Source organism: Balearica regulorum, chromosome 15 (assembly GCF_011004875.1).
Source record: "Balearica regulorum gibbericeps isolate bBalReg1 chromosome 15, bBalReg1.pri, whole genome shotgun sequence".
Lineage (NCBI taxonomy): Eukaryota > Metazoa > Chordata > Aves > Gruiformes > Gruidae > Balearica > Balearica regulorum.
Genome location: NC_046198.1, coordinates 1511114 through 1781439, shown reverse-complemented (window position 1 = coordinate 1781439; position 270326 = coordinate 1511114). Strand labels below are relative to the sequence as shown.

The 270326-nt window shown below is 52.4% G+C and overlaps 17 protein-coding genes and 1 non-coding gene across 42 annotated transcripts; 11 read left to right on the top strand and 7 right to left on the bottom strand.

Annotated features, from left to right (window-relative positions):
* The first annotated feature begins 4578 nt into the window (after positions 1 to 4578).
* On the top strand, positions 4579 to 8288 carry METRN (meteorin, glial cell differentiation regulator). Its single transcript, XM_075768133.1, has 4 exons — positions 4579 to 4759; positions 5867 to 6285; positions 6461 to 6520; positions 7028 to 8288. The coding sequence occupies exons 1-4, from the start codon at positions 4674 to 4676 to the stop codon at positions 7342 to 7344; spliced, it is 882 nt and encodes a 293-aa protein (XP_075624248.1). The 5' UTR covers positions 4579 to 4673; the 3' UTR covers positions 7345 to 8288.
* Positions 8289 to 14203: 5915 nt separating this feature from the next.
* ANTKMT (adenine nucleotide translocase lysine methyltransferase) lies at positions 14204 to 16821 on the top strand. Of its 2 annotated transcripts, XM_075767644.1 has the most exons (5): positions 14204 to 14395; positions 14475 to 14579; positions 14956 to 15096; positions 15632 to 15682; positions 16306 to 16821. In XM_075767644.1, the coding sequence occupies exons 1-5, from the start codon at positions 14231 to 14233 to the stop codon at positions 16492 to 16494; spliced, it is 651 nt and encodes a 216-aa protein (XP_075623759.1). In that variant the 5' UTR covers positions 14204 to 14230; the 3' UTR covers positions 16495 to 16821. The 2 variants fall into 2 exon arrangements, with proteins under 2 accessions (XP_075623759.1, XP_075623758.1); XM_075767643.1 differs by lacking the exon at positions 14956 to 15096 and having other exon boundaries at positions 14231 to 14395.
* Positions 16710 to 32609, bottom strand: CCDC78 (coiled-coil domain containing 78). Of its 5 annotated transcripts, none has more exons than XM_075767642.1 (17): positions 30980 to 32609; positions 30320 to 30388; positions 29934 to 30056; positions 29637 to 29723; positions 29183 to 29362; positions 25900 to 26067; positions 25766 to 25816; positions 25019 to 25107; positions 24393 to 24471; positions 23775 to 23900; positions 22472 to 22683; positions 21672 to 21843; positions 21001 to 21044; positions 19305 to 19371; positions 18379 to 18479; positions 17440 to 17652; positions 16867 to 17000 (listed from the first exon to the last, which is right to left on the bottom strand). In XM_075767642.1, the coding sequence occupies exons 2-16, from the start codon at positions 30341 to 30343 to the stop codon at positions 17475 to 17477; spliced, it is 1701 nt and encodes a 566-aa protein (XP_075623757.1). In that variant the 5' UTR covers positions 30344 to 30388; positions 30980 to 32609; the 3' UTR covers positions 16867 to 17000; positions 17440 to 17474. The 5 variants fall into 5 exon arrangements, 3 of the variants coding, with proteins under 3 accessions (XP_075623756.1, XP_075623755.1, XP_075623757.1); XR_012837868.1 differs by lacking the exon at positions 16867 to 17000 and adding an exon at positions 17913 to 18029 and having other exon boundaries at positions 17575 to 17652; XR_012837869.1 differs by lacking the exon at positions 30980 to 32609 and adding an exon at positions 17913 to 18329 and having other exon boundaries at positions 16710 to 17652; positions 18420 to 18479; positions 30320 to 30442.
* Positions 32610 to 36291: 3682 nt separating this feature from the next.
* On the top strand, positions 36292 to 40765 carry IGFALS (insulin like growth factor binding protein acid labile subunit). Of its 2 annotated transcripts, XM_075767731.1 has the most exons (3): positions 36292 to 36686; positions 36802 to 37757; positions 38341 to 40765. In XM_075767731.1, exons 2-3 carry the CDS (start codon positions 37742 to 37744, stop codon positions 40152 to 40154), a joined length of 1830 nt encoding a protein of 609 aa, XP_075623846.1. In that variant the 5' UTR covers positions 36292 to 36686; positions 36802 to 37741; the 3' UTR covers positions 40155 to 40765. The 2 variants fall into 2 exon arrangements, with proteins under 2 accessions (XP_075623846.1, XP_075623847.1); XM_075767732.1 differs by lacking the exon at positions 36292 to 36686 and having other exon boundaries at positions 36780 to 37757.
* A 936-nt stretch (positions 40766 to 41701) lies between these two features.
* On the bottom strand, positions 41702 to 46784 carry NUBP2 (NUBP iron-sulfur cluster assembly factor 2, cytosolic). 3 transcript variants are annotated; one of them, XM_075767217.1, is made up of 7 exons: positions 46713 to 46784; positions 45332 to 45450; positions 44414 to 44612; positions 43922 to 44076; positions 43606 to 43716; positions 43229 to 43298; positions 41702 to 42635 (listed from the first exon to the last, which is right to left on the bottom strand). In XM_075767217.1, exons 1-7 carry the CDS (start codon positions 46729 to 46731, stop codon positions 42490 to 42492), a joined length of 819 nt encoding a protein of 272 aa, XP_075623332.1. In that variant the 5' UTR covers positions 46732 to 46784; the 3' UTR covers positions 41702 to 42489. The 3 variants fall into 3 exon arrangements, with proteins under 3 accessions (XP_075623332.1, XP_075623333.1, XP_075623331.1); XM_075767218.1 differs by having other exon boundaries at positions 46304 to 46723; XM_075767216.1 differs by lacking the exon at positions 43229 to 43298.
* On the top strand, positions 45612 to 55716 carry SPSB3 (splA/ryanodine receptor domain and SOCS box containing 3). Of its 4 annotated transcripts, none has more exons than XM_075767212.1 (7): positions 45612 to 46335; positions 48904 to 49052; positions 50781 to 50958; positions 51687 to 51874; positions 53741 to 53843; positions 54280 to 54405; positions 54705 to 55716. In XM_075767212.1, exons 1-7 carry the CDS (start codon positions 46287 to 46289, stop codon positions 55049 to 55051), a joined length of 1140 nt encoding a protein of 379 aa, XP_075623327.1. In that variant the 5' UTR covers positions 45612 to 46286; the 3' UTR covers positions 55052 to 55716. The 4 variants fall into 4 exon arrangements, with proteins under 4 accessions (XP_075623327.1, XP_075623329.1, XP_075623330.1 ...); XM_075767214.1 differs by lacking the exon at positions 45612 to 46335 and adding an exon at positions 47054 to 47144; XM_075767215.1 differs by lacking the exon at positions 45612 to 46335 and adding an exon at positions 47569 to 47759.
* A 1624-nt stretch (positions 55717 to 57340) lies between these two features.
* EME2 (essential meiotic structure-specific endonuclease subunit 2) lies at positions 57341 to 65928 on the bottom strand. 4 transcript variants are annotated; one of them, XM_075767147.1, is made up of 8 exons: positions 65625 to 65928; positions 62897 to 63036; positions 61839 to 61931; positions 60833 to 60957; positions 59831 to 59936; positions 58915 to 59030; positions 58273 to 58462; positions 57341 to 57679 (listed from the first exon to the last, which is right to left on the bottom strand). In XM_075767147.1, exons 1-8 carry the CDS (start codon positions 65926 to 65928, stop codon positions 57509 to 57511), a joined length of 1245 nt encoding a protein of 414 aa, XP_075623262.1. In that variant the 3' UTR covers positions 57341 to 57508. The 4 variants fall into 4 exon arrangements, with proteins under 4 accessions (XP_075623262.1, XP_075623265.1, XP_075623264.1 ...); XM_075767150.1 differs by having other exon boundaries at positions 62897 to 63033; positions 65638 to 65755; XM_075767149.1 differs by lacking the exon at positions 65625 to 65928 and adding an exon at positions 64159 to 65618 and having other exon boundaries at positions 62897 to 63033.
* Positions 65929 to 65960: 32 nt separating this feature from the next.
* Positions 65961 to 70134, top strand: NME3 (NME/NM23 nucleoside diphosphate kinase 3). Its single transcript, XM_075767154.1, has 5 exons — positions 65961 to 66117; positions 66219 to 66349; positions 66736 to 66837; positions 67197 to 67309; positions 68293 to 70134. Exons 1-5 carry the CDS (start codon positions 66072 to 66074, stop codon positions 68408 to 68410), a joined length of 510 nt encoding a protein of 169 aa, XP_075623269.1. The 5' UTR covers positions 65961 to 66071; the 3' UTR covers positions 68411 to 70134.
* Positions 70135 to 74017: 3883 nt separating this feature from the next.
* Positions 74018 to 99726, top strand: UBN1 (ubinuclein 1). 3 transcript variants are annotated; one of them, XM_075767169.1, is made up of 18 exons: positions 74019 to 74097; positions 74693 to 75119; positions 76719 to 76805; positions 77775 to 77870; positions 78152 to 78286; positions 78710 to 78813; positions 79526 to 79964; positions 83464 to 83534; positions 84846 to 84975; positions 85169 to 85287; positions 85693 to 85821; positions 86734 to 86877; positions 89908 to 89958; positions 91135 to 91177; positions 91515 to 92741; positions 94111 to 94363; positions 94679 to 94768; positions 97227 to 99726. In XM_075767169.1, exons 2-18 carry the CDS (start codon positions 74880 to 74882, stop codon positions 97277 to 97279), a joined length of 3411 nt encoding a protein of 1136 aa, XP_075623284.1. In that variant the 5' UTR covers positions 74019 to 74097; positions 74693 to 74879; the 3' UTR covers positions 97280 to 99726. The 3 variants fall into 3 exon arrangements, with proteins under 3 accessions (XP_075623286.1, XP_075623284.1, XP_075623285.1); XM_075767170.1 differs by having other exon boundaries at positions 94111 to 94225; positions 97227 to 97406; XM_075767171.1 differs by lacking the exons at positions 86734 to 86877; positions 89908 to 89958 and having other exon boundaries at positions 74018 to 74097; positions 97227 to 98247.
* A 695-nt stretch (positions 99727 to 100421) lies between these two features.
* On the bottom strand, positions 100422 to 127951 carry PPL (periplakin). Its single transcript, XM_075767645.1, has 22 exons — positions 127828 to 127951; positions 118194 to 118293; positions 117489 to 117643; positions 116866 to 116986; positions 115826 to 115951; positions 115499 to 115537; positions 115210 to 115371; positions 114646 to 114753; positions 114021 to 114116; positions 112855 to 112977; positions 111844 to 111990; positions 110850 to 111001; positions 110288 to 110385; positions 109870 to 110027; positions 108741 to 108919; positions 108508 to 108646; positions 107493 to 107686; positions 106790 to 106940; positions 106408 to 106491; positions 105288 to 105404; positions 104537 to 104629; positions 100422 to 104033 (listed from the first exon to the last, which is right to left on the bottom strand). The coding sequence occupies exons 1-22, from the start codon at positions 127887 to 127889 to the stop codon at positions 101349 to 101351; spliced, it is 5289 nt and encodes a 1762-aa protein (XP_075623760.1). The 5' UTR covers positions 127890 to 127951; the 3' UTR covers positions 100422 to 101348.
* A 7140-nt stretch (positions 127952 to 135091) lies between these two features.
* Positions 135092 to 180762, top strand: LOC142603970 (syntaxin-binding protein 4-like). The gene is made up of 22 exons (XM_075767471.1): positions 135092 to 135540; positions 146730 to 146803; positions 151856 to 151951; positions 152759 to 152828; positions 153808 to 153882; positions 160692 to 160777; positions 161527 to 161647; positions 164261 to 164402; positions 164598 to 164704; positions 165121 to 165274; positions 166810 to 166882; positions 169700 to 169797; positions 172219 to 172315; positions 173474 to 173601; positions 174156 to 174248; positions 174789 to 174854; positions 174952 to 175140; positions 175426 to 175542; positions 176783 to 176832; positions 177681 to 177811; positions 179117 to 179174; positions 179968 to 180762. The coding sequence occupies exons 1-22, from the start codon at positions 135473 to 135475 to the stop codon at positions 180071 to 180073; spliced, it is 2199 nt and encodes a 732-aa protein (XP_075623586.1). The 5' UTR covers positions 135092 to 135472; the 3' UTR covers positions 180074 to 180762.
* Positions 180763 to 186480: 5718 nt separating this feature from the next.
* On the top strand, positions 186481 to 227824 carry SEC14L5 (SEC14 like lipid binding 5). 5 transcript variants are annotated; one of them, XM_075767507.1, is made up of 18 exons: positions 186481 to 186615; positions 190825 to 190928; positions 191500 to 191687; positions 192832 to 192907; positions 208203 to 208352; positions 208460 to 208591; positions 210539 to 210667; positions 211338 to 211557; positions 213337 to 213449; positions 217560 to 217749; positions 218095 to 218183; positions 218705 to 218775; positions 219439 to 219610; positions 220305 to 220439; positions 220834 to 220971; positions 221464 to 221709; positions 222112 to 222290; positions 223378 to 227824. In XM_075767507.1, the coding sequence occupies exons 4-18, from the start codon at positions 192845 to 192847 to the stop codon at positions 223481 to 223483; spliced, it is 2133 nt and encodes a 710-aa protein (XP_075623622.1). In that variant the 5' UTR covers positions 186481 to 186615; positions 190825 to 190928; positions 191500 to 191687; positions 192832 to 192844; the 3' UTR covers positions 223484 to 227824. The 5 variants fall into 5 exon arrangements, with proteins under 5 accessions (XP_075623622.1, XP_075623621.1, XP_075623623.1 ...); XM_075767508.1 differs by lacking the exon at positions 191500 to 191687 and adding an exon at positions 187034 to 187258 and having other exon boundaries at positions 186508 to 186615; XM_075767506.1 differs by lacking the exon at positions 191500 to 191687.
* Positions 227825 to 228152: 328 nt separating this feature from the next.
* NAGPA (N-acetylglucosamine-1-phosphodiester alpha-N-acetylglucosaminidase) lies at positions 228153 to 241413 on the bottom strand. Its single transcript, XM_075767271.1, has 12 exons — positions 241257 to 241413; positions 240439 to 240924; positions 235504 to 235643; positions 234848 to 234956; positions 234446 to 234574; positions 233402 to 233610; positions 232238 to 232285; positions 231764 to 231892; positions 230499 to 230630; positions 230258 to 230315; positions 229470 to 229715; positions 228153 to 228729 (listed from the first exon to the last, which is right to left on the bottom strand). The coding sequence occupies exons 1-11, from the start codon at positions 241379 to 241381 to the stop codon at positions 229481 to 229483; spliced, it is 1800 nt and encodes a 599-aa protein (XP_075623386.1). The 5' UTR covers positions 241382 to 241413; the 3' UTR covers positions 228153 to 228729; positions 229470 to 229480.
* Positions 241414 to 241435: 22 nt separating this feature from the next.
* Positions 241436 to 256367, top strand: ALG1 (ALG1 chitobiosyldiphosphodolichol beta-mannosyltransferase). Of its 3 annotated transcripts, XM_075767283.1 has the most exons (15): positions 241436 to 241738; positions 246215 to 246310; positions 246885 to 247049; positions 247684 to 247761; positions 248333 to 248436; positions 248937 to 249085; positions 249677 to 249766; positions 250439 to 250549; positions 251468 to 251589; positions 252395 to 252433; positions 253011 to 253070; positions 253809 to 253919; positions 254867 to 254981; positions 255719 to 255794; positions 256139 to 256367. In XM_075767283.1, the coding sequence occupies exons 5-15, from the start codon at positions 248398 to 248400 to the stop codon at positions 256271 to 256273; spliced, it is 1047 nt and encodes a 348-aa protein (XP_075623398.1). In that variant the 5' UTR covers positions 241436 to 241738; positions 246215 to 246310; positions 246885 to 247049; positions 247684 to 247761; positions 248333 to 248397; the 3' UTR covers positions 256274 to 256367. The 3 variants fall into 3 exon arrangements, with proteins under 3 accessions (XP_075623398.1, XP_075623399.1, XP_075623397.1); XM_075767284.1 differs by lacking the exons at positions 241436 to 241738; positions 246215 to 246310; positions 246885 to 247049 and adding an exon at positions 247073 to 247192; XM_075767282.1 differs by lacking the exons at positions 241436 to 241738; positions 246215 to 246310; positions 246885 to 247049 and adding an exon at positions 247294 to 247524.
* Positions 256368 to 256810: 443 nt separating this feature from the next.
* EEF2KMT (eukaryotic elongation factor 2 lysine methyltransferase) lies at positions 256811 to 263208 on the bottom strand. 3 transcript variants are annotated; one of them, XR_012837837.1, is made up of 9 exons: positions 262970 to 263204; positions 262820 to 262882; positions 262228 to 262308; positions 261911 to 262012; positions 261588 to 261721; positions 260475 to 260782; positions 259053 to 259202; positions 258452 to 258878; positions 256811 to 258226 (listed from the first exon to the last, which is right to left on the bottom strand). XR_012837837.1 is itself a non-coding variant. In XM_075767287.1 (8 exons), the coding sequence occupies exons 1-8, from the start codon at positions 263045 to 263047 to the stop codon at positions 258801 to 258803; spliced, it is 927 nt and encodes a 308-aa protein (XP_075623402.1). In that variant the 5' UTR covers positions 263048 to 263208; the 3' UTR covers positions 258390 to 258800. The 3 variants fall into 3 exon arrangements, 2 of the variants coding, with proteins under 2 accessions (XP_075623402.1, XP_075623401.1); XM_075767287.1 differs by lacking the exon at positions 256811 to 258226 and having other exon boundaries at positions 258390 to 258878; positions 259053 to 259135; positions 262970 to 263208; XM_075767286.1 differs by lacking the exon at positions 256811 to 258226 and having other exon boundaries at positions 258390 to 258878.
* On the bottom strand, positions 263128 to 263200 carry TRNAK-UUU (transfer RNA lysine (anticodon UUU)). The gene has a single exon. It is a non-coding gene; the product is annotated as a tRNA-Lys (tRNA).
* A 73-nt stretch (positions 263209 to 263281) lies between the features above and the next one.
* On the top strand, positions 263282 to 265659 carry NDUFB6 (NADH:ubiquinone oxidoreductase subunit B6). Its single transcript, XM_075767291.1, has 4 exons — positions 263282 to 263576; positions 263650 to 263742; positions 264350 to 264394; positions 265507 to 265659. The coding sequence occupies exons 1-4, from the start codon at positions 263397 to 263399 to the stop codon at positions 265573 to 265575; spliced, it is 387 nt and encodes a 128-aa protein (XP_075623406.1). The 5' UTR covers positions 263282 to 263396; the 3' UTR covers positions 265576 to 265659.
* A 151-nt stretch (positions 265660 to 265810) lies between these two features.
* Positions 265811 to 267955, top strand: LOC142603946 (testis-specific serine kinase substrate-like). The gene is made up of 3 exons (XM_075767290.1): positions 265811 to 266645; positions 266924 to 267158; positions 267690 to 267955. Exons 1-3 carry the CDS (start codon positions 266485 to 266487, stop codon positions 267732 to 267734), a joined length of 441 nt encoding a protein of 146 aa, XP_075623405.1. The 5' UTR covers positions 265811 to 266484; the 3' UTR covers positions 267735 to 267955.
* The last annotated feature ends 2371 nt before the right edge of the window (positions 267956 to 270326 follow it).

Here is a 270326-nt window from a genome sequence, read left to right as displayed (position 1 = left end):
CCACACACCCAGCGTGTCCCCATGGCGATGGGACCCTGGGCCGAGCATCACCCATCCAGCCGGACCACCGGTGCCAAAGCTGGACCGCAGTGCACTGGGTGCCGTCGCCACGGCAACCGCCGTCGCCTAGCGCCGGCTGTCTCCCGGTAACCCGTCGCCTAGCAATGGGGGATTTTTCACAGCTCGGGATGAAGAGTTGAAAGTTATTTTTAGCCCGGGCTGCGAATCAATAGGCAGCTCCATTCGCCGCCCCGCAGGATGCACGCGCGGGGGCTTTGCTGCGGTGGTGGAGGGAGGAGCTGCTGAGGGAGTGGGGTGGCCTGGCCGGCCCGGGGTCACCACCCTGGCACAGCCCCCAGGGACCCCCAGGGCTCGGTCCCTCCTGGGGCCCCCACCCCAGTCTCCGCCCCCTTTGTGCTGACCCCAGGGCTCGGCCCCTCTGCCCCCCCGCTCCCCCCCCAGTGGCCTCTGTAGGGCTTGGACCCCCCCCCGGGTCCCCCCAAGGCCCAGACACCCCCCAAGGCTCACCCTGCTCCAGGCCACGTGGAGGTGAGGGTGGGCGAGGGCAGGGCCCAGCCATGGGGACTCTCAGGCTTCTGTGGGGACCCTCACGCAGCCGTGGGGACGATCGCACTGCTGCGGGGACCATCAGCTTGCTGAGGGGACCCTCACCTCACTGTGGAGACCCTCATCCAGCTGTGAGGACGCTCATCCAGCTGCTAGGAGCCTCGTGCTGCCATGGGGACCTCCTGCCACTGGTGCAGACCCCCACCTTGCCGTGGGGATCCCTGCCTTGCCATGGAGACCCCTCACTAGCCATGAGGACCCTTGCTTTGCCATGGAGACCTCCACCTTGCCATGGAGACCTTTGCCTTTCCCTGGGGACACCCACCTTGCCATGGGGATCCCCTCCTCGCCGTGGTGACCCTCACCTTGCCGTGAGGAACTCCACCTTGCCATGAGGACCCTTGCCTTGACTTATGGGCCCCCTCCTTGCCATGGGGACCCCTGCCTTGCCGTGAGGACCCCCACCTTGCCATGGCCACCCCCGCCTTGTCATGGGGCCCCTCGCTCGGTGGTGCCCCTCCTGACAGCCTCCCTGAGCTCCTCCAGCCCCTCCAGGGCTCGTGCCTGCCCTCGGGGGCACCAGCCTGGGGGTCCGGATGCTCGGGGACACAAGGAGGGGACAGAGCCCATTCGGTACCTGGGTTCTGTGGGCTGGGTGGGAGTTGAGACGAGGGTCCTCAGCTGGTTTTTAAACACGAGGTGGGTGCCTACCGCAGCCATATCTCCTGTGGGTGCTCGGCTGGGCGGGAGAGCTCCCCACACAGATGTGGGGGGGCTGGGCAGTGGGATGGGGAGAAGGTGGGGACCCCCAGCCTCCAAGCAGCCCTCTGAGGTCCCAGCCCCCCCCAAGTCCCACTTGTGCCTTTCCAGGAGGGTTTCTGCCTCCAGGCACGGCCCAGCCCGGAGCATCCCTGCCCTCACCGTCACCCACCCATGGCACAGGGCGGAGGGTGCCCAGAGCCACCCCGCAGGGACCCTTTTGTGGGTCCAGAGGGGACCCCGGACATGGTCGGGGGGCTGGAAGAACCTCTCCTGGGAGAGCTGGGGTTGTCCAGCCCGGAGAAGACCTTCCCGCAGCCTGTCGACATATAAGGGGGCTTCCAAGGAGGACGGAGGGAGGCTTTTCGCCAGGATCTGTCGCGACAGGAGAAGGAGGGACAGTTCCAAACTGGGAGCGGGTGGGTTTAGATCCGGTACCGGGAAGGACCGCGCGGCGGTGGGGGCGGTGAGCCGTGCGGGAAGGCTGCCCCGAGGAGCTGGGGGGGCCCCGAGGAGCTGGGGGGGCCCCGAGGAGCTGGGGGGGGGCCCCGAGGAGCTGGGGGGGACCCTGAGGAGCTGGGGGGGACCCCGAGGAGCTGGGGGGGCCCGAGGAGCTGGGGGGGGCCCTGAGGAGCTGGGGGGGCCCTGAGGAGCTGGGGGGGCCCCGAGGCGCTGGGGGGGCCGGGGCTGGAGCCGCCGGGCCCAGCGGGGGGCTGTCCCTGCCCGGGGCGGGCCGTGCACCGGGACATCTTTGAAGGTCCCGTTCCATGAGTCGATGCTCCGTTGCGGGACGTGGCTTCTATTCCCGCCCCCCCCGCCACACCACCCGGAGCCCCCCGGGGGACACTCGGTGGTCCCCAGGCGGGGGGGGGGGGGCGGCCGGAGCGGCCCGGTGCCCGCGGTCACCAGAGGGCACTGCGAGCCCGGGCATCCCGGGGGCCGCTGGCCGGAGCGGGCCGGGGGGCGGCCCGGGGCCAAGCCGGGAGCACGGAGCGGCCCGGGACCCCCCGGGACCCCCCCGCAGGCTCCGGCGGCTTCTCCTGCTCCCCTGCTCGGGCAGCTGCCGGGGGGGGCTGCCGGCCCCCAGCCCCGCCACCCCTGGGGGCCACCCTCCCTGCGGCAGCCGGGGACGGGGGGGGACACGGCCAGGGGACACGGGGGGGGGATGCTGGGCACGGCCAGGGGACGCGGCCACCACCCCGAGCTCCCGGGCCCGGGGCCGCGGCGTTTCGGCCAGCGGCGGCTCCGGTGAAGGCCCGGGATGCTCTGCCCCATCGACCGGCCGAGAGGGACGAGAGAACTGGGGGGTGCTGGGGGGGGGCTTTGCCCGGTCCCGGGTCAGCCCCAGCTCCCGTGGCTGCTCTGAAGGGGCTCCTGGCCCCCCCCGATGGCCGTGCCCCAAGGCAGGGGTGCCCCTGGCCACGCGGGGGGGAGCCAGGGGTGGCCGCGGGTGGGTCTGTCCAGCTGGTGCCGGGGGTTCTCCAGTAACACCCAGTTAAGGTGGATCGGGGCGCTGCACACCCGGGCTGGGGGGGGCAGGGGGCAGACTCACCCCCCTGGGGTGCTGGGGGGGGGGGTTAGGGCAGGGTCACCACCGTGTGCCCACGGGAACCACGGCACCGGGCTCCGTCCTGTGTCCCACCTCCCCGCACCCTGGGGTGTCCCAAGGGAAAGTGCCCCCGAGGGTGCTGGGTGCCCCACCGGGCCGGGGATCAGTCCGGTGGGGTGAGGTCCCCGCCTGGGGACACCAGTGCCGGGGGACACCAGTGCCACCCCCACCGCTGGTGCCACCTCGCCTCTGGGGACCTGGCAGACGCTGTTTGTGGCAGACGCTCCCTGGCTGGACCCTCCCCAGCCCCCCCCAAGCCCCGACCCCCCCCGGCCCTGCTCCCCCATGGCGGTGCAGGATGCGGCCCGGACCAGGGCATCACCCGCGGGCCGGGCCCTGGGGTCCAGCCACGCTCGGGCAAACCCCGCACGGCAGCCAGCAGCCACGGCACGAGGGCCAGCGGGCACAGACCCCCCCCCTGCCCCGACACCCCCACCCTGACACCCCGACACCCCGACACCCCCACCCGACCCGCTCCACCTTAACCCGCAGCCCCTCCGGCCCCTCATTTTCCACGGATTCCAGCAGCCTGACTTCTTTCAGCATCATTTCATGGCCGGAGGGCTGCGAATCCCCCTCTCCCCCGCCTGCCCCCCCCCATGGCCCCCTCCCCTTCCCCCTTTCCCCTCTTTCTTTCCACCATCCAAATTTACAATCCCTCATTTCCATTCCGCTCCACCCTCTCTCCGGGGACTTTGTTCCCGGCCTGTATCATCCCATCCCAATTGTTCCGTGTTTATTTCAAACATTTTGGCGGGCTGTCACTGGATGGAAACTTAATTAATTGCGGGGTTTGTGGGGCTGGCACAACAGAGGCTGAAGGGGGGGGGGTGTAAAATCAGGTTTGGATGGGGGGAAGTGGGGGTTCGGGTGTGCGTGACCCCCGTGCCAGGCCCACCGCCACGCGCCTCTGCTTCCCCCGGTTAAGAAAGTGCCCCCGTGGGGAGGGGGGTGTAGTTTGTATGGAGGTTGGGGTGTATGTGACTCTTGGGGTACACAGTTCTGGGGGGGGGGGTGTAAACTGGGGGGTGTCTGTAGCCTGGGGTGTGCAGAGATGGGTGTGCAGAGATGGGTGTGCACAGCCTGGGGTCTGTACAGCCTGGGGTGCACACGGCCTGGGGTGCCTGTAGCCCGGGGTGTGCGTGGCTCAGGGCGTGCGCACCCTGGGGTGCCCCCAGCCTGGGGTGCCTGTAGCCCCGGGGGTGCACAGCCTGGGGTGTACCTAACCACGGGCGCGCGTATCCTTGGGGGTGTGTAGCTGGGGTGTGCATAGTTGGGGTGCCCCCAGCCTGGGGTGCCTGTAGCCCGGGGTGTGCACACCACGGCTGTACCCGATTTGGGGTGCACACACCCAGGGGTGTAGCCCGGCCGGTGACCCCCCACCCCGGGGAGCCCCAGCGCTGCGGACCCGGGGCCTGGGGGGGGGGGGAGGTGGGCGGACGGTGTCCGGGAGCCCCGGGGGGGTCCGGGGACGCCCGGGGCAGGCGCTGCCGGTGCTCCCGGTGGGGAAGGGGGGGGGACGGGGACGGGGGGACGGGACAAGCGGGGGGTGAGGGGGGGACACCGGCCCCGCCCCGCCGCCGCCATTGGCGGAAAGTTTGGGGCGCGGCGCGGGGTGGCGGCCCCGCTCCCCCCCACCCCCCCCCTCCCCTGCCGGTGCGGGCAGCGGTGCGGGCAGGGCCGGGCAGGGCCGGGCAGGGCCGGGCCGGGCCGCCCCGGGGCCCCCGCGGGCGCGGCCATGTGGGCGCTGCGGGCGCTCTGCCTGGCCGGGCTGGGCGCGGCGCTCGGCGGCGGCTCGGCGGATCAGTGCAGCTGGAGGGGCAGGTAGGCACCGGGACCGGCACCGGGACCGGCACCGGGGGCGGCCCGGGGCGGGGCGGGGGGGGGGGGAGCACACGGGGGTCCTCGGCTCAGCACTACCCGCCCGGTTCCAGCCCCCCCGGGAAGGTGCCGCTGCCCAGGCACGGGCAGGCTCGGGGGAGGGGGTCCGGTCCCACCCGGGCGGGCGGCGGAGTCGGGCTGCCAGCACGTCCGTGGGGCAGGGTCACGGGTGGGATGCTGGGACTTGCGCCTGCCTCAGTTTCCCCACTTCTCAGTGCGGCTGGTCCTCACGAAAGATGCTGATCCCCGGGGTGCTGGGGCCGCAGGGCTCCCCGCTTCTCCGGGACCCCCTTCCCCGAGCCCCCACCCACCCGTGAAACGCAGCTCTGCGGCCGGCGGGGCCCCTCGCCAGGCCCCGAGACGCCGCTGGCCGCGGTGGGGAAGGCGCCGAGCACCGGAACAAAGAGCCGGGGCCCGCCAGGAGGGGCTGCCGCCAGCCCCACGCGGGGGGCGTGGGGGGGACACGGGGGGCCACGCAACCACGAGCAGCGTGGCCGGGACAAAGCAGCCCCACGGCCGCCTCCGCTCCCCCCGGCCCTGCTTTCCCGCGTGTCCCCTCCCCGCTAAGAATGGAGCGGGCAAGATGCGGCTCCGAGCACCGTTCACACGGAGCCCGAATCCCGCGAGACCGGGGGGGCAGGACGGGGGAGGGGGCGTGTAACCCCCCCCCCCCCAGCACCCACTGGGGATCCCCCAAAGAGGGGGCATGCAGGGGAACAGGTGACCCCGGGGCCACGGGCACACCGGCCGGGGCGGTTTGGGAGCCGGCCCCAGATTCCCGGGGGGGTCCGTGCTGCTGCGGCCCCCCCCGAGCATCCCCGGGAGGGGGCCGGGAAACACGAGCACCCCCCCAAATGATGCGCTTGCACCCCAAGTCCGAGGCATTGAGGGTTTGGTGCTACTCCTCCCCGTGTTCATCCCACACACCTCCGTGGCGGTGCTGCTCGGGAGGGCCGGGGTGCTGCCGTGCTGGGGGGACGGGGGCTGGGGGGGGGGGGTGTCCCCGTCACCCAGGGGGGTCCCAGCTGACGGGGGTGCTGTGCCTCGCAGCGGGCTGTCGCAGGAGGCGGGCAGCGTGGAGCAGCTCTCCCTGCACTGCGCCGAGGGCTCCCTGGAATGGCTGTACCCCACGGGGGCCCTTCGCCTCCGCCTGGCCCCCCGCCTGCCCCCCGCCGCCGCCGCCAAGGGCAGGAGCCCCCGGCACGTCACCGCCTGCGTCAAACCCGCCGGCACCTTCCGGGGGGCTCAGCTCTACCTGGAGAGGGAGGGGGTGCTGGAGCTGCTGCTGCCGGAGGCCCCCCGGCCCCGCGTCCGCTGCTTCAGCTGGCTGCCCCGGGAGAAGGTGGCTCTCTTCCTGCAGGCCACCCCGCACCGCGACATCAGCCGCCGCATCGCCGCCTTCCGCTATGAGCTGCGGGGGGACTGGCTGGCCCGCCCGGCGCTGCCCGCCGCCAGCCTCACCGGAGAAGGTGAGTGCCGAACGTCCCGGGCCAGCGTGCCTCGGTTTCCCCAAGGCGGCTACCGCCTCCCTCGCCGGGGTGTCGAGGGGATGGAGGGGCCGGGTCCAGGGTTGGTCCCCCCAAAGCCGGTCACCGGGAGCCACCGTGGAGATGGGTGGTGACGGGCTGTGCTCGGCTGTTGCAGGGGCGTGCCGGCCGTGCAACGACACCGAGATCCTGATGGCCATTTGCACTAGTGACTTTGGTGAGTGCAGCCCCCCCCGGTGCTGGGGGGGGTCCTGGAGCTCCGGGAGAGGGAAGGAAACTCAAACTGGGGTGGCAATGGTCCCCAGGCAGCCCCGGCCTCCCCCTCCCGGGTTGGCCTGGCTTGGTCTGCGCCACAGTGTCACAGGGGCTGCTGCGGGATGGGGCCGGGAACAGGGACGGGGATGGGGACAGGGATGGGGAAGGGGACAGGGATGGGGACAGGGACGGGAATGGGGACAGGGATGGGGATGGGAACAGGGACGGGGATGGGGACAGGGATGGGGAAGGGGACAGGGACGGGGACAGGGACGGGAATGGGGACAGGGATGGGGCCAGGGATGGGGACGGGAACAGGGACAGGGATGGGGACAGGGATGGGGACGGGAATGGGGATGGGGATGGGAATGGGAATGGGGACAGGGATGGGGAGGGGGACAGGGATGGGGATAGGGATAGGGATGGGGACAGGGACACGCTGACACCTCTCCCTGCCTTCTCCCCGCAGTGATCCGCGGCAGCATCCGGAGCGTCTCCAATGACGCAGAGCTGCATGAATCCATCATCGGGGTGAGCACCTCCCGCATCCACCGCCAAAAGTTCCCCCTCTTCCAGGCGGGGGGACGGCTGGGGCGGCCGGCGGGCAGCATCCGCACCCCGCTGCGCTGCGGCGTCAAGCCGGGCCCCGGCACCTTCCTCTTCACGGGATGGCTGCATTTCGGCGAAGCCTGGCTGAGCTGCGCGCCCCGCTATAGGGACTTCCAGCGCATCTACGAGGCGGCACGGCGCACGCGCCAGAACCCCTGCGAGTTCCCCGTGGACTGAGCAGCTCGGGGAGGGCAGCCCGGCCCCACGGGTGCTGGGGGGCCGGGGTCCCGCAGGCAGTGAGACCATCCCCGGGGGGCGCAGGGGGGACGTGCCAGCAAGGATGGTACCCAGAGGGTGCGCAGCGCTTTCGTCCTTGCTGTCTAGCTGGGTTCTGGCAGCACCCGCCGCTGGGCTGGGGGCGTCCCGGGAGAATCCTGCCGGCGGGGAAGGGATTTTCCCAGGGCACGCTCGCCCGTGGTCCCCAGGGACCTGCCCGGGTGAGGGGGTGCAGCGGCGTGGGGCAATGGGTTGGGGGCTCCCTGGGGACCGGGGTGCTGCATGCTCAGGGGATGCTGCAGGCTCGGGGATGCTGTGGGGCACGGTGGGTCCGGCACGATGGGGGCAGCTGTCCTGTCCCCCCCCAGGAGGGCTCGGCCATGGGTGGCCATGGTGGCAGGGCCGGGGACGCGGTGGGCACGGTGAGGTGCGGGAGGGCCAGGAGGTGGATCTGCAATGTCGGGGGTGGAAGGGGGAGCAGGGCGGTGGCGAGCCTTGCCCTGGCCCTGCCTGCAACGCGGGGCACGGGCAGGAGGCGCGGGAGGCATGCTGAAGAAGAGGAGCGAGGCCGAAGGGAGCGAGGGGGGATGGCGAGGCAGGAGGAAGGCTGGCGCGGGGAGCAGAGGTGTCCCCGCCACGGCTGGGGCAGGACCGAAGTGCCGATGCAGGAAGGGGCCGTGGGAAGCGGGGAGAGGTTGGGCCATGCCACCGTCACCACCAGCCCGGGGCCGTGGCCTCGCGGCAGCTGCCGGGTCCCGCTGTGCCGCGTCGCCGGCGGTGGGGCACGCCGTGCCAGCCGGGGGGAAATTTTGACCGTGGGGGTGGGGGGGGCATCGTATGTGCACTAAAGTTATAACGATACCAAATTTGTGACTTTTTTTATAAACTGAGCTGTATTTGTAGCACGCGCGTGTGCGTCTCCCTCTTTTAAAAAGCCGAGCGGGGGGAGTTCACCAACGGGCGCCGCGGTGTTGTGCCGGCGTGTGCCACGGTGCAAAGCCCTGCCTCCCCCTCCACCAGCGCCAACCGGGGGGCTGGAAACAGCCCCACCACTTATAGATCCATATGGATAGAGAGATACATCGCTATTCCTAACTGCTGCACCCCGGCGTCCCTCGGGGCCGGTGGCTTTGGGGTTCCTCTCCCCGGGCAAGCACCCAGCAAGCGGGGCCAGGGGCGGGTGGCCCCGTGCCGGGTGGGTGACCCCGCCGGCGGAGCCGCTGTCAGGGCCGATTCTCGTCAGAGCCGCTGGCCACAAGGCCCCATTGTGCCGGGCTGCGTGGCGCCGGCTATCCAGCCCCGCTCGCTCCCGCCCCGCCGCTGCCCCCTCCGTGGGGGCTCCAGCCCCTCGGCCTCTGGCTCCCGCTCCTCGGCGCTGTGCAGCAGCAAGGGGGATGGGACCCCCGGACAGGGATGGGGCAGGGGACCCCCAGCTGGGGATGGGGCAGGGGACCCCCGGACAGGGATGGGGCAGGGGACCCCCGGACAGGGATGAGATGTGGGACCCCCGGACACGGATGGGGCAGGGGACCCCCGGACAGGGACCTTTCCTCCCCACCAGTGATGCCCACAGGGGCTCAGCACTGGAAAGCTCAGCCCCTGAGCACCCCTCTACCCCCCCCCCCCCCCCCGAGTCCCCCCAACCACCCGAGCCAGGGTCAGCTTGTGCTTTAATCCACTTTTCACTATTATTTCAATAACACTTTTTCAAATACCACCAGCCAGGCTGAACCGCCGGGTACTTGGTGCCCCTGTTGCCCATACTGCGCTTTTCCGTGCCAAGAAATTGTTTCCAAAGAGTGCTGTGGGCTTTGGAGTTTTAATTTAAATATATATCTATATATATGTGTGTGTGTGTGCATGTGTGCATGTGTGTGTATAAAATGATCTGGCTGTGCTAAGATCCTGCCTGGTTGCTCGTGGCTGTGAGCCTGCCTGGAGGGATCGACGCACAACACGTGTTTTCCCTTAGAGAAGAGCTCGATGCTTATTTTATGCTTTACAGCCAAAGGGTTGGTGCTCATTTTGGGGCTGGGCTGGACCCGAGGGCAGGATCCGGCCCTGGGGGGGGGGAGACCGATGCTCCACGCTGGTCTCTGGAGGCTGCTGGTGTCCCCCGGGTTTTGGCGGCGGGCAGGAGCCCTTCCTCCCCTGGGGAAGGGGGAAAGAGTGGGAAACCCAGCAGAGGAGGAAAAATGAGGCTGGAAAAGCAATAAATGAGGTGCAAAGGGAATTGCGCTGCCCACGGCATCCTCCGTACACCCCGGGGATAGCGCAAGGCTGCTCCGACCCCTCTGCAATCCGACACATTCCTCTCGGCTAAATTATGGCATTTAATGTGCCGAGCATCCGGCGGCTTTCTGTCCAGCAGCAGAATCTCTTGTTTTTCTTCAAATCTGTTTATTTGGCCAAACCAGCTCGTTCTGCTGCAGCGGAAAGGGCTGTTATCCTGCTCGTTCTCTGCTGCAGAGGTTTTCAAGGTGTTTTCAGTGCCCTCTGCCCTGTGTCAGGTTGGGTCGGCCACCCTTGCTTCCCGCGGCTGCCGGCTCCTGCGGCGGCTGGGCCCGGGCCAGGGCGCAAACATTTCCTACGGGAGCGTCCCGCAGGGGCACCAGGCAGCCGGTGCCTCAGTTTCCCCACTGTAGGAGGGGATAACGGCCTTTCCCCGCTGCTCAGGGCTGCGGTGGCACCGGGCGGCACCCCACGGCCCTGGCATCCCCATCTCCCCCCCGCGCCGGGGCTGGTCATCCCAGCAGCTCCCCGAAGGCAGAGCCCAGCCCCGGCCAAGCCAAATTCCCACCCGGCCTCTCCTGCCTCCTGGCACCGAGGGTAAAACCACGAGGAGACCAGCTCCGTCTTTCCTCCGTGGGATGGAAACCGCGGCGGGAGGCGGCGCGGTGCGGCGGGGGGACAGTGGGCTGGGGGGCCGGCGGCGGGCGGGGGGCTGCTTTGGGCAGAGCCCAGGGGAGCTGGGGGTCTCTGGAGGGGCAGCCGGAGCCCCCCCGGGCTCGCAGAGAGGGTGCAGCGGCACCCCGTGAGCCCAGGGAAGAGTCCCCCTGCCCGGCTGGCCGCAGCATCCCTGGGGACGGTCCAGTCTGACCCCCTCCAAAAGCCCCCCCTCACCCACCCGCCCCTCACAAGGTTTGGGGACACCGTGGAGCGCAGCCCCCCCCCACCCCCCAAACCCAGGATCCTCGGGGGAAATGTGCCCAGGGAGGTGCCCGGGGCTCCTCGTCCCGTGGGATCAGCCCCACCGTGGACCCCGGCGTCTGGGCGAGGGGAACACACCCCACACCCCCCCAGCCCAGAGAACCCTCCGGGGACCGTGGAGCCCTTCGGTCACGCTGCTGATGGGGGGCTGCACCGGGACGGTAAAACCCAGAGCGGGGGCACTGGCGGGGTGTCCCCCGGCCCCCATCCCCGTCGCACAAAGGGAGCCGCCGTTTCCCGCCATTCCCCCCTCCCCGGCCCTTCTCCCCCCTCTCCTGCCCCCTTCGCCCTCCTCCTTCCCGGCTGCCGGATAAAAGCCCGAACGGGTGAATCGCGGGGCACAAAGGGGAGGCACAAAGGCGCCCGGCCCCCCCCCTCAGCCCTCCCCACGGCCCCCGGCCCCGAGCAGGGACCTCCAGGCCTCGCGTCCGCCCCGGGGATGTCCAGGCTAGGGAATGCCCCACGGGGTCAGAATGATGTCCCTGGGGCTCGGGGATGCCCCACAGGGTGAGGATGATGCTCCCGGGGTTAGAGGGTGCCCCAGAAGGTCAGGATGAGGCCCCTGGGGTTTGGAGATGCCCCGTAGGGTTGGATGATGCTCTGGGGACCAGGGGATGCCCCAGAAGGTCAGGATGAGGCCCCTGGGGTTCGGAGATGCCCCGTAGGGTTGGATGATGCTCTGGGGACCGGGGGATGCCCCAGAAGGTCAGGATGAGGCCCCTGGGGTTCGGAGATGCCCCGTAGGGTTGGCTCCCGCCCCGGGGGCTGGGGGATGCCCAGCAGCAGGCAGGATGGGGCAGTTTGGGCATCCGCATGGGGCAGCAGAGGAGGGGCTGGGGGGCACAGCCCAAGCCCCAGGCAGGACGGAGCAAGCTCTGCCCCACCGTCCTCGGCGGGAGGGGAGGTGAGAGCCCGGTGACACCCCCCAACCCTGCCACTCCACGGGGACCTGCGCCCCAAAGTCTTGCGGTAAGGGGGCTGCTCCGAGCCTCCTTCTTTGGCCGGGCCAAGGCCGATCCGGCATCATCCCTGTGCCGGGCAGGGATGCTCGGGGAGCGGGGCAGGACCCTGGCCCGCAGTGGGACCCCCGTGGCTCTCCCCAGCCCAACGCGCCTGCACCCGGCGGGTCGGGCTGCCGACAGCTGGCAGGAAGGAGCGTTCCCAGCACATAGCGACAAATTCCTGGCGGTCAGGGCTGCTTTGCAGCCGCCACGGCCCCGGCGGGGGGAAGCTGCCCTGGGAAGAGGCAGATTAAAAGCTCTTTGGCTCCGGCGACGCATCCCAACTGGTCCCCTCGCACAGCCACCTGCTCGGCCCGGCACCCCGGGATGCTGCTGGGCACCCCGGGGCTGGGGCAGAAGGGGATGCTGCCACCGCCCCGTTACCCCTGCACCAGCCCCGGCCAAGTCCTGGAGGCTCAGCCCTGCCTGGGAATTGCTTCATTAATTAATTTGCTCTGCAGCATCACAGGGGGCCTTGGGCTGCCCTCAGGGACCAGCCAGTCCCCATGGACCATCCTCCTCCTCCTCCTCTGCAGCAGCAGTCCCCTGGCCCCCTCGTCCCCCAGCTCCTATTTCCCCTGATTTTCCGCTCACTCTCAGCCTTAACCAGCTCCACCTGCCAGCGAGCACCAGAAAATCAGAGAAATCCCCGCGGCCCCCAATTCGGCTGCAGCCGCGCTGGGCTGGGGAGGGGAAACAGCCCCGGGCGATATTTCTTTCTGGGCTGTACGCAGCGGACGGCAGCTTTTCCTCCCCGCCATCGCCGCTCCGGGGAACGTGTTTAAGGGGGTCTGGTTGGTGTTAAACGCCCTGAGCCGCACGCCTTGGTTTGAGGGTAGAGCACGCGTGTGCGCGCGTGTGCATGCGTGTGGGTGCGCATGCATCCTCATTCCAAGGGCAGAATATTTGGTTCCCACAAATAAGGGTGAGATCGGGGCAGAAACACGTGCTCGCCTTTGGCAGCTCCTCGCTCGGCTGCCGTCTGTGTTAGGGGGTCTGCGGGCCGGTGCCAGGGACCACTGGCCGTGTCCCCCCCGGAACTGGGGAGGTGGGAATCCCGCACCCCAGTCCTGCTCCCCCGCACCCCGAAGCCGTTCCCAGGCTGGGGCTGCCCTCGGGTTTTCCTCCTCTGCCCGCAATCACGCGTTGGGGGGGGTCCCCGAGGAGGCCGGTCGCCCCACGGCAAGGGCATCGGGCGCTGCTGGTCATTGCACGGATCCCCCCAGCACCGTCCCCAAGCTCTCGGGGGACACCCTGACACGGCGCTGGAGCGGGGAACCCCGGGGAGCCCCGCAAATATTGACCCAGAGGCCAAGGGGGGGAGCAGGGGAGGAAGACGACGGCCGTGAAATCCCAGGCGAGATGACGATGCGGCAGCAAGCGCCAGCGCGGGCAGGGAAAGCGCCCGCCCTTTGTGCGCCCGCTCCCCTAATTGCGCCGTCATTGTTCCCGGGTTTGGTTGGGTTCGTGGTGGTTTTTATTAATTGCGGGTGGGCAGAGGCTGCGGGGCCTGGCCGCGCCCCCCCCTTTCCCACGGGCTGGAATTTTCCCAGTCGCCGCTCCCTCGCAGCAGGAACCCCGCCGCCCGCGCCTCTGCGGCACCAACAGCCGCGCACAACCGCGAGCAACCGCGCGCAGCCCTGCGGAACCGCGCACGGCCGTGCAGAACCGCGCACAACCACGCACGACCGTGCACAGCCACGCGCGTGCACAACCGTGCGCAGCTGCACAAAACCGCGCGCAAACACGCACAGCCGCGCACAGCCGCACGGAACCACGCGCGGGCGTGCACAGCTGTTCACAACTGCACACAACCACGCACAACTGGGCACAGCGATGCACAGCCGCGCGCAATTGTGTACAACTGCACGCAACTGCGTGCACGCACACGCACGACTGTGCACGGCAGCATATAACCGTGCAAAGCCACACACAACCACACACGGGTGGGCACAGCTGTTCACAACCGCGCACAGGCGCGTACAACCACACACGGCCCTGAAGTCATGCACAACCGTGCACGGCCATGCACAACTGCACACAATCATTCACGACTTCACACAACCACACGCAGTTGTGCGCAGCTGCACAAAGCCGTGCACAGCCACCCACACCGGTGCAGCCGCGCACAAGCCCCGCACAGCCGTGCACAGGACCACGCGCAGCCGTGCACAGGACCACGGGCGACCGTGCCCCTCCGTGGCAGGCGGTCCTGCTCCCCGCAGCCCCGCACACCAACCCCTCCGGGGGGGGGGAAGCGGCCCCAGCGCCCCCGGTACCGGACCCAGCCCCCCCCGCCGGTACCGGCCCCAGCCCCTCCCGGTACCGGTCCGAGCCCCCCCGGTACCGGACCCAGCCCCCCCCGGTACCGGTCCGAGCCCCCCCGGTACCGGTCCGAGCCCCCCCCGGTACCGGACCCAGCCCCCCCCGGTACCGGTCCGAGCCCCCCTGGTACCGGCCCCAGCCCCCCCCGGTACCGGCCCCAGCCCCCCCCGGTACCGGTCCGAGCCCCCCCGGTACCGGCCCCAGCCCCTCCCGGTACCGGCCCCAGCCCCCCCCCCGGTACGGGCCGCCCGGCGGGGCGGGGAGCGGGGAGCGGCGGAAGGCGGGCGGCGGGGCCACCCCTTCCGGCAGCCATGGAGCCGGAGGAGCCGGAGGAGCCGGCGTGGGGACGGCGAGGGGGGGCTCCGCTGGGCGGGTGGGGGCTGCTGGAGCTGGCGGTGGCCAGCGGGGTGGCCGCCTGGGCTACCTGGGCCGTCCTGCTGATGCCCGGCTTCCGACGGGTGCCCCTGCGGCTCCAGGTACCGCCACTGCCCCCCCCCCCCCCCCCCGGGGACCCCCCCATCGTCCCCCGGCACTGACGGCCCCCCTCTCCCCCAGGTGCCCTACGTGCCCTCCAGCCGCCAGCAAGTGGCCAACGTCCTGGCGCTGCTGCGGGGACGTTCGGGGAAGACGGTGGACCTGGGGTCTGGAGATGGACGGCTTGTAAGGGCGGGCAGGGGGGTGCTGGGGGGGCTTGGGGCTGCCCCGGGTGGGCGAAGGGCAGGGAGGGACCCCCCACCCCACCCTAGCTGCTGCCCTGCTCCTGGTGGTCCTGGGCCATCCTAGGTGGTCCTAAGTGGTCCTAGGTGGTCCTCTGGCTATGGTCCTGGACCGTCCTAGGTGGCCCTAGAAGCCATCACACGCAGTGAGCAGGGTGGGAACGACCACTCCGGGAGGAAAAAGCCTGAGGACTGAGGTCACCCTGCCCATGAGCCAGCAGGAGGGAGCGAGTGGAGCTGGACAACAGCCCCTGCCCCCCAAATTGTCCCCCAAACTCAACACCGAGGTTCATTTTAGTTGCAACTCTCTCTCTCTCCAGGTGGTAGAGGCTTATAAGCAAGGTCTGAGACCAGCCGTTGGCTATGAGCTCAACCCCTGGCTGCTGTGTCTCTCCAACTACCGGGCCTGGAAGGCTGGGTACCACGGGAAGGTTTCCTTCCTGAAGAAAGATCTGTGGAAGGTAACAGCATCCCGAGGGTCTGGCTGTGCTCAGCGCTGGCCGTAGCTAGGGCAGGGCTCGATCTGCGTCGCAAACCGTTCTGCCATCTCCAGGCAGGCTTTGCCGATGGCTGCTTGCTCCTTCCCCGACCCGCGTTGCTCCCAGGAGGTGGAAGAGCCATCCTCCTTTGCAGCGGAACGCCAGCCTGGGCTGCTGGTTGTGCAGTTGTTCTCAGGGCGAGCTTGGAGAAGAGGTGTTAGGTGCTGCTGAGACGTGGTGGCCTTCAGAGACGCTCTGCTAAAGCTGGCAGCAGGTACCCACAGCCTGAGCGGAGAAAACCCAGCAGGGAACGTGGTTCTGGGACGACGCTGGGGACGGGCGTTTTGCTTTCACGCCCAGCTCCCGGTCACACCAACACATCCCCGTCCCACACAACGTGGGGCGTCTTTGCTTCCTCTGAGGTTCAGAAGATCGCACGCAAAGTCTTTGGCCACTCCAACAGTTCCCCCCCCTCCGCCTGTTGCTTCTTTCATTCCCCTTTTCCTTCTCTTTTAAGGTGAATCTTTCCGATTGCCACAATGTGATCGTGTTCCTGGCCCCCAGCGTGGTAAGTCGGTCCCTTGCACCCCGACTTGTTCTGAGCGGCTCGAGGGAGGGTTTTATTAGGAAGGAGAGAAAATCGGGGACGGTGGCAAAGACTCGTTTAAAAAAATAAGGCCAAGTGGGCATCGCTGCGAGTGAGCGGCTTGGTGCTCAGCAGCACTCGAATTTATAGACCCATAGAATCGTTTAGGTTGGAAAAGACTCTTAAGATCAAGTCCAACTGTTAACCTGGTGCTGCCGAGCCCACCACTAAACCACGTCCCCGAGCACCACATCTACACGTCTGTTAAATCCCTCCAGGGATGGGGACTCCACCGCTGCCCCGGGCAGCCTGTTCCAGTGCTCGACAACCTTTTCGGGGAGGGAATTTTTCCTAATCTCCAATCTAAACCTCCCCTGGCACAACTTGAGGCCGTTTCCTCTCGTCGTATCACTTGTTACTTGGTCCTAGTCCTGACCGTACACAGGTCTAGTACCAGCCCTGCGTTTCGGAAGGGTCTTCGGTTGATGCTGTCAGGTTGGGACCCACCGGCCCCACCGAGAAGCTGCCCTGTGCTCCGTGGTGGCACTGCCACCACTTGCCTGTCTCCTAAGGCCGCCTGGCCCTGGCTGTCTCTCTCTCCCCAGAAACCTCCCCTAGCCACCAAGCTCCTTGCAGAACTCCCCGACGAAGCCCGGGTGGTGGCCGGACGCTTCCCCTTCCCCTCCTGGACCCCCACCAGCACCCTTGGGCAGGGGCTGGATCAAGTCTGGGCCTATGATATGAAGGAGGTGCGACGAGTGGCGCAGAGCAGCGCAGAGGGAAGCCCGGTCTAACGGCGGCCTCGTTAAGCTTGGCATTAAGGGTTAGCAGCAGTGGGGGTTGGAGCTTCTCCAGCCCTTGGGCTCAGCTCAGGACAGCAGCGAGAGGGATGCTTGGCTTGGCTTTTTCTCAGGGAGATGCAGGGTGGTGGTCCCTCCAAAGAGCGGGCAGCTTGGGGGAAGCAAGGGAGGAGGGGGTAAAAAAAAATAAAAATCAGACCTAGAAACCCTGGAATTATCAGAGAATTTAAGGGCTAAATCTCCAGTGCCTCTTTCTGTACATTTGTCACTTTATTTCTAGTTAATTTTTCAAAATAAACATTTGGACGGTTTTTCCTTTGAGACTTTTGCTTTGCCTTTGAGCCGCAGGGTGCTCCTGGAGCCAGAGCAGCTGCCGCTCCCGGCCTCGGGCTTTGCTCCGCCGTCCCTTTGAAGGCGGCTCAGGAGGGAGTTTGTCCAGCTCACCTCCCGCTGAAGGATCACTTTGGCCCTGCTCACCTTACATAACATTCCCTTTTCCACTAAAAAACAGAGGAAAAAAAAGGTTTTCCCACCATAACAGAGCAGCTTACCCACCTTGTCTAACCTCTTAGACCAAAGCTTAGCTTGAACCAGCCCTGGCCTTATCTCTTAGAAGCTGAGAAGGGAGCAAAGGCAGGAGCGGAGTTAGTCCTTGGACTCCAGCCTGGGTCTGACCCAGGTTACGCAGTGTCCTAGGAGGCAGGAACGGGAACCTGGCCCTGCAGCCCCGCAGTAAAAAGCTGCCTGGGAACCTGACCCTGTGTCCCGAGGTGCGACGTGCTCGGGGAACAGCAGAGCTCTCCCTACAGCTGAGGGGTCAGAGGATAGATGAGACGCAGTTGTCTCATCCCCTTTTAGTACTGTTAATTTGAGACAGAGAACACCCACGTGGTTTCCCTTGCTGCGCCTCCCGGCTCTCAGCCGGGGAAGGATACTCGCCCTGGCCAGCCCACACAACAGAAAGCTCCTTCCTTTTAAATCCTGCTCTTTCCTGTGATCGTGCCGCTTCTCAGAGCCGTGGGGGAAGAGCTACGGTTGGTGGCTGACGGCCCTTCTGGCTCTGGGCAGCGAGTATCGGCCGCCCCGGCACTGAGCGCGCGTGGCACCTCGCTGCCGGTGGGCTTCCTCAGCCGGAGGATCTCCTGCTTGTACCTGCAACGGGGAAGCAGCACCATTATTGCCCGTGTAGTCACGATCCTGAGCGATCCATTTAAACATACGCTGTGTGTTCTTGCGTTTGCTGCGTGCTAAGGACGTGTGGTGCCAGTTAATTCACCCCAGCCAGCCCGGGCACTGGGCCACGCCAGGATCTGAGCCCCAGCAGATAGAAAACCGCGGCCTTTTTCCCCGAGGAAGAGGCGTTTGTCGGCTCTGCCAGGTAACGGTACCGGCAACGAGCCTGCGAGTCTGACCCGAGTTCACAGCCAAGCTGGCTGGGGCCTTACGGCAGGCGCGGAGTTGGGCCATTGCTCTGACAGATGCGTCCTGCTTGTTCTCACCCTTCCTTGCCCGAGCAGCTCTTCCCTCTCCTTCGGGGTGCCATGAGCCCAGGAGAGAGGACCCTAGATGAGGGGCTGCCGGAAGGCTTTAGATTTTAGGCAACCCCTCTCTTAGCTCCCTCCAAAGGAGGGGTGAGCACACAGGGAAGGAGACTTGCGGCAGGGCAGGCCGGGCGCCATCCCCCCTGTGGAACAAGGGACAGTGGCAGCTGGCCGCACAGCTGGACGTGCTGCGGGACATCAGCCATCAGTGGGAAGGCAGCAGCGAGGTCAGGCGCCGACAGCGTGGCGGGCATGGCGATGTCACTGACAATTAGCCTGGGAGATAAACTTGGAGCACAAAGCAGAGAACACGTGAAGGGGGATGCTACCATCTCACCTTGCAAGATGCTTATCTATGTATTCCTGCAGCTCCGACACCTGCTCTTCTGCCACGACCGCCCGAGTCAGCAGCTGGCTTCTCTCCTGCTCCAAATCCTCCTGGAGGGGCAAGGAAACATGGAGAAAACAGGGAGCTCCGTGAGATGGGAGGGAAGTCCCTCTCTGCTAGGCGAGACCAACCTCTTCCCCGTCACTCAGCTCCGGCACCTTTTGGCCACAAAGACAGACAAAATTTAGGTGTTTTGCTTTACGTGACCGGAGAAGGGTGGACAGAGGAAGGCACGACTGGTAACACGTCTATAGCCTTGTCTACAGCAGAAAGCGGAACCCCTGCTCCGTTTGCAAAGCCCTTTCCCGGCGTGCGGCAGTCAGCGTGGCAGGGATCCCCGCGCCAACCCCTCTCCCCAGCAGCTCCTATTGCTGCCGCCACTGCTGGACGGCAAACCCCCTCCACGCAAGCATCACCACGGTTTCGTGGGTGCTGCAGGGCAGCGTTGCGGATGGAGAGAGCTCTCCTCCCAGCTCTGGGCCACCCCATTCCCAAGTAGGGTGCAAATATCCTTGCGCTCGGGGGGAACCAGACTGGGAAGCTGATTCAGATTTAAACTAGACTTGAACCAGGTCGAATACAGTCCCGGTTTGTTATACAGATGCCTGAACGCTTGTGCTGAAACAAGGGAGGGGTCAGTACACTCCAGCAAGGACTTCTTTCAGTAGGAGCGACAGCACAGCCTCGATACACCAGTGGCCGGGGACCTGGCAGTGTCACCAGGCGGGCCGAGGCCAAAGCCAAAGCCAGGCTCCGTGGAAAGCTTCCCCGCTCCCGCCTGGAGCAGGCGTTGGCCCCAGGGCAGCACATCTTTGACATGTGGGTAAGGGATAAGCTTTTTTTTTTTTCCCCGACGGGCCGTTCCAGACCTTTACCTGGGTGGTGCGTGCGAACTCCCGGAGCTGCTTCCTGACCTCTGCCCAGCCCTCCTCACCCAGCTGCCTAGGAGAGAGAAGCAGATTTCGTTCATGCCCAGACATTCAAATCCAGCCCATCCGCAGGTCACACAGCTCTGTTCAGGGGCTGGACATAACTCATGTCCATCAGACCATAAACCCCAATGCTCTGAACCTTTTTCTCTCCCGATGCCCCGTCCCTGTGTCCAGGCACGAGAGTCACAACCCTTCTGCCAACCTGGGATTCCCCGCTGCGAGGGCTGGGTTTGTTCCAAGTTCACATCAACACTCATACATCAGAGGACTCCATGCAGAAAGAGTCCTTAACCTGACACCGCAGGACTGAACTAGATGGAAACAGAGAGCGATCAATGCCAAACGCTGGCGCTTTTCATGTTTCTGAGCATAAACCAGCCTGTGCTGGTCGCCGAGCACGATAGGTGAGCTGTCTGTGCGGCCCAGCCGTGGGAAAGTTCTTCCTATTCTGTCCCAGTCTGAATAAGCAAAAAACAGGTCACATCTGATGCTCGGGGAACTTGGATTGTATGGAGGGAGGAATGCTTTGTGCTCAAGAGCGGCTCTGCTGCGACTGCCAGAGTTCCCTCTGGTGGCTGCAACCTCCCGGCCCAGGCACACGGGAAATCGTGGCTGAGATTTCGTGGGAGCAGAAGCGAAGAGAACAATAAACAGTGAAGCCGCACAACTGATAAAGAGGAGAAGCAGCAGGAGGTATAGCTGAAGTGCTGCGCTAACACCGGGCTTGGTGTCTCTAGCAAGAGGAACACGGTAAGAGCATGGATAAACCCATCAGCACATGGCAAGCAAGCCAAGTGTGCAGAGTCTCGTGGCAGCTAAAAAAAACCAACCCAAAACACCTTAACAACAAGATGCATCACTAAAATTCAGGTTCTGGTCTTTCTGTGTCTTGCTCCTGCGGTGAATCTGCCACATTTAACGCATCTATTCAAAGACTACTAGTACTTTTCAGTGCACGGCAGAGGCTGGTTAAGGCTCAAGCTTTTCTCCGAGGACTCCTCCGGAGCCCAGCGGCTCAGGCACTGGCCGACTCCGCAGTGCTGGCATCCAGTTAATGAAATACCTGACGTGTTTTCTAGGCTACCACATTTTAAACGGCTGAAAAATCCCAGCTCAGATTTTTCCTACGTTTTGTACCACCTCTCCGCAGCTATAGTTGGTAAGAGTTTCAACGGAATAATGGAACAGGGGGAAGAGACCCATCAAAAATAAGCCAATAAAGGGCACATCAGGAAGGCAGGGTCACCTAAGGGTTCCAGCCCAGCTTCTGGGAGGGAGGAGAAACAAGACCATCCCAAACTGGTGGCGTTTCACTTGCCTTTCTCAGGTTGTGATCCACCAAAGCACTCGGGCGTATGCTAAACTTCAGCTTCTAAAGAGATCAGCGAGACTAAAAACATGATTAAATCAAACATGTGCTTAAGAGCTTTCTTGGATCAAGGCCCAAATGACCAACTCATTTCACCGCAGGAAGCGCTGCACTGAGACGACAGCTGGCTTTTCTTCTCGAATGAGTCCCTATCAGCTCACTTTCTCCCTATTTATTACTGGCTCCAAGTAAAGCAGAAAAATGCTCCTCAATCCTCACGGGAGGGAGAATTCATAATTACAAATATCCCGAGAAACAAACAGCACTTACTGCTCAGGGGACAGCAGAAAGCCAGAGGTTTCTTTACGTCTTTTCTGAAGGCAAAGGAAGAACAGTATTCCTGTAAGCATTAAACCATTGCGATCCCACCACAGTGGCAGAGCATATCCTAGCGCTCTAGCAGCCACCAGTGCCCTGGCAAGGAAATGATGTGCAGGACAATCTGAAGGTTTAGGTCTCCTATCCTCTGAATTTTTAAATAAGTGCATCTTGCACAAATCTCTGCCCAGGCAGATCCAGTGGGAGGACGGGAGCTGACTGGTGTGTTTCTGAGTGCGGTCTCCTGCTCAGTTAGCTATTCATGCTAGGTGAAGGCATGAATCCTCCCTTACTCGCTGCTGCTTTCAGCAGGGAGCGAGTCTGCTGGCCTGGCAGCTCTCCCATAGCATCTGCTACTCCTCAGCCCTCCCAGAGCTCAGCGACCCCAATCTATGGGGCTGCCCGGCCTCCTGGATCTAACTGTAACTCGCCCCTACGCAGCAGGGTTGAAGCAATGAGAGGTCTGCTTGGACATCCCATCTCTTCTCAAAATCTCCCATGCCACGGCGATACCACAAACCCTCAGGGAACGCCTAAGGAAGGGGCCGGACCTATTGCCTGCGAGACTCTCCCCACCGCCCCCCGGTTTCACCCCCACAGCCAGCCAGCAGCCCAGCCACCACCTTCTGCAATTCATGTAACTGCATCTCCAGTTTTGCTTTCTCCTCCCGCAGACGGTTTAGCTCCCGGGTTGTGTTTGTCAGCAGCTCTGGGTCTGTGATGGAAAAGTGGAGCTCGGCAGGGCCGCAATCCGTATTGCTGCTGCCCAAGGACCGGATCTGTTCTCGCTGGAGCCTGTAACATGCCAGAGGGGTTTTGTCCCTGGTAGCTTTGGTTAGGTAACACCACCGAGCATTTCTGCTGCTGCTGGAGGTACCGTTCGCTTGGGACCTGCTGGCTTCTGGCCACCGAGAGCCAGTCCACCTGCAAAGGCTAAGTGGGAGAGCCCAGCAGTATGCATGATATTCCTGGGAGTGTTTCTGAGGGGAGCTTGTCCTGGAGCTATTTGTGGCTTTTATGCCACAAGAATTTCTGCTGCTTCCCACAGCCCAAGCTGCTGAGAGAGCTGTGGAGCAGAGCTGAGAGCACTGCAGGGACGAGCTGGGAGAAAGGAGTTATTTGTGGTACCTCTGCATTGCCACACCATCCAACGTGGAATCAATCTGTCACCCTAAATTTTACACAGGAGAAACATATGCGCAAAGCAGGGTGTCCAGAGCACTCTGATGTGTAGCTGGAGACTCCTTGCTCCTGGCTTGTGAAGAGCAGGGAGATAAACATGCACTCCAGATCCTCCGCTCCACCCGGGAGCCCCGTTTGCCTCCCTCTCAGCCAGGGGACTGGGTGCTATGGGGTACTTCCGCTCGGTCCTTAGCAATAAGCTGAAGAAACAGAGGTAGCCCAGACCCTGGCTTAACCCTACCCGTACGCAATCAGCAGGTTCTCGTGCTTCTTGACCAAGTTCTTCATGCGCTTCTTGTAGCCACGTGCCGCTCCAGCTAGCTGCTCTTCCCGAGACTTGTAGGAAGCCCTGATCTCCTTCAGCATGCTGTCCACAAAGCGTTTCATGTCAGCATGATCAGCTGGGGCTTTGCTAGGCCCCGTTACGTTGCTGGATTTGCTGTCCATGTAGTCCTTTAAACATACGGAGAAAGAAATCGAGGTGATCAAGTCATTCCCTGAGGCGCATAACCCATTTCCCACAGCGAAGGTCCAGGCGTAGTTGTGCTAACAGCACAGAGAATACGGAATATCTTCCATTTCCTAAGAGCAGGAAAGACTGATTATCTTCCTTCATGCCCCTTCAAGACAGAGAAGGCATCTGTACTGTATCAGTGACCTGCCTAGGGAAACACAAGTTGGTGTCAGGACTTACTGTCTCTAGCCTCATATTCTTTCCACCGTGCCCTACTCTCTTAGCTAGTTAGGAGATGCTTCAACATCGCTCTGTTAGAAATTAAACTATTCCTAATAGTAAAAATTGCTTTGCTTAGTCTCCTGATCCGTCACCACACTGTGTTCTTCAGTACCAGCCTTCTCCCAGCACAGAAGCTCTTGCCAAAACCTGCTTACTGCTATCTGAGGGGGTAGAAAGAGATTTCTTCCCAGTCTCATGGCTCAATATAATCAATATAATCAATATAATCAGGTATCCGCGCCTGAACCTCCCCGAAACGCCTGCCTTGTGCCGAGTCCTCACCACGCTCTGCGAGCTCTACTCTACGTCAGAGGTGCTTGTTCCCAGAGCAGGTCCCAGGCACCGGCGTTACCCGGCTCTGTAGCCGACCACGGAGGCTGGCAGAGCTCCCTGCCGGGACAGCAGCAGAGTCACCGTGGAGGCGGCGACAAAGCCAGAAGTGGCATCGCCCGGCCTGCCGAGGGAAGTTGTCAGGGCAATGGAGATTACAAGCCAACTGGAAGGCAGCCATTGTAAATAAGGAGATCTTTCAATCCAAGTAATCTGACCAAGGAAGAAAGTCCCGGCGGAAACTCACGGACCCTTTAGTGTGGCCATACAGGAAATCTGGGCGAGGAGGGGGGCCAGCATCTCCTCTGCCAGGCCAAGCTGAGGGCACAGAGCCCCCTTCCAGCTGCAAGCGTGGCTCCCCAAGCCCCACCGCCTGCTCGGCAGCCCAGCAAGGAGGAGAAACAGCAGCAGCCTACAAGAAGTCGGCAGCCAGCACGGAGAGACCTCCCCAGGCCAGGAGAGGGCTGGGGGTACCCACCGCCACATCCTTGATGTACTGAGCGAGCCGGGAGCGATATTCCTCGTTCAGCTCCTTCAGTCGGAGCTGCAGCCGGGAATTCTCTGCCTCCACCTCTTGGAGCTGGCTCTGGGAGGTGAGCAGCACCTAGGCACAGCAAACACAGGCGCTGCTGCCCTCGTCCTCCGGCCAAGCCAGGGGCACTAAGAAGCTCCATAAGAGATGCGGGACTTCATTTCCAGGTATTCAGCTTCACTAGAGCTGGGAAGGTCCTGGGTTTTCACAGGAGCCCACAGAAAATGTTTATAGTCTCTATTCCCCTGCTACCTCCTGTCATTTGCAATCCCTCCCCCCCCAGTGATTTCACCAGCCCTTTCTAAATATCAGCGAATAAAATTCCTCCCACCACCTGTGGCAAGCAGCACCTTCCACCACGTACATCGCACCCCTGGAGAAGGAAACAGCGCAGGGAGAATTACCTTGATATGACAAACTCCCTGGAGAGGAAAACGTGTCGGAGCACCTTAATGCAAGACATCCACCCCCTGCTAGCTCCAGGAGAAGCACATGGCACCCAGGAGGAGCGGATGAGCGGGGGCAGTCCTGGGTGCCGGCGGCTGAAAGAGAGCCTGGCCTTACCGCTGACTGCTGTGCCAGCTTGTGCTGGGTGTCCCCAATCGCTCCCCTCGCCTCCTGCAGCTCCTTCCCCATTGCGATCCTGGGCACACAGGAAGAAGGTGCGTTTATTTTAAACCCCCAAACTTCTCTGTAGGTCCAATACAGCCAGCTTTGAGAAGGAAATCACTCTGGGATGACAGAAATCTCTCAGCAGCAGCTGCCAGCCCCCCATCTCCCAGCCAAAGGCAAAGGAACTCCCTAGGCAGAGGGCCTAGGTCTCCAGCACCCCTTTGCTGGGACACCGACCCCAGCCCAGCCTGGGGGGGTGAGGGCTAGGGCTGGGTCCATCTCTGGGCTGCCACACATTTGCCGTGTGTGTCACAGAAGGTGGATTTTCAGAGGTGCATAGGCCAGTCGGGTACCTAAACACCACTGACTTTTAAGCAGATGTCTGACCCTCTTAAGAGCCTTGAAAACATCAGTTTTGGCTTCCAGGCCTCACTTGCTCCAAGGGTGAGCCGTCATTTTCCACCCTGTACCCCACCGAAGGCAGGCTGCCTCCTCTCCTGATCCCAAGGATGAAATTCAGCTGCAACGAGCTCCATAAATGCCCAGCCAAACAGAAGGACGTGCCCTCGAACACTCACACTCTCTCTTCCAGCTTCTGCTGCTGCGAATCATAGGTTTTCTTCAGTTTTTCAAGCTCCGCTTTTATGTGATCCTGGTTTCCAAGCAACTGAGGGACAAACGAAGAGGAAGATGAGACAGAGGACTGAGCTAAGAGGGATTCGTGACCGGGGAGGAAGTGAGGAGAGCCTCCCACTGACCACCAGTCGAACTGACCAGTGGCATACTGGGGAAAGGACAGGTTTAACTGGGAGTGACTGTAGCACACCGGAAGCGGTGCGTGCTCTGGAGACAGGGCACGCGGAGGCGTACACGTGTTGTTCCCCCAAGGGAGAGTCTTGCTCTGAGAGTCAGATTCCCAGCAGGAGCCCAAGCTGGTATCGCCTGGGCTGCAGATGGGAAGGAGGCAGGGAGCATCTCTGCTCTCAGTTTTGGGTGCTTTATCACCCCCATCTTTCTCAAGTATTGGAAAGGAGAAAATAAGCAAGTGTCCTCTGCACTTGTTGCCTTCTAAACTACTGCCTCTGTTCACCCGGGGGCACTGACGGAGGGAACCACAGCTGCCCTCTCTCAGTGTTTGCCTGCACGAGATCTGGAGTTATTTTAGTCTCATTTCTCAACTGCGCAGCTTAAAAATTTTTTAAAAGAAATCCAGGCGTCAGCTCATCCGCAAAATTCAAGTTAGCACCAGGAGGTGCCAGCCACACTCTGAATAAATTTCCCCTCTGCTTCCCCAAGGATCCAGCAGCAGACCCCCACACACTCACGTTTCTCTCCAGCATTTGCCGCTCGTGTTCAGATGCAACTACATCTTCTGGCTGGTTTTAGTAAGAGACAGAAGAAGGTGCCTGTTAGATCCCTGTTCTCCAAAGAGCTAGTGACAGGGCACGGAGGTCCTTACCTTCACCTTCCGAGCCGAGAGACGGCGCACCATTGCTCGCACTCTTTCCAGCTCGGCAGAGGCTTCATCGGCCATGGCGGGGACGCGGTTGCTCTCTGTGCGGGGAAGGGTGCTCCTGGCATTGGCCAGGTTGAGCAGCTCTAGGCTGAGCTCTTCATTCTTCATGACCTGCCAGGTCAAACAAGAAGGAAAGAGCTTCTGAAATCCTGCCTCTCCGGCTCCACACGCTGTCTGTTCAGCACATACCCGCTGCTCTTGGTGTGTACACAAGGCAGGCACTCATGTCCCCTCCTAAAAGCAAGTTTTCTTTGGACATATGAGAGAGAACTAAAAAGAAATCAGTGATTTTCTAATTCTCATGGAAATGCAGGGTAAGTGTCATCGCCAGGCGTCAGGATTATTCACGTGTAACCTTACTCCCTCTGCCCATCTCGCTCTCGCATTCAGATACAGCTCCCGGTGCCGGCCCAGCCCCGGGCACAGCTCCGCCACCTCCTCTCCGTCCTGACCTCCAGCCTCCCTCCCCGCTCCAACCCCGTACCCTCCGCACAGCTTCCCGACACTTCAGGCACGTCTTTCCCCGTCCGATGGCTTTGAACAGTGCTGGACTCCATCATGTAAGAGAAGGGCCAAATCTCCATCCATCTAGGCTGACGCCACCCAGCTAATTCCAGTTTTGTTTGAATGCATCCCTCCCGCAGCAGCCAGCCCACAGCACCGTGTAGGCAGCGAGATTCAAAGCGGTGCCGGTGCCGAAGTGACACATTTCCAAAAGATAAAGAGGATCTGAATGAGAAAGGCTCTGTTACAGGTGATCTGGAAGGAACACTGGGGGAATTCATGTCTCACGGGAGGGTTTCTATGTAGATAACAAAGCTTTGATGGGGTTTATGACTGGGGACAAGCTTGAGTAATTGTTACCATGGCAGTGAATCGGGAGGATGGGAGGCAGAGGTCATCTGAGTCATCCGTGGAGAGAATAGCTTATCAAAAGATAGCACAGGGTGGGCTGAGGGAGAGAGGAGAGGAGAAAAGAGGCTGACAAAGAGGTGAGATATACAGCTGTGAAAACTGACAGCTACGCAGAGACAGGCTGCTTGTTCTCCAACCGAAAACGATCCATCTGCAGCTGTCAGCCCTGACAATTTGATCAGAGGGGGTCACACAGGCGCAGAAGTACCAGCTTAGCGAAAGAAAGAGCCGGGCCCAGGTTTGCGACGGGCTTCGCTGCCTCCCCTGAGCTCCCAAGCCTGGCCCGGCTCCAGGGAAAACCCCGGCGTGGAACCGGTTCGCAGGCATTTGGGTTCCCTCTGACTGCCTCACTTTGTACCGCCGATGCAGACGGCGTTAAGCCTGCCGAACAAAAGAGGAGGAGGAAACGAAGAGTCGAGGAAAGGTCAGAGTCTTGAAAAGGAAGAATTTACAGCGAGTTAGAAAACAGGCACAAAGTGACTGGCATCTTCTGGAAGGCACTTCCCCAGGGACAGGCAAGGCCAGCTCCGCCGCGCTCCTTCGCCTGGGACAGACACGGGGCGATGTGTGAATCGAGCCGTACAATGGGGGCCGTGACAATTCAGAGGCTCTAACTGTTCCCGTACAAGGGACCGTGAATGAGCTTGCCGAGCTGCTTCTGCGCCAAGCAGCCATGACAACATATTGGCAAGGTCACAAGTAGCACTTGTAATTGGGAATGTGTAAAAGGTTCATTGTCTCCCCAGAAGAGCGCCGGGGAAGGGGAGGGGGCAGAACCGCAGGCTGCTTTTCCCGTTTCCTTTGGGAAAGGCCACACTGGAAAAATAATGAGCAAGAGGCCCATGCCGTGACAAGTCCCAACCTGCCAAGTTGGAGCCTCTCTTGCTTCAGGCAAGGATATTGGGTAGTCAGAGCCAAGAAACAAGGGTAAAATAAATCCTCAGCCTGTGAATTACAACCAAGGAGTTCGCCTTTGGCTTCTGGACCCTGCTCCGCTTCTTCAGGATGCTATCCAGGCATGTAACTGAATCCACGTGCTTTCACTCCCTGAAAGATTCCAGGATCCATGCGAAAACAGGGCGTTATTACCACCAACCTGCTAAACCCATCATTTAAGAGATGTCAACCACCTGAAAATCCGATTTTTGACAAACATATTGCACCCCCTTGGGGACAAGAAGCACCAAAGATTGCTGAACACCGAGCTGTTCCTCCGCTGCCTGGCGGTAGCGTGTCTCAGCAGCGTGCTGCCTTGCTGACAGTCAGCTGCACGCGCTCTGCCTCATGCTCCGGCAGGATGATGGGGTGGCTTCACACCCCTGCAAGCAGCTGAGCTTGCCTCCTAGTAAAGAAATTTCCGTTTTTCAGCTTACGGCAGGTAAATGATAGCTTCACAAGAGTTACTAACTCACTTATTTGCAACAGGATGATCACGACCTCGTCTCCTCCTCTACCGGAGCTCTGCAGATGGATGGTCACAGTAAAGAGAGTCGGGACACTGCCTAAACCAGCCCCACATTTTCCCATCACAGCTCTGTGCAGGGCCGGCACGGTAAACCAGGTCATTTGGCTGAACCAGCTGAACTATCTGCCGGGGGAGGGAGGCTGGAGGGTGTCAGTCATCTGAACCAATTCAAAAAGAAGAAGTGGGAGGGAGGAGAGGGAGGGAAGAGAGGAAGGTCTATTGAAATAGCTCTTCTTGCCAAAGAAATACACAAATCTGGGTCCAAAAGACTTTAGCTAATAATCGCTAAGCTAAGAGTCACCAGGAAATTCACTATATTTTAAGGGACAATCAGAAACTTGCTTACGTTCAAGCGTTTCTATAAACTTGTCGACCTCAAAAACTTCCAGGCCCCTTCCCGCCAGCACACGAAATGAGAGCGACTACACTCAGTTCACGTGCAGCCTGCGCAAGCCGTGCAGAAACAAAAGGGAAACAAAGCGTGCTGGCGGTCGCGAGGGACCCGCAACGGGCACTCGGACCAGCCCCGCAGTGACCTCCTCGTTACTGCTAGCGAGGGGGATCCGGGGTGGCGTAAAAAGAGAGAGACTCTGACAGCGGCGTGCCCAGAAGAGCAGAGCACACGGGACAGCGTGGGCTCAGCACCGTCCCTGCTGAGCAGAGCAGGTTCTGCGAGCCCTGCTAGAAGGTGACCACGTTTCAGGAAATTCCTGGGCCCCAAAAGCAAAATAACTGCGCCCAAGCTACGCTGTCTCACAGCTGACCCGAGCTGTGACGTGGATACGTAACCCAAAGCCAACCAAGCTGTCTGGAGATCAGGTAACTGGGAGATGGAGCCTGTCTCACCTCCTGCTCCAGTTCTTTGCCTAGGGCGAGGTAATTGCTTTTCAGAATGATGTACTCATCCGCCAGCTCCTTCCGACTGCTCTCCAGAGCATGCAGGCGTTCCCGTAAGGCATCTCGCTCCCCAGTGACTTTCTCGCTGCAGAGCTCCAGCTCCAGCACACGGTTCTCCAGGGCCAGGATCTGCAGTGAGGAGGCAGCAGAATTAGACTGTGGCAGAGACCAGCAGCAATCACAGGGCATTTATTTGGCCAAACTGGTTCTGGCACACGATGACTTAAAGAGAGATGAGTTTCACATGAGTTTTATGGTATCTGGGGAATCGGGAGGGATTCATTGCTCTAGTTAAAGCCAGGAGAATACACCAAGCAAAGCAAAGACGGATGCGTAACGAACTGCGGTTCTGGATAAAGGTATTGGCAGAGCTGAATCAACTCTACTTCAAACTTTTGGATACCATATTTTTCAGTTCAAAGTTCTCCGTCTCATACTGCTCCTTCATTTTGTTTGTCTTGATCTGCAGATCAACAAGGTCTTTGGAAATCTAGGAGAGAGAAAGGACATTCTAAAGGCCATGGGCTGATTCTGAGGCCAACACACTGTTTCAGCAGGTCACACCAGGGGATGTGAGCACAACACACACCCCTCTAGAAAGAGGCCCCAACATTTCCCACCAGATTTTCCATTCCAGATCTACCAGCCTCATACGGCTTCATGGCTCAGTTTTCTCTAACTCCTAAAATATTTGTTTTACCTTCAGTCTTTCCTCTTCACTGAAGACCACTTTGGCTGACAAATCTGTTTTGGAGCCAGCCAGCTTCTCCATCCTCTCCTGCAGGTCTCCAAGCTGGTACAGCCTCTCGCTCCTATCCTGCACCTAGAGACACACCACAGCCCCGACAGCGGGTGCCAGCCCACAGAGCCCTCCTCTCTCACCGCAGTGCCGGTGGAAGAGCACGGCTCATCCAGTTTTGCAGAGCCTGAACAGATTGTAGATGGGATTTTCAGCTGCTGTTTCCCCCCCTGCAATTAGGATTTCGTTTCCAGAGCGCTGGTTCCACGACCCGGGAAGGGGCTGCAGTCTGTCATACTTACGTATTCGTTAGCAAGATGCTGCACGTGCTCTGTCAGAGTACTTACGTTCTCGTGCTCTGCAAAATCCATGCACCTGGAGTCCGGGATCTTTGCACAATATCAGGCGGGCAGTGGCTGAAGAGCAAAGGAAGGATCTAAGGATCTCTATGGCAGCAACTTTTCCCCCCCGAGGAAGGGCACAGGCAATGTTGCTAACAACTTTGGTTACCAGTGGGTGCAGCATCCACCTTGATTTTAAGGTGGAGCCAATTATTACAGCCACCCCAGGAAAAGAAATTACATTTCTCAGGAGGTTTCTGTGTTCCTGAAACAAGAAGCTTAGCAGACACCCCCAGTGAAGCAATATTGCTAGCTAGGAGGTACCACTCCATCTCTATTATGGACCGTTCCCAAAACCTGGCTGTAGGGGTGGCCTCCACCTCTGTTGCAGGGATCTTTAGAGACTTTAAGATCTGATTAACCCATTAATTAATCCATTAATCCAACATTCTGCTCCAAGACCATCCAGTAGCATCTAATATCAACTTAATTCCAGGCAATTTTCTCTTGATCTCTCCAGTCCCTGTATCAACGAACCATCCAACAGGCACCAGGGTCTTGACCTCTGACCAAGCCACAGCTGGTGACAGGAAAGCCCTTCCCCAATTTATCCCGTTGCATCAGAGATGCTACGTGGAAAAATACAAGTTTTAAAGCAAAACACACCGAAACAAAGTCTGATTAGCCCAGAGAGTGCTACATCTGGATTGTGCTGGTCTACACACAGCCGCTGACTCCACCCGGTGACCATCCAGGCCTGAACGGGACAACTCCCCCAGTGCGTGCAAAGCTAAAAGTACTCGAACAGAGTCTCTGACGTAAGAACGAGGGTAACGGAGAGCGTAAGGCGTGGTGGACAATGCTGCAAGACCTTGGTGAACAGCAGCCATGGGGTAAAACAAACGCCAGTTCTTAATCTCCTCATTTCAGGCATATTATCACTGCTATTTCTGTTGAGCGGGTGCGTTTAGGTAAGAACTTATCTCTTACAGAAGAAAAAGCTTTGACAATATAACGTTCAAAAAGACGGTAGCGCTGAACAACTTCTTAGTATCTGTCAAAGCTAAGGGGATGGGAGAGGGGCCATCCTGCTAGAAGCTCGGTGCTGAGCAGAGTTTCCCAGCTCCTCACCTGGCCCAGGCTCTCAGAGAAGATCCCGTAGCCCCTTGATGTGGATTTCACGAATGGCCATGGAAGCGAGACCCAGGGGGTGAGCTCTTTTGGGGCTCGGGGGAAGGAGAAGCTAACGAAACATGCAATTATGTCTTATTTTTCTGCAAGAGAACTGAACAGACCTGAAGTAATTTTATTAAGGTAATGAAGCGCTGATGAGAATTCACAGTCTCTTCACACCCACTGCCGAGCAGAAAGCCAAATTCACACACCGCCCACAGCACCGGTGGGGGCTTGGAAGTCTCCGGCGGGTGCTCCGGCACACGAAGGAGCCGAGCCACAGCTCCGCTCTCCAGGCACATGCCGGCTCCCAGCCCCACGCAGGCCCCCGAGGACAGGCGCTCCCGGCCCAGGGCTGGCTCACACCACTGCCCCAGACAGCCCCGGCATCCCCGGGCCCCGAGGCACTCGGTTCAGGCGGGTGAATATCCCACCCCAGCACGTCGGCAAAGCTGGGCGCTCCCCGAGCCGCGGGGGTGTCCGTTTCACCTGGCAGAAGGCAATATAAGACTCATTAATATATACATATACAGTGTTATTTTTGCTCCTGCAGTGCCTGGGAGACCCAGGCAAAAACCACCTTTGTGGCAGGTGCTGTAGCAGCACCAGGAACAGCAGTGAGCACTTTTCCTGTGGTTTGGAAATATGAAGCAAATTTTGTCCTGGCCGACACCACAGATAGCAGAATCAGGCAGAGGAGCGAGGTTTCAGGGTGTCGTAGCAGCCCAAAATCTCCATCGCTGCTCCAGAGTGAAACCAAACAAGAAGCACTTGTTTTGTTAACCCCCACTAAGAGCTGCAAGGCCAATTCTGTACTGAGGTTTTTGTTCACTCTGCTTGTCAAGTACACTTTTAGCACAGCTGTGGTGGCTGGATGGCCGGCAAGCTCCGAGGGATGAAACTCCCCGCCATGACGCAGCTCTAGGATGTGAAAACGCTCCCCAAATCCACAGCAGCTCAAGAGGAAACCGGTTGAAAATTTCAAGCACGCAGCTTATTTTCACCTCTCCTCCAGCACCAGCCAGCCCGGGCAGCCTTTTGGCGGGGACACACGCCTCGCTCTGCCAGCGCCCCGGCCCTCATGGCGAGCCTGGAGGGGAGCAGAGGGAACAGCCACCGCTTCGGCAGGGCCCAGCACAGCCTTAATGCTGCAACGGGCTCTGTCTGGCTTCCAGCACCAGTAAAATGAATTTGCATCCGCTCCTGGATCTAGCAAACCCCCGTCCCGGGCAGCCAGCGGAGCACCCTGCTGCCAGGACTGCCCGGTGTCGCGGGAGCAGCCCGCGGTGGGCCCAGGCCGCAACGGCTGCGAGGAGCTGCCGCGGGCCGAGGCCTGCGCGACCCCTCCCGGGGCGGCACCGGGCGTCGGGGTGAGGCCTCTGGGGTGAAACCCGGCCGCAGGGGGAGGGGAGCGGCGGGCGGCGCAGCCGCGTCCCCCCCCCCCCCCCAGCTCTGCGGAGGAGGCGGCCGGTGCCGCGGGCCGGGCCTAGTCAAGTACCGTCGCGTACCGTTTCCAGGGCAACGGGCGCGGCCGCTTCCGGGTGAGGCCGGCGGAGCGGCAGCGCCCCCTGGCGGCGGGAGGCCGTGACACCCCCCCGCTGGGCCTGGCGGCTCCAGCCCCGGCCCCCCCAGCTCCTCAGGGCCCCCCCAGGTCCTCAGGGCCCCCCCCAGCTCCTCAGGCCCCCCCAGGTCCTCAGGCCCCCCCAGCTCCTCGGGGTCCCCCCCAGCTCCTCAGGGGCCCCCCCAGCTCCTCGGGGTCCCCCCCAGCTCCTCAGGCCCCCCCCAGCTCCTCGGGGTCCCCCCAGCTCCTCAGGGTCCCCCCCAGCTCCTCAGGCCCCCCCAGCTCCTCGGGGCCCCCCCAGCTCCTCGGGGTCCCCCCCAGCTCCTCAGGGGCCCCCCCAGCTCCTCGGGGTCCCCCCCAGCTCCTCAGGCCCCCCCCCGCTCCTCAGGCCCCCCCAGCTCCTCGGGGCCCCCCAGCTCCTCGGGGCCCCCCCAGCTCCTCGGGGGCCCCCCCAGCTCCTCGGGGCCCCCCCAGCTCCTCGGGGCAGCCTTCCCGCACGGCTCACCGCCCCCACCGCCGCGCGGTCCTTCCCGGTACCGGATCTAAACCCACCCGCTCCCAGTTTGGAACTGTCCCTCCTTCTCCTGTCGCGACAGATCCTGGCGAAAAGCCTCCCTCCGTCCTCCTTGGAAGCCCCCTTATATGTCGACAGGCTGCGGGAAGGTCTTCTCCGGGCTGGACAACCCCAGCTCTCCCAGGAGAGGTTCTTCCAGCCCCCCGACCATTTCTGGGGTCCCCTCTGGACCCATCCCAACAGGTCCGGGTCTGCCCCGTGCTGGGTCCCCAGAGCTGGACGTGTGCTCCAGGGGGGTCCCACGAGAGTAGAGGGGGACAATCACCCCCCTCCGCCTGCTGAACACGCTGCTTGTGCTGCAGCCTGAGGAGGCGATGGGTTTCTTGGGGTGCAGGTGCCCGTTCCTGGCTCATGTCCCATCTGTCACCCCCCAGCATCTCCAGGTGCTGCCCCACAGGGCTGAGGAGGGCTGGGACGGGGCAGGCAGGGAGAGCCTGGCAGCAGGCAGGGAGGGGAGAGCCTGGCAGCAGGCGGGGGGGGGAGAGCCTGGCAGCAGGCAGGGAGAGCCTGGCAGCAGGCAGGGAGGGGAGAGCCTGGCAGCAGGCAGGGGGGGAGAGCCTGGCAGCAGGCAGGGGGGGAGAGCCTGGCAGCAGGCAGGGAGAGCCTGGCAGCAGGCAGCGCAGGGGGCTGTGGCCGTGCAACCTCAGGCAGGAGGCGAGCGGCCCCTCTGCCACGCTCCCACCCCATCCCACCCTGGGGGTGCCCTGAGGACCAGGCTGCTCCCTCCGTCACCCACTGCTGGGACAGGGTCTCCTGCAGTTCCCTGTCCCCCTGTGCCTCCGACCCCCCCCCCACTCCCAGAGACTCCTTTCCCCCCCCCCAAAACTTGGGGTTTGGGATATTTCCCACCCGTGACTGCAGCAATGGCCCTGGCATCCCTGAGTCATGGCTCGGGGATGTCCTTGCCTCCCCCGGTCCAACCAGCCCAGCGAGGCTGGTGGGGATGACCCAGTTTTACATGGCCACGCGGAACACCGGCGTGGTAATTAGCATCCTCAAGAGCCACCGTAGATGCTGATGGGGACATTTGCCAGCAGCTGCCAAAATCTTTTGCCACCACTGCCAGGTCCCCATATTGAGTAATTCAGAATTTTGATATAGTGCAATAGATGGGGGGCAGGATGATGGCAAACGTGGGCAGAAATTTCAGGCCAGAAACACCTTTCGGTGCTGGCACCTTTTACCCGGGGGCAGGGGCTGGAAGTTTTCAGTTTGGAGGCTGGACGCTGGTCGAGGGCGAGAGGGACGGTAAGGCGATGCTCGGACCCTTTCGCTGGCTGGGCGAGCCCGCAGCCCCGGTGTGAGCGGAGCTGTGCGAGGGCTGGTGAGCGAGCACCAGGCAAAGCCCATCTCTGCCGGGAGGGTCTCTCCAGGAGGGAGCTTGGTCCCTGCAGGTGTTCCCAAGAGAGCGGCACAAGCTCTGGAATGCCGGTGTCACCTGTCCTGGCTCTCTCGGGCAGCAGCAGCAGGCTCAGATGTTCTTGGTTCAGGATGAGGAGCAGCAGCACTGGTTGCCCTGGCAATACAGGATGCTCTCCTTTAGACGGGGACATTTGGCAAGATTTGCTAAAAATGCTTCCTAACTCAGCTGTGACACCACCACTCGTGTCACATCCCAAGGCCCAAGCCAGGTCGGTGCCGTCCCTGCCGGTACCCAGAGGCCACCCCGGGCCACTCACCCTGGGTGGGGGGATGGACCAGGGAGCTCCCAGGGTCCCACCAGGGTCCCACCAGCCTCCCCAGCTCCGGCAGACCGGTCAGGGCCACCAGCACCGGTCCCTCTGTGGTTCGGCCAGCTACAGAACGGGGAGCAGGGACGGCTGGTGGCATTTACCCACAGGAAGGGACGGGGCAGCTCCCTGGGGAGGGACCTGCGGGCACGGGAGCGCTGCTGGGGAAGGTAATGATTCCTGAAATAGGTTTAAAAGCTTTTTTTTTTTCTCTTTTTTTATGATTTCACTGCTTTTCCCAATACCATTACAGCCTTCTCCATGGCAACCAGGTGGGACAGCTCAGACTTTGGTCCCAGCCAGGGAGATTAGCTGCCGGAGCTGAAATGATGGGGGGGGATCAGCTGGGGAGGTCTGCTCTGGCCGGGGCCAGGGTGGGAGGAGAACATCTGTGGAGGGGACCCAAAATGAAGTCCCCATGGCAGTTACAGTGCTGCAGTACAGCGGGCAGGCGCCAGGTCCTGGCAAAGGGGACGGGCTCACGGGGATACTGGAGGGACCAACCGTGCCATGGGGTCTGAGCATCCCCTGCTGCAGGCGGCAGTGGGACGTGTCTGGAGGAGAGGACCTCAAGGAGCTTTAAAGGTGGAGATGGGTCTAGCTCTTCCCCCACTGGGCAGGGATTTGCTTATCTACCCTCTTTATTTTCCCTTCGCAGCTGGTTTGATATTTTCCCTAGAAGAGGGCAGTTGGAGGCAGGGAGAAACCCGCTCCCAGCCGCAGGTAGGGCTCGTTTAAACTTCCCAAAGAGGTTTTGTGGGTTTTGGCTGGCTGGCCCATGCTGGTTCAGCTCTTTTTAGCTTCCAGATTGATTACACCTTGTGTCAATATGTGCTTAGCGCCTATTAGTGGGTGCGTGTGTCTCCATTTCTCATTTCTCCCTTCTGATCTATAATTTCCCAGAAGAGAGGATTAAAATAGAGGGGGAGGAGAGCACCATTCAGTGCCAAAAAGAAAGGGAGAAAACAGTGCTTGTGGGAAAGTTGGGTTGCAAGGCTGGAGCCTGGCTGTCTCACCCCGATGCCTCTTCCCGTGGGCATGGTCCTGCTTCGGCCGCTTAAAACCGCCCGAGTTAAGCGGTGAAGAGCTGAGCTGTGCCCTGGGGAGGAGATGCCAGGCTCCCACCGAGCCGCCCATGGCATGAGGCTGGTGGGGGAGAGCATCCCTGCTCCATCTCCACCTCGGGGACTGGCACACGGGGGGGGGGAACTGGGACTGGGAAGAACTTCAGCACTGGTGGGGGATGCCCATTCCTGGAGCCATGGATGTGAACGGTGCCAGCCCTGTCTTGGGGCATCTTCAAGGAAGAACAAGGCTACCAGGACCGCAGGAAGGGTTAGCCATGGCTTCTCCATCCAGCAGCTGCTGGCCCATAGGGCTCCTCTCGCTTGAGCTGAAGTGGCTTTTTATATACATATTTTTGGTTTGGTTTCCTGGAAACTGGTAAAAGATTCTGCAGAAGCTACGTTGGACACCGGTGGGGAAATGACCTGGGACACAAGACAGGGTCACCAGCCTCCCCAGGGTGGTTTTGATGAGCTGCCAGGCAGAAAGTACGATCCACCAGCCCTGGAGCATCACCCACCATCATCCCACACGGGGCCGGTGGAGGAGCAGGGGACCCTCGCAGCCGTCAGCTCGCCCGCGGGCCCCAGGCTTTGCTCTCTGCTTCCCCCGCGGCACACACAAAAGCACCGAGCCAAGCGGCACGTGCTGCTCCCAGCGCCATCCCCACCCGCGAGGCTGACGTACCCCCACGAGGGGTCTGCGGGTTCAGCCCTGAGGCTTTTACTGCCACACAGGGAAGAACTTTTTCCCCATTTTCCAACTCCTGTCCCACTCGCATCACCATAAAGCCTCGGCCGTTCCAGCCCATCTCCTGGCACGAGTAACCCCCTGCCCCCAGCGCGGTATGGATGCTGCGAGCCCCAGCACGTGTTGCTCAGGTCACGACGCCGGGGCTCACCCCAGGGCAGCCCCAGCAGGGTGGGCACCCAGGGAAGGGCCGGTGCTGCCGCTCAGAACCCCCAGGCACAGCCGTGGGGCTGCTCCATCCATCCCTCTATGCTCACTGCCCACCCAAACCCCATCTCTGGGCAGGACCACCCCCCCGCCCTAGCCTGTTCTCCCAGGCATCTCCTCCTCTCCCCCCTCCCCAAGCCGCAATAAAGGCAGTTACAAACCTGGGGAGCAGGGGAAGAAGCAAGGAGCCCATCCCCGGGGGATGCTCGCCCCGGCCACGCTGTCCCAGGGGCTGAGCCTGCGTCCCGTCCCAGCAGCGGTGGGGTTAAGCCTGGCCGGGCGGGCGGCTGGCCGGGCGTCAAGGTGGTTGCTCCATCCATCCCTGCGCAGTCGGTCCCCGGAGAGCGAGCGCTGCCCTGCCCGCCACCATGAGCGCAGGCAAAGGTAAGGCAGGGGAGCCTGCGCGCTCACCTAGCCCGGGAAGGACGGGCAGGGCAGGGGGTTGGCAGGGGGAGACGCTAAAACTCTCCGCTGGGGCTTCACACTCAAGTCACCCTTAGCTTTTCTCCCCTCCTCCACCGCTCATGAGACTTTTTGGGAGCCCCCGTGGCAGCCGGTGTGCTCGCAGGCACCCACAAACCTGGGCAGGGGCTGCAGGGACGGGCAGGGGCCACGACCCCGAGACCCCTCGGCTCTGAGGAAGAGCAAATTAATGGGGGGCAGCCGGGGAGGAAGGAGGAGAGGGGACGGGGGCATCGCTGCTGGCCTTTCCCCAGGGGAAGGGAATGCAGAGGGCTGAATCTCGGGGGTCTGTGCATCCGAGGGGGTCTGAGCTGCACCAGGAGCGGGGGGCGATCCCGCACCCTCTCCCAAGGGCAGTTCCAGCCTCCCAAACCTCCTGCAGCTGCTCAGTGCGTGCGATGGGCCGGGACTGACCCCTCCAGCCACCCCCCGGCAGCACGGGGGGGTCCTGCGGGGCAGCCATGGCCCCGCACTGACAGTGTCCCCTTTCCTCCGTGTCCCGCAGCGGGGGTCACCCTCCTGCTCCCCTTGACCCTGCTGCTGGCCACCGCCTCCCAGCCCCCCGGGGGGGACAGCCCGAAGGAACTGGGGGACGCAGACCCCCCCCGCTGCCCCAGCCCCTGCGCCTGCAGCTTGGACGACTACAGCGAGGAGCTCAACGTCTTCTGCAGCGCCCGCAACCTGACGCGCCTGCCCGAGGACATCCCCCCCAACGCCAAAGCCCTGTGGCTGGACGGCAATAACTTCACCCTGCTGCCGGCCGCCGCTTTCAGGAACCTCTCGGCCCTGGACTTTCTGGACCTGCAGAGCAGCCAGCTGGCCGCCGTGGAGCAGCACGCCTTCCATGGGCTGCGGAGCCTCTACCACCTCCATCTTGAACGCAACCGCCTCAAGCACTTGGCGCCCCACACCTTCCTGCACACCCAAAACCTCGTCTCCCTCAGCCTCAACAACAACTACTTCAGTAAGGTGGAGGAAGGGCTGTTCGCTGGGCTCTCCAACCTCTGGTATCTGAACCTGGGCTGGAACTCGCTTGTGGTGCTGCCTGACAAGGTCTTCCATGACTTGCCCAACTTGAGGGAGCTGATCCTGGCTGGGAACAAGCTCCCCTACCTCCAGCACCAGCTCTTCTGCAGCCTGACCGAGCTGAAGGAGCTGGACCTGAGCGGCAACGCGCTCAAGGGCATCAAGATCAACATCTTCGTCAAGCTGCAGAAGCTACAGAAGCTGTACCTGAACCACAACCAGATCAACGCCATCGCGCCCCGTGCCTTCATGGGCATGAAGTCCCTCCGGTGGCTGGATCTCTCCCACAACCGGCTTGTCTCGCTGTTTGAGGACACGTTTCTGGGCCTCTTGAGCCTGCACGTCCTACGCTTGTCCACCAACTCCATCGTCAGCCTGAGGCCCAGGACTTTCAAAGACCTCCAGTTCCTGGAGGAGCTGCAGCTAGGGCACAACAGGATCCGGAGCCTGGCAGAAAGGACCTTCGACGGGCTGGGCCAGCTGGAGGTCCTCAGCCTCAACAACAACCAGCTACAAGACATCAGGGTTGGGGCATTCCTGGGGCTGTATAACGTGGCCGTGATGCACTTGTCTGCAAACTGCATCAAGGTGCTCCCTGACTACGTCTTCAAGGGGGTCACCAAGTTGCACAGCCTCCACCTGGAGCACAGCTGTCTTGGCAGGATCCGGGCAAACACCTTCTCCAGCCTCTCCAGCCTGCGGCGGCTCTTCTTGCAGCACAACGCCATCTCCGTCATCGAAGACCAAAGCTTCGGTGAGCTGCATGAGCTCCTGGAGCTCGACCTGAAGCACAACAGGCTGAGCCACCTCTCGCCCCAGCTCTTCGTGGGTCTGAGCAACCTGGAGTACCTCTTCCTTTCCTCCAACCAGCTCCTGGAGATCTCCCAGGACACCTTCAGCCCGCTCCAGAGACTCTTCTGGCTCGACCTCTCCCATAACCAGCTGGAGATGCTGGACAACACTGTCATCTCTCCCCTGGCCAACCTGCGGTACCTCAGCCTGAGGAACAACTCGCTGGAGACCTTCTCGGTGGGTTTCCTGTGTGCCTCCTTCGCCCTGGAGCAGCTCTGGCTGGGGGGCAACAACTGGCACTGCAACTGCTCCCTGAAGGGCCTGCGGGACTTCTCCCTGCAGCACCCCGTGGTGGTCCCGCGCTTCGTGCAGTCCGTGGCCGAGGGGGACGATGCCCACGTCCCCGTCTACACCTACAACAACCTCACCTGCCTCCATCCCCCGGCTGTGGCGGGCCTGGACCTTCGCGACACCACCGAGGACAGCTTTGCTCACTGCTGAGGTGCGTTGGCTCTTCCCAGAGGACACGTCGCTTCCTGGCCGCGGACCCTCGCCTGCCACCTCCCCGGCCCCATCCTGGGCTCCCCGGGGCAGCAGCAGGAGCTCCGGCTCTGCGGCCACCCCAGGTTAGCCCAGCTTTGCCACCGCCTCCAGCTGCTCATCGTGGTGCTGCCGCAGCGGGGAGAGCTGTGCCCGGGCGATGCCGGATGGGCAGCGGCTCCCCAGGCTTCAAACTGAAAAGTTTCCGTCCTTTAATATTTAAATAGCGGCCCCCGGGGTTAGCGTGGTCGCTCCCGTTGGAAGCGTGAGCATCTCTGAGCCTCTGGGATGGGGGGAAAGCTGCACCCCCAGCTCGGAGCCCTCCCCACGGCAAGGGGCACCCCTGCTGGGGCCAGGACTCATCAGAGGGACAAAACAAAGCATCTTCCTGCCCTGGAGCAGCCAAGAAATCCTAAAAGCCCCCTGAGCTCCCCGGTGGGTTTAAGGAAGCGGGGAGATGACTTGCTTCAATCATTCCTTGCACTAGCAGGTGTAGGCAGGGTGCAGAAAGCCGCACACGTCACTTACCTGATAAATCGTAGCAGACAAATAAACCTTTGGAGCTATCGCAACCCATCTTGTAAGTATGTTTTTTCCAAAGCACATGCCGCACCCGGCCGGGGTTTCTTATCAGAGCCCCTCGGGGTTTGCAGACGCAGGGCGAGGAGCACAGGTTCCCCGGGGCGCTGGAGGAGTTTGCAGCAAGTTTTCTGCAAGCCCGGAGAGGGTGGCACGTGCCCCAGGGAGGGAACGAGAGGTGACCGGCCACCCCGCAGAAGCCAACAGCCCGGTCAGACTCCAGCCCTGCTGCCCAGCTCTCCCAATCCCAGATAAGTGACCAAAGGTCAGACAAAATTTTCCAGGAAAGTTGCAAGTGGGGAAACCCGGTCAGGTGCGAGTCCCGTCTTTGCTGCGGGCGCAGCGGGAGCAGGGACAGATGCTCCTCCTGCTCTCCCCCAAATGACAGCTGCCAGCTATAATCCAGTTCGGTTAATAGAAATCTGAGACTTCCCACCTCCCCAAAACAGCACTGCAAGAGCAAGTCCTGAGCGCGGAGAGGGCACGCGGGGCTCACAGTCCAGGAGGGAGGGAGATAAGAAGCAAGGACAGCACCTTCGTTTGCTTCCCCAGCTTAACTCCAGCCTGCAAGAAGAGGGGCAGGTCACGCACGAGCAGCGGCTGAGGGGCCACAGAAGGAGGACCGAGGGAACAGGACACTCGGAGAAATGAGGCGGGAACACCCGGGGACACGGAGGAGCCCCACGCGTGGCAGGGCGTGGAGAACAGCCGCGACAAAGCATCCCGCAGAGGAACGGCAGGGCCAGCTTTCGGCAAGGTTGGCTGGATCTTGAGGCAGGTGTGGAAGCAGGAAAGATTTAACTGAACCCCAGCAAGGAAACGGGGAAAAAGCAGGAAATACCAAGATGTATGAGAAGCACTCTTAGCACCAAGACTCACAGCTACAATGAGGCCTGAAGCAGTGGAAAAACATAACTCCCAGACTTAGATTTTAAGAAAAGTGTTTACTGCCTAGAACCTTTCAAACTATTCCTGAGTCGCCATAAGGCTCAGCAGACCAAAGAGGCCTTGTCTGCAGCACGGCGAGGCGCAGACCTCAGGCGGGTGGTAGATCTCCTAAAGACATCCGCCTCACGCGAAGCACATCCCGTGCCCTCGACGGCCCATCAGGAACCGGCGATCCGAGATGTCTGAGTGAGGTGGCCTGGCTCGTGTCCACATCAGAGCACCCGGCACGAACCCACCAGCCGCTGAACCAAGTACCATGTAATCCGTCACGCGAGGGAAGCGGCAGGAGAAGGCGGCAGCACAACGGAGCCACGATCCAGATGACCGGTGCCGTTTGGGTTCATTGAGGGAAGAACAGTCAGTGGCCTTTCCCACCGTAGCTGCGTTGGGTGACGGCCAGAAGCACCGCAGCGTACGAGACGCCGCGGACACAAGCTAGAGCTCCCCAAGCGCAACGGCTGGCTGCAGAGGACGGCGCTGGGCGCACGGGGCTAGGGACAACTGTACCGTGGCAGAGCACTCCCATGTTGGGAAGGCAAGCAGCGGGCTGCCGCTGCAAGGGGTCTCTTCAAATCCAGGGGGATGGAGCAGCGCTCCCCTTTTTGGATCGCCGTGAGCGGCGCTGATGCTGTGGTCCCCCCTCCCTCCATCACCCCCCACCTGGATAGTTTTAAACAGCTTCTGCATCCCCCCTCCCCGCCGGCACGGGCTGCTGGTGGTGCGGCCACGCCAGGGGCTCAGCCGGCAAGAGTCCAGCTCCATACCCTCCTCAGGAGCTCCGCTGTGACGCACCATCCAAGATCTGCTGGGCGATGTGAGCCAAGGCAGGGAAGGCAGAGCTCTTGGGAAACTCTTGGATGAAGTCTCTGCCTTCCTCCAAGCTCTGGCTGAGTTGGGGGTCCAGGGGAACACAGCCTGTGGGATAGGAGGAATGGGGAGAGTGACTGCTTGCTCATTGTAAGGCAAAGGCCTGGAGTCAGGATTAAAAAAAAAATACCCTGCCAGAGTAATTTCCAGGAGAAGCTGTACGAAAGACAGCAACTGCTACCCTCACCAAGCGCACCAGGAGCTACTTCTCACCTGCAACCGCTTCCTCTAGGTCCAAGACCCCACCACACGAGACCTTCACAAGAGAGACCCTCCCACCCTGATCCCACCCCAGTCTGGAGGGCAGGGGTGAGCCCTCAGCCCCCATTCCTCAGAGAGGCATTTTGGGATGGCTTCTTCAGGCTCGCTTACTCTGTCACCACGATGTCAGCAGCCAGAGCGGGCTGCAGATCATCACCGCCTCTGCCCCAGCAGGGCCAGATGCCCACTCGGAGCAGTTTGGATGGCAGAGAAGCCAAGCAAGAAGCACACCTCTCCTCTGACTGGGCAGCAGGCGCTTGTAGGGACCCAGAGCCCAGCCTGCCTGCCCCTGTGATGCTGCATCCCTCTGCTCAAGCACTCCCACAGCACCGGAGATCTCACCTCTAACCACACAGACATCTGCTCAAGAGGCCACTCACCTAGGAAGGGGACCCCAGCGTGTTTGGCCAGCTCCTCACCTCCCCCTTTGGAAAAGATGTTCGTGCACTCCTGAAGGAGGAAGAGCAAAAGCAGCGAGTCATAAACCCCAGAGCCCTGTGCGACAGAGCAGGCGCTGCCCGCACGTGAGGAGAGTCAGCTCCCCTCCACCTTCCAGCCTCAGGAAGCCCCGTCCTCCCCCAGCTCTCTTCAGAAAAGCAGAGCCAGTGGCTTCTTCCAAAACCGACATGCAGCAGCTTCTCGTCTCCCTGCATCACCCCCCTGGCATTTACCGATTTTCCCCCCTGAGGCACTGCACCCTACAACACCCCGGCACAAATGAGAACCTGCAGTAGCCCAGCGGTCCCAACAAACTCACTGAGCAGTGCGGGCAGACGAAGCCGCTCATGTTCTCCACGATGCCGAGAACTCGTAAGCCCGTCTTCTTACAGAACGTCAGCTCTCGCCTCACATCTCCCACGGACACGGCCTGCGGGGAAGAGCAGCAGAGGTTAGGGGCGTCTGTGGGTCTGGAGCAGGCACGCAAACGAGAGGCAGAAGTGTAGAAGCAGCAGCCATGGACAGGTCTGTGCAAACACCCACACCCCCTGGGGTGCATATTTCCCCCCTCAAACCGTGCCCGGAGGCAGAAGCCTGCCCAGGAACTCCAGTTCAGCTCCAGCCAGCTGCCCTACCTGGGGCGTAGTGACCAGGATTGCTCCAAGCGGCTTGTAGGGCCGCAAGGCCTCCACCGTGGAGATGTGCTCGTCTGATGTGCCTGGCGGCGTGTCCACGATGAGGAAGTCCAGGTCCCCCCACGCCACGTCAGCAACAAATTGTTTGATCAAAGCTATGGAAATAAAAGGGTTGGGAAAAAACCCACTCCACCAGGTTTCAACGGGTGCCCTGGGAGCTGTGGGCCAGGCAGGACAGGGGTCGGGAGGCACTCGGGGTGACAAGGACCTGGGGAGAGATGGCAGGGCTATCTGCCAGCACAACACGTGCTGCACAAGCACCAGCCGAGTGATCTGAACCCACTCCGGCAGGACAGGAGCCTTGTCTTGCTACAAGGAACGAGCTGGCCAGAAAAGCCTAGCCCTCAGCAGGAGCAAACACCACCTCCAGGGGGGTTCACAGAAGGTGTCTTGCACTGGAAGGTGGCTACCAACAGCAAAACCCAACTGTACCGTTTTTCTTGGGTCCTCTCCACACCACGGCATCATCTGGCTTCTCCAGCAGGAAGCCGATGGACATGAGCGAGATGCTCTTGTCTTGGTCCACAAAGACGGGGACCCAGCCGCTGTCGCACTGGTGCACGTCACTGTCCTGCACCCTGAACATGCAGGGTATGGTGGGGCCGCACAGGTCCACGTCCAGGATCCCCACCTGCGGGCGATGAGGCAGAGCCCTTCAGGCAGGGCTGGGCACAGCGGCAGCACCCGGCCGCACTCCTTCTCTGGGTGTGGAGGGGCAGCATCCGAATTTCGGCTGCTCCCAGCACTTTACAGGAAGGATTCTTTGGCTCAGCAGCCAGATTTGAAACACAGTTTCAAAGAACTGCGTTAAATTTTGACTGCCTTGCTGGTCTGCTCCCCTCCGAGGAGCATCTCCTGGGTATTTCCAGGCACTTTGGGGGGATCTTTATGCCAGACACCAGCCAGGATCCAAGGGGCATTGGCTCCACAGAGCCTTTAAAAAAAAAATAAATCCTTGGGGAATCCAGCCTGTCTCATGCCCACACAGTTCCCCTTTCTCCCCATCGTAGCACTGTCCTTCAGCTCATCCACTTCACTCCACAAAGGGAGCGTGTGTTACACCACAAAACAGCAAAGTCATTTCACAGTGCCTTGGCTTCAAAACCAACAAATCTCAAGTAATTTTAGTCTCTTGGATGAAAGGGAAGTGAACTGCAGGTACCTGTGCTGGACCAAGCAAGCACAGAAAAAGAGAAACACTCGAGTTGCTACCAAAACCAGCATTTTCACACAGAGGATCTAGATGTTGCCTGCACAGGACATGTATACGTAAAGGACGAGCAAAATCCAGCCCGGCTGGAAGTCAGGAAGGAAAAGACAGAGCTCAACATCCCACAGACCCTCGCTCACCTTCTTCCCAGCGTGCCGCAGCGACAGAGCCAGCTCGGTGGAGATGGTGCTCTTCCCCACGCCGCCCTTCCCGGAGAGCACCAGCAGGATGTGCCGCACCCCGGCCAGGTTGCTTCTCTCTGGGAGGAACGAGAACAACAACGAGACATCAGAGTCCAGCAACGAGACATCAGAGTCCAGCAACGAGACATCAGAGTCCAGCAACGAGACATCAGAGTCCAGCAACGAGACATCAGAGTCCAGCAACGAGACATCAGAGTCTCTCCTGACACAGGACAGCAGCACCTGACCGTCAGCGCAGAGACGCGGATCTCTGCTGAGGGCGGCGGTGGCTGTCACTGCTCCAACAAGTCTGGTTTAAGCGTGAGGGACAGGGAAAGAAGAGGCGGATGCCACAGCCCTTTTGCCCTCAGAAAAGGAACGGGAGCGATGGCAGTAAACAGTCTGCGGGGAGCGAAGCCTTTGTCCTGATGACCTAAGCAGCGATGGGGCAGCAGCGCCATAAACGCCCACGGGGCCTCGTCACGCCGTGCCTACGCCAGGTTCACCCTGAGCCCTCTCAGGGAACGGCTCGGAGGCTGTCGGTGAGGTCAGGCCCTTGGCGTTTCCTTCCTCCACGCCACCCCAGTCACCTCCCCGCGGCCCCAGGCCCCTCTCCAGCCCTCGGGCCGTTTCTCGCTGCTGGCAGTGCTGCTCGGGCCTCCGCTTCGGGCTCAGCCGCCACGTCCCGTCAACGCGGAGCTGAGAGCAAGGGGAGGCTCGGGGCCGGTTCCACGGTCCGGGGCTGCGCGGGCGGCAGAGAGGCGGACCGGGTGCTCCGGCCACAGCCGAGCAAACAGCACCCACCCGCCCGGGCCCGCGTTCCCGGGCGCCCCGTCACCACCGGCCGCTGACTCACGGCACCAGGCCCGGCCCACCCCCGCGCCGCTCTGGCACCACAACCGGCACCGGCGGCATGGAGCCCGCACGCACCATGGCAGACCTCATCCGCACCTCCACCGACGGTAACGGCGCTCGGCCCCGATAACGGGGAGGGGGGGAAGAAGGAGGACCGGGGGGGGGGGGACGGGACGGGGGCGGGGAAGGAGACGGAACCCCGCACCGAGGTGCTGCCGGGACAGCAGCCCGGTGGTACCGGCAGCCCCGCGCCAGGCCCGGTTACTCGGCGCTCTCCCCAGCGGGCGCCAGGCCCGGGCCTCCGGCAAGGCCCAGCGCCACCCCCCCGGTAACCGGGCCCCGTCACCTCTGGGCCCCGGCCCGAGCACCGCGGAGCTCCCCTCACCAGGAGCCGGGCCGCACCACCGCGGCACCCGGCCAGACCCAGCCCCCCCGGGCGGGACGTCCCCCTACGGCCGGTCCCGGCCCCACTACGGCCACTCACCCCCCGCCGCCTCCTCCATGCTGCTGCCCCGTACCGCCCACTTCCGCCTTCCGCCGGGTTAAAGCCCCGCCCCAGGACTGACAGGTGCCTTCCCCAATCACGAGCCGCGCGCTCACCGGGAGCCCGCCCTCTCGAGCTTCTCAGCCAATCCAACCCTCTGCTTTCCCCTCGCTAGCCAATGGGCTTAGTGCTTTCCCTCCTCCACGCGCTCTGGCCCTCCGCAGTGGTCACCCAATGGCGCGGCTTTCCCAGGATTGACGCACGGCGCAGCCAGTGGCGCCGGGCTCCCCTCAGGCACCTCCCCCACCCTCCTTCCTTAGCTGTGAGCGACGGGTTGCTCAGCCAACGGCGAGGGGGTGCGGTGCGGACCTAGCCAATGGGTGCCTGAGAGGCGGTGTCGAAAGAGAATTGTTTATGTCCCAGGAGGGGAAAGTAGGTCAGAGCGCGGCGGCGGGACCGGGCCGCGGGGCCGCTCCGGGCCGGGCAGGGCCAGGCAGGGCAGGTGGGCCGGGGCCGGGGCCGGGGCCGGGGCGCGGGCTGGGGGCTGAGGCCGGACCCGAACCCGAACCGAGGCCTGGGCCGGGCTGTGCGGTGCAGCCCAAGCGCGGCGGCCTGGCCTGGGCCGGCCGCGCCTCAGCTGTGTGGGACGGCCGGGCCGGGCCGTGTCTCCGGTGCCCGCTGTCCAGCGGAGCCGCCTGCCCCTGAGGGCCAGGCCGGGGGCCGCTTGGGTGTTCCCGACCGTCCCCGTCCCTTCTGCCCGGTCTGTGCTGCTCGGTGCCTGGGGAAGCGCTGCCGTGGGGAGCGGGGCTGGCCGGGGTCGGGGGGGGGGGGGGGGGTTCCGTCCAGGGCCCGGCCCGCTGGCCCGGAGCGCTGTCACGGCGGAGGGAAGCCCTGCGGGAGCTGCCCGGGCTGCCCGTCGGGGTCAGCCCTTGGGCCGGAGCGGGGAGCTGCAGCGGGCGCCGTGCGGCTGTGGGCCCTTCCCGGCCGGAGAAGGGGGGCTCCGGCGCGGTTTTAGGTGCTTTCCCAACACGGCTGTGCTTGGCAGAGGTGAGAACCCCCAGATCTCGGTGGGTGGGATGCCCGGAGCTCCTCAGAGCATCCGCGGGCACCTGCACAACCGGCCGTGCCCCGGCCTGACCCGACTGTTCCGGGAGCTGCCGGCCCGTCCGGGACTGGGGCGCAGGAGGAACGGGGACGGGTGCGGTATGGCAGGCACCGGGACGGGGCTCACCCGCCGCACGTTTGCAGGATTCGTGTGCGCGTCGGGGAAGCACCGGTGCGGGCTGGCTGCGGTGGGGACGTAGCTGGAGAGGCTGAGCAGAGGGAGTGGGTTCAAGGGATGGGAGATGGATTACGGCCCTGCGGGTGCCTCTTGGTGGGGAGGGGTTTTTTTCCTGTAAAGATGAACTTTACAGGGAAATGAAATTGGGGATCAGGGTTCCCCTGTCACATCCAGCGCAACGCTCCTGCGTGGTGGCTGGGAGCCGGTGTGGCCTGTCAGGGAAGGAGCCTGTGGAAATCTGTCTCCGAATAACATCCCTGCTTGAGTTGGGACAGAGAAGCGGCAGCTTCACTTCTGTCTGTTCCCCTTGAGGCAAGTCAGGACAGGTCTGTGAAAAGGCCGGTTTCCCTTCAGCGAGCAAGAAAGTGGTCTCTCCCCCACCCCAAACGCTGAGAGCAAAGTCTTCTCTCGGCAGCAGTTGCTCGGAGGTGAGCAAACAGCCCGTTCTGCAGACGGGCACACGCGCGGGGGCCGCCGTGGTGGCCGAGCAGCGTGGCTGGAGCCCAGGCGGCTGCCGGAGGGTGGCCAGGCGCCGGGGAGGCCGTGCCTCAGTGGCTGACACTCCTGATGCTCCCCTAGGCCAGCGGTGAGAGGTGGATGACGGATCCGTGCGCTGTGTTGGGAGTGTTTTTGGGGGGCAGCTCGGCACCTGGGTGCGCGGAGAAGTTGACCCTGCTTGGAGAAAGAGGTTGAAGTTTGCAGAGGCTCGCAATGCGAGAGGTTATTCTTTTGCCTCGCTTTAGCCATTGATGGTGCCTGCGCAGACGCGGTTCGTGCTGATCCGTTCCCGGGGAGGGGGCTGTGGTGACCTGGGGGAGGTTGCCTCAGGGGGTAGAGCCCGGGAAGCGCTGGGTGGAAGCGGGACATAGCTGCTGCATGTAACCTCCTCTCCCTTGCCCCCCTCCGCAGCTTACCTCTCTCAGAACAGCATGGCGCGACGCACACGGAGCAGCAGGGCCTGGCACTTCGTCCTGAGTGGGGTGCGGCGCGAGGCGGACACTCGGGCAGTCGCCTTGGCCACCGGCACGCGTGGTTGGGGCTACGACTCTGACGGGCAGGTAGGCTGGCACTCGGGTGGCTCTGACGTGACACGAGGGACAGCTTTCCTCTCCATCCACAGCGGGCACTTACTCAAGGTCCACATCACTGAGCAGCTAGTCCTTCAGCAGGCAGAACTGGCCAAAATCAGAAAAGACTTAATAAAACACACGGGCTAACGAGCCTCCTCCAAGCTCTGACGGGGTCTGCGGGGCTCCCAGAACATCTTCCCGAGGCAGGGAAGGCCAAGCTGCCTGAGCCCGGGAGCTGATTGATACTAAGCTAAATGCTTTTTTTTTTTTAAGCATATTATGTGTGTGTGTTGTATATAAAGCACACACAACATTTTTAAAATACTCTTTTTTTAGTAGTGATCTAAATAAGTATTTAAACGGAATCAGTTCTCCAGTCCAGGTGTGCTGGAAGATGGGAAGAGCAGTCAGTCAAACAGCCAAACAGCGCAAGGAGCGGCTTAGCGTCACCTCTGCCAGCCTTCGGTCTTTTCCCTGGTTCTTGAGTGCGTGAGTTCAGTTGCCCATGCAACAGTGGGGATGCAGGGAACTGCTCCTGGAGCTTCAGAGCTGGGCTAAAGCCTCGCGAGACCACTGCCAGAGCACGGTGTCCAAACCCAGGCGCTGTGCTCCCAGAAAATCAGCCTTTTCCCTGCATTCGGAGTAGCGCTGTGTTTCTGCAGTAATGGGAACGGCTGGATTTCTCTATAGCAGTAGTTAGGAAGGACCAGTGAAAGGCAGAAATTGAGCTTTTTAATATGCAGGCTGGAGGAGGAGGGGTGGGCAGGACATAAGTAAGCCCCGAGTCAAGTCCCGCTGTCTTACACAGCTACAAGAACATGAGTTTAAGGAATTTTTGTCTTTAAATACTGCTTACAAAGTCTGCCATGGGGGTGAGTAACGAGCAGGTACACCTGACCAGCTTGTAAACCCAGAGTAACTCTCTACAATCTGTGGTAAGAGACACCATTAAGCAACATCAACTCTCCGGTAACAAATGGAGCGAGACAGGGCTTTGACTCTTACGGCGTCCAGTGCAGGGACACTTTGGTCTCTTGGCACTGGGGAACAGTAAATCGAGTTTTTGTGTTCACGCATGAAAGTAAACGAAATCCTTTTAATCCTTCCGTAGGTTCCCTGCGGGCCTGGCTGCAGCGCTGGCGTGAGGAGCTGCAGCCGTACCGCTTTACTGGTTCCCCTTTGTTCTGCCCTCTCCCCTGCCTGGCCTCCCGTCCCTTTTCCTCCTCCTCTTATTTGCCTCCCTCTCTCCTCCGTAAGCTCCCAGGCTCTCGAGCGGTGGTTTTCAGCAGCGTGCTCTGGTTTTGCGATGCCTCGGCCGGGGTCTCCAGCCGGCTGTAACCTGCCCATTGAATACCGTAGCTTTAGCACGGAGATTGCTTAAAAATGCACGTGTTAAGGACTGGGGCTGTCACGCTGCTTGCCTGCTGTGACAGCTCCTCGCCCCTGGAAGGCACAAAGAACATCGTGGAGTGCCCGGTGCTGAGCGATCTCTGCAGCGCAGGCAGATGCTAGCCGGGTCCCAAAGCAGGGTAATTCAGCTGGCACGGCCCCTCGCCTCCCTGCGTGATGGGCCAGGCCGAGGCACGATGCCACCACCGTGAGCCCGGGGACGTCCCTGCATGGCTCTGCATCGTGCCAGACCTCGCAGACCTCTGCCAGCCCAGCGCTGAGCCTGGGGACGTTCAGCAGTGACCGTTCCTCCCCTCTCCCTGGCAGCACAGCGACTCAGATTCGGAGCCAGAGTTTTCTTCCCTCTCACCTTCCATCCCGAGTGCCATCCCCGTGACCGGAGAGTCCTACTGCAACTGTGAGAACCAGAGTGAAGCGCCGTACTGCTCCAGCCTGCACGCCCTCCACCGCATCAAGGACTGCCAGTGTGGCGAGGAGGATGAGTGTAAGGAAGGGGCTCCCCAACAGCCCGTCTTAGTCCTTTGGGGTTCGAGGTGGCGTTCGAGGGGGCCCTGCACGGATCCTTTGCTTTCCACGCGGGCCCTCATCTCTGTCCCGGCATTGCGGTGCTCCTTTGTTTACATCTCAAGGCCATGTAGACTTGTAGGAAGATTACAAGCACGTGCCTCCTGTGATGTTTCAAGGGCTAAGTGCTGAACTTGTTAATGCATCAGAGTTCACCTCTGGGCACCTGCTTTCAGATCCGGCTGAGGCCACCAGTGCAACCAGCCCCTGTGGTTACGGCCGCTGATCCTTGGCGCTGGCAGGGCGCCCGGCTGCGTGGCAGGGCGTGCTCAGAGCAGAGAGGAGAGGTAGGCAGAGGGTGGGCTTGGGCTGGCCGAGAACGCCTGTGGCGTAGCAGAGCTACTCCTTGAGCCTACAACAAGCGTAGGAAGAAGGGAGGCTCCGCCTGGCTCTGCTCGTGATGGGAACTGGTCAATGCTGACAGCTTCGGGTTCAGAGCGCTGAACCGTCCCCGGTGGGACACTGCAGAATAGTTCAGGTCTTAAACAACTCTCCAGTGTGCACAGCTTAGGATTTACCCTCCTAAAGGGTAAAAAAACCCAACCATAAACAAAACCCGCAACAGGCCCTCGAAACAAACGTGCGTGGGTGGGGATGGCTCCCTGAGGGCCTTTCCCCATCCTTGTCCCCCCTCTGCTTCCCCAACAGATTTCGACTGGGTGTGGGATGACCTGAATAAGTCGACGGCCACCCTGCTGACCTGCGACAACCGCAAGGTGAACTTCCACATGGAGTACAGCTGCGGCACCGCCGCCATCCGTGGGAACAAAGAGCTGGCGGACGGGCAGCACTTCTGGGAGATCAAGATGACCTCCCCGGTCTATGGCACAGACATGGTACGTAGGGCAGGGTCGCTTACGGGCACGCAGGGTTCTTTGAACAGGGACTGGGAGAATGAAGAGCCACCCACTGTAGAAGATCAAGTTTGAGACTATCTAAGGAACCTGGAGGTGCACAAGTCCGTGGGACCTGATGAGATGCATCTGCGGGTCCTGAGGGAACTGGCGGATAAAGTTGCGAAGCCACTCTCCATTGTATTTGAGAAGTTGTGGCAGTCCAGCGAAGTTCCCGTTGGCTGGAAAAGGGGAAACATCACGCCCATTTTTAAGAAGGGAAAAAAGGAAGAGCCAGGGAACTACAGGCCGGTCAGTCTCACCTCCAGGCAAGATCCTGGAGCAGATCCTCCTGGAAACTGCTCCAGCACATGGAAAATAAGGAGGTGATTGGTGACAGCCAGCGTGTCTTCACTAAGGGCAAATTGTCCCTGACAAATTTGGTGGCCTACAACGGGGTTACAGCGTTGGTGGATAAGGGAAGAATGACTGATGTCATCTACCTGGACTTATGCAAACCATTTGACGCTGTCCTGCATGACATCCTTGTCTCTGCATTGGAGAGACATGGATTTGATGGATGGACCACTCGGTGGATAAGGAATTGGCTCAAAGAGTTGAAGTCAAGGGCTCGATGTCCAAGTGCAGACCAGTGACGAGTGGCGTTCCTCAGGGGTCAGTACTGGGACCAGCACTGTTTAACATGTTTGTCGGTAACATGGACAATGGGATCGAGTGCACCCTCAGCAGGTTTGCTGATGACACCGAGCTGTGTGGTGTGGTTGACACACCTGAGGGATGGGATGCCATCCAGAGGGTGGACAAGCTCAAGGAGTGGGCCCATGGGAACCTCGTGAGGTTCAGCAAGGCCAAGTGCAAGGTCCTGCACATGGATCAGGGCAATCCCCAGTATCAGCACAGGCTGGGGCACGAAGGGATTGAGAGCAGCCCTGAGGACAAGGACATGGGGGTACGGGGGGATGAAAAGCTGGACGTGACCCAGCAACATGCGCTGGCAGCCCAGAAAGCCAACCGTGTCCTGGGCTGCGTGTCCAGCAGCGTGACCAGCAGGTCGAGGGAGGGGATTCTGCCCCTCTGCTCCGCTCTGGTGAGACCCCCCTGCAGTGCTGTGTCCAGCTCGGGGGTCCCCAGCACAAGAAGGACATGGAGCTGTTGGACTGAGTCTAGAGGAGGCCATGGAGGTGATCCGAGGGCTGGAGCACCTCTGCTATGGAGACAGGCTGAGAGAGTTGGGCTTGTTCAGCCTGGAGAAGAGAAGGCTGCGGGGAGACCTTAGAGCCCCTTCCAGTCCCTGCAGGGGCTCCAGGAAAGCTGGAGAGGGGCTGGTGACAAGGGCAGGGAGTGACAGGCCAAGGGGAATGGCCTGAAGCTGGAGGAGGGGAGATGGAGATGGGATGGGAGGCAGAAATCCTTCCCTGTGAGGGTGCTGAGGCCCTGCACAGGTTGCCCAGAGAAGCTGTGGCTGCCCCTGGCTCCCTGGCAGTGTTCAAGGCCAGGTTGGATGGGGCTTTGGGCAACCTGGGCTAGTGGAGGGTGTCCCTGCCCATGGCAGGGGGGTGGGACTAGGTGAGCTTTAAAGGTCCCTTCCAACCCAAACCAGGCTGGGATTGTATGAAGAGGACAGCAAGCTACTTCAGCAGTTCAGCTGGGCCTCCTCACTTGGTAAAGAAATTGGAGCTGAGAGCCTTCAGCTCCGGCATGAAACCTCTGACTTGGCTTCGCCAAAACCTCTGGGTGTTTTGGACTGTGCCAAGAAAAGAGAGGAGATCTGGAGGTGGAGTCTCAGTTGTGTTTTGTTGCTTGAAAAGACACTAAGCTTGTGTTCTTTTTCCTGGCCTTGCCTCCCAGATGGTGGGAATCGGGACGTCGGATGTGAATCTGGACAAGTACCGCCACACCTTCTGCAGCCTGCTGGGCAAGGACGAGGACAGCTGGGGACTCTCCTACACTGGTAATGCAGGCAGGGCAGTGGCAGGATGGCTGGAAGGGCAGCAGCGGGCACAAGTGTTGTCCTAAGGGGTTGAGAATTAAACGATCTGAATGGGATTGAGGCCAAGAAGGCCACCAGACCTGTGAGTCCCATCGTTAACAACAACCGGAGCGGCTGCCTGGAGTGTCTGGCCTTGACTGCGTTTTGCAGACCCCTCCAGGGCGCCTGGACTGCCGGCTGCACGCCACTGATCGGGGGTTTCAGTGCTGCTGCCTGCAAAAAACCTCAACTTTCCCCTTTTCATTGTCCGCTCTGAGGCGGGAGGGCAGGGATCAGGCAGCTGGGCAGGGATCTGGCCCTGAGCGAGGCTGTACCAGTGGGAACTCACGATGCAGGAGTTGGGATGAACTCATGGCGCGCAGACTTTTTGCTGAATGCCTTTTTCTTTGATTTTAAGGACTACTGCATCACAAGGGAGACAAAACAAACTTCTCTTCGAGGTTTGGCCAAGGCTCCATCATCGGGGTGCACTTGGACACGTGGCACGGGACGCTCACGTTCTTCAAAAACCGCAAGTGCATAGGTAAGAGCCAGGGCAGCTGGCACGGCCTGCGGGCAGGGGGACTGGCAGGGGGGAGCAGCGCAGCTTTGGCTGAGCTCAGTCTGCCTGCGGCAGGAGAAAACCCTGGCAAAGTAGAAGACCAAGGCGTGAAGCGAGCGGGAGGAAGGTTACGTTTGTTGTTTAATAGATTGGGATTACAAAGGGCCGTTTTCCAAGCGTTTTCCAGCAGCTCTGTAGTTAATAGGTTCGGGGTGGCTGGGAGGAGTGAGATCCCCTCGTCAAAACTAACGTGACACCTCCCTGCTGCTGTCCCCCGGCAGGGGTTGCAGCTACGAAGCTGCAGAACAAGAAGTTTTACCCCATGGTGTGCTCGACGGCGGCCAAGAGCAGCATGAAGGTGATCCGCTCCTGTGCCAGCCGCACGTCCCTCCAGTATCTCTGCTGTTACCGCCTGCGCCAGCTCCTGCCCGACTACGTGAACACGCTGGAGGTGCTGCCATTGCCGCCGGGACTCAAGCAGGTGCTACGCAACAAACTGGGGTGGGTCTTGAGCATGAACTATAGCACGTCGAAGCCTTCCTCCTCCTCCTCATCAGGAAGCGACTCAGACAGCTCCTGTGGCTCAGACGCAGAGGCCTGCCAAAGGAAGAGGTGCAGGAGGACATAACATATCTGCAGACGAACTGCTGTGAGGGAGTTGGGTGGGGTTTTGTTCTGCCAGCCGGGCCTGACGCACCTCTTTCTTCACGAGGACTTCCATTTCTACTCATTTGCAAAGATTTCTCTTCTGCTGTTGGAAATCTTTAGCCCAAACACCCATCAAATGCAGTGAAAACACTTCTCCAAGAGGTCCCAGCTCTGTGAAACGGGTAAACCGCAGCCAGTTATCGGAGCTCCATCTCCTGACTTGCTATCAAAGCCATCACCTCTCCCTGAAGGATCCCTCTTCTCTGCGGACCGTCAGCAGAGACAAGATTTAAGGCAGCCTCTTGATTTCAAAGCATGCTAGGCTCTGGTCAGGTAACGGCCTTGACTCATCAAAGGACAAAATCACAGACCAGTGACCCCCTCCCAGCTCCTGTGTGTTGGTTTGGTATCTGTGATGAACTCGTCCCGCTGTGGGGCACGATCGAGCAGCAGCACGTAGGGAAACGGGCTCCCAGAGGATGCATCTGTGCCGCTGTTGTGACAGAGCGGTTACTTGCACGCAGTGAGCTGTTGGTGATCTTTCTTGAGCCCCCCGATGACTTTAGTTGCTTTGCATGTTGGCTCCTGCTGCTTCTCCTGTATCAAAGACTGTATTAAACTGTAATAATAAAAGTAGAGACTGTCTTTTGTTCCTCTTAGGACCCTTGAAGACAGGAATTGGAAGGTGCTTTTCAAGAATAGCCACACAAGCACAGCTAACAGCCTGGAGGGATGTTTTAAATGCAACAGTAGCTGATCAGAGCTAGAGGGGGTAAAGGCAGTGGAGATGAGCTTCTCTCTGCCCCAGGGAGGGCTCTTGTGCTTCCCGGTATGCCAGGGATGGATCTTCAGCGGAGCCAGACTGAGGCCTGTAGCCGCAGGGTTTTGTACCGCTGGTCCCTGGCAGGTTACGCTGGGACAAACCACCCCAAACCCCAGCCTGAGAATCGGTGCAGCTCCTGCGCGCACAACAGCCCCTCGCCGAGAGTTCTGGGTCGTGCTGGGGGAAATGCTGGATTAGAGCCTGGGCCAGCAACTAATCCAGTAGGCCTGGTACCGCTGCCAGCAAACGGCAGGCAGGAGAGCCTGCCCGCTCTTCTGCATCCCAGCTACCCTCAGGTTTTAGGCAGGAAAGAGGAGGGAAAAGCGCTTTAGCTGCTCCTTGCAGAAGAGGACACGAGCACTGGCTGGGAACACGCTGCGCAGCAAGAGGAGGGCTCGGGCGCTTAAGCCCACCTTGTGTCACTGCCAGGACAGGCTGGCTCAGGGGGCCCAGCCCGGAGCTGGCCCAGCCAGAGGCCCCGTCTGGCAGCTCAGCTTCCTCCTGCTTACGCCCCTCGATGCCGAAGCAGCACCGCTCTGAGAGCAGATGGGCAGGAAAGGGCAGGGAGCGCAGCACCAGGGGCTCACAGCAGAATCACGCGGGGTCTGCCGCTCCTGCTGGACTGGATGCCATCGCCTTTCCAGTCCCTGCAGATTCTGACCGTTTTGGTGCTGCAGCCAGAAAGAACAGCCCTGCTGGGTTGCTCCTCCCCAGGAACCAATTCAGGTGTGAGCAGATGGAGGCAGAAGAACCCCTGGCAAGTTGGCATTGCTTTGAGCCAGCGAGCTGCGGTTCACAGGAGGAAATTTGGGGGGGGGTGGTTCTGGGTCACTGTGGAAGGCTACAGTTAGCAATACCAAACCCTTAGGCACTGGGGGGTCCCTGACCCCCGCTGTCCTGGCTGCTGCTATTTCTGAGTAAAAAAACCAGAGCCTTTGCTTTGGGAAAACAGAATCCCATCCCAACCCACCACTGCACATGGAATTTTCTGGAGCTTATCTGGTATTTCCTCATGTTGGGAGTTCAGCCAACTCCCCTGCCCTGAGCTGCCTGTTACCCCAAGGATGTGGTTCCTCTCTGGCCAGCTGGTTTTGATAGTTGGCAAACATTTTCCAAAGTACCTCCAGGAGGACCCACCTGGCTGAGGAAGCCACGAGCAGGACCTGTGGTAACAGGTCCGGTCTCACCGGGGAGCCAGTGGGACGTTACAAATCAGGACAGAAAGCAGAAAACACTTGGCTCGCTCAACACCTCCCCTGAAGGGCAGCGCAGGACAGACTCACCCCGCGGCCATCTCAGCAGAGGAGCTGATCCTGTGCTGCTTTCGCATCCAGCCTCTGTTCCAGCCATCCCTTAGCTCTCTTAGGAGACAACCAGCTTTCCAGCCAGGGGGACAGAAAGCTGGGGCAGCTAAAAGAGGAAAGGAGAGCCAAGAGGCTGAAGAAAGCATCTGTAACAAGACATTTATTGATGGGCAAGTCTCTGTTCTGAAATAGAATCAGCTGTTTCCCCTGGCCGGGCTCCCGGCAGCTCCACCGTGCCAGCAGCAGCTCCGCCACTGCCGAGCCTTGGCAGATAAAATGAGGTGGCTGACCGGCATGGCCCACGGTCTCTTTACGTGCCCAGGTCCAGGACAAGGTCGGGGTCGGTGGATACCATGAAAAGGTAGATGTGGTGGGATAGGTCTGGCCCAACACGACGGTCTTTCCCGCTGATGTCCGATTTCACTGGGATGTCACTCAGCAGGAGTCGTTTTTCATCTCCTGTGCTGCATTCTTGGTAGGCCTTTGAGCACGCAAGAGAAGGAAGCAGTTAGCACAGATGCTCCAAGAGAAGACTCCAATCTCCCCTGCAAGGCTCAATCCCATCATTACAATGAGGATCTGTAACTGAGCCTTCATCCAAACATACCAGAATCAGGGGATAAAACTCAGAAGGAACGAGATTATCACTTGCAAACAGACCTCACGCACTCACAGGTTGTGTGTTGCCTCTCTAGCGTACAAGGAGAGCACTGGAAAGCCACTTCTGAAGCAGCTATGCTTCAGAACAAAGCTCCAGGGGAAGAAAAAGGAGAGGAGAGTATGTGACTACATGAGACTTTTTTTTTAAAAGTTCTGTCACGGTTCCTAATAAACGGAAAGAGTTTATGTGACTAATGCTCACAAGAACAAGCACTTGCTGATAAAAATGTGTCTTCATAAATAGGCTAAGCTGCTGTCAGAAGGGTCAGACAGCAACCCGGGCTAATCCTGCTCCCCCAACACCTCACTGGCTCTGGAACCAGCAGAAAGCCAAGGGGAGCAGGGAGAGGGACCGTTTAGTGAGCTAAATCAGCTCCCTGAAGGGTCAGGACACCGAGGGGTTTGAGGGCTTACCTGTAACAGGAGGCTTGGGGAGGGATATGCTTCTGCTATAGCTGCTGCTGTTGCAGGGCTGACTCTGTTAAACTGCTGGATTTGTCTCTTCCACACCTGCCAGAGTCCTGTGCCGTCCTTCTCCACTCGCACCCCGCTGGCCCAGGCCCCGGCAGCACAGAAAGGCAACTCCTGCGACTCCAGCTGCCTCCTGCAGACAGACCAACCGCTGAGAGCAAGACCTGGGGCTGGTGCAGGCACTGAGCACAGGCCTGCAGACCCCAGACGCTGCAGCCTTCCCCCAGCAGTAAGCAGCAGGCTTCCTTCTAAAACCTCTTTCTGCCCCGGACTAATATTTTTTCCCTCCTCATAATTTCTTTCCTTTCCTGGAAAGTTCCGGAACACCTTGGTGAAAAGGTTTTCCTAAGGCTGTCATTTTCCCACTTTTCCTCACGCTGAATCACCACTATATTCACCATGAGAACAGCAGATTTTCATTGGCACGGAGACTGAAAATCATCTTGAGACACATCTAGTCTGGGCCCGTACACTGACAGCATCAAGGACAGGCTGGCAGCCACACACAAACGTTCCTGTAACTTCCATGGAGGTTTCCCAAAGCTCTGGGCTTGGGGCGTGACCGAGTCCAGCGACGCGACTCACTTGTACGGGCGTTTTGCTATTGCCTTTGTCAGCGCAGAAACCTGCTGGCCGAATTCCTGCCACGTGTCTAGGAACAGCACTTCCATGTTACCCCACAGCTGCAGCACCACCAGCGCCTGGAGGAGAGGCCATGAGAGGTGAAACACCTAACACGCCGACCGATGGGACACAGACAGGCTTGGGGGGGGGCCAGCCGCGAGCCAGGCCAGCCCGGGGCCCTCGCAGCCCCTCCTTGAGCCTCGGCCAGTAGCACTGGTGTCAGCCCTGGCCACCTACGGCACCCAGCGAGAGATGGGGAAAAGGAAAAAACACGGGTAGGACACATCCCTCGGCAGGGTGAAGCTGGGCTGGGGCTGGAAGGGGAGGGAGGCTGGGCTGCCTCCATTAGCTCTGTTTACAGAGCGCCGCAGCAAAGCCTGCTCATCCTTCTTAGCTCCCAGTAAGCCAGCGAGTCATAACCCTCTTTGGGGCACACTCAGGCAGGGCAGGAATTTAGCTCAAGGGATATCAAGTAAGGGCTTAGATGGTATTTGACCTAGTTTATGACTGCTGCGGCATCACAAGTATTCCTGCTCTGTTGTGGGACACGGGCTCTGCAAGGCAGAGACCTGAGCAAGAACCAACAGCTCCTTTCACAGCTAACTGGGCAGTTCTTGGTGGGGCTGGGGAGGGGAGCCTGGATCAGCTCCAAACCAGGGTCTTAAGAACAAGAGGCTCCAAACTGTGCCTCAAAGGCTGCAGTTCCTCTTTGATCCCAGTGCTGGCCAGGGTGAAGAGGGATGCATGTGGATGCAACGAGATCCAAGCCAGCCACCACCCGTCCTGGCAAAGCATTCCTTACACACACGAGCTCACTGGTGGGAGCCTTTTCTGCACAGCTCAACCCCAAGGAACATAAAAATTCAAGAAGTTTTACCTCCAGTATCTCCTCCTGAGTCATAGACAGCTCTGGGCCAGGCTGGGAGCTGGGACGCTGCTTTCCGGGGCTCAGCGCCTGCTGCCTGCCCTGCTCCTGGTTACACCTGTAAACAAGACACGCCGCTTGCACACAAACTCTACGTATTTGCACCTCAGGGCTACTGTCTGATCAAGAGGAAAAGGCCCAACTAAACCCACCCACATCTGCTACCTCCCGATCTGACTTGAAGCTGGAGACAAAGGTGTCGAGTTTGCTCCAGGCTGCCTGGCTGCGGGGGGCTCTCCTGCGAGGGAGAGGAGACCCGAACCCAGGGTGAGAGCCGCTCGGTTCCTCTGCTGGCAGAACTCAACAGGCCATGGCTGATTTTTTTTTAAACATAACACTCTCAGTAAAATTTATCCTCACAGGCTTAAGTGAGAAAGAGCCCAGGAGGTGGTGAGACAAGTGCTCTCCCTGGGAAATACTCCAGACAGGATAGGACAGACCCAGCTACTGTAGCTGTGTAATGCAGGGAACTCTGGAAGCGATCACACCGTCACCACAGAGGAGATTCCTCTGCCGTGCACGTACACGGACAGGAAGGACACAGGCATTGGGAACAGCACACGAATGGGACATTAGGGGACAAGAAAAGGGCTCCAGGCATTGAACATCTCCCTACTTTGAGCTGCACACGCTGCTGGGAACAGAAGGGCAATTCGGCGAGAGCAGTTCCCTCAGCTCCTCCGTGTCACTGCGGCCCTCCGCCTGGGTTCCAGAGCCCTGTGAACCCCTTCTGGCTGCCAGATCCTCAGAGGCTGCGGTACACGCACGCACAAAGTACACCCTCGAGACTGCAAAACCCAAGTCCTGGCCCCCACGAGCGCGGGCTTTGTGATTCACAGCCACCACGCCGGCACCGAGCGTCAGCAGCTCAGCCCCGAAGGTGTCCCCCCTGCAGACACGCTGATCTCCGCCCGCTGTGAGCCTCCCTGGCACCGCCGCTCGCCCGGCACGTACCGCCTGTAGGCATCCAGCCCAACGACGGCCAAGCTGTAGGTTTTGGTGGAGGAGCCCGCCAGACCGGCCAAAGGCAACACTTGGTTCAGGTCAGGCTGACTTGCTGATGGGGCATTGACAAAACTCTGAAACAAGACAAATCACACCCAAGTCTGTAGCAGCCTTCCTCTCCAAAACACCCCTCCCCAGCTCCGGCAGGACAGCGGGGCCTTCCAAGGTTCATCTCATCGGTGGGAACGGGCAGGAACCAGCCTCAGACTGCAGTAGAGCGCGTTGCCTTTGGGCAGGCACGATGTGCCGCATCTGCCAATGTCCCACTCCTCCTTCTGGCTCACCTTTTTCCCCTGGAGCATTAGCACTGAGCCCAGCCACTGCCTACTCTAGCCTGTCATTCTCTAGTCTTGGACAGGGTTGGATGGACGGGGAACTTCGCAGGGCAGAAGCACAGGCTGCCAAAACAGGTATAAACAGAACGCTGCAGGACTGCACACAAATGAGAACGCAAATCTCTCTGCTTCAAAATCATAGAATATCCTGAGTTGGAAGGGACCCATAAGGATCATCGAGTCCAACTCCTGGCTCCACACAGGACCAGCCAAATCAGAGCATACGACTGAGCGCGTTATCCAGATGCATGCGTTTCCAAGGGCTCTGTACTCTAAACGTTTCTTTCAAGCAAATTTTTCATGGACACCACGAGAATAGAAAAGCTAAATGTTAGGAAAGGCAAGTGTGGCCTGCCCAGCTCCCCTCTGAGGAAAGCAGCGTCCTCTCCCGGGGTTAAAGGCGGGTGCCTGCGTCCCATCCCTACAGACCTCCTGCTGTACTCAGGGCTTCTCCCACAAGCTCTCTCCTTTCAAACCGCCCGCCCTCTGTAACACAGCTTTGTTTCAGGGTGGAGCAAGGGCCGTTTTGAATGAACCCACCCTCCCCTTCTGCGTCCACCTAGCCAAGTGACCCTGCCGTAGAGCACTGTGTGTAGGTCTGGCTCAGAGATCTGTATCACCTGGGTTAGGGAAAAGAGGCGCTTAAGAAAATCTTCTGGTTCTACCAACACCAACACCTCCTTCTCCTCTTCAGTCTTCACCATGGGGCCATCCTAAAGAAGACGAAATCATTTCCAACACAAGCTGGGGGCCAGCATTAAAGCAGACAGCAAGTCTCCGCCTCTGCAGAGCCCACACTGTAAGAGGCACTGACACTCGTAAGGCTACGTCAGTACTACACTGGGGAAAGGCCACGGCTGAACGGAAAGGTAAAATCCTCCCTGAACGAGCAGATCACTGAAGGTGCAAAAATAGCCTGGCGAGGAAGGCAGTGACAACTGCAGAAGTTGCTAACTAAGGCGAAAGGACACAAAATGGCTTTGCCTGCACTGCACACTGTTAGATGACCACATTATCTGCACCTACATCATCTGTGCTCTATTATATGATCACAGTATCTGCAGTGTTTTATCCAGCAACAGCAAAAAATAGAGTTCTGCCTCCGCCTGAAATTCCTGTAGCGGGGATGAGCACGAGAACAACCTACCTCAGCCTCCGCTGCCACGCAGATACCGCTTGACACATTTCCTAAACCAAACTGAAATGGGGACGGAATTTGGTACCAGAAGGTGCCTGCCCTTTCAGGTTCCCACTGAGCGGGGTTCAGGAAGCAATCGCGGGCTTTCCAAATGAGGGGCCCCGCAGCAAATTTGCCCAGCCTCTTCCTGACGTGCAGCTGTTGCCCGTGGTAGCATGCCACGCACAACATCTGGGCTGGAACTGCTGCCGAGTATCGAGGCAAAATCTCTGTGTGAATGACTTGCCATGGTCTCATTCCTGCTTGCTACAGGTTCCCTGGCCTCACCCTAGATGCACACCTGCCTAAACCCGTGAGATGGAGATGTTTAAAAGACGTTGGCTTTGGAATAATCCATTCCCCAAGCTAACTGGTCACCAGTCATCAGCGTTTCTGAGGCTGGTGACTCCAATGCCCAGCCTAGAGAGGCAAGTCAAAGCTTTCTCCCTACAGCACATCACTTCCCAGTTTACATGTACGGAGACGAAGAGAAGGACTCACTGGTGAGGACAGAGTGTTTGGCATGTTTCTCCTCCAGGTTATGCTGCAGGGAATTGCCTGAGGCTCAAAAGAATATTTGCAGTCCAAGGAACTTAAAATCTTCACCCAGGCGTCTGAGCCAGGGTCTTTGAGGAGACCTGTGGAGGAGGACAGAACAATCCTGACATCCGAGAGAGAGGTATTTCATCAGTGGTAATAAACAACAACAAAACCACAAGTGCAAAATGAGGAATTCTGCAAGCATGGGAACTCTGGCTTCCTACAGCGTGTGCGCTTGCTGGCTGGCTGAGTTACTGACTTCGTCTTTGACCGTCTCTGCAGGCACCTGCAAAGCTGTCCTTCCTTACTCCAGCCAAGTACCTGGACAGCAACAAGCAATTTGCCACGAGGACTCTAAAAATCAGCTCTTGCATTCTAGTTATTAAAGGCAAGCTTTCAAAGCCGGCTCTTCTGTTCCCTCAAGATGTAATTTTATTAAATTTGAAAAAACATAATTAATTTTGATATTTCTCTCTCTCTATGAAAGAAGATCGAAATTAGCCAACAGGCTGAACAATTAGTCATGAGGAAGCCAGGTTCCACCACCCGTGCACAGCCCCGTGCTCTTAATTATTGGCTCTGCAAGTACTGTCAATCGTAGCTAACGCGAGTCGACACCATCCTTACAGCTGTCTGTAACCTCGTCAAACCGAGCATGTGGACTGTTTTCTTTGACAGATACCTGCTCTAGACCGAATTTATTTGAGATGTATCAACAAAATAGCGCAACTATTTCTAAGAAAATGCGAGAGGAGGGTTAACAATGTGCCGTTTGTCCACCTTAAAAATATCAACGCTGTTTTACAAGGGAGCTTTGCCAGCGGGACTGCCCGGCCCAGCCCCAAGCTGCTCCCCGGGGCAGGATGGACCTCAGGGTGCAGGGCTGGGTGCTGCAGGCAGGGTGCAGGCAGAGCGCTCCTCCGTGCTGCCTGCGCTCCCTCTGCCGGCACCCGGGAAGAGGAGGAGAAAAGCCTCTGGCTGGTGTAGAGGAGAGGAGGGTTGGGAAGGCACCTAGGCAGGAATGGGGCAGAAGAGATGAGCAAGAACTAAATTGATCAGCACCAGGGCAGAGGGAAATGTGAAACCCGAGGACAGAGAGAAACTCTGAGGACTGATATAATGGCCGCAGCAGAGTTTTTAAAGTGAAAAATCACACGGTGTTTTCTGCGGCGAGCAGTGCGTTACATCAGCCAGCCTGCCCCTGCTCAAACGGGATCGCTCACCTGGAAAAAGGCTGTGAAAATACACTTCTGGAACCTCCACCGCCTCCCGAGGCTGTATGCACGACTTCACAGCACATTCCACAACAAACATGATGGTATTTATCCTACAAAGACTTTTCTACTGGCAGAATAATAAGCACAACAACAGGCCTGTGTTGGAGCAAACAGGGACAATCTTCCTCAGGCGAAGCCATGCTATAAGCCCCCAAAATACAACCTCTAATTAGTTTATCGGTGCAAACACGGTAATAAGTTACTCAAAACCGTGTTGGATAAAGCAGCTGGATCCCTGCCATCCAGAGGACCAACAGAACCTGCCCAAGATCTGTGTGGAGGAGAGCGAGCAGACCAACACGTCTCTAAACAGAGTGTTGAAGTATACAAAACACATATCCTTAAAAACATGTTTAGTTAAACAAATCTTGCCGTTAGCAATTAGCAGTGAACGCATAGCATAAAGATAATGTAATTAGCAAAAAGTAGCACGCGACAGATGCTAACGAACAGAACAATTCAAGGTATAATGCCTGCGGATCTAATTACACGTGCACAGTGATGGGCTGCAGCTTGGATTCAAGCCGCTGGGGACCGGGACACAGCATCACCCTTGTCACACCCACCGTTCCGCAGGGAAACCCACGCAGCGACCCCAGGCTGCCCAGGCCAGCCGCAGGGCGAGGAACGGGCCAGCAGCCCCGCTCCCCACGGGACAGGGGATTAGAAACACGCTCCAGGCAGTCAGATGCGTCAGGGGATCGGCAGCGGCACTCGCGAGTGCCGGGAAAGAGCCAGGATCTCAGGGACACGCTGGCGGCCAGCACCGCAAAATAAGTCACCTCATTTTCTGCCAGCAATGCTCTGTGCCGTGACCTACGGGGTCCTGACGCCCTGAACGTCCTCCCTGACCAGGCACAGACCCAGCCCTCCGTGAGGCACCTGGAGGCGTTGGTATTTCCAGAGGTTTATCCTGGAGCGAGTTCCAGACAGCAGGTAACATCGCCCAGCCCAAGCAGGCGATGGAGCTCGGGACTGCAGGTCTTCTTACCTCGTCATAACGACCCTCGAGAACGTGAACAGATTAACAGCCGGGAGCTCGCAGGCCCAGAACTAGATCAGGGACACAGGCTTTATCGCGAGGAGCTCCCGGAGCCGTCTGGGGCTGAAGCACTGCCCTCCTGCTTCGGCAACGCGCCCGGAGAAGCGAAGAGCTCATTTTCCGGAGGTGCCAGCCCGGAGGGGTCGGTCGTCTCTCCGTGATGCTCAGGAACAAGGCAGGGACCACCGCAGCTGCCCATTGCAGCCTAACCACAGCTAGTCTGCAGTCGCGACAGCAACGACGGAGCTAACGAAGCCAAAAGGGCCTATTGAGCACCCGAGGGGGGCTGCGCAGACCCCAGGCCACCAGCCCAGGAGCAGCTCAGAGGTGACACCGGGCAGGCAGGAGGCCCCGGCTGTCCCACCCCGGGGGTCGGCGCACACCTCCATCAGCCGCAGGAGCCGCCACGCCGCCGCCGCCTCCTCCCGCCGCCTCCGCTTCTCCAGCGCCTCCTGCTCCTTCCGCCGCTCCCGCTCCCGTCTCCTGGCTGCGGCCTCCCCGGGGACCCTCCGCCGCCTCGGCCGGCCAGCCGGGCCCTCCCCGGAAGGAGAACCGGTCGCAGCCGCCGCCGCACCGGGGCCAAGGGGCTCGGGCTCGGGCTCCGACTCGGAGACGGCCCAGGCGGCGGCTCGCCGGGCCTGGCAGCCCGGGCCGCACCGCTCGCTCCCAGCCATGGCCGGACGGCGGTAACCGGCGGGCTGCGGGCCCCGCCCGTTGCCATGGGAACGGGGACAGCGCCGCGCTCTATCGGCCCCGCCGGCTCCTCAGCCCCGGCACGATCGTTCCGCCTCGGGGCGGGTGTCGGGGCGGCGCCGCCATGATCTGCCTGGTGCTGGGCCTCTTCGCCGGCCTCTTCCAGAGCGGTGCGGGCCGGGACCCCGCTCCCCCTGTGCCCCCCGCGGCTGAGGGGCCCGGGCTGGCCCCTTTTCCCACCCCTCCTGACGCCTCCGTCCTCTCCTTCCAGCCTGCAGCGGGGCCAACGAGCGCACCTTCGTGGCCATCAAACCGGACGGGGTCCACCGGCGCCTGGTCGGGGAGATCATCCGGCGGTTCGAGAGGAAGGGCCTGCAGCTGGTGGGCATGAAGCTCCTGCAGGTGAGCGGCCCGGGCCCCGCTGCCCAGGCTGGAGCAAGGCCCCTGCGGCCTCGTACCGGGGGCATCTGTGGTCCTTCGGGCACCGGCCCCTCGCAGGTCGGAGGGGTGCTGGCCTCTGGAGGGGCGATTCCCGCCGTGGGGAGATGTCTGCCCTCCGACTGCGGCCCTGCGCCAGGGCTGGTGGGTGTTGTTCCTCTGAGCTGGGTACTTCTCCCCTCCCTGCATCAGGCGTCAGCCAAGTAAAGCTGTTACGCTCTGGAAGCATCCGTGCGGGAGCTTAATTGTAACGTGCGCTGTCCAGCTTCAGCTCCGTTCGCAGGTGCAGACCTTGCCCAAATCCCCGCTCCTGCCCCGAGCAGACTAAGCTTTGTGCTCTCTGTGCTCAGGCCTCGGAGGAGCTGCTGAAGGAGCACTACATCGCCCTGCGTGACCGTCCCTTCTACGGCCGGCTGGTGAAGTACATGAGCTCTGGGCCCGTGGTGGCCATGGTGAGTGCTGGCCAGGTTCTCCAGAACCAAGGAACACAATGTAAGCGCAATGTTTAAGCGGCATTGGCTTGTGGCACGATGGAAGCAAGGTGGCCTCTCTCCAGAGGGCCTCTTGAAGCTATACTGAACTGCAAGGGTGTTTTCTGCGGTACATTAAATCCACTGACAATTCTGATTATTTTCCAAAATCAACTTTTGAAGACTATTTATACAGAGAAACCCTTTCCTGTCTCTCACCCAGGTGGATCAGATGTGGAATTTAGAGGACAGACAATAGGATCTGCCGGGGCAGTTGTGGAAGCTGATTCTTGTTTTGCTGTAGGTCTGTGTAGCTGATTCTTGTTTTTGCTGTCACGTAGGTCTGGCAGGGCCTGGATGTGGTCAAGACAGTTCGCACAATGATTGGGGAGACTAACCCAGCCGAATCCCGGCCTGGCACCATCCGAGGAGACTTCTGCGTTGAAGTCAGCAAGTGAGAACTTTGGCTTTTTCTTCCCTCAGTATTTCAGGGCATCCTGTCCAGGCATTCCTGCCTGAGCTACGCGAGTCTGTGTCCGCAGAGCAGAGCTGCTCCCTTCTGTGCTCGGATCAGAGCTGTCTCCCTCTGACAGCTCACAGAGCAGCCCTGGCAGGAGGAGCTGACCTCTGCCTCCTGGTGCTGGCTTTGCCAGGAGGAGGAACCTGGGCTTGTGTCTTTCCTGCCTCCTGAGGCTTTCTCTGTTTAAAGCAGATGGGGTTTGCTTGTCCCTGGGGCATCAGGACTGTGAACAGGAAGGGAGAAGGCCTCTCAGCCCTTTCTTGGGGGAGCAGGGCACCTGGAGAGCTGCTGTAGCTCCACTGGGCATCTGAGTCTGTAACAAAAGCCAAGTGGAAGCTCTACACACATTAGGGCTCTTCACCAGTGAAGATCCACCAGCTGTGACCTCGGGTGGCTGCAGCCTGGCTTGGGGTAGACCCCGCTTTTATCAAACCCTCCTGGGTTAGGTTTCTGTTCTGTGGTGTCTGATACCAAACCTGCTTCGTAGGATCTACTTTGACAGAAGGAAGGGGGGAAAACGGTTGGACTCGATGATCTTAGAGGTCTTTTTCATCCTTAAAGATTCTATGATTAAAATCTGGAGGCAAAACTTGAATTACTGACATAAAACCAAGGCAAACCCCAGAACAATAGCCACTTGTAGCTCCTCCTGAGCAAACAAATAGTTCTTCATCGTAGGAGGGAGGAGTGCAGGGAACCAGCAGCTCCTGCACATCCATGGCCATGTTCAGCGTTACCACCAACAGCCCCTGAGCTGGAAGGAGCAGGGCGGCCGTGCGGTGGCAAGGAATATTGCAGGATGTGACCGGCTCAATAGGTTTAATTAAATTGGTCAAGGTGAAATTTTCCAAGCTGCAGCTTCCCTCTCCGGCCTTTCTCTGCTTAGTGCCAGCCGATCCCGTTCTTCTTCCCCACAGGAATGTGATCCATGGCAGCGACTCAGTTGAGAGTGCCCAGCAGGAGATCTCCCTCTGGTTCCACCCGGAGGAGCTGACTTGCTGGGAGGACACGGCCGAGCACTGGATCTACGCATGAGAAGAACACTCTGAGGGAAATACATCTTCCTGACTGGACACGAGGCGTCTCCATCCCATTCCATCGCAGCCGCTCGGGCTGCCTGTGGATCCTGCCACGGCGTCACGTGCTGTGGGGGGGGTTTGCTCTGCGTGTGGGTGGAGGGGTCCAGGGAGCTGGTTTTTGTGTGTAGCTCTGCAGTTCGCCTCCCTGCAGTAGCAGCTATTTATTTTTTTGTTCTCTGCTATAGTAAGTAGTTGGTATTGTTGCTCTGTTTGCTGCAGTGTCTTAAATCCCAGATAGCTCAAGGTGATTTATTGAAGGAAAGTGAAAACTGGGCTCTGTTCTCCTCGCCGCTGGGAGAGGTGCTCTGGCCACCAGAAGGTGACGTGGTCGATATCGTCTGCCTGCGTTTCTGTAAGGTTCTTCAGCAAAGGCTTTTACAGAATTCGGCTGCTTTGGGACAAGGGGGGAAGCTCCCCACCCTGGGGTAAGACCTGGTTCCAAGACAAGGAGTGAAGGACAGGACAACCTCGCTCGCCCTCGGTGGGAGCTCTGTCGCATGCTGTACCTCCGTGGTGACTGACACGCGCTCGTGAAGCTGCAGCACTGCGCAAACCACAGGAGTAGAAGGGGGAGAGTGCGGTGGGGAAGGATTTGTAGATGTGGGATCGAGGAGGACTGTTTAGCACAGGCTGTGGAGTCCTGGCACCGAGCTCTGGGAGATCCTGAGATTTTCCTTGTCTGACGGTGGAGCTTCCCTGCCGGGAGGGTTTTGGGAACAGTTGGACACCACCCTTGTTGTCCCAAAAGCAGGCAGATCATTTACCCAGTGTGCAGTACACCGATATACACACAGAACAGAGGTATTTTATTTATTTCATGTCTGCGCAGAGATGAGTGCTAGGTGGTAATTCCACAAAGCTAGCACACCACACACAGAAACTACAACATACTGTTACAGGATTAGAAAAACCCACCTAAATTTACATTAATTGGTTAGTAATTACTGCATCATCTGCTATTGGTTAAACATATTTAAATTAGCACACATGTTCCTTGAGGAGGTGGGGGGGGTAATTTGCATAGTCCTTTAATTGAGTAGGTGGTCCCCATCTCCCCCTGCCCCCTTTACCTTTCCCCCAGTTACTGCAGATTTTTGGCTGCTTTGGCAATCACCCAGCTCTCAGTGCTTTCTGGGGCAGGATGTTTCCTTTTCATCAGTCTCAGCTCCTCTTTAAGGATAGCTGGTAGCAAGACTTGCGTTTTATCACTCTTTCTGCTCTTCATGGGAATAGTCGTTAGCAAAGCAACGCAACGTATTTAACCCTAAATTAAACAGTGCCTAAGCACTAACCCAAACACATTTCTGTCCCTGTAAAGTGGAAAATTCTACTTTACAGACATCACCTTAAACCTGGAACATCAAACTGCTCCGAGCTCCCTGTGTAGCCTTACCGGAGCGTAAGGGCAGGGCCAGCACCACTGTGCCCAGCTGTGGAACAGTTGAATTCCCCAGATTAAACCCAGGGAACGAGTAAACTCACCTCCAGGCCGGTCCTGAGCACGGTGCTGAGCAGGGAAGCGACACAGGAATCGGCACTGAGGGGACCGGGGGTCTCCAGCTGCTGCAGCCAGAGCTCCTCCTGCTTCAGGACCTTCTCCCAGCAGCTGTTTGGATTCCCCTTGTTCCCATAACTCCACCATTTGCTTTAATAATAAACTCTGGAGTCCCGTCATCTCTCCCGCTGGTTATTTTTTCCTCAGGGAAGGTGGAAGGGGTGGTGGCTGATGCCTGGTGCTGAGGGGGATGCTTCCCTTTCCCTTCTCCGATTGCAGCAAGCGCTAGCAGCACAGACGTTTGTCATTTCCCAAGAAAACTTCTGGTTTGGGTTTGCACGGCAAGGTTTTGGTAGCGGGGGGGCTACAGGGGTGGCTTCTGTGAGAAGCTGCTAAAAGCTTCCCCCATGTCCAATAAAGCCAACGCCAGCTGGCTCCAAGATGGTCCCACCGCTGGCCAATGCCGAGCCCATCAGCGTCGGTTGTAGTGCCTCTGGGATAACAGAGTGAAGAAGGAAAAAAAACAAGTTAGGGGGAGCTTTTGCAGCCAGAGAGAGGAGTGAGAAGATGTGAGAAATTCTGCAGACACCCAGGTCAGTGCAGAAGGAGGGGCAGGAGGTGCTCCAGGCGCCGGAGCAGAGATCCCCCTGCAGCCCGTGGTGAAGACCATGGTGAAGCAGGCTGTCCCCCTGCAGCCCATGGAGGGAGGATGAGGGGGTGTAGAGATTCCACCTGCAGCCCGTGGAGGACCCCACGCCAGAGCAGGTGGAGACACCTGAAGGAGCCTGTGACCCCGTGGGAAGCCCACACTGGAGCAAGCTCCTGGCAGGACCTGTGGATCCGTGGAGAGAGAAGCCCACGCCAGAGCAGGTTTGCTGGCAGGACTTGTGACCCCGTGGGGGACCCACGCTGGAGCAGTCTGCCCCTGAAGGTCTGCACCCCGTGGGAGGGACCCACACCGGAGCAGTTTGTGAAGGACTGCAGCCTGTGGGAAGGACCCATGCTGGAGAAGTTCATGAAGGACTGTCTCCCGTGGGAGGGCCCCCAGGCTGGAGCAGGGGCAGAGTGTGAGGAGTCCTCCCCCTGAGGAGGAAGGAGCAGCAGAGACAGCGTGTGATGAACTGACCGTAACCCCCATTCCCCGTCCCCCTGTGCCGCTGCGGGAGGAGGAGGGAGAGAAATGGGGAGTGAAGTTGGGCCTGGGAGATGGGAGGGGTGGGGGGAGGTGTTTGAAGATTTGATTTTATTCCTCATTGCTCTACTCTGTTTTGCTTAGTAATAAATTAGATTAATTTTTCTCTAAGTTCTGTTTTGCCTGTGACAGTAATTGGCAAGTGATCTCTCCCTGTCCTTATCTCGACCCACCAGCCTCTCGTTATACTTTTTCTCCCCTGTCTTGTTAAGGAGGGGGAGCGATAGAGCAGCTCTGGGGGCACCTGGCCTCCAGCCAGGTCAACCCCACCACAACTTCAAAATTAAATGACTTGTTCCACTTCCAACGTCCTCAGTTATCGTTAACCAGCCGGTGACACCCAGATCTGCGCAGCTGGGGCAGACTGGTTAGACTTGGCCGAAGCCGTGACAGAGCCCCACAGGGTTTCGTTCACCACTCTCGAGTCCACCTAGCAGCAGATTTGTGAGTAATTCTGGGAAAGAAGATGGAGAGCAGCCCCAGGACTCAGAACCGGCTGCAAAAACTGTTTGAACGGCAGTCACTTTGAGCCGGATGATAAGCATCGTGTGGAATTTTTCTACCCAGATCTTCTGGAGAGTTGTTGAGGGAAAGCAGAAGGCGGTTCTTCAGGAGACAAGGCAAACATCCTCGTGGCCTGTGGGGAAACTACGTCGTAGCTGAAGATTTCAAAGGCTTTTTCCTGTTCCTGTTTAAGGCTGTATGCTAGCTGTGAGGTGCTGAGAGACGGGACGAGGCGCTCAGGCACCTGGCTTGCTAGCTGCTGTGAGTTCTCTTCCCAAGAGCATCCAAAGGAGAGACGCTTCTACGGTATGGGGCTGCGTCTTTTTGGGGACCCTGCTCTGCTCGTTTTTACAGTCACTCTTCAGAACTGCGTAGCCGTCGGTTAACAGTTCATGCTGCTTTTTTTTTTTTTTTCCTCCTTTGTTTTTATTTGAGAGTCAGGAGAAGCAGAGACAGGTACAGAACTAGCTGAGAGAACCCAAAACCTAGAGAGACTCTCAGAATACAGCAGCAAAGGTCGATTTGTCTGAGCTTCTGCCTGGATGTGCTAGTGGTGATGGGTTTAACGCGTGGGGTTTTGGTGGCAGTGTGACAGGATGGATTCTGATGTTTTTGTCTCTCATTTCTACAGAAGACCCTGCTGATCCCTTTGGTGATGACGAAAAGGAAAAGCATAAAGTGGAGGCTCTTGCTCAGAAGTTTGAAGAAAAATATGTATGTTTTTCTTCTTTACATCCTGTTATCCCTTAGAATGAGTAACACTGTTCAGCTCTCAACCAGATAATGCTGGTTTGGTTCCGCTGCTGCCTTTTCCCCTGCTCCCATTACAGACCTGCAAAGGCTCTGGTAAAGCTTTTTGCACCATGTGCATTTATTCCCTGATGAGCCCCATGCCTTCATGCCTCTCCTTCCCGCATCACGAGTCTTTGAGTGATGATGGAATCACAGAATATCTCAAGTTGGAAGGGACCCACAACTCTCCAGAGCTCTCTGTGAGGCTCTCCTACCCTCGAGGGAGTCCACAGCTCCTCCTAGTTTATCATCATCAGCAAATTTCATTAATGTATATTTGATTCCTGCACGTAGAGCATTTATAAAAACATTAGAGAGCACTGGGGCTGAAGCTGAGTCCTGGGGAACCCACCGGTGACTGTCGCCAGCCTGATGTCACCCCATTTACTGTAACTCTCTGAGCCGGACCTGTCAGCCACTTGCTCACCCAGCGCATGATGGAGGTGTCTGGCTGTGTGCTGGGTAGAACATCGGGAGAGACAGTATCAAAAGCTTTGCTAAAATCCAAACCCACCACATCTACTGCCTTCCCTTGATCAGCTAGATGGCCGGCCTCGTCATCAATGGAAACGAAGCTGGTTAAGCAGGACTCTCCCCTCGTGAATGCGCGCTGGCTACGGCCAATGACTGCGTTGTCTCTCAGGTGGTTTTCAGTAACTCCCAGAATAACCGTCTCAGTAATTTTACCAGGCACTGAAGTCAGACCGACAGGCCTGTAATTACAGGGTCTGCCTTCCTATCCTGCTGGAAAACTGGGACATCCCCGTCGAACGGGACCTCTCCAGACCACTGAAAAATGACGGAGAGAGGTCCTGTGCTGACATCCGCCCCCGGTGCCCTGGGCTGGATCCCACCGCCCCCCACAGCCTTACGCGCACCCAGCCCCGAACGGGCTCAGGGTCGGCGCGGAGTTCATCATCCGCCCCGTCACGGCCTTCCAGCTCCGGGGTCCCAGCGCTTACAGCCCGGTTCACAGCTCCCGCTTCGTTCCCGCTCTGCCCCTTCCCTATCCTTACGTACGTCCCTGACGTTATACCGAATGCCACCAAATACAGCCGAGCTTGTTTCTCCGTCCCGGGCCCAGGAGGAGCAGGATGAACACACATCCCCGGAGGCAGGAGCGTTCACCTCATTGATTCCCACCCGGCTGCACCGAGCGCTGCTCCGTAAGGGAGGGGGCCGCGGGCAGCTGCCGCCCCTCAGCCTCCGGTGCCGGCCCGCGGCCTCCGAACCCCTCCCGGCTCCTCCCCACAGCGCCCGGAGGGACGGCAACGCCGGTAACGGAACCCCAGCGCCCGCCCCGCCGGGTCTCGTCACGGCCCGGCCCCCCGTTAGCGCCGGCGGAGCCTCAGCCGCTCTCCCGAGGCGCGGGCGGGCCGCCGCCCTCAGCCGCCATCTTGCTCCTCCCGCCGCCGCGCGAAGGCTGCCGGGACGGAGCGGCACCGGCAGCGGGGATAGGTCCGCCCTCGTCACGTGGGACGGGCCGGCCGTCACAATGCCGTTCCTTCGAGGCGTGACTGCGGCTAAGGCGTTGATTGGGTGTGGGGCGCGCGGCTTCAGCGCGAGGGCAGCGCCCTCTTATGTGACGTAGGAGCGGGGCTCGGAGGCGGCCCGGGAGTCAGTCGGCGGCGGCGGCCGCGTCCCGCAGCGGCGGCGGTGAGTGCGGGGCGGCCCTGCCCCTTCCCGCGCCCGGCCCCGCTGCTCCGCCGCCCCCGCCCGGCTCAGCGGCCTCCCGCGCTCCCCGCTCGGCACCAGGGCCCCGGTTCCCCTCAGCCCCGCGGCCCGCTCCCGCTCAGCGCGGCCGCCTCGGTGTCTCCTCAGCACCAGGGCCCCCCTTCCCCTCAGCGCAGCCCTCCCCGGGCTCCCCTCAGCCCCCCGCGGGTGCCGGGGCCGGGGCCGCTTTCCCAGGGATAAGAGGTGTCCGGGGCCTCCGTGCAGCGGGAGAGCCGCCGGCCGGAGCGGAGCGGAGCCCTGGCCCGGGGCGGTACAGTCCAGGCCGGCGTTTCTGCCCGGGGCTGCCGGGCCGTGTCCCAGCAAGTCTGCTGGGGCCGTTTGGTTTCCTCGACAGCTGCGTTTCCGTCAGCCGCGGGAGATGGAGCGGCGTGGGGGGAAGACAGAGGCGGGGAGCGGGGGGAGAGCAGTGAAGGTGTGGGGGGCTGCCAGCGTCAGGGGGAGTTCTGGTTCGAGGACTGACTTCTTTCTTTCTTTTCTTTCCTTTCTTTCTTTCTTTCTCTCTTTCTCCTTAACAATTGCAGCAAGCGCTAGCAGCATGGGTGTTTGTCGTTTCCCGAGAAAACTTCAAAATTAAACGGCTTGTTCCACTTCCAACACCCTCAGTTATCGTTAACCAGCTGGTGACACCCAGATCTGTGCAGCTGGGGCAGGCCTGTTATGATGCGATGGGAACTATGCCATGACGACTGGTAAGATTTGGCCATAGCCATGACGGAGCCCCACAGGGTTTCGTTCACCACTCTCCACGGTCCACTGAGCAGCAGCTTCTTGAAGAAGTCTCGCAAAGATGATGGAGAGCAGCCCCAGGACTCGGAACCGGCTGCGACAGCCGTTCGAATCACACTCACTCTCTTCGAGCCGGATCACAAACGTTGTCCAGAATTTTTCTACCCAGATCTTCTGAAGAGTTGTCGAGGGAAAGTAAAAAGTGGTTCTTCAGGAGACAAGGTAAGTGTCCTCATGGCCTGTGGGGAACGATGCTCTTTTAGCTTGAAATTGCTTGATTAAAAGTGATTTTTGGTACCTGGCTTGCTAGGTGCTATGAGGAGCTCTTTTCCAAAGAGCATCCAAAGGAGAGACGCTTCCACACTATGTGGCTGCATCTTTTTGGGGACCCTGCTCTACTGCACGTGAATGCTTCCACCTTGGTGTGTGGCATCTCTTCCTTTGTGGTGGATGTGGCACTTCCAGGTGTTGCCTGACAATTTTGTTTGCCTGTTAAAACCCATTTCTCAGGATGTGATGATGTGCAAACTTCTGTAGTGTTTATGCTTTGTCTTATGGGTGTTTTTCTATGAAAAGAAAATTGATTGGGTTCTACTCATTTTTACTGTTGTTCTTCAGAACTGTTTAGCAGTCAGTGGATGGCTCATGCTGGTTTTTTTTTTTTTCTTTTTTTGAGAGTCGAGGGAAGCAGAGACAGGTACAGAACTAGCTGAGAGTGCACCCAAAACCTAGAGACACTCCCAGAATCAGAGAATGGTTTGGGTTGGAAGGGACCTTTAAAGCTCACCTAGTCCCACCCCCCTGCCATGGGCAGGGACACCCTCCACTAGCCCAGGTTGCCCAAAGCCCCATCCAACCTGGCCTTGAACACTGCCAGGGAGCCAGGGGCAGCCACAGCTTCTCTGGGCACCCTGTGCCAGGGCCTCAGCACCCTCACAGGGAAGGATTTCTGCCTCACATCTCATCTCCATCTCCCCTCCTGCAGCTTCAGGCCATTCCCCTTGGCCTGTCACTCCCTGCCCTTGTCACCAGCCCCTCTCCAGCTTTCCTGGAGCCCCTGCAGGGACTGGAAGGGGCTGTGAGGTCTCCCTGGAGCCTTCTCTTCTCCAGGCTGAGCAACCCCAACTCTCTCAGCCTGTCTCCAGAGCAGAGGTGCTCCAGCCCTCGGATCATCTCCGTGGCCTCCTCTGAACTCTCTCCAACAGCTCCATGTCCTTCTTGTGCTGGGGACCCCTGAGCTGGACGCAGCACTGCAGGGGGTCTCACCAGAGGGGCAGAATCCCCTCCCTCGACCTGCTGGTCATGCTGCTGGACACGCAGCCCAGGACACGGTTGGCTTTCTGGGCTGCCAGCACATGTTGCTGGGTCACGTCCAGCTTTTCATCCCCCCGTACCCCCACGTCCTTCTCCTCAGGGCTGCTCTCAATCCCTTCGTGCCCCAGCCTGTGCTGATACTGGGGATTGCCCTGATCCACGTGCAGGACCTTGCACTTGGCCTTGTTGAACTTCATGCAGTTCGCACTTGCCCACCTCTCCAGCCTGTCCAGGTCCTTCTGGATGGCATCCCTTCCCTCTGGCGTGTCGACCCACCACACAGCTTGGTGTCGTCGGCAAACTTGCTGAGGGTGTGCTTGATCCCACTGTCTGTCATTGATGAGGCTAAACCCTCTAACTAAACGATACTGTACTTAAATACTGCAGTAAAGTTTGATTTGTCTGAGCTTCTGCCTGGATGTGCTAATGGTGATGGGTTTAACGCGTGGGGTTTTGGTGGCAGTGTGACAGGATGGATTCTGATGTTTTTGTCTCTCATTTCTACAGAAGAAAGACCCTGCTGATCCCTTTAATGATGACGAAAAGGAAAGGCATAAAGTGGAGGCTCTTGCTCGCAAGTTTGAAGAAAAATACGTATGTTTTTCTTTTTTCTGTTATCCCTTAGAATGAGTAATGCTGTTCAGCTCTCGACAAGCAGTATTTAATGGTCACTGGCTCTTATGTTCTTGTTCTCCTGCCATCCTTTATCTTGGCTGGAAGTTGCTGTTTTCCACGTTCCTTTCCTGTTTCAGGGCTGTGGTCCACAAAAATAGTTCAGCTATGGTTCTTAAATCAGATGACAGTCTGATTAACGTGAATGACGTTCACAACTGTAGTGGCAAATGTCATTATCTTAATGTAACATATAAAATTTAATTTTCTTAAGCAAAAATTAATTTCTAGGCCTTGTAGCTGTGGCACAATGTCATCTGTTGAGTCTCTAAGTACGGTGCTCTGGTGAGTTTGCTGCCCTTAGGACAGTATTGCGCTGGGTAGCGTGAGAGACGCTGATCTGTCTTACCCGTTTCCTTGCTGTTCTTCCTCTCGCTTTACTTCCATAGCTGGCCGTAAAACTACATTATGTTTTACGAGTGGTAATTCTGGATAGCGAGCTGCTGTATTGTCTTGTGATATGAATTTGACCTACGGGCTATCCTAACGCGTTGTGTGTATGTTTGATGTGTGTAGTACCGGGTTTGTACTAACTGTGTGGCAGTGATGGAAAAACGATCCATCTCTGCGCCGGCAGAAATGCCGAAGGGCCGCAGACCCAATTCAGTGCAAAGTCTGCTGGCACCAAATCAGACTGCCCAGCAGGTCAGCCTTTCCTTCCATTTGGCTGTACCGGTTTTGGTTCTATATGACGAGGCCTAAAACTGGCTGTACCATACCCTGAGATTACAGTCTGATGTGAGTTAATGCTGGTTTGGTTCTGCTGCTGTTAGCAGCAAAAACGATCTCATTCTCTTTTCTGCACTGGAGCCAATGCCAGTGTCCTGTATCAGGGCATTCCTGGTGGTAATTGGAAAAGAAAGATGAACTCACTGTCAATCTTTTGTTTAGGGTGGCAAGAGGCGTAGAAAGGACCGTATTCAGGACTTGATTGATATGGGGTATGGATACGACGAATCTGACTCCTTCATTGACAATTCTGAAGCAGTGAGTACTGGGGCAGGAGTGAGGGTGGTTAAAGGGGCTGCCTGGGGGGCTGAGCTGGCGCCCGGGGTGAACCTGAACTGGGCGCAAGGCAGGAGCGTGCCAGGGCTAGGGAACGAGAGCTCTTGTGGCGACTGCGCGGCAGGGGATGCTGGTTAGCAGGTGTGCCCGCAGCCCCGAATGTTCTTGGGGGAGCACGAGTCCCTCCATTCTCCAGGCAGCTCAGCTACAGAGTAAAGTGACAAGGCTTACGGCGCCAATAGGCTGTTCTCTGTTATTTCCAGTACGATGAGCTTGTTCCGGCTTCTCTTACTACGAAGTATGGAGGGTTTTACATCAACTCAGGAACACTGCAATTTCGGCAAGCGTCTGAATCTGAAGATGACTATGTTAAAGAGAAGAAGAAGAAGTGTCCCAAGGTCAGCAAGCCAGCTTTCTCGATTATTTCCTCTGTTAGAGCTTGGTGGGTTTGCTGTGTGAAAAGTGTGACTCTGCTGGGAAACTAGTGCTCCTCTTCAGTGGCGATGTCTTTTGGAGACAGCCCTGTTTTCACGATGCTGAAACGAGGAGGCTGAAAGGGGAAACAGCGGGAGCACTTGGCATCCCTTCACCTTTAGTGATAGGATTGTCTCTAGTGTAACAGCTTGGTGCGCTGTGAAATGCTGAAGACGGTGTGTGCCAGAACCGAGGTGATAGATGTCTGGGGTTTGGGTTAACGTGCCCAGTGGGGAAGGAGCTGTTCTCAAATTCTTGGGAGAGGGCCCAAAGTGCCCCTGGGGGTGCAGGTCCGATTCCAGGAACAGGAGACGCTTTGATTGTGACGTGGTTTTAACCCTCTCCAGAAGCGAAAGTTGAAAGATGGAAGTGAAAAACTGAAGAAGAAGAAGAAAGATGAATCTTACGACAAGGAAAAGAAATCCAAAAAGTCCAAGTTTCCAAAAGCTGGGTAAGGAGGAGGAGGGAACACTTGCTGCTTGACACCTTGCTTCAGGGTTACAGGGGGCATTTGTTTCACTGCAGCGGGGGGTGGCTTGAGTGCATGCTGCATAAACACCATCAGGTAAACCAACCCCCATTGCCTCCAAAGTGGGAGAAAAAAGGCAGCTCATGATGAGGGAAGGAGCACAGCTCCCTAGCAAGCGTGTCCAAGCAAAGAGGGGCACAGCTAGCTGAAATGTTGGTGTTTCTTGGAGCTCTGTTTAGGCACTAACGGTGGGAACGGATATTGGAGAGCCTGAAGGGAAGGAAAAGGAATTGGCTCTCCTGGTTTTAATAGGTAAAAAGCTTCAAGCTGCTGTCATGCTAACTCTCTCTTGCTTCAGTTCCTCTGCACTAGTTGTTTGTGTATTTCCAAATCTTCCTTGCTGGAATAATGCATGTAGCTAAATAAGAGCATAGCTTGGTGGAGATGGTTTAAGCTCCATCATCTCTCTGCAGTGAGGAAGGACAGCCTCCTCCAGGCTGAAAATGCAGCAGGACCTTAAGAGGCAGTAGAATATTTTTCCTGGTGTGACTGGTTAAGGGGCTAAGACTTTCTAGGGGATTGGTGCCTATGGCTGAAGTGAACTGGGATGAAGGTATCCTCCTCTCTTCCCCTTCATCTTTTCCCATCATCTATTCATTTCACTTCCCTTTCCTTCTCCGTACTTTGTTTACAGCTTTACAGCGTTAAATGCAAGTAAGGAGAAGAAGAAGAAGAAATACTCTGGTGCTCTTAGTGTCAAGGAGATGCTGAAGAAGTTTCAGAAGGAGAAGGATGCTCAGAAGAAAAAAGATGAAGAGCAGAAAGCAGTGACTCCTTCACCAGCAGAACCTCAAGCCCCGAGGGAGGCGGAGGCGATGGCTGACCCTTTGCTCTCTCTCTTTGGCCACGCCAGTGATAACGACTTGCTTCAAGCAGCAACGGCTATGGACTCGTTAACTGACCTAGACCTGGAGCGGCTCTTCAGTGAATCCCCAGAAGGGAGTCCCTTTCCGGATGTGGAGGATGGGAGTGATCCTATTGGGATGGGCTTGGAACAGGATTTCAAGCAGCCGCCATCCCTCCCAGAAGGCCTGCCAGCCCCTTTGGAGAAACGCATCAAAGAACTGGCTCAGGTATGGCAGTTCATTGCGGGGCAGTGCGGTTGTGTGGTTGCTGGAGGGGTACAGCTCTGCAGGGTTTGTGTAGCTTCACCCAGAGACAGAGCAAGGTCCAGTGGGGAGTTTCGCAGTGACAGGTGGGATCACATCTTTGTATCACCCAGTTTTCTCTTATGGCCAGGTCGCTTTCTTGAATGCCCGGATGTCAGTTAGTGTCAAAGTCCTTGGCCTTGTTACCTAATGAATCACAGAATCCCAGACTGGTGGGGGCTGGCAGGGACCTCTGGAGATCATCTCGTCCAACCCCCTGCCAGAGCAGGATCACCCAGAGCAGGTTGCACAGGATGGTGCCCAGGCGGGTTTGGAATCTCTCCAGAGAAGGAGACTCCACAACCTCTCTGGGCAGCCTGTCCCAGCGCTCGGTCACCCGCAGAGGGAAGAAGTCTTTCCTCATGTTCAGATGGAAGTTCCTCTGTTCCAGTTTGTGCCCGTTGCCCCTCGTCCTGTCACTGGGCACCACTGAGAAGAGTCTGGCCCCTTCCTCTAGACACCCACCCTTTAGATATTGATAAGTGTTGATCAGATCCCCTCTCAGTCTTCTCTTCCCCAGGCCAATCAGCCCCAGCTCTCTCAGCCTTTCCTCATACCAGAGATGCTCCAGGCCCCACATCATCCTCGCAGCCCTCCGCTGGACTCTCCCCAGTAGTTCCCTGTCTGTCTTGAACTGGACACAGAACTCCAGATGTGCCCCTCACTAGGGCAGAGCAGAGGGGGAGGAGAACCTCCCTTGACCTGCTGGCCACACTCTTCTCAATGCCCCCCAGGACACCACTGGCCTTCTTGGCCACGAGGGCACACTGCTGGTCATGGAGAGCTTGTTGTCCACCAGGACTCCCAGGTCCTTCTCCGCAGCGCTGCTTCCCAGCAGGTCAGCCCCAACCTGTACTGGTGCCTGGGGTTATTCCTCCTTGGGTGCAGGACCCTACCCTCGCCCTTGTTGAATTTCATTTGGTTCCTCTCCACCCAACTCTCCAGCCTGTCCAGATCAAATGTAACAGTATCCCACCTGTCCATATTTTTTCTTTACCTCTCTTGGCAAAGTATTGACCTGATGCAAGAGGTAATTTCCAAAGTCAATTTAATATGAATGAACTTCAGATGTGGGCTAACAAGGCTGAAGGACAAATTCCACTGTAATAGTTTTAATGTGCTGCGATGGTCAGGACAGCGTCTGTGAAGTGGCGTGCAGTGTTCTGTATGTAAAATAAGTGGGTGCAGCTGGAAAGCATTACCTGCTCTCCAGTGTGAGAAGGTGTGAAAAGCCCTGTAGATGGGGCTTGAGGATTTGTTAGAACTGTTTCCTGTGTCATAGGCAGGCAGGTGCCTTCACTGAAGCATGGGTACAATTTGGCGTCTTCCACATTGGAGCTGCGTTGCTGGCAATTTGGGTTCTTTACCCATCTTTAACATCTCAGTGTTGGGGTACTGTTTAGGGAGTGAAACGTATTGATTTCTAGAAGAGAGATCCCACGGCTGTTCACCAGTAGATCCTCCTGCAGCTGGACTCCTGTGGGACTCACCCATCTTCTCCAAAATGTTGTGACCTGCTTTGGGAAGCACTGCGCTGGAGAAGCAGAAAAGCATTGGGTGCTGGTCAGGGATCCATCTCCTGGCACGGCAAAGTGCGCTTTCAGACTTGCTGTGGGCCTTGGATGTGAGAGCTGTCACCATCAGCCTGTCAACAAATTCTGTGATGTTTTGTTCCTGCTAATACCGTTGCTTTTAAACTTTGATTTTTAAGTCATAAACAGTGCTCTTAGACTTCTACCGTGGTGTGTGTTCTGCCTTCTGGGGCACCTCAATTTACAGCACCTGTTACTTAAGCATCTTGTACTTAATAACTCCTGTTCCTAAAGCTGAGTTTCTGTTAAAGATAACTGTGTTCTGCTGAGAAATTTTAAGTGTGTATAGCGCTGGTGAGCAGATGGAGAAGGATAAATTGAACAAAATATTGCCACAGCTGATAAAAATGAATGGGCTCTTCATGGATGTTTCCTTCAGGCTGTTAACAGAAAACACCAAAACAGCTGTTTCTAAACTAAATCTGAGTTAAAGGAGAATATTATGGAAGCTCCCATGATATCCAGCTAATTGTTATGTTGCTGCAAGATAGTGTAATAGCGGACTACCCACAGATTTTCCTGCTTAGATTTCTCCTGCTGCTGTGTCTCTTGTTGCTGGACCATGTATGTTAAGAAAAGAAACCAAGGAGGAGAAATACAAGATTTAACAAACCGAAGCCTCTGGGTCAGCTGGGATTTTGGGACATGAACTCTCTTGCAGGTGGGAAGGAAGAGGTGCCATACCTGTGTCTGAGAGCCAGGTCTCTTCCATCCCAGCAGGTGGGAGCATCTCCTGGGTTAAATGGAGCCTCCAGACATTTCCTCTTCTACTTGAACTGATTTGACTTTAACCCTCTCCTTCCTAAAAGAATTTTCCTGTTGAGGATTCTCTTTAGCATTGAGCCTTCTCCTTTGATATCACCAGCTGTCTATGACCTGCTGCTGACAGAGAGGGATGTATGCCTTCTGGGCATAAATTGATTGCTTACCAGCCTCAACCTTGGAGTGTTAAATCAGGGGATTTCAAAATCATGCCCTTCTCTCCTGGTCTGCTTTCCCTTGCGAGGAATCGCTAACTTGATGTGGTGCCTTGTGGTGAATCCGACTTTTGTTTACGTCCCCACTCAGAAGAGACTGAAAGCTCTTGGCAATTTTCTACTATCTCGTTCATCTCTTGGAATTATTTTCCTGCTGGACGTATTTTTCATGGGTGTGATTTTTGGGCAGTGCTGTGTGTGCTGCAGTCATAGCTCAGGAAGCTTCCTGAACAGGATTTTTTTTTAATTTTTTTTTTAGTTACCATGGTGTTGATTGGAAATAACTGCTATGCTTTCTGTTGGTTTCTTGGTTTAGAGTCCAGATTGGTCTAGAAAGCCTGGTGATAAGTATTCCTGACCCTCGTTAAACATGACTAGGATGATCTTTCCTGCTCCAGGGACAAGCTCTATGCTCATATTAATTGAACAGCTCTAACGTGAAGTTAAAACCATGCTCTTCTCCCCATGGGAGAATTGCCAAAGAAGCCAGTCGCCACCAAGCCATCTTCTTTGCCCTGTTAAATGCAGGAATCTTCACTCCAGTGTAGGAAATCCAATGCACTGCTCTCTAGTGCATCCGGACAGGGGAATCAGGTCTGTGGGCAGGACATGGTCTTAACCAGTTCAGATGGCAGGGTTGGACTTGAACTGAGGAGGCGTAAGCAGAGGGGACACAATCTGTCTTCTGTCTGTCGATTTTAACCCATCTACAGCAGGTGGCTGGTGCAGAGTTTGGTGGAATAAATTTGTGCCATGTTTTACAGTATTTCTGAAGTGGTTTAAAAACTACTTGATTGCTGTGTCAAGTCTGTATCTTTGAACTGATGATGACTTGTGTTATTTGCTAATTTCCAGGCTGCCAGAGCCGCAGAGGGAGAAGGCAAACAGAGATTCTTCACTCAGGATATCAACAACATCATACTGGAGTAAGTGCTGCCAGGAGAAAAGAGTGGGAAAGGAGAATATTAGGCAGAGCGGTTTCGGTAAATTCAGGAGGAGGTTTAGCAGGAGTTGTGGGAATGTCCTTATACAGGTCTTCCACACAGAACATGCCTAGGATAACATGAAAGTCTCCTAGAAATGACTTTCAGTTGAGATATGATGTATAACTGAAGTAAAAGAAAGTTGGGGGGAATGTATCCAGGCCTCCTGTTGTCAAGATGATGCTTGATATCCGTGACTTAAATGTGGTCACTTGACCTGTGATGGTAGCTTGATACATGAACAGTAAATCTCTCCCTGTCAGAGATGTCAGGCATGTCCTTTGCTATTTAAGTTATATGCTGTATGGAATATTTTATAACTGGGATAAGGCTGCTGGGTTCAACTGGCTTTCTGTGTGAATTGGAGGAACTCCATTAGTGCTCTGTGTTTTCCGAGTCCCTCAATTACAGAATGCCACTGTTGCTTCACGCAGCTGTAGATAATGGTTTCATTCTTCTTCAAGTGCCTGGAGAAGACTGATGAATGCACACAGCTTTATGATCATCGCAGTGTGATACTTACACAGAGGCTTTAATTTCATTAAGGTTTATCAAGGCACTTGAAGGGAATTGCCGAAGGGAAGTTTGGGAGTCTGTTTCCCTCTCGTTTCAAGTGGTGATTACCACCTTTCAGCATTCCAGTGCTGACTGCACAAACAGTCCTAATCTGTTGTCAAACTGATAACTTGAACCACATTCAGAAGAGATTTAGATAGATTTGTATGACTTTGCTGTAGAATCAGTTAGGGGTTTTTACACTTATTATTGACACTGAGAAGTGACCTAAAAAGTTGGTGTCCTCAGTTATATATAGCTGTGCAGATGGATTTGGCACATGCCGACCTCTCTAACCTACTCGCCGGGAAGTAAATTCAAGCCCAAGGGATAGAGTTTGATTCTATATTATTCGGAGCTAGACCGCCATAGTATCTGACACAAGCAGTGTGTACCTCTCATTTCATTGCCTGATGCTCCTGCACTTCAGCTTCCCGGAAGAACTGCAGAATAAATGAGACTGCTGACATCCTTTTGTTCCTTTTCCAGATGCTCTGAAATGAGATTCAAAGTTGTAGCTTGGGATAAAGGGTTCAAGACTGTTAATTCTAAAATCTGAAGAACAGGCATGTACTTTGGCTTGTGCTTTGTGCCTCTCTGCCTGCCTTGAGCTCCCCAGGTTGCATCAGAGTTGCATTTATGTTCTTAGAGAACCCCTGCACGGTCCCTGGTCAACACTGTGTCTGTCTTGTTCCTCAGCATCGAGCTGCAGACGCGGGAGCTGAACAGCCAGATCCGCTCAGGGGTGTACGCCCACCTGGCTGCGTTCTTCCCGTGCAGTAAGGACACTCTGGTCAAGCGCGCCCGTAAGCTTTATCTCTATGAGCAGGTGAGCGAATCTGACAGCGCAACCCTACCTCGTGTGCACGTTACCCCGATCTCCAGGGCACGGTTGTTTAACGTGGTGGTGTCCTCTGCTGAGTGTGGTTCAGGCACCACATCAGCTGGTGGGTGGATTCAGAACAAGTCTCCACCTGCCAGATTTGGTGTGGACCTTCAGTCTGGTCTGTGCTGTGCTCTAGGGTGGCCGATTGAAGGAGCCTCTGCAGAAGCTAAAGGAAGCCATTGGAAGGGCCATGCCAGAGCAGATGGCCAAGTACCAGGAGGAATGCCAAGCCCACACTCAGGCCAAGTTTGCCAAGTAAGCTCCTCGTTTGCTTGTTAGGCATCTGTAGCCCTTCTCAGCAGGTTCCCTGTGACCTGTAGGCCGCTCTGATGAAGTTTACCACCTATTTTTGTTCTGTAGTCAAAAATTGCTGATGGGCATTAATTGGCCTAATTATGCTGTGCGAGTTCTTTGTGCTGTCTATGGTGATGCCAACTGCAGCAGCACTGATGGGACCAGAACTTGGCTGAAGTGTTTTTGCCATGTCTTTGGAAACATGACAGTCAGAGAACAGTAAGGCTGGAGTAGTCCCATGGTCTCTATTACACAGTATTGGGAGGTTTCTTAACCTTGAGCACAACAGTGTTGTTCAGAGATACTTAATCCTGTCCTTGAGTCTCCAGGATAATGACTTCTGCACTATCTCTGTCTCCATTTTAGGATGCTGGAAGAGGAAAAGGACAAAGAGCAGCGAGATCGAGTTTGTTCTGATGATGATGAGGATGAAGAAAAGGGAGGGAAGCGCGTCATGGGACCGCGAAAGAAATTTCAATGGAATGATGAAATCAGGTTTGCATAATTTAGATATTAAGTGAACCTGTGACTTGTCTTATTCCATGCAGTTGGAAGTGAAGCATTCCAATGTATGTATCCTGTTTTCGGAGCAGTGCTGATCATCTGTAGTAATGGTCAGCTTGGATGTTTGTGGCAGACTGTGCTGTCTGTCGAAGCCGCTATTGCATTTATTAAATCTCACTCTTCTGTACATTGCAAAACTAAGCTGATTTCAGGCACAGGCCAACTCTGAGACAAAAGCTGAGGAGCCTCTGTGCTGAGGCCAAAAGAGAGGGACAGATCTTTGGGAAAGGAAGGAACTCGGCTGAATTGCTGAAATCCTACAGACTGGACTCTTAGCAAGACCAGATTGGTGGCTGTGAAAGCAGCTAAAGCTAACGGGGATTGCTGCCCCTGGCACCCCGGGCTCTGGCAAAGAACAGAGTGCTGGGTGAAGGGGAGAGTGACGAAGGATAAAATGAGCATCAATCCTGCTGTCTTTTTCATCTTATTCTGTAACAAATTGGGGTGCTGCTCCATAGATGGCTGATTCATTTACAACAAAGCAAGCTTCTCTTCCTGCCTTCAGTGAGAGTGCCTGCAGAGAGGTTCAGTTCTGCGGTTGTGGATGACACCTGTAATTCTGGCACTGATTTACTACCTCTGCTGTTCAGGAGATGAAAATGGGAAGGGGGTAACAAGGCTTTTCTCCCCTGGCGCATTGATGTGCTTGCACACGCAGAGTGAGGAACGTGCCTTTCCCTTCCTTTTTCGTGCGGAGGCAGTGCAGGGTCAGTTTTATTAGTAAGGTGTTATGCAGAGCCAGGCACGTCTTGGCATATTTATCCAGCCCCGGATAAACAGAATGACCTCCAACTGGGGAAAGTTAATCCACGTAACTGTATTTGAAATCTTCCTGTTCTTCAGGGAGCTGCTTTGCCACTTGGTGAAGATTAAGTTGGATGGTTATGACCTTGACAAGAATAAGGCTCAGTCTCTAGAGGATTATGTGAAGACCTTCCTAGATGGAGAGGTGAAGCCCCTTTGGCCAAAAGGCTGGATGCAGGCCAGGTGAGCAAGAATCAAGTTGTCCTGCAGGGATTCCTTGTCATAAGGGACCTCTGAATTAGGTTATGAGTCCTACCCCTGTTCAGAGACTGGCTAGCTTCAAAATTAGATCAGAGTGTGCAGGGCCTTGTCCTGTGGAGTTTTGGAAATCTCCAAGGAGGGAGATAACCCCAGCATCTCTGGGCCCCTGTTCTGGTACTTAATCACTCTTCATGAAATCTTTTCTCCTGATTTCCAATCAGAATTCTCCTTGTTGCACTGAACTGAATATTCCTTCTTTTTGCTTTTTACTGTGCACCTTTGAGAAGGGTCTGGCTCAATCTTCATCATGGCTCCCTGCCCCTCCCGCTCTTTAGGTAGTGGAAGAGTGCCATTAGATCCCTCCTCGGTCTCCTCATTTTCCAGGCTAAACGAACCCAGTTCCCCCCAGCTCTCCTCATATGCCACTTGTCCCTGTTCCTCAGCCGTCTGGGTGGCTCTAGGCTCTCTCCAGTTTGTCGACAACTCTCTTGTATCGTGGGGACCCTGAAACTGGATGCCGTATCCAGATGTGACCTCACAAGTGCTAAACCAAGGGGAATAAGCACTTGAACTGCTGGCTGTGCTCTTGCCAATACTTGCCAGTACATAATTGGCTCTCAGCAGTACACCCTTGCAGTGGTGGCTCATGTTCAGCTTGTCCACCAGGACCCCCGGGTCTTTTCCTGCAAGGCTGCTATGTAGCCAGTTGGCCCCCAGCCTGCGTTATTCCATCCCAGCTGCAGCACTTAGCGTTTGTCTTTGAACTTCACGAGGTTTGTGTTGGCCCCTTTCTCCAGCCTGTCCCGGTCCCTGTGAACGGCAGCCCTGCCCTCCCAACATTTTCTCCCCGCTCCCTCTGTTTTCATATCACCCTCAAACTTACGGAGAGCACAGTCCGTGCTGTCGTCCAGGTTGTAAATGACAATGTTGAGTAGTCTTGGCCCCCGGGTTGACCTCGGATGGATGCCACTGGCAGTAACAAGTTACAAGGTAGAACTGGGACTGAGGTGAGGCTGACTGGCCTGTGGTTTCTTGACTCTGTATTACAAAGGATCGCTTTGTAATCTGTCTCATGAAGGATACATTTTTCAGACGCTTTGGGAAGTCTTTCCTAGAGTATTCCCAAAAGAAAGCAAAGCAGAAAGTTTTAGGGGCTCCAGACTTCCACTAGACACATCAGAGAGCAGTAAGTAGGAATTTGGTGTGGTTTTCTTTACCCTATCTGGTGTCTTCACTGCTGTTTCCTGCTCTTTCACGCCCTCCATCGTCCATGCCATTGAGCTAGCAATTGCAGAGCGCCATACAAATTGCAGAGAGTCATTCTGCTGGGATTGTCATCAGCTTCTGGCCTGCTTTGTTTTGCTCAATATTTTTAAAGGAGGACAACTGTACAGTCTTACTGCTGCAATCTCGATCTCTTTGCATTTAAAGAGCTGGGCAGCGCTGTCATCTTCTCTCTGCTGAACTTGCTTTTTGGGTTTCGTGGGGAATAAAGGAAGAAGTAGGTACCGGTTCTTAAGAGCAGTAAGTATCAGTAGCACATTACAGATCCATTTGGAAAAGTCCATGGCCACGTGTGGCGGTTGCACGTGCACACAAAGTACGGTAATGTGCATGGTTGTAGTGTGTTGTTTTAGTGTATGGGAGCTGAGCGATGGCATTAAGAGGTGGGTGCAGATTCCTACTTAGTTAATGAAGATGTTACTAGCTTGGGGGTCTTAGCTTGCCAAGTTTAAAAAACTTTTTTCTTTGAATAGAAGGAAATTAAAATCTTTTCCCTCTAGTTTGTAGGTGAAACTGTTCTTAGACATACAGATGTTCACCTAAGACTCGGTGTAGGAGGGCCTTCCATTGAAGTTAACTGCAGAATGACTGACTAAAAAGCAGTTTTCCTGGTTGCTTTCCAGTGGCTCAAGGACAATGGTTTCTCCTGCTGGTTCTTGATGGAGTTGGACTTGATGATCCTTATGGGTCTCTTCCAACTTGAGATATTCTATGATTCTGTGACTTTGTGGTTTAAAGACAGAAGATAGACTGACAGCCCCACAGGAGGGGAGGGATTGGCAGCACTGGGAGAGTTGTAGACAATTTTATGGACCAGTCAGCTTGATTCACTGTCATCTGTGATCACAGAAGTTCATTGTTAAGAGGAACTCGAAGATGAACAGAGTAGCAACTTTGTGTATGAGTTCAGAGAGGCCTTGCCATGATTCCGTTTTCTCAGCACTAAAAGGCAATTAACAGAATATAAGGTTAAAATAAGCTTCCTTTGTAAAAGAAAAAGGATGACGAAAGTCTTTGTCAGGCTGTTAATAGCAGACGGGAAGCATATTTCCCTTGCCGGTACCGAAGGTGTATTTATAAACTTCTCACCCTGACATCTAAGGCAGCAGCTGGTTTAGGTGAAATAGCGTTTGTGTGAGGTTCTGGTTTACGTAGCCTCAGTAGTAATGGGGTTTGGATGAAGCTCTATTTATTGGCTGTGGTTAGTCAATTGCTACAGAAACGGTTGTGCTGATTTAAGAAGTCACCTCAGCTGTTTGCTGGGGACGCAAGGGCAACAGAGACATGCAACGTGCAAGGCTTCTCATCCATCTTGTTGTATTGAGGCAGGGGAACATAACCTTTCTCTCTTGAAGTTGCTGAAGAGCTCTTTTATGATCTGCCAGCTCTTGGAAGATCTATGGCAGCAGTAACGCCCAGTTTGAACAATTGTACTGCCTCTCCACTTGGCTGTCAGCTTTTTAAGCTGGCAGAGCTTTTTCCTTAGTTATTATCCAACAACTGCCTTAATGGCCTTTCCAGCGCCTACAAGCATAGCTCCCCAGAGAGGGAATTGTGTGGGGGAGTTCAGCAGGATTTTCCTGGAAAAGGGATGAATATTTGTTTGCTCTCTGTGGTTTTAATTTCACTAAGTCCCCTGCTGTACTGTGCAGCTCTGTCTCCAGTGATCCCAGCTGCTCTACTGGGTCTTGCTGGATATCACTTCTCATTGCTCTCTTCCCTTCTTAGGACACTGTTTAAGGAGAGCAGGCGTGTACACGGACACCTCACATCAGTCCTGTGAGTATCGCGCAGCATTCCTTTGGAGTGATAACTGGTGAACTCCGTTCCCTGGGGCCCGGGTGGATCATGCAGGAGCACCTGAGCTTGCTTGGCTCCCATCAGATAGTTTGGCGCTGCTTCATTTGGGGAAGGTGTAGGGAGAAGAGTGGTTGTTTTTGTGTGACGTCTGCTAACGACCTTCCTGAGGTCCTTTAGCCTTATAGAAAGCTCAAAGATAAGAACTTTGAAGCCAGGTTGCCTCCTGGCCTTGTTCAACAGACTGGAGTCGAGCCTCTGTGCTAGTCCCTGGGAGGCAGATGAGGGTAAAATGGAGTGTGATGCCAGCAGTGCGATTATTGCTACCTGTTCAGTTGGTCCTTACTGGATTCTGGATTCCCTCTTTCTTGTTGCCTGGTTAAAGGAGGGGTACAGTGAGCTCAAGCTAGTGAAGGTGGGTGCAACAGGCTTGTGGGTGGCAAACCAAGAGAGCCATCAGAATCCAGCTGAGCAGGTGCTTTAGTGCCAAAGGGTCTCATGGATCTTGCTGGCAGTCTGTAATAGATGATGATACGGACTTAGGCTGATGTCTGTTTGACAGACGGTCCTGTTCTTGGCACTGGATGAGCGAGGGGAAGTGTGAGGAGTGTGAAATAGAGCGTAGAGTCATCCTTCCCTCAGCCATACCGTTCCAGCAGTTCAGGGATGTCTTGTACCAGAGATTGCATCTGACCAGGCCAAATGTGCTATTTTCTGTGGATTTGGCAGATGCTTTTGCATCCTTGACTTCTTCTGGGAACCTAAAAGAAATGTGTAACTTTTCTCCACAACAGTCTCTGTATCAGTTTCTCTCTGGGTGTTCCTGTAGTTAGGTCAGCAGTGGGTTCCTGTAGCAGCTCCTAGCTCTGCAGCCGGTGCAGGACGTGTCTGTTGAGTGCTTTCACTGCTCTGCTACCATTTCAAGACTCTGCTCCGCTCCCTGATTCATTCCCCTGTGAGGGAGTTGGGGCTTCCTAGAGCAGCAACAAATGTCATACAGTTTTGAATCCTAGCAACCTGAGATGCTGCCTCTGTTCCCTCGGTTCTTTGCAAAAGACTCAGTGGATCATCATTAACAGGGCCCAAGTGTGCTCCCTAATTGGATGCTTCCCTGTGGGCATTCAGTGAGCTGTGTTTCTTTTGTCTCCCTCAAAACAGGGCGAAGAAGAAAGTTATCGCTCCTACTAAGGTGAAAGTGAAGGTGAGTTCTTTGTTTTCTGGTTCTCACGGTTGACATACACCAAGAGTCAAGTGGCTGCCAACTTAAATCCTGTATTTGAGCCTTATATCTATACATTAGGTACAAGGAAGTTGTACTGTGAAATAGCTCTAGTCAGTATTGGGCTTGAAAAAAACACAACTAGAACAGCAGCTAAAATTGATGGTGGCAGCAGCAGTTAGGAGGGAGGCAGGAGGCTGGCAGGCACAGAACGTGTTTATTCTGCCTTTTATCCCCAAATTGGGAACCTTCCCTTCCCTTCTCAGCAGTAAACCCTACCTCTGTTCTGACTCTGCCTTCTCTTGTGATTTTGTTCCAGGAATCTTCCTGCAAGCCAGATAAAAAGATAGCGGTTTCTGTTCCTTCGATGCACTCAAGCAGCACCTTAACTCTGTCTTCAGAGCCCCAGGGAGGAGCTCTGGGCATCAGTGCCCAAACCAGAGAACTCCTGTCCCTTGGGACAGCCCAAGCAGCCAGCAGCACTGGCACTCCTGCTACCTTCCTGGATGATTCCTTGGATGAGGACTTAATTCATAACCCCACTTCTTCCCTCGAAGCAGTTTCCAGGGAACTGGCTGTGCTGAACAGCAGAGCGGGAGGGAGCCCTGACTTTACTCTTCCTGGAGCTCCAAAAGCTCCCCCAGAGAAGATCCCAACTCTTGCATCCTCGGAGGAGAAGAGGACATTTCCAAAGTCCAACCCTTCCCCTACATCCTCCTCTGGTTCCCTCCAGTCTCCTCTAAATTTCCTGGCTGAGCAGGCCCTGGCATTGGGCCAGTCTTCTCAAGACAAAAAGACGGAGAACTCTAATTACAAAGAGCTCTCCTGCCAAGCCTCCCCCAGCAAAATCCTTCCTGATGCACACCAGGCTAAACAGAAACACCACAGCTTGGTCCGGCCAAGCCACGGGCCTCAGACCTCCACCCCAGTGCCGGGTTCTCAGGTGAAGGTCTTTCACTCAGGCAGCCAGCTACAGAAAACTTTCACCTCCCCGGCTACGTTTGTCAAACTGCAGAATCCCAAGTCCTCCTCTCCACTGCCCCAGCGCTCCCTCCTCCAGCAGGTCAAGTCATCAACCAAAGCTCAGAGCTTCCATTCCTCTGCGTCACCAGGCAGCACCCAAAATGCTGGCAGCTCCCACAAGAGCCCAGGCTCATCCTCATCATCTCTCAGCTACGCAGGAAAGCACTCAAGTGGCTCTAGCTCTTCAGGACAATCTTACAAATCGCCCTTTGTTTCTGGTTCCCTCTCCAAGCACGGGGCCTCTTCCAGCAGCTCTTCGTCTGGAGCTTCTGCAAACCAGGGCTCCTCCTCTGGGAGTTTGCTGCCCGGTGCGCAGACCCCTTCCTCGGGCCAGGCGTCCAGCCGCCCGTCCTCAAGCTCTTCGGTGAAGAAGACGCCCGTTTCGCAGAAGCTGACTCTGGTGGCACCTCCCGGAGGTTCAAACGGAGATTCTAGCGGGGGCACTCAAGGGGTGGCCAAATTGCTGACCTCCTCCCTAAAGCCAGCTGTTGTTAGCAGCACCGCATCTTCTACCTCTGTGCCGGTAAGCAGGGGTACGCTGGCCCAGTTGAAAGTCAGGAGAACGCATGGCATTGTGCCGGGCAGTCTCCAGACTTGCTCACACCTGCTGTAAAGTGATGACTTCAAAAGAATTTCCTGAAATTCTTGAATGACTGTCTGGATTTTGGCTGCTTAGGCTAGGAAGTCCTGGCCTTTACCATGAGCTTGCACTGCAAGCTTTCATTTTCAGCTTAAAGTAACAACTAAGCAAAATCCTGTGGTACTTTCCAGACTGCAATTTTAGCATAGGCTGCGTAATGTTTTTGCCCTGACTTAGTGAGTTATGGGGACAGGAGGGCTCACATTTGGGTCAGGAGGAAGTGCAGTGAGGCAAGTTATCACGACAGCTAAAAATCATTGTATAAACTAAAATTATAGCGATCAATTTGTTGTTAGTTAAGTCTGCAAACTTGGCCTCTCTTCAATTATCACAAGTAATTTTAGAATTATTGCCACTTTTTTCACATCTGACCTATAGAATAAATAACCTGGGATACTGGGCTATAAACTCAAAATGCCTACGCAGCTTGCTTTGGTGGTTATCTCTGTCCACTTTCTGTTGCTCCTGGGTTATTCCATAAGCTACTGAAGTGATGTTTGGAATCAAACTCAGCGGCAAACTATGGAATTCAGGGTGTGACAGTTCATTGGGATATAATGTCGCATGAAGGACTCCTGGGTTTCCTATACAGGCTTGAGTTACTCAGCTGTTGTATTTAATGGTATAAGGGCCTTAATTTTCATCTATAGCAAGAAAGTAATCACTCCTAATGCTGTTGTATTAATTTGTTGTTACTGCTCACACCTGCCTTCTTTTGTGGTATATGGAAAGAGCTGGGCAATTAAATGGATATATTTAAATGGGTCTGAAGAACACGTGTACTGCTCAGCCCATGTACCTTGCCTGTTACTGAGATAGAGAGGTGAAAAGCATTTCCTAGTGCTGTCTCTCTCCACGGGAGAGATCCCAAATAACGTTCTTGGGTGCAGGGGTACACCGAACTGAGTTGTCAGCAGTGATACACTGCCAAAAGTGAGTAGGAAGCATCCTCCTTGGAACTTGCAAGCAATGTATAAGTTTTTCCTCTGCCTAATGGAGGTACAGTTCTAGAGTCAGGGAACAAGAGAGTGAAATCCAGTAAGGTCATATTTAGAAGAACATAACATCCAGCAGCAGGATTGCCGGTGCCCTGGGTATCTCCAGATGACCTCACGAGTTGGCAGCTCTTGGGTCCTGGCTGGGAGAGTGCTTCTTGCAAGGAGGAATTCTTGAGTGCTCCATGTTTTGCAGTTCTTCTTTAAGGATGCCTTGGCTTCCCCACTGCTGACTGACTTTTTCTGTTGCTTTTCAGAAAGGAACTAGTGGAGCTGTGCTGCTAACAAGTTCTTCCTCCTTAAGTGTACTGGCTCCATCCTACAAGTCCAGCAATCCAAAGCTGCCAGCTGCCCTGAGCTCCGCCCCATTAGGTATTATCTCTCCTATTCATTCCTTCCCTCTTCATGTCATCTCCTTCAGTTCAGACTCCTCCCCAAAAGCAGGAGTATCAAAGGATGCAATAGTTACGGGCCCTGCTCCAGGAACTTTTCACCATGGCCTTGGCCACAGTGAGTACCCTCCCGCTCACGCATGTGCGTCTTACTTGTGCCTGTGCTGTCAAATAACAACGACGCCAATGCTCTGCTGTGTTAACCCATTGCAGACCAACCCATCTCTCCTGCTGTTGCTTCATGCATTTACATCTCCAGCAGTTGCATTTGGAGAACCGTGGGCACATCCCTGTAGCTAGCCTGGAATTCCCAGTAGCTGGAAGCTGAGCTATAGGCTAACGGCTGCAGCTCCTCTGCTTGTTTCTGTCTTCAATGTGTATTTGTTCTTTTTTTTTTTTTTCCCCCCTCTCTTTTCTTTGTTTTTCTCTCTAGGTCTTCTAGCTGGCTTGCACTCCAGCCCCCACCATGCAGCGCCACTCCCACATTCTGCCCTGTCCACTCATTTACCGCAAAGTTTGCCAGGTAACTTGTCAGACGGTCGTGTTTGTCTTCTGCGTTGTGAGTCGTCCTGTATCTCTAGGGGTAAAAGCAAAGCGGTTGTCCACGTTGTCTGACCGGTGCGGTCATCGCTAAAACCCGTGGCCTCCCCGAGGTACAAAGCGAGGCGTAGCCCTCGTGTCCTCTCCTGTGTAGTTAGCCAGGGCAAACTTGTGCGTTTCGGGAATGATGCTTATACCAAGTGTTGGTTCCTGGAGGTATTCAGCTTTGCTGCTTGCGTTGAGGTGAAGAATTATCCTTCGAGGATTAAAGCTGTGCGTGTTTATGCACGGTCTGCTAGGACTGCCCAGGAATGCATATTCTGGGTCTGTGGAGTTTTGTTACTGGTGACCTATATAAAATGTGTCAGACCAGAACGTCTTGTGTCTGTGCGCTGAGCTAATTGCTTACATCTCCTTCACGGCAAGTTTGTGGTGTAAATGGAGACTGCTTTACTTGGTGTTGACAATGTGATGATTTTGCAGTTAAGCCTGTTCCTGCCCCAGTTTGATGCCTGTAGAAGCAATGCATAAGCCAAGAGGTTTCTGAAGAACGCCTTCTCTGCTTGGAAATGGGGTGCTGCCTGGTGGGCTGGGAGCGTGTGTAAATATGGTAGCACGCTGGAGGAAGGAGAAAAGTGAGGGGGATCCATGCAGTGTTCAGAAAATTGAAATGCAGGGCCAGGAGGTCGGGCTTATCTGCATCGGGGAGTCGCTTACTCCATCGGTAATTGCTATTTCTGCTTTCTCAGTCACTTCATTGCAGTTCAGTGCACTGTCTTAGTACCTGCTCCCGTTGTGATTGTTGTACTGGGCAATACGAGCCTGATGTAGGAGCGGATGTGCTAGCCTAATACTGTGGCACTGAGGCTGTTAGGTGTGTGGACAACCTGCTGGAGTTCACGTGGCCTCCCGTAGCAGTCGTGGGGTGAAATGCCCTTGACTGCTGAGCACAGGGCTTCTTTCCTGAAGAAAGAGTGAGCTGTGCACCGGTGAAAATTCAAAGAATTTGTTGTCTTTGCTTCTTTTGCTGAAGTTTGTCTGAGGTGGGTTGGTCTGCCACTCCAGTGTAGTAGAGCAGAAGCAGCAGCAATCACTGGTGTGACAGACCCTTCCTTCCTGTTTGTAGATTCACAGTTAACTGGAGAGGGAGATGGTTGATTTCGGTTTAAATGTAGGTTGTGAAACGTATTCTGTGTCACTGAGAAGGGAGTTCTCTGTCCCGTCATTTGAGGGAACTTAGAGTAGTTACTGGAGTGTCAGAAGCTGTGAGTAGACAAGAGGTAACTAGGAATAAGCGAGGAAAACGTGACCATTGAGACAGCTTCAGCAGGGACCTGCTTTTTCACCTGGTGTTTTCACATAGAGATTGGAGATGGAGCTTAGTGCTATCATCTCTGGGAATATTATCAGTTGTAGTGCTTTGTAGAAGAACACAGGAGGTATTTAAGCAGCCACCCTAGTTTTACAATGTATTAATTTGTTTTGTGGCATAAACTGGTTGGCCATGTAAGCAGATGGCCGCAGCTGCATTGCTGTGTCTGAAAGCTGCGAGGCCTCTGGTGCGTTGGGAGGTTGCTACAAATGCAAGGAAATGGTGCTGTCTTAAATGAAAACGCTTATACCAGCATTCATCAAAAAGCGTTTGAGGGAGAAGCATCCGCTGCTTGCTTGTGTGGTGTTACCGCTGCATTTGCTGGTGGAGGTGCCTGTGTGCTGGTGCTGTGGCGATGGTCCTGACCGCTTGCTTTAGGAATGTGACGTGCTGGGGCTGAGCTCGTGCATGGAATGAACTTCCTTGTCCTGGAGAAGAAGCTGTTGCTACGCTGCTCGGTGTCACTGCTGCTTAACTGCACATCTCAGTACACCCATTTGTTCATCGTAGTCTGATGGTAGTTTTAATTGCTCCTTGAAAACTTTTGCTTCCTTAAACTGCCTTCCTTTTTCTCTCTTCAGTGCACTTGCTCTTTTCCTTCCATGTCTGTTCCTTTCTTTTACTTGGTGATTAGATTCCTGTGATTCCAGTTGCTATTGGTGGGCACCTAAAGCCTTCCTTACAACAGCAAAGGTGTACTAACGGTGTTATTTCAAACCACCTTTAGATGCAAGGCAGCAAGTACCATGTATTTCTAGTTTCCTGGATGGGGAGTCGGGTGGCTTTTAGAGAAGAGCATAGGCTAGCTAGTACACCAGCAATCCGAATCTGTGCCGTGGTGCTTTTGCTGGGAGGCCGCAGGAACTTCCCATGTCCCTTACTCAGGCGCAGAGGCAGGGCTGCTCCCAGGTGTAAGATGTCTCCAAGCACATCCTCTTAACCCCCGATTCCCTTCCCTCGAAGGGAAAAGTAGATCTTTCTATGCGGAGAGATCTGGCCACCCCAGCTGCACACAGCTCCGTGGAGCTGATGCCTAACCCCCTTCCCACTTGGTTTTATTTTCTTCCAGATGCTTCTCAGCTTCACGGCAAAGGGTCCAATGCACAGCAGCGCAAGTTGTGACGTCTGCAAGGAGGGGAGCTAGAGCACACATAGGATAAACCCAAGAGGAACAGGTCATGAACTTTGGATACCGGCTGTGTCTTTTTTCTTTTTTTTTTTCTTTTTTTTTTCTTTTTTTTCTTTTTTTTTTCCTTTTTTTTTGTTTCCTCACAACAACTGGAGAGACTGAACTGCAATGAAGAACTCATTGGTGCGTTTGCTCAGAGGCTTTCAGAGCTAAGCCCCACGCAAAGGGCCACTTTGAGCCATGCCCTAATGAGAGAAGGATTTTGTAGCACTGTTTTATTGCTGCTGCCCGTCGCGCATTCCCTGGCACTGGCAGGAGCTAGAACTCGCAGGGAGACTCAGGTGGCTTGGCTTTCTTGCAGTGGATCCCCACCCACCTGTGTGTATCTGCCAAGTACCTCCAAGTCCAGTTGCCTCTGTGGTCTCCCGGTGGAGAGTATGAAAGGTGCTTCTTTCTTCTGCTTTGGATTTACTTGGATAATTCTAGCACTGCCAGTGCTTTATGAAGACATTTGACTAACTTTTCAATTGTACTATAAAACTGTGCTACAGAGAATTGGAGGACTTAACGTTTCCTGTGTGGTGAATCTACCGAACCACCTGATGTTCCCCTCTGAAGGAGAAGGAAGACTCTTTAGAGAGACATTTTTAGATGCAGTCACTGACTTTGAGAATTCTACGTCTTTAGTTTTGGGATTTTTTTTTTTTTTTCCCTCCTGCTCAGTTTTAACTTCATTACCATCGAATGCATTGGATTGAATGGGATGCTTCTCGGCATGTCACATGTATAGGAAGACATAATTCCAGTGCCTTTTATGGTGGAGCAAGAATGGACTAGCGACACACATTTCAGCTCTATTTTGTGTGCTCCTCAACCCTTTTTTAATCATTCTGTATTTAAAATGTATTCTGTTTTATTTAATAGAGCTTTTTATGGTTGCACATCAAAAAAGAAAAAAAAAGCTGCACTGTCTGGACTTCAATGGTGTCTTGGTGACTGCAAACACAGTACCAAATCCAGCAAGAGCACCAGTTCTTACCGAGTTTGTGCAAGCAGGTTCCAGACCCTCCCCTAAAGCCATTCTTTCCTAGGGTCATCAGTTATGATCTCTTTGGTGGGCAGAGGGAATGATCTAGATCAACCGAAGTCACTACTAGTCAAATGAATTCCAGAGAATAATATTGCTCTTCTTGATGATTTCTGCACTAGGATCATGTGCTCGTCACAGCTGCAGGAATGGGGACCATCTAGAATTGGGGTGTGTCTTGTCTTTTCAATTTTTTTTTAACTCTTAGACCTTCTCCTGAGCACACCCTTTCAGTCTGTGTGTAGTGAAGGGCAGGCTGTGGTTCCAGCTGAGCTTTTTATGGGGTTTGATTCTTCCCCCCCCCCCCCCTCCTCTTCCCCCAGTCTGCCTTTTCTCGGGCCCCCACAGCCACATCTGAATCACGCAGTTGTAGTGCTGATCCGCATAGAGTTTACTGGTATTTCAAGCAAAAGCTTGCAGCCTGCCTTCTCGCGCTTTAGAGAAGGATGCTGACACTGAGTATACCAGCAAATATCTGCTTTAGTTTTCCCCGGTTTTGGTAAGATCCAAGATAGACTGTTTTCAATTTGAGCTGATATGTAATTTTCCCAAGATCAGTGCTTTGTTTGTATTTAAAAAAAAAAAAAACCAACAACAAAACCAGCTCAGATTTAAAATTTGTTTACAGAAAATACCTAGGTTGTAGCAAAAGAGCCAAAGACAGAACTTGTGTTACTAAAACTAAGCACAGCAGTTATCAATGGACTCTGAGCAATGGATGTCGCATGGTTCCGGTTGAAAGCCTAATCCTGAGAGGTACTTTGTACCTTCAACTTCCCATGGTAGCTGAAAGAGACCTGGCAGGATAGGGACTCTCAGCGAGTGACTCGAGGTACTGGTTTTACTCCCTCTCTTTGCTTTCACTTGAATGCTTCTGCTGGGAAGCACCCGTGTGTGTGGCTGGAGCAGAATGCCCTCCTTCTAGGAATTTAGTGAAGCCTCTTGCCTCAGGGAAATGTTTATTTGGTGGAAATTCTGTGGGATTTTTTTTTTTTTTTTTTTTTCTTCTTTACATGCTATAATGAATGAGTGAATGGTATGGAGCAGAGTCGCAGCAAGGCAGAACCACGCAGAGACCCGGCAGCTGATGGGGAGCCAGGAGTCTGGCATCTCTGCCTTGACGAGACAACTTGCAACACTTTTGTGACGGTGTGGGGAGGCGAGGCTCCCACGGCACTTACGTAGTATGGCAGTTCCTTTCGGGTGTAAGAGCTGCGGTTTACTATTCTATATATTTTATTTTTTTTTTTTTTTGTGTGTGTCGGGACTGTCTTGCTGAAGATGGTGGGGGTGGTATGAAAACTGTTAATCTTGTACAGAACAACTGAATAAATTGTTTCAAAGTTTCCAAAATGCTTTTTGCCATTTCCTTACCTCTAGTTTCATGACTTTGTTTTCAAGAATTTGTGTTTCAGCTTTGAACGATCATCTCTTGATCAGCTGTTTCTCGAGTAACGAATTTTTTTACTGTTTTAACTAAAGTGTCTTAAGTGGTAAGTAAATTACAGCTGTTTCTAGCCATTGTGGGGGTAGAATTACATATTCTTGTTCAGTGTGCTCCTGCTGATGCTTGAAGTTGACATCTGCTGGAAGGAACACGTGAGGTTCAGACCCTGGAGCAACAGTGTGATCCTGTGTGATCCTTTCATTCACCAAGGTAAAATAATGGATGGATCTGCAGTGAATGCTTAGGGCTGCTTTTGTTGATGGCAGGGTTTACTGGGGTTTGGGTTTACTGGGGTTTGCTGTCATACACTGCAGAAATCTGGGAAAAAGAAAACGAACATGCTCTAGCTGTGGAAGCTCCTGGTACCATCCCAGCGTAATTCCTGGTTTTCCCGCAGCTGCACTCCCATTCGTTAGTGCAGTTCGCTCCCATCTAACGCTGCTCATTAGTCCCAGGTCTAATGCTGCTCCAACAATTTCCCTCTTGGAAATGAGTCAACAGCTAAAACGAACAGCCTTATTTTTAACTTTGATTCTGAAATGGCATCTTTCTGTAAAGCCGAAGATGAAGAGACTGCCATAATTAATAAAGAGAACCCAACTTCTGATTGAAACCACTGCATTTTTATTTTGTACTATAAATAGAATTCCCCTCTATTTCCCATTCCCTTACACAAGTAAATGAACCATGTAGCTGCATGTCTCTCCATCCAGTAAAATACCAGCACAAATGGCTTTTAACCATGAGGTAAGCTAACTGAGTTTCGAAGGCACTCTGCGTTTGGTTACAGTTGCATGCTTTACGCTACCCTCTTGTGTTTGGCAATACTGCCGTCTCTTCACGTACTTCTTGGTGACCTTCTGTGGTGTACGACTGCTCCTCCTGGATCTACGGCTGACGCCATCGAATTACATCTGCTTCGCTCTTTCCCCAGCAGCGCAGGCACGTAGGTGAACAAAATGATGGGGTTTAGGTATTAACGCGGTGATACTGAATTGAGATGTGTAGCACACCTTTGTTCTTACAGAGCTGGTTTTCTCAGAGGACGATCCCATCATTTAGTCAGTTGTCCGCGATGAAACTGTCTGGCTTACCAACATGCAGCTGACGTCACCAGCTCCTGCTGGTCACCTCGGAGTCATCTTCACCTTCAGTCTCTCTAATGACTGCTGTGTACGGCTTTTTATGCGACTACGTGAGTATATGTTGAGGAAACTGCACGTTCTACTGAGTCTTTGGACTTCAGGTACTTCACTGTCATAAGGCTTTTTGGCTTGGTTTTTGTTAGGTTGAGTGATTTAGGTAGGGATGGAGAGGGCGAGAAGGTTTTGCTGTAGTCCTGACAAATGTGCGTTCCACTACTGGTGGTGCTTTTCTGCAGTGTATGACAGCAAGCAGTGTGGCTTCGTAGCATGGCTGGGGCAGAGACTTTAGCATTTTGGAAGACGCAGAGGAGGGCAAGGATTTGCAGTGATCTGGTAGCCTAACAAGTGGTGCAGCTCTGCCTAGCTGCTCTTAAGAAAAGTTTCTAAAGTGGAGGGAGCGCTGTGTAATTACTTCCGGACACCAAGACTGCCAACTCCTGGATCGACATCTCCTTGTTGAGGTAACTGTTGTACTGAGCCATGGTTAGCCTTCCAGTCTTCAAGGCATCCTCAATTGAGAACTCTCTACCAGACTTTCTGTCGAGGATCACAGATGATTCCCCGTTGGGACCCTTTATGGAGATCTCCTCCCAGTCGCATTCCTGGCTCTTCAGTTTGACAAACAGGCTCCATTCGATGAGGCCAAACACATGCGCTTCCTCCGGAGACATTTCTTTTCCAGTATCAGGGTCGATAACCACAATGGAGCGCCTCAGGTGGTTCTCTCTTTGTTCCCTCTTGATAGCCACTGTCTTGAGGCGATTCTGGAGTTGCTCAATCTCTGCGTCTTTTTCTCTGGATAACTGCTTCAGATCATCTAACTCTCTTTCCAAAGCTTGGAATCTGGAGTCCAGGTTTATTCCACTGTCCACATGGGTCATATTTCTCAAATCCCGAGCTTCTGTTGCTGTGAGTTCAATCTCTGACTGCAGTCTCCTTGTTTCCATCAGCAGGTTCTGTTTCTCAAGGTGTAGTTTGTGGTTTTCCTCCCTTAGTAAGTCTAATTCCTTTGATGACTTGGAGTTGTTGAATTCCACCTCGGACAGCCTGGTTTCGAGGCGGTTGATATCTGCATCTAACTCCCTCTTACGCCTACTTTCTTCCTCCAGATTACTCTTCAGCTTTTGAATCTCGTACTCCGTGTCTCCTTTGTCCACTTGGACACTCTCTGAAAAGACCACTTTCTCTTTGACCTCCATCTTCTCCAAAGAAAGGAGCTTCTTTCTCAGGGCTTCTAATTCAGTTTGCAAGACTTGTCTCCGGTGCTTCTCTTCTTCTAGCTCCAGCTTGAGGAGGGAGTGCTCCTTCTCTTGCTGGGGATCTTGCTGAAGGATCACTTTCTGTTTCACAGTCACTCGTTCTGTTGTCTCCCTCTCCTGTTCTTCTAACTCATTCAACCTAATCTTCAGCCTCTGCACCTCCAGTTCAGCCTCTCTGCGGGCCTGTCTCTCTTTCTCAAGTTCTTCTAGCTGACGCTCTAGCTCAGACCGTCTCCTCTGCAGCTTGCGGAGCTCTTCACGCAGGCAATCAATTTGCTTCAGCTCACTCTCAATGCTCTGAGAGAAGGAGTTGACTTCAGCTTTCAAGGCTGGATCTTGCTCGTACTTCACTACTTCCTGTTGGACCACTTTCTCCTTCACCTGGGAAAGTTCTTCCTCCTTCTGTCTTACTTTCTCTTCTTGGAGTAGCCTCTCCCTCTCCAGGTCAATGTGTTTCATCTGTTCATCTGCTAGTTGCACTCTCAGAGACTCTACCTCCTCTCTAGTTTTGGGGTCTTCCCAAAACTGTAGAATTTCTTGAACAACTTCCTTCGTATGCACTTGAGGTTTGGTATCTTTCAAAGCTTGTATCTCTTGTTTCAGCTGGTAGATCTCAAGGTCAGCTCTTTCAATTGCTCCTGTCCTCTCAATGATTTCCTCCCGGAGTCGCTGCAGCTCCTTTTCAGTTTCTGGGTCATTCTTGTACTTAATGACCTCCTTAATGACTTCTTTGACTTCTACCAGTGGCCCTCTATTCCTCAGAGCAGCCAACTCATTCTGGCAGCTCTTCAGCTGTTCGTCACCACCTCGGTATCTCCTCTCCTGCTCTACCAGCTCCAAACGAAGGTTGGCGACTTCATTTTCAGCCTTGGGATCTGGGCGCACAATCTCACGCACTTTCTCCTGGACGACCACCTTGGCGTTCTCTTCCTCTAGCAGCTGGATCTTCCTGAGCAGCTCAGCCTTTTCCCGCTCATTGGAACGACCCTTGGACTTCTCATCTTCGTACTGGCGCCGGAGCTCATTCACCTCTCTCTCAATGGCTAAGTCTTTCTCTACCTTCAGCACCTCCTTGACAGTAATTTTGCCCTCAGCGATGGCCCGTTCCTTCTCAAGACGTTTGAGCTTGTCCTGGAGGAAGCTGAGCTCTTCCTCGTGCTTCTGCCGAAGGGCGCTCTCCCTCTGCTTGTTCTCTTGCAACATCCGGAATTCCATCTCCAGCTGGGGATCGTTCTGCAGCTTTAGCACCTCCTTCTCTGTTATCTTCTCCTGCTCTTTGTTCTTCTCGCTGGACAGCACAGCAATTTGTTGGCGTAAAAGGATGACTTCATTCTCTCTGGTTCCTTCCTGCCTCCTAAGCTCTTCCAGCTCTTCTTTGAGCTTCAGGATTTCATCAGCTTGAGCCTTATCTTGTTCAATACGCAATACCTCTTTCACGATATACTCCTGCCCTCCTTCCTTCTTCTCGTGCTCCAAAACACGTAGCCTGACTTTAAGAGCCTCCAGCTCATCCTGGAGCACCTGGTTCTTGCGCTGCTCTTCTGCTAGGTTTTGCTGCAGCTTGTGGAAGCTCTCCTCCAGCTGAGGGTCAGGTACTTTCTTCAGCAGTTCTTTCTTAACGACAGTTTCTTGGGGCTTCTGGTTTTGCAGGTGGACAATGTTGTTCTGAATGGCTTTGATCTCTGCTTCTAGCTGTTGCCGACGCTGAGTTTCATCCTCAAGCTCTTTCTTCAACTTCCAGACTTCTTCCACGGGCCTCACGGATTTTTTGGTCTGGACAAAGTCTTGTGTTGCTTGAACCTCTGGTTGCTGTTGTTGAAAAAAAGAACATGTAGTCAAAAACCCCCAAATAATCATACTTTTGGTGCTTATTTTCAGTGCCTCCCGTGACAAAATGACAGGAGGATGTTGGGCTTGGTTTATGGCGATTGCCTGTTGCGAATGCTCAACAGGATATTTGCAAACGGGCTTCTCCTGAATTGCTCTGTGGATTCCCAGCCTGAGAAATGCTTTCTGCGATGCCTATGGCTGACAGAACAAGGCTTTTGGCCATGAGGGACGTGAATTCTGGTATGGGTTTGGCAAGAGAAGTGTTAAAAATAATGTGGAACTTCCTAGGGTGAGTGGGAGATGGGACTGGGAAACACAGAGGGGTTGTCTATCTGCTTTAAGTGCCTGTCAATTAATGATTTTTGGAGGCATGAAACACTAGCTAGATTTGTTTCCAGTCCAGCCTGTAATAGCAAAGGCACACGTGCGTATTATTTACACGACTGTCCCTTAGTATCACGTTGCTCCCGGTGATCGCTTACCTGCCGCAGGAGGCTCTGAGCAAACTCCAGGTTCTGCAGCCTCTGTTTGTTCACAGCGTTTACTTCGGTGAACTTGGCTGCCAGAACAGCTTCCTACGGAACAAAAATGCATTGAGAAGAGGTGGTGGAACCAGGGTCAAGACTTGCTGAATAGAAACAACAAGCCTTAAAGAAGTAACCCAGGGTGCTCTTCTAAAAACCTACAGCAGTGATCTGCCAAGCTTTGGGGGAGGAAGAGAGATTCTCATGCACACACACACTTGTGTCATACTGTGCGTTTTCTACTCGAGATATGCAAAAAGAGATGTGGCCGAGGAAGAACCGGGTGGACGCTTCTTCCCGCCTCGATATGCAGGGTGAGTTTGAGGCAGGTAGCAAGCAGATCCTCCATAAATAAAGCAGCTTGTGGCCTGCTCTTGCTGTAAGTACTTCTCTCTAGCATATGGTCTTTGGTGGTGCAATCTCACTCTCTGTTTGAAAAGTCCGTCGAGGGGAAAAGTTTTCAGGATTTTGGCTTTTCTTCCCCTTTCAGAAAGGAAATGCTAAATCCGGTATTTTCCCCCCTCTCATTCTGGCCAGCCTAGTCCTAAAAAAATGATGGCTTAAGAACGATGAAAAATCCCTTCCTGCCCTCCCCTTGTGGTCCCCTCCAGGGCCAAGGCAGCCGACAGTAAAACAATTGTTTGCAAAATCCCCTTTGGTCCCATAAGCTGCCATCTGCTTTAGCTCGCCATAGGCCACCCCTGTTTACCTCCTCTTTCACTTTCGCAGCTGGAGACTGGAGCCTGGCCTTCTTGCTCATGTACCCATTCCGGCCGTTCTCTAGGTCGAGGATGGACCGTAGCTTCTCCGCTTCCAACTCATAGTCCTGTGGGAAGAAGTTCCCAGGAGGGAAGTGAGATTTCTGGGTCCCCTTCGTGCACAGGTCCCTCCTAAACCCTGGCTTTAATGACATCATCCCTTGACCTGTGTGTTAGGTGAGCTGCTGAGGATGGTGGGATGTGGAGTGCTGTTGGCAGAACCTCCCAACAGGTTCTGAGTTGGGTACTGCCCCAGGACCATAACAGCACAGCTTGCCCGCATCTGCTGACCTTCCAGTTACCTTACCAATGCTGGGCTTAGAGTGGAAACCCTCCTTTCACGGAAAATAAATCTGAGCCCCTTGCCATGCTAATGGCCACATGATGTCAATATTGGAGCAGATAGAACCTGGTTTTAGCTCATCAGTTGACTGAGCAAGGGCACCAGGCTTTCTTTAGGTGGCTCCATGCACGATACAGGTGATTCTGCCCCTCTGCTCCGCTCTGGTGAGACCCCCCTGCAGTGCTGCATCCAGCTCGGGGGTCCCCAGCACAAGAAGGACATGGAGCTGTTGGAGCGAGTCCAGAGGAGGCCACGGAGATGCTGCGAGGGCTGGAGCACCTCTGCTATGGAGACAGGCTGAGAGAGTTGGGCTTGTTCAGCCTGGAGAAGAGAAGGCTGCGGGGAGACCTTAGAGCCCCTTCCAGTCCCTGCAGGGGCTCCAGGAAAGCTGGAGAGGGGCTGGTGCCAAGGGCAGGGAGTGACAGGCCAAGGGGAATGGCCTGAAGCTGGAGGAGGGGAGATGGAGATGAGATGTGAGGCAGCAATCCTTCCCTGTGAGGGTGCTGAGGCCCTGGCACAGGTTGCCCAGAGAAGCTGTGGCTGCCCCTGGCTCCCTGGCAGTGTTCAAGGCCAGGTTGGATGGGGCTTTGGGCAACCTGGGCTAGTGGAGGGTGTCCCTGCCCATGGCAGGGGGGTGGCACTAGGTGAGCTTTAAAGGTCCCTTCCAACCCAAACCATTCTCTGATTCTATGTTAAAGGTCTCCCACTGGCAGAATTGCAGCCCTCACCTTCACGGCCTGCTGGTATTGCTGAGCTGTGGTGGACACCTTCTGCACCTCCTGTTCCTTGCTTGCAATGTCACTGAGGAGCGCCTGGCACGCACAGAGACACGTGTCAAAGGGAACACAAAATCCAAATGCATCGTTCAGCCTTTCTGAGGGTTGCCATTAAAATGACAACACCAAGAATGACAACCTTCTCAAGCTGCCCTGCTACGTGTAAACAAGGCACAGGCAGGACGCTGGGACCTTACAGCGTACAAAGAAATAAAGCTAATAACTACTTCTATTTCTCTATTTTTTGTTCAGGAGCTAAGTTCTATTCCTTATCTTTCAGTGTTGTTACTTCTCCTCTCCCTGTGGAGCCCAGGGTGTGCTCAGAAAGAATTACCGCTTGGTTCTTCAGCTTCATTTCCACTTGCTGGATGTTGTCGGTCTCCTGCGGCTCATAGTTAGGTATGTTGCACAGGAACTGGTTGACTTTGTCGTAGTTGGCGCGGTAGTTGGAATAGGCGCTTTTCGCTTTCTGCAAAGTCTGCGTTCTGTAGGGGAAATCAGCTCAGCTTCAGTACTGTCACATCTCTTGTGTCTTCTGCAAAAGCCTCAACCTGACCCCGCTTCCCCTGCTCCCTAAAGACACAGATCTGAGCCAGAGTTGTTCTCTAGCTTGTCTCCTCTCTGGGAGAGTCTTCTACGGGAATTGGTGCTACCTGGTGAGTATAAATGTCAGCAGAAATCAGAGGAGAAAGGGATCATGGGGCAACTGCAGGGTGGTGAAGAGTGGACCTAACCCTTTAGCGAGATAAGAAGGTGCAAGACATGACGTGATCCAGGCAGAGGCAGATGTTCCATGGCAGCCGGTGCAGTCGCTCTTGCCAAAGTCCCCATCTCTGTTGCAAGAGCACTTAATCCTAAAGACTGCCCAGATCTACCCAGCCAGTGCATGCCAGGAACCTCTCTGTCTTGGACCTCCCCGCTCATTCCCACGACGGCGTTACGCCTCTTCCAGATTCAGTGTGGTTCCAACTCCACTGTAAATATCCCAGCTCTCCAGGCTGATCCAGTCCTAGCTAGATCCTGTCCTAGAGCCTTACCTGTGGTCGATTTGCTTGCTGAGGTTGTTGAAGCGCTGGTTGAGTTTGTAGAGCTCGGCTTCCTGCCGTTCGATGTCGGGGCAGTGCTCCTGGAACTTGCTGGCCAAGGTGTTGGAGCATGTCTTCGTCCTTAGCAAGTTCTGCTCTGCTTCATTGAGCAGGAACCTCTTGGATTGGAGCTCAGTGCCCATGGCCTGTGAGAAAAGCAAGAGAGGGGGATTCTCTGGGGTTGTGCATGTGCTGGGCTTTTGTTACTGTTCCCCATCAACTCCAGCTACTGCACTGGAGCTGCAGAAGATGCTAAGGAATGGCTGAGCTGCAGTAGTGCTACAGGTTGTGGAGAAAAGCAAGTTAAAGGCTTGCATCATGAGCGGAGACATCTAGTAAACTGACAGGGAGAAAAGCTGGCTCTTGCTCCCTTCTCCACCTGTTAATCTTTAAAAGCAGGCATACTATGTGCAAAATATTTGGTGCACCTCATGCAAGCCTTGAACCCTGTTCCCACCAGTGCAGCAGCTCCAGAAGGAGCTGTGAAAGATTTTGCATGCTAGTCTGAACTTGGGGACTTGATTGAAAAGCTGAAGGAGGACGTAAAACTCTGGCCTAGCCAGTTCTTGGCTTTTCTATAGCAGAAGGATTGCCAGTTTTGGTTGGTAGCTTCTCCTAGTGATAACCATTCTCAAAGCCTTGCTAGGTCCATCTTGTTCATGTATCGAACCTCTGCGTTGGGTTTCCCAGACTACTTTATCCTTCACTTCTCCATTAGTCCTTTCGTCAAACCACAAGTATTCAACTGGCCTTTGCTTTCTGGCTTGGGGATGAAAATGGTTTGCATTTAAAGTAGGTGGAGATCACTGCAGTTAACGTGAGGTCTTCTCTCCAGCTGGGGGACACCATTCCTTTTCCAACTGATTCAAGCTTGTGAGTTGAGCAGCAATTACCCCAGCTTTTGGAAAGCTGCTTTGTATGTGAAGTGTGTCAATAGGGTAGAAAACTGGCTGGAGACAACACTCACCAGCAGCTCTTCTTTCTTACGGTCTACCACCCGCAAATCCTCTGGTACCGTGTCATCTGTGACCAGTTTGTTCTCATAGGTAGACAGCAGGTCTCGGCCTTGTTGGAGGCTCCTCTCGAGGTGTGTGGCCACCTCAACTCTGCATGGACACAAGAGGAAAGGTGTTTAAGCGCGCCTGCACCCACCTTTTGTGTTATGCGGGGGCTCAAGCTGTGACTTAAGCCATGACTTACTTCTCTTGGGCAGCACTGAGCAGCTGGACCACGCGGTCGTACTTCTTGTTGGTATTCTCCACCTTGTTCTTTACCAAGGTGGCGCTGCCGGTGTTCGGCACAGATTCGATGAACACCTCACACTCCTGGATCTTTCTCGTTTTCTCCGGTTCAATGCGACGGACCTCATTGGTGATGTTCTGCAGTAGGAACAAAACCTTTGAGCAATTGAACTAAGACCTTGTGGCTACATGACAGAGGAGCTGACCCTTGGCTGTCCAGTGTGAGAAGGGAGGTCAGGGCTGAGGACTTGTGTTTGATGGCAGATGCCTTTCCAGCCCTTTAGGGGACAGAAGGATATTTTTCTGTTGCCTTTCTGTTGAATTGTATCTCTTCTGGGGAAGGCTAGCTAGCCCTTAGCAAGGAAACTCTGGCTGGGGAGTGGTTCCCACCAGCTCTAGCTCTGTCAGAAATGTACTGGACTCATCTGGACCGCTAAGCTCTGCAGCCTGATGAATGAATTCTTGCTTGGATGTCAAAGCGCTGCAGGCAGTTGGAGCAATTTGCTTTCACTTGTGGTGGCCTTTGGATTTTGACACAGCCCTCAGCAGGTGATGTAACCAGAGCTTCCTCCTAAACCAAAGGAGGTTTGTGGCATGGAGCCTGGCTTAATTAGGCGTCTGAAGGAGAGGAAAGGAGCTGGATGCTACCACCACCGGAGTCTAGTGGAGCACATCAACAAGGAGAAACAGTGCCCTGGAACATAAGTGCTGTCCTGCTCCTTTCTAAGCTGGTGATGGTGGTAGCAAAGTTAACATCCCTGTTGTGCTCAGAATAGGGGCAGGATCAAAACTTGCGGGCTGCCGTCCCTTCCTCACAGCCCACACTCTGCAGCCATCACCTTTTTCCCATTCAACCTTTCCATGGCTGAGCTGGGCCAGGAGTGGGATGAAGGTTTTGGCTCCTGAGGCTGCTCAAAGGGCTGCTCCCCATCTCCACTGGGAGCCAGCTGTAAGCATCACTCCGTGCCTGCATGCTGCTGGGCTCCGGAAACACTTACAGCACCCAGCATACTGCAGACCACCCTGGAGACCCCCTGGGAGCGTGGTCCCTGTATGGCACCATCTTGTCTGCTTCTGCAGCCCTGTACCTTCAGGTCCTTGGAGCGCTCGGTGCTGTCCTGCACAGCCCGGCTCTGCTCCAGCGGCGGACGGAGGTTTGCTGTAATTGCTTTCTCCTGCTTGTCCAGGTCGCTGTTCACTTTCTCCAGCCCTGCCAGAAGCTGGCGCCCCCGAACCGATGCAGCATCTGGATTATGAGGGGGGACCAGGTTAGAGCCAGCTGGGTCTAGGCTCAGTCCCAGGGGCAAGTGCAAAGCCCGCGTCCCCCTCCACTCCCCAGGCCCTGCCTGCTGCAGCCTGGCTGCTCTGCCCCCGCATGCATCCCAACACCGTTGTCCCCAGGACCCTTGGGAGATGGGGAGATGTCACCAAGAGCTTCCCCAAGATGGGCCACCACCTAAGTTCAAGGCTACAGAAGTCTTTTTTTGTGCTTGGGAAGGGGCAAACCTCCAATGCTGTCTGCCTTCAGCCCCTCGTAGCGCTGCTGGAGGACGTTCTTGCAGTTGGCTGTCTTCTCCTTCACGTTCACATAGTGATCAGCGATTCTGCAAAACGGGACAGCGCGGGCACGAGGTCAGTCAGCCCCTCCGTCGCCTGTCCCAGCGCTGCTCCAGGAACAACGCGCCGCTCTGGAGGGGCCCACGGGACCTGGCCCTTTGCAGCAGCCACGATGTGAGTGGGGGAAAGGCACCTTCACCCCGCGTTGGCAAAGGGGTAGAGCAGTGTCCTCACCGGACGGGTGAGAGGCAGCAAAGGCAGGTACCTGCCGGCTGAGGGAGGGATGGGTAGGCCCCCCAAAGGAGGGGGGGGCCTGGATGGCTCTGAGCTGGCCCTGCTTTGCCAGGTGGGATCTTGTTTGCCAGCAGGAGGGTGCAGGAATCCCTCCTAGAGGAAGCCTGAGGCTTCGCTGCAGGAATCGGGGCAGCAGCCCCCCGTCAGCACGGCCAGATGCTGGGGCTGGGGCAGCGGGGGGATCTGGCATGGCAGGCCAGACACGGGGGGCACGTACTGGTCTGCCAGCGCTATTGCTTCTGGGTCTGGCGGCGGGATCATGAAGCAGACCCCCGGGGCGCTGATCTTGTCTCCGGAGCTGTCTGCCACTTCCCAAACGTCTCCGCTGTTCTTCTGCAGGGTGTAGTGGGCTCCTCGGCTTATCTGGCCCTGGGGGACAGGAACCGGTCACAGCAGCGCGTCAGGAAACACCACCCGTCCTGCCCCACGCCGGCAGCCCCGGGGAGCCACGCTTGCGGGGAGGCAGGACCGGCATAAACCCCACTCCTTCCTCTCGGCACCCTCTCGCTTCTCCAAGTGTCTGCTGCTTGCCAAAAACTCATGTGCCTGCTCCTCCCTCCCCTGAGCCTCCAGGTATGAAGCCATGCCGCCTCCTCTTGCAACAGCCACGGCAAGCAAATTCCCACTAGGGCAGAGATGAGCAGGCGTTCCCGAGGCTGTGCTGTGGCTTTCCTTTTCGGAGAGGCTGAGTCAGCCGGAGCTGCTCGCTCCTTTCCAGGCCCCCGCCGCTCCCGCGGTGTCTGCTGGCTTCGCTATCCCATCCCCTCGGTCAGCTACTCGGTCCTGCAAAGGCTGATAGCAGGATGGTGGGGATGCCGGTGCGGCCGCCGGGACTGCACCGGTGACGGTGGGATGAGTTTCTTTGATCAGAAACATGCCTGGACATCTCTGTCGCAGCGCAGGGAGCGTGGGAACGTGCCAGACCTGGGGTGTCGCAACTTCCCGAAGGGTGTGTGATAGGCACGCTGTCCGCAGGGCAGACGGAGGCTGCGTCTCCCCCAGACCCTTCCTGCCCTGCTCCTCCAGAGCTGCAGAACCTGCTTTCCCATCAGAGCAAGCACAACCTTTGCCTTATCCCCACCACGGGAGACATCGCTGCTCAGGCACTGGCAAAAACTGCTTCTCCAGGTGCCTCTTCCATCCCCAGTGCCCACCAAGGAGACGGTTCCCAGCAGCACCTTTGGGTGCCCATGGGATGAGGGAGGCGTTACCTGCTCGCCTTCGTATTCGCAGAGAGCCTCCACGGGGATGGGCTGGAGCGGCATCTCACGGCGGTACCGCAGGGGCAGGATGTGCTGGCTGCGTTCCTGCAGGGACTTCACCACCTCCTTGTACTTGTCCAAGGCCTTCTCCTGGTCCTGGCACAGGGTAATGACCAAAACCAGTAAGGGAAACGTGGGAAGAACGAGCTCCTGGGCTCTGCCAGCTGGGGAGGAGCTCGTACCCATGCTGCCGGGACAGAGACTGTGGCTTCTTTTCTTGCTTATGGTAGTGAAAATGGGTCCTGTGTCACTGTGTTACCACACCAAGTGCTCCTGCACTCTCCTGCCTACATTTGCAGCCAGGCTGAGGACCGGGACTGTGCCCAGGAGTTGCCAAGCCTCGGCACTAGCCACCGGGCAGTAATAGACCTTCTCTGGTGTATGGTCCACATCTGCCTGGCTGCATGTTGATGGATAGCCCTGTTCCCAGTTAATGGCTCTAATTAGAGCCCCGTGAAAAGGCTCTGCATCCATTGCTCTGCAGGTGGGTATCCCACAACCTTGAGCAGGATGGAGCACACGGGAGGAGACAGACAGCTCTTGGGAAGAGCTATCAGCCGTCCCAGGACACGTGCATCATCTGGGCCTGCTGCAGCATGCTTGGGCTTGGGCTGGGCCAGCAGCTCAGCACAGCCCTTCCCAAGTGGGAGATCTCACAGCCCAGCTCTCGGCAGCACAGCAAGTTCCACAACCTCCTCTGGCAGCAGGTCTAATTATGCTCCCGCCCTTAATGAGCACTAACTCAATGAGAGAACAAATAAAAACCAGCCCAGTGAGCAATTATGTTGCTATGGGAGAGGCAATCTCTAGCTAGAGGGGAAGGAAGAGTGGGGTGAAGGCCAGGCATGGAGAAAGCTGGGCTAGATGCCTGCACCGGCAGGGATGTCCCTCCATCGGTGCCACAAGGACACTGGCTCCTGCTGCTGCCTCCCCTGTGGTCCTGCGGGCACCAATACTCACATCCAGCTCCCGGAGGAGAGACTCAAGCTGGTATCTGTCCTTGAACTCTGGGCTGAATTTTTGGTCCAGGTCTGTATCCACCTTCTTCAAGAGCTCCTGGGCATCCTTAGTATCCTTCTGAAACTGCAGAAAGGCAAAGTCTCTGGTAAGAGAGAGTCCCCCTGAAACATGGAGCAGACCTAACCCAGCACCCTGATCCTCGTGCTGCCTAGAGCAGGGACAGCCACCAGGAGCTATGATGGTCATCTGGACACCCAGAAGTGCATGGAGAAAGGTGAGGAATCAATGTTTTCCATGCTCAGGACAGCAGAGCTAGGGGAAAGACAACCAGAGATGGCTTATTCCATGGTCTTCTCCTGCAGAGTTGTTGAATCCCACCTTTCCCCACCCTCAATTTTGTTTCATTTGGACAGCATCATGACAGCGTGTGGTGTCTCCATTGCCAGTGCCAAGGAGAAGGTAGACCCAAGCCCTTCCACACACAAGCCTCCCCCCCCGCCGGGGCAGTTATTCTGGCAGATACCCACAAAAGGCACTGCCTGGGCTGGGCACCACGGTTCAGCTTTGGCAACAGATTCATCACGTCCTCAACACGCCCAAGCTGTGGGAGAGGAATCCAGCCCGACCTGCTCCCCAGCAGAGCCTCCCTGGCTGTCAGATGCAATTTATCCAGCAGACATCTGTCTGCCGAGCTCAGCTGGGGCGCTGAGCCCTTGCGCAGGGCTCCCTGGTGGGACAACTCTGCTTTCCGTAGGTGTAATTTCCCCACTCGGACCTGTTCCGCTTTTGAGAGGAGCGTGCAAGGTCTCCCCATGCCTTGTTTTGGGAGTGAGGTCCCTCTGCATGATACCTCCACTGTCCTGCAGACAAGGATGCTGACGTTGGACTGTGGCTCTTGAACCTCGGCACCGGAGCAGATGCTTTCTGCAAGTTATGCTTTGGCCAAGAAACTACTGCATTTGGTGCTTGAACAACTATGACTTGCGTTATCAGCTCAAACTGGTCCTCCTAGCCTTAAAAGCCCTGTAGACTAGAGGACTAAATCTTTTACCCTCTTTCCAGAGCAGCAGGAGCTTGTACATTTGCTGGGGTCTCCTGCAACCCAGCACCTACTCTGCGAGCTGTGCAGAGCAAACAGTGTCTCGCTGCCCCTGGGGATCTGGTACCTTGTGGAAGTCCTCCATGAACTTCAGGTGGCTTTCCTCACAGATCAGCAGGTTGAGGTACTCCTTCCAGTCGGCGTGCACTGCCTCAATGTGAGCCTGCAACACAAGGGTGAGAGGCGGACGTTGGTAGGATGCCCCGTGCTAGGGGTGAGCCCTGGGCAGCCCACCAGAAAGTGCTTGTTTCCATCTTAGGCAAACAACTCCTTGGCCACCTCTGAAGCCACCCAGATGCTCTCAAGTCAAAGCTAGGATGGGAGTACCAGAGAGCTAGTCTAAAGCTGGGATGCTCCAATGGGAGCGTGGGGATGGGTGGAAGGAGGTGGCAAATCATGTGGCCTTATGTCCATCTTCCATCAAAGGTGGAACTTGCCAACGAAATTTATCCTTTGTAGGAAGGCACAGGGTAATCGCCACAGGAATGAGGAAGACGGGAAGAGCTACTTAGGTTTATCTCAGCTCCTCCGATGGTGTTCACACTTGCAGGTGAAGGAGACTTTTTCCCACTTGGCATCTTGGGAAGTAAAGTGTCATGTTGGCACCGTGTCCCACACTGGAGAAGGGCTGGGCGAGTTCCCCCAAGCTCTGGGGCAGGTGGGGAAAGCTGGAGCCCGTCCCTGACGCTCACCTCGATGGCATTCTTCCCAGGGTGATTCTGGGCAAGTAGCTGGTCTCCATCTGCGTGCAGTTTGTTGATGGCCTCTTCCTTCTCCTCCAGCTTCCGATGGATGAAGTTCTAGATGGAAAGAGGCAAGGTACTGATCCCCATGTAAAGAGAGGGGACCCTGGCTGCATCCTGTGACTGAGCTACTCTGAAATGGCCTGAACAGCTCCACAAGACAGAAAGCATGATGTGCCCCCACGGCAGTTTTCTCTTTCCCTTCCCTTGCAGATGTTGCTGAAGATGTGACTCTTGCCAAGCGAATGCTGAGGTAAGGGAGATAAGGAGAGCAAGGAAGCTGTCAAGCTTCCTCATTGCTTTATTTCTGGCAGGAGGGAAGGATTAACCTTACTATCTACCTGCTATCATCTGTACATCTCAAAGTGCTTCATGATGGAGTGGGGGAAACTGAGGCGGGGGGGAAAGGGACATTTCCTGCCCCCATCCAACCACCAGCTTGCTCCCCGGCTCTGTGCCCACCTCCCTTGCTGCAAAGCACCCAGCCAGCACGGGGCCAGGCAGCGCACGGACCTCGTACTGGCGGCGCCGGCTGGGGTAGTCGAGGTTGTGGTCGCTCCAGTCGTAATGGGTCCTGTCCTTCGCCTGCTGATCCAGCCAGTAGAGCTTGTTGGTGCAGCGCTGCATGTAATCCTGCAGGGAATTCAGATCCTGCTGCCGCTGCTGGGAGCCAGCCTGGGAAGGGTCAGAGGGAGAGCTCAGCCCAAAACTCCTCTTCACGGATCGCCCGAGGGTGCCCGGCCACCCTGGCAAGGGACCCTTGCAAAAGGGCTCTGCCCCCAGGATCCCAGGGGTTTCTTACCAGCAGCTTCTGGTATTTGGCTTGGAATTCCTGGTATTCCTGGTAACAGAAGAGAAGCAAGGCAAGAGTTAGGAGCGTGTCTCTGGAGAGTGGTGGTCTGGTGGGGGCTTGATGATGGACGGGGATGTGGGGTTTATGGGATTTGCCTCATTGTAAAGCTAGGGTTGGTGTGCAGTGCTGAGCTCTGAGGTTAGGTGTGGACCTAGGCACCCACCCAGCCTGGTCTGGACTGTCGCAGTTTGGATGGTGGGATGTTCTCACCTTTATCAGCGGCTCAGGACAGGGCCCACCCCGTGGGGCAGTGGGGAGAGGGGCAGGAGAGCTGACCTTGTTGCCTTCCTTGGTGATGTGCGGGCCGATGGCCATGACCTCATTGTGGAAGATGTTGTGTTCTTCTACTTGGCTGTTGACCAGTGGCAGGTCGGTCCCGAAGCCCTTGCTGCTTAACGCGTCCTGTGGTGCACAGGAGTCGGGGTTAGCGATGGGGGAACGGGATGTGGTGGCTAAGATCTAGGAAACTTCTCTTGGAGGTGGACATGGAGCTGGGCTTGGCTGGGCTCCAGTGTTGGCAGCGTGTACGTGGGTGAAATCAGCCGTGCCAGAGGGCAGCCATGGGAAGGCCAGTTTGGGGGTTTTTAACCCCTTTTCTGATTGGAAAAGTGTAGGGAGTGGGATAAAATAAAGAGTGAGGGCCATGGAGTAGAGCCTAAAGCAGGCAGTGACTGGGGATGCCAAGGCACGGACCCAAGAGGAGAGGCTGAGGCTTGTTCAGCTTGGGGAGAAGAAGGCTTTGGGGGCACCTAACAGCAGAAAACAGAGCCAGGATATCAAGGTGGTGCGTGGTAGGAGGGCGAGAGATGACAGGTGTAAATTGCAACGGGGGAATCGCAGACTGGGTATAAGGAGAAGCTTTTTCACTCTTAGGACAGTGGGGTGTTGGAGCATGTTGCCTGGAGAGGGACCGTGGTCTCTGCCCTCGGATGGAGAAGGGCAGAGGTTTGCCCAAGCTTGTCCAGGAGGGCGATGGGCTGGCCCAGCCGCAGGAGCCCATCCCCTGAAGTCCAGGCTGGCTCACTCCCCCTGCCCCCCCCAACCCTCCAGAGCTTTTCCTCCCTGAGCCTGGCTGCTGCCGGCGGTGCCGCTTCGAGCACTGATCCCTGGTGCCACAGCAGCCGGCCTTGTCCCATCACCTCTGCGCCCTCTTCTGCCGCCCCGTACCCCGCCTCCTTCCCGTGCTATTTGCTGTTCCCGGTACAGAGCAGCCAGGAAGGTTTCCAGGAGCCTGTTTCTCCGTGGGGAGATGCACGAGGTGCTGCCCAGCTGGTGCTGCTGGCCAGGCAGGGGCACTGATGATCCCGTCATGGTACCTGTTTCTCCTCGATCACTGTTGACCAGTTGACCTGGGGCTCAACTTGTTGCAGGGGGAAGTTGTAAATCTGGTCGTGTTTCACACGCAAGTTTGCCACTCGTTCCTTCAGCTGCCGGATGCTGCGGGAAGAAAAAGACGAGGGTGGGATGCAGGATGTGGGCATGGGCTGGCATTAGCAGCGGTAGCTGTAGGTGATCCTCTCTCACCCCTGCCATGGAGAGGGGGGACTGTCCTTAGGGGACCTCAGCGAGCCCCGCGCTGCCAGGCAGGGCTGGCAGCAGCCGCGTTGTGCAATCGGCTAGGGAGGGAGAGAGCAAAGGTTCCCCAGGGAACCCGTCCCCTGCCAAGGGCTGCTCAGCACAGCCGCCAGCTCAGTGCAGGCTGGCACTGGGGAAGCCAGGCGGGTATCGCCACGCTTTGCGCGGAGCTGCCATCGGCGGGCGTGCGGCCGTTCTCGCTCGATGCCTGCCCGAGGATGGCTGCGGGTTATGCACCTCAGCGCAGGTCGGGCTGCGGAGGAGCCCGTAGTGCCTGCAGGCAGGAGCCGAGCAGAGCCCCCGGAGAAGCATCCTGCCCCCAGCAAGGCTGTGGGGACAGGTTCCCCCCCTCCCCGGTACTCACTCTTCTGTGATCATGTCACCCTGGGGGTGCTTCATGTGCCGGGCGATCGCTGCATCTCCATCCAGCACGTAGAGCAGCTTGTCGGACTCGGTGAGTTTCTGAGCCGTCAGGTCCTTGTACTGCGCTAGCTGGCATGCCTTGATCTTGTGCAAGTCCTGGGCGGGGGAAAGGGTCACCAGGGGAAAATAAACGGTACCCAAGAGGGCTGAGCGAGGTCCCCCTGCCCCTGGGCGCCAGCTCTGCTGTCTCATGTCCTCCTAGGGATGTATTTTGGTTTCCCCTCACCTATGTTAACCCTGAGGAAGGGCTGTGGCTTTGGGGGGCAGCGTCACCTTTGGGAAGAGGAGGATGGTTCAGGCCCCTTCTCCTCTATCCCTGCTGCGATACACACCCAGGGATGCACATCCCCGCTCTGCACAGTGCTACTCTGCCCTGGGCAGGGAAGAATTTTGGGGTCCCATCGCCTGTTACACCCACCACACACACCCCTGCCTTCTTCCCACGACCCGAGGGAACCCGCGCATCCCTCTGTTACGGCTCATCGCAGCCCAGGTACGCGCCGCAGGGCAGGGTGACTGCACGCGCGTGCCCTAGGAGAGGAGGTGGGACCGCGGTGGAGCGGGAAGGGCTGTGGAGGAGGGAGCCGGGGCGGGGGGACACGGCTGCTCCGAGGAGCCTGTACGCGTGGGGCCACGGCTCGCTTACGTTCTGCATTCGGGAGTCGGTCTCCACGATGTTTTTCTCCACCTGGTCGGCATTTTTCTGCAGGCGCTCTATGAGCTCGGTCAGCTCTTTGCTGGAGATGCTGGGGAGAAAGAGCAGGAAGAGGGAGCCCTGTCACCCCGCAGATCCGCTGCCAGGGCTGCCCTTGGGGTGCCGTGACCCCGGGGGGTGGCCGGGGGCCAGCTGAGCCTGCCAGGCACTGCAGCTGCGCCTGACTCACTGCTGCCTTTCTAACACTTTCCAAAATACTCGGCTGCTCTGCCAGGATGGGGGTGGCGGGTGGGGACGGAGCGGGAACGGGAGCGATGCCGTAGGCGAGCCTGAGCTTCCCGCAGCCCCGGAGCACAGAAGAAAAGAGCTGTTTGCAGGGGATAGGGAGAGAGGGGAGTCCTGCCTGGAGATGGAGGAGCGTGAGCAGCAGAGAGAGCCTGCACCTCACGCAGGCGAGGTGACCCGTTTGAAGCCATTGCCCGCACCCTCCGTGTACCCCGCTTTGGGACACAGCCCTGCCTTGGAGCCCCCGCCGTGCCCCTCCATGCCATGGTCAGGGCTTCCTTCCTCTGCAAGGGGTTATTCACAATTTAAACTAAAGGCATGGGATAGCACACGTCGCATCTATCTTTCGGTGCTTTGTCTCTTGCTGGGCACTGTTTTTTGCTCCCAGGGTGACGCTGGTCCAAGCCTCTCCATTTGCAGCGACGGCTGAGATAGAGCAGAGTCAGAACAACCCGTGACGCAGCTTTTGCATCGCCGGGGTTATTTTAAACATCTCGTCTTCTTGCTGTCGCTTTGGCTGCAAGGAGAGGTTGCAGCGTGCCAGGGCCAGCTCCAGAGGACTGTGTGCCAGGCTGCGTGCCAGGCGATGCCCGCAGCTCTGCAGACCGGAGGCAGAAAGCGGGGTGCGCTCCCCAACAGTCCCTGCGGCTGGAGGGTTCACAGCGCCGAGGTCGGTGGCCAGGCTGGGGCTCGTGTCCCAGCCGGGCTGCTTGGCCACGTGGGATTAAGCCAAGGGTTGGCTCGCTCTAATCCCAACCACCTATAGAGTGGGGATAATGAGCCTTAACGACCTCGTTATGTGGTGGTAGAATTAATCTTGGAAGTGTTAATTGCTGTTATAGCTGCTGGTAGATGAGTTGTGCGCCTCCTGCACAGGCTGAAGTGCGGGCAGAGCAGAGTTAGCTGGTGGAGCACCAGCATCCCAACCGTGCGTGCTCATGGCGTGGAGGGCTCCTGTGTCCCCAGGTGGACAGCCTCGTCCAGCAGCTCCGTCAGCCCGGATCTGAGAGGGGTCCTGCAGCACCTAGGTCCATCAGGAGGCGGGGGCTGACCACAGGAGCTTCTCCAGGACAGCATGAGCTATGTCCTCCCGTCTTCCACGGCGAGGTGGGACAAAAGCTGAGAGTGGAAATGGCCTGTCGACCCAGGCAGTCCTCTTCCAGGGCTTTGCAGCGGCTTCCCCAGACACGTGCCCGTGCTCAGCTGCAGGTGAGGGCAATACATGGCCTCATCAGCCCTGGCACCTCGGGGACCGCACGCAGTCCCCGGCGGGGATGTTCTCAGCTCGCTGCCTTTCCAAAGCAGGTGCCAGAGGAAAAAGCTTGGCCAGCCCGGGTCTGGCAAGCCTCCTTCCTGGCACCAGTGCTGAGCTCCAGGACACGTTCCTGCCTGCCTCACGTGCTGTTGCTTTCCATGCAGCAAAACAAAACTCAGCTCTGGGCTTGTCCCTCCCTACCTTGAACCCTGCCCCAGGCTGCAGGAGCCTGGTACCATCCGACAGCTCCACAAAAGTTCACGCTTCCCTGGGAAGTTCTGGCGTGGGCAGGATTTACACTGATTTGATTTTTTTTTTTTTTTTCTTTTTATAGAAGCTGCATCATCAGGATGGCACTCGGCATGGCTGGTGGTTTGTGTCTGTCACCGCTGCTGCTGCCTGCCTGGCACCTCCTGATGAGCAGAGGGATTGCCGTAATTACCGGCCCTCTCGCATCAGAAGAGCAAACCAAGGGGTCGTTGCGAGTCACGCGGCTGGTTGCAGTAATTGCAAGGATGAGCCTGGTTTTCTGTTCAGTGATCACAGCTGGAGGGTGCATGGGTCACCGGGAGATGGATGTGGGTGGCTGGATCCTGCTGCAATGGTAGAAGCTTCAAAATCCACTTGGGCTTTCTTCTCATCCACATCCTCCCATGTAAACCACAGAAAACGTCGGATGAGAGTGAGTGGTTTGAAGCTGGGCAACCGAAATGCGCTGCACGCGTTTGTGTGCCTTCAGATGAGGGTTACTCAGAGCTGGCGTCTCCTGCATCCTGGGAAAGCTTGCGACCACCAAGGAGCCTTCCTCTCCTCTCGCGGATGAACTGGAGGCCACCTGAGCTTTGAGGGCAGGAGAGGCTGATTATCCAGGTGGGAGCTCGGGATGCTTTGCTGCGATAGCCGGGAGCTGAATGGGCACTGAGCAGGGCTCGGGAAGAGCTGGCAGGGCTTGTCGCTGCGTTCCCTACCTTGGTCTTGGTGTTTTCCAGCAAGTCCATGGATGAATCTTTGGGTTTTCAGTGGATCTGTAGTATGGATGGAAAAACTATCCCAAAAAGCAGAAGAGGTTTGGGGCTTTTCTAGTTCTGGTTTTGATTGAAGCTTCTACATTTTATGGGGGAAATAAAATTAAGGCAGGGATTATTTGGGATCTGCGGCAACGCAGCGTTTCAGCCGCGGCTTCCCAAGCTGTTGCTGCTGACCTGGTCTAGCAGAGCTGAGCCTGGAGCCTCTGCCCAGCCTTTGTGCTCGCTTTGCATCAGCAAAACCGATCGCAGGTGCTGGGAACCGGAGAGTGCAACGCCCTGGCCCTGACCCTCCTACTCGGGTACCGGCTTTGTCGGGAGCATCCTCCGTGGCCGCGCTGCTGCTGCTGGGACAGCCAGGCCGGTTCGGGATGGGGATGATGTGTCCGGACGAGGATGCACCCCCTCATCCCCTTCTCCCCACTCTTCCCCTGGCTCTGAGCCACGAGCTCTAATCACCCCCCCCCCCGTTAATCACCCACCCCCGAGCCGGGGCTGCCTGCACTCTGCCAGCGTTGGAGAGGTCGGTTTGCCCAGGAATCCAGAAACTACCACTTTGATGTGCAGTATCTGGGTGACCAGGGAGAAGGAAACGTAGAGCTTGCTCGGAGCAAGCAAGGACATGCTCGGGTATAACGTGGGCACGGCTCTGCCGCTCAGCCTCAGCTTTCCTGACGCACGCAAGAAGAGCTGTTTGCTCTCTCCACCTCTGCAGTTTATGCGAGAGTCACCGGTGGAGCGGGTGACTGTCACCGGCTGAGGTTTTGGTACAGGGAAATCTAATAAAAACCTGCCCTGGGAGCTGGATCTCAAACCGGCTGCCGCAGCGTCAGGGGAGCTGCTCCTCTGCACCCCATCCTGCGCCCAGCTGTGACCAGGGAGGTTGGTGTGTGCTCCAGCTCCCCCCCTACTGCCACCTGAAATGCAGAAATAGTTAAGTGTGCAGAAATAAATACAGAAAAAAAAAAAGAGAGATCTTACTCACTCTTAAAAGATCTCTGTTATTTCTGTATTTCTGTCTGCATACTTATCGCTTCTGTGCCCCTTCACCAACCAACCCGGACGTCCCCAACAGGAGATGATCAGCCCTGTGAAGAACCTTCCCGTCCCCGCCGCAGCTGGGTCTGTGTTAACGCAACACGAGGACGAGCGCGATCCCTGCATCCGTCCGGATGACACGCGCCAAAGGGATCGGCTGGGAAAGCTGAAGCCCGGCCGAAATCTCCGTGCCGGGGGACGGAGGAGGCTGCCTTCCCCCCCAGCCTTTGTCTGCCGAGAGGAGGAAGGTGCACGAGAAGCACGAGGTGACGGGCGAAGCGTCGAGGAAACCTCGGCCCAGCCCGGAAAAGGCGTGCGGCTGGGATTTGCAGGAGATCGCTCTTTTGGGAAGCTGCTGGGAAGAGCCACGGGTGCGTCCGGGCTTTGGAGTGGAGCTGCGGGCAGCGGCGGCCAAAAAGCAGGCAGGAGGGGATGGCAGGAGGGTGGGGGGCAGGATTTGGGCACAGCCCAGCTTGGAAGGGCAGCGCCCGCAAGAACGAGCGGAGGCAGGAGCAAAGGTGCCTGGGGCACGGCCCTTGCGAGGCTCCGGCAGAGGGAAGGGAAATGCAGAGCTTTTCTGCTGAAATAGATAAGTCTTTGTTTGAAAAATGAAAAGGAGAAGAAAAAAATAAAAAAAAAGCGCCTGGAAAAACTGGCTTTGCCATTTCTGGAGAACTTTTAACATTTTCTAATCAGGAAGGAAAAAATGATATCACTCGTGAAAAGCTGTGCTCGGCAGAAGCGTTATTTCCTTCCAACGCTGCCCTGAGCAGCCGTAGCATCGCCTGGCTGGCGTGGAGGATCCGAGATCATTCCCGTGAGGAACAGGAGGGGTTTTTCAGGTTTCTCCCAGCTGGGAGGAGGCAGCTGCTCTGTGGCAGTCTTCACTTCATCCACGTACCACAATTCTGACCTCAGGTGATGCTTTGTTTCAGAGGGGCTTAGGATTTTCTTAGGGTTTTGGGTTTTTCTTAGGGTTTCGGTTGTGGTTTGGGTTTTGTTGGGTTTTTTTTTTTTTTTTTGAAGAGAGGTTCTCAACAGACAAACATGATGACAATTACTGTGATACAGAAACTTGCTGCTAAAACCTGGACTTTTTTACTCTATTCCTATTTTTTTCTTTTTGCACCCTCACTGATAAGATCACTTTTTGGAGCAATCTTCCCCAAGGCCGGCATCTCCGGGATGTCTGCAGGTTCACACCCTGGCTTTGCTCTTGCGGGCAGGTGGTAGGAAATCCTTTTGATTTCTCCGTCTCCTTTTTTCCCCAAACAAGGAGGCTATTTCACTAATCTCCCCCCAAGCGAGGATGTTCAAACAGATACTCCTGGAGGTTTGACCGCTCCGGCTGCCAGCACTCCCTGGGAAGGTTCCTGCTGGGAACCTGTCCCCTGAATCCCCAGAGCCTTGCTGGGAGGGTTAATGGCTCTGTCCTGCTCCAGGACAGGCTGGCCATGCCCTTGCTCTCCTGCCGGGAGACCTTCCTGTGCCAGGAGCTTCTCCACAGGTAGGACCGCTCAACCAGGGACAAGTGAGTCAGCTGAGGATGGAGGCCAAGCACAGATCCTGGTCCTGCTTACTGCATCCCGCTGCTGGGATGCACAGACGGTGCATCAGGCAGTGACCACCTACTGCTACCCTCAACTCCATCTCCATTTAATTTCCATTTATGCAGGTTTCATAAAAAACACGCCCAGGCGAGCACTGCTGCTGGAGACCAGACTTTAGGAGGGACTTAAACTGCACAAATCCTCTAGAAAGCCCTGACGCAGAACTGTAAATGCCCTTAAAGCTTCCCGAGCTTCAGCTACCACCGCATAATATTCCCTAGTGCCGCTTATAACGAGACTGGAGTGAAACTGTGGCAGAGCAGAAGAAAAAAGGGCTGGGCTATGGCTAGTGTAATTCAGGTTTGGGAGAGATTAAGATCCGGCTCAAAACTTCGGAGCAGCGTGCCGTCAAGCTGCCAGGGCAGGGCGTAGCTGGACAGCAGGGTTGCTGTGCTTAGTCCAGCTCATTTCAATTATATTTATCTTCCCTCATAGTAATGGTGATATATTATTGTAATGTGCATGGAAATTAAAGCAGAAATAGGGCAGGCGATGGCGAGGCTTGCTCCGCCGTAAATACAGAGCGGCTCCCCTGACTCACCTGCTGTCTGGTCCTTCGTGCTGACTCCAGCCCTACCAAACAGCCTCTAGAAATGGGTGCCAGCCCCGCAGGCAGAGCCCTCCCTGCTTCTCCACCTGCTGCCTGCACCCCCTCTCAGGTGGGGATGGGGTCTCCTGACACCATTAAGGGTCTCCAGGGCTGGGAGCCCTCCTGGGTGGATGCTTTCACCAGGGGATCCCAAGGATGAACATCCTTCCTGCTGGCAGGAGGGTGAGTTTCAGCAGCGGCTTCTCAAGGCTGAGCTGTGTTTTCTACCTCCCAAGCCTGGACTTTCTAAGAAAGAAACCAACCTCCTGTTTTCTAAGCGTGGCAAGTGTTTGGTGAAGATAACAGGGAAGGAGGGTGATGGTTTTCCCCCATACTACGTCCCTATTCAAGGCTTCTGCCTTCCCTTCTAGGGACACACACACATGATGTGCTAACAACAGTAGCCATGGCCAGTCCCAGCAGAATCCCAGGGCTACTGGGATGGGGTGAGCAAGAAGAGCACAAAGCAACCAAGTCCATGAGACAAAAGACTCATCATCATCATCATCATCATCCACAATCCCCAGGCAAGGCAGGGAGATGCCCACACACCTACTGACGTGCCCGGGGTTGGACAGGGCTGGCTGTTGAGCTTGGAGACCACAAGCCCAAGCCAGAGCTGCAGCAGAGATCCCTAAGGAGAGACTTGGACCCTGGTCCTGCTCATTTATGCATCAGAAAACTAAAACCCGTTGAGGAGCATCACCTGCACGCTGGGGGTAAAGTAAGCACCGGCGCTGCGCGTGGCGTTAGGAACTGGATGGAGAAGGAGGAGGATGGTCCAGGGTGCCCAGCACAGAGCATCACCATGGTTTTCCTCCAGCCAAGCCACGGCACAGCGCGCGGTCAGCACGCTCCAGCTCCCAACGGTGTTGCCGAGGACGGATGAGCTGCAGTAGGCCAGAGGACCCGGCACCAAGTCATCTTCAAACAGTCAGGGTTCTGCAGGGTTTAATGCAGCTCCTCTTCTTTCCCCACCGTTGCCCTCTTAGAGCTTCAAAGCAGGCTGCTTTCCTCCGTACCAACGCTAGCGTGGGCCCGACCGGCCTCGAGACATGAAGGCGGTTGCCGCAAACGGCTCCTTCCTCATTCGGGGAGGGGTTTGGCTCCCGTGGGGAGCTGCAGCCCTGGCACGGCAGCAGGGATGGAGTGGGGAAACCTGTCGCTGCCCACCCCAACCTCTCACCCCCCGGGTCCCGGGCAGGCTGCGGGCAGCTCGGGGGTAGGCGGGGGAGCTGCTCGAAGCCCATACGCTTCAAGGCACTTTGGACGGGAGGCTGAAGGGCCAGTTTGGGGTTGGGGAAGGGTGGCTGCCTGCATCCGGGGAGACAGCGAGCGCTGTCTGCAGGCAGAGTACAGTGCCTGGCTTGAGCTGCACCGACTCGCAGAGATCGTGAGTGTCCGGTGCTGCTCATCGAGATGCCCCCGTCGTGGGAAGGGCTCATCCCAAGGCTGAAGAAGCCACCAAGACTCACAGCGGCTCCTTGTCAGGCTACAACCTGCTCCGGGACAGCGTTTCCTGGGCAACCCCCACTGAAATCAGCCGAGCTTGTAGCCCCGGCTCCTCATTGCTTGCAGGAAACATTCCAGCACTCTTGCACGCTTGCCAAACCGGTGCTCGGTTATTGTCCTGTCACCACTGTGCTTTGAAGGCTCGGTCACCCACGGCACCTTAGCACTAAACCCTCATCTGAGTCGCAGCCCCTGCGCCCCGGCTCTGCAGCCTCGCCGAAGCGCAGGACGAGGCTGGGCCGTACGCGGTGTTGAAATCTCCATCCTTGTTTACGGCGGGGGCGGTCGGTTGATTTTAGCAGCGTTGCTCTGTTTTTCTGGCAGCAAAACTGGGCGGGAGCCGGCTGGGAGCCTGGCAGCGCCTGGAGCAGGGGCTGGGGTGGCAGGAGCTCCTCGCTTCTTTGCAATCCTCCGGCGAGTTGCTTAACCGGTCCGGCACCGGCTTCCCCATCTTGATGGTGGGGCTGTTTCTACACGGTGGGAGTGTTCCCTGGATTCGCAGATGTTTGTAAACTCCAACGCAGGAATTAACAAATTGGGGCTAATGAGCACAGCCCTCCCCGAGGTGTGCGCGGACAGCCGGGGCGCAGGGAGGGAGGGTGGCCCGAGGCCACAGCCCTGCGCTGCTTCCTCAGCCGTCACCAGCCAGCCAGCAAAATAAAGATTTCAGGCTGGCCCGCTGCCTTTCGAGGTGCTTTGGCACCTGCCCAGAGCCAGCTGGGCTGGCGGGCAGGGTGGTGGAGGGAAGACCGTCTTCCCGAGCCCCAGCCGCCGTCGGATGACGCGAGCACGGGGTACCCGGCGCTGGCAGGGCTCTGACCGCAGCAGTGGGGACCCTGGCTGCGGCCCCACGATGGGGATCACGGGGGGGTACCCAGCGCAGAGCAGGTCTGTCTCCTCCTGCCTCCCGACGCCCTGATGCTGCCCAGAGCCTTGAGCTGTCAACCCCAGGCGTGGCGTGGCTCATTTTCATCCTCCCCCTAACACCCCCGAAGACTCGAAACGCAGCCGGGTATTTACACCATCCTCCGACCGTGGGAACGCTGGGGCCATCGGGGAGGTGCACGCTGAGCCTCAGGGGGGGCTCTGTGCCACCCCTGCCTCCTCCCGCCAGCCCTTCCCCGGGCAGGAGCTGGCAGCAGAGCATGCCCCGAGCTTTGGGAGCAGAAGCCTGGGCGGCCCTGCTGAGCCAGCCGGGCTGCTGGGGGGGGGACAGCCCGGCCCCAGGGCTGGAGCTGGAGCCTTCAGCCCAAGCAGAGGGAGCTCAGCAAATACCGAAGCCTGAGCACCCACTGTGGCGGGGCAGCACCCTCCCCTCTCGGGGGAGCACCCCTCCTACACGCCACAGCACCGCACCCGCGGGCAGGGAGCAGCGAGGGGCTCCCCCAGCTTGGAAAGATGTCGGCGCTTTCTGGGGCGACCGGGCCCTTTCCGGGCCCTCGAAGCAGCTCAGCGCCTGTGCCAGCTCCTCAGTTTCCTTCCAAAAGGAGGATTTTTGGGAACAGGCTGGCTGCTCCGAGCCCACCACCCCAGGCAGGTGCCTCTGGAGAGGGACGAACAAAGTGTCTGGGCTCGAATCTGCACCAGCCGTCCCGCTCCACGTGCTCTGGAGCCCCTGCAGCTCCTCTGGGAAACGCAGGATGCGCTTCTGCATCCATCCGAACATCCGCCTCTTGGGAAAAGCGTCCGCGGTGCCACCTGCCCTGTGCAGGCAGGGGCTGGGGGCTGCCTGCTCTCCAACCCCCCTCCTGCGGCAATGCCTCCCGCACCCTGGAGAGGGGCCGAACCTTCTTGGGCTTCTTGATATCTTTTCCCTTTTAACAGAGACCTTTCATGGGGTGCATTCCACACGCTGCTTGCCTTTTTTTTTTTTTTTATGACCAGTACAACTGAACCCTGTCCCCCCACGACAGAAAGAGCTGAGGAAAAAACGATCGACTGAATACTCAGTCCTGATGCAACAAGTGGATGAAGGCTGAGGACAGCAAGACTTTTTGTCCTCTAAGATCTAACCCAGCACACGCCTGGGAAGCCCAAGTACCCCCCGCTCCCCGGAGCTGCCGCTGCTGCAGGGCACTGGGGAGAAACCATCGCCCGGCACAGAGGTGCGGACCCAGCTCGGAGAGGAGCTGACACCCCGGGGGGTGCCCACACCTCGGAGGGGGGGTGCCCACACCTCGGGGGGTGCCCACACCCCGGGGGGTGCCCAGGCTCCGCCAAGCCCCGGGATGCTGCGGGACGGGAGCCCCCCGGGATCGCGGCGCTGCTCGGCCCGGGAGGAGCGGGGCTGTCCGGGGGCCGGGACACTCACCTCTTCTTCTGCACGGAGGGGCTGTATTTCCCTTTGTTGCGTTTCCTGAAGAGCGAGTGCATCGCGTCCCCGGCACGGCGCCCGCCGCGCTCCGCCTGCTCTTCCCCCGCCGCCGCCCGCAGCCTCTGCACCGCCAGCGGGCCGGGCCGGGCGGGGAGGCGGGGACCGGGCTGCACCGCCCCCTGCCTGCCCCCTGCCTGCCTCCTGCCTGCCCCCCCCCGCCCCCGCACTCCCCGGCTTCCAGGCGGGTTTTGGCGCAGCCCAGCGCTCCCAGTTCCAGCCCGGAAAGGGGCTCTGGCGGGGCTGGACCCCCCAAAATGTGCAGGGTCAACCGTGACATCCCCCCCCCCCGCCCCGGGGTCAGGGGGTAGGCGGGGAGCAGCAGAGCGGGGAGCAGCTGGGGTGCTTCCCCCAGCCCCGATGCGGCCAGGGGTGATGGGCACAGGGTGCAGGCACGGATGGGCAGCCGAGGGGGCTGCTGCCTGCCCCCGGCCTCCCTGCACCCCCCGGCGTTTTCTGCCCTTAGAAGGGAGCGGTGTGCCGAGCATCACAGCCCCATCCAGGTGCATCCCTCCCCAGGCCTGCGGCCCCGCTCGGGAAGCCGGGGCCAGCGGTGCCCTTGCGTGCACCGGGGCAGATTCCCCCCCTCCCCTCCCCAGCCCAGGGGGGGTCCCCTCTTCCCGGGGGGCTCAGCCACACAGGCAGTAAGATGCCTCCCCCAGGCCCGCGGCAGCAGAAGAGGTTTTGCTCGTGCATCCCCAAGCACACAGCAGTCAGCAATTAGGACCAGCTCTGGCCTTTTTATCCCGGGATTTTGTGCACATGTGGGATTAAAGGCCTGATTGTAGCTTCCCCACCAGCCCCAAATCCTCTGCTGATTTTCATTCTGGGGGCAAGTCAGTGCACGCTGTGACCTATTGATCCCGATCCCTGCGTATGTTGGATCGTCTCCGCTCTGGGGCGGCTCGTCCCAGGCGCCCTTAGAGAGCGCAGAGCCCTCCGGCCAGCGAGACGTTCCTGTGCGGGTCGGCTTTGCCTGTCTGGGGTGCTGGGAGGCTGTGGGGGTCCCAGCAGCAACAGTGCAAGGCAAGTAAGTGTGTGTGTGTGTTTGTAGGAGGGTTTCCTCCGTTCTTGTTTGGTGTGGGTTGTTCTCCTGGCTGCTTTTTGGGGGGTGAGAGGCAGTTCCTTGTGGGGAGCACGTTGGCATGCAGCGGGGAGGCTGCTGGAGGCTCTGTGGCACGGGGGTGGTCTGAGCGTGCTTCCTGGCTTTGCCAGTGGCTTCTTGGTGGTGAATTAGTCGTCAGAACCTGGAACCCAGGGCTGATGTCCCACGGAGCCTCAACCCTGCTCAGAGCCAGGCTATCACCCTGCAAAACAGCAGTACTTTGCTTTTTCACAGCCTTGTCCAGCCAAGCATCTTCAAGCCTCTGATGATTTAACGCCATCACAGGTGCCCAGGGCTGTGCCGAAGCTCAACCTGGTGGTGCCGTGTCCTGGCAGCGGTGGCAGGGTCCTGCTGGGACCCAGCTCCCCGTGGGGTGAAACCCCGCAATGAGTCCCACGCGCCGCCCAGCGCCGGGGGCGATGGGCTGAGGCTGGAGCAGCCCGACAGCAGCAGCTGCCCTCCCACGCTGACCCCGAACCAGCCTGAAGTGGGGCTGTTGGCCCGACCCTGTGCTGGCTGGTGCTGAGTTCCTGGGCTTTCTCAGTTATCAGCCACGGTGACTCCATTTTAACTAGAAATGAGGTTACAGCTTTGTTTTCAGGGTGCCTAGCTTCAGGTTTTGCTTCCAAATAGTCAGTTTGTGAGAAGCCCCTTGGTAAGAACCATTCATTCACCCGGTCCCCCCGGTAGCGGTTAACCCCCGCGGGCTGGCCGGGCTGGCAGGGCCGGGTGACGGGCACGCTCCCCACCACGCCATGCGTCCCTGCCGGCTCCTGCCCAGGCCGAGGAGCAGACCGGGCAGGCTTTCCCTATTTTATTTTATTTTATTTTTTGGAGGGGGAGGATTTGCCTGGTGCTGCGGTTTGTTCAGAGGCTGCGAACACCCCCGTGCCGCAGAGGCAGCCCTGCCTGGCCAGGCAGCACCCGCATCCCCGTCCTCCCCACCCCGGGCAGCATGCACTGCTCTCATCCCAAAACAAGGGGAGGCGAGGAGGGAGACACACAACCCACCTACTTGGATTTTACCATGTGAAGTTCTGCGTGTCTTTATTTGCTCTAGAAACCCTTTTTGGGGTTTGTGCCTTTGTATCCCCCCCCCCCCCCCCCCCCCCCCCAATATCTAGCACCGACACCCTCCCGGGCGCTCGGGGGACTGGGTCGCTCTTCCAGCTTCCCCCCGTGAGCTGTACGCATCCCAGACCCCCCTCGTTTCTTAAACCCTTTGCGAAGGTGAGCAGGGGCTGGGGTCAGGGATGAAACGCCTTTGCCTACCGGAGGGTTTTTGCATTACATCTTCCCCTGCGCCAGCTCTGCAGCCTTAATCCTCCTAATCTCCCCGCATCTCTGGCGTGGCTCTTTTTTTGTGTGCGAATGCCCTTGAGAGCAGCAAAATTGCAGCTGCTGGGTGAAACGCCGAGCGGTGAGAAACACCATCGTAGTGGAAAACTATGTCTTATGTAAACTGTCCAGGTATTTCGCCTTTACGTTGGCTTGGGATCAGAGGCGCTGTACAAAGCTGTATCGTACAGAGTGCTTTTGGGGACCTGGGGGCCTTGGTCCGGGGGTGCTGGCGACTCTCATGCGAGCTCCGGTGCCTGCCCAAAGTACCGCGCACTCTGCGCTGAGGTTTCCTCCCCAGCTGCGGTCTGCCGGACCTGAGATGGGAGAGTTGGGGTTTTTTTGCAGCATTTATTTTACAAATGAGCCTTTTGGGGGCTTCACTGATGCAGCCGGTCCCCACTGCGCTCTGTGCCCCCCAGCTCCTGCCGCTGCTGGACCCGGGGCACCCTATGCCGGTACCCGCACCGGTGCTGCTGGCTCCTCTGAAGTCTCTTGAGCATCGAGAAGCTGGGCTGTCCCTGTGCTGGGGAGAGGGCTTTGGCCCCGTTGTGCCCAGGGAGCTGCCGAGCGGGGCTGGACCCCTCAGCGGGGCAGCCGGGAGCTTGGGGGGGGGATGCTGAGCCCCAGGCACTCCCGTGATTCCTCTCCAGCCCTTAAAACACCCATCGAGCTCCTTCCACAGGGGCGAGCACCTCGACAGAGGCAGCGATGTGGCAATATTGACTTGACCTGGGTAAGAAGCTCTTGAGCCGCTGCCGCGGGAGGGGAGCAGGAGAGCAGCACGTTTTTGTGCAACGAGATCGCATTTTCCTGGCAAGCCCTTCGCTGGCGCAGATCCCGCACCCTGCACCGTCCCCATCGCCACCAGCGAAGGCGGCCCTGCTGCCGAGAGGCGCCGGATGGGCGTCAGCTGCCGGGGTCTTGCTCCCTGCCGACACCTTCGTGATGGGTTTCGCCGTCCTGCTGTCCCACCCCACGCAAGCCCAGCCTAATTTGGGAAGGCGTCGGGGCTCGGTGGGTGAAGCCAGCACATCGCAGCAGCGGCATCCCCCTCCCTGTGCACCCCAAAAGGCACCGCAGCCCCAGAGTGTCCTGTGGTGCCGAGGGGTTTTGGGGACCCATTGCGGCAGAGGGGTCGGGCATGGGGATGCTCAGCCCTGGGGGCTTTTCAGCAGCGTTTCCTGATGAATTTTAGGATTTAGCTTTGGGGGGGGGGGGGGGGGGGAGGGGAGGGACAAAAAAATTTGGAAATTTCTTCCAAAAGCTGAGACTCTCGGTGGAACACAAACCAACGGCGTCCTATATTGGGGGTTTTCTGGCTGCTGGGGTGGGAAGGGAGTTCCTGCTCACAGCCGGCACAGCGCAGGAAAGCAGGACACCGAAACACCTCCTGCCTGCCGCTTCCTTCTTGCCAGCTCCCACGTGCACAGGAATGCGGCCGTGCTCGTTCCTAACTGGTCCTGTGCCAGGTAAAACCCCCCTCAGCTCCGTTTAAGGCTGGTTTTGCTCCGAAAGCAGCAGCCAGCCTGGCTGCTCTGGTCCCACGCTGCAGCCCCTGCAAGCCCTGATAGCTTTAAATGGGTCTTGCGGGACGCGGTGGCTCGAAGGACCAAGCTTAGGGGTTCATCGGGCTGCGAGAAATAAATAAATTAAAACAAGTGCATCCCTCCCAAGCAAAGCCAAAGGCTGGGAAAGCTCTTGCCCTGGCAGCACAGGCAGGGAAGTGGCTTTTTCTGCTGCACTTGCTGGTTTGAGCCCAAGTGCCATCAAGGGAGTTAAATATTGAACAAACACTGAGCAAAAGCCGGCGCTAGCAGCCAAGCAAAACAAAGGCTGAGCGAGGCCAGTGCTCTGACTCATTTGGCATGAAAATACAGCATGGAATAAATTAAATTCAGCTCTTCCTCGTTCTCCCAACGTGGTACAGAGCAGACGAGCCGCGTTGTCACCAGCGCTGCAGCTGCGAACGCTGGTGTGGTGGCTTCGGGGTGCTGGGGAGCGCTGGTGCCACCCGTGCCAGGCTGGAGGCAGCAAGCGGTGGCACGCACAGAGGGATCGGGGACCAGACTGGGGGGGGATGGACAGAGGGGACAAGCCCACCTTGGCAGGTCCCTATCCAGTGTCCCCAGCCATAGCTTTCAGAAAGGCACTGGGTACCGTACGGCAGGACTGGTGGCATCAGGATTTTAAGATCGTGATGTGCTTGCTGCATCCAAAGCAGTGGCACCTGCTCTTGGTCCTTATTCTCCTGGGATGGAGAAGGGATGGGGTGTGTGTGGGTGTGTGTGTCCTGGCTTCCCAGGGGGGAGCCCCAGACACCAGCACGGGACCCCCCAGCCTCGTGGGAGCTCGGAGATGAGCTGTGCCCCCCTGCAGCCCCGTACCATCGCGATGGTCCCAATGCTGAAGGGGCTCCCGCTGCCCCGAGGGGAGCATCACCCATGGCCGAGATCCTGGCCGGGATGTCCCAAGGCAGCATCTGCCCCGGTGCAGGCTCCCCCAGACCCATGGAGAGGGAGAAAAAGGTCAAGGCTCTCTGGCATGCTTTGACATGTGATGTAAAAGCTGGGAATTTCCGGGGTGTAATGTTTGCATCTGTATAAATATGCAGATGGAGCGCACCCACGGGCAGCTGCCTCTGATGGGCGAGGGAGATAATGCTCTGCTTCCGCCTGCACGGAAACTCTCGGAGGAGAGGACAAGGCAGCGCTGCGCTCCCCAGCACGTCTCCGTGATTCACCCCACAAGCCCAGCTCGGGGGATGCTGTGACCCTCCAGGGCTGCGGGCAAGGGGGGATACATCCGTGGGGCATCCCTGCGGGCAGCTGCAGGGAGGGAGGTGGAAATGATGCTCCAGCGCAGCGGGCGCCTCAGTGGAGCTGGACCGCTGTCACCGGGGCAGGATTGGGGTGGCCTTACCGTCCCCACGGCCCCTATGTGCTGTCCTGCCCCGGAGTGGGGTGACAATCCCGGCGGGTGAGCCGGGGAGAGGCTGGCCCAGCCCTGAGCAGCTCGCGGCACCCCGGCACCCCTGCGCCTGCCCACTCCCGGCGGTTTCGGCAAACCCTGCCGCCCATCCTCTCCCGGCAGCAGAAACCGGTCCCGGGGCTCACGCCCAGCACCGCCCCGGTTGCGACAGCCCTGGGAGCGGGCGGCTCGCCCCGTACCGGCACCCCTCTGTAAGAGGGTTCACCGGGCTGGGGAACGTCGGGCACCCCAAATGCACCGTGGGGTGCCCCTAGGGAAGGGGGCTGCCTGGCCAGGGGATGCATTGCAGAGGGTTGGGCGTAAAGCAGAGCCGCACCCCTAAAAGTGTGTAGGGACGAAGCCCCGGTGTCACGTAAGGGGTGCGATTCCCACACACGGTGGTGGTGGCAGCTGTCCCGGGTGGAGGGCTGTGCCTCCTTGGGGGACCCGTCACCGGGCTGGGAGCCAGCAGGTGAAAAGGATTTTGGCACCGGCACATCCTGCACAGTCACTCGGAAAGGATGCTGAGCGGGATTGGCCTTCGTTCACCCCCTTCTCCCAGGCAGCTTCGTCAACGCCCTGCGAGCAGCGCCTGCGGGCTGTCACCCCGGGCACGGGCGCATCCCCCTGGGTGGCTGCTGGGTGCCGCGGGGCCCCACGCCCACCGGCCTCCTCCCTCCTCTTCATCACGCTGTGGGTGGCGTGGGCTGGGGCGGCCGCACTGCCCCCAAGGACCGAGGTGTCCCGACTGGTCTCCCGCGGGCACTCCTGCCCTGGCTGGGGATGCCACCGGCCACCACCGAGTCCTCAGAGACCTGCCGTGCCCGTGGGACGCCTCCGTGGGGCTGGGCAGCCACGGACGAACGGACGGATTGCCGCCATCTCCACCGTTCGGGGTTTTCCCCAGTTAGTCCTCGAGTGTCCCAGCGTTACGTGGAGCAGGGGAGGAGTGGTGGGCACAGGATCCAACCCCTGCGGGGCGGGGGGCTGGTGGCTTTCCCAGGCCAGGCAGGACGGGGACAGACGGATGCATTTCATAATCCCCGGGACTCACCTAATCCCCAAGTCCCGGCCACGCGGGACCATGTCTGATGGGGAGCGGGGGGATAACCCCGCGTTGTGCAGCAGGTTGATGCTCATTTGTATCTTTTCCATCACTTTGAATCAGGGTCTGCCTGTCCTGCTGTCTGTCCATCCCACCCACAGCTGGACACGGGGAAACACGACAGACCGGCTGTGACCTCACCGCTCCAGGATAATTCACACGGATGAGCCCCCCCGGCTTCAATCATTTTCCATCTGCCCACCAGCGCTCGCTCCCAGAGCTCTCCTAATAGTCTAAAGGATCATTCGGATGCTCGGGTATGACCGGACAACCTTAAACAGGGAGCAAAAAAAACCCCAAACCCCATGCAAGAATTGTGCCCCAAATTATATAAATACTTAGAAATGCTGCAGCCCGTTGGCCGCGGCTGGGGAGGGGGGAGCAGCGCCTGTCGCCGCAGCCTGGGCTTTGCGCCGGTCGGTGATGCCCACAACTGGCTTTAAATAGTTTGTTGTGGCAGGTTAGCCATTGATTATAACCATCGTTAATGATTATAACCATCATTAGCAGCCACGACAAGCGCAAGGCGAGGGGGGGACCTCACTGGTAGGAGGGTGAAGGGCTCATCCTGCTAAAATAAATGCTCAGTTTATTGAACCGGGGGCTGTGCCAGGCGGGGAGAGCAGGATGTGTGTCCCGGGTGACGGCGGCACACCGGTGATGGCGGCACACCGGTGATGGGATGCCTTTGCCTGGTGCTGTGGGGGTCCCACAGCGGAGATGCTCACTGTGCCGTGTCCTGAGTGGCTCCGGCCCCCGGGGGCGGGGGGGCTCAGACCTGCCGGCTGGAATTAGCCGTACCGCAGCATCCCCCCGCACAGCCGCTCCGTGCCCAGCCGGCACCGCAGAACTGGAGACATCGTCGGGGTTTAGCCGGGGGGAGCCGGGAGAGGGGCGATCACATGCTTGCCTGTCCGGGATTAGATGTGGCTGGCTGTGCTGGGGAGTCGTGCCGGGGAGCTTTGCCGGGGAGCCGTGCCGGCCACCGGCGCTCTGAGCCCATGGCCCCGGGCAACCGGAGCTGGCTGTGGCAGCCCTGAGGGCTCGGCGGGGATGGGTGGCCCCGGATGATGTCCTACCTCCAGCCTCCTGGCCGTGACCCGGAGCGCTTCGATGGGCTGTCTCTCATTTACTGGTAAGCAGGGCAGGATGCTGCCACGCCGGGAACGGGGCATCGCTCGGCGCCTCGGACCTCATCTCCGTGAGCAGCGTTGGGGAGGATGCGTTCAGTGACCCTGCGGCTTTTTGCAGGGTTTAATTTAATTCATTTTGGTGGCCTCTCTCTGGAGGGCAGGGACTCGTGGGGGTCCCGCAGCACCCACAGCTGAGCTCCCCCGGGAGGGGCAGTGCACAGGTGAGGCTGGTATCGGCCAGGGGTGGGGAAGGGGATTTATTTTGCAGGCAGCAGCTGGGGTAGCACCCAGGGCTGCTTGCAGAAGCGGTGGATGCTCTTGCTCCTGTTGCAGCCCCAGTGCTGGGCTCCCCTGTCCAGCAAAACCAGCGTCCCCAAAGGGACTGTGCCCACCCCGTGCTGGTACCCAGGGCACAGGTGGGTGCGGAGCGGGGACCCCCACGTGGGTGCGGGGAAGGCGGCAGGCATGGCGGAGGGGATGGGATGGGAGGTGAAGGTGGGCGCTGGGGGGCTGCAGATGTCTGTGTAGAGCAGAGAGAGCTGGCGGGAGTGTGGCCAGGGTTCAGAGCGTGTGGCTTTAGCTGATTAACTGGGGGGTCAGTGGGCCGGATCCAGAGCTGGTGGGGGCCCCGATGGGTTCTTGGGGACACCCTGAGGTTTGGCAGAGGCTTTCTTGGGCTGGCTGAGCGTGGGCATCGTCGCTGGGGACCAAGAGCCTGGGGGACCCTGCAGTCACTGGGAACTGTGGACACTGCCAGGGCACGATCTGTCTCCTGCTGAAGTAGGTCACTGGGGTGAGGGCTGGGGGGTGGCAGCACCCCTCGGGGGTGCAGGCAGGCTGGCCAGGGCAGCACCCCGGGGTGATCACTACTGTCACCTGAGAGATTGGTTTGGGGTGCTATGCTGATGCCTCCCTGCTGCTTTTGGGTGCAGAAAAAGCAGAATCCGTTGCTGGTCAGAAGGAGGTAGTGCAGGACAGGGTCGACATTGTGGGGTGTGTTTTGGGGAGCACTGCCAGGTCGGTGCCACCAATGGGTGTCGATGTTATGGGGTCACAGTGCGCGTACCAGGGCTGGGAAGGCAAGGCGGTGCTGCACCCCTGCCCGGCAGCATCAGCACCCTCACCGGGGTCCCCCGGGCACCCCTGGCTCCATGGAGCTGCTAAGTCCCGCTTCCCTGTGCTTGCAAGGCAAAAATGCTCCAAAAGCACCTTCTACATCAGAAATATGCTCATGTGTCGGGGTTCTGGGTTGGAACTCCCCTAGCTTTGCCCGCTGGGATGCACTTTGCGTGGATGAAGAGCCCCGGCTGAGGGGCTTCCAGCTTTGTGCCAGGGTGCCGGCCCCCGCACGCGATGGGTGCCAGCTACGCCGGCCGGCATTTGGCTGGCTGGTGGCTCCGTCGGGACGTGGCGGAGGGCGGCGAGCAGATGGCGGGGAGATAACACCTCCCCAGCGCTCCGATAAGTATGGCCCTGCTCTGCCACTGATTAAAAGATTAATTTTAGAGTTTGAAATAGGAATTTAATAAATAAACATGAGCTGCCAGCGGGAACTTGCCTGGCATCATCAGGGCAGGGGGTGGTAATTGATGGGGTGCGTGGCTGGACCGGCAGCTCATCTCCGAGCACCAGTTTCTCTCGGCAGCGATGCTGGCGTGACCCCGCAGCGCTCTCCTGTGCGGCTTCACTCCTCCGCAGAGCGGCTGCTGGAGGCTGTCAGCGGGTTTTGCAATGGTGGCTTCTGTGCAGGAGCTTTGCCAGATCCAGTGGGAAATAATATAGCCCTAAAAATGCCCGTCAGTGCCGGGCAGGTCTCGTGGCTGGTGCCCGGACTATGCTGCGTGTGCCCTGGGTGGATGTGGACCCGCTGCCAGCTCCTCACGGGGCACGGCCGGGGTGCAAGACCAGCTCGGTGCTTCCCTCAATCCTCTTTGTGTTATTATTGCTGCCATGATTATGGCGTGTGCCGGGGTCTGGGTTTGAGCACAGGGATGTTCACGGCTCAAAGGATGGCTCAAAGCTCTTCCCAAGCCTCTGCCGCACTCCCAGCTCGGTACCAGGTTCTGAAATCATTACCGAAAATATGATGTTTTCCTGCCTTTCCATACCCAGCTGTTTCCCTCCCCTCCTCCTTTCCCTCTTCTTTCTTGTGGATGCACTTGGGTGAGTTCCCTGTCATCATTTTTGGGTTTTCCCTTATTGGGGAAACAAATTAATTTGCTGCTCCTGGGGTCCCAGAGACCCCGATGCCGAGGACAGGCCGGTGGCCTGGCCGGCCGAGCAGGATCCACGCCCCTATCGCCGACTGTCCCCTGTTAATAAGTTTATAACCGGTCCAATCCCACAGCCCAGGGGATTTAGAAAGGCAGGCAGGTTTATAATCCTGTTAACCCTTCACAGGAGCTGATGCCCAAACGGGGGCTGCAGCGCAAGTCCCCAGGCAGAGCAGCGGATCACCCCCCTCGTGGGAGGAGGGAGGAAGGCAGGCTTCCTCGCGTGCAGCGTGCCACCATACCTCAGTCCTGCTGGGGCAAAAAATGAAGTGAGCTCATTCGAGCTTCCCCCTGTAATTGTATTTAAATTGTGTTAATCCCCATCTCAAGTGGGTACATGGGAGGTCTGGGCTGGACCAGGGGTTGGGGGATGTCTATGTCGGCTGGGTACGGGGCTCTGGCAGAAAGACCTTTCCCAAAAACCTCTGGCAGACCAAGCCTGACCTTGCTTCCACCTGAAACAGCCTCTCTTCCTAATTACTGCAGGACAGGCTAATTAAAGAGGCCCTTTTGCCTTTTCCTTAAGCAAAACCTTTTAGAGCAGTGATGGAAGAGCTGCACGTCGATGGAGGCAAAACACTTGTAACCCATCTCCAAACCAGCTGTGCCAGGCAGGTGCCCGTGGGCTGAGCTGCTCCTTGCTGGGCAAGGAACACCTCCAGAAAATGTTCCACCTCGGTTGAGGCATATCTTTCAGGTGGGATCGGCTTCCTTCTGGAAGCCCCTGTCCCCACTGGGGTGTAGGTGATGGGCAGTGCAGACCTGACTTTAGACAGCAAAGATTCATTGGGATGAGTCCCTTGTGCTGCATAAATCCACTGGCTGAGAAGGATATTGGAAAAGTGGAAGAAGTTTGGAGGAAGGGGCATCCCTACCTGCCTGTGGTCTTGGTGGCCGGGTGGTGCTGGCTTGGGGGCAGATGCACTGGGAGAAGGGGGTCTCACTCCTTGCAGAGTGAGGAGATGCACCCAGCCCAGGGTGGAGATGCCTGCCTTCAACTGATGGAGGGAGTAAGCATTGGAAAACTGCCTTGGCTTTAAAACCTCCTCGCCTCTCCATCTTTAGACTAACAAGCAGGCTTTGGCTCAGGCAGGAGTGAATGGTGACCCACCACAAAGAGTGGGGAGATGAAATGCTCCCCAGGAGCCACCTTCTGCCCTCCATCGCCGGAGGAGACCTGTGCTTGGCTCAGGGAGTGGTGCTGGGTCAGCCAGGGGGGCTGTGAGGATGGGGTAGGGGTGCTGCAGCCCCTTTGCAAGGAAGGGACGCTGCAGAGATGAGGTGTGTGACAATGACCAGCACTGGCCATCTGCCTCGGGGAGGAGGGGATGCATGTGCAACCATGCAGGCGGTGGTGGGAAGCAGTAGCTGTCCCTGGGCAGCTCCTCCGGTCCCCTGGGATCCTTCTCTTTGCCCCAGAGGAAGGGGATGAAGGACCACCAAGGTCTGCGTGGCCAATGGGAGGAGGAAGATGCCCATAGGGTGCAGAGACATCAATGTCTGCCAGCTGGGCTTGTGGGGATGAGCTCTCTCCGTGAGTGGTGTCACCATGGTCCTGCCTCTTCCCAGGCTCGGGGGAGCAGGCGTGTGGTGGAGGAGCTGCTGATGCCCAGGGCTGGGGCTGAGGGCACTGCCGTGGCTGCACGGAGCTGCTGGTCCCGGGGTGCTCCCCATTGTACCTGCCTGCTTTCGGCAGTAATTTCGGCACCGTGGTTTTCTTTGTTCTCTCTTCTGTTCGGACTTGTCTGTGAACGTCCTCGATCTTATGAGCTCATTTGAAGCAGCTCCATGGGTAATGTTTATGAAAACGATGTGGGCTGTGCCGTGACTGTGGACGGCGTGCAGTTGCTGTGGACTGATGGATGTGCAGCTATTTATGTTGTTTGATTTATTATCAATGCTTCGTAGCTGATCCTGTAAGCAACGCAATTGCATTTTCTGTTTTCTAGTCAGATGCAAGTGCCTCTTCAGCCTACACTAGTTTTGTTTTGTCATGAAACAAATGTTGGGCCGTTATTAAGCAAGTGCTTGATGCCACCTGGGCAGCCCTTTGCTCCCACCAATGCCGGGGGCTGCGTTGGTGGGACGTGGGCAGAGACCATAACACGGTCCTCTGCCAAGGGCTGCACCCTCCCACCTCAAAACTTCTTATTGCAGCTTTCTGGAGCTGAAAGCCCTCAGACAGACCTCACCGCCGCTGCAGGACATCTTTCCACCTCTAATTCCCACCCACGCAAACCTGCTCGGACCCTGTTCCTCCGCTGAGCCGTGCGCAGAGTCTCCCTGTGGGCTTGGCGATGCTGGCGTCAGCACACCCCGCTCGTCCCCAGGTCGGGTGTCCTTGTGCCACTGCTTCACTGAGCTCAGCATCCTGCCTGGAGCCGTGATTTGGTCCTGGCCTGGATGCCGTGGGAAGAGGAGAGGTGTGCGTTGCCCGGTGTGGTCCCAGTGTGGAGAGCAGGGGTTTGGGGCCAAGTTACCCAGCGAAGGCTGCTCCAAGTGGGGCACAGCAGGAGAAAAGCCTCAAAGGAGGCAGAAGACAGACCAAGGAAGAAATGCAGAAGTCTTTTACACATGGACACGCTAACGGCTGCTTTCTGAGAAGTCCTTAGACCGACACGTAGAGGAGCGGTGGATAAAAATGTGGCAGTGAATTGCATCTGCTCGTGATTTTCTGTTGGATAGAAAAGAAATTCTCATCAATTTTGTTGCCTTTCTACCTAAACCATTACTTTATATCTCTGATCCTAATGGTGTTTTCTAAAGCAAGGAGGCTGAAATGTCCTGCCCTGGGTACTGAAGGCAGCACATGGCTTGGGTGGCGGCAGGGAGGATTGCACAATTGAATTTAGGAGAAAATCCAAGTTTAAAATATGCTGCCAGGAAAACTCAGGGAGGAGAGAAGCAGGAGAGCGCATCCTTCCCATGGAGTCTGCAGAGCTTCACGAAGGGATTGAAAAATAACACCTTGAAAGTGCAGGAGCTTCAAAGCCTGGAAGTCCAGAGGTCCTGGGGCAAACAGCCCTGCTCTGGCACAGCAATTTATGCGGGTCCTCTTCAACTGGAGAAGCGGTGCAGTTGTCTTCTTGGCTGTCCCATCAGCAAACAGACATCTCCTTTGATGTGCTGGAGATGTTTCCTTAGTTCTAGTTTCAGACAAGGTGGCTTTTCCAGCTGCCAAAGGAGCTCCATGGGCTGTGGCTTGGGCTGCACAAGCCTTCCAGATCTCTTTGGCATCAGTCAGTGCCGAAGGCTAAGTTGCATGAAAAGGCTGGTTCCTGGGTTTTAGGCTCAGCGTTGGGGCTGGTATAATTGAGGAAACTGAAGACTATTTCTTTGCTTGTATGGCCTTAACATCACCTGGAGATGATCCTACCTGAGCAGACAGGCTGCAAAGAATTGTTTTGCTGGGAGCGCAGTCATTGAACCCTACGGTTTCAAATGGAAGTGTGTGTCACGAGAGTCGAGCCTTGAATGATGTCTTCCCACGTGATTTTGCATTTTGTGCTGGACATCTCTCTGCCCACATGCTGACCACGCGGTGCCAGCACTCCAATGACATTAAACCCCCGATCTCCACCTATCGTGGGCCAGATGTTCCCAGCGCTGTTTGTGTGTAGGCTGGGTAGGAAGGGCGGGAGACCTGAATGATGAGAAAAAAATAACTTTACTGTTGGTTGTGCTTGTTGCAGCCATCCTCTTCCTCTCTTTTCTTTCTGAAACCCAGACAAATATATTGTCAACGTCTTTTCCACCTGCTTCCTCCTGGCCGGTACGTAACCCACTCCCTTTCTGTGCCTCTCCCCAGCACTCCAGGTTTCTCTCTCCCCCGCTTTCCCCTTTGTGATCTCTTAGTAAAATGTATTAGGAATGTGCTGGACTTGTGCTAAATTTTTCCTGTCAGCATCTTTTGTTTTTTTTGCCCTGTGGTCCTGCTCTAAGACTTATTTTGATTCCACTCGTAGCTTCACCCAACCCTGCTTTTACATGCTAGGGTTAAGTAAAACTGACTGATATATTTTCACTCAACTTTTTATATTAAAAATATTTTTTTCAAGCAAAAATAACTTTTTACGTAGGGGAAAAAAAAAAATCAGTTTCACAAAACCTCATTTTTCTCGCAGTCAACTAAATGTGGATGTACAAGTTAATCACATGTTTATATGCTGTCCAGCACTGATGTGTTAGTTTGTACTTAATTCATACTCTTTCCACTCACCTATTTATTTTAAAAATGTAAAGCCTCATCAGCGGTGGCCTGGGGTAACAAGCCTGGGCTTTCTGGCTGGGTTTACTGCATTGCTCAGCTAGGTCCCAGCTTGGTAAAGAGCTTCAGTATATGGTGTACCCCCTTTGCCTTCAACGCTGGTTATACAGAGCAGGACTGGGACCCTCGGGCAGGTTATATGTGGCTTATAAATCCTTCCTGAATGTGAGCCTGAGTTTTAAAACACTGAAAAAACTTCTGAGACTATTTTGGTGAAACATTGTCTAAACAAGACAGATGTTAATTGGCAGGAGCAGCATCAGCGTCTGATGATTTTGCCAGGGTCAGTCTGTGTCTCAGAGGATGGAGTTGAGGATCTGAGGGTTTGGAGATAAACTTGGAACCTGAGTCCCGCTCCTCTTCCAAGGGCTTCTTTGGTTCAATTTTCATTTACTTTAGCACCTCGTGGACAAACGTGTGGTTTATTGCAATGTCCCACCCAGCCGGTATGAAGTGCTGGCACCCAGGAAGGGTGAGCATCGCTCTGGGTGCAGCTGGCAGAAGTTGGTGGGACCATGGTTGGGCTGCTGAAGTATTTGGTTTGGAAGGGGCTGAGCACCCAAGCTCCAAACAAGCACATCTGCTTAACATTGAGCATAGAAACACTTCCTTGAGATGCAGAAACTGGGGTGGAGGAATTGCTGGATTGCCAGGCAGGGAAATTCTCCCATTTGCCTGGATGGGTTGGGCTGGTCTGGTCTGGCTGCAGCAAGCTCTCCTGCAGCCCCTCTGAAGCTGGTCAGAGAGGTCACCTTGTCCTGTTGATGCTGCCTCCAGGGCTTGTGCTACCCCTTCCCTTCAGCAACGTTGATTTATTCCAGCCAAGGCACTGGCCCGTGACTCAGAGGGATAATTTTGTGAATTAAGTTATTAGCAGAGTCTCAAAGGACCTCAGAAGGTTGTACATTGAATTTTGGTGGTGGGATGGAAATTGTCTCTTACTGTGATGATTACTGGTGCGTTAGAGGACTTGGGGGTATGATAGTGTAACCGGCAGGAGGCTGGTGGGTGGGGGCTGCTTAGGCATCCCTTCACAGATGAGCTGCCCAAAAATGTCCCCTCAGGATGGGCATGGGCCCAGGGTGCTCCTGCCCCTTGGGGCTGTGTCCTGGTGTGGACCAGCTCCCCCTTGTAGAACAGGCACAGATGGAGGGTCAGTGCACCCCAGTGGAGTTGAATTTGTGTGTCTGTTCTGCCACAAACCTTCCTGGCTAGCCTTGACTGAGTCACTTAGGGCCAGAGATGAGGGTCACCAGGCGCTTGGACCCTCCTGCCTTAATGTTTGGCTCTCCGTGCCCTGGATGTTATCTGTGGGATGGTGGGAGAAAAAGCATCTCCCCATCATTGGGTTGCTTGCAAGGATGAGTAGCTTTAAGGGGCTCCTGGTGCAGAGAAGCCTGCAGCCATCCAGCAGACTGGGAAATGGTCCCACGTACAACCCCTTGTGCTCACCCCCGTTGGGCCAAAGCCCTTACGCAGACATGGACTAGGTGCTGGGCATGCCGTGCTTTGGTGGGGTGTGTGTCATGCATCACCAGATGCGTCTACATGTGATGTCTAGTTGGCATTATTTGTCCAAACTTTGATCTTGCAGCTAAATGAATTAATTTTTAGGAGAGTTTTGGCCACCTTATGGTCTAGTCTGCTCAGGTCTTTTTAATATTTCATATGAATAACTCCATGTGGAAGTCACTTTAAAATAAAGCAATTAAAATGCAGGAAAACTTGATGTTTGTCATTGCTTTAAAGCACCTTGCACTTACCCAGCAAGGCTTCTCACAGCCATTGGGGAAGGTCTTGTTAATAAAATTAGTTATTCACACATGGGAAAAGTAATATCTAACAGCATCAGATTCAAGGAAATACTTGGCGAAGAGTTTTCAGTCCCAAGCAAGCACGTCCACATCTGATCCCCAGCTGAGCTGGACTGATGTACGCTGATGCTCAGCTAACGAGGTCTGATACCGCTAACGGGGTCTGGCCAGGAGCCTGCAGAGAAATGCTGTGGGGGCAGCACGAGGAAGGCGCTGTTGATGGAGTCAGGACCAAGAGCTCACTTGTGACCTTAGCTGTCCCCAGAGCTGGTAGGGATGCAGGACCTGTGTCCTCCCGCAGCTCCAGGAGAGCACGTTTCCTTGGAATTTCTCTTCATTTCACACCGAGCCCACCAGGATCACAGCCCTGCTCCCGCCAAGCCCTGAGGTGGCTTGTTCTAGGTCTGTCCCCGCTCGTTGGCCAACCTTGGATAATCGCATTTCACCCTTCCATCCCCACATCCCACAAATCGGGGGTCGTGCTGCTTCTCTGCCTGGGTGATGTGCGTGGAGACGGGGGTGGAAGAGGCTGTTTAAAGGCAAATCATACTTCTGACCTCCCAACAGACCGTGGAACAGCTGAACTTGCTTTGTATTAAGAAGGAAATGCTGTGGGCTGGAAAAGATGCTAAAAGAAAAAAAAAAAAAAACAACCAACCAAAAAAACCCCCTAAACCCCTAAGTGCTACAGTCTGTTATTACTTCCAAAGCTTTGCTATGGATTTTAAGCCTTTAGGGATGTGAGCACACGTCCTGTGTGGAACGCTGCCCTTCGTCCCTGGAGGGGCTGTTCCCAAAGACACACAATAGGATGCACCCAAATAATTATCCCATTGTGTTAACGATGAGTGCAACAGCCCTGCTGGGGGGGGCCGGCAGAGCTCCCGCCCCGCTTCTTCGGGAAGGCGCTTGCGATGGGCCGTGTTGGCTTTGGCTTGCGTAAGCTTTAATCTAAAGTTGGAGATGTTTTTAGCTGATCTGTGTTAATGTTGGGTGGAATTAACATGCATAAGGGGAGACCACGTGACCCCCTGCGACCTCCCCTTTTTTTTTTTCCCTTTTTCTTTTTTTTTTTTTTTTCCCCCTCATTGCTTTAACGGATTCCTGCCAAATCAGAGTGGCTGGCACCCGGCAGGGCTGGGCTGCCGCCGCCAGCAAGATGCCCGCTGTCTCTGTCCTTTACAAGGGAGCCATCATCATCAGCAGGTAATCCCCCCGCAGCCGGGGCAGGAATTGGGGAGGGGGTACGGGGCAGCCCTGAGGGTCCCAGTGGCCACCTCTAGCCAAGTGCTATCTGCTGTGGCTCCTGCAGGACCGGGGTTTGGTGGCAGGGATGGCTCGCACGCAGCAGAAAGAGCCAAGGACATCATCGCTAGCGCCTGTTGTTGGGTTTCTTGCGTCTCTAGCATTAGCGAAGCTCGCTTCTGCTCCGCCGGTCGTGCATCAAATCGGGGATAAAAGTTGATCGTATCAAGTAGGCATCTGCTTTACCGAAACCTCTGTCCTTATGTCGCGTTTCAGCCCAGTTTGAGCTATTTCTGTTTACTTGTGGTAGAGTTTCCTCAGCGATTTACTCAAAATACTCTGAAAATCCTGGATGGAAAATTGAACCGGTCTGGGCCCAGGGCTGCTCTGGCTTCCTGGGATGCCTTCAGGCTCCATTTTCTGACAGCCAGATGTAGCCAGTTGTTTGTCCAGTCCCTTGAATACATGAAATGTTGCAAGAATATCGAGGGGGATTATTTTTAATGAGGAGAAAAAGCTTTCAGTCTGAATCTTAGAGGTGGGATTTACTGGCTTTGCAGATAGCTTGATATTTTGAGCGGTATTTTGGATGCCTGCAAAGAGAAGACCTCGAGGTTTATTCTTCTGCGTCCCTCTGGACTCGGAGGAGCCTGTTGTGCCCCACAGTATTGTCCCTCCTCAGCTGTATCCAGATTTAGGATCCAATATTGATTCAGAAACTCTTTTTCTCTTGCGACTTAAATCCTGGAGCGTTTTGGGAGCCCCTCGCCCCTGGCTCCCCACCCAGCACGCCTGGGTCTGGGCTTGTCAGATCAAGGTCCACCCATCCTCATGTCCACCCGAGGTCTACCACGGGCGACCCAAGGAGGAGAAGCACAAATGTGGTCCCACATTTGGAGTCTGGGATCCCCAGCTAGGGCAGAGTGGAGCTTTTGGTGTCGTTTATTTGGGACACCCATCTTGCCAGCGGGTGTTTGTGGGGGGAGGCTGCGGGGCGGTTGGGAGAGTTACTTGGCACAGCGGAAACTCAGGTGTGCGATGCTCTTGCATCCATGTTGGGTCGCGATGAGAAGCTCCCACCCTTGGCCTGGTCAGACAGGGACCTGAAGGGCTCGGCAAATCTCGCACCCCCCACCAAAGGGATGGAGACTGCCTGCGTTACAAAACCTCGGGAGCAGATCATGCCCGGCTGTCTTCATTACCGGCTGGCTGTATTTGTGAAACTGGTTTATTCCCGGAACATTGGTCTGAGCTCTGATCTCATTTCCCGGGAGCTGGACAGCTGTCCAGCCTTGTTAATCTGCAGTAATGAATCACAGACAGGTCCATCAGATTTGCTGGGTGGGGAGGATGATGTCCAGCCCTGCACATATTCTCTCATTTATCTGTATAAACATCGGGGGGGGGGGGGTGTGTGCGCGCGCTTTTGGTCAGCACAGGCTTAATATGCAGGGCTGTGTCCCTTAACTTGCGCGTCTACGTCGTTCTGTGGGCAACGCCTGAGGTGGTGGGAAGGATGTCCTTGGGCACGTGTTGGTTGGGCGTGTTTATTTTAGCCCGTGAAAGAAAGATGCCTTTTTTCTCTCTCTCAGGACACTCATGGGACCATACGGGATGGACCGAACCGTGCATTGCTTTGATTTCTATGACTGTGCAAACGGGCTGGGTGAGTACTGAACCTCTGCAAGGGACATCGGGGTGGGATGGGGCAGCTCCAACATCCCCCCCGGTCCCCATCACCCGTGTCATAACGTGCCTCCCTACGTGAAGTTTGATATCTCTCAGAAATCTTCTTGTGCAGGTTCTTGTGCCTGCCTGTGTCGGGCATCTGATAGCACCTTTTTCAGCTGGGAGGTTAAAATAATGTCAAAATCCTGGCTGATTCCCTGTTGGTGGTGAGCAGCTGCAGTGCCGAGAGCTGTGCAGGAGCCTGGGACCAAAACCCCTCCCCTGAGCAGCATGTGGTGGTGGGGGGGGGAAAGGATTTTTAGAGGTTTCTGAATTAATTAAATTAAAATTTAAAAGAAAATAAAAAATTAAAAAATATAATAATAAATAAATAAAATCCCCAGCCCTTCCCAGCTGCCTGCCCCGCTGCAGGCAGGGCGCTCCGGGGAAGCCACGCTGACGGATGACGCAGGGCATTGCAGCTCTCCTGGGGACGGGGCTGCACGAGTTGTTTTTGGAAAGTTTGTCCCACGGGGTAAGAGTATGAACACTGAGTGAGTCAGATGTCCTTTCACGGTGCTCTGAACATCAAAGCATGGAAGAGAAGGGAAAAGAGATGCTCATATCCATCAGAACGTGAGAAATAGCCAACAGGTTCAGAAAACTGAGTCCAAAAGGATCCAGCATGGCATCTCATCTGACCTCTGTGTATCCAGCAGCATAAATACTGGTGCTGTTTCGTGGGCTTTATGAAAAGTGCAGTCCTGCATCGGGAGGCCACGCAGCCTCCTCCACAATTTTTAATTGCGAGTGCAGCCCGTCATCCCGCAGAGCAGCTGCAGGCCCTTTGGTAAGGTCCTTGGGTGATCGTTTGGGGACCCCTCCTGAGAAGTCAGACTCACCAGAGAAACAAGTTCAGGTTTCCCGAGACCTGAGATTAATTATAGATTCATTACTGGCTGTTTCCAGCTCTTGGGTAACGGGGCTTTCTGCTGGGGAGGGACGGCTTTGCTGACTCTTCCCCCAGTTCATGAGGTTCACGGGAGCTCAGAGAAATGTCTTTGCTCGGTGAATGTGATATTTTAATCTCCAGAGGTGGATTTGGTTGAGTTGATGGGATTTTAGCTGTTGGGTTAGATTAGCTCGTTAAAGGAGCTAGAAAAGCCTGACCGGGCTGCTGCTGACCTCTGGGAGGGGTGCACAGATGTCGCAGCCCACTGCGAGCCACTTTGCTGGGTCCCAGTCCTCCTCCTTTCCCCCAGTCTGTGGCCAGGCTCTACAGGGTCTTGTGATGTGCTGCAGGAAGGGATAACAACGTGGATTTCCTAATGCCATCATAAGCTTTCTTCATCCTCTCTTGTGAAGCTTGAAAAGCCCGAGACAAGCAGTCGTCCTTCAGAAATCATCCTTCTCTGCTGAGGACCAAGCCATACTTGCAGGAGCCCTGTGTCTGCCGTAGGTGTAGCTGCTCAGAATATGGGGTTTGGGGGGATAAAAAGGTGCTTCTTATGTTCAGATGTGGATGTTATTCCAGCATTTTCTTTAGGGCAGCATCAGCCTGCTCGGTGCCAGCGTGGTAGGTCAGCGTTTGGCCCTGGGTCTGTTGCTCTGTGGCTTTAGGTGGAAACCAACATGTGAACCTCAGCAGAAGTTCAAAGGGGTTACCTGGCGGCTCCTAAAACCTGAACTTTGAATTAAAGAATAGCCATCAAAGGGAAGCGCTGATTAAGAAGCATTTCTCAGAAACACTGAGATCCCATTATCTTGACCTTCATCTTCTTAGGCCAGGGCAGCGAGTGATTCACCTCCAATCTGTCCCTTCCTCCAGACAGAAAAAGCTGGCCAGAGCTGCAAGATCAACAGAGGGATTAAGGGAAATGTAATTGAACATTGCTAGCTTAGGCGCAAAGCGGGCGGCCGCTCTCCGTGCGGACCGCCGGGAGGGCGGCACGGCGGCCGGTGGGGTCGGGATGCACCGGAGATGATTACGGTTGGGCTAAACAACCAGATTAGCCAGGACACCCCTTGACCCGTCGTATAGGGAGCCGGCAGCAGGTGAGATTATAGCTTGAGAAGTTGAGAACTGCGACACTGGCATTAGTGGGAGTGGGATTAGATGCACTAGAGAAGCTCAAAGGTCTTGAGGAAATTTGTAGAATTGCTAAGAATTTAAAGAAAACGCTGTCTCGGTCAGTCTAACCTGTGTGCCCACCTGGAGATTCCCTGTAAACATTTATTCTGCAAATGAGAAAATACTGGGGACGTGGGCATCAGCTCCAGGACCTTTGCCAGAAAGGAAAGATTAAATAGAGAGATCCAAAATAGGCTAGATTATCTAGCCCTAAGTATGACTTAATAAGCATTATACCGGGACTTTGATGCTGTGATAATTAAAGAGCCGTTATTTACCTACACTGGGTCCCAAATATAAATTTGATTGAAGTAAGTGTTTATAAAATACAAAGACTCCCAGGAATGCTACCGCCACAATCTTTGACGATTCAAGTTTGTTGCAATCAGTGCCGGGCTGTCCTGCGGCTCAGTCCGAGCCCTGGCAGGGGTGAGCCCTTCCTCCTCCTCCTCCTCCTCCTCCTCCTCCTCCTCCTCCTCCTCCTCCTCCCCGCCTTGGTGGGGACTTCCTGGTGCATCTCTTGGTGGGGGCAGGATCGGCATCCGCAGTGCCTCCATGGCAAGGCAATGGGTGGGAGGGCAGCGTGGGCAGAGCCTGGCAGCACCCAGCTGGTTTGCCAACAAGGGAGTTAAAAGTCAGGGATTTTTTTATTATTTTTTTTTTTTTCCCTCCACCCCGTCAAAGTTTGAGTGTGTCTGGGAGCAATACTGTGAGTAATCGCCGATTTTAATAACAAGATCGGATTTTCTCCTGACATCGTTGGGGATAAAGGAGGATTTGTAGATACTTCAGCTATATTAAGCCATTATTACAATTGATTTGCAGACACAAAAGGGAAATGAGTCATTATTGATTTGATACCTCGGCAGAGGAGCCAGTCACAGGCAGGTCCCGCTGGGTTGCTGGGTGATGCTACAGCTGCACCTCTTCTGAGATGCAGATTTTTACATGAATTGTCTAACGCCTTTTATCATTCCTAATTACTTCATGTTCCAGCATGAAGACAGCCATACGATGACTTCTTGAGTCATCACCTTGGCTTAAGCCAGACTTCCAGTGTCCTCCCCATCCGGGGGATCCGATGGGACTCTCCTTCTGCAGGACCCCCCATGCCACGGGTTCCCCAAACCCACCCCAAGCGTAAGCCTGCTCTGCAGGGTCTCTCTGCCAGCTGATGGCAAAGCCCACTAACAGCCACCCCAGCCTGGTCGGGAGCCGAGAAGCTTTCCAGCTGAACATCCTCAGTGATGAGCACGCTTTACCTTCTGTTAGCGGGCTTTGGGCCTGCAGCATCTCTTCCCCGCTTTGGTCCTCAGGTGCCTGACATGCCCCCATGCCTCGGTGAGGCTCGCGCCACTCGGAGATACCTCTTATGGGCAATGTTTCAAATTTTAGTGAATTTCTTAAAGAAAAATATAATGGAGAACAATATCAGTGTGTTTTCCTGATGTGTTTTGCTGTGAGTTGCCGGTGCTGTCACTAAGACAGCTCCTCACACCCAGGGGTTGTTGGTTTAATGCATCAAGCCCAGGGAATAAACTCCAGCGCTTGGATGGAGTTGGGGTTTTGTGCTTGGGAGAAGCAGCAATTGGTGCATATAGGAACGAAAAATTGCGATAATCCAGTTTTAATCACAATTTTAATGTGAAGGTGACTTGAGAGACAAGGTCTTTCCCTAGAGGTAGCTGAAAACTACGAGGGTCTTGGGTTATACAAGAAAGGGAACTAGGGATGGAAGTAGTGCTGTTATCCCGAGTAATCCTGATCCAGCGTCCGCTCCTCTTCCCTCCTGCTTGTTTCAGAAAGGGGTCTCATGTTTTGGGGAAGAAGCTGTGCTCTGCTCCCCTGGTGTTTCCTCCTTCCCGGAGGTGTTTCTCACACGGGGTCACTTTGTGCATCCCAGGACCCCCCCAAGGCTCGGAGCAGCTCACCACCCCAGGGCAGCAGGAGAGGATGAAGCTGGGTTCACGCTGGCAGGGTCCCTCTCTGCGGTGCCGCCTGTCCTCAGCGTGCCCTCCTGTCCAGAGCAGCAAAATGCCTGACTGGCGGCTCTCAGGGGAGATTTGTTAATTAAAGCCGGGCTTTTTAATCCTTCTGTCCACAGCCTGGATCTTTGAAGCAGGACTTAATGAGCCCTGGACAAATAATTCTCTTGGGCCTTTTCCTGCCAGCCAGCTTACGCACGCCAGCGGGGACAGGTCCCGTGGCTGGAGAGGTGGCCGTGCAGCGTGAAAGCCCTTTGCCAAGGTGCCGCTGCGGGGGGTTTCAGAGCCGCGCCAAAGGTCCTGTCTGCATCCTGGCTCCTGCCTCTGGGCTGCTCCTCCCGGGTCCAAACACTGCTGAAAAGTGGCTGCTTTTGGGGCTGCTCCTGTCGTCCAGCGGTGGCAGCTTCAAAGGCTGCGGTGGAGACGCTGCTGGAGCCTGGTGAGCTTGCAGCGGGGATGTTCTCACCACTGCATTGAACCTGGGGCTTGTCCAGATGTTGCACCTCGAAGGGAGGTCTCCTGGGGGAGACGTTTGTCCCCGGCAATATTTCCTATGCCAGGTCTTATCAGAGACGTGAGCACAATCACCCACCAGCGAATGATTTAACCGCAAGGGATGAACTTGGGGTTGGGGAAGGTGGTGGCTCCTTGCCTGTGCCTTGTTCAGACTCTTCATCTCCGTAGCTGTCGCTCCGAGCAGGTGCCATCAGATGCCTTTAGCTTTTGTGTTGCATCAGCAGCCGCATCCTGTTGCTTCTGTTGCCGCTTGTGTAGTGTGGGGGATGCACAGGGCTTTCCACAAATGGTTTTTAAAAGGGGTGTCAGGCGGTGCTGGGGTGCCCGGGAAATGTACCCGAGGCTGCGTCCTTCCAGGACGGCCCGTGGAAACGGCAATTCTTCTGCCTTTGTGTCACGGGCACTACTTTTCCTCCAGGTATTAAGGTAATTGGTGGCATCAAGGAACTTACTGGAGAAGAATATGGAGTTTATGTCAAAAGGATCCTTCCAGGGGGTGTTGCTTACGCAGACGGTGAGTTAAACGTGGTGCGGAGTACTGCAAAATGTGATAAAAGCCAAAATCCAGTGTATTTATTTTATATGTTGCCTTATTAGACATTTCAGGTGCTTCCCCCAGATTTTCCAGCAGTCGGGGTATTTTTTTTTTTTTTACTGTGGCAATCACCGTAACATCTGATGACAGCCTTGCCTTGTACAATTGCTTTGTGTCTTTAAAGAAGGCTCCATCCCTGCCGCACAAAGAACTTCACTTTGCTGCCCGTCCTTTCCCACCCGCCACTCGCTGCCTGCAGCCCCAAAATGACCTGAAATCCTTTTGCAAATTTGGCTCTGCTCTGAGCCACTCATTTCATTTGGAGTGTCTTCAGATAAGTGGGTATTAGGCAGGGCTCTGCTGAGTTCACCTGTCATAACTTAAGCCAAAAAGATTTTATTTTTTTTTTTCCAAATGTTACAACACCATTCTTCCATCTAATAAAGAAAGATAAATCCAGAACAGGTAGAGGTGCCACTCGTGGTTTTCTACATAACCTCTAACTGAATTAAGTAAAAGCTTTATTGCCTTTTTTTTTTTTTTTTTAATATTTGCTTTCGTAACTTCCTACAGCATAGGAAGTGCTGCGAGGTTGGCACGGGTTGTTCGGGGTGGTTGCAGAAACTTTGTCTATGGACATCTTGAAAAACAGGTTGGATGAGCATCTCAGGAACGACCTATGCATATTTCATCCTGTCTCTGGGCAAAGGGAGGAACTGCCCAACCTCTCCCAGTCCCTTCAAGCTGTATTTTCTGCAGTTTCTACCCATTAGTTTTCTTTTCTAGGGCGCCTGCAGCCAGGAGACCAGATCCTGGAGGTCAACGGAGATTCCTTAATTGGAGTTACAAGTGAGAGGTACCATATCCAAACGGAAATTTTGCATTCCTGTTGCTTTTGTATAATTCTGTGAAGTGGTTTAGGCTCTGGGTTGCAGGGAGGACACCGGGGCATGGCTTTGCCTGCGCTCTGACTCAGCCAGCGCTGTTCCCAAGAGCCACCTTGGCAATTATCAAAGGAAAAATTTTTCTATAAAAATAGACCAGTGAACCCAAACTGTATTTGTGAGACATTCAGACATTTCCCCAAAGTGCTGCAGCTCCTGGCACTCCCGTTGGCAGTTCCCAGCGCCGGAGATGAGCCAGCGCCCAAGTCCAGCGGTGTGGCTCTGTACAGGGCATTCCCTCCAGAGCTGCAATCCGGCCCCTCCGCTCCCCGCCAAGAAAATCATTAACCGATCCAGAGCAACACCGCACTTCTGGGGCACTCCTTTTCCAATAAACCCAGTGCTAGCCCGCTGCTGCCTCGCGCTCCTGCGCGGCGCGCTGAGGCTGGATGGATGCTTGGGAAGCAGCACGAGGAGCTTCTCCTGCTCCCAAACCCCCAGAGCAGCTGGGTTTGATGGAGGAGACCCCCAAGGACATCTCTGCAGCCCCTCACACGCTGCCCTGACTCCTACGGGGGCACATGTATTTTGAACTAGAAAGTGGCCGTCCCTGACACGGAAACTTCCCGAGGGAGGAAATGTGCTGGGAGGTGTTTGCCCACGGCCACGCGCATCTTCTGGGTCTGCTTTGTTACTGGGGACTTCTGATTTATTGCAGAAGTGGGAAAATTGGGCTGTGACTTGACCGCCCTCCGGCCGCGCTGCCAGGGCAGGGAACGGGGCTGCTCCACAGGCATTTGGCCGAACAAAAAAGACTTTTGTCTGCTGATGGGGTTTGCCCAGGCCACGGGTCTCTGCTGTGTTTGCTCTGAACTTCGACACGCGGCCAGGCGAGCTCTGCGGAGTACCGCTGCAAGCTGGCGTTGATGTGTTGTGGTCCTTGTCTCGCAGGGCTGTGGACATCTTGAGGACGGCGTCGGCCACCAGCCACATGCGTCTTCTTATAGCCCGCGATGACGATGCCAGGTAAGGGGTGTCATCTCGCACCGAGAAGGGGAGTCACGGCACTCGCTGGAACCATAGCTGGACTACCTTTGAGCTAACCGAGCTCAAAGCCCATGGTGAAGATGAAGGTGACTGAGGGTCACTGTACACCAGTGGGAACATGCTGGAGCTGTAATGGGAAGGGAAGCAAAGCTGGTGGCTTCCAGCTGCAGACCTGGCTTCAGACCAGCCTGTGCCTGCTCTGCAGGGCATCCTGGCATCAAGCAGATCTCCACAGGCATTTCCACAGCGAGGACCAGGGCAGCTCCAGCCTCGGCTGTAGGGTGGCACGGGCTCCTTCAGCCCTGCTGTCTGGTGCTGAGCTGCATATGGCCTATCGCATCCTGCACAGAGCTTTGGATGAAGACACAGAGGGACAGCAGGATCTTCCCTTTCCTTTTCAGTTAGACACGTTGAGTTAAGGTCTTCCTTCCCCAGAGAATTCCTCCTTCCCAGGAAGGATGGGCAGGAGGATGAAAGCTCTCCCCTCACCGCTCCCTGGAAAACCTTGCTTTCTCTAGAGAGGCTCGGAGGATTCAAAAGGAGGAGGAAAGAGTTCAGTTTTGTGTCAACTGGATTTAAGCTGTATGGGACAACGATGGTGTCATGAGAGAGGGCAGGGTTGTGGAAACCAAGGCCTGGGATTAGTGGGATCTCTGCTCAGAGAGATATGGTGCAATGTGCTGGAGCATCCTCTCCCTTGAATGGAAACACAGGTCTGGAAACTTGAGGTGCACCAGGAACCACCGAAACGGGAGTGGGTTTAGCAGCGCGCGGTCGTGGGCAGGCAGGTTGGTGGCGCTGAGGCTTTGCACTGCGTGTGGCTGGCTGAAGATCATAGAGTCATTTGCTCAACGTACCCGCATCCCGTTAGCGTCGGAGATGATGGGTTCATTCCTTATCCATCAGCAGCTGTGGAGTGTTACTCTTAGCACGTTACTCATTACAGCACTCTTAGCCTTAGCAGAATAGTGAGAGTGCTGTAATGACAGGGATGAGGCTAATTTTGACACAGTAATAATCTGGTGGAAGAATTATTTGCTATTAATGATGGACTACTTTTTACCTATGCTCTTCCGGTGCAAATAACATCTCAAATTATTACATTAACTGCAAGTCCTTCAGCAGCTGCTGAGGAAGCACTGGGTGAAGCGAGCAGGTCATCAGAGCCCGACTCAGGAGTTTCATCCTCTTTTGGTCCAAGTAAGGATGCGCAGGATGCGCTTCCGTGCCGCAGCGGTCCCCTGCGTCGCCTCAGGGGTGGCAGTGTGCGTCTCGCGCAGTCCCCTCTGCGCCCAGCAGCAGCAGGGTTTGCTCAGAAAAACACTTTATTTCTCAACCAGAGCCCCCAAAGCAGGTTTTCTGCTGTCACCCGTGCTGATCTGTTCCAAGCTGTTCAGGCATCTCGATGCGCCTCCTAAGATGTTAAATTGCAGCAGATGTTTCTTAAAACGTACGCACGCGTGGCTTTGTCGGCAGCTCCAGTTCCTTCGCGCATCTGTCGGCAGTCCCCAGTCGCCCCGCGGAGGACCTGCTTGAAAAACTGACCGAGAAAGACTGGGAGGGCAATGAAACTTTAAGCAATTTATTTGGCCTCTGTTTGCTGTTGGTTATCTGTTAAATCTGCAAAAGGTTAGCCAGCGGCAGAGTGGGGAAGTAATCAGTTTATTTTTTTTTAAAAGATTTGCAGAGATTTCACTTACATAATCATCTCACAAACTGTTTAATACACGAATACATATCTCCAGGATTAAGGGCTGTGGAAACGGAGGGAAGGATTTTTCTGCTTTCTACTTTTTTTTTTTCCCCTCCTTAGTTTTATCTTTATTTTATTGATGCTCTATTATCTTTTAAGTCTGTCCTTGAGCGTGGGCGAGCAGACAGCCCTCTGTCTGGGTTGAAACGGGCTCCCTGACTTCCCAGGGACTGTCAGCTCTGGAGGCGATACCCACGGAGATGCTGCGCCACCAACTCCAACGAGTCGAGGGCAGCCTCGTCCCTTCCCGCTGCCCGGCAAAGCAGCTCACGAGACACGACAGCCGAGAGAACGACGCGGGGAGGAGCGTAATGCTGAGTTTTTTGCAGATACTCGCATGCAGGTCGTCTTCATAAACGCTGAACGCACAAGGCATGCTGGAGGAGGAAATGTAATGACTCTGGGTTTGGAAGACGATCCAACCCGCCTGCCAATTTTCCCAGTGACTCAGCTGAGTAGCATTTTGTTGTGGTTGCCCTCGGGTGAATTTGACTCATAAACGCTATTATTTGTCCCTGGAGTTAATTATAGGCCCAAACTACCTGTGCTCTTCATGGAACTCAGTCCTGGCGTGTATAAGATGCATGTTTTGAGCCTGTCGCATCAGACATGCTGCAGAGAGCAGCAGTAATGTTAGGGCTTAAAGCAGAAAATTCAGATTTAGAGCTGGGCACGCTGGGTTTGGATGACGGTTGGATGTGATGTTCGTCTTTCGCTAATGAGGATAATTTTATTGCACACATATAATTATTGTTTATTCATTCTCAGCCTGAAAGTTACAATAGTTCCTTGTTTCTCTGCGTTGTACAGGTATCATCCCGGTCTTTCAGGTTTATCGCTGTGAGAAAGCCTGTTTGCGCTGCACCTCCTAGTACTCGCGTGATAAAATGCTAAATACATTGCATCTCCGCATGATACGCACAGTCATCTCGGTGAAAATGGGTTGCCGTATTAATAGGGCTTGCACAAGAAGCAGTAAGGAAAATAGTTTGCTTTTCTGCAAATGCATAACCAATGTCAACCAGTATCCGGGAAGCAAGGTAATCCCTTTTTTCCTGCGAGCCCTGTGTGTGACAGCGGTGGCTCAGCCCGTGGGTTTGTTGGGCTGAGCACTTGGCGCTAAGCTGGAGGGCGGCGTTGGGGCTGACCCCTGCAAGCCTGGGGTGTCCCAGGGTCACTGGCTGCTCTTTGGGGAAAAACACGCATCCTTTGACACAGAAGCCGAGGTGCGCTTGTGCGCGTCACCGCTTCCTAGGCGTTTATGGAAAAGCAAAGCCCGAATTCCGCAGCTGGTGGAAATGCTGCAGCTGCTGCTGGCTCGCCGCGAGAAAATCTGCTTTTGTGATGCTTTTGCAGTGCTTTGGGTTCATGGTTCCTACTGACCTGCAGGCTTTGTTTTTTTGAGACAAGGTATTAATTTATCTGATGTCACAGGCTCCTCTTTCTCCCCCAGCTGTGGTTTCCAGACGCTGTGCTCTCACGTAACCTTTGATGTAGGATTCCCCCTTTGTTCTCCCAAGAACAAAAGGGCAGGACAAAAAGGTATTATGAGATAAAACCAACAATATTCTGCAGGAAGACTGACCCCCTGCTGCTTAATCTGCAGCAAAGTCGGCCTGCAGCTGGCCGCTGCGGGCAAACCCCATTATCCCGCTCCGTGCCGTGGGGCTGGCTGAAAGCTGTGCGGGTCCGAGCTCTGTTACAGGGACCCTCCAGACCTCAAATGTCTGTATCTTAATGAAAAAGAGCTGGAGAAGGGATTGTTAGAAGGAGCTTTCCGCCTAATACAACCCCATGTTTGTTATTTATTTATTTTTACATAAAGCTGGGCATTTTAGTCCTGCAGACACCTGACCATCCAAAATCTTTTAGTAAGGGCCAAATTTTAAATATTAAAGACGACTTCTGAAATCTCTTAGTGTCTGAAAGCACAAAGCAAGACTCGTTGGCATTCCTTCAGCCTACTTGTTCGTTAATCGGTAACACTCGGGCATCGTCTGCCTGCTTGCAAATTCCTTCAAATACAGCACTGAGCACAAAATTAATTCTCGGGAGATTGACACCAGAAAGATGTGTTCCTTGCTGCTGGTCTAAGTGTGTGCTTCGAGTTACTCATGTGTTTATGTCCTTGGTGGAACCGGGGTTTGTAGTACTGACCAACAAAGCAGGAGCTGGGACGGTGGCGCGTGACGTAGCGTTTAGTCACGTCGTCCCTACAGCAAACGTTGGGCTGGACCCAGGTTTGCAAAGCAATCCTGGGCTCGGAGCTTGTTGTTCAGGCTCCTGAGCAAATAATGATAAATACTCCTTTGCGGACAAACTTAACGACATGAAATAAACAACAACAAAGAATGCTCAAGTCATACGTGCCCTTGCTTATAACAGAGTTTGACAGCATGGATCGGTGATTGGGTTTGCATTTTTTAGCAGGGTTTAAAGAGCATAAGAGCTGCCGGACTAGTTGCATTTGCATTGACTAAGAGTTTTTTAGCCATTGCTTTACGTTCATAACCTGTTCTGTGCTCTGATGGATTATTATCTGAGGAAAATGTAACAATAGGTGACCACAGAAACACCCAGCCCAAAACAAAAACCCAGCTGCTGATGGCTTGGTAACCACTGGAAATAACATGTTAGCTTCCAGCATGTTAGACCCGCCATTGCAATAGGTCACGGAGGGACAAGGCCATCAGCGTGGGAGCTACCAGTGAAACGGGAGTGTGAATCAGCTGTAGGAACACAGAGGTTTTACTGGAAAGTTGGAAAAATTCTGCTAAGGTAAGATCCATCCCAGGGAAGCACGGAACAGCAAACCGCTGTCCTACTGCTATAGGATCTAAGTTGTCCTTGTAAAAGCACTTTCTCGATGCATTTACATATATTTCAGTGCCTGACGCTAAAAAACTGCCTGTTAAGACAGTTTTGTGGAAGGTGGGGTTTCTGAACAAAGTAGTTGTGGTTTTTTAAGGTCATGGGTTTAGTTGATAACGAATGGTATTGATGTAAAGTACTGGGATTCACCGAGGCATTCCACTAAGTATTGTGTGACACTTGGATTTAAAATTAGCATTAAATGGAATGAATAAGGCATACATTTGATGGCAATATTAGATAAGGCAGGCACTCGTCTTTGAAGTTTGTTAATGAGCTGGTTGTTAATGGGAAGATGTAAATTACTGAGAGCATTTCCACCAGGAACCTAAGGAGCTGATGATTCATTCATCATTTAATATTGTTGACTCTAATCTAGCCAATAATATATAACATTTGTCCCGGTGAGGTACGCAGATGACACAACGTCTGCTTGTGTGTAAAAGGAGTCTCCTCACTGAGGAAACTTTGCTGTGGCTGGTTTCCTACAGATTTACGTCTTGAGCTTGTTTGACTGTAAAAGTGTGAGAGCTAGCCACTCATAACCAGGCTTTTCCTGGGGCTGCAGCATCAAGAAGGCACCTTCCCATGGGGATTCCTTCATGCCTTCAAAGTGGACATCTAATGTTGTTATTGTGGCCACAAAACCAAACGCTTTCAGGGTCTGTCCCCATTGCCTGGCTGCTTATTTAATGACACCTGTAAGAAATTAGTCATCCTTGAGACTCTTTCTCTCTGCCAAAAGGTTGGATTGATCCAGAAGTGTTGGGTTATGAAGTGAGAAGACTTCACGGTCCCAGAGGGACAGCATGCTCCTGGGTGGCTCATTGGGCAACAGGGCTACGTGGCAGGGATGGGCACAGGAGGCTGATGCTTGAACGTGGCAACCCCTTTCTGTGCCTCCTTATTCAAAAGGATGGGAGAGGCTCACGGCAGCTCAAAGAAGGGTAACAGAAATGATGCAGGAGCTGGTGAACATGGTTAACGGTGGTTCTTAATGGGGTTTAAAAACTCAACATGTTACGCTTGGGTAAAGGAAGGTCACGAAGCAATTCACCTGTTGTGTACAGGTAGTTACAGCTCATCAAGAACTCAACACACTTGGGTAGTTATGTGGTGGTCAAACTCAACCTGGAAGGAAAGCATTAATGAAGGCACTTGGGCACCGAGCCAGCTTTCCAGGGGATGATGAGGATGAGATTGCTTTGCAGAGAGGTAATGCAGGAAGCAGGGGGGTTATCTTAAGATAGAGGGATCGTGCTAAATGTTTGTGGGTTGCCATTTCTCCCTGTTCGTGAATTCATCGACAAGCCCTTCTAATCTTAGTATCTGTAAATTTAGTGTGAGCTGCTGGGAAGAGTACAGAAGCCTGCGCTGCCCCAGCATGCTTTATGCGTGCAGGTCTTCATTGAGGTCTTATGCTCCAAGAGTTTATCCCGTGATGTTCATGGAGGATATCACCATGGATAGATTCAGAGAGTGGGATGCTTCTTTTGCATGTGCTCCAGAAGCCATCTCCCGTCTTTACCCCAGCAAGAGCTAGCAGGAGCTGCTTTCTGTCTAGGAAAGGAGGAGGAAAAACAGAGAAAAAAAATCTACATTTAACTATTCCAGGAGGAGTCACAAATAGGCCAAGCATTTTTGGTTTCTGTTTGCAAAGTTACAGCTACTTCTGACAGTGTGCTTAATTTGTGTGGTGTGTTAGCTAAACTTCTGAGCCTTACAGCTGGGAGCTTCCGGCTGATTCCCGGGGGGTGTCCATGCGGCGGGGGGCAAGGCAGGGCTCCTGCACTCATCTGCCCTCTCTCAGGAAGGACAGTCCCCAACACCACTGCCTATCCATACATCCCTTCCCAGCCCCTCTTGCCCATGTTCACCCCGAACACCTTCCAGGGCAGGGAAGGAGCACACTGAAGTTTCAGCCCATCGCAGGAAAGCTGCACTGCCACAAGATTGATAATCGACCTTAAGTCTTGCACAACCTCTTGAAAACCACGGGCGTTATACCCTTATGCATGTGAAAGCTCTGTCTGCTCCCCGTTGCTGGAGGGCATCAGCCCTACAGACTTGGTAGTAAGTCACTGCCGTCAGAGGCACCGTTGTTGTATCATCAGGTGGAGAATAGTTTTGAGCAGCAGCTGACTATACCATATTTTCTTTCCAGGAGAGAGTTCTCTGAGCTGCTGGAGAAGTTTGGCTCCCAGAGCAACACGGGCTCAGCGCGGAGCTCGCCAATCCTGCACGGCAGCAGTGAGTACCTCAGCACACCTTTGGGGGGAAACCAAAAGCCCCTCTCTCTGCTGAGAAAGTTTTCTTAATCCTCGTGTTGTTTTGAAGGAGTTTTGATTTGCATAGGTGTTTGGGTGGAGGTTTGAAGGAAGCGAAGTCCTGCTCATCCTTATTGCAAGCGCTGAGCGCGTCCCCGGGTGCAGAGCAGTGGGCACGGCCAGTCCTGTCTGGACAGAGCAAGCACAAAGCAAGGCAGCGGGAGAATTGAGTTGGGGTTGCAATTCCCATATGCCCAGACTCAGCTTCACTGATGAGCTGGGCAGGTAACCCCAGCAACACCCGTCTCTGTAGGTGCAGCTTTCTACTGTGGATTTCAAAGCGTTTCAGCAATCGTTCATTCAATGGACATTATTTTTCATTTGCAAATGGGAAAAGTTTAGCGAGATGCAACAAGGTTAACCTAAGCCAGATGCCAGCACGTGAAATCCTGCGTTCATGGTGAAAGAAGCTGTCCCTCCGGCTTGGCATCCCACCAGAAGGCTGCCAACCCTTCCCCTATAGCAGAGGGACGTAGGGCTGGCAGAGGGGTGAGAGTCCCACAGTGGAATTGTGCCGAGAAGGCTGAACGTTTCCTCTCCATGTTTCTAACTACCGTGTGGTTTTCCCCAAAAAGCTAGGAAAATGGTGTCAGCTCTTAGTGGTAGAGCAGAGGAAGAGGGTGATGCTGGAGTATTTGCGTTCCCTGGACTGACTCTGACTTTGCTGTTCAGGTCGATACCTGGAAAGTACATCCTCGGGCTCCTCCTCGCGCTCTCAGAGCCCGCTGCTGCTGAGCCCCGCCAATTCCCACAGCCCCGTCATCGGGAACCCGGCGCAGCCCCCTCACGCACAGTACGTACGGGTCGCGCAAAGCCTGTCCCTTGGTCAGTCATGAGGATATCACTGAATGTCTAACGCTGCCTTAGGGGTAGATCCAGTAGAATACTTCCAGTGTGTGAAGAACTGCTTTGCTCATCCTCATATCTTCTGTACCATTGCATCACCACAGTGGCTAGGAGACCATGGTGTCTTCTAGAAGTCCTTGTCGTGGTGACAGCTTGACTGTTCCTGGGAAGCCTGTGCCCAAGAGCTGAAAAGCTTCCCCATCGAGGCAGTCAATATGTTTGCAATATGGTTAACCATGCAACTGCTCCTCTTCCTCCTCTGAAACCTGGGGAGAAGCCGCAGCTTACAGCCAGCTGCGAGGACCCTGCATGTCACCTTTATAGACCACGTCATGAGCGGAGTGTTTCTGTGAGGCCAGTGGTGCTTTCCGCAGGTGTTTCAGGAGCACGTTTTCTATTGCCCTGCTTCTGACACGTTGACATCATGCAACGAGAGCACAAACACTGCCCTCTCGATGCAAACGCTCCCGACGCCCTTTCCTTTGGTGTCAACAGCGGTTGCCTACAGACACCGCATCCTTTTGTCTCCAGAGCATCTCCTGGAGCATGTGTTTTCATGTGGTCATCTGTCCCTTTCATATTTCGCAGGGTCAGAAGTTTGCACAGGCAGAGCTTGTTTTTTCTGCGGAGTCTCGTCTCCCGGGTGCTCGGGGTTGCCCTTCTCAAGAGGGACAGCTTGAAGGGTGTTAACAGTCCTGGAATTGGGACCATTCGTCCCCAGGGCTTGCAGCTTTTCTTTCTTTGCCAGCGTAAACAAGCCAAGTCGCTGGTAAAGAGAATCAGACCTCACTGCAGAACCAGTAAATCCTCTTGCTAAATACCAGCTCTTTATTAGGGATTTGCACAGGACAAATATTTGGCACCAGAGGTTTAAGCTGCTTGCATGGAGAGACCCTTACAGAGGAGAGGCCAGCTCATCTACTTGGCAGCTGGTTTGGACAAACTAGACATCCTTGCTCTGCTGTTAACCCGCTCCAGGCTGCGATGGAGGCTGGAGGGGACCTGGCTTGGTGGCCTCCTCGCTCAGCACTGCCATGCTGTGCCATGTTCTGCTTGTCTCCACGCCGGTGCCAGGCCCCAGTGGTCTCCTCCTGGGAGCAGCACGAGCCATTTGAAATCACAGGCTGTGGTCGGCCGCAGAGATGTAACTCGGGCCACGTGCTGCGGGGTCTTTTCGTGCACACGGCTGCCATCCCTCACCCATCCTTTCCTCTCTGCAGGTTGTCCCCAGGCTGCGACCTCTCATCGCAATGTCATCTGAGGTCCTGCCACCCCACTGAGCAACGGGACCCAGATACGATTCAGTCTCACCACAGATAGTGTCTGATACTTTGATTTGAATGGAGGTTAATGCTACATTTCCTAAACTATTTCTTAGAGCAATGATTTTTTGCAAGACTAAGACACATGCTGCGTGAATGCAGTCCCTTTCACCCACGTAGCCAGCTGGCTCTCCTGGGGGTCTGCTGCTGATTTGGAGGGGTGCTGGCCACACGCTGCTCTGTCACTGGGGTGTCTGACCACTGAGGGTGGCATCGCTGGGGAGCACGGGGCGGTTACGCGCTGGTGTCACTGTGAGGCATGGGATGCACAGCTGTCATTGCGTCTTAAGTTATCAGATCACACAAGGAGGACCAGCAACTGCAGATCGTTTGGCGAGTGGCTGCTGTGGAAATAAACTGAAAAAAAGAAAAGCCAGCTGCACCCAGCCCATGAGGAGGAGGAGGCTTGCTGACCCTTAGATCCCACCAAATCCCTCCCCAAAACCTCCCCGTTGCAATGCTGCCCACTGGCCCTTGGGAGGTCAGTGAAATCTCTGCTCCCACAAACGCTTACTGCAATTGCTAAACCTCCCTCCCGGCACAGAGCCGCCGGCTGTGGCCTGGTCTTGGTGGCCTGCTGGGTCCTGTCTAGCAGGCAGCTCTTTTGAGGGTGGGGTCCAACCTTCATCACTGCCCTGTTGGCAGTACATCCTCGTCTGGGTGAGTCACCCGCTCCCCTGCCGTGGAACTAACTCACAGTGTGGTGGGTATTGCTATAAAGGTGCTTAAGGGCTCATTTCTTAGGGCATCTTGCAAAATTTTGAGTCCAAACCTTGGTTAAGACATAGTCAGCTGTGTATCCTGAGCTTCACTTTGATGTTTGCTAAGGGCTGCTTAATAGTTGACCAATCCAAATTGCTATCTGGTGATTTAGCTGGATTCAAACAATAACCACCTCAATTCTTTGTGTGGTTTTGGCTATAAAAACCAAGAGTGCCAAATATATCCTGGTTAAACCTTTGGTTTCTTCTCTGTTTTCTAAATGCAAACGAGTATTCCCCAGCATTTGGGATTATGCAAGCCAGTCATCTTCATAACACTGAACAATGTCTGCTGAGAAACGGGAGTCCTCACCTCTTCTTTCCAAGGTTGGGTGGAAGAAAAGATGCAGAGGCAGAAAAGGTTGGGAGAAGTTAGAAGGATCACGCGCAGAAAGAAAACCAGGCAGAGTTTGTTCAGCGACATGGGAAAATAAACCAGATCACCTTGAGTCACCTGCTAACATCTCTCCCTTGCAGCTACTCCATTGAATCAGGAATCCAGAGCATTTCTATAGCAAAATCCTCCGGCTTAGGGCTGACAATCAGTGGTGGATCTAACAGGCCTGATGGCCCCATGATTTATGTCCAAGAGCTTATGCCAGATGGTGACTGTTACAAGGTAAGTCAGTGTGGAGACCCTCAGTGACTTTGCAATGGGGACCTCTCCTAGAAGCTGTAGCTGTTCTGAAGCAGCTTTTCTAAGAATAGATGAACAATGCAATGCACAGACTAATGAGGACTGGTGTTGCAGGAGAAGGCTTTGGGCAGAGGGATGTTCCTTCCCAATGCTCTGACTTTCTCCTTCTCTGTTTAGGATGGCCGGCTCCGCCCTGGTGACCAACTAATCGCTATCAATAAAGATTCTTTGGTGGGTAGCACACATGAAGAGGCCAGAAAAATAATTGCAAAAGCCAAATTCAGGTAGGCATGTAACATATTTCCTGTCATCATCACGGTGCTATTGAGTCTTAGGCAAAACCCCTCTATAACATACCAATGTTTGGCTTCAAGAAGCATAAGGATGCTTCAGGATGGGCCTGATAGGTGATCATATAAGGAAATCTTGAGTGCATGGATCGTCCTGAAGTGTAATCCAGACCTTCCTAATGTTCTGCTTCTCATTAATATCCCCTATTGCTGCCCAGCAGAGTTCTGCAACACAACTGAATTTCAAACCAGCAACTCGGCTGGAGGAGATCCAGCTACGCTGGTGCAGGCTGCGTGGGCTTAAGTGAGATTATCCCAGAGGAAGAACTGCGGGCATGGAAGTTCTGCAAATTTAAGTTCTGCTTTTTTATTTTGTTAATAAAATGGTTTGTATTTGTCATTTGTTTAAGACACGAGGGAAACACAGAAGTGGCCTTTATTCCTGGAAGGGGACGGTTACATCCCGGACTGTCAGTTCATAACAACATCTCATCACCACCTCCAAAGGCTGTGGGAAACGGTCTGAGTTCCTGCAGACTGAAGGTCCATGTGAAGTCTCCAGAGGTAGGTTGAAGTTCATACCTAAGACCACAGATGTTGGTCCTGCGATCTTTCTTTGATCAGAAAACACTTCTCAGGGACTTCACAGTAGTCCTCCTGGACAGTGGAAAGTCTGTGATGCTGATGTACGTAGCCCTGTTCTACAGCCAGGTATTTTAAATCTGAAATATTGTATCTTCTGTCTTGGGTTTGAGACAGCAAAGGATCTGTGGAGGTAATGAGTTTCATCTCCAGGGCCTGCATTCAGACCTGTTTCAGAAGTCTCAGGTTTTAAAACAGCAAAACCTTTCTGCGGATAGCAACCTGCATTTCATTCAACACCAGTCATAGGGCTGGAAGGGATCTCAGGAGTCGGTTTGATCTCATCTCCTACCCAAAGGCAGGAAAAACTCTTTGTTCTTAAAGACCTCTGATGAGGATGAACCCACAGCGTTCCTAAGCAGCCCATTTCTGTTCTTCACTAGCCTAATGATAAGCCAGGCTTATTCTTCCTGTGAAGCCTAGCTCCACGTTGTGTTTGCAGAGGCAAGCGCTTGAGCTGCGTGTGATAAGACAGGATTTAACCACACCGCTCTCACGATAATTTAGGCCCGTGGCTGGATTCTGTGCCTTTGTTGCTCCTTTCCTGGACTGGTGCAATGCCAGGTGTACGTTCTGCCCAATTCCACATAAAGTTCCTTTAGAAAAGCCTGGCTGGATTTTCCGTTCATACAAGCATCGTTCACAAAATGTCTTTCTTTCCAGACCCCGTGGAGAACACAGACTTGCAAGAATGTCATATACATGTTGCCTTTGGGCGTACCAGGCTAGAGACGTGCTGATGAAAGTCAGCCTTAGCCCACAGATGTGTAGCTGAGTGGTATAGTTAGATCCAGCAGAAGGTGTGCTTGTGTAATGTTGTGTGCCTGTATGAAATGACGCTGCTGGCTGGAATTAAATTGCTCCTTTCCTCACTTTGCTTCTAAAAGATGGAACTTTTGACAAGGTCTTGGCTTCCACGCTAGGGAAAGCGTGCTCAGGCCCCTGTGCTACCTGTCTGTATGTCCTCAGCACCAGTCCCGTGCCCCTCTCTGCATCTAAGTTCCCAGCTTAGTGCCATGACCTGGCACTTGAGAGAGCGGGCACTGGTCTCAGCTTCCCGTCATGCTCACTGTGACAATTATGTGTTTTGGGTAAACAACACAACTGGCTGTGGTCCGACTCGGGACCTCGCTGCTGGGTTTGGATGCAGAGCTTTAGGGAGAACCTCTGTGGAGAAACCGTACGAGGTCAAATCCACCCTCAGCTCTCAATCACTGTTACAGTCGTGACAAACTCATTTTTCTGTGTGTGACCAGAGATTTTGTGGTGGCTCAGGAACGTGCCTGTTCCACGTGCTTCCAGAAACACCTATCTGCACAGAGGTGTACGTGGTGCCTTTGCTCTTTATGGGCCAGATGGGTTGCTCTCTCTTGAACACCTCTATCTTCTGCTCTTTATTTACACCTACAGATTCTGCTTAGCGACTGTCTGTGCTGTTTTGTCTTGTTTTTTTCTAGAATAGACGTGAAAATCATTTTCCTGTGCCTTCTTTGTCACCGGACATTTGCCCACCAGAGCTTACCGTCTCAGGTAAGAGTCCTACTATATTGTTTTCTTTGTGTGGGTGACAAACACAGCCTTGGCTCCTCAGTGCTGAGGATGGTGAAATTAATTTCGACCAGTGTTTATACTGCTGTAGTGGAATCCAGTGGGGTGATATTGAGACTCATCCTGCTAGGAGAGAGGGAAGGTAGCAGCTTGGCTTACTCAACGGGTAGTAACTATGTCCGTGTTTGCCCATAGTAGTAAAATTCTTTACTAAGGCGTTCAGAGGACTAAGGTACTCATAGGAGACAACTTCTTCCACTCTCAGCCTGTGGTTCACTTGCAGCAAAGATCACGCCAGGCTTGCATGCAGCAGGTCTCATTGCAGGCAACACTCCCTTCTGATGGGAATGGGTGGTCCTTGGAGACGCAGTATAAAGAAAGTCAAGTAATGATAGTTGTAATGCACGCAGCAACCCTGGGCGTTATACAGGCATTAAGGATGCCCTCAGTTGGTCAAACTGGGAAATTGCTTATAGTTGTGATTAAGTCAGGTTTCTCTCTACATCCAAGCTTCACTTTTTGCTTGCTTTTCCATGCTGTGTTTTCTCTCCATGCCCTGAGTCCTCTCCTGAGCTCTTACCGTTGTGGGAGAGACCTGCTCTGCTCACCCGACAGGACGGCAGCAACGGGGGCTGAACGCAAATCACCCGGCAGCTTCACAGGTCCCTTAGGAATTGCAGGAAACCTCAATAACCCCCCTGATCCCGTGTCCAGGGAGATGGCTTCCAGCCAGGTACCCCATATCTCTATGATATGGAGGTTACTCCTGCCCTGAGGAAAATATGGGCTTTCCCTAGCGAGTCCCTAGCAAGCGCTGCTCATCATTCTCACGGCCGTAAGTCTGACGGCCCTTCCTTCCCCGTGCGCTGCCGAGGCACCGGCCCCGCTTGCGAATCCCTATATTGTGTAATTTCCATCTGGAAGGCTAAGAGCAAGCATTGCAAAGTAAATTGTGTTTAGTCTATACCTGGGATTAGCGGGAGAGACAGGGAGCAGACGGTGCTGGGCTGGGCGTGCGTCAGCGCTCTGCTCCCAGGGATGCCTGTCTCACCTTGGGTGAGCTCCGCAGCCGTCAGCCTTCCCCTTCCGTGCTCTGCACTGCAGAGACCTCGGGACGGGGACTGCCCTTGGCCTGTCCTCCCTGCCCCGAGCATCCTGCCCCCTTGATTTCACGTAGACTCTTCGGTGGCCACCACTGACAGCCAGAGCTCCCGGTGACGGGGAGCAAAGCCCTGGGTCATGTAGGCAATCCAGCAAATAGCGATGACCTAATCGCTTCCTGACTTAGCTAGGGGATTTCATTACACGCGGGGTTTTTTAACGTGAAATGCTGAGGAGGCTTTGTGTCAGTGTTGTCATCCATGAAAACAGACAACTGGCTTTGAAAGAGCAGTGGCCGGGCTTGGAGCCCTGGCCAGTGACTGCCTCTCTGTGGGTGCCTGATGGATGCCCTGGATACCTCCGTGTCCGGAGCTGACAGCAAAGCCACGTGGAGCTAATCCTGATTAGCCATGCATCAAAGGGTAACAGCTCTGCCCTTGAACTTGGAGAGTAAAGTGTTGGTGGCCGATCCAGCAAACCCATTTACTACCGCTTGCTGCTCCACAGCTGCTGGCGTTAGCAGAGCGGATGAACACCCAGATTAGGAGGATTATGCTTGTGCAGCACCTCTGCTGCTTCTCGCTGCCTTCTCCTTGCGCCTGGTCTCCGCCTTGATGGTCGAGGAGGATGCGGTGAGAGGCTCGGGAGAAGCAGCATTACTCAGCAAGACAGAGCTCCCCGTGGTGTTAATCAGATCCCAGCCAGGTGAAAGAAATTGCAAATCCTGTGCCATTGGCATGAGAAGGAATTTTGTCACCGACCTGGGCTGATGGCTCGAGGGTGAGCAGGGGCAGGCAGGTGGCCGGGCTGCCAGCACAGCAGCCTTGCACCTTTCCGGAGCCTGGCAGGGCAGTTCCCGAGCCAGTAACACCTTCTGCAGCCCTTTTCCCAGGAAATGTCACAGTTTCTTACGGAGAAGGGTTACTCGTAATGGAAACGTGGGGTTCCCTCCAGGGACGGAGGAGCACAAGTGGCTTGTGCTCGGTACCATTTCTGCTGCGGAGGCAGTGCCAGTAATGACAAGCCAGCTGTCAGCAGCTGGATCTTCTGATCTCAGGACAGCTTTTCACCAGCAAAGCAGCTGCTGTTTCTGCCTCTTTCTCCCTCTGTGTCTGCCTCGCAACGCATGTGGCTCCTACCCAAAAAACCCTGCCTGCCCAACTGAGGGAAAAGGGTTCAAGGCTTTTTGCAGTATTGGGGAGGGAAAAAGTCCTGCACCGGTGGTTTTCCACATTGCTTTGAATCTGTTGGTTCCCTTCTCCATGGGTGTTGTGAAAGTCAAGGCTGCATTTTACAGTACGTTGGGTTTCAGTTTTGCTTAATCAATCAGAGAAGACCAGAGCCAGGGAGATTTTTTTTTTTTTTAATAGATCATCATAATTACAGACCCCAAGACTCCACAAAAATTGTGATTGGAAATTTCCAAAGGGCTATTTTTGCAGTCCCTAGGTCCTTGGATTAAACATCCCATTTTAAACCCTGCAGAAGCCCAGTTTCAGTAAGGGTTTGCCCCAGTATCCTGTCTTTCCAACAGTGGCCTAATTCAGCCTTCCAGGACCAGATTTAGTAAATCGTGGTCTTTGATTTTGGCCTGCTGCACACATATTTCATGCAACAAGAATTCTGAATTTTGCTTTGCAGGCATCTCTTTCCTCTACCCAAGTCCTCTTCCATTAACGTTTATTTTTGGCTTTTCAGCACCTGCTTCAGCATCTAATCATAAAGCAGCTTCAGGCACCAAACCAAAAGTAGCGCTGGATCCCCATGTCCGGCTCAAGGATGGGAAACTGGAACTGGTAAGTGGAACGGGTCCCTCTCCTGAAAGCGAGATCTCCTCTCGATCCTCTCCCAAGGTGCATTATGCAGAAAACAGTCCACTGACGTGATACCTCCTTGCGTCCAGCTGCCACATTAAGCTTGCGTGAATGGTCTCCTTGTATTGCTTTTCTGTGAAAGAACTGATCGAGACCTTTCCGCTTTGATTCTTGCACCAACGTTGCAGTCAGGCATGTGAGGACTAGCCCAGGTACTAGCATGGGGGTGACTATGTCGCTTGTTTTTTGGAGGGATTAAAAAATGCAAACCTGAATAGATACAGTCGAAGAGAACCAGCCTGCCTGTTTGCACAGAATAAAGCTGTAGCACTTGATGAGCGCTCTAATCTACATGTACACCGTCTTCTGCTGACCAGCCTGCTCCAGTTTAACTCCCCTTCACCTCTCTAGGATACCGACCAGGCTGTGCTGGGAATAGCAATCGCCCAGGCGATGTGGAGTGCAGAGCCAGCCGTGGTGCTCAGAACATTGCTTTCCTTATTAGCGTCACACCGCTCGTGCTACAATTTTGCCTTTATCTCAAAAATCAGATTAATTAAGACTCAGCCACCAAAATGTATTTATTATCAGGAGTCTGGAATAAAAAATGGGTCTCAGCTCTTCAGTCGAGTTTGCTGGAGGTTGTGTCCAGCCTCTAAAGGTAAAAAGGGAGAAGAAGGCGTAGCGAAACATCCCAATTGCGTCCCAAGGGACATTTAAACACACCTTGGCTCACCTTGGCTATTTCTCCATGCTCTGGGGAGCTTCAGAAGCCTCCTCCTGGCATTTGCATCTCCCTTGGATGCAATGCATTCGACTCGGGTGCTGTGGGTGCAGGCAGCTGCTCTCCAAACTTTCTGGTGCTGGTATCGCTGCTGGGGTGACCTCGGGCAGCCTGGTGTGTGCGAGCGAAGGCTGAAATATGAGAGATCACACCAAGGACCCAGCCAAAACTGCTGCTCCTTTCATCATTTCATGGAAAATATATTCCACAGGCACCAACAAAGGGCAGGAAGACCCCAGGGAAGGGCAGAGTGCCCTCGAGGGGCCGTGCCCCCAGTCTGGTTTTGGGGTGCATATGTCACTGTCTCCCCCCCGGCGTACTGCTGGATTTGGGGTGCGGGGGGCAGCGTGGGAATGCAGCCCCTTCTGCAGGCCCGGGGGGATCTGAGGAGGACCCGATGTCACGAGCATCTGCTGCCACCCCACGGCAGATGCAGCGGTCGCCCTTCGGCTGCTCCCGCCTCCCGGGAGGGCAGCACGCAAGCAGGAACTTTTCCTCTAAGCCTGCATAATTCTCCTAAAGCGGGATTTAGGATTGTATTTTCGCAGCGACCTCTGCTCGCCATGGGTATAAAAGCAGCTCTTCTTTGGTGGGAGGAGCAGGGACGCTTGGCTTTCCCTTTTAAAAGCCAGTGTTATGAGCAGGCAGCTGCAGCAGTGCCAGGGTCAGGACATGCACATCGACCGGCACGCATCTGAGGTGGTTTCGGGGTGGCCCGCACCAGATGCCGACATCTGCAGACTGAGGATCAGGGCATCCCCAAGCCCCGGAGCTGGCAGCACTGCCTTGTGCAGGGGTGGTGGGCAGAGGGGCGGGAGGTGGGACTCAAATGGGCCTCACAGGCAGCACGTGAGAGCAGATGGGTCCCATGGGCTTGCTGGTGACCAAAACATGAGCACGGACTCATCCCCAGCCCCTTTCCAGGGTACCATGCGGGAGGTGCTGTACATGCGTGAGCAGGAGCCACGGGTGCAGCCTGGGACAGGGGAGTGTTTAACTTGGGCTCTTTCCCAGAGTCTGCCGAGCTTGACTTTGTCTTTTAAAAGCTCTTACTTGCTGCTGCCAGCAGCGAAGTGGGGTTTGTGCAGGTTTATCTGCTTCTTTGTGGTGCCCTGGGGTTGAATTGATAAATATCAGTAGAAGACAGGGCATCAGGCACAATGAGAGAGCAAAAGGTGTAATGAAGAAGCAAAACGTTTGAATGTCTCTTGTTGCCACGAGAAATGTTCTGTGAATAGCTTTTATCTTCTCGGTCCTAAATAGAATTCCTGGGCAGTAAGGGAAAGAGAAGAGGCTGAGCTATTGGCAGCTGGGCCTTGCTACAGCTCCATAGGGTTTTGATAAAGTTCCTGACAGTTTGTCATAGCTGCAAATCTGCAGTCTGTATAAAATGTTCTTGGAGGGATGTGAATGTGTCCCTGTCTTCAGGAACAGACATTTCTGTACACGCATAGGAAAGGAGAGACTGGAAATCCAGCCCAAGCCTGCTCCTTTGGAAGATGTTGCCTGGAGAATCACTTCCAGGAGAAAACCCAGCACCAAGTGTCCTCCCAGCACCTACTTCAAAGAGCTGCTTTTCCAGTATTTTTCTTTTTAAAGGTTCGTTCTCTCTGCTCAAGGTTCTGCAGTATCTTGGTCTGGATGTGACTGAGGAGAAGAAGAGGCAGTTACGGCAAAGCTTGACCACAGACTCGCAGGGGACGGTGGCCTACGGAGGTGAGCGGGCAGCTCTGCGCGTGACGGGCTTTTTCCATTTTGTGTGGCTTTGCTGGAGGCTGAGAAAGGAGAGGGGCATCTGCTCAAAGGTGGCAGGTAAGACACCTGCCTGGGTATTGATTTAACCTCAAAACCAGCCAAGAAAAGTCACAAATACAAAAGAAGATTTGGTAGAACCATATGTAAAATGAAAATACAAGAAAGTCGGTGCGAGGGCTTACTTTCCTTAACCCCCAGCTTGTCAAGTGAGAGCTGGTCAGAGGACACGCAACAAATAAAAGCCTGCTCTGCTTTCTGTGACCTGCCAGAGCATATCTGGCCCGTAGGGTCTGCTCCCCAGAAGTTTTTTCGCAAAAGTTCAAAGCTATCAGCAATGTCCTCACCAGCAGGAACGTCCCCGCCAGACAGAATAGGCTTGCAAAGCACAACGCCTCTTGGATGGATGTTTTTGTGCAGAGCGAGCGATGGGATATGGAACCGTGCGCCTCTAAGAGCGACTGGCTTCGGAGTTTGTGGCAATAGGAATAAGGACGATTAGGGGTATTTTGCTAAAATGCTGGCAGTGAAGATGCTGCTCTTGCAGTAAAGGCTCTGGTTCCTGCTGCAGCCCCAGGCTGGGACTGCGGTGTCGCCTCCCCTCTGCTGCGCTGGCTGGCATCCGTCCCACACAGCCCCTCGCGCCGTGCTTTCCTCCATATCCAAAAGCAAAGCAAATCTGGATCTTCAGACTTGTCAATTTAACGCTTTTTCTAAGTGCTGAAGTCATTCAGTTTTTTGTTTAAATCAGCAACATGAGAAATGCCAGCAGGCAGGCGGGTGCCTTTTGTCAGAGAAATGTGGTTTTGGCTTAAAATTTTAAAATTCTGAGAACTGCACTTCTGAAAACTCTGCTGTGAAAATATCTGGGGTTTTTTTTGTTTTTTAAAAGTTGATTTTTTTTTTTAAACTGGATAAGAAACAAGAGTCTGGTGAAGACTGAAGAAATTATTTAAGCTTGATGGGCTTGCCAAAGAACCAAGGAATGTCGAGAAGACTGCCTGGCATCTTCAAACCTGCTCTGCTTGGCAGTCAGTGCACGTCCCCAAAATCGGTGGCATTTTCTCCTAACGTGCAGCACTTTCCCCTTGTAGCCTGTTAAAAACTGATTCTTTCCCACAGATCTTCTCCAAGCACTCAGGGATCTGATGCAGGAGGAGCTGGACCAGGCTGGTCTGGATTCCAGCTCCATGCTCTTCACGCAGCACGAAGTGGCCAGTTTGCTGGATACATCGGCTTTTCACTCTTCGGTCAGTCAGTCCAATGCTCTGCTACTTTCAATCCATGAATCTTCTGCCTGAAATCCATGAAATTCTGAGGCGGGACTAGCTAAATGACCATTTTCTGGTTGTTCTAGAGTTAGAACTATCCATTAATCATTTAGATTATAGGAAATGCTATCAAAACCCCTCAAACTTCTCATTTTTAACAAGGAAATAACAATATCTATGGTGATATGAAGGAAGTAGCCTGGCAGTGATGCAGAAGGAAAATTAGCCATAATTAACCGATTCCAACTAATTTCACCTGATTCACAAAATGAAAATTCCTTGTAGCACATCTATTCCTGCTATGTCAGGGATCAGAATGTGAAATCCTGTGGGGTGAAAAAAAAAACCCCAACCCTTCAGTTGAATTATTTAACGTGCCTTTTGATCTGTTGCATAAAAACGCTGACTGCTTTTCAAAGTCATTTTGATTCATCGTTATTGTGGGTACAGCAAAAAATATGCCTGCCATGTAGCCCCATGATTTTGGTAAATTGTCAGTGGTGCATGATGCTGTCTGTCCCTCTACCTTGCAGACCTTCGACTCTCTCAGCTGTAACGGCAACGAGGAGCTGGAGCAGCTGCAACTGGAAATGATGGATCTGCGGCAAGAAGTCCGAAGGCTAAAGGTGGAGCCTCTCCTCTGGGCAGATTTCTTGGCTGATCCTTTCTGCCGTAGCTCGCTGTAGTCGTACGCGAGGGTAATGGTGTAGCCTGTCCCTCTTAAGAAGTCACCAGTTTGCATTCTGCACGTTCCTCGTTACAAAGGAGACTCTCACCCTCGTCCTTCCTTAATTGTCTCTTTCTCGCTCTCAACCTCAAATGAAAATTTATTTATACTAGATAGTATGCAGCCACTTTTTAGCAGTGAGTAAATATATTTAAAAATACAAAAATGTGTCTCAAATAATTCAAGTCCATGAGTAACAGAAGCACCGCCTGTCCCCCCATCCTGACCTAGCTGCAGATTGCCGGCGTGGCTGTTAGCTCCGTGGCGGTGTCCGGGTGGATTTCTGCAGGCATGCAGGTCGCAGCCCAAAAAGCTCTGGGGTAGGGGAGAGTGCATATGACTCCTTCTGTAAAATATTGTCTTGGTGGGTGGGGGTTACAAGACCAGGGCATCTTCTAGACAATTGTTGCTTCTAATACAGTGAAAATATTTTCTGTAGTCTCTCCTGAAAGAGGTGGAGAACAGCAAGAAGTCAATGGAAGATGAGCTTCAGAGACTGAACCAGGTTAGCGAAGAGATTGCTGGGGGCCTTGGGGTGTTTTTGGTGGTTGTCATCTGAAGGGGGATGTGGTGCATTGACCAGAACATCTCACTGCTTCCAGAAAGCACTGGGGTTCCTCTTCGAGAACCGAACGCTGCACAGCAAACTGCAAATGGCAGAGGTTGTGCAGAAACAGGCTCACAGCGCGGAACAGGACTATGAGGAAGTGATCCACTTGCTGGAAGCTGAAATTGCAGAACTGAAGATGCAGTTGGCAGGGAAGAAAGCAAAACACGTCTCTGAAATAGAGGTAATGCAACCCCTCAGCCTGGGAAAAAACCCACGACCCTTCTTCTGTGGGTTTCCCTTCTATTTATAAAGGAGAAAATGAACGTAGCACACACATCATTTGCTGTGTATGACCACAAGGCCAGCATGGTCTCTAGGTCTGTGTTATAATCTGTCTAATTTCCACTGTCCATTCCAAAAGGACAGTGGGTTTCTGTTTGTAGCAAATATCATAAACTGGTGTTTCCAAAAGCCAAGGCTGGAACGTCATCACCCCCTTTCTCTTCTTCCTCCGTCCCCATCTCAGGAGGACATCCTGGAACTGAAAAGACAGTTGTCCCTGGCTGACGGCCAGTTACGAAAATCAGAAGTCTCACGGAAGCGCCTGGAGATCTGCAATAGGAAACTGCTCCTGTTTGTGCAGGTGAAGTACTGAACCACCCCCCGTGCTGGTGGCATCGCTGTGGCCTCTTACCTTAAGGGTGATTTTGCAAGTCCAAATAACTTCCTGCTCCGTAGGCAAGAGAGGGTTGTTGGTTTTTTTTTTAATTCTATCTCATCCTTAAAAGGCACTGTCTGTTGGTTAGGAGAAACTAGGGAATGAACTCATATATACTCATATACCCACGAGCTATGTAAACACCATGGTGCAGGTTTTGCCTGGTGACTCTGCTGTCTCTGGCTCACTGGTCCCCCCATGATGCTCTGGTTGAGGCTGCTCCAGGAACTCTGTTGGACACGATGGTCGAAATCACAAGTTTTAACCCTCCCCTTGTATAACTGGATGGTTGGGTTCTCTACACAACAAATGTGAACTCGAAGAGCAGTTTTGCTCTTCCAGTGCTTTTTTTTCCCTGGGTTTCCTGCAAAATTGCACACATAATTGCTTTAGTCTTTTAATTGACTATTCTTCCACTTTACTACCTGTATTGGGAATACAAGCTTGTGTAATTAGTAAACTGGCCGGCACGGGATCGCTAATATTCAGCATATCTGCTACAGCTATTAGTAGCCTATCCCAAGAGCTCTTGAAATCAATAGGAAACAGCGGAGTGCAAGGAAGTGTAGGTGCTGTGTCCTCGGCTTCAGAAAAGGAAGAATTAAAATGCCTCTAGACTTGCAGCATGATGTGCTGGTGCCTGTGCGGTTTGGGGCTGGACTTTGGAAATGAGTTTGACTTGGCCCCAGGGTCAAACATCACAGGATTTTGACCGCTGGAGCAAAATATCTTCCTTTTTTATACATCCCTCAGTAGCGTTTGAGAATTCACTATGTGTGGTAACGAGAGCTTACGCATGCAGGTACAATCCAGAAACCAGGGATCGCTAGTAACCATGATCAAGGCTCACTGAAACATAGCCTGCAAAATTGTTCTTTGGAAGAGTATTTTTACGTTACATTTCATATATTTTAGTGTTGGTATTAAAATGTATAATTTAGATGTGTCTCTCTATTTGCATAGGCTGTGAATGTTGCTTGAGTTGCAAAAGGCCTTGAGAGATTCGCTTCAAGGGCAATGAATAAGCAGAAGCTGATTACTGTCATATTAAATCTGATCACCAGGAAAAACCCACAGGGTTTGTTCTCAGGAATTATTCATTCCTACAAGTTTGAAACCTTCTTTTTTTTCCTCTTTTTTTTTTCTTCTTGTTGTTGCATGGCAGAATGTTCACAAGGTCCTGAGCACACCCAGTCATTTACCAGATGGGAAAAGGTAAGAGATGGCTTCTGGGAATTGCGAACAGCAACATGAAATGTCCTTTTCTGACCTTTCTCAGGGGAAGGTGATTCACACGTAACCTACCCAGAGTTTCTAAACATACTGTCACTTTGAAAGTGAAACCATGGGAGAAAGATGATGTAAAAGCTGCTGGCGGGTTGGTACTTGGGGGGGGTTGGCCTCTGTTCGGGCTTTTTTTGGGAGTGAGTAGCTGAAACACTCCGCTGGTTAACTTGCTTTTGTTAGCAGAGACCCTAAGCAGGTTGTTTCAAAGAAGTAGAGTTTTGAGCCATCTGCTTTTCCTGACATGAGTCAGGCTTTGGCTTCAGGACCATGTCCTTTTTTATTAGCAGTTACAGTAACTGAGCCTAAGCAAAGAGCTGGCATGGCTCTCAACTGCATGAATGGTTGCAGAAATAGAGTTCAGGCTTCTGGACTCCCCTTCAACCTGAATTTCTCTCCTATCACTTGGAAAAAAATTGTATCACAACTCTACACGTGTTTTTCACTGATTAAGTCATTGAAAGGTCACTGTCCCATTGATAATGATCAGCCTCTTTAAAAAAAGACAGTTTCTAAGAACGATGGAAAAGTTTCCAAGATGGTTACTTCTAACATAATGAAGGAAAAATGTTTTTGAGAAATTCTGAAAAATATGTTGATCTCTGTAACACAATGACGCAAGCATGTCTAAAAGAGTCTCCTGTGCTGTTGAGCGATAGAGATACAACCTCCCCTGAATTCACAGAATTTACATAGAATATCCTTCACGAGAGGCTGGCCAGGATTTTCAATGACTGTTCTATGATAGAAGTATTGATGGCACTTTCCATATTTATAAGAGTCAACAGTGAAACAGAAGAGGATAAAACAGATGCAGTCTCAGATACATCTCTTCCATCTTCAGATCTTGTTGACCTTTTGCTATCAGAAGCTAAAGAACTGTTAGCGCCAATCCTCTCCAACAAGGATGGTAAGCACTAAATTGACTGGAGAAACCTGAATCCAAACAAGTCTCAAGGATATCTGTTAGTGTTATTTACGGTTTCCACCACGTTACATCTTTTTTTTGCCATACCAGTTAAGCCTCCCATACGTGTACCTGATTCCCTCATGCTAACCAAGATGTAATTGCTCTCCATGTATCCACGTGACTCATCGTTCAATCTGAGATGCAGACTCGCAGTGTAAGGAGTCAAAGGGTGTGACTTGTGCCCAGGGCCAGAGGAAAGGCACTTATCTGGGGGAAAAAAACCTAACAGGCAGGAGGATGGTTTCACAGAATCGTAGAAATGCTGGTTGAAAAGGGACTGCTGGAGACCAGGAGTCAAATCTTCTGCTCTAGGTAGGATCAGCATGCTAGATCAGATCTGCCATGGGTTTAGCCAGCTGTGCTTTCAGCCTCCAAGGATGGAGATTCACAGCCCCTCTGGGAAATGTGTTCCCGAGCTGCATTATGCTCTGCGAAAAGCATTTTCCCAGCATCTAGTCTGAACTCCCCCAGGTGCAATAGGTGGCCACTGCCCCCAGTCATATTGTCTGCCACTGCCAAGAAGAGCTTGGCTCCAACATCTTTCTAATTGCCCTTGAATTAGGCGTGGGTGCTGTGAGGTTGCCTCTCAGCCCTCCCCAGCCCCTCCTTGCAGGTTGGGAGCCCCAGGGCTCCCTTTGCTGGACCCTGTCCAGTTTCTCCGTAGCTTTGAACCGGGGATCCAAACCTTTGTTACGTCATCCAGGCACGACTACAGCAATGCCGAGTAGAGGAGAATAGTAATCTCCCTCTTTCCTTGGCGTACACATCAGTCTAGACTCCTTTCCCCTTGCATGTCTGTGGATGGGGGAAAATCGGAGAAAAGGCATCTAGCTCCATGGGAGCGTGAATCAACTTTCCCAGTCTGGGACTAGCAGCTTAGTCCATAAACGTTTCTTGGCAGCAGTTATTTGACCCCACGTGTCTCCTTCCATGCAAAAGGAGAGTTTATGATCTCCTCCTCACGATCAGGTGAGCATTCAGCCCCAAACAGGTGCCCAGTCTTTACTCTTTGATGCTATTCACCACCTAAACGTGGCCGTGGTCCAGCATGGCATTTGTCTCAAAGCACAAGACACAAGGAAAATAATTGTAGCCTTTAAGAACCATCTCTGATATATGAGCGTGTCAGCATTTTCAGAGTTCCTGCATCATTTAAATGTGCATTATCATTATGTAGCAGTGCTACTTGCATCGGGCATGTTTTCTAACCCTTCACTTATACTTGGCCGTGTGCTTAATTTGCAGCTTTGCCATCTGACAGGGACCAGTGCCTGCCTGCTGAAGGAAACCCAAATTACAAGGAGTAGGTGTCAAAACTGATGTCTGTAATATTGACAATACACACACTAAAAATTTCTGTTGATTTGTTGGGGGTTTTTTAATAAAAATGTTCGCTTGACAACTTTTAACCAGATAATGTAGTAGAGGCCTCCAGATGGCCGTGTCAGAGAAATACGTCCCTTCCTAGACAGCAAGAGGCTTCCCTCCCTGCACAGTGAAGTACAGTGTGAATTCCTGGATCTCTCTTTTGTTTTCTAAAATGTTCTTTTTCCTTCCAGCCAGATGGGAATTTACAGTCCTGTGGCTTTTCTAGCCAGCATTTTTATAGACCACTGTGAGTTCTGAGTAAGGGAAAAAGCATCACTGAATGTGTTAATCTTTTATGTTATGGTATCAAGATGCTGTGAAGTCCCAGCCAAGGAGAGCAGGACAACATGGCTTTGTTTGGACCTTCAGTATCTTAAGAATTTCCCTAAAAGCTATTTAAATGGCTTATATTTAACAGAGCCATGTCCTAAAGATATCTGCTGAAAGGGCACTTTGAGACCTAAATGTCTACTACCACTGTCTTGGCTGATCACCTTAACTCAACCTGAAGATCTGCCAGCACTGTTTTATAGTCAGGTACAAAGCAAACATTTGCAAACCATGATTTCAAGGTTATGAAAAGCGTTTTCAGACAAAACTGATTGCCAGCACAATCCACTAGCCATGCAAGATCCATGGACTCTTCTTTTCTAAATAACCAGTTTTGTCGTCGTGTTATCCTCCACGTCCTTCTCCCAAACTACATAAAACATATTTCTTATTTTCAGCCATCTTCATCAGAAGACCACGTGGCCCCCTCCTGCAAGCCAGACCAAGAGCGATCAACCAGAGCCACCAAGTCCAACCAACGAACTGCCTAAGAAGCCAACATAAACCTCCCATGGCTTGCTCGTGCTCCAAACTGTGACTGTCCATAACAGCTGCTGCTGTGCCGGGAGATGGGAAGGACACACGGCGGGTGCTTCAGTTTCCAGGCAAACCAGACTGAGGAACAAACTTTCTAACACGAGACTAATTCTTCCTAACTACGCAAGACTTTTTCAGCAACCTCCCCGGCGCGTCTACCTCCGAGTTATCGTACAAGGCTATTTGCTGACGGTTTTGCAGCTTTATAGGAAAAAATATTCTCAAGAGGCTACAAGGGCCTGGATTTCACTAGCAGCCTTTTAGAGCTTGTATTCTGGGTAGTAAGAGGAGCGTGAACGTACCCAAGGGACTCGGGAGTCTCCAACAGATTCCTTTTGGTATTTCATATGAAAAACCAAAGTATATTTAGTGACTGTAATCAAAGCAGCTTAATCTGTAGCGTCCTAGCTGTCTTGGGATAGGTATTTCTCTTTTTATTCTTTTTGTATAGCTTACCCCAGCTGCAATGCTTGAAACGGAAAGCACCATCTCAGCTAGTTGGAGAAAGAGTGCAGAGAGAGCCGGCAGTATGCTACCGGTGACGATGTATTGCTGAACACCAAGCAAGAGAGGACATAGTGAACATATTTCAATCAAGGCCCACAGTGTCACTTGGAAATTAGATACACGTGATGCAAGATAGTATGTGGCTAGCAACAAATGGGGTAGAGATCCGAGATGAACACAGGGTCTGGAAAATAAAATGGAAACAGTGCTCACAAGGCGTTTGCTTTCTGGGTTATGATTGTGGTTGCTGCGTTCAGCGTCTCCGAGACAAACACCCTGCCTGGGTCCATTTCTTCCTCCCTCTTATTTTGGCAGCTGGTAGCATGATGCATTGAGAAGTTGCAGGAAAATGGAGTGCAATCTGACTTTTACACAAAATTGTTATGATTACTTCTAATCTCCTTTGGGGGGGTTCAAAGGATGTGGATCCTTTGTAGCCTGAAAGAAAAGCTTAGGAAGCTCACCAAGATCTACTGAACTCAAAGCTATCACTGCACTGCTAAAACAGTAACTGTGTGGTGGAACTGCACAGTCACATAAATAACCAGTCTGAAATTTTGGTTAAACTTAATTTCATAGCTCAGGGTAAATGAAATCTTTTAAATGCATGCCTTAGAATATAAATTAAAGGACTTCTTTTAAAAGGAAACATAATTCTTTGGACCACTCACAAGGAATATTCCCAGGAAGGAGATACTTTCAAAAAATATTAATCTTGGGATACCCTGTGGTTAATAGCTTTTTCCCCAGTGCTCTCTGTTTCAAAGGGATGATAGTAGATACCGGTGTTGCTTGGGGGTTTAGCCCTATGGCTTTGTTCTCATCTCGTGTGCTATACAGACAGGCCAAAGCTGCAAGACAACGAGTAAGAGCTGCACAGAACAAAATCCAGTCTCACCAGTTTGGTCTATCCTGTCTCGGGAGAAACATCTCCAGTTCCCTTGGGGTTAGTAGGGCAGATACCAATCTGCTCCTGGCAGTCTGTCTTCAAAAGCATTTGGCTGGAGGTGGCATCCTGGGGAGATGTCTCCAGCCACTGCTCCCCACACTTGCCAGAGAACAGTACAAACAAGATTTTGGGAAGTAGCAGGTCTTTAGCTGTATTGCATCATCACGCATACCCAACGGCACTTGAGAAACCTAGTAGAAAATGGTCAAGTTATGGGGAAAACAGAACTATTTAGGCCAAACTTTAATCTTGTGGAAGTCAATAGGAGTTTTGCTACCAACACTGAGAATCGTGGAATTTTCTCAAAACACAAGCATCGAACTCCACCCCACTGAGTGCTGGAAGGGCACAGCCCAGTCCTGTCCCAGCAGGGATCAGTTATGTGGGCTGAAAGAGAATATACTTGATGCTGCTTCCATAGTCAAGTGACTTGTACTTTAATGTCCCAAGAAAGAAGATTTTGTATAAAAGTATCACAGTGGGCGAGGGCTCGGATGAGACAAGGCTGACAAAGCACAAGCACTGGGCAGTTGATGCTAACACAGAGCAAAGGGTGGAAACAGTGAGATGCTGACCCACGGCTGCTGTATTTTGTGTATCCTGAGCTGTCTGCTAGCGAAAGGGCTGTGGAGATATTAACCTTTTAAAAAGCCCGGACAGTTCTGTGCTCTCACCTTACTGACAACGTCTTTGGAAAAGAAATCCTCCAGGTTCATTCCTCTCAGCCACCGGAGATCTGAGCGAGGCTCAAGTCATTGTGTGCTTTCCAAAGCAGTCATACTTCTTAGTTGGTTTCCATTATTTTCTTTGGATTTATCATGTTCCTTTTGCCTTTGCTTCAAGCACAGAAAACTTTCCGTTCTCTATTAATAGCGCTGTTACTAACTGCTACCTTTCCAGAGCAATGTTGAAAACTAAGATATGACGAGAGTTGTGCTCCTGGAGGTGATGTTGATTTCAGTGACCCAGAATAACAAACCTGTGTCATGTTTTACTTCCAGGCAAGTGGAATTCGGCAGAACTCAGCAAGTCGACGTCTCCTACCAAGAGGCAAAAAGGGAAACGCATGAAGGAACAAACAGTACAGAAAGAGAAGTCACAGAATATGTCATTTAAGTAGAATGCATTTTATTTATATGGGGCCTGCCTAGCACTCTTGAAAAAAAGCCGAATTCTATCTTCATTTGCAAATATTATAGCTTGCTTGTAAGGTTGTGGAGACATGGTGCTGTCGCAACGTGCTGTACCTGTCTAAGGGGGTCCCAATATGGCCGAACAGAAACGAGGAGGAGAAGGAGTATTTCTGACATAAATGAGTCCTGCCTGGTATCAGATCTTCCTGAGTGGGTAAGACAGAAAAAAGCAAGTATTTTACGAGCCACTGGAGAAAATGCACATAGTCCCTCTAAATGGATATAAAAGACCACATTCAACACACTGCAGGTGTATAAATTCACAAAGATGCATTTAAAGAGCATCAGCATGGGCAGCTGTTGACCTGGAAGCTTTGGGGGTTAAATATCACTGTTGCGATGGCTTTATTTTGTATTTTTCTTATGCAAAGCAGAAGTTCAGTCCTTGACTGTTGGTGGGTCAGACGCTGGGAGACCTTTCCTTAATGACATAAACCAAAACAAGATACTTCTATCCAACTATTTTCACAGCTGCAGCAAAAGGGAAGGTTGGGCAGGTAGCCACCTAGGCATTATCTTGAAAGGTGAATGTAGCAGAGAGCCATTAGCAGGGTGTTTATCTGCAGCCTGATGGGGAAGGTAACTGAATCTGTTGTAAATGTGCTGGACTAGAGCTTGTTAGATCTCCAGTTTCTTCTCTGCCAGTGATCTCTGCCATCTCACTGTGTGACCTTGGGCAGCACATTTCATCTCAGTTTTGCACCAGAAAAAATGGGACCGACGGTATCGGCTTCTCTGAGTGGCATGGGGAAGGCAAAACCTTTGGCACCCATAGGATATGGGGCACAAATGGATCTGGCGAATGGTGTGGCATGATGTACTGCTGAGCTGCGTTTTCCATGAAAAAAAAGCCTCTGTATTTTAACTTTTGCTGGCTCTCAAAACAACAGACCCAACTTTTGCTTAGCTTTCGCAAAACAGCTCAGGTACGTGCTAAAAGGTTTCTTTGCAGAGACGTAGAGATAGCAGAGGTGAAAGCTAGCCCCGAACACCGCTGTGGAGAAGACTGGCAGGTCTGTTCCCAGTGCTGGAGGCTGCAGAGCCTCTTCTTTCTCCCAGCTCCACTCGGTGACATGGGCTGGACTGAAGCCCAGTTCTAAAGAGTGGAAATACACTTCCAGGATGCGTTAAATATGGCTCTAAAAAAGCAGGTGAACTTTGCTGCTGAATTTTTAAAGACCCTCTTTAATGTTTAAACAATGCTGATTTTCTAAGGGTTGTTGAACACGTGTGAAAGAGGGCTGGAAAGCACCTTAGTGTGACAATGCAGAAAGGGTTCAGCTGGCTCTCCAAGACAGACCACAGAATTTTCTGACCTCGATGACTACAGCGTTGCCACAAACCTCCTTTGCAGCTTCTTCAGAGGTCAGCTGCTTTCACAATAAGGTAAATAGCAATAACAATACCATGAACAATTCCTACAAGTTTGGTTTGTGTTTTCACGTGATGCACCAGCTCGCTTGAGTTTCTGTTGAGTTTTTCAAATTTACGCCCACAGATGAGGCATGAAAGTTGAGAGGAAGAGAGAGTTCGCAGTGAAAAGCCCTTGGTAGGGGGGAAAGTGGAGGTGGAATGGTATCTCCAGACCAGATGTCCTTCCTGGCAGACGTTCTCCTTTCCAACCGCAGAGACAGGCAGGAGTTCCTGGTCTGGGCTGCTGTGAGATGAGAACTTCTTGTTGAGCAGCTCCCACGAGACATAGCAAGGGCTGAATGCCAGTCCTTGAGGCGAGCACCCAGTCCTGGTCGGCGGAAGGATAGCAAGAGACTTCACAGCCCTTGGCAATGCCAGAGGAGAGTTGGCTCCGTGTCAGAGGAACAGGTCGCCTACTGACACTGGGAAGTGCCAAGGTGACTTTTGGCAGCAGGAGAAGATATATGTTGGAAAATGGGAATTATAGTCAGGGCTGCCCAGCAGAGAAAAGGATGGCATGTTACTCGCCAAAATCTTGGCCACCTTTTATGACTAGAACACAAGGAAAACTACCACGAATTAGGTCATGAAGTAGTAATGGGTTGGTGTAAGCTTTGTAGCAAGAGGGTGGAAATAGTATATTTTTTTTCTGTTTGAGGACATTGAACAGTGATTGCGGAATGGGAGAGAAATACCATTTCTCTGGAGAAAAAAAAAAAAGTTGCATTCTGAATGGGAAAAGACAGCATTTATTGATGAAGTGAATGCAGATGTTGCAGGCCTTGGAGAACTGTGGTTTTTGATGCCCAGCTGTTTGGTGAAGGCCTCTAGGAAAACCTGTCTGCTCGGACTCCGCAGGCTGCAGATGGCTCTGTGGGTTCGTTGTTTACAGAGCAATGTCAGGCTGGTCGCCTTGGTCTGAGATAGCAGAACGTTTCAGGAAATATTGCTGATAGGACCGCAGCTTCCTGAAATGCCCACCCAGATAAGGAGATGCCCTAAGGAGGCAGGAAAAGAAAAAGCAGGAGTAAATGTGAGTGTGATGTTTTTCAATAACAACACGCACAGTGGCAGCTGGTCCCTAGGGAGGTTTTGAAGGTGCAAAACATTCCCAGGCTGGTCTCCCACATCCTTCTCCTCCACCACTTCTTGGTGCCACACGTTCCTCCTGCCCCAGGACCGTGTGCCTGCTTGGCAGCTCGCTCTGCCACCCCGAAGCACCCACAGCACGGGGGTCTCTTGCTCCAGCAGAGCCGTGTCCTCAAGGAACCTCACCGGATGGTGACTGCTATCTGCTACGGCCTCTTTCCCCAGCTCACGGCTTGACAAACAGGGTCCACTCTCACTGTGTGCTCCGAAGCACAGGGCGAGTGCAATCTCCCCAGGGTTTGTGAAACAACGTACAGATTTTCAAAGACAGAGGAGAAAAGGCTGAGAGGTAAGAACGCACCCCGGCGTCCTCCTCAACACCTCTTAGCTGGACCGTCGCCTTTTACCTTGTCGGGAGAAATCGGTTATGGGAATACTCGCTCAAAGCATGAGTGTGTAGCTGTGTAATGGGTCACATAATAAATGTAACTAGTATACAGTGCAACGGTGGAGTTTAAGGACTGAGGTGAGTGGGCATCTCAGCTGGTGGAGGCCTGACCCACCCGTGATGCGTGGGGTTGAGTTCGTTTGGGAGCCGCGGGTCTGCCTCCTCCAGCCCAGCCCCTGAGCGGGTTCTCCTCCTCGGGGGCAGGCGCCAGTGCGGGAAGCTCAGCCTGCAGGCCGGCGTCAGCTCAGGAAAGGTGTTTCTGGCCTGAAACCTCCCTCAGCGGCCCCTTCCCAGCCCCGTTCACACCGGGACTGCGGGCTCGCCTAGCCGCCGAAACAGTCCTAGCAGTGCTTTACCGTCTCTCTCGCTGTCTACCAGAGTCCAGCCCCTGCTCCCAGACGAAAGATGCCAGCACCATCCCCCCTCTTTTAAGGCAGATAACAGTCTTTAAGTTAAATCCCTCTATGGCTTGTGAGTTACTACAGTTCGGCCTGTTGTGCCAGGCCCGCGGCAGCAGCGTAGCTGACGGGCAGCGGGAAACCCTGTGGTAAAACCCTGTGGTAAACCCTGTGGTAAAATCCTGCGGGACGCTCCCGCCCAGGCCCGCTTTGCCGAGGCCACCTGAGAACCGGCGGCGCCTCAAAGCCCGCGCGGCGACATGGCGGCGCACGTGCGCGGGGGGGGCGGGGCCGCTGCCCGGTTCTCTCCCCGCCCACTACCGCAGCACAATGGACAGCGCTCTGCGGCGCCGCGCGGGGCGGGGTAGGGCGGGGCCGCCGGAGGGGCGGGGCCGGCGCGCGGGGCGGTTGAAGCGGCGTGTGGAACCGGCGGCGCGGCGTAGCGTAACGCGACCGGGGTCGGGGCTGCCGCTGCTCGGTTATGGGCCCGGCCGGGCTCCGCCGTGCCCGCGGTGAGGAGATGTGGAGGAGGGAGGTGCCAGGGCCGGGCTTCCCCCTTACTCCGGGGGTCCCTGGGGGCGGCCGTGTGAGGGAGGGGGCGGGCGTGAGGCTTTTCCCGCCGCGGGGGGCTGAGGGGCGGCCGCTGTGCCCCGCTGTGTGCCCGGGCCCTTCGTGCGGCGGCGGAGCCGGGAGGGGGGGAGTGTGGGGGAACCGGTGGGGCGGGGGGAGTGCCGGGAGCCGTTATCCGTGCAGCTAAAGGAAGCTGAGAGGGAAATTTTAATGGCAATCCTGCGGGGATTGGGGAGGGAGCAGGTGAGGACCCGAGTGGCGGTGAGCGGCAGGCTGGCTGAGGATCGCTTCAGGTTTGCTTAAAAAAAAAAAAAAAACCAAAACCACGCTGATTTTAAAGTTTGCTGATTTCTGTCCTAGTTAGAGGCAGTTGGATAAACGTTGGATCTCCTCTTGCTGAAGGCTGGCGGGGGCTCGCTTTGGAGCGGGCTCACCCCTGGTGCGGGGGAACCCCAGCTCCTTTTGTGTGCCAGCACCAGCGTCGCTGCTGGTGTCGCTGAGCTCCCTGTGGGCCTTAAAGTTTTTAAAAAAAAAAGGCCTGAAAAACTGGCCCTGAAGTATTTGTAAACTCAAAGGCTGACCCTGGTAAGTTGCTACCAAATGTATTGATGTATTTGGGTCAGCTTCTATATAAAACACCATTGGCTTTAGGGCAGGGTTAAACCAAGCATGTTCAGAGAACAAGGGTCACTTGGCTTAACTCCTCCAAGTAGTAAAATCAGCTAGTGGGCAGTGAGAAGGGGGTTGCGTTGATGGCACCGCTTGTCTGATTGTGCTAATGAGTGTCCCTGTGTGCAGAGAAACTCTGACTGCGAACTTTACTCAGGGCAAGCTGAAACAGTTTTGTGCTGGCGCTTTGTCGCACTGTCAAGGGACCTGGTGACCGGCCCTACTCTTGTTTTACGTGTTAAGCTGAAGCATGTCTCTGTTCTTAAACTGAACTTGAGTGTTGAACTATTGACTATCGTGTTGATGGATAAAATGTCATAGTATGACTTCCTATGGAATAGCAAGGTGAGGAACGAGGAACTTTCCTTCAAGAAAGCTTATCTACTGCTGTGGGTTGGCAAATATCAAGGATTTAATACATGGCTGTGCGTAAAAGGTCAGTGGTGATTTTTTTGTGAGAAAATCAATCTATGACATGAAAGTGTGGAAGTATTAGGCATGAAGCTTATTTTGATACATGCATGGAAGAAGCTGCTAGTTTTGGAGAGCAGAATGCTGTATGCTGTTCCTTTTTCTTCTTCCCCTCTCAGCCAAAGAAACTGTTCCTTGTGTTCTAAAGAATGTGTGACTGTTGTTGTTTGAATGTTTGTGTTGCTTGTCTTTGGTTATAATCTGCAACAGGACTCCAGGCATCTCTGCAAGGTGTGTGGAGTGGTGGCCAGGCTCCACAGCAGTGTGTGGGCTTGCAGCCCTCTGTGCTGCTTCACCCTTGCACCATAGGTGTTTCTCAGGGGGTACAATGAAGTCCTGCCTGAGCAGATGTCTGCTTCTAAAAGGTAGTAAAGGCTTGTGTGGCACCGTTCCACTTTGAGGCTTCCTTATATCAAGCTACGAAAGACTTGTTCTCAAGTTCTTGTGTGAAAGAGCTCTAATATCCTACAGCTTGGTACCATCTTATAATGCATGTAAAACATCAGCTACTGTGTCAACATCTACCTAAGGGAAAGGTGTTTCAGGCAAAAGAAATGTCATGCACCTTTCTCTCCACCTTACTCTAGAGGTGGGGAGGAAAGACTATACAGCTCCACAGAGCTCCCCTTTTTCTAACTGGAAATGTCAGCTTAGCTGGGTGCTGCAGCTGGTTTTTGCATGTTGTAATAGTATTTGAGGAAGTCTGGAATTCTGCTATTTTCAGCAGTTTTTTGTCAAAAACAAAGCAAAAAAAATTGCCTGGTTGTTCTCTTCCAGCTGAAGAGAAGCCACCACAGGTGGGAGAAGTTAATAAAGTCACTTGCTGCTGAGTTTCACCATCCAACAGGCAGCTCTAATGTGGAAAGAGCTGAATGAGTTCATATTAGCCTGGATGAGAAGCAGGGGCTGGGGGCTTTAATTCAGGGTTTTATGTATATTAAATATACATACCCAATTTCTGATTTCCAACCATCTGGCTGTATTCTGTCAAGTAAGCCTCTCCTGCAAATAACAGGATAAAAGCTAAGCATATGGAAAATCCCTCAGGTATGTAGTGGATGATTCCAAATAGAATGGAAATGCGTAGTTAATATCACTGCCTCTCTTCCCTTTGCTGTGTGTGTAGTGATGTGTATCCCTCACGGGAGCCCTTACAGTCTTCAAGCTCAGCTGATATGTAGCGGTAGCTTTGTGTGCTGTGTGTACACCACTTCTTGTTAAGAACTCGCATTTTTTTTCTGAAATGCTACCAAAGTGACAGCAGGGAAATGCATGTGTGATAAGGGGTTCACATCCTTCTGTTTCGTGTCCCCTTCCATGCCCTCCTTTCCCTGCTACAGTGCCAGCTGGTGTATCTCAAGCTTATAATTAATTCTCTACCTTCTAGGGTTTAGTTCATCTATGGATTTGCTGTATGGGTGGTAGCAAAAGGGGGCACGCAGGCCAGCTGGACTCTGCAGGGAGCTGCGGGCCATTGAGTCTCCGAGCTGTTGGCACTGCTGTCAGTGTGTCACAGGATGCTTTGTGATGTGTGGTGGCTGCTGCTCTTTTCTGCATTCAGGTGTGCAATAACTGAAACACTTTTAATATCTAATTGGGATGGCTAAAGAGATTATTAGGTAGATATGTTGCTTTAATAAATATGTTGTGTGGTGGGTTGACCCTGGCTGGAGGCCAGGTGCCCCCCAGAGCTGCTCTATCACTCCCCCTCCTAAACAAGACAGGGGAGAAAAGGTGTAACAAAAAACTTGTGGGTCGAGGTAAGGACAGGGAGAGATCACTTGCCAATTACCGTCACAGGCAAAACAGATTGAACTTAGAGAAAAATTAATCTAATTTATTACTAAGCAAAACAGAGTAGAGCAATGAGGAATAAAATCAAATCTTCAAACACCTCCCCCCACCCCTCCCATCTCCCAGGCCCAACTTCACTCCCCATTTCTCTCCCTCCTCCCCCTGCAGCGGCACAGGGCCCACAGGTCCTGCCAGGAGCTTGCTCCAGCGTGGGCGTCCCACAGGGTCACAGGCTCCTTCAGGTGCCTCCACCTGCTCTGGCATGGGGTCCTCCATGGGCTGCAGGTGGAATCGCTACACCCCCTCATCCTTCCTCCATGGGCTGCAGGGGGACAGCCTGCTTCACCATGGGCTGCAGGGGGATCTCTGCTGCGACTCCTGGAGCACCTCCTGCCCCTCCTTCTGCACTGACCTGGGTGTCTGCAGAGTTTCTCACATCTTCTCACTCCTCTCTCTGGCTGCAAAAGCTCCCCCTAACTTGTTTTTTCTCTTTCTTAAATATGTTATCACAGAGGTGCTGATGGGCTTGGCCTTGGCTAGCATCTTGGAGCCAGCTGGCATTGGCTCTATCGGACACAGGGGAAGCTTCTAGCAGCTTCTTGCAGAAGCCACCCCTGTAGCCCCCTCTGCTACCAAAACCTTGCCATGCAAACCCAATACACATTGACAGCTCCAGTGTCTCTGAATTTTTAAACTGTGCTGGGCTTGGCCAGCTGAAATCATGCTTTTCCCTGGTGTTACCCAATGAATAGCTACAGGTGTGCCTCTAGCTGTGGATTGGGGTTTCTAAGTGGTCAAGCTGTGGTTTAGTGAGTCACAGCTCTTCAGCTGAGCTGCGTTTCCTAATATGTGTTTTTAGCCAGATGTGAATACAAAGTGGAGCAGGTAGCCTGGGCCACTGTAGAGGTTGAAGTGGTATGATGGGTGTTTAAGGAGCAGATGTGTTCTGTAGTTTCTTTCTGTTTTTCTTTACAAGGTGGTTGAACGTACCTGTTAATAATTTGAGTGGAATACATGAGATAACTTTAAAAAAATGTCTGTCTTTTTGGTTCTAAAGCCCTATGAGGATGCATGTCTTCAGCTAATATGGCCCAGCTGTCTAGCAGTAACACCTGAAAATCTTATGTCATTATCAGTGCTAACCATCCATCTGTATCTGTGTGCACTGAGTAGCTACCTTTCACTGCCTGTTCCGATTTATTTTAATTTTTTTTCAGGAGTTATAGCTGGAGTCCCTCTTGTTTTGAGAAGCAGAATGACTGTCTCACAGCTCCATTTTGAGGAGAGGGTGTAGAAGGTCTGCTGCTGTGCTTTCCCCAAGGTATGAAAGGTTTCTAGGGCAGGTGTGAGTTATCAGCTGTTTTTCTTCCACAGCTTCCCATGGGTATAATAGTTACTGCCTCTTTTTCTCAAACTTACCTCAACTAGATAAGTATGGGGCAGTAAACCTGTGGCAATTGGGTATTGCAGCTGCTCGGGAGCTACAGATCTGTCCAAGCAGCATGATTAAGGCTGTTGAACTACAGCGGGTGCCATCCTGTTCTGTTACGGGTGACTTTGTTTCCGGGCTGTGAGTGATTCTAGGATGACTGGTCTGTCCTGAGACTTCTTCCTGTGAAGGTTCACGACCCCCCTCCCACAGAGGTGCAGGAGGTTTAGCAGGTGAGGTCAGAACGGGGAGCGAGATCACAGCTAAATACGTTTGACAAGGCTTCTCTTGCTATATTTGCACTTCCTCGGAAGGTTCCCGCACAGCCTAGGTATCATGCTTGCGTAATCATATTACAGCGTTGCGTTACAAGGTGCCCCGTGCGTCTTGGCTCGGGTATCTGATACATGATAGCAGCCTGGGCTTCCTGGGTGTTTGCTTGTCCCTGTTCTGCTCGCTTCAGTTTGAGTTGGATGCTCTGCTGGTGCATTCTCTCTGCATGTACTTGTTCTGCACGGACTGGCTTTTAGTACCAGTAAGACTGCTCAAGATCCAGCAGGTCCTGAACGTTGCTCCTTGGGCAACGTGATCCTCTGCAGAGTAGCTGTCTGATTGCAAGACCCTTCTTCTACAAACTTTCCCTGTTCTCAGGTACCCAAACTTTTTAAAGTCTTTTTCCCCCTCTCACTTGCTTAGATTTTACTGTGTAATGGCATTTTGCAGCAGTCTTTCTGAGGGAGAATCTATTGCCGTTTGCCTTCTAATTCATGTTTCACCACAATTTTTGGGCTTAAAATGTCAGGGATAAGTTGTCTTAATGCTCTGACTGTTGAGTTCAGTGCTACACTGCGTCACGTTGCCGAGGGCTGTGTCTGCTCAGCAGTGGAATTTGAGTGGGGTGGAATGAGCATAGTGTCTCAAACCAGCCGTCCAGTCTTTTGTGTTTCTGATGTTCATAGCTGGTATTAATAGGAGCAATATAAAAGAACCTAAAGGCATTGCAGAAAGCAGCCTAATAACCTTTTTTAATGGTTTATGTACTTCCTTGGGATGCTGGTTATTGATGCATATTTGAGGGTTAAAACCCCAGCAAGAGAATCTGAGGGAGGAATCCTGATGAGAACAGTGAGAGGTGGCTAGGAGAAACGAAATGCTGAGAACTGAATTGTTTCCATCGCATGCAGTTATTTCCTTAGTTCAGCTGGAAGCAGTGGGCATCCAGTCAGTGGGATGTGATTGCTAGCTTAGCGTCAGGCATGTTCTTTAAGCATGCTGTTTCCTTTTCCTTTCTTTTAGTGGGTTAAAACAGCTGAATGCTACTTTGTGCACAAAAGCATTTAAAACACTGAGATATAGGAAGCCGTGGAAACTTTCAACAAGGTGGATTTTGCGTAATGTAATGCAGAAAACAGGGATGGGTGGAAGAATTGCCATTTAAGTTTTGCAAAGCTCCTTCTCCAAATTACAATTGATTCTGGTTTTGCATCTCCCTTGTGCTTTAACTATCATGAGTTTTGGAGTTCTAAGTTGAATTTACTGCAGTAGTGTTGGGAAGCAGCAAAGGACGCTATCATGTGCTGGACACAGCACTGGACTGGGACTGCAGAGACCTACCTTTTGTTCTGTCTCTGCCACTGACTTGCTGAGCAATGCCAGGCAAGATATTCTACCTAATATGTCTCCTCGATTCTTGAGAACAAGTTAAGGCTTCTAGTAAGATCTGTTTGTGAAAATTGCTAGATTGTATTGCAATGTTTGGTGTAAGGGATCTAAAATGTTCCAATTTCTTTTACAGGTGTGTAGTAAAAATGGTGCAGAAATACCAGTCCCCAGTTCGAGTCTACAAATATCCTTTTGAGCTCGTCATGGCGGTGAGTAATACTCAGCACTTTTACTTCTCCAGCTGCTAAGGGCTGCAACCTCAGGCCAGTGGGAGGTGGGGAACTGCAGTTTTGGCTAGCATATCTTTGCCAATCTTATGGGTACATTGCAGGAACAGAGGTTTAGCTCTCAATATCTTTGTCCTTTCTTCAATTTTCCATGAAAAATAAGAATCAACATCTCAGTATTTTAAGAGGCAGTGTAGTCATTAGAAGGGAAAAAAATCCCAACAAAACCCAACCTTCTGTAATTATTCTTTCACAAGGAAGGGAAAAAATTGTGATGTTCAGGTAGGCAGGGTCAGTTTGTGGCCAGACGCCATCTTTGCCTTATCACCAAATGCTGTTCAGTTTAGAATCTCTCTAGATCCGATCCCAATCAGTATCATAGGATGTATGTATCTAGAACTTGATTCTAAAGCATACTGAGCTTTTTGATTTGGTTAAAAGCTGGAAAACTTTGGAAAAATTCTTACGTAGTGTTCTTCCCTGTTCACTCTGAGATTGAAATGTTGGGACATGTCTCTCCAAATTCTGTGATTTCAACAAGAGGCTTGAGGGCTGTAACTGAAGTTCTTTTGCTAGTGATGCAGAAAGCTAATGTGATCACAGCAGCTTCCTTAGGTAGAGTTTAAAAACATTTGTGATATTCCGGACTTTGTCACTGCTCTTCAAGGTGTGAGTCAATACCCTTCTGAAAGGCTTGCTGTTTGCAGTTCAAGGGCAGCCCTGAGCATTTGGGCATTTATCAGAGATGCTCTTTTGAGGCTTTGTTTTGTAATCTGTTGGGGATTTCTACTGGAGGGATCCCTGAGACTTGGTGTTTGCCACTTCTAGTCTGCTGCTTTCTCCATTGTCTCTCTTCCCTGCTGAACAAGCACACCAGTTTTCTTTGGTCTATTAGAGATCAAGAATGAAGACGGAAAGCTATAGCCACTTTAGGTAGCTGACATCATTCCCATGAATGGAAGGGAGAGCCTGATGTAAAACATTGCATTCCTTTTGACAGTGTTGCCTGTTTGGCCTCCTGGGAAATACATACCATAAGACTTGTTTTAGTCAAAACAGTCTCCAGTCTTCTGTCGTTAAAACTGGTGGAGAGATTCTTTGTTTGGTCCTAAATGGGAATAATGGACCCTGAAGGTAGCAGCAGTTCCTCAGCTGGGAGCAGGTGCCATTCACTTTGCTCTTTAATTATCAAAATAAACACTTTCTTTTTGACAGTTGGTCTCCTCCCTGTGAATTCCCTGTCCCCCCCCTTCTTTTTCTCTTTCTGGTCTTATCCAAGTTTGCTGTGTGTGTTGACAGTGAAGCCGGTAACATGCTCTAGAAGTGCCCCAACCAGCCTGGGGTTGATGTTTGTGGTAGTGAGACGTTTCTGGCAGTGTTCTTTGCTCTGTCGGTGCATCCTGTATTAGAATAAGACACCAGTCCGTGTTATGAAGGCACTGGTAGTCTTTGCTCTATGCGCACCTCTCAACATTCCTATTGTCTATGTTAGCAGGATAAACCTAATGCCAGATGCCCGTCAATAGATTGGCTGCTAATATAGGAGGGCTGCCTCTAGACAAATCCTTTGTAAGCTTGTTAGCAGAGTGCCTGAAGGCCAGGGTTTGATGGGTTTATTTTTCAAGTGGTTTAGTTTTATTTGCTTTCAGTTTTTCAGCCTAACGGAATTTAAAATTCCCTGGGATTTCAGGGCTGGAATTGTAAATGTCATCCATTAAGTGTTCAGCAAACTCAAATTTCTATTACCTTAGCAAAGATATTAGCCCTCTTTCTTATGAAGATCAAGTTACTTGTCCAGGGTCACCCAAAGGACTGTGTAGTGGAGTAGGGAGCTGAATATAGAGCCCTTAGTCCCACTCTAATGTCCTGTGAAAATCATGTGTTCACAGCAGGATCTGCTTTATTATGGCATTATAAAGTAGTGTTTCAATCTAGTGGCAGTCCGCGCAGGCTGAGTTGGATGCAGGCTTTGTTATCGCATCTGATATGTTCAGATGGAGTCTTCCATTTGTGTGGAGGCAGTGTGGATTTCACAGAGCTGTCAGGTGCTAGCTGTCAGTTGCTGGAAGTTTTGCAGGGAGAGTGGGCGTACAGTGAAGCTGTTTTGCTCCTCAGCACGTGGCCTTGCTGTTAATCTGCTTCAACATAAATCTGACAGCAGCTTCCTCAGCACTGGGAACCTGATATTCAGCTGCTTTCATCTTTTCCCCTCAAATGCTTTGTGTGAACCTTTAGGGTGCTGAGGTCTCATGCCGTGGTTAATGATAGCAAAGCAGGATTCATGTGGGTGACCTCAAGCCACCTCTTTATTTTACGGATCTGTCTGCACTGTTCAGCCTCATACACTTGTGCTCGATTCTTCATCTGTATAATGGGGAGAGTCACGCTTCCTGTGGCCTGTTCAGGCTATGTCATGGGGTAAGTAGTGTTCATTAGGAAAGGTATTTTCCCCCCAAACCTCAGATATTTGGACCCCACTACAGAAAACAATGTGTGTGCTTCGTTCACCTATGAGGGTCTGAGAAATAGGGTTGTCATAGCCAAATGAGGCAAACGATTCATTGCTTCCTGGCCTTATTCAAATGCATCATGTTTCGCATGCCTTTTGTTGGACCCTACCACCAGGAGCACAATTTATTTTCCTTGGACTTGTACAGAGTGCGTGTGGGTGCAGCTCATCCTCTAGACAGCATGGTGCTATGCTTGACAGATGAACTGGTGGTTTTACCGTTAATACCCGTGTTATTCTGTGTCTCTGGATTTACACTCTGCTGCTTACTAATACTTCTGCAGGTCGCGTTCTGGCATTTGCAGACAGTAGGTTTGACGTATCTTTTAAGTCCTCGGAAGGACATTCCCCTTCTTGTTGTCTTTGCCAGTCCTGTGCATCTGAGGAAGTAAAAAGGAATCAGCTTACCGGGTCTCTTCTGGTCAGTCAGGAGTTCTGTTTTTTTTCCTTTTTTTTCTTGTTAGAAGAGTCCTCCTTTCTAAAAAGATTTAAACAAAGGATGATCTTTCCTGTCCAAATTCACAGTAGTCACTTTCACCTGCTTTGTTCCTAATCTGCACTCGCATTAAAGGATCAAAAATGTTATGCTCTTCAAATTATAACCAGTGTCTGACATCTTTATCCCTTATACTTGAAAAGAACCTTGACATTTATTATGCTTTGTTATCTTGTCATATTTTTCCTTTCCATTTTATATCTTTTTTTTTTGTGTGCATGTGTTTCCTTTTAAATGGAGCTGTTCCCTCAAACGGGTTGTCCATGCCTCTCTGGGCCTGATCTTGTTTTCAATTAGATCAGCAGGTTTGAGATGGCTGTAAAATAAAATCAGGAGACATAGGCAAAGAAAACCCGCAAGTATAAACATACTTTTTGTTTTCTTTGTGTAGTAGTTGTAGCTTTAAAGCTAAAAGGTGGGTGTTTTTGAGGTGTTTTTTTTTTACCAAAATGTTAGTGAGGGGAAAAAAATCGGAAAGAGATAATTGATCATGAGTGATAACTTACTCTGATGCAAATTCTTGTGAGCCTTCTCTTATGTATGGAGACGAGAATTAGATTTGGGTGAGTCCAAAATGCATAGCTGTACAGGAAACAGAGCTAAGACAGATTGCATATTTAATATTATTTGTTGCTAATGAACTATTAGGTTAGATGGGATAGTTTTAGCTTTGCAAATAGCAGGGAGTTTTGTTCCCCTTAATTTTAGTAGTGCACGGAGCCCTTCACACTTGCAACGGACATCTGCCATTTTCACGTACTTTATAGCATACAATAAGTTTGGGTTTAGGATGGTTCCTAAAGTGACAGATCTGAAATAACCCCCCTCAGGGACTCTTACGTAGTCTTGTGTACTTGATGTGTAGTTTGAGTTGCTGCATTAGTAGTGTAAACAAGAACTTCATGACATCATTTGTCAGTTGTCTGGTCCCCTTGCCACATTTACAATGCACTTCATGTTCAGCTCTTATTGCTACTAATAGCAATTGATGGTTTCTGCTGCAAGCGAAGGGTCTTTCTGCACAGCCTGGTGCTAAGGGGATGGTAAAGGATGCAGAGCCTAAAAAGGGGAATATTCTGCTTGCAGGTTTTACACCTTGAACCAGATCAAACCTTTATCACTTTACTATCCGAGATTCTATCTTTTTTATGAAATGAAAGCTCTGCAAAACACAACGCTTGTAGGTTAAAGGCTGGGTTTACTTAAAAGCTAAAAAGCTATATGTGAAAATATATATATGTAACTTGACATTTAAGCTTACTGCATACAGGGTATCAGCTTTATGTTTGCAGCCTTTGAGAGGTTTACTACTGTTATCTAAAAATATGTCCTGTTTTTGAAAAGACAGAACAAAGATCAGGCATCTGGAAGTTTGCAGCAGCAGCTCTCACTGCGTGTACCAGTTTACTTCATGCTTAAGACGAAACTGCTCTTGAGCCCCACATGTGCACGATGTGAGTCAGTGCTTCTTTCTACTTGACCTCATTTCTTGGTGCTCCCCACGGCATGTGGTGACACATATATGAGCAGCTGAGAGCCCGATCTCTTGAAAACGCACGTGTGGACAGCAGTGGTGGTGTATGTTTCTCACTGCACTGGCTTGGTGGCACTCTTCAGTCTAGGGTGCTTCTGCTACATGCAGGATCAGTTTGGGATAGGGGGGCGGCTGTTCTGTGGGTGCATGTTTGTTATAAAGGCGTTTCTTATCTCAAGCATCACTCAGACTCTAATAGATCTGTTAGGTGGCAGCTCGTGATTCTCCACCTGTGTCTGCGAGTGAAAGCTTGGTTAGCTGAGGTCCTGGCCTGCCACTTGTGCTTCCAAGCAGCTCTGAAACTCTCTTTTCTAGTTTTAGTGGCAATTCAGTGGGGTTTTTTGTGTTTAGTTCATCTAGAGTTCTTTATATTTCAGGTAAGATAAAGTAGGAAATTAATGGTGTATACTTCTGTCTCTTCTCTATGCTTTGAGTGTCGGGGGCGCTAACAAGCTGAGTGGCAAATTTAGTTCAGGCTACAAATTTTGCAGGCTTATTTAGAGTCAGAAATTATTTCACATGGAGTAAGCAGCAGAAAGTATTCCTTCTCCATCATCTTTACTCTCTTATCCTGTAACACAGGGCTGTAACCCATTGAAAGCAATCATCCGTGGTCGCTGTGTGAGATTCTCGCACATCTGATGCTACTGAAGCAGTCTTAATGATAGTCACTGGATTTGGCAGGGATCCTCACTTGCCCCCGAATAATCCACCAGCAGATCAGCCTTGACTACACTGGCAAAGCTGCTTTGTGGTTGCTGAAGTTTTGCTCATTTACAGCAGTTGAGGGTCTGGCCCATGGTTACATGCAAGAGTCAAACATCCAGTACGACTAAAATCAAAATGCATCACTTATTTCACAATTGTCCCAACGTTCTTTTGTGCCAAGAGTGTTGGGAGGCTTCTAAATGCAGTCTAATTGAAGCAGCTCCTTGCTATTTCAGCTGTCAGGTTTAGCTGCAGGAGAAGAAACTGAATACTAAGGTTCAGTTCCCTGACAGCTAGAATTGCTTTCCATATACCTTTTCAAAATTATTTTTATTTGTGCCTTTTCAGAATCAATATGCATTGTGTTAAAGATGTTGGATCTTTAAGTAGCTTAGTTTAATGACTTCTTTCTGTTACATTTAGCACGATGAGTGTATAAAGAGACTGCTTAAATCCTGCTATATCGTGCATGCTCTCCTCTCTAATGCTGTGGTGTCTTAAAGGATTCAATATTTCACTGACTGATCTGGTGATGCTTTTCCAACAGAATCTCTGAGCCCTCTTTTGCTAGGTAGGCACCCCAGCATGGCCCAAACAGCTTGCAATACACATTGCAACATAGATAAAATGGGGTGTGTGTGTGGTGAGAGATGAAATAGTGTGTGAAAGCAGTATAATGTAGAAGCAGACTGATGTCTAGCAAGGATCACGTTAGTTCTGTGGGTTTGTTTAGAGTGACAAGTTCAATGTGTGTGTTCACAGCCCATCCAGGTCTTAGGCTGCTCCTGTCTTGCTGTGTAAGATGTGCAGATGGGCTGTCTAGGTCATCTACAGTGCAATATCTTACAGTGCCTACAGCACAGATGCACCACAGAATACATTTTTAGAGGTTCCTATATACTTAATTGTAATTACAGACTGGAATATCCCCATCTGAAGCTCCAAGTTGTCATTATTCCGATATCATCACAGGATGGTTTTAAAGAAAAGTAAAATCTTAACTAAAATATTTGATGCCAGTTCTTAGCCTCTGCTTTCAAGCATGAACTCTGGAACAAGAAGAGCGCTTGCTGCAGGGAGACCGGAGTGGTTTCTGGCAGCTGGAATATCTATGAAGCAGCAGTGGCTGTGCAGAGTAGCCAAAGGGATTGGAGCGAGGCTCTAAGTGCAGCATCTGCAGGAGTGCTAGAGAAGAGGTTCCTGCAGTGGCCTGCTACCCACCGTGTCCTTGGATAGGCGCAGATGACATGGGGTAGAGCTTTGCAGTGTGTAACCTTCATGCCCAGTGCTCAAAAGCTCCTTTGGAGCTGCTGCGACACAGATAACAACACAGTTTTTCAGATACTGTCTGAAATGGTATTCCTGGTTGATGGCACCCCAGAGATTGAGAAAGAATCAATGTGCAAGGAGGGAAAATGCTTTAAAATAGTTATTCTTTGGTGTTCAATCCATGTCACATATGACCCGAAATGTCCTGATAATAAATAATCTGAGCAGTAGTTAAGAAATGGATGCTCCCCTAATAAACAGAATCTGCTCTTTCTAGCAGGATTGTTTGTATGTAGAACTTGCCTCTTGAGCGCAGACAAGTCATCTTTGGATGTGGATGGTGGTGTCTGCAGCCATGGTCTGTGCTGGGTATTTTATGAAGGCAGCGTCCATTGTCTCTACTTTTTGCCATGTTTTAAAGGTAAATTTGTTGTGATTATCAGAAGCTACTGGGTTAACATTTTATGCACTTACAGAGGATTTAGTGTTGACTCAAGACATGATGTTTCAGTGTGACTTGATGGTTTGAAACCATGCTGTCAACGTACACTATAAATATCCCATCATCTTGCTGTTGAGAAGCATTTGGCAACAAAAGTCTGTAAGTAATGATCTCTGTGTCAGCTGGGATGATTCGTCACAGCTGTATTCATGTGCTCGGAACCCGTGCCCTGCCACCACCTCCTCCTGGTATTAAGCAGGTTGAGAGTGAGCAATAGTCAGGCTGAGCAAAGAGCTGACATTTCTCTTGAGATTATGGTGTGGGACATTACTCCTTGAGTGAGTAAAAAATGTTTGGTGAAAGCTGTTTACCACAGCTGCTGGAAGTGGATGGAATAACTGCTTATTTAGTCAGAGTTCTGGAGAACTGCTGGTAACATCTGCACATCTGGCCTGCTTAGTGTCTTGTGGGGATTTTACGAGTCTCTTTGATAGCTTTGCATTGCCACTGCTAAGACTCCATTTGCTGGGCAAGAATGGTTTAGGAGCGGATGGTGCTGGCACTATGTGTGGGATGGAGAGAAGATTTACAGTAATTCAAAGAGACTGTACAGGATAGTCCCTGTTTTCTTTAATCTCCTTCCCCAGCTGCAACATGGAGGCTTATTTCCTTGAAGAATGAGTCGTGTCTCAAGCTTAATCTGATCAGTGCAGTCTAGAGCTGGAATGGATGAGCTCCCAAGTAAGCTGTAGTTCAATGGCCCTGCAGCAGAGTACAAGGGGACATAAGCTGGAGGTATCGCCATTTTCGAACTCAAAGATCCTTCTCTCTTCTGCTGAATGTGTAAGTACAGCAGGTAAACAAATAGATCTTGAGCAGGGACTGAAAGAGGTGAGAAAATCTAGAACCATCATCAATTGTTACATCTCAACCAGCACGAGTTTTCTTAAACTGTGAAGCACAGTAACCTGCCCACGTTTGACCCTGAATTATGGGCCATTTGTATAATTTCTCACAGCAGTTTCTGGCATCACTTTGTAAGCCAGCCTTTTTGATTTTTGGGGAGATTCACTGAGCAGTAAGCATGTGGTGTAACACTTGATTAGGCCACTTTACTCTTTAAGGCGTTAGTCACCTGAGATGTCTGCTTCCTTGCCTTCCTGTTTCAGTGTATCCATCTCTTTCTGCAATGGGCTGTGGCAGATGTGTCCAACCAGCTAGCAATGGTTCCTGGATAAGGCATTGCTTCCATAGGTATTTGTAAAGACCAATGTGTTGTGCTGTTTGTGACTTGAACTGCTCCACCACCAAGCTTCTTCTCACTGATAAGCAGAGGAGAATGCTATAGCAGAACAGCTCGAATGGGATTGTCTTTCTTCTCGGACAGGAGGTCAGGCACGTTGGTAGCTTCCTGAGTTAGCTTGGTGCAGCTGCAGTGCATGTCCTGATTTTAGTAGGTTCGCTGTGTCACTTGGTTGTGCCTGTGTTGTAATAGACAGCTGCTGCTCTCTGAATTGTTTCTTTCACCAAAATCTGAAGAAATGAGGCAAATGATTGGCTGTAGCCCAGGGAGAGATAACACTGGGTCAATGTTTGTAGCCTGGGTACTGTGGTCCGGTGGACTTCTCACTGGCAAATCTTTTTCTTCTTTCCAGGAAAGGTGTTTTTTCTCAGGCCCCAAAGATTTTTTTTCTGCTACTTTGCAGATGCTCTGCACCTCCTTAAAATGAAGTTCCCTTTCCCTGACTGCAGTGCATTTCTGTACCCCAAATACCCATTGGATCCCTCCCCTTTCCTAATTGTTCCATGTGTATTTTATTTTGCCCTACTGTGGCTAGTGAGAAGCTGTTATCTCTTTTAGTGATTACAAAGCAAATGGATTATTGTCTGATGAATACATAGGCAGACTCTGTGGTTCCCTTCAGCACTGAGACTAAGTAGGAGGAGGGACTGCAAGATGAAATGATTTTTTTTTTTTTCCTAGAAGGCCATAATCTGAAAATGCCTGAATTTGGAGAGAGATATTTATGTATCGTTAGAGCTGCTGAAAAGCTAGTCCAAACGCATCCTCTTCCTACTTAAGTGATGAGGGGTCTTATCTTACTTTCATCATCTCTTTTGAAAGCGATGACGATCTGGACATCTTTAGCCCAAAGCCTGATATCGTATCTCCTTCTCGTTTCCCATTCATCTGAACATAGACACATACATTTTCTTCCTTTGTCCTGGCAAACTGCACATGGCTGTAACATGACCTCGAGGAATCTCGTTAATACAGATTTAAACTCTGTGTTTGATCATGAAAGTTTGAAGTGTTTTAGCTCTTAGTGCAAGGATGAAGTCTTATCCTTGTAACTTATTTATATAATATGGACTATAACAGTTTCTGTCTACATCAGCTGCATAATAGTTTAATTCCTCCGTATGTTCTACGCAATATAATTTTCCCCAATAACTGAACTTTTACACACTTGAAGATCCCTCTGAAGTTCATCTTGGCACCGTACAGGACTCAGCCCATAGTTTGTCCATTCCTGTGCTCTTGCTCGAATCTGAAATAGCAGATTTCCACAATGCCATCTCGAAGGAAGCCCTGCCAGTATAAAAAAAACCCCCAAACTACCAACCAAACCCTAAAGACATGATGTCCATGCAGCCACTTCAGAGCATCACTTATTGAGTAGAAGATGAATGTGTTTCTGCCAACTGCTGTTCCAAAATAGCTTGGTTTCTGCATGATTTCATGGTCAGCAGCATATAGCAGGCAAGCTCTTTATATTTACTCTGCTAAAGGATCTGCACACTGATAGGGAGAATCCAAACCAGTTTGCCTGTTTGCGGTGTATTAGTGAGAAACTTGAAGAATCACCTCTCTTAGGTGGCTGGTGTGGGGAGGAAGCCAGAACTGCTGCCCTGGAAGTTGTTAGGCAGCCCTGAGACTGAGAGGATAACATTCCTTCTAGAATATTAAGGTATGAAACTACATCATCTAAGAAAAGCTGCCTCTTGTTGGAGCACCTCGGAACCACTCAGGACACAGCAGACACCGGGCTGGAGGAAACTGCCAGGAGCCTCAAAGTGTGCAGGAGAGTTTGGTTTTTGAGGTGTTTTGTTTCATGCAATAATTCATCAACAACAAAGTCCCTGTTGTTTTGGATTCCAAAGGCATCTGTTGTGTAATTGATTTCAAGGTCACTTGCTAGAAAAGGATATTGAAACCCACAAAGGAGTAACTGGAGTAGCTGTTATAAAAGATCCTACCCTCTGGCCGTGTTCTCTGCATCATGTAGGAAACAGCAGCGATACAGTTATTGTCAGTCTGCAGGAGATGACACTGGCGGGGGGGAGCGGGAATACACGCACTGGCAACGTGTAGCTGGCAATAGGAAGGTGAAGGACTTGGGGAGGACCTCTGAGCTCCGGAGGGGAAGGGATTAAGCAGGTGAAGTAGGGCGTTTGTAGAGGAGAGTAAGTTCCCCTTTTCTCTATGGTTGTGAGGCTTTAGAATGTCATTTTTTTGTTTTGATGTTTGTATTCTTGTATAACTTGTTCTTGTTTGGCGTCTGGCTGACCTTCAGGGCAATCTCTTCTCAGAGGTACTTTTCTTTGTGCTGGTTATTGTGTATTTGACCAACAATTTAGGACACTTAAGTGTGGCTTCCTTGCATTGTCCTCAGAGACTCTCTTCTCACAAGGTATTTTTGCCTGTCACGGTGTTGGTCCCATAATGTTTGGCCAGCATAGGTAAAACCACTCAAACGCATCTCCCAGGAGATTGCTGGCCAAACCCTGTTATTTGCAGGGCAAAACCTCGGTCACAGCACTTATTGATTTCATAGCCATATCACTGTTGATTAATCGTTGCTGGCTGTGATTAATCATTTGTCAGCTCCTGTAGCACTAAGGGGTCTTGGGCTGGGATGCAGAGCCCCCCGTAAGCAGTGTGAAATGGCTTTGTCTATGCTACCGCTGCTGGGGGTTTATGCGGCAAGGCTGGAGAGCCCCCTCCCTGGCACCCTGCGCACACTCACCGCAGCCGTGCACAAGCTTCCCTTTGGTGGGAACGATCTGACGCTACTGAAACCACCAGTATCTGTTAGGACTTTCCTGTGTGTTTTAATTATTTTTAGTTGAAGTTTTTTCCCTTATAAATTTTTTCATTTATTTTCTACTTATTTGAATTTTCTAATTCCAACAGACTGTCATCTGTATCTAAGGGATTTATTTTTTTTACACTTTAAATGCACTCAAAAACAATTGGTTATATTTCAAAGCAAAATATTTTTGAGAGTTCAGGCAGATCCCAAACTCCTCTGTCTTCACCAGCCCTCTTGTGTCATTTCAGTCTGAGGGAGATGACTGCAAAGATTTCAATGACACTTGTATTTTGGTCACATTATGTATACAGTCCACTACAAAAACCCCACAACATTGCACTGGTTTTTGCAAGACTTCTTTCTGCAAGAAATCTGGGGAAAACCAGCTTGGTTTAGGGAAGGACACTGGTGGGCCTGAGCTACTGTCTCTTGTGAAATGGTTGCTTTGGGTACAAAGAGAGCACGTTAATCTGAACCTTTAAGAAAATAATTATTGTAAACTGGGTTGTTGAGATAGTTTGCCTCATAAACGAGGTGTATGCAGTGCTTGCCCAGACAGCTCCTGCAGCTGCGCAACTGCTTGGGGACTGTCTTTGGTTCCATCTGGTGTGAAGTCAATGCTAGAGACTGGTCATGGTGGTAAAGGAGCCCAAGCTGGGATTTCGGGTGATGTGCTGGCTTGCTTGGGCTGGAGGATTTGCAGGAGGTGTGCAAAGCGTGAGCTGGTTCTGCCTGTCCATGTTAATCCCAGTGGGGTTTAGAAGAAGGGAGGGAGTGGCTTCATGGAGTCCTTCATTTTATATATATATATTTGATCCTGTTCAAGACTTGGTCATTGAGGTGGTTGTCTTAAAGCAACATTGTGGATATGCACTTAGGAGAAAGTAGCGGCACAATACTGCTGTTATTCCTTCTGGGGAAGGAGGGGCAGAGAAGGGAGAGACAAAGCATAGTTCCTATATGCTAGTCAGTGCAGAGTTACTGCAGCAAGGAAACGAGCAAATGCAGGCAGATTAGCAGCCAAAGTATTAAAACAAGGTGATATTAAGTACTCTATGCCTTTCATTTGACTGGGATATTCTGTTGTTCACCTTGCACTCTGCAGAATCGTGGAAGAGAAGAAAATAACAACTAGTACTGGCAAATTTCTGTCTTTGATTTCCTGCAGTTGCTCTGTTGGAGCAAAAAGGTACTGTTGTGTATAGATACTGATTTTGATAAGAGGGTGCTGGGTGTGAAAGGTGGATTGTTCTCCTGATAGCTTGGTCTCTTCAGTGATGAAAGATCGGCACATTAAGAGTACAACTGTATTGTGACTTCAGCATGGTGGTCCAGCTGTCCTTCATATGATCTCAGGCATCTTCAGCTGCTGTATTTTTAGAGTTGTTGTGCAAAGAAGATTAGCAAAGGACTTAGAATCCTTTTTGCACATCGATATTTTCTCAAATATGGAAATGTTCCACCTGTTTAGGTGATGGATTTGGGCTCTTCTCTTGGTTATATCGCCAGGGCTGTGCATAGACATGTGCTTCCCTGACCTTTCTTTATTCTCTGGATGTTGTTTAGCTGTCTGAAATAGTAACTGCACTCTGTTAGTGGTCATCCTGGTCTTGGTTTTGCTAGATTTAATGACAGTTTATTAGGAAGCCTGTCTCCAGCTAGGTCAAGTGCATACTTGGTGGAGAAAGAAACGGCTGTGTGCTGAGATCCAGTGGCTTTATTTTCAGACGGGAGCTGGAGGTGCCTGGATGCAGTGGTGGTGTGTGGGGCTTCAGACTGGCCATTGTGGTCTTTCAATGGTGAGGAGGTACCTCCAGCTCAGTGCTCCTGGTGAAGCTGTTGAAGTGAGGCCTGTGGAGGGTATCTGTGCTTTGATTGTTTGCTGTCCTGTTAGAACAGCTCTTGTTTCTCTGCAAATTCCCTCTCAAATGTTCCTGGCATAGCTGCAGCCCTGAAAGAGTGGAGGTAAAAAAGCTGAGACCACCATAGTTGCGACTTTCTTCTAGTTCAGTTGCTTTGCACTTCTTAAACTTGTGAGAAATCAGGAGCATTTGGGGCAAGAAATCCTTGCCAAGCCTAATCCTGACCCAGAGGAATGGATGGTGTCGGCTCAGCCTTCGCTTGTTCATTCTTGTCCATGGAACACGGAGCCCTGGAGCATATGGTGTTACCTGCTTGCCTGGAGCCATGAGCTGAGGTGGTGGGGACCGTGCCTGAGTTCAAGGGGTACGATGCCGCATAGCTGAGGTTGAGGAGGGCCTGGCACTCCTTGCAGAAAGAAGCCCTGAGATATTTAGATGGACTTTTGATTTGCTGTCAAGTATTTGGACAATCCTAGTACCGTTCTCATGTGATCTTTTGGCACTCAAGGTGTTGTCTAGCCTCTGCACTAGCTGCTGTTTTCCGAAGTCATAGGATTAACTGGGGCAGCCTTCTTTTAGGGTAGGGTTTTCAGTTACACTTGTAAAGTGCAGTATATCAGGAGTAGATAGCAGGAAGCATCCTGCGTCAGTGTCTGACATCTGTCTGCAAATTTCCATCGTAACAAATTAAGCTTCTTAAAGCAATAAGTGTGCTTTTTGTTGTATGGAGCCAGGTGGATTGGTGTTGGAAATGTTCACTTGCCTTGGGAAGTTTTATGTTTATCTAAAATGTTTTAGTTTTTCTTGTGATCAGGAGAGAAAAGCACAAGTAAGAGGCCTCACAGATATGGGAAAGTTCTCTGAGAACTGTGGCAAAGCAAGCAGTACATTACTCAGTGGCTTGGAGAGGATGATTTAAAGACCTGTGTGCTTTGTTTATGGCCAGAACTCCAGCCGGTAGTCTGCTTGCACTTTCCTCCTGATACTAGAGAAATATGATAATCTGAAATAACTTCTATTCTGTTCAAAGGTCTAGGAGCAGGAGATATGGAATGTGTCCTTAAGTGCCTGAGCTATTTTAAGAGCAGGTATTATTCACAGCACCAGGGTATGTGAATACATACAGGGGCAACCAGCCTTTGAACTGCTGTAGTAACAGAAAATGCAGCCACCCTGACCATGCCCACGGTGCTGTGCACGTGCTGACAACTGAGCTGATCTTGATTATTATCACAGTAATATTTTTCTTTTGTGGTAGATAATTCTGTCACTAGTATTTATATTTTTATGTGCTGTATAAAATGGTTGTGTCTTATGGGAGATGGGAAAATGGCAGCCGTTCATAGAGATTAGGCTCAACTGTGGAATAATAGCAAAAAAACCAAAAATATCTTATGACCAGAATGGTGTAGTTCTGTGTGAGAGTGCAATGGAAAGAGAGCATGGGTTCTCCTCCTGTCACAGCTGTAGTTGAATCCTGGGCTGCTTGTGCAGCTTGTGCTAGTGTTGCTTCAATTACCTATTTACCATAAATATTTACAATAAATTTACAATAGCATCCCAATATGCAAGAGATTTTTCAGAAATCCAAGGAAAACATTCCATCCTGCAAAGATCTTGCAATATAAAGAGAGATGGAGAAGTCGGGGAAAGAGGAGCAATAGTAGGTAGCACTTATGCAAGTTAACTTTGTTTTGCTGCAAGTGCCATGGAAAGCTGAATTTTTGCTAGAGCTGATAAAGAAGCTTTGGATAAAAGGCTTTTCAGAGGGATGTGGGCTATTTAAAAAAAGGAAGATTTCAGAACCAGGACAGAATTGTTTTAGAAATGGATAAATCAAGGCAGAATGAGTATCTGATAATTGGTGGTCTTACCCTTGATAGTCTGGGGCAACTAGAAGTGTTTTGACACATCACATTTTTAAGGCACAGGAGTATTGAATGTTTTTAAGTTGCTTCTTCATACAGGCAATATGTCTAACTTGAATTTTATTATCTCTGGGTCAAGACTTTAGGTAGCAGAAATCAGCAGAGCTGTGCTGGCTTTTGCTGACTAAAGATTAGATGCCTGATGTTCAAGTTATTGAGAGTCTTTCCCAGTACACTTTAGCAACAAGTTTTTGTTTGTGCTTCATGTGTGAAAGAAAAGTTATATTAAGACATGCTTAGCTAGATGACTGACATGAAGGGGGTGCCAGCTCTGTTCGTAACTATTTTGCTTTAACTTCAACCCCTGCATTGGCTCCCTTTTTCTCAGAGGTGAAGGGCATCTGTTCTGTTGGACTCTTGCTATAAGGGAACTAATTCAGAAAGAGTTAAAGTTGATCCTAGCCAGAAGGGGTTTTTTGTTTTCACTTCCAGGCATATGAGAAGCGCTTTCCTACATGCCCAGAGATCCCAGTCTTCCTGGGGAGTGAAATCCTGCATGAATCCAGGAGTGACGACGGAGCTATACATATCATTGAACGGAGCTGCAAACTGAATGTGGATGCTCCTAGGCTGCTAAAGAAGGCAAGTGGAAGGTGGAGTCCTGGATTTTGCTGGCTGGCTAAGATTAATAAAGTCTCTTGAAGTTACTCTTTCTTTTTGCTCTCTTTCTGGTTCTTCATCCTTCTCAGATTGCAGGGGTAGAGTATGTCTTCTTCATCCAGAAAAACACAGTGAACTGGAAAGAGCGTACTCTCCGCATTGAAGCCCACAATGAAACTTTTGCCAACCGTGTTGTTGTTGTCGAGACGTGTAGCTACTCGGTAAGTGCTTTGTTTCTATCTGTGAAGGAGGTGCTGAAAATCATGCACTAATATACAGGATGAAGCTGCTTGAATGACTTTGAACACTAGACAGTGGCGTACTAAGATTAGATACTCTTGGACTGGAAGGCCGTTGGGTCGTAGGGTGCTGGCTTTTTCCAGGGCTTTTGCAGGGCTTAAACTTTTTTAGGTTGACTGTGATTCTCTGATTGGAGTGTTGGGTGAGAGTAGAAAACACAGATGGTGCTCCAGAGCTGCCGGTGTTCTCTGAGTTTCTTTTTGGTTGAAATTCAAGTTAATAAAAGCATCTGGAGCTTGGGCATGTGTTTAGATCTGGTTATTGAGAAGGAAACCCTTAATATTTATTATGATGAGGGACAGAGGGAAGTCAGGCAACTAATTTTGCCCACAAATAAGTGAAAGTTTTAGCACCTTGTCATGATCTTCATGCTCTAAATATTTGGAGACAGGTCTTGAGCCTTATTTGTGGCCTGGGGTGTCTCACTTTGTGGCTGTATCTTCAGGAGCAGCATGCCATTTCATTGTAATTGTGCTATTAGGGCTCAGTCACCATTAAATAGCTTCATCTGTTTCTGGAAGCAATCAGATACTGCTTTTTGTTCCCTAAACAAAAGTCCAGATCCTGTTACTTACCTGTCCTTTTGGCAACTGGACAGCAGCTCAGCTTCTTGGGAGTAAGCAAACTCTAAGTAGCTTCTCCTTCAAGCAAGACAAAGAATTGAAAAGCTATTAATGTTTTGGATGGTGAAGGGGTTTCCTGAGCCAGAGATCACTTGGTGGCTACACAGGGCTTCCTAAAAACAGCAGTAAATCAAACTTCCATCATTGTGAAAGGCGTTGACAGTTCTGAAGTGCTCCCAGGTCAACTCTGGAATCGCTCAGACACTGTTGCACTTGCTGATTTTGGCTGTGTTGCCTCCGGCTCGTGTCCTTCGGAAGGAAACGTCAGCAGCTGGGCTTTGAGGGGAGCAATCTTCCTGGAACAGGGCGGGCGCTAGCTGTCTGCATCCTCAAGATGGTTCTCTGCTCTATTTTTACCGGTTCCCTTTCCCCTACCAGAGTGCACCGGAAGGAGGTTTATTCTCATCTTTCCTTTTCTGCAGTGTTCTCTGAAGCAACTTGGAGAAATATGATCCTGCTTTTGCAGTTACTTAAGATCTCCCTGGGGGAATCTGTGTCCTTTATAGAGCTTGTATCTTTGTGTGTGGGCTGGAATTTTTTTCTTTCATGTCAGTTTGTGAACAGCAGCACCTGCAGAGAAAAGGCAGAGCCCTCTCAGAAAATGGTTAAGTTTAAAAGAGGAAAAGTTTATATAGGTTTTTGCCATATATAGAGTAACTGAGGGGAAATGGCTAGAAAGGAAAGGTGGGTATTGAACTGACAGTGGGAAAAACTCCCTGCTCTGCTAGGTCTCCTATGTTTTGGGGGGAAAACTGGCATTCAGTGGATGTTTCCTATCCAAAACTAGAAAAAACCCTGGTTTGTGTTCTTTTTCCTTTGCTGCAGATGTAGGGGTTTTAATTGCAGGTTCTGAGAGGCCATCCGTGTCTTTCTGTAAGGAGGTTTTGACGCGATGGTTTCAAGTGGGCAGTCTCACTACTATTTTAGTGCAACTTCTGCTTCGAATATTACCGTTCAGTTGTGCTGGGGCAGAGATGGCTTTTAATCTTGATTTCCTTGTGTGTGCGAAGAATGTTGGAAGAACCACAAACATCCGTATGTCTGGTTCATGATGTGCTTCTATTACTCTGGGAGACTTAAATCTGGCTTAAAGGTGGATCTGTCGATGCCTCATAGAGAAGCCTCTTCTGCCCCCTCGCTCTGTAGCTCTGGAGATTAAATAGCCAGTTTGGTACCAGGGCGAGGGCCGTGCTGCAATGTGAACTGTCTGCTACCATCCAACCCTGTGTGTATCTTTGAGCTTAGGTTCACCCTGAGAATGAAGAGTGGACTTGCTTTGAACAGTCTGCGTCTCTCGACATAAAGTCATTTTTTGGCTTTGAAAGCACAGTGGAAAAAATTGCCATGAAGCAATACACTTCAAATATCAAGCGGGTAAGTTTGAGACATTAAAAAAAAAAAATCAACGCCTGCTCTCAGTCTGCCTCTTTTTCTCTTCTTTTTGGTAAAATAGACCCGCTATAGTTGTTATACCCTCGCTTGTGTCTCTGAAATCCCTCAGTAGGGCAAATGAAGGAAAAAAACAGTGTGCAATGAGCAAAAACAATCTGCTCGCTGGAATGTGTCTGTGCAGGGGAGGGAGCAGGCTGTGCCAGAGGAGGATCGCAGTGGATGCCGTGGGTGCCAGGCTCCTCAGACAGTGAGAACACTGTTCTTGTGTGGAAGAGAACATTCTGGGTAAAAATCAGCAGCCTGTCTCTCCAGTAGCTTGGGCTTCCTTTTGGTGGCCTTTTCTTCTGGGCTGCAGAGGAACAGGACAGCTAACTGGTGGTTTGGGAGCAGGAGAACAGGATAAAAGTGTTGTAAAGGTACTTGCATTCATAGCATCGGAATTTGCATGGCCAGCGTTATAATTCACCACTTGTATGGTGCTTTCATACCGCAATTTTTCCAACAGTCAGGCAGATGGAAGGAGACAACTATTTCCCTTCTTTTTATCTCTAACAGCATTAGTCATCAGTCCTGAGGAAAACACTTTTCCACCTTGCTGGTTCTGGGGAGATGGGATTTTTTTTTCCCAATGAGAGTTTTTTTTCCCCTTCAGGGCAAGGAAGTGATTGAACACTATCTGAAGGAGTTGATCTCCCAAGGGATCACATTCATCCCCCGCTGGACGCCTCCCCCAGTGTGCGGACAGAAGGATGAGCAAACCCCGGCTGTCGGACATGACGCTGATGATGCACTGCTGGAGTCTGGGGCTCGTGGAACTACCAAAGAGCAAACTGGCAGCTCCTGCCCCCCAGCAGAAGCTGTCAGCCCTGATGGTATGCACTGTCCAGGCAGGAGCAGCTGCTGGCAATCGAAATGCCTTGACTAGCACTGACTAATGAGTTTATTTTTATTTTTTTGGCATGAGTTTTTTCTTCTGGGTTGTAGGTGGAGTAGAGGGAAAGTTATTTTCTTTCCTCAAGAAAAACACAAACAATGGAACTTTTTTTTTCCAAAACTGAAAAGCCAAGAAAAACTGTGCAGGCAGTATGTTTTTGTTTGAGCTTAGGAAAAAACCTTGGGTTTGATCTGGCTTTTAAGGTATTTTATACTTCAAATTGGAGAAACTTAAAGGTATGCCACAACTGAATTATAATTAAATACTTTGGCTGTTCAAAAATCAGTGTTCTTGGGGATTGGTTTGAATGTTTTTTGCCTGTCTATTAAGCAGAGACAAACTTGCAGAATGTTGCCTAATGCATTTCTTGCACAAAATGCCCGAATCGGACTTTATCTTCCTGTGTGCTGATCTGATGGTATCTTCTAGACTAAATAAAATTCTTTTATGGCAGAAATAGGAGGGGCCTCTTAATTTAGAGCCGTAATATTAGAAATAGGAGTTGTCATTCCTCAGAAGGAAAGACACACTTGTTCTACTGAGTGTAACTAGGGAAACCACTTGGAATTCGGAACTATCAACAGTTCTGGTCCCACCAGACCTTCTCTGGTAGCTTTTCTGTGTTGGAATCCATCTGGGAAAGGGATTGAAATCCACAGAGGAGCTGACTAAGAAATGTTCCTGTGCTTTGAGGTTAAAGTTAATCGAAGAGTGGCAGATCCCATCTAGTAGAAGAGGAGAGTAGCTCTTATTTTTCTGCTTATATTGATGTTTAGGAAGTGATTAGCTTCCCTGGGACTGCTCCCCAGCTTGCTAGCTGTGTGGATTCGGTGGGGGCGTAGCACTTATCAAATATAATTTCTGTATTATCAGTCAGCAACAGCTTATCCTGTGGGTGTCCAGGCCTTATTCTAAAGTTAATGGTATCTGCTGAAAAAAAATCCTGCCTAATGAAGAGCCAGCTCAGAGGTTCTTCTCCCAGCCCTCCTCCTCGTGTGCCTGCATGCCTCCAGACCAGCTACTGTCCTGCGCTGCTCCCCTTTGGGTACCACGTCCTCCTTGCTAGCATCTGCACACACAAACCTCAGATGGCACGTCTGCTTTTATCTCTGAATTCTGGCAGTCTCAAACCCCTGGCCCTTTTGTCTTGGGGGGGACCTTGAGCTGCTGGTATGCACAGAGCATCTCCTCATGCCAAAAATCTGCCTTGCTGTCAGAAATGGTAGTGTTATTCTCCCTTTCCCTCTGGTGTTCATAAGCAGAATAACATTTTGGTTTTCAGCTATCTGCTTTTCAGCCTCTTGTCATGGGGATTGTGTGTGAGATCTTTAGGACACTAGAGGATTTAAGTGCCCAGGTTTTGGAGTGGTTAATGAGATGAGTGCCAGAGCTCCTAGTTTGTTTTCGTGGTTTTTTTTGTTTTTTTTTTAAAGCTCCTACTGGAATAGTTCAGGGTTGAATGAAATATTAGTGTTCTAAGACACAGGCAGAGTGATCTAGCTTCGATACCTTACATGCTGTCTGTGTCCTCATGCCCTAATCACTGTGAGAATATCACTCGCTTCCCTCAGGCAGCTAAAATGAGGGCTTCTGCATTTTCCCAGTGTAAATCACACGTAACCTGATGTATAGAAATAACTGCACATCTCCTTTCTGGCTATGCTAAGTCTCCTCTGAATTGTTGGTTTGTTGTTTTTTTTTCCCCCTCTTCCTCTAGCTGACAAATTGGATGCTGATTACATTGAGCGATATCTGGGCCAGCTGACTCCAATTCAAGAGAGTTGCCTGATCCGCCTTCGCCAGTGGCTTCAAGAAACGCACAAAGGCAAGGTGGGTTTGCAAGCCTGAAGGTGATTGTTCTCACAGCTTGTGTGCCTTCAACCCCACAATAAAACTCAGGGTCACAGACAATTTGTGTGTGTTGAGACTCAACTGTTTTGGCAAGGAAAAGGATCCAAGAGTATCACAGACTGCTCCTCTCCGCTCTGTGGTCCCTTGAGCGTGATGCGTTTACTGTCTGCCTAGAGTAGGCATTGACCAGGGCTGGGTAGCCCAGGCTGGCCTGTCGGGAGAGGTTGTGTTTCCCAAGACCTGCAGCGTATGGTGGGAGAAATGGTTCGCTGCGTTGGTGGTGTGTCCCCACTCTCTGGGCAGGTGCTGCTCAGCAGAGAGGCAGTTGGTAGTGTAAGCTTGTACAGCCAAGGGCTGAATTCTTTAGAGGAGCATTCATTCTGTTCTTGTTTTAATCCCCTTTATCAAAATGTACTATTTCAAAACCACACAGGATTTGGGAGGCAGAGACAGTCTCACCTTACAGTGTGAGGTACATTGTATAAACCTCCAAAATAGAGGAGCCAAGTACAGCTGGAGTTGGCCAGCTAGTATAGATGGAAACATTTCTTCCCTGAAAAGCAGGACGAGTGCTGTGGGCTAGGTGTGTCTCTGCTTTGCTGTAATGTTCAGCAGCTGCTTGGGCTCCTCCTGGTTGAAGGGGAGTCTCTACATCAGGCCAAGAGGGTAAGTGGTATGTGGCTGAGAAAAGAAAAGATCTAGGGCAGCTTGAATGCTTCCGGAGGGATCTAACTCCAGGTTTCCTGATGGAGAGAGATTGTGCGGGAAGCACGGACCAAGGATAGCCACAGACGTAACTGGGTGGGCTGAGTGGATAAAGAGTGCTTAAGAAGAGGGGAAAACTGGAGGAAAATGGTTGGAGCAAGTGATCCCCCTTGAAAACAAAGTCCAGCTAGGTAGGGTTTCAATAGTAATAGCTTCCTGGCTTGGAAGGTAACTGCTCAGACAGCCACACAGAATGGGTTAGGAGGTACCCCCACATTCGTGGGCTTTGGAAGACTTTTTTTTAACTAGGCTTTCCAAAAGAGGCTGCTGTTTGCAAGGATCTTGCCAGTACTTTTGCGTGCCTTGCTGTATCTTTCTCAGAGCGGGGAGAGCATGTCTTGTCTGAGTAGAAGGAGTTTAAACATGATTTTAAAGCCCTGTTTTTTCTCTTGGGAAAACTAATGTCTATCACTCATGTAGAAGTAAATATAACAAAGACTTAGTTCCATTATTGAACACAAGAAGTTGTCCTCTTCTGTGTGAGTGTGCATGTGGGCTTTGTTGGTGCCAGTGAATGTGGATGGAGAAACAGTTACCAGAAAAGCGCAGGCTGAAGAGAAGAGCAGTATGTGTTGAGGTAGTGTAGGAAAGTTTCCCAGCAGCTGATGAGCGCTGAAGACTAACAATGCTGTTGAATCTGCAAGAGCCGATAAACTTGGAACACAAAACATCTGCCAAATCTGTCCAAGGCCGCTGGTATAGAGTAGCATCAACAACAGGTTGTATAACTTGGACCATGTCCAAGAGCGTGGTGGCTGCTGGATGCAGGTAGAGACTGCAGGAATATATATACAGCTGATGGACCAAACAACACCTTGAAGGACCATCTGAACACCTGCCTGCAAGCTGGTATTGTGTCACTAGGATGCTCTGCCTCCGAGTAAACAGCTGGGGCTGGCCTCTGACTAACCAGGTAACTGTGAGTATGTGTGAGTGAACTGTGTGAGTGGTTACCTGCTAATAACAACAGATTATTTAATAAAACTTGCTCTACTAAATATTGCTTGCGATCCATGTCTCCCCTGATTCAAAAGGTGCTTGACAACAAGCAGATGCAGAACAAAGGGGGCAGGGATGAATTCCCAGCTATAGTTATGCTCTGAAATACACAGGACATGAAACTTTTCAGATCTACAGTGATCTGTGCAGTAAAACCATGTCGATTTTGGTGTGGTAGGAGCTATCTCAGCTATTGGGTATCCAGCTGAAAACAAGCCTGAAGACAGTGAGACTTTATCCACATGTGATCTGCAAGGCTCTCGGTTTCAGGTGGAAGAAGCACATTCTAATGTTTGCCTGTTTTGTTCCAGTCAGAGGCTGGAGGAGGTAAAAGTGACAGCATGTGAGAAAAAGTGAAACAACTGCCTCTTGGGTCCTGGAAACTGTCCCCTCTTATTTTTCTCTTGATCCTATTTCACTATCCATTCCCTGTTCCTTCCAAAACAGATATTATTCTTTCTAATTAGATTTATCACTGCTTTAAAAATCTGAGTAGTTGAAGAAACAAACTTCAGATGGTGTTAAAATTGCAGAGACTTAAAGCTGTAATCAATAGCTCTGCACCATGTAGAACAGTACTTGTAGCTTCATTAGTAAACAGAGTAACAGGCTGAAATGAAGAAAACTTCATTTTCTTGTGTATGCAAGTTACTGCTTTGGTTGGACAAAGATAAATAAGAAACTAATTTCTGCCTTTGGTCCAAACAGAAGCACTGAATTTGCCTCTTACCTGTAGCTATGTACAGTACAGGTTTGAAACATGAAAAGTAACAAAACCTTCTAACAGCCATCCCCTCTCCTGGGTCTTCCAGGAGATCCAGGGGCTGTTGTAGATGTGTGTGGATTTTGCCTGTTGTCCTGGGAATAACAGCTTCCTCTGAGCAGCAGAAATGCATGTGTAAATCATCTGATGAAAATTCTGCTGTCTTTAATCTTGCTATGATTCTTCTAAATACATCTGAGATCCTACTTGGGAAGGCTGCCCTCTTCCTTATGTCATACAAATGCAGTGTTAGAATATGCTGAACAGCATTAATCTCCTATCTCCTCTTCAGGTGCTTCTAGGCTTGGCTGTAGGCTGCCTGAACTCTTTATGTGGAATCAATTCTTAATACCTCTTGCAGCTTCATACCAGCTTGTGAAACTGAGATTGCTCCCAGCCTGACACTGCTGGTGGCTTTGCTTTCTTCCCTGCTTTCTGTTTTCATGAGCAAGTCAGTGAACAAACAAAAAGAGCTTTGACTCCTGAACACGTGCTTTTTTTTTTGTATTGCAGCAGGGCTCAGATTGCTGGCATTGTACTAAGCACAGTACAGATACTCTGGAGGAGACTATCCTTGCTCCACAGAACCTGAATTTTTAATGAAAGCTTGATGTAGCAAATGAGGTTGAACACTTTTGGGGGAGCTGGGGCGAAGGGACTGAGAAATCCAGTTGTTTTGGCAACTGGCAGACTTGTAGTCAAATTTAACACTTCTGTGGAGTCTGTCAGGTTTCTTATTGATCCCTACTGTCTAGTATTACTGGCACATTTTCTGGTTTTCAGCTGAAGGAAACATGGGAGATTTGGAAGGAGGTTTCAATGAGCCATTCCACAGACTTGGTTTGGGAACACTTTTGTGTTCGTGGTGCTAGAATTACTGATAGAAAGTGTTGGGATGAGTGATAGAGAGAGGATATATTGTAGTTTTGGTTGATTTGTTTGTTTTGCCAAGAGCTAGTATCATGTGATGGGGCAGGGAAGCCTGTGGAAGAACTCGAAAGCTTTCCTGTTCAAACACCACCAGGGAAGTGTGGTCAAGAGCAGAGCAGAAGGGCCTGCACAAGAGCTGGAATTGGTGCTAGTGGGTAATCGTTTGAAGGCTGTACAGTCGTGATCCCCCCCAAATAGTTAATGTGTTACCTATGGATGCTTTACATCCTTTGCTAACTTGCCCTAAGGGGAGGTAAGCTTGCAGCTCTTACATTTATTCAGTATTTTGTTTGTCCTTGTCGATAGCTAGCTGAGGGACACTTTAGCCAGCCCAGACTTTGCTGGGGCTTCTGGCAGTTGGATCAGTGAAAGGCTTCTCGCAGGCTGTGCCTCTGCAGTACTTGGGTAGGTATCAAACCCGTATCTTTCAAAGGGGCACTTCTTTTGTGCTCCTAGCACCATCTGCTGCGTTCAGCTGAAGCAGTTGAGGGAGGGAGGGAGAAGGAATGTAGGTTTAGTATTTGTTATCTTAGTTTTAAGAGATTAATAACTAGTGTATGCTCTGCAGGCTTTATGGAGCAGTGGTACAGGTAACATAGCAGTCCTGATCCTTGGAATTTCTCTTCTCTCAGATCCCCAAAGATGAACATATCCTTCGTTTTCTGCGGGCTCGTGACTTCAACATTGACAAGGCTCGAGAAATGCTCTGTCAGTCGCTGTCTTGGCGAAAGCAGTACCAGGTGGATTACATCCTACAGTCGTGGAGACCCCCAGCCCTCTTGGACGAATACTACACTGGAGGATGGCATTACCAAGACAAAGGTTAGAAGCTGCCCCTTACCTTGATATTACAGCATGGTTGGCATTACAGGACCTCATAGGTAACCTGGGATTTTTGGAGAAAGTTGTATTGACACTTTAAACACTAACAAAGCAGTTCAACACCTGTAAATAGGCACCCCATTTTGCTGTAATTTTGTTATTCACTCTGCACAGATCAGGCAGACTAGAGGTAGTGCAAAGCAGCGTCTCTTTGGTAGGATGGCCTTTGGATATGATTTTTTTTATCCTTTTCAAATGTTTAATGTAGCTTTTATAAAAGGTACTAGAGTGATAGCCTGGGAGACTAGAGTACTTCCCTCTTTAAACCCTTATGTTTCTCTTTAGATGGACGACCACTCTACATCCTTCGTCTTGGCCAAATGGACACAAAAGGTTTGGTTAAAGCTCTGGGAGAGGAATCACTGCTGCGACATGTGAGTTGTACTCTCTTTTCTCACCTGAGGAACTCTGTTTCCCTTGGGGTGTTTAGAAGTCTTGTCATAGTGCAGCAGGAATCTACCTGCCTGACACTAATAATTCCTGTGTTTCGTGGGTGGCAACTCGAAGTTGGCTTGGACTTTGCCATGGCATTGCTTCTCCATCTTCATGCAGAGACAGAAGTGAAGCTGTTGTGATGATATGAATGGGCCAGAAAGATGTTTTCTGATAATCTGCAGTTTAGCTGTAAGCTTTCCGTGGCCCTTTCATGCAGCTTGGCTAATAACATTTGATCTGGAGACTCTTATATTTCGTCTTAGACTTTCAGTATCTGTACCTTGTATGGCCAGCACAACTTTTCAGTAGAGAAGCAGTTTTTTATGTAGATTATTCTCTGTTTTACACACTGTAAATTCTCAAACTGGTATACTTCTGGGCTCTGTATTTTTTGAAATAAGATCTCTGGGCTAGCCTGGTTTCTCAGGCTAATCCTAGTCTGTACTGTCTTGGATTTCAGGTTCTGTCAATTAACGAGGAAGGACAAAAGAGATGTGAGGAAAATACCAACGTCTTTGGCCGCCCCATCACGTTAGTATAGTTAGTTTTCTTGTATCTGCACAGAATTTGAACCAAGATGGTGAGAAGGATGCTTCTGTGAAGGTTTTAGATGATGTCTTTAGGGATAAATGGCAGACAGCAGTGTGTCTCTTACGGGCTGTTCCTGGGCTTGGGGTACTATATATAGTGGTCGTAAATGCAGATAAATGTTACAGCTTCACATGAAAGCAAGTATTGATCCTTCCTTACATCTTTTCACGTCCCATTTCAGATGAATTTAATCTCACTATCTTGGTGATTTTAATCCAGTGTCCTGGTTCTGGCAAGGATTCTTGAAATTCTTTTTTTTAATACAGAAACTGTCTGCCAGATTCCACTTTAATTTAAAATGCATTTTTGCATTATTTTTAACAGTAAGCTAAACAGCATTTTTGAAGGCACCCTCTTCCACGCTGACAGCATATGTTCTTGCCTTTTGGGTTGGGTGTCTGTTTTACCTAAAAGCTCAACTGCATTCAGGCTGTCTGGTGCCTGAGCGGAGATCTACTTTGTATTGGAACTGCTGGTCTCCCTCGTTGGCTTCACTAGATCCTGTACAAGCTATGGTGTTACCGAAATGTTTTGTGGATGGTAAACCAAGCAGCCACTGTGCAATGAAGTTCTGACAGGTCTCTTTCTGCGTCTTTGTTTTAGATCCTGGACATGTCTGGTGGATTTGGAAGGGCTAAATATGCGGCACCTCTGGCGGCCTGGAGTTAAGGCCCTACTTCGGATAATTGAGGTTGTAGAGGACAATTACCCTGAAACTCTGGGGAGACTACTGATAGTGCGAGCACCCAGGGTTTTTCCTGTGCTCTGGACTCTGGTGGGTGAAACCTGGACCATAGGATCATAAGTACTTGTAAATGTACAAATAGCTAAATCTTCCAGTTGGCGTAAGTTCTGCTTTTTTGAAGAGTTAGGGAGGGAAAAGCTTCCAGGTATCTTGTGGCTGAACTCCTGAAGAGGCCACAGCACTGCTACAGAGCAAGCTGTAGCATTCCTCTAGCTCACTTGATTCTAGTGGCTGTTGTTCCACCAGGGTATGTCGAGGGGATGTTGGACCTCAACTGCAAGCCCTCGCCAGCGCTGGTGGCCCAAACTTGGTGGGTTTTCATGTTAATGGGAAAAGACAAATTTTTTTTTTATCTCATGCTGGAGGACACTGAGGACAAGAGTAATAATAAATAATATGATTCTGCCTGGTGCCTGCTGACTGTTCTGGCAATGGAAGAACACGCTTGTTAAATTTCTTGTGAGGCTTATATGTGATGCACTGACTGCAAATGTATCTTACATGAAGTAGAAAACATTGAGATGAGGATACAGTATGCTTTCCATTTGTTACCCTTTTCTTTGGGGAAGTGATTCAGAGTTGCGAAGCTCTGCAGTGCTGCTGGTCTGCATTCCTGCTGTGAGGTCTTTGGTCTAGTGCCTAAAGCATCTGCGTAAGATGGTGCAGACGTTGTCTCTAATTTCACTCAGTGTAGTGATGTCTTCTGTCTGCTTTTTTTTTTCAGGTCAGTCCTTTTATCAATGAGAACACAAGGCAGAAGTTCCTCATTTACAGTGGGAATAACTACCAGGGTCCAGGAGGGCTGGTAGACTACGTGGACAAAGAGGTGATCCCAGACTTCCTGGGAGGAGACTGCATGGTGAGTTTTGCTCCCTGCTGTGCAGGGGGGGAATCTGCAATGTGCAAGCTCCTTCGATTCCCTCCTCAACACCCTGGCCTTCCACTCCCTTCTGAAAGATGGTTAAACCTCTGTTCTGGCTGGGATACCACTGCTCTGTGCAGTTAACTTGTGCATAGGAGACTTCACCATGAAGTGGTGATGCTGCGCTGGAGAAGGGGGTTAGAAGTCAGCTCTCTAAATGGAGCTTTGATAAACCATTATAGTTTACTTAGGAGTTCACTGTGGGACTAAGTTTATACCAGCTGAGGGTCTCATCCTTTGTGTCTGACAGCCAGCAAGAGTTGATGGTACAGATGATTGATACTTTACCACTAGATGAGTGTGAACCCTTGTATTTGTCTGACTCTTCCAGTGTACTGTCCCAGAAGGTGGGCTTGTTCCCAAGTCACTTTATCAAACAGATGAAGAGCCAGAGAACTCTGATCACATCCGGTTATGGACAGAAACTATCTATCATTCTGCAAGTGTTCTCAAAGGAGCTCCACACGAGGTACAAACTAAAGCTTTGTAAGGCTGAAGGAGGCGCTGAACTGGGATCAGTGATGTGTTCCTTTTGTTAAGGCTGACTAGAACAACAAAGGGCTCCAAAGTGTGAGCACGAGATGGTTCAGCAGCAGCGTGCCTTTCTTGGGAAGGCTAAGGCTAACTAACAGCTAGAAGTGTGGAAGAACAGCGATTTGGGAAGTAGTGTCTTTTGTATCTGCTATGGCCTGATCTTCTGTAAGATGCAGTCTCTTCCCCCTCCTTGGGGAAATAAAGCTCCCTAGGTTTCCCTTCGGATAGTGCAGCTTCCATTTTCAGTGGCGTAGCTGGGATGGTAATGGTGGTGATATAAGGTGGTGTGTACTGGGAACACCCTGATGGGGGTCATCAGAGGAGAGAATGTCCAAAAAAAAGCATGTTTGCAGAGTGGGGAGGAATATGCTGGCTGCCATCTGAAGACCTGACTCTCTTAAATATCCTTGTTCTGTTCCCTTCTTAGATAGTCGTGGAGATTCTGGAAGGGGAATCAGTCATCACCTGGGACTTTGACATCCTAAAGGGAGATGTGGTGTTCAGCCTCTTTCACTCCAAACGAGCTCCCGAAACAAGTCATAAAGAAGCCACGTTACCTGGTACCTCTGCTGCTGGGGACAATACGCAGCTAATTGATAAGACATGGGTCCTTGGGGTGGATTACAGCCGTATGGAATCTCCACTGGTTTGCCGGGAAGGAGAGAGCATCCAGGTCAGATGTGTTTGAGTCCTGGCATGGATCTTACAGTCCTAGAAATGCCAAAATGGTCTGGTGGTGGGGAGGGGAAGGAACTGGAGTGGGAAGTCGTATATTGCTTAGAAGTTGTTGTTGTGGTGGTCATTCTCTGGATTTCCTGTGAAAATGGCTGCTATTGCAGTCCTGATTTAGAGTAAGCAATTGGAAAGAGATTTCATAATACATGATAAAAAAATAGGTTCTTTTCAATTAATTTTTTATTAGCATTACAGGGGTTTGGCTCAGGCATATAAAATAAGTGAATGATACATGCTCCCTGAGTAGTCAGCTCGATAGTTCCTTTTGACTTTGCCAAGTCATTCAGCTATTTTTTAAGACACCTGGTAGTCACTTGATGGCACTCCCTTTCTCTCCCAGGGATCTCATGTGACTCGCTGGCCTGGCTTTTACATTCTCCAGTGGAAAATGCACGGCCCTCTGCCCTGTTCTGGCACTAGCCTCCCTCGGGTGGATGATGTTCTTGCCTCTCTGCAAGTTTCCAGTCACAAGTGCAAGCTTATATACTACTACGAGGTGCTTGCATCCAAGGACTTCAGGTAGGAGACTTACTGGGGGGATTTACTGTGCAACTTGGTGCGAGTTAAACATCCAGACACCAATGAGCTCCACAGGGCGTGCACTTCATCAGGGATGTTAGGTGGACAAAGGCTTGGTGGCATTTCACACAAAGAATCTCCTGTGGTGCTGCAGGGAATAAGGGAGCCCTTGGCTATGGAATTTGTGCTTCAGTTCTTGCTTACAGCTACCTGAAGAGGGGGAGGTTTTTGATTGAGGAGCTTTTTTGATCTTTGGGAACACTTTGAGAAGTTACTCTTGGAGTAATTTAACAAACATCAGCTGGGCTATTTCATACATATTTTGTTTGGTGCTTGAGAAGCATGTCAGTCGTTACTTGGAGAGTGCTTTCCAAATAGGTGAATGTATCAACCTTGGCAGGATTTGCCTAGCCTCCTTGAATGCTAAAAATATTTTTCAAATCACCCAGGAATTTGAATACTTTGCAAGTCCTTGACCTAGGAGCTGGAGGAAGAGTTAGGTAGACCGGACTTGCAGATGAGCAGGTGGTGACCTGGCCAGATCCTGTGGAGTCAGAGCAACAGCACATTCCTCACTCGGATCATTCAAACCTGTTCCTTGTTGCTCTACCTGCATAAAATGTGTCAGGAATAGTAGGCAGTCACAGCTGCGGGTGAACCCAGTCTGCTTTCGGCAGAAGGAGCTTAAGACCATGGATGTGCTGGGACTCCTGTGCTAAGCAGGCTGGAACTCTCACGTTAGCGGTGGCAGCCGCATTCACTGACCTGCACTGCATCTGGAACGCTCTTTAGTTTTTTTCCTTTCTGCTCAGGGGCTGGAATGCAGCCCCACAGAGGCTCCAGCTGCGTCGCCCTCCTAGAATAACTGCAAGAGACAAGGTATCGTATCTGTAGCTAAGAAAAAAGATGTCTGTGACTGATTTTTCACCATGACGCAAGGGAACGCTGGGATTCTTGGAAACAAACTTGAAAATGATGTGATAAAAAATAAAACACGTCATAAGGTATAAGTTGACCTGTCGGATGTATAGAGTTATCTGTTAATAGCTGCCTTCCTAAGAAATGCATCTGTTTTCTCCCATCCCAGGGGATCCATGTCAAGCCTGGAATCTTGCAACAGCGGCTTTTCCCAGCTGAGTGGAGCAACGACATCTTCCAGCCAGTCCCAGAGCAGCTCCCATCTTTCTAGATAGCAGGGCCGAGGCTACTGCGGCAAGGAAAAATCGCTCCGGGCTTCCTGGCCGCCCCAGAGCTGATCTGTGCACCAGACCAAAGAGCCTACAGGGGCTGAGCTTTGAGGCAGTCGTTCGTGTGACCACAGGTAGCAGCCCTTCGGACAGAGAGCGCCTTCTGGGAGCTATTTTAAACATAAAAATTTACAATTTAAATGGCAGATTTAGAAATTTTTATATCAGATGCCTACTTCTCCGTAGTCTTTTTCACAAATTGTGTTTTTTTGGATGAATGTCAGTTTGCATGACTCCGTGTATTGCTCAACTTCAAAGGGCTCTTTCCAATCAGTCCTTTTCCTACGCGTGGTAGAGGAGACTGATGTTGCCTTATCTGTTTGATTTGTAGGACTAGATTATTCATGTGTAGCAAAACTAATCTAGTTTTCTGGGTGCCCAGGGTACCAATTACATGTCAGAAAGTAAAGTGGGCATTTCAGGTGCAGGGACTTGAAGCAAACTGTAAATAACCTTAATACAGATCGGATGTTTCAGAAATTAGTTCCAGGTCAAACCTAAAACCTCTTCCAATCTGAGAGGATGCTATTAGGAAATGTGTTGGATTTTTTTAACCCACTGAGACACAATGATTTTTCTAGAAAGTACAGGCAGAAAACCTGCCTCCAGTAAACAGCGTCTTTAAGAAAGACTATTTTTCCTTTTTCCTCAGGTTTACAAGCAATAATGAGTAGATCTGACCCATCTCGTCAAAATGGATGGGAACTGAATCAAATTATAAAGGGCTAAGAAAAGCAATATTTTATTTCCTGAAGGCACAAAATTTTATGGCAGTATTATAGAACTTGCGTCTTTAAAACATAAGTTAACTTGAAGAGAAAACTTAAAAAAAAGGCATGTATGTATTTAAGCACTTACTGAAATATATTTATTCAAATACTAGCTTATTTAAAATTAATTTTTAACTTATTTATAATTTCAGAAATGACTATTTATTAAATTAGTCACCTTTTTTAATGGGACGAACTTTGCTTTAGAAAGGAATAACTGATTGTCTTCAATCCCAAGAAATCTTTCTATTTAGGTTCTAATCTTTCGTGATCACTGGATGTTCTTGCGTAAAGGGCTGTACTGTACAGAGCATTTGGGGTAAGGGCTGTGCGTCGTCTTTTCCTGCAGGGTAAGGTTTGAGTCCAATCCTTTTTGGACTCTAGAGGGACGTTTCTAAACCCTAAGAAGCAAGGATTGGGTTCAGGAGTTGTAAGAAGATAGTGCATTGTTGTGACACACCCCAAAATACTGTGTTTGTCCGTAATCTCCACTGATCATTCCAGAGATTAGATGTGTAGCAAAGCTGCTGGTGATCCATTGGTCAGGTTGGGTAGCAGAGTTATCCCTGTGCTTGTCTGGTTGTGGGGTGGGGGAAGCCCAGGTGGAGGTGGAAGCGTGGTTTCCGTGTATCCAGGGCCATCTTCCTCAGTAAAGGCTCAGGGTTTCTCTCCCTCTCACCATGTTTTTATTAAGGTTGATGGAATCTGTGCAGCTAAGAAAAACATAGGTGTAAAGTAGTTCCTTCTAACCTTGCTTTTTAATTAATTTTGAAGCATTGACAAAGGAGAAAAGAGGCCTAATATTTGGAACAATACAGGATGAAGAACTTGATTTGTTTGTGGAAGTTGCTTGGAGTTTTTTTTAAAGGAGTGGAGCCAAGGAAATTCCCACCCTGCATCTCTCACTGTGAGAGCAGAACTGGCCTCCGGGAAAGCTCTGATGTCAGAGAATTCCCCAGTTTTGTGGACTTCCCCATTTCTCCCAGGTGAAGGAAACTTCTGTCTCTGGCACCTCAGCATGATTGCAGCCTGATAGAGAGGGAGACCTGCTACCTTTGCTCTGGAAAATCAAGAGTTCTGGAATTGAAAGTGCATGTGTGTATCCCTCATGGAAAATCCCTTACCTGTAACTAATTCTGATGCTAGAAATAGTTTCAAACTGACTGCCAAAGCATCGAGAGCAAACCCAGCTGCCTCCTCCCCTGCTGTTTCAAGATTTCAGCTTCTTGTGGCTTCTTATGTGGTTGGTCACGTCCCATGGTGGTAACATCCCTGTTTTCCCATGGTTTGCCCTGGTTAAGAATACCTTCTGTTGCATTGGGTATTTTTTATTTATTTTAAAATGTGACATGTGCTGTTCTCCTCCCACCAGTAAGAGTAAACCCCTTGGTTTTCCTCTGGGTCCTGCTCTGCTGCCCCACACAAGATTGCTGCATGCTTTGGTTTGGGAAGCAGCTTGTGAGCTCTCATCAATTTTAAGCAATATCACCTGGGTGGTTTCACCTACCAATTTACTTGGCTAGCAATGTAAATAATCCAATATGGATTTTATTTTTTTCCCCCTGAATGTTAAGGTAACAGGAGAAAGAGAGCAACAGCCTGGATGTTGTGGCTGGTGCTGTGCTGTGCTTTTTAAACCTGACTTTGTGAACTGCAGGTACAAGAGAAGCCGAATTCTTCTAAAACACGTCTCCCCCCCCCCCCCCCCCCCCCGCTAAAATGATGTCAGTGCGCTTTAGAAAATAAAATGCGCTGTCGTCTTCACAGCAACCTCTTGTGAGTTGAGACTGGGAGGGTTCTGGATTCTGGCTCCCTGGGAGCCACTCGGCTCTCAAAAATCTTGTAAGCCAGAACCTTGCAAAATGGACTCCAGTTTTGGGTGCTGAGCTAGAGATGCAGCAAAGCCCTCCCTGTTCCCCAGCACCATCCCAGCAGCTGCTCTTCAGTGAAGTCGTTGAGCTGGGGCTGTGTTCAGGTAATTAGCTGGGTACTTAAACCCAGCTCCTCAGTAAATTGGGGCTTTCCCCTCTTTCAAATGTTCTGTATGCAAAACACAATACCTACCTCAGAGCTGTTGCCGTGTTTAACGTGCGATATGAGATCTCAAGAGAAAGGCTGCCATGCTGGAGGTGCAAAGTGCTGCGCCATTGTTTACAGTTAAATATGGCCATATGTGAAACCTTTATTCTTAGCAATTTCTACAGGTTTGCCGCATCCCGCCACTCCCTGGCAGGAAGCAGGGATGCAGGACTGGGAAAGGCCAACAGAGCACGTCACCAGTGCGCACACAGCGAAGGTGGATGTCAGACTAGACTTGGGGCAAAGCCAGAATGCAGTAACGCAGTCATTTTGGCTGAACATATTGCTGTCTTTCAGGTTTGAAAAGGTTTTTGTTTTTTTTACCTGCTGTAGACAGAACAGCTTAGCCTTGAGGAGGGGCTGAGGGAGACTCTAGCCAGGAAGGTGAGGAAGCAGCAGCGCTGGCTGCTTTACCACTGACCCATGTCAAGGGTTAAGCTGTGAACTGAACGCACTCTTACACCGTCGGCAGGGAGGAACTGAGCGTGTGCTGGTTGTTTCTCAGCTTCCTGTACTCTCTGTTGGGGAAAGAGCAGTCCTGATTGTCCTGCTGTGAGGGAATTCCGGGAGACCACAGTCGCTCTGGCTGTGCAGATACGTGTACGGACGTTCTGACACAGCTTTGTCTTAGGTCTCGCTTCAGTCTTGCGGCAGCCACTTTAGTTGTATCAATTCCCTTTCAGGAACAGGAAAAAACCCCAACTTCTAATAAGAACTTATTATCCCAATTTGGTTTACTCATCAAAATATTGTGAAAATCCAGTCATCTTAAATCTGTAACACTGCAGCTCAGAATTCCTGGTTGGAAGTGGTGAGCCGAACTGCTCAGCTGGGCTGTGAAGCTGCTGTGTATTGACGCAGTTGCTAAGGCCAGCCGTGCTGGAGTCACAAATCCCCTATTTCAAAATGCATTTTACTAGCTCACACCTCTTTAATATCCGAATTGTTTATACTGTGAGCCAAACAATGCAAGAAATGGAGTTATTGGACTCTTAAGGACTAAAATTGACAAGCACTTGTCAAAGATTCCTGCATGCTATTGGCTTTAATATTCCTCCAACATGTTTGTGATAATTCTTATACCTGATTATTTCTCTCTTGGAAGGCTAAATTGGAATCATGTGACATGCATTGGCTTTTAATGACATCAGCATCCACTTCCAAGCTATTAGTTACATACATAAGTTAAATGGGCATTAATTTTTTTTTAAGCACTTTCTCTCCCTTGCAGCTGTCTTCATTTTTAGATATTGAAGGTCCTTTTTTTTTTTTCTTCTCAGCCAAAAAACCCCCAAACATTGTTTAAGAGCACACTAGCAAACACAGAGTGCTTTGTAACCTGTTACTTGACAACAGATGTACTTAGTTACGGTATTTGTAGGTTCTGGTAGGAGCTGTATGTTTCTGTATGTTGGAAATAAAGCATCTTTAAAGAACATGTCTGATTGTTTGATGCAACCGTTCAAACTGTGCTGAACTCTGAAAACTGAAGTGTGTCTGCTGCTCTTTACCCATGGAAACAGAGGGGGGGTCTTGCTTATATTCAGTTATTCCTCCTTTTTAACTATTCTTATTTTTTCCTGTAGAACCAGCATTTTTTGTTTATTTTCATACCACAGAGCAGGCTGGTACAACACATCCTGCAGTGCAGTTGGTTATTTAAAATACAAAGGGCCCACTGGGTTCCGATGGCCAGCTGAGATGAACTGGGCAAGGAGTGTGTCTTCCTTCTGCAACTGGGTGTTAGGAATTTGAGTTTCAGGCAGTTGTTACTAATAGACTTTATTCAAGTTTCAAATATTCTTCTGTAAATAATAAAAAAATAGAATCTTGATTTACAGGTTGATTTGATGCCAACAGTGGCACAGAAATTACATATCCTTGGAGAGATACAAACAGAGTGCATAAAAACATTAATGTTCAGGCTCAGACAGGCTTTCACACCCCCCCACCCCCCTTTGCAGCATTAAAGTGGCGCGTTAAAGGCAGGTCTTCCCTCACGTGGAAGCGAACTCAAATACATTGGTTTTGTGGTGTGTTTTGGGGTTGTTTTTTTTTTAAATACCTTGTGCAAAGATGTCTTCCAGTAAAATGTCTGCTTTCCAGCTGAGATACCTTGGGGTGCTTGAAGCACGCACCGGTGGGGGTCCCAGCTCGCTGCTGGCAGTCGTTCCCTTGGAGGAGGGAAGCGTGGTTCTAGCAGCAGCGAGCAAGGGCCACTGCAGCGGTGTCCTGCTGGCCGAGGGCAGCAGGGGCTCATCGGGGCCGGTGGTGTCATGCTGCTGCTGTCTCCTCCCTTCCCCGGTGGGAGAGCTCACCCTCAGTAGCTGCCCACAATGGCTTCTGGGAGGTACAAGAGAATGCAAGAATGAATATTTCTTATTTTTAACTGAAAAGGCTTTTTACGTTGCTGTACTGTACCAAAACTGCAGTGCTCATGAAGACTACTCCTAGGAGTAAGGATTCACTAAGAAAACACTCTGGCCCTGCAGTCAGTATAGGCCAGGTAAAGAAAGTCAGGTGCAAGTCAGCCTTTGAGCCTACCATGGTGGGCAGGAGGAGGGATGCTGTGGTTTTATCGTGTGCTGTACCTGTTGCAACATTTTAAACCTCTTTTTTCAGTTTTCTGACAAAAGTCTGAGCTTACCAGGGAAGGGCAGATAATTACAGACTACACCACCCTTAGGCCAGCTTCCTTAAGCCTAGCTTTATGCTAGAGGCAATTTATTCTGCATCTTAAAATTATTTACTATTGCTCGGGTGAGAAGGGACCTTCCTGCAGTGCCTGTGGCTTACACCCCTCACCTGTTTCCCTCAAGCACTGGAAGGAACCAGCCCTTCTCCTTTCCCCCTGCAGAACTCCCTCACCCACCTGTGCATGTGGACGCTGGCCCTGTGGCTTGTGCCCTGTGGCTTGTGCCCTGCATCCTCTCATGGCAGCTCATTTCTCAGCCTTGTTTGCTCCAGCTGGAGCAGCGAAGGGAGGGAAGCCAGGCCAGAAATGAGGCAGTTTCCTGAGCTGCTCTTGGGTTACACAGGTTTTACGTCCTGGGGCTGAACGGAGTCAGTGCGGAGTAAAATACCTCATCTCTTCTCATCCGGGACTCTGGAGGAGCGCCTGACTCTGGTCCTGGGGATCTTCTGGCTCGCAGGCAGCAGATGTGGAGGGGTGACTGGCTTCCCCGTTCATCTCCCTCAGGGGCTGGTAGAGATAGCGGCCGCTCTCACGGTGCCTCTCTGACCGCGCCTTGAGAAAAAGGCCTGCGTTTCCCAGGGCGCTGATCACGAGCAGCAGAGCCAAGACAGAAGTCACAGAGACACAGGTTTTTCTGTCAGATATAAGAAAAATCCATGTAAGTAAAATATCTCGACCTGCTTTCACACGTTCCCAGTGTGCAAATGACTTCTCAAGGTTTGTACTCCCTTCTCTGTCACCACAAGCTGGTGGTTGTGCTCTCGGGCAGGTGAGAACGTGCTTTGGGACAGCCTGTGCCTGCAGAGCGGCTGCAGCTTCACCAGTGCTGCAGGAGCCGTGCTCCAGCCTCAGACCTGTCCTTGTCCTTTTGTTGCACGTGCAGGGTGAGAGTGAAAGTGGGTCTTGCTTAACTGTAAGCTGCAGAGCGCCAGGGTCAGAGCACGAGCTGCCACGGATGGGGCTTCAGCTCCATTTTTGTCACCTCGCCTTCCCTCTCCTCATTTTTCCCAGCGCGAGATAGAACGAAGTCAGAACGCGGACGCTGCAGGCAACGCGACAGCAGGTCTGACCCGCTGGCAGCCAGGAGCTGAACGACTCCATCGGTGAGCAAGTGCTGGCATAGACTGTGTGTGTGTGTGTGTGTGTACACGTAGATGATGAGTATTACACACTTACTCTGACAGAGAGAACTTTTTGCTCCTTCCCTTATTCTGGGAAGCCAAACACTGCCCAGCTGAAAAAGAACAGAGGGAAGAGGGGCAGTGTTAGGGGGAAGGTGTCAAATTGTCGGATTCCACTGACAAAGGGTGGAATTACTTGGTAACTGAGCAAACAGAACATCATGCACCAAAGCTGCTTTTCTAACTTTTTTTTTTTTTTTTTTAATTTTTAACCACCCCCCTGCAGTCAGAGGTACCTTTGTTTAACTGGTCCTGTATGGCCGAGTCGTAGGTGACGTTGCAGCTGCCTGTCTCCCGGTCGCAGGGACACGCGTGTTCACACGCACAGGGCTTCTGGCAGTTCGGTCCATACCAGCCCATGGGACACTCTAGGGAATCCATGAGAAAGAAGTCGGTCATCACCAAAGCTCTGCGTGCTCCAAAACCATCCTGTCTGTCGCCACGGCTCCGCCGTGCCTGTTTCCTCCCCAGCTCAGGCAGGATGGGTGCGTTCTGAGCTTTAGGAGAGGCTCCGACCTCGCCTACATCTCGCTGAGGTATTCGTGTTGCATGGCGATCTCTGGCCACTTTGCTTCCCCTGCGGTTTTTCTCCCTGCAACACCTGAACTATGGCCCCGCCATTTGGCTGGCAAGCGGAGGTGGAGGGGGCAGCAGCGGCCCGTTCCCAAAGGGAAGCAAGTGCTCGTGTCTGAGTACACGCATCCACGGCGCTGAGCAGCCGGGGCCCCGGGTTTCCTGCAGCCTGACAAAGCTGTCCTGCCTGCCCACCCTGCTTCCTCCAGCAGCCCGAAAGCACCAAACTGTGAGTAAACTGTGAGTTAACTGCGGGTTAACTGCTGTTGGTTTGTTTAGTCAATGAGAAGGTTTTGTAAAACAGGAATTGGGCTGGCTGAGAGTTCCAAGGCTGGGAACAAAGCATCGCTAATGTAACTGTGCACACAAGAAGTTCACACCCACGCTGTAATTAAGTTGTTCTGTCACCAGAGCAGGCTGTTCAGTCAGATGCACGGGGGCCTCGAGTGCTTCAGAAAAGCTGGCGTGGTTACACAATCGAGAACATCACTGGCTCTGGTAGCACCAGCACATACACAGCCGGAGTGTGGAGGCTGTCAGCCCGAACAGCCCTTCAGAGCATTTCACAGTCGCTGACTTAGATCACCTGAAGCTCCAGCTACAGGCAGGGCTGGTGCAACACCCTCAGGCGAAGGGTATTCGGGTTTTCATGTTCTACGCTCACGTGCTTAGGAAAGCAAAGTGGGTTTTGGGGCAGAGACTAGCCAGGCATCCACGCTTTTCTAATGACAAAGAAAACTTCTCTTTCCTCTCTGCTTCCTCCTTTTCTTTTCAGCCTGTTTGGGGATGACGGGCGAGCTGGCAGGTTGTGAGGTTCGGGCCTGAGCCTGTCTGGCCAAGCTCGCCCCTGCTTTGCCTACGAGAGGCGGTTCAGGTGTGACACAAGCTCCTCTCCCCAGCCCAGGCTGTTATTTGGAGCAGCCCTTACCTTGCTCGCAGCTGGTGCCGTAGTACCCAGCGGGGCAGGAACAGGCTCCGTGCATGGGGTCACACGAGCCACCGTTGCGGCACTGGCATTTCTGGGTGCAAGCATCCCCATAGAAACCGCTCGGACAAGCTACGGGAGACGAGCAGAGATCTCATCAGGGCCCTCATCGCAAAGGCAAGCAATCCCACCCCGTGCTTACACCCAACGGAGGAGTCGCTGGCAGAGAGCGTTGGTAGGCGCTCAAAGAACAGACACTGAGCCTGTGCCTTGAGCAAGGGCTTAAAGTGCTTCACCCCGAGCCCCTCCTAAGATGCTCCGTCTGCACTTAAACTCACGCTGGCAAAAAGAGGCAGCCCCCGCGCAGCCTCTCCCTTCTCTGCTCCCTCTTGGGGAGCCACCACCCTGCAGGCAGCCGGGGGTGGTTCACACTGTCCTGCTGCCAGCTGTGAAAAGCGGAGTGGAAGTCAGCATTACCTTCGCTGCAGCTGCTGCCGGTCCAGCCAGCATCGCACCGGCATCCAGCTGTGCAAACACAAACAAGCATTAACAACACCAGGGAAAGACTTGGAAATAGCAGGTACTTAAAATTAGGAGCATCTGCGTCTTGGGGCGTCCTCTAAACTTTCCCTGCCTCTACCAGGGAACCCACAGAAAAGGAATCCTGAGCTCACAGAGGGGTTAGGGTCAAACACTCCCACTCCAGCTGCCAGACACAGCAGAACCTCCTGCCACTTGGGTTTCGAAAGATTAACTCTGGGTCAGTGATGAACAACACCTCTACCCACTGAGCTCTGCCCAGTCACGTCACTGGCACAACCCTGGCTGTGAGTTGAGCCAGGGAGGTAGCAAAAAAACCAGGAAAACAGGATTGAGCAGGCATGGGAGAGCAGAAGCTGGGGGGTGGGGGGCACGTTACAGCAGTCCCTAGATTCAAAACAAGTTTATGGAAGAGTAGCAATTGCTCACTTGTAAAAATCGTGAAGCAGGAGAGTCAAGTAAAGAAGTAACAATAAGGGGAGGGAGCAGAACTCAGCTGCTTTGTCATACAGTGTAATACAGTGCCCTTCCCATCAGCAGATTTACAAATGAACCAGGAGCACAACCCCAGGGGGGCGGGAAGGGAAACTGAGGCACAGAGTCTGAATTCCAGCCCTATTACAGGCACAGTTTCCAGATCTGAGTCTCATCCTAGCCCTGCTGCCGTCTCCTAAAGACAACATCTTGTGACCATCTCCACTGCTGCTTCAGATGCTGGAGGGAAGGGGGAGCGCCTCTGTGCACCCGGAAGGTACGAAGGGCTGAGGCACACCGCACCAGCCAGCTCCCCACATCAGGGCACGGGCTGGCCAGACTGTCAGCACCTGCAGCCCTAAAAGGCTGCGCTCCGGGGCCGGGAAACCTTCCCAAGGCTGCTGCTGGTGCCAGTTCACGTGAGCTACGCCCCTTCACACCAGGGCGGGAGAGGACCCCGTGGACCAGCTGGGACTGCACACCATGACACGCTCAGGCCCCACCGTGCTGCCTCGTGGGCAGGTAAGCAATATTGCCCTCGTACACACCGCCCGGGTCCCCACTTCCTCTAGAGCTACCCACGGACAGCCCTGCGTTAGGTCTTCTCTGCGCACCACAGCGACTCACCATCGGTGCAGATGCCGTGCAGGCTGCAGTTGGAAGGGCCGCAGTCCAAAATGTCACAGGCTGGGCCCCTCCAGAAGCCCCCGGCGCAACGGCACTCCCCTTCCACGCAGTCCCCGTGACCGCTGCAGTCTGCGGGCTCGCAGGCGGGCTCATGGACGCACACAACGGTCGAGATGCTCCGAGGGCAGCGCCACATGTTGTCAAAGGAGCTGGGGACAGAAGACGGGTCCCGTAAGGCGTGCAAGCACTGCGCTGCTCCCAGCCCTACGCCAAACCAGTAAATATCCATAAATTTTCATCCTGATTCATGTTAGCAAATGAGAACACTAATAATAGGAAAATATAAAACTAGATTTGAGTCAATGTTGTAACTAAGCATTAACTCCTATTGGAAAGAATCACTTCAAACACGGAATTACAGAAAGCAACACACAAGGAAAATCTCCCTTTAAGCAGGCTCAGCTTCCCTAACTTAGGCGTTCAACACACCTTTTCTTGAGCATTATTTGCTTTGATATAAGTGACGTCGTTGCAGTTATAGCAACACTTGGCTTTCTGCTGTCGACTGCAAGCTGAATTTAAAATCCCTTCATGTTTACAGTCAGAATTGACTGAAAAGCTAAATTCAAAGTTCTTTAGGTACCCTCACGTGAGACAGGGCAGGGTCTCCAAGTGAATGTTTCTCTTCCATGATAATAAGCTGTTGACAGATCTCTGCTAACTCCTGTAACTGTGCAGCTCTGAATCTCCTGGTCGAAGAGCCGCTTCCGTATCTGATTCCCACATCGGGCCACTCAGTCATGGCAACAGCTTTGCTGCATGTCTGAAAACAGCTAAACTTTAACCCTGGAGAAAAACATGTAGCCCCTAATCCCCTTTCGAGTCGCTCTCTCCCTCAAAACCTGTGACTCGCCTTTACATTGTGAACTCCTGGCAGCACAGACTGACGCCCTCGCAGAGCAGAGGGGTGGGACCGAGCTCTGCGCGCTGACGGGAGCCGCGCGGTTATTTCTGCAGCCCCGGATACGTGCCGCCAGCACCTACCAGTGCTCAGACGGGTAGCTTGCCAGGGTCCCGTTTAAGACCAGTGTTGCAGACCCTCCACCATCCAGGTTGATGGCATTGATGATTCCTTGTTTCTTCAAAAATTCAGCCATTTCCCAGAGGTTGACCCTGCAAAAGCAAATAGTTGTTCGTTTGTGCTCTTTGACTTCAATGAACCTGCAGGACTAGAGCTTGGTGCCTCTCCTGGGTGGCGGGGGAAGCTCTCCTATCCCAGGTATGCTGGGAAAGACGCCCAACAGCGGTGTCACCAACTGACCTCTGCAAGTCTCTGCCTTGAAACGGATTATAGCTGGCAGCTGCAGAGCCCCCCCAGTTCCAGTGACAGAATTTAAAGACAGATCTTGCACCCGCCCCAAGCCCTGACCACGACCCCGGCCTTACCCTCTGGATTCTGTCTGTCCATCCACATGAACCAAGACCAGCTGCCCCTGCCTGTTGTGTCCAACCGCAGTCCTGGCTGATATCACATTGATGAACTTGTCAAAGGTTCCTGTGCGGGAGAGGGAATAATTCACGTACCAGCTGGGTGATAGAACTGGCCGTTTAGACACATCTGTCTGCAAAACAGCTGCCAGCAAGGAGCTCATCTAAACCGAGACACAATGAGAACAGAGTCCAGGTTCCTCTTGTTCACCCAAGCCCATCCAGGAATAAGTTTTCCACTCTTGTTAACTTTTTCTCTGGCACAGGGACAAAGACGGGGATTCACAAGCCCTCAGTTTTAAACACCTGTAAGAGGCATCTGCTTTGAGTTTCTCTGGACAAGTATTAATACCAACCACACCAGCGCTATTCGCAGCCCTCAGCAAATTCTATTCAACAACCCAGAACAGGCGAGTGTGCCCTCATCTTGCAGGCGGCCTATCTCCCTACTGCACTTGTCGCAGACCCGGGATAAAGCAGCACAGAAGAAACGTAGACCTCTTGAGTGAGTAGCAAACTGCAACTAGACAACGTAAGTTTCCACTGTTCCTTCCAACAGCCCCACCAGAAGGACAACCTATAGCCAGGCTGAAGCTGGGCTTTGTGATACTTACCTGTGGTTTGAATTTCATCGCACTCAGCCATTTGGCTCTGATGGATGTACACTTCTCCATCTCTTAGGAGCCAAACCACTCCGCTCACAAGCTGCACAAAAGGGTTTGCTTGATCCAAGACATCTTCCTCAGACAGGTAACTAGGAAAGAGAGAGCAGGAGGGGTTACCCACAGTCACAGCAGTGTCGTGTAAAAGCCTCTGCTGCTGCCAGCAGCTCCAGGAGGCGTGAGAAGGGGAGGAGGTGGCCGAATGAAGGCTAGCTACATCCAAAACTAGAGGCCAAGCAGTGCAAAACATCACTTTAGTAGCCAGAGTGGACCGTGTTCTCTGCTATTCTGCACAAAACTTGGCAGTTTTAATGATTTAATGATGGTCCCAGGCCACTGTGTGTGAAACAACTCCTGCCAACAACGTGGCCAGTGGACCCGAGCCAGGATAATAAGGGCAAAAAGCATCTGGCAGAGCACGAGGGCAGAGCCGTTGCCAAACACTCAGGGATCTGGGGAAGCAGCTGTAACATCTCGCTGTCTGTCAGCTTCCATTCTGCAGAAGTGACACCAAACAGCTTTAGAGAGGGTTTTCAGGAACAGCATCCAGCCTGCCTACAGCTGCGCTGAGGGAAGACACTGCTGGACGCTGCCCGCTCCCCTCCGGCTGGGAAAGAACTTCCTTGGCTCTTCCAGACACCAAAACCTTTCACTGAAGAGTCAGACAGTAAAAGGATTGCTCAGCAGCCACTTCCATGATCGGGCGTTGTGTGAATATCCCAAGGGATGTTCTTCTCTCAAGAATGAGGGTGCTGAGTAACACCTGCCTCATCAGAAGCCCATGCCAGATGTTTGCAACTGGCAGGAGAGGACAGCAGCGAAGGTTGGGGCTGAAAGCTGTGCTTTCGCCGTAAGCTCTGCCAGTGGGTTTTGGTTTAAAACTGATCACTCCGCGCACTCCAGACATGTCCTGTGGGAGCTGGATGCTCAACTTTTGGTTTTTTTAGTATCCAGGACCGCAGCTGAACAAAGCTTTGTGCTTCGTAGAAAAGTGTAATTGAAAATACCTGAATGGAAAATGTGCCAAAAGAAATCCCTTTACCCATGGAAGGGACCACAATGAACACAGCTGAAAATGGATCAAATCACACACAGCTTGAGCACGGACTAATTGGACTAATCAACTGGCAGCTTTTAAAGCCTGCAGTGTCTGGGTGGCAGAGGCAGCATCTTTGCTAGGTGGGAGACAACAATGTGCCCTGGTGCACCATCCTGCTGATGACCATATAGTGCAAAGTACTTTTCTCACTGCCCTGACAGTCCAAATTATTTACACCAAAGCTATTTCTAACGTCACGTTTTGGTTCTCAGGGCTGTCAGAGAACTGCTGCATGCTAAAGCCCTGGCTTGGGACCTTGCTGAGCTGAGGGCACGTGGGAGTGGGCTAGCAGAAGGGTGGAGAATGCAGCCAACAGACGCAGCAGCCTCCAGACTGCTTCTCGTTCTTCTGAGACCGTAAGAACCTCTGGGAACCCTTCTAGGGCCTTTGGGTGCCTGCAGCTGCTGGGGAAGGGGAGCTACCAGGGGCTTTTACTTCCAGCAAGCACTAACAGTTCCTGTGTCAGCTATTCCTCATCACAGGGTGCTTCGAGCTTTTGTCTCCAGCTGATTCAAGTGTCACACACCCTTTCAGTTGCTGCCCAGAAGAGGCCTGTACAACAGCCAGGCTGTGACCACAGCTCCCAGGAGCCAAGGGATGCGCTGGCTGGTGCGGTGGAGAGCTGGAAACTCTGCAGAGGGCAAAGTCTGTGGTGGCCCCAGCACAGCAGACACCTCGATTCATCCCACGCTGTGGAGGGAGAAGGCAGCACTCGGGCTGCAGGGATAGCTGGTGTCTCTTGCTGAAGCTGGGGCCAAGGGAAAGCATCCTAGTGTGTGCTGCTGAGACAAGGAGCTGTGGGAGGAGGTCTGCATCCTGTGCAGCAGCAGGGATGATCCCAGACTGGTGGGGGCTGGCAGGGACCTCTGGAGATCATCTCGTCCAACCCCCTGCCAGAGCAGGATCACCCAGAGCAGGTCGCACAGGATGGTGCCCAGGCGGGTTTGGAATCTCTCCAGAGAAGGAGACTCCACAACCTCTCTGGGCAGCCTGTCCCAGTGCTCGGTCACCCGCAGAGGGAAGAAGTTTTTCCTCATGTTCAGATGGAAGTTCCTCTGTTCCAGGTTGTGCCCGTTACCCCTCGTCCTGTCACTGGGCACCACTGAGAAGAGTCTGGCCCCTTCCTCTAGACACCCACCCTTTAGATATTGATAAGTGTTGATCAGATCCCCTCTCAGTCTTCTCTTCCCCAGGCTAACCAGCCCCAGCTCTCTCAGCCTTTCCTCATACCAGAGATGCTCCAGGCCCCTCCTCATCCTTGCAGCCCTCCGCTGGACTCTCCCCAGTAGTTCTCTGTCTTGAACTGGGGAGCCCAGAACTGGACACAGAACTCCAATGATGAGAAAGAGACGGACAGATCTTCCCTAACAGCCTGCAGAAACAAAACCCTGAACGCCACAATGCCCAGAAGGAGCACCCAGGATCTGGTCACTGGGGTGGCAAATACTGTGATGATGATGATGGCTGGAAGTCTGCGAGCTCTGGCACCAGGAGGGAGCTCCTTCTCCACCCAGGTTCAGTGCTCGGGGAGCAAGCAAGGGGCTGGGAGCTCTGTGAAATGCTACGTCTGTGCCAGCCGAGCCCGAACCCTGCAGCAGCACTGGGGAAGGTGGGGGAGTGATGGGGGGGAAGCTCCTCGCTGTGGGGGGCAGAGCCCCCACCTGCTAACCTCGCTAGGGAGGTTTGTGTTGGGGCTCAGATCTGGGATGGTGTGGGAAGACTGCGGAGGCTTCTCCAGCCCCCAGATTATTACCCCCTGCTGCTCTTCCACAGAGACACCAGCAGCACTGCTGGGGGAAGCCAGGAGCATATCATGAGTGACTGTGTGGCTCTGGGGGTGACAGCTGAGCGTGGCCCAGGTGGTCCTCTCCTCAGTCCTGCTGGTGAGGAGGAGGGGCTTGAGAAGCAGTGCGTGGGTTCTGTGGGTCAATGTGCAGTAGCACAGCTCATGTTGTCACCAGGAATTCGGCTTTTACAAGGATAGAACCCTCTCTGAGGGCTGACTGGCAGAGATGGCATCCTCAGGACCAAGTGAGGCAAAAGGAACTTCTGTGAAGAGACAACCTGGTGAGGAGAGCTTTGAACCAGGAACGACACAGGAGGGAGATAATCACCCCCTGTCAGGTGAGGAAATGGCAGACCAGGGTGGCAAGCAATGGCTGCAGTGTGACATGGACAAGAGAACTTGAAACAACAAGAGAATATAAACAAAAGGCGAGCTCAGCCATATGCACACAATTAAGGAAGCGGTGAGAGGACTTATGGGGAAGCTCTCGCCCTCTTCCTGGAAAATCAGAGTGGGTGCCTACACGGAGTTGTACAGTACCACAAGCAGTACAGGCGCAAACAGGAGCAATCGGAGGTCTGTACAGCTGCGGGGCTCTAACCTCCCTGGGATCAGGCAGAGATGGCGGGACAGTGCGTGGGAGTAGACTGCACAATGGATGGATACGGGGTCTTTAGGAAGAGCCTGTAGTCAGGGAAGGCGGTGGGAGAAGTGAGAGCCCCTGCCCTTTACATGAGAGAACAGCGGGAATGCCTGGAGCTCTGCCTGGGCACTGACCACAAGCTGGCTGAGGGCTTACGGGTTAGGATTAGAGCTCTGGCAGATCAACGTGGGTGATGTCATGGTTGGTGTCCGACACAGACTGCCTGGTCGGGAAATAGTAGGCAAGAACTTCTTCAGAAAACTGGAAAAAGCCTCCTGTTCACAGGCCCTGGCACTTAGTGGGGACTTTAACCATCCTGGTATCTGCTGAAAAGGCAACACAGCAGAGCACTGGCAATCCCAGAGGTGCCTCGATTTCTACTTAAGACAAACTTTTTTACTGTAAAGGGCGGTCAGTCACAGGAACGGGTTTGCCCAGAGAGGTTGTGGAGTCTCCATCCTCAGAGATGTTCAAAACCTGGCTGGACATAGAATCCCAGACTGGTTTGGGTTGGAAGGAATCTCAAAGCCCATCCAGTTTCCACCCCCTGCCATGGGCAGGGACACCCTCCACTAGCCCAGGTTGCCCAAAGCCCCATCCAACCTGGCCTTGAACACTGCCAGGGAGCCAGGGGCAGCCACAGCTTCTCTGGGCACCCTGTGCCAGGGCCTCAGCACCCTCACAGGGAAGGATTTCTGCCTCACATCTCATCTCCATCTCCCCTCCTGCAGCTTCAGGCCATTCCCCTTGGCCTGTCACTCCCTGCCCTTGTCACCAGCCCCTCTCCAGCTTTCCTGGAGCCCCTGCAGGGACTGGAAGGGGCTCTAAGGTCTCCCCGGAGCCTTCTCTTCTCCAGGCTGAACAAGCCCAACTCTCTCAGCCTGTCTCCACAGCAGAGGTGCTCCAGCCCTCGGATCAGCTTCGTGGCCCTGAGCAATTTGCTCCACCTAATGCTGTGCTGAGCAGGGTGTTGGATGAGGCACGTCCAGAGGTCCCTTCCAACCCCAGCGTTCCTGTACTACAGCCACAGCAGCTACATAGTCCGCTCTGCCTCTGCTCTCTGGGGAGGACAGAGACCTCTACCCCTTCTACCATAATCAAGTGTACCATGTTGGGAGAGGAGACACAGGAACCTAAGCAGCTAGAGATCATCAGAGTAACTTATCCAGCTTCTCTTCATCCTAGGAAAAAATGCCAATGGCCAGAGAGATAGCTCAGTGGGTAGAGGTAGGACATCCCTAATTTCAGTGTTCAAAGCATCCTTCTCTGCCTAGGAGAGGCCAAGGAGGCAGCGCCCGGGCAGTGCTCCCTGCCGCAGCAATGCCTACCAGTCTTCAGGAGGAACCTCCAAGTTCTTACCCGAACACCATGGTGCCATCCTTCCGGATGCCAAACTGAGCGTTTTGCAGGCCTCCAGAGTTTCTCACCAGCTTTCCATCGCTCACGACGTTCCCAAGGCACTCTCCGGTCCTCATGTCGAAGTACCCGCCGTTCTGGGCCACCAGACACTTCCCGAGCTTTGCGGTTTCTTCCACGGGGGCTCTGCGGTGAGCCTGGCAGCCTCCCGTGCCGCCCGGCTCCAGCACGGAGAAGGTCCTCAGGGGGTTCCTCACGAAAGTGAAGTGGCCATAGACCGCCCTGCGGTCCTCGCCCCCTGAGGGGACGTAAGAAACAAACGTTCTGGTGGTAGCCACTGGGCCGCCCGTCCCGTTGTCGCTGGGCCAGGTTTGGTGCGTTACGTTGCCGTACTTGAGGGGCTGGCAGTCTCGGACGTGCCGGTGGTGGTGGCGAGGGCCGTGCCGGGCCGGGAAGTAGGGCTGCAGCAGCGGGTCGCTGGGGGGGCTCCTGCAACGAGAAGAGCCGGTTGCCCGGTGGCTGCCCCGGCTGGGCCGTACGTGGCAGGACAGGAGCCGCCCGGCACCCGGTGAGGCGGGAAGGGCCTCACCGACACCCCGGGCCCCGCCGCTCCCCTGACACCCGGGAGTCCCCGGTACCGCTGCAACCCACCCCGGGTGAAGGGGGGCTGTCCCGCTTAGTACCTGCGCCACCGAGCCGACCTCAGGGCACCGGCTCGGCGGCGCCCGTCGAGAGCCCCAGTAGAGGAGCGGCCGGTTAGGGACCCCCGTAACCGGGACGGCAGGGCTGGCACCGCCCGGGGCACCCGCGCGGACACTCACCCGGCGCCGCGCGCTGCCTGCAGCCAGCCCAGCGCCGCCAGCGCCGCTGCCGCCACCACCGCCCGCCCCGGCCGCCGCCTCCCGCTGCCCCCGCCCGCGGCCCCCGCCGCCCCGCAGGCCGCCATCTTGGCGGGCGCTGAGCGGGAGGGCGGGCGGCGGGAGCGCCCTCTGGCGGGCGGCGGCGGCAGCGCCCGGGGCCCGTTTCCCGCCGCTGCTCCTCGGTCAGGGCCGGCCGGCGGGGCCCGGCGCTGCGCGGCGGGCACGGTGCTCGGAGCGGTGGGCTAAGGCGGCTTTCACGGCGGGGAAGGTGGGCAGAAATACCTCCAGAGTCTGCTGTTTCCATAACGAGCCGTGGCCTGTCTCTCGGTAGTTGCTGTAGACGTGTCTGAACTAGCCTTAACTGCGGGGAGGACGCGCTCCCTGCTCTTCAGGGCCTGGCGTTTTCTCATCACCATCTGTGACAGATTCTGACAGAAAATGAGGTAAACACGGCCTTTACAGCCACCATAGCTGCATCATCCACGGGGAAACATGTCGGGCCGGGCGGTCGCCCCCGACCCGGCCATCGCCGTCCTCCTCTCGGCGAGCTCCCGATGGGCAGGAACTTAATTCATTTTTTCCATTTAAGTTGAAGGTAGCTGAATTTGGTCACTGTGACATAAGAAGTGGGTAATAAGTATGGATAATCTGTAACCTTACCCACAGTAATGTTTTGATGAATGTTTCGGTTTTCCTCCAAACAAAATACTGACTACATAAGCAATTGGGAGGATGGGGATTTTTGTCCATTTTCCAGATGGGGAAAAATAACAAAAATGGAGAGGGTGACGATATATTCAGTCAGCTCTAGGGTTTCTTAACTGTAACATCAGTGACTTGCATTCTGTGATACACCTTGGCCAGCAGAGTTAGGAAGAAAAATCTGGTAGAGCCTACTTTGCAAATCTGGGAATTTTCTCTTTCTAGAAATATCCAAGTCAAATACATGATTAAAACCAGCAAATCCTCCATTGCTGTATCTGCCTGTAAGGTAAATCTTTTTGTCTGACCAGGAACTATATGCCATGCCCGTTATTTTCAGTAAAAAACATTTTTCTTTCTAATCTCCGTAATTCTATTTTTAATGAAAGAACAACTTTGTTAACAGTGGTAAGGGCACCTACTTTATTCACTGTGTTTCATCCTTATCAAGTGCTTAGTCCTGGCACCTCCTCAAGCCGTACTGACTGCTCCAAACACTTGTTAAGTTCCATATTTCTTTCTCTTAACCTCAGCCAAGACCTTGACCTTGCTGTTTTGAGCCAAGTTTCAGCTCTAGTCCTGTCCAAACAAATGAGACTGTTTGGAAAGCCATAACCACCCGAAAGGCAACAGTAAAAGCAGGAACCCTTCAGTTTTCTGCTAAATTCTAACAGTTTAAATAGCAGAGGAAATTAATTGGACAGGTTTTGCCAGGGTTTGGGGGCTGGTTGCCTTGTTTGGATATAAATGCTAACTTCAGGACATTGTTTCAGCGTTTCATCGCTCTGTTCTGAGCCATACCCATCACTAAGGAAAATACTGCCAGCGCGTCATGAAATGAACTTTCCAAATGTTTATCTTGGGAATAAAATACATCTTCTAGGCATATAGTCTGCTCCCAGGCTCATGGGACTAATCCTAAAATCCAAGCCAGTGTTCATTCAGGATCTTTTGCTCAAACACCTTAAACTTTTTGCAGGGAACATCCTGCACTAAGGGCTTCATCAGAAAGCTTCCAGCCAATTCCCAAACGCACCCTGTCTTTTCTGTAGTTTACAAGAGAGGCCAAGATCACGATGTGGGATGTAGAATCCACAGGCCAAAAGCTGCCTTTGGAAATCCATAGGGAACAGAAACCTCATGCAAACTGGAAAAAATCCTGCAAAACCCCACGAAACAGTATTTGAAAACTGTATAGTCTTTCATCTCTATATATTGCATTTACTTTGCAATTTGCTTTCCTCACTGCACTAGTATTAAGTACTGCATAGAGTATAAGTAACTTGTTTTTTCTAGAATTTTTCAAAGAGGGAAGGGTGGGCACTGTCAGAATTTCAGTGTTTGCGATGACACAAGATTTCTCCATTAATGGAAATAACTACCTGTTGTTAAAGATAACCAGTCTCAATTCCAAGCATGTCACAAACACACGTACTTCCCCAAAATACAGGTTCTAAAGCGTATGTATACGCAGGTGCTGGCAAACCACCTTATGACCACACTGGACTGAATGACTCTCAGAAGCTAAGCTGTCCTGGGCTTTGGTGTGAAGACACAGCTCCTAACCTAACCTAGGTTTTAGTCTAGGTCAGGTTCTAAATCAGAATATCTCTGGTTTTTCCACTAAGTGGAGGTCAGCCAAGTGTGACCTTTTTTTTTTTTCTGTTATCACAGTGAATATCATGAAAGGAACATGCATGCTGATGTCTAGATCTGTTACTAGCTCCACCTCTGTCTTGAACCTGAAGTTCAGCCCAGCTCTGAAAATTATGGTGTGAACACAATTATCAAGTATGTGATGCTTTTCCTCATTTTATGGATGGTAATGACCATTAGCTCTCTGACTACTTTAAACAGGCTGCCTTAGATAACATGTAGCATTTGTTCAAATGTTTTATTTTACAAATACTGTATCCATTGTGTCTTTCGGGAGCAACTTTTTTTTTTTCCCCAGCTATATTGATACATGATAATATGGCTAAAGTGGTGAATGTGAAATTTCACCAACTTTGCTCACAAGTTAGCTGCAAATGGACTTGGTGTTTCGAAGCATGGGTTTGCCAGGGCCCTGAGTGCACCAGCACGCCCTAATTGCCCTGACCAGACTGTCCTGGGACCTCCATCCACCTCTGCCCTGGGCCTAGAGGCCTCATTTAAGCTCAGGCCTGGCCTTCAATTCTTCCTTGAGCTATGTTGTAGATGTACCTGTTTCCAGTCCTGTTCCTGAATCGTCGTTTAGATTTAGTGGCTTGACCTTGGCCTTGTTACCTTGCTTTTGTCTGATGATCAATGGACCGGCAATGGGACCTGTTGCTGTCATCACCCAGCCCAGGTCGCTGTGGGACTGTGCCCTGATGGTGAGATCATTGCCTGACCTGTGCTGATGTCACCCTTGGCTTCTCTTCTCTTAGGACACAGCTGGCTCCTGCTGCTCCCTTTGTTATTCAGAGTGGTTTTTTCCAAACCTTTTTTCAGGCTCTGATTGTAGCAGCTTATTCAGTATGGGTGCAGATTGGAGATCTCATTCTGCATTCATGCTGTGAGGTCTGTCTCCAAACTGTTGTTTAATAAAAGGATTCCTCCCTCACAAAAATCTTGGGACAATCAGGATCATTTTTCTTATTCACACAAGCATTTGTGATACCTTCTTTCTGCAAACATTATTAGGGAGACAAGAAAGCTGCTCCTACATGTAAGAAACAGAAGTTGGAATTACCTTGGAAACAACTGTCTTGATTTAGATTATTGAATAATTTATGCACAGTTGTTCAGCAGTAACTGGAACAAAGCTTTCTAAAAGATACACCTTCCTTTAAACATATCAATTATTTTTACCTGCAAACAAATTTTCCCTTCTCTCAACTCTCCTCAGCAGCTGCTTTTGGTCTGCTGCTCCAGAGGTGTGTCCAAAATCTTTACCTAGACAAAAAAAAAAAAAAAAAAGAAGAAATAAGGGAAAATGGATTGCTCCACAATGCTGAGGTTTCATTCACAATGAAGACTCTTGTTAACACCTCTCTCTCTGAAGTTTCTGCTTTCTTGAAGCGGAGGAGATGGCCTTATCTTACAGCTGATGAAACAGACTTCAAGTGAGAAAACTTACTACAAATGGGCTAAGGTTCTGCTGATCTATATGACCAGGCACATTCTTTGTGCTGAAGTTTGTGTAGTGTTTGGAAAGGTTTTGGACATGAAAAACATTAATGATTGCTTCTCTTCCAGAGGAGATATGGGGGTTATTGGAGTTCTCAATAAGACTTGACAGAAATGCTAAAAAACAGCCCTTTGATTTGCAGACTATATCTTGTATGTTCAGACAAGGTATCACAACACCTCATTCCTGTGGGGTAAGGCTTACTCACTAAGTTCTCCAAAACATCCTTCGTTCGGCTTCTGCCAAGTGAGAATCTTCTCCAGCCACCGTCTGAGTTTGCAGAAGTCTGAGAAACCAGACATGCCACACAATATCACCAGGGGTAACAAAGTGGGACAGAAAAAACACAGCTCTTTTGTCATGACTGTTTTATATGCTTGATTTTCAGGAAAAAAAAAAAAAAACAAACCAAACCCCATAAAGCTTAACCAAAATCATACCACATATCCTAGCAATCTATTTTAAAAACAGATTTAGGTAAATAAATTCCAGGCTTGGAAATGATGGCCCTTACAGTATGGCTAATGTATGTAACAAAATCATGAACTTTACTTGATAAATCTTACTTAAGTTGGGATAAAGATTCAGATTGTAAAATTTGAGTTAAATATCTGAAGCTCAAGTTTTAAATGTTGTATAATTCATTACTTTAACATAGCAAATCTCTCTTATCTTTTGTTAGATGATTCATTTCTGCTGAAGAAAAAGCTTTGCTTTTTTTATTTTGCAATAATGTTTACCACATTATTGGTTAATTGAGAATAGGCGACGTACTGTTTTCCATGAAGATGTCTTGAGAAGAAAACTCTATTGGTTTCAATCTCCAAGTTTATTTTCATCATGCTAGTGCAGAAAACACTCTTGTAATATTGGATCCTCAGGAACAGTTGATCGGAGCATCCTTTCTAGATACAGAAATTAGTATTGCACTGCATTTTATTAGACTTTTTCTTTTCCTCCAACCTGGAGGGAAGAGAAGATCTGAGAACTGTGAATCACAATTGAAAATCTTACATTGGACTCAAATATTCTGTGATAAGTTAATCTAATAGCATTTTTTTAGCAGGATGCATCTTCATGGACCATAGGCTCCCCACAAACATAAGATGTCCATCTTAACAAGCCTGGGGGTGGGAATGGAAAAGAACACCAGTATCTGGTATATCCACAAGGACCTCATTGTCAATCTGTTTCCAGACTAACGATATACCAAATAGTATTTTCAACCAGCCTGTTCGGCTCTCGACACATAGAGTTGTCCCAATAAACATCTGTGTGGCCTGGTGCCTAAGAACTAATTAGGTCCGAGTATCGTGTCATTGGTTACTGGTAATGCATCACATGGATAATGTGCGTGTTATCCTTGGCAACCAGAATGTCTGTGGTATAGATTTTTTTGGGATGAAGTGCACAGATAAAATATTGGTGATAGTCAGGAGGGAAAGGAGTGGCCCTAAAATCGAGAAGTTGGGGAAAACACGACCAATAAAATTACAAATACATTCCTAGCTATCTTAGGTGTATCACCGCAGTTCAGGTGGAATCGAGGAGCCACAGGTCTAAGCCGAGCAGAGGCTAGCTTCATTTCTACCTTTGAAATATTTGGGGTCAGTCTGAGAATTATGAGAGAAATTAGACAAAAGTAATTTGATTTTCTTTTGCTGGTAGGTGCTTAGTGTTTGTCACTTGATTGAAGTCTTGTGCTATTTTTATTTGTTTTATTTGTTAAACAGATTCCTCCAGGCTTACCCAGTTTGGCTGTTACCTGGGTCGCATGTCTTTTTTGGAGGAGCAAACTCGTAATTGATTGGATAATGAGAACATTAGAGAATGTGTCACGTTTTCAGCCAGAGAAGACAAGTTCTTCACCAACGTTTCCACTCAGGCACGCTGAGCAAGTGATTTATGTTGTGAGGGCCTTTCAAGCGCCCTGCAGAAAGAAAATTCATTTTTCAACCCGCCATAAACTCACTGTAAAATACGAAGTTTTGGAGCCTCCTCCAGTGACCGCCGTCCCCACCACAACCGGTTTTCAGATGAGGTTTGACCTGGAGCCCTCCGCACCCTCCCCAGCTCCTACCGCCTCAGCACCGCCGAGTCCCGGGCGAGGCCGGGTCCCCTCAGAGGGCGGCGCCGCCAGGGGGCGCCCTTCCCGCCGCTAGCGCCACAAGATGGCGGCGGGCGGCGGGACGCTGGCGCTGCTGGTGCTGGTGGTGGTGCTGGTGCTGCTGTTATGGCGGCGGCGGGCGGCGGGCGGTGCGGGCCGGGTGTGCGTGGCGGTGCTGGGCGACCTGGGCCGCAGTCCGCGGATGCAGTACCACGCTCTGTCGCTGGCCCGGCACGGACACAGCGTCGAGTTGTTGGGCTACCTCCGTGAGTGAGGGGGGGCGGCGGCTCCTTCCCCACCCCGCCATGCCCCACAGGGGACGGCGCCGGCGGGGCCCGGTTTGAGCTACGCTGAGGCGGCGGCTGGGGTCGGGCCGGGGCGGTGTCAGCGGGTCGCTTCTCTGACGGGCCTCTCCCATCTGGCAGAGAGCAGGCCGCACGGCGACGTGCTGCGGAGCCGGAGGATACGGCTGGTGCCCGTGGCGGATCTGCGGGGGCTGCGAGGTGGGTGCGGGACGGCTCCGGCTCCCGGCCCCGCTGCGGGTCCTCGGCCCGGGCCGGCGGGGGAGCGAGTCGCCCGGGCCGGAGTCCGGAGCGTGGCTGTGGCGGGTGCTTGTGTTCGGGGGGAAGCGGGGGAAAAGGGGAAACGGGATTTTCGTGGGAAAATGAACAACCCGAGGGGGGTTTGGGCCTCGGTGGGGCTGGGGCGGAGGTGTGCCCTGGTTCAGCCCAGCTGCGTGTCCTCGGTGCCTCCCCACCGGTTGTAAACACTTGTCTCTGTGGTACGGAGCACATTAACGCAGTTCTGGTGCAGGCTGAAACAGGGGCATTTTTAAATTTTAATTTTTTTTTTAAGCTGCGTCTGTGTTTATCCATACCTACTCTGATTTCTTTCTGTACAAAACACAGAAGGGGAATTTTTAGGGACTGCGAGATGTTTGTCTAAAAAACAGGTTTCAATTTTTACAGCGTACTGTTATTTTAAACCTTTCTCTGCAGGGATGGCTGGCTCTGTATGAGGTGTGCGTTTCTGGAGAGCTGTAACATTCTTATCAGTTTTTCTGTTGTTTTACAGTTGGCCCGAAGCTTTTCCAGTATGTCATAAAAGTCATTGTGCAGGCAATACAATTACTGTACACAATGCTGAAGATAGATCAGCCGTCCTATATTCTTCTTCAGGTCTGTTTTGTCTTGGGATCAATATTAGTAAAATAAATAGTACTACATTGCAGGGCATTTTTAGCAGTCTCGGACATTGTTCTAATTTTTTGAGAACTTAAACTGTCCTAATCAATGGTTTAAACCTATGTCAAACTACTCATTTAGCTCTAAACTTTGATTTTGCTGTTAACAGTTCACTTTTGTTCTTCCTGTTAACTGCTGAGCTTGTGGACTTCATTGGCATGGATAGCAGTAAAGAATAAATCTTAACAGAAATGTTTGTGTGTTTATTGGAGGGGAATTTTCATCCTGATCCAACAGTAAATTTGAAGTGTCTGCCAGTCTTCATAGGAGACACTGGCAGTTCTGTAGCTGGTGTCTATAACTGTCTCTGTTCATTAAGATCCCGTAAAGCAACATGATTTCAATTGTTTGATTTCCTTTTTCTGGTAGTTGCTTAGTTTTTGTCACTTGATCGCAGTCTTATGCTATTTTTATTTGCTTTATTTGTTAAACAGAATCCTCCAGGCTTACCCAGTATAGCTGTTGCCTGGGTCGCATGTCTTTTCTGGAGGAGCAAACTGATAATTGATTGGCACAACTATGGATATACTATAATGAGTCTGAATCATGGAAGAAATCACCCACTAGTACAAATTGCAAAATGGTTTGTACACTAATTTCTTCTCCGGTTGATAAATTACATGCCTTTGCAGAATTCAGAAGAATAGAAACCAGTGGGGAGAATATAATTAGCAAAGGGCTGTTTCCTTGAAGGATTTCTGGATTTTGCTGTGTTTAACTGCTTTTGATTTCAGAAAGCACGTTCTGTAAAGCACCTTTGTTAAACATGTAGGAAGGGGATTGATGAAGTAGGCAGGTTGCTTTTATATGCATATGCAAACTTTGGTCTTGTTATTAGAATGATTTTATAGGTACGGGGGTTTTTTTATTCTCTAATGCTGCTTTACACTCCAACTCATCTTTAAAGGTCTGAACCTAGTTGGTTACATGTAGATAAAGGCTTTAAAGGCTTTTGAGTGTGGTGTTCTTAGGGGATAAGGGAGTCGTGCTGTGTCCCTTGCTTCAGTATAAGGAGTCAGTCAATAATTGCTAATTACGTTTCAGTTACTGGGGACAGTTGGGTTTCTTTTGGTTTTGTTTGGCTTTTAATTAGCAGGGGCACCGGTGGGCAGTTACTGTTTGGCTAACGCGATTGCCTGCCTGTGGTTTCTAACTAAGATTTAATTTTTGTCAGGTACGAAAAGCTGTTTGGGCGTTTGTCTGACTATAACTTGTGCGTCACTAATGCAATGAAAGAAGATCTATGGGTGAATTGTAACATAAAGTAAGTCAAATACCTCTAACAAATTAGCACGTGTGTGTGCATGAAGTAAAATGAAAGAACATATCCCTGATGATTCTGGATTCAGAGGAATTTTAGAGGAGCAACTTTCCTGAGCCCATCCATCACCAGTGAAACATGTTAGCTCGGTTTTGCAATAAGCTAGAGGACTGTGGGCATTCAAGAACCTTCACTACCCTCCAGAGTTAACACCCCGTTGACTAGAAGGTGGCAGTCCAGGAGTTATGGAAGCTTGCTACCAAGCTGCCTGTAGAATCGGAATGAGGCAGACATCACTGTGTTTTTTAACAATTGGCCTGCTCTGGAATGTTTCTTTGGCAATCAGAGGGCTTTAAGATCAAAGTTGCTCGGGAACAGTGATGGAGTGAGTTTAAAAATCAGGACAATTATGTCTGCAGTTTTTACTGTTGCATTTAGACCCCTTGGATATGCACACAAGAAAGGTGCCCTTTGTTGTGGGATCAGTATGTCCACCTTGGTGTATTCCAGAAAACTTAGGGCATACAGAAAGTTATAAACATCAAAAAATTAATTATTTTGCTGTATTGATTTACTTAATTACTTTCTGCATTACATTGTTATAGCCTGTCACTGTACCATATACAATTTGTTACATCTGTTTTTTATTTCACTTGTGAATTTGTTCCATTACAGGGCAGTAACACTGTATGACAAGCCAGCTTCTTATTTCAAGGAAACTTCGTTAGAACTTCAACATCATTTGTACATGAAACTTGCCAAAAACTATGAGGCTTTTAAACCACGGTATGTGTAAGTAAAGCATGCAGTTACAGCCTTAACTGAATGACGTAAAGTTACTGCACTTAGTGACCGGAAATACTTTTGCACGGAGTCACAAGTTACTGAACGTGAGGCAGAGTGGTCTCTGCGTGCTTTTAGCCAGTGGCCGATGCTGTGCAGGTTAGTTTAATTGTCACTGGGAGAGGCCAGGATGAGTGAAATCGTTGAACTGTGATAACACCATGCTTGGCGGGTGAAATGATAGAAGAGTTTTATTTTTAAAACTGTTAGCGTAAGTACTGAGGCAATCTAATAGTATATCTCTAGGGTGGAACTCAGCAGGTGTCTAGTTCCCATTGAACTAGATGACAGTGACTGGATGCTTCGTTAGTAGCATCCCTTCCTTTCACTTACTGTGGAGAGCTTTCAAGGCCTTGGTCTAAGTGTTAAATGTTGTGCTCTGGCTATGTGCAGGATGTCTCATTTAACAGGGAGTTATTTTACCAAACTAACGCTTGAAAAAGAAGTGAAAGCCATAATGTCTAGCAGTTTCTTTTTGGAATTGCCCGCCACAGAATGTAAAGGTTCTGAGTTTAATTGAATAAATGTACTGTTGGCCTCCCTGTGTTTGAGACAGAGCTGGGAAGACAGGCTGAGTATTTTCTCAACTTGTTAAGGAAAACACTTTATTAGAAGATGTAATCGTGCCTATAGCAGCAGCGTCGCTAGGCTCTTGGTAGCAATAGGAAAGATGAAAAATGGTCTCTGTTACGATCAGATATCTCTCTGCAGCTCAGTACTGTAAAGATTGTGTTTCTAGAGAAGTCGAGCAGCAAATCTGAAACAGTGTTTGGAAATTCATGCCAGTTAAGCATAGTATTACTTTCTGTGGTTGTTGGCTGTGGTTGTGTAGTCCATACTCAGAAAATTCTGTTTCCGTAGTACAGAGTCTCTCAGTTGGAAGGCCGAGAGGTCTGCCTTTACAGAAATGGATGAAAAAAATGGGCGCGTGGTAAAAACCAAAGGACGGCCAGCTCTTCTAATCAGCAGCACAAGCTGGACAGGTTTGGAATCAATTAGTTTTATTTTTAATATTTAACCACTGTTTAACAAAAAGATAAAACCTGGGCTGTTCATACTTTCTCACACTTAACGCTTGCCATGCTATAGAAGTGTGTTTACATCATCAGTGGCAAAGTTACTTTTTTCTTTCATTTGGCTGGAGGAATTTAAAGACAAGTTGTATATGATATACCTCAGTGTTTAGAGAGGAATGATTTTTAAAGCTATGTTTTAATTACAGAGCTGCAGTCTAGAGGCTCAGCTTCAAGAATGATTAAAGAGATTTTCTACTTCTTTTTTTAACTTTCATTCTAGACATGCTATCTTGCATGGTGGTGTAAAATGGATTAATAAACTGAAATATTTAGTCCTTTAGTTCTGATAATGTGTATTACATAATTTTCTCACTTTTTTTTCTCTATATGAAAAAGGGAACAGAGAGTGGGAACAAATTCATATCTAGTAACCATGGGCAGAATTGTCTCTACCTTTGAATTAAGAGGGCAAGTTCTACACTTAATTCTCCAGCTTCAGAAACTAGAAATTTTAAACTTGATAGCCTTGAAGATGTTTTTGTGGCTTGTTTGTCTGCCGTGTTGCCAGTAAGGGGAACAAATAAGCATTATATATGGTTACAGACTTTTATTTATGAAAACAGTTACAGCAGATTTTAAGTATGGAATGTGCTTTTTCTATTAAAATAATTTAGGTGAAGGTGAGGAAAATCTTGATTGTTGTTATTTAAGGATAATAATTCATTATAAATGATAGAAATATCAATGCCACTAATAAAGCCTTCTCTTTCAGAGGATGAAGACTTTTCAGTCCTTTTAAAAGCTTTAGAAGGTAGGTATGAAGGAATTCATCTCACCTATTCAAAGGGGAACGGTGGTTTTATGGACAGTTATGAAGGGTTTTGCTAAAGAACAGTGCTTCCATATTCAAGTGAAAATGCAAGTGTGTTTGACTAATCAGCAGTGGTTTAAGAGTAATAGTTGAAATCCAGAAGTGCAACATCTAGATTCCATTAGAGCAGTTGTCAGGGAGAGTTATATTTCTATCTGTCTTGAAAATTGCAATTTTATTTTCTAAGCTCTTGCATCTGCTAATAGGAAAGAAAGGAATACACATTGTCTTATTTTGTAGTCTTTGCAGCTGCAGTTTCTAAGTTAATATATTGAAACAGCCAATACGGTGCAGTCAGACAAATGCTTGATGAGTAATGCATTTTAAACAGACCATAATTGATTTCTATGGAAGTTTGTCAATTTTTATATTGCTAAGTTTACTACTATTTTACTAGGTATATGCTTGTAAAGAAATTACTTGAAGTGGGAAGCTAAACAATTAACACACTGTGAGAATTCTTAAATCAAGCATCCGTGTATTTCTTGACTCTAAACAGGTTTTTTGTCTTCTCTAGATTATGAGCAGTATATCAATGAAGGAGTCAAGCTTCCACCTTTAGTATGTGTGATAACAGGTAACATTTTATTCACGCTACAATTTTTTCAGTGCTAACACAGAAGACTTCATTTTCACTTTTGTTCTTTCTTGACTCTTCTGAAAGTAAAGAGAGAGGAGGGACTATTGTCTTTATGTCTGGTTGTAAATAATAACAATGATTTATAGCTGGACTGTTAAGCAGTGTAAGTAACCATGGTGCATCTTTAAAGAGGAGAAGTTCTCAGCCTGCCTACCTAGTACAGCTGTGCATTACTCCACGTTCAAAAGAATTTAAGCTCAACATTAAGATGATGCTGCAAAAGAAATGTAAAATCTGATGTTTGGAGTGTTAAGCAGCAAGTTTTTTAGTGCTGGAAAAGACCTACTCATCAAATAAGGTTTTGCCAAAAAGTTGTGTAGACAGAATGAATGCTGTGTGGTTAACTTTCTCATTAAGAGCAAATTAAAACTTAGTGGGATTTTGAAGGGCCAGTTGTGCTGGTGAAATATGTTGTTAGTTATTTGGTTAGCTTATGGCTGTAGACAAAATGTAGGTCAAGACTGGGGGATATTGATGGCAGGCTTTTCTGAATATTGAGTAAACAAAAGTCTAGGGTCACATTGCTTTCAAGGGGACTTAGTCTTCTACATGTCTTTTTTGATGTGCCCGATACAACAGGAGTTTGTCAGCTGTACAGTAAGATGCACAGACCACACTATTTTCAGTCATCTTGATAAAAAAATCTATTATATATTTTTTTTCTGTTTTAAACAGGTAAAGGACCTCTAAAAGACTACTACAATGGACTGATAAACAAAATGCACTTTAAACATATCCAGATCTGTACACCGTGGCTTGAAGCTGAGGATTACCCTCTTTTGCTTGGTAAATAATGGATTATGAAATAGGCTTGAGAGCTTGAAAAACAGCTTTGCAAATTTACAGAGAGCTGATAGAGGTTTTGCACAGAAGCTGGTAGAATATAGTAAGCGAATAAGTTGCTGGTTAGTCACAGCAAAATTGCTAAATTTCTCTAACTACAGTTTTTCACTGTTATCCCAAGATGTAGGCGTAGTATCTGCGTTGCTATTTTAGCCTGTTCTTTTTACTCTTTGTTTCTTCTGTGCTGAAATATAGTGTGCCTATGTGTATTCCTGTTTACTTTCAGGGTCATTCCAGTAAATGAAATGATAAAGTGTTTGGCCAAGCAACCAAAAGTAGCTGAAATTCTAAATTAAACGTGTCCTTGGAATAATATTCCCTCAGCATGTTCATTGTGTTAGCATAGAGTGTGAGTAAGCTTAATAAAGTAGTACAGTACATAGCTTGATCTACATAGTGCAGGGTTAGAGCCTGCCGATTTATGTAGCTGTAAAACACTGTGTTTATTTGGTACTTTTTAACTAATGAATATATGCTGCATATAAAATCACAGGGTAATTTCTCTGTTTTGAAATCACTTGAAGAGGTCGCTAGTGAGCCACGCAGCATATCCTGTCTGGCTTGTGATGGTGCTTTCCTGTGCACTTACCCACTCTTAGCAGATTAAGAGGCAGAAAGGCTGTTTTAAGATAGGCAAAATTTTAAAATTTCCTTTAATATGCACTCGCCTGGTGTGTTTCTAAAGCCTGACTAATTTTAGTCACAGAATACATTGCACTTTATTTTTTTTCCCTGAGTGCTTGAAATTGAGTCAGTCTGGATGGTGTTGAAAACAGCTTGGTTTTAGCTTGCATCACACGAAGAAGTACATAAACAGGAAGGTTTGCAGTAAGACTAGAAGAACTGCTTGCAGAGAATTCAAGCTCTTGTCTGCTTTGTTTGTGTTCCAGGCTCCGCAGACCTGGGGGTGTGTCTCCATAAATCATCGAGTGGTTTGGATTTACCCATGAAGGTGGTAGATATGTTCGGCTGTTGTTTACCTGTGTGTGCAATATATTTTGAATGGTAAGAGCTTATTCTGATACAGTTTAAGTGGATCATTTAGAACAATATACTTACAGAGCAAGAGTTTAACAGCTTCTGCATGTACCAAATGAGATTCTGGTATTAAGCCATAATAATTTCGGGTTTAATTCAATATGTTAAATTAGAAATCAAGGTAATTTTATTTAAGGTCAGTTAAAAAATTAACACTAGTTTCTATAAAGTTGGTAGCGTTGCCTTAAAAACCTTCCCTGGGATCCTTTGTTTCCATATACTTAATGTAAGAAAAGCTTCCTTCTGCGTAGGTACGGCTGTTCTGTGAAGGGCATAGTCAGCCTTACAAGTTACAGTCCTTTGGGGAAGCAGTAGCCTTTATAAACAAAGATACATTCTTCGTGAAGATCTCATAAACTGGATCATGGACAGATTTTCCTTGTAGGTTAATTTTAAAGTAGACAATTGCCCTGATTTTTAATGTGTGGCCGGGTGAGTGGCACAAAGGCAGAGTGAGGACCCTTTTGTGCTGCAATGGTAGATTTAGATAGTCTGATAGAAGGGAGAAACAATCTTTAAATTTAAATGTTTGAAACTGCCTTCTTCATCCCATTTCATCAGGTATGAAGCTTACATCTAGACATCCAGGGTCATAGCGTTACAGATGCCCTAGCACGATCTCTTCGGATGTCACCGCACAACTTTTTAAAATGTCTGTGTCCCGCTCGCTGCTTTATGTTTTCTCCTATGACTTTTGTTCACAGTTTACATGAACTTGTGAAACACAATGAAAATGGTCTGATATTCAGGGACTCGAATGAACTTGCAGAACAACTAAAGGTAAAGGCTTGACTGATTATTTTTTTTTCTTTCCCACTAGCTATAACCACAAAGGTGGTACTGTGTGAGCCGCCTTTCCAATCTGCCTACCACCTGTGTATTTTGCATTCGCAGAAGATACTGCTTTGCCTGGTGAATGTTATTGGCCTCGCTTCTATTTGAATATGAATGTGAAGCTGGCAAGAACATTGTACATATTGTCATCGTTCACTATTTATAGGCCCAGACTAAAGAGTGCTGTCTTACTGCAGCGTTGTAGTTGAGGGTTAACATTGGGGAGGCTAGAATGAACCTAAAATGTAATATGAGGTATTTTTCTGTGGTTTTTCTTTTTTAACTTACAGATGCTTTTCTCAGAATTTCCTACCCTGGAGGGCAAACTTCACAGCTTCAGAAAAAATCTCCGTGCGTCCAAGCAGCTGCGCTGGGATGAGAGTTGGGACCAGACTGTTCTTCCTTTGCTTGGGCAGAATGAATGACTTTTGGGAGGGAGGAGGGTGTCAAAAAAGCAAACACATTCCTGGAGATGCAGAGATTTGATAAATAGTGAATAAACACTTTGTGTTGTCTACAGTTGCTGTTCTTAACGACTTCATCTTGGGACAATTGTTTGGGGACACCTTTTCCTTTACAATTTCAGCTTCTCGTGTAAGAACAGTGCTGAAGGTGCAACCGAGGGTATTGGTTGTGTGCCAGCAGTGTAAGTCATGAGGGAAGACAGGGTTCCCGCGCTGAAGAGCGTGAGCCTTGCCGTCCACGCTGCCTTTTCTTCCTTATCACTTGGGTGAACCTTTAGAAAGTGAGTGGGAGGTTTAGTTACTCTGGAAACTCCTACATGCAAAATTTCTTACCTGTGCTGCCTTAAGGTCACTTTTTGGTGTACGTACTTAAATGCATCTATAAACTCTACCAGTTACACCTGTTGTACAGTAGGCACTTCAGTAGGCGATTTGGGTGTATTTTTCTTGCAAATGGGAGATGCTTTTTATTTGAATTGTTTTATTTGAACCGAGGATATAGTGGGTCTTTATTTTTTCAACCAGTTAGCAGTCTTGGCTAGTCTTCCTTAGACAACTATTGAAAATCCTCATCTGATTTTACTGAGACAGAACCATTTAGTTTTCCTTTTTTACAGTGTGTGCAAGAATACGAAAGTGCAGCCACTGGCACGCAACAGCTTTATTGAACACTTAGAGGAAAAAGGACCTTTCAGCGAGTGTTGTCCTTGTACACTGAAGTGAATGTGCCCATTTACCTTGAGAAAGAACATAAAATTTATCCCTTTTTGAACAGGCAAAGAGAAAAGGAAAAAATAAACCCAAACCAGGTTGTTAAAGTATGCATAAATTAATAAAAGGCCGCTTCACTTTCAGAGTGCTCACTCGGCTGTACCCTTCATTCTATTTTTTTATATTCACTATCAGTATTCATAGGCAGACCTAATGCTTACAAGATGCTTTTTTTCATCACCTTTTAGCTTCTTTATAAAATAGATGTCAGTCATTTGAGGAATAAATGTGCTTGGGTTTATGTGGTTACCACTTGCATTGAGCCTCTTCAGAGCTCCTAGTTCAGTGGTGGTTTCTGCAGCAGCATTTTTCAACCCGCTGACTGAGGAATTGTTTAATACCTGCTTTTGCCACGGTAGGCAGCTCTCTGCTAATCTTGCCCTTCCCCTCTGCACCGTGGTGATAGTAGACACTGAAAAAAGATTGACAATGATTTGGTTCCACTGGTGTGGAGGTGAAGAGAGTCCCAAGTTCCTTACTGCAGGGGTTCAGCACTTTCACTAGTTTATTGGCTGAAAAATGATCTATGAAGATTTATTTGCTGATTTTTTATTTTTATTATTACTTTTTCTGTCCAGTGGTATGGCCATTCCCTTTCAGCCATTGATATGCTTATGGACCTAAATTTCTTTAATTAAACAGTAATGCCAAAAGCTTTATAGACGTTTCATCTTCCTATAATAAAACGTTTTAGACCCAAAATTCTAAAACGAAGCGCAGCGGGGTTACTTCAATACATCCAACGTAAAACTAGCGGTCATGGCCACCTTCAGCTGGGAGAGTAAGATGATTCTTCACATTTTGAGTTACCTGTCTATTGCTACAGGAGGAGAGGGCTAAAGTATTTGTTCCTTGTGTTTTAAGTAGCTTTTAAACTGAGGTACTGAAAAGGAAGTCAGGAGAGAGAGCAGCATGTTTGATTTTCTGCTTCAGGACCAATGCTGCCCAAGGGGAAAACAATGACTGGATTATGGAAAGTTTCAGAGAAGGTGAGCTAAATTCTTCCTCCTTGCAGTATCCGTAGAGCATTGCTACAGAGTACGATTCTTGTATTTTCTGGCCCATCTGAGGATGGCTTCCCGATAGTTGTGAGTGACAGTCTTTGTGTGAGAGAAATGTCAATCAAATTGAGTTTTGCCATCACTGCAGGATAAAGATAAACCTGATGAGCACAGAGTCTGTTACTTCCTCTTACAGCATCATGTAAGCTTGTGACACTACCTACTATACTGACTGTAGGTATTATTATTAATTTTTAAGATTACCTATACTGCAAGTATATACAGTATATAAAAACCAGAGTAGACAACAATTACAGCTGGTTTTAATGTTAAAAAAAATTACTATGAAACAGTGTGTGATGCTCACCCTGTGATCCTGCAGATGTGCCTCCGTTATTTACAAATCAAACACAATTGGGAAAAAAAAATACAATTCAATTCTGTTGTCTTCTGCAGCATCAAAGCGTGGTGCAGTTAGGGCTTCTTGCTACCGCTTGAGCTTCACAGGCATTTTCAGGGGCAGCAGCTTGCTTGCGTACACGCTGACAATTACAGGAGAAAATGTAACTGACTTTGACAACAGTCCGTGCTTACAGTTGTATTCTCGGTGCCTCTCCTTTCTAGAATTGAAGGTTATCTTGTTGCAAGGATGAGAGTGCTCTGAAAATTCTAATTCTGTCATATTTGCCAAGTCTATATAAATAGCTGTAGAATAGTTACGTTGGGTTGCACGTCATAGAGAAAGAAACTGTTGCTGTGGGCTGGAATAATCTGCCATCCGATCCCAACTTTATCTGTAAAGAGAAACACTGGGTATCTTATTTCTGCTTAATAAAACAAAGAGCAAAGGCTGCACGTCAAGTTCTGTAAGAAGAGACCTTCAGCAAGCTACAGGCAAATGCCCATTGCCAAAAAATACTCCTGTCCATCTCTTCCTCAGATGAAGTAACAGGGAAAGAGGCACCTACCGAGTCCAGCCTGGAACAGGCGATAGGTGTCTGGGTTACGAATGGTGAAGGCGACGTAGACCTCAGGAGGTTTTCTAGCCGCTCTGAAAGCGGAGAGTTTTTGTAGCATACCAATAAGGGCAGAAGTGATCTCTGGATCATAGACCACATCTGCACAAAAAGGAAAACATTCAGTATTTATTGACTAAATAAGCAAAAAGCAGAATGGAAACTACAAAAGAAATAGATACAATATTTACCTTACAGGAGAATATGACTTTCTTATTGAGGGGATGATAAATCCCAAGAAGAGATCTTAGGAAAGGATTTATGTGCTGTGTGAAGCTGCCCTCATCTCCAATAGCAGTCCAAAAATCACTAAAATAGATCTGTGCTCCTTTTTGTGAATGGACTGTCAGATATTGTGTCTGAGCCCATCTTAAGGGAGACAACAAAACCTTTGGGCAGTGGTACTCTCTGCTACAACTGTCCGTAGCGTTGTTAACAATCTCTTATTTCAGAGGCTGGTTGCAAAGGACTTTGATTTGAACTGCAGCAGTTTTCACTTCAAATAATTTCCTTGAGAGCAGAAATAGTGAGGAAGGGTAAGGCTGATCACCAGGGGGACAAAACCTCAGCTGCGCTAATCAGCGCTGCGATTCTCCAACGTGTTCAGGGCCGATGCTCCAGAGGTGGCGGTTTACTACACGGAAATGCCGAGGCAGATCCATGTCCCGGTGATGGACCTACCAGTTACTCTTGTACAACGTCACAAGGGAAATGTCCTGCAGTAAGTAGTAGCAGCAAATAGTAAATACGTATAAATCTCCTTCGGTTTTGAGTTGCGTTTCCTTTGTTCGTCCAGCTTAGGCTGGTTTGTGCATTCCCTGAATGCTGTGGCTGGCATTAGGTAACGTATGGTGACTTCATTTTACAGACGTTGCATGTTTAATGCATCGTGTGATACTTGGAAGACAAAGGTAGTATCTTTGTCATTTTTTTCACCTAAATTCTTAAGTAATTTTTTCCTCTGCAAAGCCCCAAATCAGGGAGTAAAATCCTGTAGCTACAGCTAAGAAATTTTACTATTGATAGATTTTGTGTTACTAGATTTTTATAAACTCCCCCCAGATTCACACATAGGCAAGTTCCAAAAAAGTTCCTTTCTCTTCAGATGTATATTATCCCTCAAGAGAAAGCCAAGACTGCCAGTTATTGCTGAGGCTCTAAAAAGTGGCAGATTTATCATCCTCTCTTTCTGGATTATTATTTTTTTTAAATACAGAAGGGAAAAATAATTTCAGTCTTATGTAAACAACCGTTGAATATCTGAGAAAAGCAGAATGGTGAGGTGAACTGGGAGAAGATCCGTCATGCAATTCCTCTAACCTGGTTATTCCTGCACGACAGCACACCGCGAGGCATAATCAGAAATGTAATCACCTGCTGCAACGATGACGTCGGGCTGAAGATCCAACAGTTGTTTTTCTGTAACAGAGCCCCAGTCAAGTTCTGCAACAATTATTTTGGGTTTTGGGGAATTCGTTGCTTCTGCCTCCTGGCCTCGGGACTCTGCTTGGATATGACGAGTGGTTTTGGGCTCCAAGGTGAAGCCGTTCAAACGGATGTTTTCTGCCAGCTGCTTGAGAACGCAGGGGTGGCAGTCACTAAATACGTACGTCTTGGGATTGCAGGTTTTACAGACTGCGATTCCAGTGAAGCCGATCCCACTTCCCAGTTCCAAGACTGTCCTGAAGGGTAATAGCGTAACAGAAGGACTTACTAGGGCTCTAAATTGAGTTAGGAAATCAAAACATTCCAAGTATATCTAAAGGTAAAATCAGTTACAGATTGTTTCAATAGTTTTTGAGTACGCCATCTACAATCTAATCTTTGTTTCAAATAACTGGTAGAGTTGGTAAACGCTGAAAATGTAATTAGAAGCATGAAAATGAAGGACTTGAAATGCTGCTTTTGCATACAGTTCCGCTGCTGCAATTAGACTTCTGCAGCGGGGTTCTCTCCATCTGAACTGGTGGTCTGGTTCTTTTTGGAGTCAGTGGAGAGAAACGGGCACTTCAGCAGCACAGCGCCGCTCCATGTGAGGTTGGTATTTAATATTAACTTAGCCGCATCTTGCCTTAAAAGCGCTCGTTCCTCTCGACTGCTTATAAACAAAGTCTAGACTATGAAATTAGATGTGCACGCCTGCACATCGGCATCTGAAGTCAGGCGAGATGAATCCCAGCGTGGAGCCAGTTAAAATTACTGGCAAGGCAGTGTGGGAGCTGGGATTTAACGGCCTGACCCCATGGTGTAATGGTTTTGATCTTAAAACCTGTCTTAAAATAACTATGAGGTCCTCTCCTGGATTCAAGTTTGACTGTTGCAGAACAGACGAGAGCAGCAGTTAGCCATTAGCAAAAGAGTAGAGTCATTTCGATTATCTGGGGGGTAAATACTGTATGTTATTAAATTACAGTTGCATAGCTCACGATACGAATGAAAATACCGTGGCTTCTTTCCCCGTCTTTCCACTGCGCCGCTGTGGTTTACCTGTTACTGAAAATGGCGGCGTTCCCTACTGCCCATTCAGCGAGATGAAGAGCAGCGTCCCAGGTGACGAGCCCCGTGGTTCCTCCGGAGATAATCGCCACGCTCTCGGAAAGGGTGACGGCTTCTCCTGTGGGCTGGAGGACGCACGCAAGAAAAGGAAGATGGATGGGCATAGACAATGGATTTTACAGTTTACAATCAATATTAGTGCCTGGAAAAAGGTAGGGAGGACTCCAGGGTTCTGGGGAGTTACTTTTCAAGCTAATTATTGCTTAGTTCAGATGATTAAAAGTGATTTATAACAACGCAGTAATTGTTTTTACCAGCAAGTAGTTTTTGTAACAGCGAGTAGATTCTTCTTCATTTAAAAGATCTGCCAGGGTATCGTACAGCTCATCCAGGGGTTCAGCTGCTGTGGATTCATGCTGTGCAAAGGGAACAGGGCAGCTCTGGGCATCAAATTGTCATGACACAGACAACCCATGCTCATTACGCCCCATTTTAATACATAATATTTTACATTAATGCTATTTTTTTGTTAATTCAAATAATTCAGCCTGGCCCGTAATGTAAAACTGGCATATTGTCAAGGAAAAAAAAAAAAAAAGGAGTTGCAGCCAACGTGACCAGTACGCAGTACCTTTTTGATGAGTTCGGTTAGAAAACACCTCCTGTACTTGGTGGCAGGGGGATATTTCACACACAGAGGGTGGAGAAGGGTCTGCAAGAAGAACAGCAATTAAAACCAGTTACCAAGGGAAGGTTTTAGGAAAGGCAGGAAGGGGCCGGAGAAAAGCCGTTAATTGGGACCACGCGCTTTTCACTTTTCTGAAGTAAAAAGCAAAACCGGGTGGAAAGAGGCCAATTAGCTCCATTTTGCTTTTCTCTTCCCTCTTTTTTTTTTTTTGGTTTGCTGCCTCATTCGCCGTTTCCTTTCCGCACGCAAAGGTCAGGCACCGTGAGGGCTGGTGGGTGCCCGGGGTGGCCGGGATCACCTCGTCCTCGGCCGCCGGAGACAGGGCGGGCTGCGCTGACCTGTTTGTGACGTGAAGCCCTCCGTGCCCTCGCGCTGGTGCTAAGAACAGGAAGAGAAGGGAAGGTGCTGTTCTGCTGGGCCCAAAGAAAAACGGCGACGCAAAGTCGCTTACCTTTGTGATCGCGAGCAAAACCCGTTGCAGGCCAGCAAGCGCTTTGGTTACGTGAGGCGGCATCATCCCATCATCCCACCTTACCTTGTGCAGGATATCCACGAGCAGGGCAGAACCCGCCGAAGTCCGCAGGTTTTGCTCAAGTTCCTAAACCAGAAGAAATAAAGCTGAGGCTTCCCCGTCCCCGCGGCTCCCACTGTCCCCGTTCCCGCCCCCCGCCGCTGCCCGCCGTACCGGCCAGGGGAAGGAGCGGAGCTGCCGGGCCGCCAGGAAGCGGTGCTGGAAGCGGACGGGCAGCTCGGGCTCGGCCATGGTGGCAGCAGGCCGCACATCCCCGGCCTGGCCTGACGGCCGCCCCGGGGAGGAGGAGCCGCCAAGAAAGAGGAGCCTGCCGCCTGAACAGGGGCTCGAACCCTGGACCCTCAGATTAAAAGTCTGATGCTCTCCCGACTGAGCTATCCAGGCCCACGGGGGGGTTCCACCCACCCACCGGGCTCCGCCTCCTCCTGTGCCCACCCTGCGCGTCGTGATGACGCACCACCCTGCGCCTTGAGGACGTCATTGCCGCGCGCCGCGGCGAAGGACACGGCGCCCGCCCGCCCGCCGCGCAGAGCCGGGCTGAGGGACCGGGGCCGGGACCGGGGCCGGGACCGGCGGCGCCATGAGCGGCTACAGCGAGGACGAGAAGCTGCGGCTGCAGCAACTCCGCGTTCTGCGGCGCCGCTGGCTGCGGGACCAGGAGCTGAGCGAGCGGGAGCCCGTCCTGCCGCGGCGGCAGCTGGGGCCCGTGGCCGCCTTCTGGGAGCGGTTCCTGCAGCCCGGGGGGTTCTGGCGGCACCAGGTGAGCCGGGGACGGGCACCCGCACACACACGGGGACGGCCCCGGGCCTGACGGGCGTCCCTGTGCCCCGCAGGTGTTCAAGGCCTACCAGACCAGCGGCTTCATCCTGATCCGGGTCCTGATCCCCTCCTGGATCGTCTTCTACTACGTGAAGTACCACGTCATGGTGCGTGCAGCCCCTCCGGGCGGCCTCTGAAAGGAAACCTGAAGAAGGGGGTTCAGGGAGTGGGGGGGACTCTGGGTTACACCCCGGAGGAAGCTGGGGGGGGGGGGGAAGGAAACGAGCGGTCACCGACGGGCTCGTGTCAGGCAGGTGAAGGTGACGTCCCACGGTCTGTTCGCCGCTTGGTTTTCCTCGCTTGGGTGGCAGGAATATATATATATATATTTGTGATCTTTCATGGTAGTGACCAGCTTTGACCGTGCTGCCTCCTGCGAGCCGGAAGACTCTGTCTTAATTGTGGTTTTCCCGGAGGAACGGTGCCCCGGGGGATAACCAGGCTGCGGCTGATGGTGTGGGGACGGGGAACGGCCAGTGCGCTGGCGATGGGACCGACCGTCCGCTTCCACGGGCTTGTCTGGCTTGGGAGGTGTAGCGTTATTAGCCTTGGGTATTAATTAGCAGAAAGTACTGGGCCTAATGAGCCTTGTACTCAGTAGAGCTTGGATTTTAGCAGGGTTGGCGTCTCTGTTTTGGAAATCCTTTATACTTCATCTGGGTAACGCTGCTTTTTCCTTCCCCCCTCCCTCTCTTCCCCCCCCCCCCCTTTCAGAAAAAGCCTCACGGTGTTGTTATGTCAAATCCACGGATATTCCCAGTAAGTCTGTCAATACTTGGTTTACCTTCCACTTTGGTAAAACGGGCGGAAAAGGGCCGATTTGGGGAGAGGCGCAGCTTTGTGCAGTAGCGGCGCAGGGAGAATCTCTAGAAGGGTGAGGTTGGTGCTGTGGGCGGGCTGCCCTGGGGCAGCGCAGTTGGGGGGGGGGGGTTGAGTGATTTAACAAGCGCTAAGTACTTTGTGAAGGGGGTTGGGTTTGTGAAGCGGGATTATTAAGGCGCGGGACAGCAGGAGCAGCGATTGTCAGGAGTCGGGAGGAGTTCGGTCCCGAGCGTGTCGGTTCTGGCCGCGCGAGCTCGGTCCCAGGCGTCCCTGAAGGTCCCCGGTGTGCAGAGCCGTGACACCCCCAGCCTGAGCTTTGGTTTGCCAAATGGGGGGGGTCGGATTGTTTGGTCTTCGCTGTTTTTCGGACTGCTCTGAGCTGTTACTTGTTGCTTGGTGTAGCGAGTCAGTGGGCAAATATTGTCTTACAAGTTTAGCTCTGCTATTTCAGCCGGTTGCACGTTTTTATTTGCATAACACCTGCCTAATTGTGCTTTATCAAAAATAAAATTATTAAAAACTCCATTCCTAACAACCACATAGCAACGTACTGGAGGTTGAACTGCGGGCCTCTGACTTCAGCCTGATTACCCACTGGAGTGAGGTCAGCTCAATCAGCCAAGGCCGTGCCTGAGGCCGCAACCAACAGCACTCGGGCATCAGATTGATTTTTGGGGGATTATGTAGCTTTTCGTGAGCCGTGGGTTTGGAGACTCGCTGAAACCTGCTCTGCGTTGAAGGTGCTGATGCAGTGCTACAACTCCAGTATACGTTTTTAAAACAAGATAGTCTTGAAATGTTTGGCTGCTGTTCTGTAGCTGGAAAGACAGGGTAAAGGAAGGGCAGATTTCAGAGAATTGGACTGCGATGTTATTTCAGCATCCTGGGAAGTGTTGAGCGAATGAGAGTGTTCCAAGTAAGTTGTAGTAAGTGGGTTTTTTGTGCGTCTGGAAGTGGGGACAGTTACAGCTTAATGGAAAGACTGTGCTGAGCGAAGGGAGAGGCTGGGTGTTGGAGGAAATGCTCACCGTGCTCTCTCGTTCCATCAGGGGGACAGAATTTTAGAAACTGGAGAAATTATTCCACCCCTGAAAGAAGAACCTGGTGAGCACCACTGATGGCTAGAAGCTGATTTCCTCCTTCGGCGAACAAGGAGTGAACTGTAGCTGCTTTATCTCTTCTATAAAAGAGTCTTTATTCTGCATTGCCTCAGCTTTTCTGTCATTTACTTTCTCCTTAGTCCACGTTATTCCGGTTGCTGCTCACCATGGGAGTTTTTTGCCTTTGTTGAGCATTATTGGTAAATCCTGGTGATCCCTGACCCCCCTTCCCCACCTTTTTACCTGACCTGACGAGATCTGGCAGCAGGATGGTGTGGATCTTACGGTAGTAACCAGAGAGATGCGTCCCGTGGGATTGTGTAGTAGTGGAAGGGCGTCCTGGTGTCCCGGCAAGCTCCTGCACACCACGGCTGTCCTCTTCCTGTCCAGCGAGTCCTTTTCTACCAACCAGTTCTGACAGAGACTTCCAGTGAAAATGAAGCTTCCCCCTATGTCATCCCACTACTCTGCCAAGAGATGGTAGCAGGAGTGGCACTGCTGCCAAAAATTCTGTATTCTTTACCCCTTCGCGCTTCCTTCTCTGTCCTCAGCCCTTTCTGAGTTGGATTTTTCCTGCCCTCGCTGGCCCCGTGTACCTGGGGCTCTTCATGCTGGGGAAGACTCGATGAGCAGGGAGTTGGGGCTGATGGTCCTTATGGGTCCCTTCCAACTTGATATTTTATGATTCTAAGTATTTTGATGGCTACTTTGGGGAGAGAAGTGACCAAACCAGCAATCTAAAGGGTAACCTGAGGCACGTAAGGGGAGAGGCTGGGACAGAAGCCCCTCGTGACCTAACGGAACCATGCGTGACCAGTACAGCTGGTGTTTGTGAGGTCAAGGTCACAGGCAGGAACCCCTCTGCCACCCCTGGGGGCAGCCAGGGATCTCGTGACCCCTCCAGTACAGACTCGTGCCAGCAGTGCCATGGCCAACGCAGGGGTGAAAACTCTTCTGCAGTCGAAGGAGATCAGGGAGGCCACAGACCCCACGTCGGGCACCCACGTGCAGCCTGCAGCCCCCAGGCCCCTCCTGGGCCTGGGTGCCCCCCAGGCCCTCGCCAAACCTGCGGCCGCCTTGTTCCTCGGGTAAAAGGCAGCTGAGGGTGGGACAGCAACTGGAGAACGCAGTGGAGGGATGGTTGTGGGCTGTGAGAGGGCAGCAGGATCACTGGGAGGCTCTGGAGGGGGGCACAGGGGGAGCTGGAGAGTCAGCAGGGGGTGTTGGGGGGCACTGGGGAAGGTAGAGAGTCAGGGGGGAGACCGGGGAGTTAACGGGGGCTACTGAGGGTTAGCGGTGGCAACAGGGGGGCAATGGGGCTAGCAGAGGGGTTGTGGGGGCTGGGACCTGTGCTTCCTTCCCACAGCCATGGGGGTCCCTGTCACACCTCTGCCCCACGGCGTGTCAGTCCCCCCAGCACGGAGTTCCCCGGGAGCGCTCCTCCCCCAAACTGCTGCGGCCTGAAGCGAACCTTCGCCTGCACCAACTTGCTGCTGCTCAGCCTGGCTGACCCCGATGACGCCACAGATGAGGCGGCTTCCCCTGGCCCCTGCCGACACATCCTGCGCCCCGAGGATAACGCCGAGCCCACCGCCCCGCCGGTGAGTAACCCTGGGGTCCCCTGGCACCCCACTAATGAGGGACCGGCTGGGGTGCCCCAAGATCCCATTGCGCACTTCTGCAGTGCTTGGGAGGAACTGGGGACCGTGACGTCTCCTGAGGACACCCCCACACCCCTCTCCATACCCTCAGGGCTCCCAGATTCCCCAAGGAAGCCCTGATGCCTCTCCTTCTCTAGTGAGAGAACCCCAGGACTGCAGGGAGTACCCCCATAGTACTCCTAGAGTCCCAGGGACATCCCCACAGCTCTAGCACCCCAAGAGCCAGCCCCGATCCCCCATATCCCAAGGTTGTGGGGCCCAGGGGGCTGCTCTAGGCTCCAGACTGAGTCCCAAGGCTCAAGGACTGGTGTGGGGCAGCTTGCAGGGCCCCGGGATCACTGGGGCTTTTTGGAACCAATAACCCTCCCTGGGTAGAGGGAGTGGATCTCTCCCCCTCAATCAGGGAGGGGTTTGACTGTCACAACCCCACCAAAAAAGACAATAGAGGACATGAAATGTGTCCCGGCACAGTTACGACAAGAGCATTCATCACTGCCGCCTCGCCTGTCCCACTGAAGAAGACAGCGCGTGGTGCTCAGCAGGACCACGCACCCGTTGTGAGACACCATTCTGCTGACAGCCTGCTGGACCTCCACAAATACAGTGTGGCTCTTCCCTTGGGGACTCTGGGCCTTGTTACACCTCTCAAATCCTCTGAGTCTCATTTCCCTCTTGCGCTAAATGCGGGTGATGCATTAGTTTGACAATGAAATCAAAACTCTTCTGGGTTTGTACAATATTGTTCCTTGAAATGTCCTCTGTGTTACACGCCCCTGTACGCATACGTACACACAGGAGTAAAGGGAATACATACATCTTCTACGTAACTTCCTTTTGATCCTACTACCTAAAAATATATTGGAACCGCTCTGATCAGTGATAGATACTCACATATATATAATTATATATTACCTAGTCAAGAGTTATGTTTCCTCATGCCTGTCTTGTTGCAAAAAGCCTTCAGCAGAGCTCAAGGACACAAGGAGATGACCTCCTCCCACACAGGTGATGGACCATGTGCTCTGGGCCACGACTTTCTGTCCAGCCCTTCGAGGAGCCATCAGGACCTCCTAGTTCCTCAGGCTGTGAACGAGAAGGTTGAGGGCAAGTACCAGAAAAGAGCCCCTTGCCAGTCCCAGGTTAAGGTAAACTGGAGGCTGGGCAGGAGGTAAACACTCACGAAAAGCTTGGTGTCCTGGGAAACGAGGACTGGAAGATCCTCAGGCAGTTGGAACACGCCAGCCCTTCCTCCCTCACCTACTCAAGCAGGAGCTGCTGGTTCCAGCACTGGTTGCGAAAATCCTCCCTGTGCGTCCTCCGGTCCTCGCCAACCCGGCGCCTGCCGTCCTTCGTGCTTGGCTGGCTGGGTCTGCTCCAGGTCAGCTCCCGGTGTCTCCCACCGCACAGGCCATCCCTTTGCCCACTAGCTCACGGACGGTGCCAGGCAAGCTCGTTTACCGGAAGAGGAGACACGGATGGTACGGAGCCATCTCATCAGCGCCTGTGTCTAACTGACTTAGAGCGGAATCCGTGAGGATTCATACGGCATTTGGATCTTGACTGTGCAAGTCTGCGGGGCTGGACAGGCTGCAGGCTGGGGTGCTGCTGCTCTTGCAGAGCTGCTCTCCATCAGCTTTGGAAAGTCGCAGTGACTGGGGCAGAGCCTTCACAACCAGAGGGAAGGAAGTTTCACGCTGTCATCAAAAAAAGGCTCCGGATGGCCCGGGCAGGTTTGCGTCAGTGACCAGGAAAACACATGGACTGAGTCCTTTCAGAAGGCATGGCAGGAGGAGGAGGAGGAGATGGAAAAAGGGTCATCATGAAGTTACAGTGACTGAAGAATGTGGTTGCTTTCTGTGATAAGATGAGGTTTGATCAGGGCAGAGCAGCGGATGACACCTTGCCTTCAGCAAAGCTTTCAGTGCTCCTAAGGCATTCATTTCCAGGAATGCAGCTCACTGAAATATTGATGCTCTGCTGCATTGGCTGAATGTTTGAGACTCTTTATAATCAATGACAGAAATAGGAATGTAACTGGAATAACTGTAACCCTCTTTCTCTGTTGCTCACAGATGAAGACGCAGTGGCCAGTACAATTCGAATGCCTCAGTGTAGACATCTGAAATTCAGTGATGTGAATCTCAGTTCATGTGACTTCCTAACAGCACGCGCTGGGATTCCTCCACCTCTCAACATTGCCTCGTAGCTGGGCAAAGTCAGTTTTATGCGTTTGTTCCCAGTACAGAGTGCTAAGCCAGTAACATCATTTCAGCCAGGAAACTGCCCCGTGACGCCAGCAGAGCTGGGTGTCAGCAGCTGGGTTTTTTTGTGCCGTGTAGATACGATGCTGAAACCCACACCAAGTATGCGGTGGCTCCTTTCTTCACTCGGTACTAAGCAGTCATACTTCTCATGTCTTAATTAATAATCATACGCGTAACAAAAAGGTTTAATTCAATTGCCCACACATAAGCGTGCAGAGACGTTGTAGGTGCTTTGAGGATCCTTCCTCACCTCCAGCTGCTGCTTGGTGAGGCTGAAGATCCCGTGGATGAAGACATGCAGTAGGTCTTGTGTGACCTGTGCGTGGCAGACTTGTACGGACATCCCGGACAGCCTGCGGTACCTGACGTGGCACCAGGAGCCGAAGCGCAGGCACTGAACTGTGTCCGAGCGTGTCACTGTGAGCTGAGCGCCCCAGCTCCCATTACAGCTAACGCTCGGCAGTTTAGGTGGTGGTAGTTTGATAGTTCTTACGTGAAATAGCCGCCGTGGTGTAGCCAGCGGTTTCTTTCCAAGCCCAACTCACCCTTTCCCCAGAGGGTCCCGACAGGTTTTGCCCTACAGCGGGCAGGGGAGCCCCCTGGCCATTTTGGGGTGCTGACCCCACAGGCAGGGCCGTGTGCTGGGACACCTGCCCTGTGCTTTCCTCAGGTGCAGGAGCACTGGGCCCTGCGATTTTCCTAGTCCAGGAAACCTGCCTGCGAGCGAGGGCACAGGGAGCTGCTCTTCCCCTGGTCCGGCCCTGAAGAACAAAGGGGGAGCTGCTTCTGCAGCCTCTAGAAAAGATCTGTCTACAAATAAGCGCATTGATATGACTAGCCATTA

Excerpts from the sequence above, each read along its gene's own strand:
- METRN (XM_075768133.1), top strand. The coding sequence starts at position 4,674 with ATGTGGGCGCTGCGGGCGCTCTGCCTGGCCGGGCTGGGCGCGGCGCTC. Across the intron at positions 6,286-6,460 it reads CGCCAGCCTCACCGGAGAAG|GGGCGTGCCGGCCGTGCAAC; the intron begins GTGAGTGCCGAA and ends CGGCTGTTGCAG. Across the intron at positions 6,521-7,027 it reads CATTTGCACTAGTGACTTTG|TGATCCGCGGCAGCATCCGG; the intron begins GTGAGTGCAGCC and ends TTCTCCCCGCAG.
- ANTKMT (XM_075767644.1), top strand. The coding sequence starts at position 14,231 with ATGGAGCCGGAGGAGCCGGAGGAGCCGGCGTGGGGACGGCGAGGGGGG. Across the intron at positions 14,580-14,955 it reads GGTCTGGAGATGGACGGCTT|GTGGTAGAGGCTTATAAGCA; the intron begins GTAAGGGCGGGC and ends CTCTCTCTCCAG. Across the intron at positions 15,097-15,631 it reads TGAAGAAAGATCTGTGGAAG|GTGAATCTTTCCGATTGCCA; the intron begins GTAACAGCATCC and ends TTCTCTTTTAAG.
- CCDC78 (XM_075767641.1), bottom strand. The coding sequence starts at position 30,343 with ATGGATTTTGCAGAGCACGAGAAC. Across the intron at positions 24,472-25,018 it reads CAGAAGCTGGAAGAGAGAGT|GATCGCAATGGGGAAGGAGC; the intron begins GTGAGTGTTCGA and ends CTGTGTGCCCAG. Across the intron at positions 21,045-21,671 it reads AGTTACATGAATTGCAGAAG|AAAAGACGTAAAGAAACCTC; the intron begins GTGGTGGCTGGG and ends CTTTGCCTTCAG.
- SPSB3 (XM_075767212.1), top strand. The coding sequence starts at position 46,287 with ATGGAGCCCGCACGCACCATGGCAGACCTCATCCGCACCTCCACCGAC. Across the intron at positions 49,053-50,780 it reads GCTACGACTCTGACGGGCAG|CACAGCGACTCAGATTCGGA; the intron begins GTAGGCTGGCAC and ends TCTCCCTGGCAG. Across the intron at positions 54,406-54,704 it reads CAAAAACCGCAAGTGCATAG|GGGTTGCAGCTACGAAGCTG; the intron begins GTAAGAGCCAGG and ends GTCCCCCGGCAG.
- NUBP2 (XM_075767216.1), bottom strand. Across the intron at positions 44,613-45,331 it reads TGCGGCACGCTGGGAAGAAG|GTGGGGATCCTGGACGTGGA; the intron begins GTGAGCGAGGGT and ends CATCGCCCGCAG. Across the intron at positions 43,717-43,921 it reads TCCTGGTCACTACGCCCCAG|GCCGTGTCCGTGGGAGATGT; the intron begins GTAGGGCAGCTG and ends TCTTCCCCGCAG.
- EME2 (XM_075767147.1), bottom strand. The coding sequence starts at position 65,928 with ATGGCTGGGAGCGAGCGGTGCGGCCCGGGCTGCCAGGCCCGGCGAGCC. Across the intron at positions 59,937-60,832 it reads GGGCTGGATGCCTACAGGCG|GTGTAACCAGGAGCAGGGCA; the intron begins GTACGTGCCGGG and ends TCTTGTTTACAG. Across the intron at positions 57,680-58,272 it reads CCCCAAGCCTCCTGTTACAG|GCCTACCAAGAATGCAGCAC; the intron begins GTAAGCCCTCAA and ends GCGTGCTCAAAG.
- NME3 (XM_075767154.1), top strand. The coding sequence starts at position 66,072 with ATGATCTGCCTGGTGCTGGGCCTCTTCGCCGGCCTCTTCCAGAGCG. Across the intron at positions 66,350-66,735 it reads TGGGCATGAAGCTCCTGCAG|GCCTCGGAGGAGCTGCTGAA; the intron begins GTGAGCGGCCCG and ends CTCTGTGCTCAG. Across the intron at positions 67,310-68,292 it reads TTCTGCGTTGAAGTCAGCAA|GAATGTGATCCATGGCAGCG; the intron begins GTGAGAACTTTG and ends TCTTCCCCACAG.
- UBN1 (XM_075767169.1), top strand. The coding sequence starts at position 74,880 with ATGACGGAGCCCCACAGGGTTTCGTTCACCACTCTCCACGGTCCACTG. Across the intron at positions 75,120-76,718 it reads GTGGTTCTTCAGGAGACAAG|AAGAAAGACCCTGCTGATCC; the intron begins GTAAGTGTCCTC and ends TCATTTCTACAG. Across the intron at positions 78,814-79,525 it reads TCCAAGTTTCCAAAAGCTGG|CTTTACAGCGTTAAATGCAA; the intron begins GTAAGGAGGAGG and ends CTTTGTTTACAG.
- PPL (XM_075767645.1), bottom strand. The coding sequence starts at position 127,889 with ATGCACTCGCTCTTCAGGAAACGCAACAAAGGGAAATACAGCCCCTCC. Across the intron at positions 118,294-127,827 it reads CCCTCCGTGCAGAAGAAGAG|CATCTCCAGCAAAGAGCTGA; the intron begins GTGAGTGTCCCG and ends CTTTCTCCCCAG. Across the intron at positions 112,978-114,020 it reads TCATGGAGGACTTCCACAAG|TTTCAGAAGGATACTAAGGA; the intron begins GTACCAGATCCC and ends GCCTTTCTGCAG.
- LOC142603970 (XM_075767471.1), top strand. The coding sequence starts at position 135,473 with ATGATGTCCTACCTCCAGCCTCCTGGCCGTGACCCGGAGCGCTTCGAT. Across the intron at positions 135,541-146,729 it reads GGGCTGTCTCTCATTTACTG|GACACTCATGGGACCATACG; the intron begins GTAAGCAGGGCA and ends TCTCTCTCTCAG. Across the intron at positions 160,778-161,526 it reads GCCAATCCTGCACGGCAGCA|GTCGATACCTGGAAAGTACA; the intron begins GTGAGTACCTCA and ends TTTGCTGTTCAG.
- SEC14L5 (XM_075767506.1), top strand. The coding sequence starts at position 192,845 with ATGGTGCAGAAATACCAGTCCCCAGTTCGAGTCTACAAATATCCTTTT. Across the intron at positions 210,668-211,337 it reads ACACTTCAAATATCAAGCGG|GGCAAGGAAGTGATTGAACA; the intron begins GTAAGTTTGAGA and ends TTTCCCCTTCAG. Across the intron at positions 213,450-217,559 it reads AAGAAACGCACAAAGGCAAG|ATCCCCAAAGATGAACATAT; the intron begins GTGGGTTTGCAA and ends CTCTTCTCTCAG.
- NAGPA (XM_075767271.1), bottom strand. The coding sequence starts at position 241,381 with ATGGCGGCCTGCGGGGCGGCGGGGGCCGCGGGCGGGGGCAGCGGGAGG. Across the intron at positions 240,925-241,256 it reads CAGGCAGCGCGCGGCGCCGG|GAGCCCCCCCAGCGACCCGC; the intron begins GTGAGTGTCCGC and ends TTCTCGTTGCAG. Across the intron at positions 235,644-240,438 it reads GATGGCACCATGGTGTTCGG|TTACCTGTCTGAGGAAGATG; the intron begins GTAAGAACTTGG and ends TCTCTTTCCTAG.
- ALG1 (XM_075767282.1), top strand. The coding sequence starts at position 247,323 with ATGGCGGCGGGCGGCGGGACGCTGGCGCTGCTGGTGCTGGTGGTGGTG. Across the intron at positions 250,550-251,467 it reads TATGAGGCTTTTAAACCACG|TACAGAGTCTCTCAGTTGGA; the intron begins GTATGTGTAAGT and ends CTGTTTCCGTAG. Across the intron at positions 253,920-254,866 it reads GGATTACCCTCTTTTGCTTG|GCTCCGCAGACCTGGGGGTG; the intron begins GTAAATAATGGA and ends TTTGTGTTCCAG.
- EEF2KMT (XM_075767286.1), bottom strand. The coding sequence starts at position 263,047 with ATGGCCGAGCCCGAGCTGCCCGTCCGCTTCCAGCACCGCTTCCTGGCG. Across the intron at positions 262,883-262,969 it reads TCCGCTCCTTCCCCTGGCCG|GAACTTGAGCAAAACCTGCG; the intron begins GTACGGCGGGCA and ends CTTCTGGTTTAG. Across the intron at positions 262,013-262,227 it reads TAACCGAACTCATCAAAAAG|CATGAATCCACAGCAGCTGA; the intron begins GTACTGCGTACT and ends CCCTTTGCACAG.
- NDUFB6 (XM_075767291.1), top strand. The coding sequence starts at position 263,397 with ATGAGCGGCTACAGCGAGGACGAGAAGCTGCGGCTGCAGCAACTCCGC. Across the intron at positions 263,577-263,649 it reads GGGGGTTCTGGCGGCACCAG|GTGTTCAAGGCCTACCAGAC; the intron begins GTGAGCCGGGGA and ends TGTGCCCCGCAG. Across the intron at positions 264,395-265,506 it reads CAAATCCACGGATATTCCCA|GGGGACAGAATTTTAGAAAC; the intron begins GTAAGTCTGTCA and ends TCGTTCCATCAG.
- LOC142603946 (XM_075767290.1), top strand. The coding sequence starts at position 266,485 with ATGGCCAACGCAGGGGTGAAAACTCTTCTGCAGTCGAAGGAGATCAGG. Across the intron at positions 266,646-266,923 it reads GCGGCCGCCTTGTTCCTCGG|CCATGGGGGTCCCTGTCACA; the intron begins GTAAAAGGCAGC and ends TCCTTCCCACAG. Across the intron at positions 267,159-267,689 it reads CCGAGCCCACCGCCCCGCCG|TTACGACAAGAGCATTCATC; the intron begins GTGAGTAACCCT and ends GTCCCGGCACAG.